The following is a 254,613-nucleotide window of genomic DNA, read 5'->3' on the forward strand; positions in this document are numbered from 1 at the left end:
GTTCTTCACCTCTCACTCAGCTGCTGTCTTTCAATCCATCCTGTCAAGGTCAAGATTGTTGAAAATAATCCCCTTCCTCTCATTCCAAATGTTCAAAACTGTATTCATGCTTGTGTTTCACAGCACTTAAATTCACAAAAGAATGGCAACACTTGTACTGTCATGGTCTCAAAGACTGATACTGTGGTAAATGACCTGCTCATAAGTGAAGGTCTTAAGCATTTTTACATATCTATTTTAAATATCACAACTATACTCTTTTAAAAGGGCACTAAGGGGCAGTGAACATACAATCACAGTTGACACCGTTTATCTATTCTGTATTATCCTCATTAATAAAACATTCAGGTCAGAGAAGGAGTGAATGTGTTATGTGCTATTTGGATCCTTTATATTCTTCACCCCCCTGGATGTGTGAAATATGATGAGATGCAGTGTAATTTGGTGTGTTTATTTGTTAAAACGTAATTAAATTAACTTGTTTAGTGGATTAAATCTTGCAATGAAGAATGGCTGATAAAGAGAAATACATTTCTGCTGATTTTTCTGTTCTTCAGCATGTATTTCAAGGCAATGTTGTATACACAAATTCCCTGTACTCCTCTAAGGTATGCAGGGTAAACTCACTCACCCTGAGTTTGAGTAATCAATAGGTGCTGTACATGCTCTCCAGAGCAGAATCTCTTTTTTGAGCAGACATCCCTTTACATCAGCAGAGACAGTTTCTTCCGTTAATGCTGTATCATTGTAGCACAAGTCACACCCTGCTCTACATATGCACCTTAAAGTTGCTGTTAATACTGCAGCTGGTTTTTTTTAATGTATTTTCATTTCTATGATGGGGGTGGGTCTCCCAGGTTTTGCCTGCATCCTAAACAGAGAAAACAGTAGATGGAAAGTTCCTCTTTTAAAATAACTGGGCGAACCAAACCTTTCTTGTGTATATGCATGTGTTTATTTGTGGATAAGCTGTGTGTAGTAAAAGTGGGAATTGAAAATGGCCCAGTAGTTGAGGTGATCCCTGGAGAAATGATCTGCAAACTCACACTGCCGCAATGAAGCTACAGACGGCATCAGCAGAATACTCCCAACACTCACACTGCATAAGGATGCAGCTTGTGCAAAATATGTCTAAATATTATTTTTTTTCGAAGTCATCCCAGTGGTTTTGCAGTGAATCATAATCAGTTTTCGGAAACCTAAAATTATTCACATCATTATAATCTTTCAAAGCATATGTGCTTTGCTCAGGTGTTTTTGAAAACATGTATACTTCATGTTATTTATATTTGACGTAGCCTATCAATAATTGTATCATGTACACCTTGGATCATCTCGACGCAACTGAATGCAACTATTCCTGCGCAGGCAGTACTTTTCAGAAGAGAGGGGGGGATAAAAATGTCTCTTTAAAACGAGTGCGTCCTTGTGCTGACTAGAGAGTTTCCCTCCCTCCTATAAAAGCTGGGCGCTCTCGCTCCTTCTGCAGTCACTTGTCCTCCGGCTCCAGCCAAGATGAGTTACACCGTCGACTACCACTTCACGGGCCCGAGCTCGTACCGCAAGACTCGGCCCGCATCCGTCTCCAGCTCCAGCGGCTTCCACTCCCAGCAGCGCCGCCGCCTCGCCTACAGCCAGCCCTCCGTCTCCATCGACAGCCTGGACGCTTTCAACGGCGACATGACGCGGAGGAGCGAGAAAGAAGTGCTGCAGGCTCTGAACGACCGCTTCGCCGGTTACATCGACAAGGTGCGCAACCTGGAGATGCACAACCGCAACCTGGAGGCGGAGGCCGCGGCGCTGCGGCAGAGCCAGGCAGGACGCACGGCCGTCGGAGAGCACTACGAGCGTGAGTTGAGCGACCTGAGGGGCGTCCTGCAGCAGCTGACCGGGGACAAAGCCCGCACGCTCGTCGAGCACGAACACCTGGAGGAAGACATCCAGCACCTGCGCGGCAGGCTGGAGGATGAGACGAGAAACCGGGAAGAGTTGGAGGCTGCCGCTCGGGCCATGAAAAAGTACATGGAGGACTGCCGGCTGGCGCGTCTCGAGCTGGACAAGAAGTTTCGTGCCCTGGAGGAGGAATCCGATTTTCTCAAGAGGAACCACGAGGAAGAGGTGGCGGAGCTCATGGCGCAGATCCAGGGCGCACAGGTGAATTTCGACATGAGAGACATGGTGAAAGCCGATGTGACCGGCGCGCTGAGAGAGATCCGCTCGCAGCTGGACAGTCACGCCTCAAAGAACGCGACCCACGCAGAGGAATGGTTCCAGGGTGAGTTTACTGCAGCTAAAAAGTTTGTTTTTCCCCTTTTCCGTGTCATCCACACACATAATATTAATAATAATAATAATAGATTTTATTTATAAAGCACTCTTCATTCAGGGAATCTCAGAGCGCAATATAGTATTTGTTCTCTGTCCATGGTGCTGAAGTTCAAAGTCGTTTAGAGTAGTCATTGCCAGTAGGCTGTATGATTTTATATACATATATATGGGGGAAAAATCTAAAATTATTAGATATAGTCCTCTTGGTTGGATTTTGATATGTCATTTTTAACTCATCCCCTCCCGGTCAGATCACCACTTTTTAATAAATTAGACAGATGAAATTACAGAGAGGTGATGAAAGATCACAATTGGATAAGATCGAGATTTGCATCACGAACCCTCATATCTTGTGACGCTTATCTGTACCTCGATGCCGCAGAATGATCATAAATCATTTTTGTGAAAACCACATACTGCAGCTCTGTTAGATGACACACAGAGGACAGGGTAAAAATTAATTTGCACTCTGACTGGGGTTGACTGATCTGGGTTTTTTGTTTCTTGGTTTGTTTTTTTTTACCCCTTGCATGCCCTGCATTTTTCTGTTGCCTCAATCACGTTTTTTAGACTAGTTTTTTTTATCAAATAATATAAATAACTATATATGCCAGACAGAATACTTAGGGTTTATGCTTAAACAGCAGCTATTTCCCTGATATTGTAGATATAAGCAAAGCCTGTGATACATCAGCCTACAGTGCAAGCAAAAAGGAGATGCACACAGTGCTGCAACCTTTATTGTGCTTCTCTATACAGAACATGCAATTATAAAGGGCAACAAATGCTTTGATGTATGGCGAAGTTTTAAAGCATGTCAAAGAACCTAGGGGTTTATAAATCATCAGTCACAGTGTGTTTATATGCTGATCTACTGTATAGCAAGCAAAGGGAGCAAGCTGAATGACCTTTTCTGTGTCCAGCTGACTGCAGCAGCAGCTCATTCGTAGCTGTGAGAGGGAAGAAGCTGAGTCAGACTGACAAACAGATGGACATTGTCAAGGTTACTCAGGGCCCCAGTGGTGCAAGCCTGCACTTGACAAGAATGCTCAAATGCCTAAAGATAAAAAACATGAGATTAAATATGAAATAAAAAAGGTGTGATCCATGTACATAGGTCCTGAAAAATCGGATTGTTTGGTAGGTTTACATTGGCAGTAGGCCAATTCATTTTATATTACAAAATAGCTTCCATCAAATGATTGGTGAATTAATTATAACTTCATTTTTAATTATTTATTAATAGTTTATTTGAACTTAATTCATTTCATTCAGATTTTATTTTGTTATTACTATGTGTTTTCCTTTTATAGAAAGAAAGAAAGTTGCACATATCGTCATGGTATTGTTGGTATAGTCACAAAGTTCAAATCCAAATTAAAGGAGGTTTAAATATTCCATTAAATGTGCTCTTCTCTGTACTTCCCACTTCCTGCAGTGCGTATGGAGCGTCTATCCGAAACTGCTAAGACGAACCAGGATGCAATCCGTGGGAGCCAGGAGGAGATTGCAGAATACCGCCGTCAGCTCCAGAGCCGCACCATTGAGCTGGAGACTCTTCGAGGAACCAAGGACTCACTAGAGAGGCAGCGAATGGAGAGTGAAGATAGGCACCAGGATGACCTTAACTCACTACAGGCAGGACATCAGCACAGACATGTGGACAAGCAGAAATGCACACTTACTCACACATACCTCTCCAACTCTCAGTGTGATATTTGAGCTATGTTCTCATTTTGCAGGAAACCATCAACCAGCTTGACAATGAGCTGAAATCCACCAAATGGGAGATGGCCAGCCAACTGAGAGACTATCAGGAGCTGCTGAATGTGAAGATGGCCCTGGATATTGAGATTGCCGCTTACAGGTTAGTCAGGTTTTTAAGAACATACAAGAAAAACTGTTAATTGATTTCTTAATATCAAACACTAATGGAATTGACAATGTCTTCATAACAGAAAGTTACTGGAGGGAGAGGAAAACCGCTTTTTGTCAGGTGGCCCCCCAATATCCTTCCTGGAGAGCAGAATCTCCGGACATGTCAAAGTCAAAGCCGAAGAGATCTCTGATACAGTAATCGTGGAGGAACAGACCGATGAGACACAGGTGACAGAGGTGACAGAGGAAGCAGATGAGGAGGAAGAGGAAGAAAACAAAGAAGAGGAAGAAGAAGAAGAGGAAACTGAGGAAACCAAAGAGGAGGAGGAACAAGGTGAGGAAGAAGAAGACAAGGAGGAAGGAGAAGACAAGGAGGAAGAAGAGGTAGAGGAAGAGAAGGATGAAGAAGAAGAGGTTAAGGAGGAAGAGGCTAAGGAGGAAGAGCCTAAGGAGGAAGAGCCGGAGGAGAAAGGAGAAGAGGGAGAAGAAGAGGAAGAAAAGGATTCATCCACTCCTCCAAAATCCCCTCAGCCCAAATCTCCTGCTGTCAAATCACCAGAATCTAAATCACCACAAAAATCTCCAGAATCCAAATCACCAGCAGCCAAATCCCCAATGCCTAAATCACCTGCTAAATCTCCCACAGGAGATGAGTCAAAGTCCCCAGCTACTAAATCACCTGCATCTAAATCTCCTCCCAAGAGCCCTGAGCCAAAGTCTCCAGAAAAAGAAGCCAAGCCCATTCCTCCCAAAGACACTGTAAAAGAGGAGAAAAAAGAGGAGAAGCCACAGCCCGTCAAGGAAGAAAAGGAGAAAGAGCAGCCTGCAGAGAAGAAGCAGGAACCCAAGGAGAAAGAGCCGGAGAAGGCAGACAAACCCGACACTAAGGAAGATAGTAAAGTAGATGAAAAATCAGAAAAGGAGGAAGTTTTGAAACCTGCCACTCCTAGCAAGCCCTCTGAGGACAAACCCGCCCCGAAGGCTGAGCCTAAAGAGAGTGCCCCCCCTGCTAAGGAGGAGAAGACTCCTGCTCCTAAACAAGAGAAGGCTGAACCTGAAGCAAAGGCAGCATCTAAACCAGAACCCGAGAGCAAGACTGAGGAGAAGAAGCCCGAGGAGAAGAAGCCCGAGGAGAAACCTGTCCCTAAAGTAGAGCCGGAGAAGACAGAGAGTAAGCAAGAAGAGAAGAAGCCAGAAGAAAAACCTGCATCTAAAGTAGAGCCAGAGAAGACAGAGAGCAAGAAAGAGGAGAAGAAACCAGAGGAAAAGCCTGCGCCCAAAGCAGAACCCGAGAAGACCGACAGCAAGAAAGAAGAAAAGACAGAGGACAAAAAGGAAACAAGTAAAGATGAAAGTAAAGAGGTGAAGGAGGAAAAAGTTGAGAAATCCTCTGGCGCCGAGTCAAAGGAGAGCAAGGATGAGAAGCCCAAAAAGTAAGACTTAAATGCTGTGTTTCAGTTATCGCAGAGAGGAGGAGATGCCAAAGAACTATGAGACAGAAAGGTCAGGCAAAGGCATATGAAGGTGGAGAGCAGAAGAAAAGATATGTACTAGAAGGACAATTTAATGTCCAAAGCAAAGCAGGTAACAGTATGTAAGCAATATTGATTTCTGCTGCAAATAATCCCCTGCTCCCTAAGTATGGCCATTATGTATCCCTGAAGCTTAAGATGTATGACTGAATGCAGAATGCTCTAAACTCTTTATCTGAATGTGACAACTGCCCTTAATGATAACAAGTGCATTTAAACAGAATCCTGATTTGGACAGCAGGGTCCTGTTGTGCCTGCAACGCCTTCGAGGGTAAAGATGTCATATCAATGCCAAGCTAAAGATTGTAACAGACACTGAACATAGAACATCATATTTAAGGAAATAGAAATGTCTATATTATATTTACAAATACATCTGTATGAAAGACTTGAATTTTGCTTGTTGTGCACCTTAATGCAGCTTCTCCTGACAGGTGAACTGTGGTATCTCACTCTTCCAGTCTGCGATGTTAGGATAATGATGACTTTGCTATGTATAAACTGCTGAGAATATGCAACATGAAACAGGAAATAAAGAGTGAAAAAATCAAACAAAACTGTTTGGTGGTGTCGTGTGAATATGTTACACTGCAAAAATCTGCAGCACATCAACCTTTAGTGGAAATATGGCAAGTGTCAGGAACATCCATAGAAGGTGTTGAGGCCAAAAGGCAAATGCTGCGAGTTACTGCACTGCAATGCGGTTGAGGAGAGGGGGGGGCTGGGCCCCCCTCCGCAGCCACCACACCCTTGCTCACTTCCAACAGACCCAGTTCATGTATAAATCAAGAGCAGTGTTGCTGCCTGCACAAAACGGACTCACTTTCACTTTTTTCCCATATCAGCCTCACTAGATGAAAGGCAAAGCAGGTCCTTTAATAATTTAATATCTCCCACATTATTTCACTAATATCCAGTCACAATTAAGTTATACAATAGATTCACTATTGTATCCAGCATTCACTCTTACAACAAAAAAAAAATCCTAATCATGTTTGGTTATGGCTTGCCAAAGTATTAGTTATGTGCACTTCTGCCTTCTTTCACATTTGGATAATTTATGAAGTAGGAACTAAATTAAGCAAGCATATATAGAGACTTAATGTGTATTTGTCTCATTAAGAATAATACTGCCAGTTTATTCGGATTCATGTTTGATAAACATGGCTGTGGTTTCCATCATTCAAAAGCTCTGACTAAAAAAAGACCAAAGTCAGAGTGAGACATTGTCACAGCAGGCAAGAAAAGAGTCGGCATGTGTGCAGGCAACCTTCATCTTTTTCTAAGATACCAATATTGGACACATTTGGACAGACACCCTAGAAATCCAAATCTTTTGATAGGTGGCTTCATATTAATGCTACACTACAGACATCCTCAGAAGGCAAATATATTTCAATGAAATGAAAAATGCAACCCATCTCCTCAAGTTTCCCCTTCCTACTGGTTTCCCAAGCCCCTCCCACCCACCAGAAGAAAAGGCATTATTTCCAGCTTTATAAATGCTAAAAATAGATCAAAACTGATGGGACCCTCTGTTGTCAGCAATCCCTGACCACAAGTTTTTCTAAAGCCAGTAAACCATGCTGAAGAGACGCAGACATCTACTTTCCTGGCAGACCACTCGAAGGGTTGCTATGGAATTTTACCAGTGAAGCCAATGACCGCCTTCCACGGCTTAAACAGGACCATTACTGCCACATGAAAGCAGGCAGGTACACCGCATTTAGTCTATGATTCTGTGATAGTAATTATTAAAAAAAAACACCACAAAAAAAACTCACTCCTCATTGTAAAGTGGAAAATTTCAAAACCATGACAAGACATCTAGCTTGTATTATTTTACTATGTAATCTTCCCAGACCCCGCTCTCTTATTGGGCCATTTAGAAATTAGTATTGGTCTCCATGTTTTGACTAAGAATAGAAAGATTTCTGACTGCAGATTCTTTTGTAAACCAGAGAAAAAGGTCAAACAGTCCCCGCTTTTTATTTACTTAAATTCTTATCCATGCTTTAGCTATAATGTTTTACATTCGTGACTGCCTTGCATCATGTTTAACTAGTGATAAAATAAAAAACAAAGAGGCAGGGGAAAGTAACACTCATCAGCATATACTCTCATCAAGAATATGTTTTAACATTACTAAAGCCAGGATGATAAATGAGAGGTTAAAGGTTAACTGCACACAATATGCAAAAGATTGCACTCCATGAGCCTGATTCTCTGTGGAAATGACTCAGCAAACTCCTGCATTGAACCACGACGGCATAATAATCAGCAAGCTCCAACACCTATAAATAGAGCAGTACAAAGAGAGGCAAGGGTAGAGGGGACAGTATAAGGAAATTATCATCATTATTATTAAAAATGGCACAAAATGAAAGCAGCAGAGCCATAAAATACCAGGCACACAAACATTAATGAAAATACCATGTTTTATTGTTGTTTTGTTTTATTTTCTTTTCCAAAATTTTATAAAACATACTTTGTGTTTCAAAAGAGCCACGATAACCTTGACACCTAAACGTTTTAAATGAGTGAAGGACAAATATATAAACAAGTTAACGGTGACTGAAGAAGCCCTGAGGGTTGTTGTACTTGAATGGCTTCAAGCGATTTGGACCCCTGAAATAAAAGACAAAAAGGTAATGGTCAATACTAATGGTCAATGTCAAATACTGTATATTTACATTGGGTTTTATCATAACTATAGCAATGCAAGTACCATGTTTTTCCCCAGTCTATTTGCTATACAGTAAAACCAGCTGAAGACCAGATATTTTTAATAATTATTTTCTAAATGATGAAAACTAAAAATTACGAAGTACCAGTTCTTCCCTAAACTCCTTACCTGACTGTGCGCAAGCACATCTTTTCACGGGGGAACTCTCGAGGTCCTTCCACGCCATCATCCTGCCCTTCTGTCTCCAAATACACATCCAGGCAGACACACAGACGTAAAAGCTGATTGGTGAGGAGCTGGTGTCCGGGACGTGGTCCCTGTAGTTCATTTTTGAACACATTAACTTCACTCTCCATGGCCTAAAAATGAAAAAAACATTTAAAAAGTTAAGTTAGAGCAGTGAAATCCTTGAATGGTGCAGCATAATCTAAAACTGCAGCAGTGTACATATTTTAAAGATATAAATAGTTTAAAAATTTCATACTCGAAGGTTGTCATCAGTGCGCCCACTACACTCTCCCTTCCAGCTGAGGGAGAGGGAGAACAGAGGAGAGACCACTGGGTAACGGGGACTCAGCACCACTGCGGCCTGGAGGCGAGCTAAGAAGAAAATAGGCATGTTCAAAACAAATTCAAACCCTCATAAAAACACCCAATTTTGTTGAATAATTCAACGTACCTGTGCCTCTTTCGACCACTGCCATAAAGTAAAGATCCGTCTCCTTTGCTAGCCCAGCATCAGTTACATGACGTGTATACAGAAGACTCTTGATAAGATAAGAAATTGTAAGTTAACCTGAATCATCTGTAATTCTGATAAATACTTCTGAAATGGTGCAGGTTTTTTTCTTTGTTAAATCATCTACCATGTACTCCTGTTGGCTGATTGTAGTCCAGCGTGCTAAATGGGAGATCATCTTGGCAGGAAAGAGGTGCTGACACTCACTGGAGACTGGGAGGATGCTGTGCTCTGAGAAAAGCAGCACAAATGCCCTCAGCTGAAATGTACAATTTGGAGCCTTCATCATGCAACATTATTTAGCAACGCACCTAAAGAGGCAAATTGTTTGTGCAGAGCCAAGCGGGACAGGACTCGTGACCTCAGAAGCTTCATGGTGCACTCCATGTGACTGGCACTCAGGGAACTGCCCACAAGTCCTCCCTGGAAATATAGCCACATAAACCAGTGTTGTAAAATATTACCATACTACAATTATGCTCTCCTAGGATACCACTTCATGCCAACACACCTCTGAGGAGTCACTAGGAAAACACAGTCCTCCAAGATTTTGAACCCACATGTAGGGATATCCCAGATCTTCCACATAATCGGCAAAGGAAATGATCCTAAAGCAAAATTATGGGTCAATTTTGTTCGATTTTTGTTAAATTAAATGGTGTGATCCAGTACACAATTATTTATTCACTTTGATTACTTGACATCCTTACCCGACTTTGTCAAACTGGTAGCGATTAGCTGGATTTGGAGTTTCCCTCCCCTGATCATTAGTGTAGAGACAGCTGAGGAGAGTATCTTCCTTCAGAAGGTCACTGAAAATGGAAAAAAAATAATAATTAGACTTATTATATACATTAAGGTCCCTTTAGGACAGACCATAAAATGCTTGCATCAAGCATACCCTGCGCTGATGGCTGTGGTGAGGTCGGTGTTGGTAGAGACCTTGGTCTTGACTGTCATAATGTTCAGATTCATCAGGTAGTAGAAGAAGAGATGGAGCATGCTGCCATCTGTGGAGACAAGGAGGAAAATGCACGGCGATCAGCTAATTCACTGTTATCTTAATCCTCTCTCTATCCTACTTTCATTAATCCTGCCAGCAATATCCCCTTTGGGTTTACTTCACACTGCAGTGTGTTAGAGAGTAATAACAGGGTGTGGCCACAATGGCAGCTAGCAACCACAAGGGAGCACGTATTATGCTGATGGTGATGCTTCTTGCTCCGGTCTCTGCAGCACCACTGAACTCAGTGATACACTGTCACTCTAACACCTGCACTACTCACTTTTGACCTTATTGCTATAAAACATACTGCTGCAGCTCATTGCTGTAAAGGCAACCGAGAAGGGGAGGGGGACTGGAAAATAAAGCATTAGTGAAAAGAGAGCCTAGTGATGAGAGAAAATGCTTACAAGATGTTGTAGGTGCGGCAGACCACCTCTCTCCCTCCCCTCCCTACTCCCATTTTAGGTAGAGTTACGCCTGCAATGCAGATCTTGCCATAATCTGTGACTATATATCCTTGGTTGCCAGCAGAGGGAACACAAGGGTCAAGCTTTGTCATTTCACAGTATAGTGGGTCACACTTGCTTTCAGCTACTATTCAGTAGGTATAGAATTACTACATGGCACAGCAGAGACGTGGTCATGTTACAAGAAATGAAAGACAAATGAAAATTAAACATTTGGACGCATGCCCTGCAAAGACAGCAAACATTTGTCTGCAGAGACATTGCAGACTGAGATGCAAATCGCTTTGCAACTGTGTGAACTCTGTTTTGGCATTAGAAATTGTCCAGGTTTATAAACTAATCACAATGAGAGAGAAATGTTGTTTGTCTTTATTTCTAACTATGCGTCTTCTTTCTCATATCAACGAGCACGCAGGTTTAAAATACAGTACAAACAGTACATTAGTGCCTGAAAAGCATTGGCACAGTTATGTTTGCACCTGGCCATGATGGAATTCACTTTCAGTACAAAGGTTGGAGATAGGGCTGGAGATATTTAAAATTAATTACTATTAATTGATTTATTGAGCTTTAAAAAGAAAAGAAAAATATATCACAATTAACTGCAGATTGCAATTTTATGTAGCTCCAAAAAGGAAAAAAAAAAAAAAAAAAAAGGGAAAAAGGCATGTCTTTAATTTTCTTCTCGATAAGGCAGAGGGAAGGGCATTCACAGGCAGAGATTTTGTGAAGGGAGAGATTCTCCTTTGATGTTTAATTCATTTTAAAAGCTGACAAGATGTTATGTTATTAGAATATTTTCACTGTCAAGTTACATTACTGAGTGACGGGTAAATCTAAGACGTCCTGGAATCCAAATAGAAAGAATCATACAACATTTTCTGCATTTGATTTATTTACTTGTTTTAATTGACCTTTCATAAATTCAATAGGGTGTGGACCTGATACACAAACTTTTATTTAAGCGCAAGACAACTTCCTAAATTCTTTGAACTTAACAATTAGCTTTATGCCTGGTCTGTTTTGCGACAAGTAGCAAGCTACAATTGAATTGTTAGTAAATTACAGGCTCCTGATTCCTATAATTCTGTTTGCTTGCAACTGTAATCTGTACTGCTCCTGCTTTACCCTTCTGGTCATTACTAAAATTGCATTTTGCACCTTAGTATGTGATTGAGTGCTACTTTGGAATCTGGCCCACAGAGTTGGACATTGCCTTTAATTTATGATTTGAAAACACACTGTAATTTCCTCAAGACAGTAAAACTGTCCCTTAATTTGTGAAAGCTTGTATAAAGCTATCAAGCATAAAGAATGAAATACCTTTGCACTTGAGGTCCAAGCATAAGGACAGGGGGTGCCTTTTCAGCATCTCTCGTCGTTTGTCATCCAGCTGGCCTCCTGTAGTTGGCCGCCTTCTCTTCTGTCAAACACAAAAAACAGGAATGTGTTTCACACTATTAGATATCAAATAAATTAGAGGCAGAATTTGTATTTACTACAATAAAATACATCTTACAAGAGGACCACAGTAATGAAGCTAAATCTGTTCTTCTCTTTTGTATCTGAGCAAAATTGGGACTCGAGCTGAAAAATCATTATTCAAATTGACACTGAATTCAATCAGAAAACAAATCAAACTGGGAACATTTAAATCTGTCTAGGAAACCAATGGCAGACACGCACCAATGTTATAGTGATGTGGCATTCATAGCATCTTGGCCCTCTAAAATTAGTAACTGCGTGAGAAAATTCAAATAAATGGCTTGCAAAATGCAGAAAAGTGAAGAAAAAAAATGTTTCAGATGAATTATTGTTGTAAACGTGAAAAGGGCAGAGGCTGCAAACAAATAACTTAATCATACTAACCCAAGAGACTGAAGAACACAGATTCATTCAAAAACTACATTCACATCCTGTCAGCAAGTCTTCCAGACAAAAAAAGTGAGCATTGGTCTGCTACTGAATGTGCAAGTCCCACATAGACTCAGGTTACAGTCAGCTCGCCATTCTTGGCAAATATTTCCCAGAGTCCCCTATTGCCACTTTGAATGCATCAATTGAACGAAAGCTCTCCTTCCCTAATGCGGCAAACCGCAGTATGAGACACCAAGAAATTTAGGACCAGTTTGTGTCCAGTGGAGGAATGGCCATTATGTGTGTGTGTGTAAGCTGCCTGAATAAAGGCCTTGTACTCACCGTTTTCTCTTGCTCCTCTTCTGCATCTGAATCACTCTCATCATCTGGGTGAAACCAAAATACATAAAATGGTTGTGGGTGCGTTTTTTCTGCTTTTATAATACAGAGAATATGGCCATAACAAATCTAACAACTTGGAAACAGATGACTGAGAAATGAACTGGTCAACAAATCTAGTTTTGTATGAGGTGAGGCAAGGTATTAGTACTGCGTGTGTTAGTACCCTGTGAATCATCTGGAGGTTTGGACAGAGCCTTGGCCTCATCCACATCACCACTGATGGACACACACAGGTTCTTGTCTGAAATGGGGACAAAAATGAACCGTTTATAAACGCAGCTTAAATTATAAGCTCCATTTAATGTTGCAGTATGGTATACTGCTCACCACAGGCCTGGCCATATGCATTTGCTTGAACAAACAGCACATAGAGGGGCGGAGGCAGGTGGGGGGAAACCTCTGTCTGTTTCTGGGTCTGTTCAAATGGCATGGACAGGTAATCCTGCACTGGGATAGATGCCTTCAAAGACAAAACAATATGCAGGTGTTAATTTGTGGCTGACTTCGTCTTAGTAAGAAATTATCCTTATCATTATCTCTAAGCTTATCACAAACTTATTATCACACATAACAAAATAAATCAGTGTAACCTAAACACATCATTGGTTCTTTTCAAAATTCAGCAGCTGAAGCCTCTTACCTGCATGATAGCATTGAGTCCTGGCTGCAAGCTTGTCAGATGCTCCTTCTTCACCTCAATGCTCTTCTGAATTTTCTCCTTTGTTGCTTGTGATTCCTTGTATTTCTCTGCCAACCTGTATCCGAAGGCAAATGCTTATAAAATGCTCAGCACACCACATAAAATAGTGCAAACAGAAGAATCACAGCAAGCTATAGGAGAACTGTTTTGTACCTCATCCTCTGTTCAAGCTCCCAGTCCAGCCGGGCCAGTGTGAGCTGGTGAGGATCATTTTTTGTGAGGCGAGGCCTAGAAATCTCCTGTGGGGCATCCTGGTAAAACTCCTCTTCACTCACCAAGTCTATGTCTTCATGCTTAGACCTGAGTCAGAGGAAAGATCGGTTAATAACCACTATGATCACACGTTACTAAAAAATCTCCACATGCAACAAGAATGGCAGAACAAAATATTATGTACTAACTTGAACTCTAGACACTTGCTGATTTCCTTCTGAAGATGCATGACTTCATAAAGCAGGTTTTGTAACTGAAGATGCAGCACATCCACTTTTTGTTTTGCCTGAGGACAGAAAAATAATTCAGTGTTTGCAAAGCCAGTTTGAAAAAAGCACCTGGAACCTGCAAAAAACAATAAATATTTATTTATAAATATGCTAATCCTCCAAACCAGGCTCCTGGAAGAATACCCATTAAGTTAAAATAAAATCTAGGGTACTAGGTACTACACTCAAAATATTAACAAACAAACCCAAGGATATAAAAGCTTCCCTTGGAGACTGCAGCATCTACTGCAGCTTTGTAGTGAAAGAAAAAGGCTTTTCTTGGTCACCACAGAAGTAACTTGATTTAATTAAATGAATAGAACAGTGTTAATTGAAGTGTTTATCTTGATATCTCATGAACAGCACTAAAGGGTTGCGTGAGAGTTACCTCATGTGTCTGGTCTCTGCCTCTCTTTAGTCGCATATGAGCCAGACGGTTGAGTTTTTTCAGATTCATGAAGTGGATGCAGCTCTGCATACGTCTCTGCTCGACCTCTGCGCACTGAGAAGAAACAACTTGTTGAAACTTTAAAGCCATTTTTGCAGAGTCCACACCATTACTATGCCATTGCATGCCAAGTAGGTGTAGCATCAACATGGAAGTATGAAATGCCCAGCTCAGATCCATCAGAACATGCTGCAAAAATACCCACCAAAACCATACACAATAGTTTATACAAAGGGTTATTTAATACCAAAGCAATGATGACGTCTTGAATGGATAAAGAAAATAAATGCCTTTGCAAAAAAGTTTTTAATTCCCGCTTGTAAAATAGTCAGTAAATGGTTGCTGGAAGTTGTTTCAGCCTGTGAAGATAAATTACATAATAAACACCGATAACCCACCAAATCGTGACTTTGAACTTGCCTTAAAGGACATGCAGCAATTAGTGCTATACATGCTTTTTAGTTTTGAGAGCACATTTCAGCAAAACTTAATAAATCATTTTGTTAATGATATATGTGAAAAGCAACTGTAGAAATAAAAATGTGAGAATAAATATCTTCGATGTTAATGTGGTTATATGACTTGTCTTGCACAAAATGAATATTGTAAAATACTGAAAAAAATAGCACACCACCATAAGTTCAATAATTCTTAAATATGAACTCATCATTACAGAGAATATAAGGATGAACATGCTTGGGTGTATATCTTGAAGGTGTGATTCTCACCCCTTCTTTGGCTCCATTGGCTTTCAGCTCCTGAATCTCATTCATGAGCCTGGCCAGACTCTCACATGATTCCTTGTACTGCAAATAGTCTTGCTCAGGGTCTCTAGCATCCAGCTCCCCCTCCTCATTATAGACCCGTACATCCTATACGAGAAAAAGAAAAACCTATGAGTGAGTCTGCATACGCGCGCACGCGCGCACGCATGCACGCAAATCAACAAAATTACATACATTTTAAAACTGTCTAAGTTTTAAAAACTGTCTAAAGTGATATAGACATCCCCGACTCCATGGTCTGTGCCCACTTTTTCAGGCCCAGTTCACCTTAGGCACACTTTTTCTGAAGTGAGGAAATCCAAAAAGTGTTTAGGCTGAAATAAGGACAATTATTCTAGAGGTTGCTGAGTAAAGCAATTAACTTAGGTTAGGAAAAAAAAAATATCTAGAACTATAGACTAGATTCATAACTTTATATTGCTAAGAACTAATATGATCAACTCCCCACAGTTCACACTTAGATGGTAAAATACAACATGCAGTGCTTGAAGACAGTATGCACAATGAAGTCAATATTGGTTAAATGGTGCACATGTTCATGCCTCATAAGGCTTTACGTGCATAACAATCAAACTTAGTGTGCAGACAGGGTGTGGATTTCCCTGTGGTGTTAACGTAAACTTTAGAGGTTTGTAATAATATAGTTATCATTTACACTGAAAGGAACCTGACTCAAATCAGGATTTGGAACATATGGTGCTGTTGGATGATCCATTGCATATATACGAAGCGTTTAGCAAATTTGTGTAACTATTTAGGTCGCTTCTTAATTTTTTTTCTCTTTTAAAGCAGCACAACGTAACTTTCAGCTTTTCTGAGTTTGGCGGCATCTTGTGGACAAAATCGGTAGTGTTTTACCAGAAAGAACACTACGTTTCCCATGAGCACCAGCGCGTACTGCCGGAAAACTCCTGTCCCGTCGCTGCATTTGTTTTGATGAGAGAAGACAGGACGCTTTTCTGTTTCACCAAGTGAACAGAAGGAACGCAAAAAAAAGATGTTAAACTGCTGGAAAGGAACTGGAATTTACCGGGATACCTTAAACAAGGAAGCCAGGGAGCGGTATATGGAGAAAATAATGATTATTAACGGTCTGGATCCATATCCCTACTGAAGACCCATGTGTTTCGCGGCGACACGCACCGTACGTTGCGCGTCGCCACGTACCCTACGCCGTCTGCGTCGATTTAACGCAGAACCATAAATCAGGCTTTACTGTGTGTTTGGTCGTTACAGCCGCGATCCAAAGCGAGCCGACGACTCTTTCACTCTTTTACTCTGTTATATCAGATCCTTGGCCTGCGTGGTTCTGCCTCCGAGCAGGAAACCGGTGAAAAGTTAAAACATTAGGATCTTTTCCCCACGTCTGTTGTGTGGAGCTGCTGCAGCAGCAACGGGTTACCAGCTTCTCCTGAGCTCTGAGCTCCACGCCCCGCCCATTTTCGTCTCGACTGCGAATCGGGAAGGAGGGGGAAGTGACGTATGCCGTAAAGCAGTCAAAGCCGTAAAAATGTGTAGTTTTTTAGTGTGGCAGGGTTCCTACCATGCTCCTCAAAGTTACATAGTGCCAGTGAAGGCGATACAGACCCCCTCAGACCATGACAGAGGTGTTATTAAACCTGTTGGAAGTTGATGTTCCATCACAATGACTCTGGAAATATGATATTAAGGTGGAAAAGTTACGTAGTGTCGCTTTAAATGAATTAACTTAATATACATTTTACTGTAAAGTACACATAACTGTTTAAAAAAACCTGTCAGAGTCCACGTTATTTTATTCCTACTTGAGGATCAAGCTACAACCGAGCTTCTCGGTGCTTGTCCAGTCACAGTGCATCCCAACACCTTAAGGCTGATTTATGGTTCCGCATTACGTTGCGCGTCGACGCGTACCCTACGCCGTATAGTCCATGGGCCAGACCAGATATCAGTACCACTCAAGGTGACCAAACTTACTTATGATTTTTGAAAATATCCATGTCTGTAGATGATATTTTGGTATGATAACCCGTCCTGAGTGGCAGCTGTATCATATTAGTTATCAGCTCATGAAGTCACCCACCCCCTTCAGATTAATTGATGATTCTAAATTGGGTGTATTATACATTTCCTGGATCCTTATGGTCCTGTGAGTATTCCAGTTTTTGTATTTTTTTTTGTATTTTGTGTCTGTAATGTTTATACAACTAAGCTGATTCTTTATCTCATTGTGGTATCTTTATGTCCTGTATTTGCATGATAAAGACCAGTTTGTGACATTAGCCTAGCGGCTGTTATAGTTTCATAGGAGCCTAATGAGGCTCTTCTAGTTTAAGGCTCACAATGACCTGTAACAATGATATACTAGGGGTATATTATACATTTCCTGAATCCTTATGGTCCTGTGAGTATTCCAGTTTTTGTATTTTGTGTCTCTGTTGTTCCTAGATGACACAGGGCTAAAAGATAGTATATCATTTAGGCGAAAATTGTGTAAAAATGTGTGTTGTTTATAGTTTAAAGAGCTGCAGTGACCTCTATGTTGGTCAGAAAGATTCACATCTTAGCTTGAATGAATGCTTAAAAGATCCCCTTTAAAATGATACCAAAGACAATATTGTGAAACATTGACAGATATCCTGTACATTCTAAACCAGGATATGCACCAGCATCTATAGTGTAATTTTCTGAAGGGGCTGGGTGACTTCATGAGCTGATAACTATGATCCAGCTGCCACTCAGGAAGGGTTATCATACCAAAATATAATCTACAGACATGGATCTTTTCAAAAATCCTAAGTAAGTTTGGTCACTTGGTCACATTCATTGTTTTATGTGTTTTTACATGTTCCTCCCCACTCCCCCGGCTGGTCGGTACCTGCTGCTCCAGCTCCCCTCGACCTCGCTTCATCTCCGCGGTTCCTCCTTCACTCCGGAGAACCTTCGACTTCCGTTTCTTTAAGGCTTCGGACATTAGTGTCTGGATTTAAAACATGGGATTACGAAACTGAATAAAAACACATGATGCAAAATCCTCACGTTAGCATACTAGCTACTGTTAGCACTTTAGCCGGTTGTAGCTAAAGCAGGCTCTACAACTAACAACCTTTAGATTGTAAGGCTAATAAACGCATATTTAATATTAGTTACCAAACGTTTGGCATATATCCTTGATATAAATGGACATTCACATACCTAGTCTGTGCAAAAATACCTTTGAAATCGCTAGATCGTGAACTCAAACAAGTACACGGGGGATTGTGGGTGAGGATATAACAAAGCACTTCTACGGAAGCCCCGCGAGCCAAAAAGCGAACGAGCGAGCGGAAGTTACATATATATTATATTTGTAATATCTATATATATATATATATATATATATATATATATATATATATATACACACACACACACACACACACACACACATACATACATACATTATATATATATATATATATATATATATATATATATATATATACACACACACACACACACATACATACATACATACACTATATATATATATATATATATATATATATATATATATATATATATATATATATATATATATATATATATTAATGTGTGCTAATTTTAAATCCAGGCCTGATAAACACAGCAACAAAGAAAAGCAGATAAACTCAAAAATCATTTATTCACAGATTTAACATTTCGTACATTTGGAAAGACACATGACAAATAATCAGTGAATGAAACTTACATAAAGACCAAACGGTGCTCTAGTTTTGTCTTTTTACATTTGGGAGGCCAAAGATTCAATCTGCCCATGCTCATTTTGCCATATCTATCAAACTCTGCAAAGATGTGGGCACCCAAGTCTTCTCTCCTTGTACAAAGACAACCCCTCTGTCTATGTAGATAACAATGCGTCCAAATGTGTACAGCTGTTTACCCTCATGTCGTTTGGCTACTAAAGGCATGAAGACAATGTTGTTCTCCTCTGCCTTAGTTTGGATAAGATCTTTAAAGTTAGTTGGTACACCAGCGCTGATGCCCCTATGAGCCACAGTCTCAGCATCCCTGCGCTCCTGCAACGCTTCATACTGGAAGTCCTTCCGTCTCTCCGTCTGTGTGAGATAGGCAATGTTCTCTCTTGCACCGGGTTGCATATATCCACCTGTGAACATGGAAAAAGACAATATGTTTTTGTAAAATCGAGGACAAGAGGAAAAAAAAAAATCTGTGCTATATTACCATGTTTTAAAACAAGACAACCATTTAATTTTCATGTGTACACTTTGTATCCTTATATTATGTGGATACCAACCCATTCCTGAAGACACTGCCCGATTCATGATGTCCAAAGCTTCATTGAATTTCTCTTTAATGAGGGGCTGTGCCAACAAGACGTCACTAAACATGCTTTTCCAACCAAGATACCATTTAGTGATTTCCTCATAGTTAGGACTGTTGCTCAGCCATGAACACAGAACCTGTAACCAACAAAAAAACAGATATACAAATTTACAAAGGGCTTACCATGTAAATAACATAATAATGTATTTTTGTTTAGTCTCTATATGTATTTCTGTTAAAGTACATTAACTGACCTGCAACCATTTTGTGAAAAAGTTTTTGTCCAGCAGGGACATCAGGCTGGAGGGAGACAGCATGCCCTCCCAGTCCATCACCCAGTGAAATGGCTCCATCTGCTGCTGGTGAGGGTTGATGACCAGCTCTTCCAGGCATAATGCTGTGGCAGACAACAGAGATCATCACATGAAGAAACCCCAGGAACAGTATACGCAATAATATTTTCACCTTCGGCTTTAGTATTGTTAATTTCCAGTAATGAAGACATACCTAGCTTAGGGATGATGTTTTTCACCATGAAAGCTTCCCATGCACCTGCTGTGAAGACATTTTTCCATGGCTGTAGGATGAGACGAGCCGAGGCGTCACTGGGATGCCAACGCTGCAAAGCATTGGATAGTTTGCTCCTTATTGGTGGGTAAAGAGGCTCTAAACGTGACTGGAGTAGAGGCAGCCAAGGGTGGATCCATGAGTGGATTGGGACTGTGTCAGTTAAAGGGTTCCAGCTATCCACCTATCAAAAAATAAATGTAAAGAAAGTCTCACTAATTATAACCACACGTCTGATGCCGATAAAAGTATAAAACCAAATACACATGAGTGTGAAATTGTCTTTATCTGAGTATCTTTGTCTTGCCTCTCGCTGTAGTCGAGGTAAGATAAGCTGCTCCAACAGGTGATCTAAGATCCAGAGTGGTAGAAGAGCAGCCCACATTTCCACACAGTCCACCATAGGACCCACCATACGAGGCTGCCAGCCGGACACACAAGATCGCATCACAGGGATCCACACCTCCCACAACAGTCTGGAACATTTCATAAACACATACAGTTAAAAAACACAATCAAAAACAATACATTCACACAAATACATAGATATAGCTTAATGTGTGTTTAAACTGACCTGTGGTAAGGGTCCATATTAGAACCTGGGCCACTGGAGTGAAGGTCTCTGGATTCAAGAACTACTCTCCACTGACCGATGTCTTCCAGACAAAAAGAGCTGTCCTAAAAGAAATAGGGAAAAAAGAAATAGTAGCTCAATTATCGATGATAAAAAAAACAAAAAACATGAGCATACTTGTTTTTTAAACCAAGAAACGTTAAAAATAATACCTTTAGAGGGTCCCATGAAGAAAGTCTCTCTTTAAGCAAAGGATGAACAACAGCCACAGCCAGGTCACCCAATCCCATTGTCTTGTATTCTTCATAATAATCAGTTTGTAAGGTGTCAAAGATCCGGGCACACTCCTAAACAGAGAAGAGAAAAAGCACATCTGAATATGAAAACAGAGTCGGAACAGTTAAACACTCTGATGACTGAAACTTCTATAACATAAACCTGTAAGGTGGGTCCCTCTCCTGGTGCCGTCTCGCCAGAAGGAAAACACTCCACCAGCGCAAGTACGGCCTCCATTCTCTGGATAGCATCTTTCTCTGTATCCAGTCTGCTCTGCAATGCTCTTGACTCATGGCTAAGAGACACAACTACATCCTTTTCATGCTGCAGACGTCGGGCAGACTAACAAAGATTCCAAAAAGAAAGGAAACAGATCTTAGAAACCATACCAAACTTGAAATGAGGTGTTGAGCTGTTGATCTAAAAAAAAGTGTTAGTCCAATTGATATCTAACACATAGAAAAGTTTAATTTTACCTGCAATATGTCCTGTTCTGTGAGATCTATCAACAACTGTAGATTGTGCTCCAGCTCAGGTAGACCAAAACCGGATCCCTTCTGATCCCGAGTGGACATGCTCGGTGTTGTTTCATCAGGAACACTGTGCTTGTTAGATATCTGACTGTAACTGTAGTAAACTTTTTGCTCTCTTCCAGTCATATCTATTACCTTTGAAAGCAAGAGACACAGAATAAACAGGGTTAAAAAGAAAAATAGCAAACATCAATGTACTTAGACTGGCATAAAACTTTATCCACTTGGTTTTGTATTGAATGCAATAAATCCAAGAAGTTCCTAAAGCTTGATAAAATACCAATACCAAAGATGTGGTGATGCAATACGAAAACATACCTTAACTTGTGCCAGCTCTCCTGCACTTGCTGTTGTGCTCCGACCTGCAATTTTGCCTTTAGCTTTCAGTTCATCTGCAGTTCTGTATGAGTACTTGGGTTTCTTCTTTGCCCCAGATCCCGCAGGATCCTTACGCCACTGACCTAGCTCCTTCCGAAACTCCTACAGCAACAAATATTGAAAAAACTCACAATAACCCTTCGGTATAATATCAGTGATAAACTCAATCACAAAAAGGTGAAGATAGACAGTGTACATGGAAAAGTGTGGGAAAAGTCAATTGCTGACAATGTTTTACCTTTTCCTCCTCGTCTTCCGAGTCAGCTACAGGAAAGTCCTGAAGACTCTGTTGGGTTCGCTCATTGCCATATGCACCCACCGCACCCTTTCCTTTACGAAGCTTGGCCTCAATGGGGTTAATAATACCTGCAGCGATGAAAGAGCACTGTCATTTTTCTGTTATTGTCATCGACCACCTTGAATTACTCCTAATATTGAATAAATAAATAAAAAAAAAAACATATATAGAAATAAGCTTAACCTCATCAGCTCTACCTACCTTGAGCATTTTTGCCCAGGCCTTTTCCTGGCTGGTATCCCATTTTCTGCAGAAGCTTTTGTCCAATTCCCTTTGTGTGCTTCTCCCAGCTTCCAATGCCTTGTCCAGACTGCACACCACCTGCAAACCGCTGTGACTGATTCCCACGGAAATTGCCCTAATAAAAAAAGTAAATAAATGCTTTCATGACATTATTTATGAACTATTCTGTGAATAAATGACTCACCAATGACTAAAATATACACACATAAGAAGACTTTACCATTTGAAGCTTTTTGGGTGCGCCACCACGAGGAGGGGGAGGTGGTGCAGGAGCATCTTCATCAGAATCATCTGATCCTTCTTCTTTTTGCTGTTTCTCCTCAGCTGCAGACTTACGCAAACCAGCACTAACAAAGTTCACCGGAGTTGTGTAATCTTTAGATCTAGCGATGAGAAAAAAAAAATCATAAATATGAATCTCTTTATTTTCCTCCTTATGGCTGAAGTTATAGTCAAAGGCAAAAATAAATCCAAATGCTACCGTTTGCCACCAAAGCTGGGTCTCTCATCTTCATCTGAATCTCTTTCAGCCCAGATACCATAGGTGGCCTGCTCTTTAGTCTGTCTGAATCTGTGGCGCTCTGGGTTGAACTCATTGGCCAGATCCCAGTCAGTCACCTCAAAGCTCTCCACCTCCACCCCTTCATCCTCCTCCTCTCTCCGACCATAAAGATGAGACATAGACATCTCTGAAAAACAAATAAAATCACATGGTGTTTAAGAATGCCAACCGACAATAGAGTAAATATGAAAGTAAATATGAAAACACCAAATGATACAAATGTATACTTTTCTATCTGAGCTACGTAATTATTGTGACTAAAAGCTCTGGACCAAGCAAGGTGAGGCCAGTTATTCTGCTCCTCATGGTGGAACAAACTTCCTGTAGACCTGAGGTCTGCTCCAACTGTCAGCTCCTTTAAATCAGGCCTAAAAACATTACTGTTTTACCTGCTGTACTCTACTGCCCTTACTTTTTAACAACTTGTGCTTTTTATTATTTTACCTCTTTTCTTATCATTTTATTTGTTATTTACTATTTAATTGTGTCTTGCCGCTTTTAATGTTGATGTAAAGCACTTTGAATTACCTTGTGTTGAATTGGGCTATACGAATAAACTTGCCTTGCCCGGAGAAAATATGATGAACCGAGTCTAACAGTAATTTACAGGACTGTCTCAGAAAATTAGAATATTGTGATAAAGTTCTTTATTTTCTGTAATGCAATTACAAAAACAAAAATGTCATATATTCTGGATTCATTACAAATCAACTGAAATATTGCAAGCCTTTTATTATTTTAATATTGCTGATCATGGCTTACAGTTTAAGAAAACTCAAATATCCTATCTCAAAAAATTTGAATATTCTGGGAATCTTAATCTTAATCTTCTCCTGTACATTCAGAGTTTTATGCCGCTCACTGAGATATAGTCAAGATCAGTTACCGCTTAACTAAATCTGGTTAATGTATGCACGAAAAGTGCATACATTATATAACATGATTCAATTTAAACAAGATATATACAAATGATGTATTAGTGATGGTTAAAAAGGGGACAGATCAAAGCTAACGTCGGCTACCCGACGTGGCCACAGTTGCTCCCTGTTCAAGAAAACAGTACGTCGTAGGAAATAATGGGTTTGTTTCATCGATCTTACCGGAAATATTATGTAATTGTCCGGCGTAGAGATTAATTACATATCCGCGTTCATCTCGTTATAAGAGTAAACTCGCAACCGAAAGAGGGGTTTTCGTGCGACGCACGAACACACGAGTACTTCCGGTTCAGAGTGGTGCAGCAACACTTTACAACATAGACATATATACATAGACGCCGCATTGACTGCCTGAGAACGTCGGGAGTGGCCGCCATCTTGGATCGGTGGCGCTTTGACTCCAGTGCGTTCACTTCTATTGAGGAAGGAGGTGTATGCATAAGTAAAATAACTATAACTCACTTAATTTTCAACCGATTTTCACGCGGTTTGCTTTGTTACAAACGGCAGACATGTAGCTATGATACAGGATGCTCGATGTACGTTAAGAATGCAGGCTTTCATGGTAAAATACGTTCTGCAGGTAGTCACACTACTGGTTATGCTATTCAGGTATACACATATATATATATACACATATATACACACACATATACACATATATATATATATATATATATATATATATATATATATATATATATATATATATATATATATATATATATATATATATATATATATATATATATATATATATATACACACACACACAATATACACAATACAAAATACAGTATAGCATATTAATGAATGTATTAATATATTTGAATAACAGACATAACAAACTTAAAAACAAAAAACATAACGGATGACATTATACAATTGTCATAATGAAGAAAAAAAAGAAACATTTGGAAAGAGTGTGTGTGTGAGGAATTGTATATTAGTGTTATAAATTAAATTATATAATAATGCAATCGCTATGATATATAATTTTATAATATAATACATTCAAAAATATATGAAATGAAGCAACATACAATACAATAATACAATATGCTTTATTACTGGGTACGCTAATATGATATAATAACATGTAATATAATATGGTATAATAGATTAATATAATATCATACATTCTGGACCATGAGATACAGCTGTACTGTATGATCGGGATCTGATTTTAACTACTATCCTCTCATCTGTACCGCCATGATTGTCTCTGTATGTGTGTGTGATGTGAGCAAGTAGAGTCATGTTTTTATGAGTTCCTCATTTAAAAAAACACTGAAAATACAGTGGCTCTGTGAGAGAAACAGACAGAGAGACAAACAACTGTTGTGAAGTGTGAAGATCAGTTGGTAAAAATGTAAATAGTGTAAATGAAATAAACTCAACTCAACTCTCTTTTTATTATTATTTTTATTATTATTGTCATTATTATCATAGTGTACCTTATTTTTGTTATCCCTTATTACATGTTATAGTATAACAGAATTGATGATATTATATTAATCTATTATACCATATTATATTACATGTTGTTATATCATATTAGCATACCCAGTAATATAGCATATTGTATTATCTTATTGTATGTTGCTTCATTTCATATATTTTTGACTTTATTATATTATAAAATTATATATCATAGCGATTGCCTTATTATATAATTTTCATTTATAACACCAAATGTTCCTTTTTCTTCTCCATTATGACAGTTGTATGCTGTCATCCGTTATGTTTTTTGTTTTTAAGTTTGTCTGTTATTAAAATATATTAATACATTCATTAATATGCCATACTGTATTTTGTATTGTGTATATATATATATATATATATATATATATATATATATATATATATATATATATATATATATATATATATATATATATATATATACATATACACAATACAAAACATATATATATGTATACACAACACAATGTATATATATATATGTATATATATATATATATATATATATACATATATGTGTGTGTATACCTGAATAGCATATAACCAGTAGTGTGACTACCTGCAGAACGTATTTTAGCATGAAAGCCTGCATTCTTAACGTACATCAAGCATCCTGTATCATAGCTACATGTCTGCCGTTTGTAACAAAGCAAACTGCGTGAAAATCGGTTGAAAATGAAGTGAGTTATAGTTATTTTACTTATGCATACACCTCCTTCCTCAATAGAAGTAAACCTACTGGAGTCAAAGCGCCACCGATCCAAGATGGCGGCCACTCCCGACGTCGGCCCCAATAGGAAGCGTCAGTCAATGCGGCGTCTATGTATATATGTCTATGCTTTACAACCCCAAAAAGGTTTTTACCGGGCTTTACAAATAAACACAAAACAGATTGTGCCAAGAGTTAAGTCGGTTGAATAGCCTATTTTTGATAGCAAAAATGTCTTGCAAATTGAGTGAAAAAATAATGTAAAGAAAAAAATAAATAATATTTTTACATTATTTTTTTAACGTGCCGCGTTCCATTTACCTCGGAAATCGGTAATCGGTACAGTAATCACAAGTCTCCGTTGAAGTATTATAGGCCTACACAATATTATACACAGATTGAAAGTTTATATATATTTAATATATATTTTACATTTTATTTTTTTTAACGTTAATCACAAGTCTCCGTTGATTCCACAGAATGTTACAGCCATTTATTTTTCCGCAGTAAAAAAAAGGCATTACGGTACAAATCCCCCCAGAAGCCAATGTTCATGAACGCAACACTGTTACACCGGAAGATGAATGGTGTGTTGCAGTCATGTGCTGCCGACGACTGTCAACTTCACTGATAAATTACTGATACATAAATAAATAGTTTGATGATGTCCCCAGCTACGTTTACACGTCAGTGTTGAGGCCCAAATATACATACATGTCGGACACCGGTGAGGAGTGGCAGGTAGCTCGGCGGCGAAAAGGTGCATCGAGGAAATTGAAATCTGTTCAAGTATCTTCAGCCTCTATAGGCTTTCAGGAGGATCTGGATGTTGGAAAACTTCTCAAGCGAATCAGAGATACAACGTAAGAACTCAAGCTGAGCAGGAAAACAGTGGAATATCTTGCAGAATTTTGTGGAAACACACTTTTCCCCACAGGGTTGTATACTAATGCACCAAAGTCCCTTGTATTCCTAATCCACAGGTCTGAGCTAAGATGCAAGGAGTTTTGGCAGAAGTGGAAAGGTTAGTATATTAGACATTTGGGGCTACCACCAAGTATTTGGCTTTGTTTATGACTGATCCTTGTGGCATCTTGGTAACGCTTTAGACATTCTTGTCCTCAGAGCAGCTGCTGGTGACAGCATCAAGATCCCTAGCAAAACTTTCAGAAAACTCTGAGGATCATCTGGAGAAAGACAGTGAAGGCTCAGTTCATCAGCAGCTGCAGTGTGTGTGCTATGGCCTTGGCTCCTTTTCTTCATGTGTCTCATCCCGCTACCAGCTTGCCATGTTGCTGATGCTACTGGATGCTGGACAGGTCAGAGAGGAGACATGATGTAGGATATGAAAAACACTGGTGAAATTTTGCTTGCTACAAATGACATATCCATCCCTTTCCCCGTAGATCCCACTGCAGGACTGCTCTGTGTATGATCCTATTTTCTCCTCTGCAGAGAGGGATATTTTGAGAGAACTGGGACTGACTGTACTCACAGAAAATGAGGTCTGTTGTTGGTTAGTAAATGCACCATTATCCCCTGTGCTATCCTGATTGTGGAAGTACCTTTTTTCCAACTGTGTAAAGTAGCAACCATATTAACTATTGAACCATACATTAATACGGCTATTTAACTGATTCCATTAACTTTTGCCTATCCCAGTTTAGTCACGGTGATAGCAGCTTAAGCAGAGAGGGCAAGACCTCTCTTTCCCATTTTTTTCCAACCTCCTCTAACTCTTCTGGGAGCACATCATTGTATTTCCAGACCAGCTGAGAGATATAATCTCTTCAGCATGCCTTGCGTCTGCCACAGGACCTCCCTTTGGTTGGACATATCTCCCAAAGTGTCCTTAATCCTGTAATTGCATTGGCTCCCTTTGATGAGGCAGATCAGCGACTACTCCAATTCCACCTGGACGATAAGCTTCTCACCTGAACTCTATGGGAGATTTCAACCACCCTATAGAGGGAACACATTTCAACCACTTCTATCTGTGATCTTGTTCTCTTTGTCACTGCCCACAGTTTGTGACCGTAAGTGAGGGTAGGAACATGGATGGACCACTAATGAAAGAGTCTTGCCTTTTGAGTTCTCTTTTCTCCTCAACAGACCAGTAAAGACACTGCTTTACAGATGCCACACGTCTGTCTGTTGATTTTCTGGTCCATTCTTCCCTCACTCATTAACTAGACCTGAAGGTACTACACTCCCAACTCGAAAAGGGCATTCTCCCACACTGAGAACCATGGCCTCAGGTTTGGAGGAATTGATTCTGCCACTTCAAGTTCAGCTGCAAACTGCTCCAGTGAGAGATAAATATCACAGTTCATTGACACCAACATGACTACATTATCTGCTGAAAGAATAGATGGAATCATGATGCCAAACCAGACCCCTTCTGTTCCTTGGCTGCACAGACTAATACTGTCCATAAAAAGTATACATGTACAGTATACAGAATCAGTGCCAAAAAGCAGCCATTACAGAGTTGAGAATGAACCTGAGTTACTTGGACCAAACCTTTGTTCTGTTTTTATAGGGTCTAAATGGCCTGAAGCAATAGAACCAACATCCTATACGTCCAGAGCATCCCCAACAGGATGAATTGAGGGACTGGTGTGTAACTGCAGATGGTTCAGGCAGTGTAGCTGCACTGAGACCTGCAAGTCGAATGGGGCCGCAGCACACACTGGCAATTAGTCATTTCCAAATGGGCCCATTGAGTCAAAGTTATGATACGTGAATCTTAAGCAAAAACTGATCATTTTAATGATTTTAAATCACATTTAATTTATGCGGTGCAGTAATCATTTTGTAATACAATACTTTATGGGTACTTTATTCATGGTGTCGGTAATTTTATTGGAGGGAAAAAGTAATTTGCATGCCAAACTATTTAAAAGATATCATATAATACTTTGAGGAAACCACAGAAAGACAAAAATAAAATTAATTCATTCTCAAGTCATTTCAATTTGCTGTGTGTTGATTGTCACTTCTTATTGGTTGGTTAAAATTTTATGATATCAAAAAAATAAAATACGACAAGCTCTCTCTTTTTACGGTACAGGAGGGGAAGCGTCTGGCGACTAAGCCCACACTCTTTTACTTGATGCACTGCGGGAAAGCACTGTACAACAACCTCTTGTGGAAGAACTGGAGCGCCCAGTCGTTGTCTCTGGTAGTGATCATCGGAAACAGCTTCACCAGCATGAGGGAGAGGTTTGTACATGACGTGCGTGATAGAGATGATTGAGCAAGCAGAGAAAAGATGAAGTGAAGTTCTCTGTCTGTTGTACCAACAGGTCTATAGAGAGGGAATTCAAGCAGCAATACAGCTACATCAGTGAGGCTGTGGATCTGTGCGAGGAGAGAAAGCTGCCGTGTCCTTCCCATCTGATAGACGTCTTCAGTGATACGGCGATTATAAGCTTTCCTGCCAACAATCTAAAAGAAATCCCACAGTCTAACTGGACTGATTCACCTGAACCACAGTACCAACATTGCCATGACTTGGAGATTATACAGAGGGAAACTCAGATCTGAGATTGGAGATGAACAATAGTGGGCATGTTTTTATTGTGGACATTGATGTCAACACTTTAAATAAACTGAATTTTTGTATGACTGAGTGATTTTTTTAAATTTTATTTTCAACAATAAGTTTATCCCAAGGCTTCATGGTGAAGGAAGAGGTAATGTCAATCAGGTTTAATAATCGATTCAAGACTGGTAGCAAAATAATATTCTCATAAAGTGGGTTTATTCAGTATGTTTGGGGTTTCAACTGCTATTCAGTTTTTTTTATCACATTTTTATTCGTTTAACTGTTATTTATATTTAGAATACAGTCGGTTTATTTTGTCATTTTAGCACAACCTGCAGGGCCATGAAACTTATGATGCTGCAGCTCATCTGAATTACAGATGAGATGGATTAATTATAAATATAAAGGTTTTAAGATTCTGATGTACTTATGTTTAATCAGGCTTTTAACTAACTCATTTAACTCTTTTAAATGTTTTATGCTCACCCTTATTTTTATTGGATCTTACTGCTCTGTTTTATTTTTATCATAATTTATTTTCATTGTTTTATCTTAATGTTTTATCTAAATATTTTAGTCGTTATTTATAGTCTATTTTATACATTTTACTGTCTTATTCCTTTAGTTTTTAATGTCTTGCTTTCTAGACATACTTTTAGGATTTCATGTTATGTATACTTTTTTAAACTCCTTTAGTGTATTTTATCCTGCTTTCTTGTAGCTTTTATCTCCAGTGTTTCCTCATGGTGAGCCATTAATACATTTTATGTTTATGTTTTATGAAAAGCACTTTGTGTTACATTTTTTGTATGAAAGTTGCTTTACAAATAAAGTTGGATTTGATTTGATTTGATTTGAAGATTCAGTATTAACTTTATCAAAGCATAACAAAAGGTGGCGTAATGGAAACAGAGATTTGGTAAATCAAGTAATTAATAAAACTACATTTGAACTAATATAAACTGAGCATGTTGGCAAAAGTAGCAGGGATATACAGCTGCCAATGTTTTCCTCTGGTAATAATGTTAACATTTACGCATAGTTTGGTTCAACCTGGCATCTAAATTTAAAAAAAGAAAAATGCTTTGTCATATGACAGCTGATGGACTCATACAAAGTACATTTTAATAACAGGTTCCTCAACTTCTCTTCATTAAAATGTCAGTTTTATTGAGTGACTTATTGAATCATGACTTTTAACACGTTTATGTGCATATTTTCTTTGTCCTATAAAATATTAAAAACCACAAGAGCGAGAAACAACATCGCTCTAAAAAAGAAGCAAGTGCAAGTGTTTAGTACATCAGAGCAAAAAGTTTATTAGGCTCAACAACAGTACATCCCTCACAGCATCTCAAGCAACCTGGGAGAGTGACACTTTAAAAAGGACTTTGGAAAACTTGCCTCCTACCATTCCTGTGCTCTGTCTCACTCGTCAGAAGTGCCATTTACTGCTTTGCTTCCTGTTTCATTGGTCACTTTTGAACCAACAACACCTGCCCAGGTCAACTTACTTGTAAGGACCGATGGGCTGGCAATGATGTCCGCAGTTCCATTCATTTCGCTATTTTTCTCCCCCGAGCCTGCCTTGATCTCATTTTCATTCACTGTCTTGACTTCAGCATCTAAAGCTGCTCCGTCACTGTCTACATGACTTTTTTCCTTGTGCTTGCCTTGTTCAGTTGGCTTCAACACATGACTGTTAGCTGAAATTGCTGCACTTTCATCCGACGTGGCTTCTCCTGACTGCTCCTGCTGACTCTCACTGTTGTCCACCTCTACTTTGTTTCCTCCATTCTCAACTTCCATCTCGCATCCTGTTTCTTTGTGCGAGCTTTTCTCTTCTACACTTTCAAAATCTGAGGTAACAGCCCCAGTAATTAGTTTGAGCCCCAGCTCCTTTGCTACGGCAGCCTTTCGTTCGATGTGTCTTTGTTTGTACTCCTGGAAGCTGTCACTGAGAAGAGACAAAGTCAGGTTGGTATTTACACAAGTTAGAATATTGATTTATACATTTTTATCTATGTACATTGGATAGAGCACATGTTATTTTCTTAAGTTATTCTTCAATTCTGCATAACATACATTACAATAAAAAGGCTGTGTCACTGTATATGTAAATAAATCCATAATGTAACTTCAGTTCAACTTAAATCAATCATATAATGCTACATTTTGGATCTCCTCATCCTTTGTCTAAGGACCAGCTGTTCTCTTGCTGAAATACCTAATTCTGGCTTGACATAAGATTTCAGTTACTCAACAGCATTGTGAGATTTTTTTCTTTATAATACACAAAAATATTATCAGTGGAAGACAGATATGCCCTGCAGGGATGCTATTTGTAAGACCTGGAATTCTCCGCTAGTGTTTACAGAATGTGGTTTTTCAGAGCTGAGCAAAGCAAAGCCAAAGTAACTCTGAAAAGAAAGTTATCAGAACGCATTGTTTCAAAACTTCAAAACCATAATTCATGGTGGGTTGTTTTCTTCTGTGCTTCAACTTTTGTTGAAGGTTTTGGTGTAGAAACAAATTCAGTCCGGGCAAACATTTTTCACAAATCTCAGCAAAGTCTGTTTCAATATTTGATGTGTTTCTCCGTAATATTTCAGCTAAATATCAGGTTTTAAAGCATTCATTATTTTCTTCTCTGCTCTGTAGAGTTCCCAATCCTTTTTACAACCAGACTCGCATGTTGCAGTGAATAGGTACCTTTTTGTAATACTTCTGATGCCTGTTACCAGAACCATCTGCTCCAGAATTGTGTCAGATGTTGGACTCAGACACTGCGAAGAGAGAAACCAGCCAAGTCAAACCTATTTCTCTTTTCTGGTGCGTACGTTGCATGTGAGGTGCAGCAAGTACCTCTACAGTTTGGTCTGTGGTGTCAACTCCTGCCTGTCTGAGAGTGCGTTCCACCTTCACTGCCTGCTTGGTTATGGTGCACAGGAACTCTTTGCTGCAGTTAGTCTGTGGGTGATCCTCACCAAACTATAAGAGAAAAATGCCATACGGTGAAATTCAGTTACAACCAGTCCACAGGGTTGCCTCTCAGTCTCTCTCAGTTACTAACCAGTGAGGTAAAGGCAGTGAGGGCTTCTTTCTCATGTGACATAGCACTTCTGTAGTCCCCCTTACTGCACATCCACTGGGCCAACAAGTGCTGACTGCACAGACAAATAAAGACAGAGAGTTAAATAGTGATGATTTGTAAAAGGTAAAACAAAATGTACCAGAACTAACAACAGTATAAATGGCAGATATGAATTACATCTTACTTAAGAGCAGTGTGCAGATCTGTAGGGCTGAAGAAAGAAGTGTTGAGTCTTAGGGCGTTCTTGAGGAACGGTCCTGTCTGATCTTCTGCCAGCAGCAGACCAAGACAGCACTGCAAGGAAATGGTGATAAGAGGGAGGATATTTTTTAAAAAGCAGACATTGTGCATTTATTTCTCATTTTGTCATCCAGCAAAACATTTTATTCAGAGCATACAGTCTTAAAACTTACATCCAGTGTTGCGATGTATGGGTGGTCTTCTCCATGGACAGTTAGCATTAGCAGACGAGCTCTGAGGACACACTTTTGTGCCAGGACTGTCTCCCCTCCAGCATATACATACACACCCAAGAGGGCCTGTATACATAACACAATGATTATATCAATCAAACTGTGACAAATGGACCAAGTATTTGCTATATTAAAGTGCAGCTACACTCACATATTGCTGAATAGTGTTCGGATGGTCAAAGCCAAGCACCCTCTCACTGATGACCACTGCTTTCAGCTGGACACTGCGGGCCTTGACAAAAGAGGAAATTAGAGTTATGGTATGAAATTAATATCCAGCATTATCAAGCATCCGGAAATGAATAGACTCACTGACCACATCCAGAATTCTGCAGTAGAATTATTCAAATTATTCAAATTTACTTGGAGTTTCTAGAATAATAGTCATTACGTGAAGAATTACTTATTTTAAAAGGGTTTATTATAATTCATATAATTTAAGTTATTAACAGATTATTTCACTGACACGTAAGCAACAGATATGTTAAAGTGTAGCTAATTTGAAGTGATACAGTCATATGTATACAGACCTTGGTTAGGGTAATCCTTAGTAGTGTATCCATAACAAGACTTTTGTCTTTTGTCTGAAACTGTGACTGAAGGTGTTTAACTTAATTTATAAAAAAAAAAAAAAAAAAAGAAGCTCTCAAAGTGCAGAATGAAATAGCACATAGACTATATTTATATAATAGCTTTCGTTGTATATAGACCACCAAATTGCTTTTTCCTGGGCCACAGTCAGACCACAGCTGGAGTACTTAAAAGTAGTACATTAAAATGTTCTATAAGCTGTAATTAACTGTTTTTTGTTATGTTGTTAGATTCAACCACTGCTATGTACAGCACAGCAAGTGAATATGTGTGAAGGGTTGTGGAGCGTTGGCCCTACCTCTGCCATCTTCCCCTGCAGGAAGGCCACCTTTGCCAGCAGACTGTGGCAGTAAGAGGCCTCAGGGTGCAGATCATCACACACTCGACCAAACAGGTACACTGCTTCCTTCAGCTGCTCATGGGCCTGATCCAGCAGACCTAAAGTTGTTGGAAACCACAACCTTTTTATAGTGACTGAAGTCACATCTGTGAAATCATACACAGAGAAAAATCAAGTCATATTTGTTGACGTACCCTTCTGAATGAAGTTCTGTGCAGCTCGATAAGCTTTTGAAGCATCCACCGTTGGCATGTGAATGTGTTTGACAACGGGGAAGATATTAAGGATGTCATCTGGGCCAATGGGAGCTTTGTTTTGGTTTTCAGGAAAGTAGTCTCTCAGTCTTAACTAATTTGGACACAGAATTATAACTTAAAACGGTTTTCTTGGAAACTTCATTTGTAATCTGTGCATGCTCAAATATAACATGAATATTATCTAAGGTATGTTACCTGCACTCCAGTCTTTAAACAGAACTCTCTCAGCAGGGAGAGTTTCTGGAGACCATATTGGTCCACCAGGTGGTTTGGATCAGAGCTGTCACATAGAAAAATATCAGTTTAAACATCTCACTATTTCATCACTAACATTCACAGAAAGCAAAGACTGAGTCCTCACCCAAGACTATCAGAGACGTTGTATGTTTCAGCAGCATCCTGACAGACCAGATGCCAGAGCTCGGCCCCTGTGAGCAAGCTCCAAGGTGTGCTCTCAGAAGACCCAGCCCCACGGCCACGTCGCCTTGACTTCTTCTTTGTCTCTTCCCCAGCAGGAGTGGGCATGAAGTGTGGAACAAATAAGCAACTGAGGAAGTGACTGACAGCTGCAGATAGGCTTGGTATGTCCACGCCCTACAAAGACATGACCAGGGGCTACACTTCATTCTTTTCTTGAGTATATGGACACACACGTCCTGCTTTTCCACAGTAACAATAAGAAGCGTTATTACAGGACATTGTAAATACCTGGAGGAAACTGTTGAACACTCTTCTTGCTGAGCGGGTAACAATTTGACCTATCGCTGATCTCTGGTAAAAACAGAGAGACATATAAACAGAGACCACTGTTAATAGAGGGAATTCTTTTTGAAGAATGATTAAATGTGGCTGTTTTTTTTTTTAAATAAAACAAACCATTATATGTCTCAGCCGCTCCTTGTGTTCTGATTGGGTGATGGCTTTGATGACATGTCCCAGATACCGGAGGTTGATGCCTCTCTGGTGTAGCAACTGTTTGAGAGAAGCTCCGTCCATCGGCGCTTCATTGCTTTGTAGACAAAACTGCAACTACAAAAAACACACAAACACATGGTGAGCAGATTTCTTTAACATATGGTATGCCTGTGACAGTATGCCAACACAACACAGCCACTCACAAAGGCTGGTATCTGGTGTGTGACGATGAAAGATGCAGCTTCCCTCAGTAATCTTTCCTGAAGTTTTGTTGCTGCACTTTCACTGGGAGGAAAGGATATCCCTAAATTTGGGAAAAAACAATAAACAAGAATAAGTTCTAACTGCAGACTGGACTGTGTGTATGGGTATCCGTTTATTTGAAAGGGATTTAGTGTTTATACCTGGAGAGAGAACGTTTGGGTTAAAGCGCATCTCAAAGATGATGTCACTTACTGAGCCCACTTCTCTGCAGGCAGCTCGCACTGCATCAGTGGCTCGAGAGTCACCTGAAAGAACGACAACAATTTGGTTGAATAAAAAATAAATATATATATATAAATATATAATATATAAACTATGACTTGGATTTCAAGTTCCACAAACACACTAAAAGACTTACCTGCTGTTGCACATTCCTCAAACCCTCCGTTTTCATCCAACATCTCCTTGACATGCTCAGTGAATTGACAATGTCTACAAAATAAAAACAGAAAATAAAACAATTAAACTTGATGAAAAGTAAAGAAATTAAAATGAAAAGTATTCTATATCATGCAAAACTCACTTATGCTGGATGAAAGCCTTCACCAGCTCTGGCCTCAGCCTACAGAGGCCATGAGGAAAGCTCTTTGGAAGTCCATAGTTGGCATGATAATTCTCCGGTGAGCCTTCCTTCTCAAGACCCTTTTCCTCTTCATCCTCTTTAGAACTTTTGTCACTCTCTTCGTCTCCAGTGACAGTCTGACTTTGTGTCTCTACCTCTGGACAAAAGTTGGCATCAGCTGGGAGGCTCCTGAATACATCCAGTAAGTAGAACCTCCCATCGGCCCCCAGCAGCCCCTGAGCATCCACCGATGTGAAGAGTGGCACCTTAAGACCACTGGGTGCCGAAACAACATGTCTCTGGATGGAAAGAGATTTGGCTGCATGAGCCAAGAGTGCCAGCAGCTTTCTGCGCTGGGGGGACTCCTGGGGTCCAGCATTCACCCCATAAAGCAAACCTCTGGACACATAAGAAGAAAATAATTCAGTGGGAAAAACACAAAAATGTCCAGCACGGCTCAATGTTGCATGGTGACACCACTCTTGTCCTAAAAGAAGCCAAAAGGGGGTACCTCGAAGCGGGAGTGGCTTCTTGGGCCTGATCTGAGCCTTCCAGGCCAGGAGCCAGGCCCTGGGCAGACAGGCGCACTCCTCTGTAATCCACAATGGCTGTAGGTAGCGTGTGCAGGCCCTGCAATCCCTCTAGTTCACTGTAAGCCTGTACACCTTGAAGCTCCAGTCTCTGAGCTGCCCTGCAAGTAGAAGGTGAGAGAAGACATTAATAACAGAGCCATACTGTTTGATGATATTTTAATACAATGTAATATTGGACTCTTTATTTCATGTATTTACAATTATATCTATTTACATTTAAGAGTAAATGCCTTTACCTTTACGGTTTCTTGGCATGCTTTTTTTGTGGTTGTTTGTGAGTGTAACCTATTCCTACCTGCGACCTCTATCACTGCCAAAAACAGCACTTGCAGCCCCCTGGCTCATGAACAGGCCACCCCACATGAAAGCTGGGTCCTCTGGGTTTCCATCCACTGGTTCAACAAATCCATCGACCACAGTCTCTGCCCCTTGCATGACAGCCCTTACAAATGCACTGTTAACCTGAGGTGTGAAGTGTCAAAAGTGTGAGAAAGCAATTAGGGAGGACAAGTCTCGAGCTGCCCGGCCGCTGCTTTGAGTTACACGATTGCATTAACGCTTACTTGTAGCAAAGCTTTGTCTTTCTGCAGCCTTTCCTCTAGGCTCCCCTGCGGAAGGTCTCTGGCTGCTTGTAACTCTTCATTCCAGTCTGCGGCCTATACATACCACACACAAACAATAGCTGATTTAGCTCCATGCAGTAATATTGCCAGCAAACTGCTGCCAATGAACAGCAACAAGCTCTGTTGGAAATAACCTGAGTCTCTGCCTGTTCATCCACTCCCAGTCGACTGAAGAGATTTTTGTGAGCACGAGAGGCACAGGGAGGCCCGAGCCAGCTCACCGTGTGGTAAGGAGTGGGCATCACCTCTACTGCTGGTTGCTGAGGCCTAAAGGAATAAAGAGAAGTTGGAAAATATACCCATGCATTTAACTGCTTTGCTGCAGTTCGTGTAAACAGCACTGGTATGCAAGCTAAGTTTACACAAGGAAATACTGTTACCTGTTTTTCAGGGTTGTAAAAGTTTGTTTAAAAGCAGGGCTAACATGACACAGCAAGTCAGTGAAACAATGACAAACTGGAGAAGACTGTGCAGGACGGGGATCAAATGCATCTTCTGTAGATCTGTAGACAGAAGTGTAGAAAGAGAGAGATTCTTCATGAAAGAGTTAAATCATTTCTGTTGTCATTTATACACAACTCTCAAAGGATGTAACAAATAGAAAGGAGAAAGATGTGTATATTGATGATTAAACTTCTAAAACACTTCACTGTAAAAGTAATTTCCATAATCATTGAATTTCTTCACCTATTGATGAAGAAACCTTTAGTACAGGATGTGATGTCACAGCGTCGTCCCTCCATTGTCAACACTGTGATATACATGAAGTCTCCCTGCAGCTTCCTGTGACCTGGAGGTGGGTTCCAACAACTTAGAGACAAATCCTTCAGGTAACTGGGGGCCTGACAAGGCAAACATAAAAGGACAAGAGTCAATGTGTGTGTGTTGGGGTGAAATAGTCCAAAGCTGAAACAGATTGTTAGGTGTGACAGACCTCTGGTTGGGAGCTGTGTGGCAGCAGGGCCATGACGGGTCTCTCTACGGAGCCAGGGAGCAGGTACTCAGGGGGAGCTCCATCCTGGCTGCTTGATTCCGCCTTTTGGTGGCTTAAAGAGCGCTTCATGCTCTTCCCGTTTGGTAAGCTAGAGTCTGCATCGAAAAAACATAGATATTTTCCAATGATTTAGACACATATTTCTGGTGCTGTGTTGCCTTCTAGTCTGAGTGCACAGTTAGCATGTTTTACCAGGTGTTTGTGTTTGTGTGAGTGTCTCCAGGATACTTGGTGAACGTCCTTCTCTCAGCGCATCCTGAGGTCCAGAGGCTCTCAGAAGATCCACAACACGGGCTAAGTGGAGCCTCGCTGAACGGGAAGTGTAAGGCTCTGGAAAGAAAAGCATTGACCCTCGTAAATAAACCTGCAGTAGTCTTGTGAAAATTAACAATGGTGACCTCAAGACACAGACTTCTATATGTAACAAGCCAAGAACGGTATCAATCAATAAATTACTTCCATGGAATGGGCTACAGTGTTGTCTTTCTAAACTTAAGGGTTAGGTAAGTGGAAGCATCTCTGTGACTAAAGGTGAATCACATTTTCTTAAAAGCGTGAAAGGTGACTCACCTGTTCAAACAGGAATGAGAAAATATCATGCATGTTTGGAAGTGAAAGGTGGTTGTGTGATAAAAATCTTGAACCTTCAAAAGCATTGTCTCAAAATCTCAGCTTATAATAATTATGAAAATAAATACTAGTGGAAGATACAGCTAGAGGATGCAATCACACAGAACTATAAGAAAAAAAACCTAAGAACACACAAGAGTTATATGAAGAAAAAAAAAGAAGGTACCTTCCACCAGCCGAATAATTGTCCCTGCTTTAAAACCCTTGAGGCTTTGCAGCTCAGCAAGGGGATCCAGAGTTTGACCAGCTAGTCCCAAAGACAAGCTGGATCGTGGAGACACTTCATTTCTCGAAAGCAAGTTCATTAATGCGTCTTGAACAAGCCAAAATCCATGAATCTGTAAAATACACCGCAAGAAATAGTCTCATATAAACTTGCGCATAAGAGGATAATAGAGTTATCTACAAGTAATGGTAGTGTGCTGCAGATAGTTATATTTTCTCTCAGTTGTTACTGTTGGCTTTGTACCTGGAGTTCAAATGGCTCTATCCCTGCTCCCTGAATCTTCACAGGGAATGATGTGTTGTCATCTCTCTTCATACCAGTGGGATCAGCTCCAGCAGGCGGGCTGATTGAGTCTGTATGAGGGAAAAATTAAAAAATGAAGAGAGATTAATTACAAAGTTATGCAAGAGATGAGTGTACAATTTGGTTCATGCATATTACATCCCCTGATTGTTTTTAGCTCTGCAGGATCCTGAAAAGTCCTGCGTGGTAAGTGAATCAACAAATAAGTGATGGATTATTGTTTTATCTTCAACATATTATACTTTGTTCCCATCATCTGTTTTTGCTGTGAATCAATCAAAGCCACTGATCCGTAGGATTTCCCTGAGTTGGGTCAAAGAGCTTTTTGGATTTGCAAGCGCCTGGGGGGGATACAGAAAATATCCCAAAAAAAAGGCAAAGAAAAGGGAAGTGAGGTGTGGCTTCCATTTTACACATACACACACGCAAACACACAGGAGAGCAGGACTCAGCGTGTTCCACAAACCAGAGTGAGACTAAACCTGTTAAATTTGCCCACTGGCCTTGATGTCATTTCAGGGTGATGGGACAACCACACCCAGCACTGGCATGTGGAGATTCTACCGGTATTGTGTGCTTACTTTAGAGATGCATGCACATTATTTAACAGCTTCAAGAATGTCAAATGTAATTTGTCCTCTTGTGTGGTGATTGCATTTCATAATACAGTAGATCCTCAGTTCTTGCTGTCAATCTGGGACTACTTTGCTACTGGAAAGCACCCAAACAAATTGTTGTTCATGATTGGCTAGGAGAATGTCCCTCCTACCTGCAAGCTTGAAGCCATCACTGTGGTGGAGTTACTGCTTCATTACTACAGAAAGCAGAGTTGTTCTTTCTCATCGGTGACAAGCTTAATTTAGTTTCAAAGGCGTAAGTATATATTACTGTGTATTAGCATACTCTAGCAAACAAGAAAACAAGAACAAGAAAAAAATCATATACATATACCGGTAGTATAACTTCAGGCTTTGAAATGACATGATGTGTCTGTCAGTCACAATGCTAAAACCAAAGATTATTGTTTTGATATGGCATTACCTCAATTCATGCTACTAGGACTGAGCCAACACACATTGTACCTTAACTTATTAATTCTGCTTTGCAGAAGGGGAGTGGCAAATGTTAAGAAAAACAAAGGGGCTCATTTGAAAGTGTAGCAAAAGCAGAGGCATCTATGCTTTCTGTAATAATGCACTTAGTTTCTATTTTGTTCAGAATAAGACAAGTCATGTTGTGTTTTACATTATGTCTACTTTTTGAAATCCTTCCTGAACTACGTAGCCTAGGTAGCTCCAATGCTCTTTTGGTCAGTTTTAACAATGGCTTGACATGGCAATGCGTAAAAAAGGGTCTCATAAAAGCAAAAGAAATGCACAGCAGATTCTCCAAAAGTTTAGCACCAGCCATGTTTAGAGCAGCAGTGCAGTGCCAAATATCCCACCCTCCCTCCACACATTCTTCAGCAAGTAATAAAGACTCTCAAAGAAAAGGAAGGAAAAGAAGAAAGACATTACAGGGATTACTCACCAGACTTGACTTGATTTCTTCCTCCTCCTCTCCTCACTTTTTCCTTCATGGCTCTAAGTTAAATGGGTTTTTCTTTCCTGTGCTGTCTTGTTGTGGGTTTACTCCTCTGTACTGGAAGCTGCTTCCCTGCAAAGTCTTGTCTTAAACTGCTGAAGCAGGACACCGCAGAAGGGGAGAAGACGTGGGAATGTGCAGGAGGGTGAAATTAAATGGCTGCCCGTCCAGGACTGTGACTCCTGTCCCTCTTTGGGAGGTAAACTTGGCTTATCTCTTCTCCCTGTGTAAGAAAGAAAAAAAAGCCACACCCTCTTATTGCTCCACACGGACTGGAACTGCCTCTCAAACTTTGTTGGACTGGGTGTGTCTGTGTTGTAGCTTCTCTGACACTTCCTCCCTCAGGCATGTTTCACTCCTCCCCCAAGCCTTGGAGTAGACGTGAGAGTCATTAGTATGCAGTATTCTTTTTTTTATTGTTTTGACCTCTCATAAGTAACCACACAACTTTTGTATTAAAGCCTTTCAGGTTACAATAGTGGCGATTTGTTTAATCCATCTGCGCAGACGCAAAATAGTAATGACTATTATTAATTAATTAGTTTAGACCAATAAAGTAAGAAGGTATAAATACATTCAAAAGTCAAGCAGATCGCTCTTTGTGCATGAGACAGTTCAGCTTCCACAAATGGGTGTGTCAGTGTAGGTGGTTGCTCCAGGTTAGCCCGCACCCACTACATTCACATTCAACACATACCTGAGCATATTTCATTTCTAACAACAACCATGCTTTTTTGATTAGGCTAAACGGGTGACTTGGCGGACTGTGGCAAAATGTGTGGGTTTTATTTATTTATTTTTTATTTTATCACCACATACATCTTGCTCTCTCCAACTGTCAAGACCCCAAGCAATCACTGTTGCAATGTACAGGGTTATTCATCATCATCATCATCATATCATCATCATCATCATCATCATCATCATCATCATCATCATCATCATCATCATCATCAATAATAATAATAATAATAATAATAATAATAATAATAATAATAATAATAATAATAATAATAATAATAATAATAATAATAATAATCTCCCAATGGAAAACAGGTTCCATATATTTTAAAGGTTTATAACCTAGGGATGCGTGGCGTATTTGGGGAGTTTGAAATACACATTCCTCATTTTATTTTTATAAATTTGTTTTTGTTTCTTCTTTTTTTTCTTTCAAGGCAACGACATTTAATTTTCCCTTTTAAAATTTCGTGACGTCGCGTTTTATTTGGGGGCCGAACTTGTGATCATGGTGTGTTTTATGATACCTTTAAGAGTTCTTCGTAATTTTAAACCTCATTTAAAGAAACATACATTTTCCTGCCAAAAAAACAATGGTTTTACTTATTGGTTGGATGTGAAATTTGATAACTTTATAATTCTTATGTAAATCATTCTTTGACAATCAAATTGTTGAATATTTAGGGACGTGTACGAGTTCATGTTTTTTTTGTATTGGAAACGCATTGTTCAGCTGCCATAAGAATTTCTATTTATGCACTTTGCCTTCTAGAACCCGCTTTTACATAAAATTTGGAAGAAATGAATGCCGTTAACCTTATTTGACGGTCAATAATGTCTTAGTTTTGACAGCTAATCTACAGTTGCCGTGTTTCCGAGGGCACCTGAATCTCTCTCGGAAGCACTTGACAGGAGGCTGTCCTTAGCTAGCTACGTTAGCTGCCGCAAGTCAACAACATACACAAATCCTCTGATTCAGACCTACGCCAATTTGTGGATGAGTGTAAGTTGCCAACTGTTTGTTAATAGACTCGTCATGTTCAGACACTTTAATCTGGTAGCTCTTCTCAACTCATGGCCTCAGCAGTGTTTGTTGTGCTTTTTGCGTCATTTAAATAGAGTCTAGACTAACAGTATGAGGTGTTGTCGTCAAAAAGAAGTAATTATGCTCAAAGTAATATCCAAAATTCCCTTGTACAGAATTATAACTTTTAAAACCCACACATTGTGACTCAAAGAGAACCCCGACTGATACTATTTTTCAGTCAAAGGTTAAGGCTGATTTATGGTTCCGCGTTAAACCGACGCAGAGCCTACGGCGTAGGGTACGCGTCGCCGCGTAGGCTACGCCGTACCCTACGGCGTAGGCGTTGCGTCGATTTAACGCAGAACCATAATACAGGCTTTAGTGACTGTGTTTTTAGTCACAAGGGTTCAAAGTTTAACAAATCACAAAAAACGCTGGTAGAATGTTATCTATCGTAATGTGGTTTATCTAGATGTTTAATCAACTTTGTTCTGTGACAACTCGAGGTGATAAGGCAGGTTGACAGGTTTTTTTTTTTTTTTTTTTTAATTCTTTATTTAAATCTCAAAATACAATGCAAAATTAAGAACAAGAGTAACATACAAATACAGACATTCGAGCACCATATAGAAAAGAAATAAACAAAAGAATATATAAAGATCAAGACAGTTGAATGTAAATTAAAAATAAATAAAAATAAAAACAACATAATGTGCGAGAGTAGGTTTCATGTAGTCAAATTGAAGAATTTACAGATGCCGATGGTTTTTTGTGCCTTTTTGTTTTTTGATGAGTAAATTGTCCTTATATATAGATCAAGTTCTTTTTTAAGTACAAGGAGTTCAGGTTTTCTGCGGATGAATTTGGACTTGTGTATGTGAAATTTAGCTAAAAATAAAAACAGATTAATAAAAAAGAAAGCGTCCCTATCTTTGTAGGCAGGTTGACAGGTTACATGTTGTTATGGACAGTTGTCATTGTGCAGCTGGCTGTTGCAGGTTGAGTGTGACCTCCTCCCTCCACGAGAGCTGAGGGGTCGAGCTAATGTCATCCAGTCCGGCTGACAGGGGGGGTCTGTCTGAGGCATCCCCAAACAACAACACCCTGGACCTGTTTGAGTCCGCTCAGACTGAGGCTACAGTCAGAACCGCTGAGGAGCAGGTGAGGGTTTGCATGTCATTGTGTGTTTAGGTGTTAATGTTATTGTTTTGTTTCTTGCTTTTTCTGATGCTTCTCTTTATGACAAGATTAGGGATGCAATGATACCACTTTTTCAAAATGTTGTGGTTATCAACATGTGCCCAGAATGTTGTGTGACTCTCCTGAGTAGACACATTTATGTTTTTGTCCCAAATTAACAAGATGACTTTTGATTTTTATGGTTGTGTTAGCTTCAGAATGAGTTTTATAATTTTCTTAACTTTGATTGAACAAGTTCTTTTCATATACTTTGGCATTCTAGGTCTCCCCAGTATGAGAAATGATTGCATTGAAATCATTTAAAAAAAAAAAAAAGTGGGGTCATTCAGAGAGAAAAAAAAGTTAAACTACTTTGATATATTTATTGAGAGAAACCACAGTGGAGTTGACTAGACAGGGAAAAAAAAGCAGAAACCACACATCAAGGTCTTAATGACTCGTTGCAAAAAATGAAAGGCCAGTTTTCACATGTTGTATCACAAGGATCCAAAATGAACTTTTAACCTGCCATAACACTATATTATGTTAGCCTAATTAAAGTCATTTGAAAAAGTACATTGAACAACCCCTGCTTCTGCATTTTGGCTTAGTTTTTGTTAAATTAATAATGACATTGTGTAATATGTGTTGTTGGCATCTGAGATCGTATTGGCTCATTTTTAAACCTGGTAAGGACCAGAACACTTTTTTTTTCTTTGATCAATCTAGAAAATTTGAAATCCTCACATGACCTTCATCCATTGCAGCATTTTGAAGAGACAATTTTAAATATGTAACATCAGGTAGAAAACCTTTAACTCATTCTTTCTGTCTTTAAAACATTGGATATTGTAGTGTAGAAAGCTCTGAAAAATAGTTGAGGGTGCCATCAGTTTCTTCCACTACCTAAATATCAGAAAGCTACAATTTCAAATTATTTCCCAGCCTCTGGCCGATGAAGTAAATTTATTAATCTTTATTTATTTTGCCCTTGGCTGTTGCCGATTTTGAATAGTTTATCAATCTGAAAACCAAAGTGACTCACAGTTTGCAAAAGTGTAAGTTTCTTTGTTCATTTGATGAAATGTTATATGTTACTAAATCCCATTAAGAGCTGAAAACTCAATGTTTGTGCTTCTGTCTGCTACAGAAATAGCTTCAGCATTGTTTGCTTACTGAGTGGCCGTCTATATAAAATGGAAATATTGATACATACTGTCTCTTTTTATGGTTTTCATCAATTTTGAAAACATATGGGGTTAGATATAAGTAGATCATAAGAGGTAATTAACCCTATCATAAGTTTCACTTTTTTGAGACTTTGTCATCAACAAAATGTTTCAAGCTTATTAGTAAGAGCTTTGCAAACACTGCACACACCCAGAGAAATATTTTTTAAAGGTTAATCAACCAGATTTAATTCCAGTTTCCAGTAAATCTTGTTATAAAACTGTACTCCCACTGCATTCCTCTGCACTTTAAATGTCATTATTAATTGTGCAGTTGTTTATGGGGTGTGGTATTGTGACAGATGGTGACGGGACCTTTGATTCGATATGGAAAAGAGAGAAGCCGTTTTACACATTAGATTATTTGTAGAGATAAGACATTTGTTGCAAATAGATTATTCAGGCACTGTGGCTGTTGTTGTGGAAGGAGAGACAAGACACTGCTTGTAGAGAAAGCAAGGCTTTGTGTATTTTGGCCATTCAGAGGCCTTTTGTTTCCTGACTGTCATTTGTTTCGTCTGATGGGACGGAAGGGTGCAGATTTCATTTAGACTGTTGCATTTGCTAATTTGTTTAACTACAGAGCTGATGTTCTGTTTTAGTTCTAAATAACTAAAACATACTGTAGGTATCTTTTGCAGACTTTTTTTTATTTCCTAATTGAGAAGTATAACTTTCATGAAGATGAGCTCTTAATCTCAGATTTTGATCATCATTTTTCCCAGGTTTTACGTGTGTCGGATGAGGCCTCTCCTTCCTCTACATCCTCTTTTGAGACACTTGATATGGAGTCGGTTCCAGCTCCTTACCAAGAAGTGCAACCTCACTGGTTCTTCTGTCGGCGAGCAGATGAAAGCACTTCCTGGCTTCCATTCAGCAGAGAGGACTCTGACAAACTGGAGAATGCCTACAATACTGGTAAGAGTGGCTATGGATTTTACATGTAGTGGGGAGAACAAGTAGTTGATACACTGCCGATTTTGCAGGTTTTCCCACTTGAAAAGCATGTAGAAGTCTGTCATTTTTATCATAGGTACTCTTCAACTGTGAGTGACAGAATCTAAAAAAAAAATCCAGAAAATCACATTGTATGATTTTTAAGTAATTAATTTGCATTTTATTGCATGACATAAGTATTTGATCACCTGTCAACCAGTAAGACTTCCGGCTCTCACAGACCTGTTAGTTCTTCTTTAAGAAGCCCTCCTGTTCTCCACTCATTACCTGTATTAACTGCACCTGTTTGAACTCGTCACCTGTATAAAAGACACCTGTCCACACACTCAATCAAACAAACTCCAACCTCTCCACAATGGCCAAGACCAGAGAGCTGTGTAAGGACATCAGGGATAAAATTGTAGACCTGCACAAGGCTGGGATGGGCTACAGGACAATAGGCAAGCAGCTTGGTGAGAAGGAAACAACTGTTGGTGCAATTATTAGAAAATGGAAGAAGTTCAAGATGACGGTCAATCTCCCTCGGTCTGGGGCTCCATGCAAGATCTCACCTCGTGGGGCATCAATGATCATAGGGAAGGTGAGGGATCAGCCCAGAACTACACGGCAGGACCTGGTCAATGACCTGAAGAGAGCTGGGACCACAGTCTCAAAGAAAGCCATTAGTAACACACTACGCCGTCATGGATTAAAATCCTGCAGCGCACGCTAGCTCCCCCTGCTCAAGCCAGTGCATGTCAAGGCCCGTCTGAAGTTTGCCAATGACCATCTGGATGATCCAGAGGAGGACTGGGAGAAGGTCATGTGGTCTGATGAGACTAAAATAGAGCTTTTTGGTCTAAACTCCATTCGCCGTGTTTGGAGGAAGAAGAAGGATGAGTACAACCCCAAGAACACCATCCCAACCGTGAAGCATGGAGGTGGAAACATCATTCTTTGGGGATGCTTTTCTGCAAAGGGGACAGGACGACTGCACCGTATTGAGGGGAGGATGGATGGGGCCATGTATCGCGAGATCTTGGCCAACAACCTCCTTCCCTCAGTAAAAGCATTGAAGATGGGTCATGGCTGGGTCTTCCAGCATGACAACGACCCGAAACACACAGCCAGGTCAACTAAGGAGTGGCTCCGTAAGAAGCATTTCAAGGTCCTGGAGTGGCCTAGCCAGTGTCCAGACCTGAACCCAATAGAAAATCTTTGGAGGGAGCTGAAAGTCCGTATTGCCCAGCGACAGCCCCGAAACCTGAAGGATCTGGAGAAGATCTGTATGGAGGAGTGGGCCAAAATCCCTGCTGCAGTGTGTGCAAACCTGGTCAAGAACTACAGGAAACGTCTAATCTCTGTAATTGCAAACAAAGGTTTCTGTACCAAATATTAAGTTCTGTTTTTCTGATGTATCAAATACTTATGTCATGCAATAAAATGCAAATTAATTACTTAAAAATCATACAATGTGATTTTCTGGATTTTTTTTTATAGATTCTGTCACTCACAGTTGAAGAGACCCTATGATTAAAAATTACAGACTTCTACTACAGACTTCTTTGAACGTTTGTAACGTGGTGGATGAAGTGTACATCATTAACAAAGAGTGAACTAAAAGCTTTGATTTGTCAGAACAGGACAGTTTTCTGTTTCGTCTTGGTTCTTAATAAATAGGCTTGGCTCGCTGGTAGTTATCAGTATCCTGTGAGCTGTAAACTGTATTATTTTTCTTTCTTTTTTGTGTTTTGAGGGTGAAATATGGTGTTCAGTGGAAGAGGCTTTGAGAAATATACAGAATCCATGTAGTAACTTCAACAAAAAAATATTATCTGTTGTTAAAGCAGTTCAATGTTTTTTCAGTCTTTTACAGACTGCAGAATAACAATATAATCCTGTAAGTAAAATACCGTGAACAAAAAACTTAATTACCAGTTCAGTTATGGTTTACGGTGTAAACAAACTATAGAGGTTTATACAGTCAATTATTTTTAGTAACACCTTTAACCTTAGATATTCCCCATATCTTTTGTCTTAAACATATACAGTTCCACGTATTTGAAAGTTTGTGATGGATCCCTTTACAAGTTTCACCTGCATCAGAGTACTTTCCCTTTTAGGTTTTTAATTGAGCCAAGACTGTGAATATTTTTCATATCTGTTTGCAGTAAAAAATGAAGAGAGGGATGTTGTTGTTGCTGTGGATGGGGAGCGATATGATGTACATTTAAAGGAGAGGATGCGTTATGCTCTTTATTGGGACCAAGCACCCACTGAAGTCCGCCGCTGCACCTGGTTTTACAAAGGAGATAAGGACACCAGATTCATGCCATACACTGAGGACTTCAGCAAAAGTCTGGAGGTAGTGTGATACTGATCCGGAGCTTTCATACCACACTTAACTTTCCCTGTTCCTTTATTTTCTTATTTATTGGTTATCCCATCTCATGTTCTATTTTTTGCAGGAAGCCTTTATGATAGCAGTAACATTGGATGAATGGAAAAGGAAACTGGACTTTCCCACTGGGGAGACTGTCATGTTACACAATCCTAAGGTGAACTGTTAAACTTTTGTACATTTGTACATGTCAAAGCTCCATCATGGGATCCAATATTACACTGCATTAAAATCATGAGTAGAAAGTCATGGCAAATTACATTTATTTTAAAGAAGGATGGCAAAAGCTTACTTGCCAAACACAAACATGCTTAATAATGTTTAAGCTATATATATATATATGTGTGTATATATATATATATATATATATATATATATATATATATATATATATATATATATATATATACATATATGTGTGTGTGTGTGTAAGTGTATAGGTTTTTTGTTTTATTTCCATTTTTAATGTTCTTTTTTTTTCATTTATTTATCTTTTTATTACCCCTTTCTCAGCTTATAATGCAGTATCAGCCATTGGGAATGCAGGATGAGTGGGCTACTTCCCCTTCCGAGCAAATTCGCCCGCGCACAGTCAAAAGGGGAGTTGACAGCATCCCTGTTGAAATCCCTGATGGTATGTCTGTTGATTCAGATTTATTCAAGCATTACCCAGCGACAATATTTCTTACCTAATCAAGCATGTTTATTTCCAGGGGAACCAGAGCAGGTGGACCATCTTGTTTTTATGGTGCATGGCATCGGCCCAGCATGTGACCTGCGCTTCAGATCAATCATACAGTGTGGTAAGTGTATGTTTGTGTGTGTGTATATATATGTGATTTATTCATTTTATGACCCCTTTTGATCTTGTCTGTCTCCAGTAAATGACTTCAGGAATGCGTCGCTGTCACTCCTGGCCACCCATTACAAGCGTGCTCAGCTGGATGGACAAGTTGGCAGAGTGGAGTTCCTTCCAGTCAACTGGCACAGCGCTCTGCATGGAGATGCAACTGGAGTGGACGAGTAAGTATAAGACTGAGTTGTACTATGTCTCTACTATTTTATATCTGTTAACTACTGTACTGAAAGTGGTCCAACTTACTTTTTTCCCCCGTTTGTACCTATCCACTTCCCAGGGACATCCAGAGGATTACTCTACCCAGCATCAGCAGACTCAGAAGTTTCACGAATGACACACTGTTGGACTTATTTTTCTACAACAGCCCTACTTACTGCCAGACCATAGTGGACACGGTGGCCTCGGAGATCAACAAGCTGCATGCCCTCTTTAAGTGCAGACACCCGGAATTCAATGGGCCAGTTTCCATAGTTGGCCATAGCTTGGGTTAGAATGGTGCAAACATCGAAAAACAAGCTGTTTTCACACATGCAATACACAGTGATGTTTGCGACGGTTGGAATATGATCATGCAAATGTATGCAGAATTTGGTTTGGACGTAGCAGATATTATTCAGTGGTATATCGTCTGGAGAGGAGCAGATAGGATAATTTACTGAAAGTATGCATGCTCGTATGTGCTGCTATATGATCTTTTCTATGCCGAGCAGCATGTCAATTCATCATTCAATGATGTTGTCATCATGAAGCCTCATCCATCATTCCTATTCTGTTAAAAAGGAAAAGCTATCACACCATACTATTTTCATCATGTCCTGCCTTTGTGGCACTCTAGATTAGTGCTCTCTCCTGCACTCACTCTGTGAGAAAACTGTGGAAAAAGTCAGGGCCAAACTGTATGTGCCTGAATCTGAACATTTGTAGTTTCCATGTGTGAAAACAGCTGTACATTAACAACCAAGTGGTACATCAAACCGCTGAATATCAACTCTCCTTTTCTCTCTTCTTCCTCAGGCTCTCTGATCCTATTTGACCTGCTAACCAATCAGAAGAATGGATCTGAAATGAGAGTGAGGGTGCAACTTATATTACTCATGAAAGGATAACATTAGTAGATTGACACAGAGGTTGCATATTTCTTTGTATTTAGGAAAGGCTTGTCTCCTTCTATTGTTAAGGTGCCTATTGGTGTGCTGCCTTGTCTAAGCATGGATACACTGGAGCAGACTCTGAACAGATTGGGCCTACAACAATACCTGGATACACTTCAGACAGAAAACCTTGATCTGGAATCACTGGTATCACAATATTCTAATTTATTATGGTCATACAAACAAAGTGTATATTAAATTTTTGTCAAAGTGATTTTTGAAAAATCCTCCTCCTCTTTTAGGCTCTCTGCCAAGACAGTGATCTCAAAGATTTAGGAATTCCTCTTGGACCTCGGAAGAAGATCTTAAACTACATTGGGAGGATGAGGCTTCCAGAGGTCTGCCATAACCCTAAATATTTTAGTTTTTCCTACTTTAGTCCATTTGACCATGACACAGTTGAGTTTTTGTGCGGTGCATGTCCAACCAGTTTAGATAAATTGACTGATTGCTTGCTCCGTCACATGATTTTAGGAGTTCTTTTGAATTTCAATATGTATATACCTATTTGAAAGTAGCAAGTTTGCTATTGACAAGAAATATATGTATACTATTTAACCTAATTTAAAAATAACTGTCTCTTCATTTAAACAGGAGTGTAAAATGGCAGCAGTACAAGAGGGGCAGGAGTCACAAGTTCCACCGAATATGAACAGTGATGGCAAACAGTCTTCAGGATTGCCACCCAAGCGGTCCAGTTTCCACAGAGCACAGTCTATCACCAGTGCTGTTGACTATGAACACTTTGATGTCGGCATTGGACAGGTAGCACACATGGATACAAATAAAGTATGATTTTTATTTAATTCATTTTATTTTTGGGAGGTGAAGCTTTGGTGCATCACCTGTGGTGCTTTTTTCCTCCTCCCGCTTGCCTGGACAGCCCAATGGAGGCATAGCCAAGGGACAGGTGTGTCTTACATGGTGTCCACTTTGTCTCAGGCCTCGCCTCTAGATGTCTCTACATCTCTTGGCAACTGAATTGTTGTGGCATTTTCTGAGCAAAAGAATTTCCATGACAGAGTTGTGCAACCCCAAGTCACACTCTGTATTTGCGCTCACACGTTGTCATTCCTGCATGAGTTGTTATCTCCCCAATTTCTTCCCAAACTACATCTCTTGAGACACAAAAGGTATTATATAATTTCCATTTGTCCGAGTGGATTTATGTGTGTCCTCATAGAACAAGGCTGCCCATTTCTGGTCCTTGAGGACCGCTATCCTCCATGTTTTAGGTGTTTCCCTGCTTCAACACATCTGATTCAAATGACTGTGTCATTAACAGACTTTTGATTTTGATGACATGCTAATGACGGTCCTTTCATTTGCATCAAGCGTTTTGAAGCAGGGAAACATCTAAACCACGCACGACAGTGGCTCTTGAGGACTGGAATTGGGCAACTCTGTCACAGATGGATCACTTTTTAAATCCATCATCAAAAGATGTATTAGCTCAAGTTTCTCACTATCTTCTCTCCATAGGTATCCATTGATTACCCACAACTAGCATTCCACCCTCAGATGTTTTTTGCTTTTGGCTCTCCTATTGGAATGTTCCTCACTGTACGGGGACTTAAACACATTGATCCAAACTATGCCTTCCCAACTTGCAAGAGGTTTTACAACATCTACCATCCAGTAAGTAACGACTATATTATGTAATTATGTATATTTTTACATTTGCTTTTTCTGGTACATTTGCTAGCCCCTCGCCCCAAAATGAGTTCATTAGCTTTTATTTAGCAGTTTGTTTTTTTTCTTTCAATTATAGATATTTTAAAATAATGATGTTTTTGAATGTTGCAACATGTTAAGGTTGAATAATTTTGCCGCACTTGTTGCATCCTATTGTGTATATAAACCAACTTCTACGATCAAAGAGAACCTTTGCTATCAGGCTGGTTTAAGACCACGGTTTTCAGGGGTCAACTCATAGGTGGTGTGTTCAGATTACACAATTTACTGTCTTGTAATCAGGTCTCTTGGACTCTGTTCAGACCTTGTATTAAAATGTCTCCATCCACCCCTTACCTTGGTGATATCCCTTTCAGGATTCCCATCCACATGGTGACCTCACCAGATACTTTGTTCTCTCACTGGATGAGCTTAAACATTTGCAATGACTGGCAAGCACCTTTGATGAGTCCTTGAGTTGTTCACACATAATCTATGGTTGACTTCTGACCACCTGCTATTTAGGATTGATCCTCAGGCCAGCTTTGTGACTTGCAAATGGGGTTTAAAATTGGTAGTCTGAAAGAATCTTAAAAAAAATATTTAAAAATCTTACCCTGCATAATGAAAGAGAAAACCTACTGTCCCTGTAATCCTCATTTAGTATGATCCTGTTGCCTATCGGATAGAGCCCATGATTGTTTCAGAGGTGGATCTGGAGCCGATGCTAATACCTCACCACAAAGGCAGAAAGAGGATGCACCTGGGTACTTTTCTTTCAACACTTGTCTTTATTGGACATACTAATGTATGAGCCTGTGTATAATGAGCCTTTATTCAATGTTTTATTCTAAAAGAACTAAAGGATAGTTTGACCCGAATGAGTATGGATTTGAAGAACAATGTATTGGGATCATTACGGACAGCATGGCAGTCGTTTGCCAGACTACCTGTTACTGCACTGCCCCCTGTGGAGGGAGGCCAAACAACACATGAGGCAAACTCTCCAGAGGCACAGGGTAGGAAAGCACATTTATTAATGTGTGTGTGTGTGTGTGTGTGTGTGTGTGTGTGTGTGTGTGTGTGTGTGTGTGTGTGTGTGTGTGTGTGTGTGTGTGTGTGTGTGTGTGTGTGTGTGTGTGTGTGTGTGTGTGTGTGTGTGTGTGTGTGTGTGTGTGTGTGTGTGTATTGTGTGTATGTACACTTGTGTGAAAAAGTGTTTGCCCCCTTCCTGATTTTTGCATGTTTGTCACACTTAAATGTTTCAGACAACAAACAAACAAATTTAAATATTAGACAAAGATAACACAAGTAAACACAAAATTAGTGTCCGACCGATCAGCCTTTTTTTCGATTATTTCGATCACCGATTAGGGCGAAATCAAAAAGACCGATAGCCAATATCAGCCGATACGATTATTACCCTTTTTTACCTTTTTGGGAGAAAACAAATTTCAATACAAGAATTCATTTAAATGAATGGTGAGCAATTTATTGCTTTAACTAGGAAGGACAGCAATATTCACTTCGCACGGCTCACACATCAAAAGTGCAAATTATGGAACATCAAACAAAACAAGCAGCATTTCAGTTATTAAAAATAACATTAAGTGAATTTTCTCTTTACATAAAATAAAAAAGCTGCCTATAAAAAATTACAAATTAAGAGGAATAACAGCCTCAATTTTAGAACAGTCAGGCACAATACTCCCAATTCCCAGACCCAAACCACAGCAAGTGCCTACTTGGAGGTAGTAACAGTAAGCTAACTAGTACACATGACAAACAACCAAACAGTACAGGTTGTGAAAATGGCTACACAGGTTGTTTTTTTAAGTGCAAATATTTATTTAAGTTTACTTAAGTTTGAGCATGTTGAACATTCTTAATACAAAAAGAAAATGCAGTATTTCAGTAAATTTCTTAATTTTTCTTTAAAAACATTTTTTTTTTCGATTTCGATTTTTTTTGGGGGGGGGGCCGATACCGATTATTAATAAAATTATGAATATCGAATTCGATAATCGGCCACGGTCGATTATCGGTCGCCCACTACACAAAATGCAGTTTTTAAATGAAGGATGAAAGAAAAATCCAAACCTACATGGCCCTGTGTGAAAAAGCGATTGCCCCCTAAACCTAATAACCGGTTGGGCCACCCTTAGCAGCAACAACTGCAATCAAGCATTTGCGATAACTGGCAATTAGTCTTTTACAGCACTGTGGAGGAATTTTGTCCCCCTCATCTTTGCAAAATTGCCACATTGGAAGGTTAACTGCCATTGAGCATTAACTACCGTTTTCAGGGCATGCCACAGCATCTCAATCGGATTCAGGTCGGGACGTTGACTAGGCAACCCCAAAGTCTTCATTTTGTTTTTCTTAAGCCATTCAGAGGTGGACTTGCTGGTGTGTTTTGGATCATTGTCCTGCTGCAGAACCCAAGTGGCTTCAGCTTGAGGTCACGAACAGATGGCCAGACATTCTCCTTCAGGATTTTTTGGTAGACAGCAGAATTCATGGTTCCATTTACCACAGCAAGTCTTCCAGGTCCTGAAGCAGCAAAACAGCCCCAGACCATCACATTACCACCCCCATATTTCATATGTATGATGTTCCTTTTCTGAAATGCCGTGTTACTTTTACGCCAGATGTAATGTGACATACACCTTCCAAAAAGTTAAACTTTTGTCTCGTCAGTCCACAGAGTATTTCCCCAAAAGTCATGGGGATCATCAAGATGTTTTCTGGCAAAAATGAGACAAGCCTTTATGTTCTTTTTGCTCAGCAGTGGTTTTCGTCTTAGAACTCTGCCATGCAGGCCATTTTTGCCCAGTCTCTTTCCTATGGTGGCGTTATGAACAATGACCTTAATTGGGGCAAGTGAGGCCTGCAGGTCTTTGGAATTTGTTCTGGGGTCTTTTGTGACTCTTGGATGAGTCGTTGCTGCGCTCTTGGGGTCATTTTGGTCGGCCGGCCTTCCTGGGAAGGTTCACCACTTTTCCTTGTTTTCGCCATTTGTGGATAATTGCTGTCACTGTGGTTCGCCGGAGTCCCAAAGCTTTAGAAATGGCTTTGTAACCTTTTCCAGACTGATAGATCTCAATTACTTTGTTTCTCATTTGTTCCTGAATGTCTTTGGATTGCAGCATGATGTCTAGCTTTTGAGGATCTTTTGGTCTACTTCACTTTGTCAGGCAGGTCCTATTTAAGTGATTTCTTGATTGAGAAGAGGTGTGGCAGTAATCAGGCCTGGGTGGGGCTGCATTTTGTGCTTACTTGTGTTATCTTGGTCAAATATTTAAATTTGTTTGATAATCTGAAACATTTAAGTGTGACAAACGTGCAAAAAAATACGAAATCAGAAAGGGGGCAAACACTTTTTCACACAACTGTGTGTGTATATATATATATATATATATATATATATATATATATTACATTATATTGTATATTATATGAGAGAGAGGTATTTCAAGGAAGGAGAGCGAGCTGGAGAATGTGGTCGAGATTTAATATGTAACAGAATGTCCACATTCTAATCTGGCATATCTAATATTGTCCTATTGTACGCCTCTCACCCCTCTCTGCATGTCGTTACCCTACCCTTCCTATCTGCTGGCTTCTCCCTCTTCCCCCCTCTTTTGCTACCTTATATTGAACCTCAGCTTCAGCAGCAGATAGTTCTGCTGCTCAGAGGGAAGACAAAAGTGCTGATTTTTGGACTAAAATACTGGAGTGGCCAAAGGCCCTTCAAAAACATTACTTAAAAGGTAAGACAGGGTAGTGATTATACTGAAATGATTTAAGAAAATCAGTACATTCACTCCTTTTAAACAATTGTGACGTTAGTAATCAACAATGTAGCAGAGTATCTGTAAACCCCCAAAGATTTTGTGAAAACCTGTGACTTTATATAAATGGTTTTGCCTTTACATGCATCTTAACTGCATCAGCAGTAATCTGCTTTAATGAATTTATCTTCATAATTTAAAAAATAAATACATAAAGAGGCTGCATGCAATAGTATTTTACTGATTTCTTCTGATAGATGTGATAACTGATTTGGTAATAAAACATTATGCTCAGTTACAGGGGGTTGTTATTGCATTATTGTAGCACATTCACAATGATTTGTCATGCTTAACACTGTTGCCACAGGTTCTCACTGCTCACCTGCCCACAATCCCCCAACATACTTAACCCCTACACCACCTGTTACATGTTTAGAAATTTTAACTGAAACATGAATTTACTGACTCATCCCTCAGGCCTTCTCCTCCCTGTCCTGCTGCAACTGCTTATTGGGTGTATTTACTGAATACTTCACTGATGGTGATATTTAACGCTCTAGTATCTGGCTCAACCAGAACAAGTGGCAATAATACTGAATGAGTTATGACTGTGTTTTGTGGTTTTGTTTTGTAGTTTGACAGTCTGCTGAAACTGAACCTGTACGTGTTTTTTGCTTTTAGAAGATCACCTTTGGTAGGTGCATGTTGGTTCATGTCCTGCAGCTTCCCCACAAAATCTGCCAGTTCATTAACTGACTCAAGGGAAAACAGGTGTTTTAAAAGACTGTAGCGTTAAATGACACGTTTCCCATACTTTTCACAACATGCATGTTAAAGACGACTCATAGGTTTTCATTTGTAACTGTCAAATACTGTAATTTTATTTCACTTTAACAAATGAAAAGTTTTGATGTTTTAATGTCACATTTGCACTCTTGCATAGGGAGATTGTGAGAATTGGACAGTCAGTATGCATGGGAAGCTTAAAGCTAGTGGTTTAGAGTTAAGTATAAATGCATTTTGTTCTTTGTGTGGGGTATTGAAGAGATCACTTCCTTTCTTTCTTTTTTTAGGACAATAATTACTGGTTTCAAGCATAGCATCTCAGAAAAAGGTCAAAGCAAAAAGCTGATTCTGTTGGTAATTGGTGTACCGTACTAGAAATCTATTCAGAAAATGTCAAACCGTAAATCCTTAAGTACTTTGCCATTCAAATAATCCTGAACCATTTCAAGTCTGCTAAACCTTTTTAGACATTAGGTTAAAATTCCTTTACTGAATAGTATATGTTACTGAAATACAACACAAATTCATCTGATCCCTTCAGCCTTTGATATTTTACACATTTCAGTAAGAAAACAAAAAAAAAACACAATTTGAGCTTTTAATAACATTAGTATAACATATTTTGGGCATCTATAGTATAAGAAATATATATGTTCTTTGATCATGCAGGTACTTACAAATGTCATGAGTAGACAGTGAAGGAGTAAGGTGTGATTTGTCAGTCAATGCAGCAAAGTAAAAATAATGTACATTGTGTTTCATTTAGCTTGGTTTGAATGCTAATTTCTGCAGACAGAAGCCACTCTTTTGTGCGTCATCTGATTATTTGTTGTAGTTTTACATGGTACAGTACAATGAATCAAAACAGATAGAGGACGCTGGTATTGTTGTCTGCCTTTTATATCTTTATGCGTATTGTCTTGTGTCCCTGCAGAAATGTTTGTGGAGGCAGAGTCATCAGTATCAGCAGAGCAGACAGACCAGCCAGAGATTAGCATGGGGAAATTGAATGGAGGACGACGGATTGACTACGTGCTTCAGGAAAAACCCATTGAGAGCTTCAATGAATACTTGTTTGCCATCCAGTCTCATCTATGTTACTGGTGAGTCATGTATTTATGTGGAGGAGATGACTGCTGCAATTATTCTCTTATGTGTTTTGTATTACTAATTTATTTGTCACACTTATAATAATTTGTCTGTCTTTCTGTCTGTTAGGGAATCTGAGGACACAGCTCTCCTGCTGCTGAAGGAGATTTATGACAAGCTAGGTGTGGCTTTTGAACAGCCACAACAGTAATAAAGTTGTACAAAAACAGACGTGCTTACATGACACTAACCTGAAAATGAAGGACAACTGAGAAAACCAGAGATTGGACAATCCTTCTCCAGGATGCCTTACTGCCTGCGTGTTAACTGACTGCCAAAAACTCTCATCGTCTAACAGAGGAGGCCATCTGGCTGCAGTTAGGTGGTCTTGGTTTAGATATGTTTGTAAAAAAGGAATGAGGGGGGGCTCTCGATTTTAGTTCTGATAGTTTATTCAGACTCACCAAAGCACCACATATATGCCCCAATTGCACTTTCTTTCATTATTTCACCTTAGTTTGCACTTTCATGTTAAAATCATGACATGGCGGAGAAAAAAATAAGTATGTATGTGTATATATATGTGTATATATATATATATATATATATATATATATAAATAAATAAAATCACGAATGACTAGTATATATTAGTCATTCTTGATTACAAGAAAACACGCACAATGATGTACATGTATATTGCTTAAAAATTGGATTGTATGGAATTGATTTTCTTTACAATTCAGAAGAAAAATATATTTAAAAATTCAGGAATTCAGTCAAACATACTAGATTATTTTCTGTTACACTTGAATATATTTTATTTTAAAAATCGAAGCTGTCTTGACCAAGTCAAGTCCTTTCCTTCAGGCTTTACCTTTTATAAAGAGTTTGCTGAGTTTCTTTTTTTCATTTTAGAAAATGAAAGTGGATGTTTTGTCTGTTACGGGTTTCCTGGCAGCTTTACTCTTTCTTCCTCTATCCATGCCACTTGAAACCTGTAGCAGCGACTCCAGTGTTTTTGCAGTGTTATATTTGTTAGGTTTTACTCCTGTGGTTTCACATAGTTCATGCTGTGTGCACCTTACCTTTTATTAACATTATTTGTTTGTTGATATGTTTGATTATACTGTTCATATATATCTGAATGAAGTAATCCTCGTGAAGAATTATGTCAGAACTGACATGCAGAAATCAAGGTGTTTTAAAAGGACAATGTTTTGTCTTCTTATGGTTTATGTCTGCACTGAAAGTCCATGTGTGTAAAGTATGTAAGGAAATGTCATTTTGACTCGCTTTTCTCCAAGTCAGTGCCATTCCTCCTCTACATTTTTTTTTCAGTTACTGACAGTTTTATTCTTATTCTTTTATTCTTTGGTCCATGACAATGATGAAGTATATTTTCATGTCTGTTAAAACGTGATTGATTTCAAAACAATCTTATAGACAGCCCAAACTTTTGTTTCATCTAAGGGGCCAAATCACATGTATTTCTCATATCAGTTCTTTTGTATTGATTTATTACGGATAACTTCTCTCTGTACTGCATGCATTTCTTTGAATTGTTACAGCAGAGTTTATTTGCATATTCTTGTCTTTGCTTAATTCATAAACCCTAAAATCTTTAAAATTCTCAAGGTGGAATAAGTGGAATTTTTGGAAAACAAAAAAAGTTGCACAAATTTTATTAAAAGAGTACATTTAAAATAATTAGATTATATGTGTTCCAAAGCTTTTTAGATAATTTTATATGAACACATTTGTGATAGTGTCAGCAAATTAGATATGGATTTTACAACATAAGATCCACACTCCAAAGTGTACAAACTTTATGTGACATACATTTTTCGTAATGAGAGTGATTTTTTTATGCACTAGTAGGGATCCATAGACCACCACCACCAAAGCTTTAACTGGCTCCTTACACAGCCTTTTTGGCATATCATCCGCACAATTAAGGAATAAACCTCCTGGAGTGGTTGTTTTTCTTACTTTAGAAGTGTTCTGAACAAAAAGTTACCTTGTTATAATACCTGGTATTATGTCACTTTGAATCTCTCCATTATCTGTTATGAATTTTAACATCTTAACAGTTTCAGCAGATTTTTGCATGATCCCGGTTTTCTCATTTTTTTGTTACCCCTGTTGTGGCATTTGATACTTGTTTAGACATGCTTTAAAACAAAAACTAGACGCACCAATATTGTGGTAACATGTTTTATGTGCCATAATAAAATATTTCTTGGCGTTTGTCGTGTTATTTGGAGTTTACTGGAGCATGATTACTTAGATTCCAAATCACATGCATCTACTGCTATTTGTGTAGTTTTTTTTTTTTTTTTTTTTTTTTTTTTTTTAAATATTGTTGGCATCATGAAGTAACCCATTTTTTAGTAGATTAATCAAAGATTGTGTGGCGTTCAATACAACAACGTTTAGCATAGTGCTGGGCGGTATACCGTTTCATAACGAATACCGGTGTTTAATTTTCTTATGATATGAATTTTTCATATACCGTAATACCGGTGAGTATGTACAGTAGCATACACAACGTTGGGAACGCCGCGTGGACACTGCTTGTGAGGGGACTGTTTAGCAGTAGTGATGCACCGTTTGTTCGGTAACCGAAATTGTTCCGCCGAAAATGGCAAAAAAAACACTTTCGGTGTTCGGTGGAATAAGTGGGAAAAAACCGAACAATTAATAACGGCGTTGTAATATAAGGAAATAGGCTGACCGCTCCCGTACCGGTTGCGCACCACAAACATAAATCGTTGGCCAACCAAAAAGTAACCACATAAGAATTTTACCTAACATTCACCAGGAGGTGGAACCAAAACAACATAATGCTGGGAAATTAAAAAATGTTCAGTTTTTTATGTTCAATAAATATATTCTACCTTGCAATTTTGTAAAATATTTTTTTCTTTGAAAAGCATGCCTAAATCAAATTTATTTTATTTGATTTGACAGTAAAATAGGCCATTCTAAGCCAATTTACTGCAGCAATTCCTTTCCAAATCATTAGAAAATGTGGTTAACACCCAGTTGTGCATGAAAAAAAAAATACCGTGAAACCGATATAATTTTGAAAAATACCGTGAAATAAATTTTTGGTCATACCGCCCAGCACTAGTTTAGCACCATAGCTGCTTTCACTTGTCACCAAGTCTGGTCCTCAAAATCTGCTGTCCCGCATGTTTTGGATGTTTCCCGGCCTCAGCACACCTGATTCTAATTAACGGTCCTCATCAGCTTCTTATCAAGGTCTGGACAGCTCTGTGGACGCAGCTCCTTGTATCACGGTGTGCTGAAGCAGGGTAGCATGTAAAACATGCAGGACAGTACATCTCGAGGACCAGGGTTGAAGACCACTGCGAGTGTCAAATGTGCGTTTTAATCTTAAATCAGGTGAACCTGTCGGCTCGAGCATGCGCAGTTGATTTTGACGTGCGTCTTTGGGCAACAATGAGGCAAGTTCAAATCGTAAACTAACATTTCTGGTCCTGTCATTTAAAGCTTTTTGTAACGCAAACGTTTTTAATATATTTGTCATTTTATTATTTTTTTTAAAACTTGTGCTTTTTATTATTTTCACCTCCTTTTCTTATCATTTTATTTCATTTATTTGTTATTTAAGCGTACTCTTAAATCAGCAACTTGTGCTTTTTATTATTTTACCTTTTCTCATAATTTTATTTCATTTTATTTGTTATTTACTGTCTAATTATGATTGTGCTATATAAATAAACTTGCCTTGCCTTATAGCGTTTAACGACAAGCCATTAAAAAAAAAAAAAGTTAAAGCTTCAATTCCTCGTTCAGGCCGTGAAGACGCTGCAGGTCAGTCGGATTCAGACTTTGGCGTGTTGCGGAACACTTTAGATTTAGTTTTACACGGATTTTTGAGCATTTTATACCCCAAAATGGTGGCAAACTAGTTATTTTTGCCTAAAATGAAACTCACCGTTTTATCTCGTGAATAACCTTTGAATGGCTCAGTCACATCACGAAACTATTGGAAACTCCCTAGACACTAGGGAGTGTTTCTTTGTTTTATTTTTTACAGTCCAAAGTATTCTTTCAATATGCTTTAAAACCTTTAGTTGATTTATTTAACAGTTTGTCCTGTAGTTTAATTCCCCCACCAGTAGATGGCACTGCAGCACCCTCACTCCCAGCCTCAGCTCTGAAGTTGCACAATGTTTGTGGTTGTTTGTCGTGTAGAAAATATGAAGAGGTCACTCAGAAATTAAGATGTTCATGTGATTCATTTCAGCAGGGGGAAAGTTAACCAAGGGTTCTCTGTAGTTGTCAAAGAGCGTTTTATCCTGGATCTGGGCATGACTGAGTGACCCTTCAGTAGTCTGAGGAGTTGAGTCATTCCTCATTTAATCCAGAGACTGGGGGCCGATAAATAGTCTTCCTTATTTACAAAATGTATAAAAGAAAGACATGATATGTTATCATATATTAGATAACGCATTCCATGGCGTTCTTTTATACATTTTGTAAATAAGGACATAACTATTTTTTTTCTCATCCTAATTGGGTTGTTTGTTAGTCCTAATCAGTTTATCAGTCTGGCACAGGATATTTGTTGCATTTCTACCACTCTTGGCGGTATCTCCCATCTTCAGTTTGTGACTTCCAACCCATACTCTGTACAGATGTTTATTTAAAACTGTTCCCAATTATAAAGCTTCAGGGCTACAGACCAGCCTATTCTTGCCACTTCTTCAATCTGCCGTTGATACATGGCATCAATTGGCTTCTCTTACCATTATGCTTTCTTTTTCCTTCATCTCTTCTTCCTCTTAACTGGATTTCTGCTGCTTGAGATGTTTTCTCAGCGATTCATCATGAGAGGCCCTTTTCTGAATGTATTTCTGGATGATGGGGACTTTTATACTCGCTGATCCCTGGCCTCCCTCTTTCTGTTCCATGAGTCTTGTGGTGTTGGAAAATCTTTCTATTAATTGCATTTTTTTTATAAGGTTTTTTTTTTTGTTTTTTACTTCTTTTTTTTTTTCATCAGTGGTTTCCATTTTTCTGCTAAACCAGTGGGGTACCTGACTGGCAGGGCTGGTTGTATATCTCTCATCATCATCCTGGAACCCCCCGCCAAAAAAAAAGTCCCAGGGGAAAAAAAACCCCCCCACACAACTTAATGCCTTTCATTCATATTTTGTTGTTTTGATATAGTTTTGTTTATTTATTATTTTATTATTATTTTGATATAGATACAGTCAGTCCGGAAAGTATTCAGAACGCTTCACTTTTCCCACATTCTTTTATGTTACAGCCCTATTAATAGGAATAAATAAATTTTTTGTCTCAGAATTCTACACAAAACACCCCATAATGCCAACATGAGAAGTTTTGATGCGACTTTTGTAAATTTATTAAAAATAAAAATAACAAGAAATCATATGAGCATAAGTATTCATAACGTTTGCTTAATACTTTGTAGAAGCTCCTCTAGCAGCAATTACAGCCTCAAGTCTTTTTGAATAGGTTGCTACAAGTTTGGCACACCTATTCTTGGGCAGTTTTGCCCATTCTTCCTTACAGACCCTCTCAAGCTCCATCAGGTTGGATGGGGAGTCGGTGTACAGCCATTTTCAGACCTCTCCAGAGATGTTGGATGGGATTCAGGTCTGGGCTCTGGCTGGGCCACTCGAGGACATTGACATGGTTGTTCTGAAGCCACTCCTTTGATATTTTGGCTGTGTGCTTTGGGTCGTTGTCCTGCTGAAAGATGAAGTGTCGTCCTAGTCTGAGGTCAACAGCACTCTGGATCAGGTTTTCATCCAAGATGTCTCTGCACATGGCTGCATTCATCTTTCCCTCACTCCTGACTAGTCGCCCAGGTCCTGCTGATGAAAAACACCCCCACAGCATGATGCTGCCACCACCATGCTTCACTGTAGGGATGGTGTTCTCCAGGTGATGAGCGGTGCCTGGTCTCCTCCAAACACGACGCGTGGAATTCATGCCAAATAGTTCAATCTTTGTCTCATCAGACCAGAGGATTTTTTTTCTCGTGGTCTGAGAGTCCTCCAGGTGCCTTTTGGCAAACTCCAGTCGGGCTGCCATGTGCTTTTTAGTAAGGAGGGGCTTGCGCTTGGCCACTCTACCATACAAGCCTGATTGGTGGATTGCTGCAGAGATGGTTGTCCTTCTTGAAGTTTCTCCTCTCTCCACAGAGGAACGCTGGAGTTCTGACAGAGTGACCGTCGGGTCCTTGGTCACCTCTCTGACTAAGGCCCTTCTCCCCCGATTGCTCAGCTTAGGCGGGCGGCCAGCTCTAGGGAGATTCCTGGTGGTTCCAAACTTCTTCCATTTAAGGATGATGCAGGCCACAGTGCTCACTGGGACCTTCAAAGCAGCAGAAATGTTTCTGTACCTTCCCCAGATTTGTGCCTCAAAACAATCCTGTTTCGGGGGTCTGAAGACAATTCTTTTGACTTCATGTTTGGTTTGTGTTGCAACATGCACTGCCAACTGTGAGAGCTTATACAGGTGTGTGTCTTTCCAAATCAAGTCCAATCAACTGAATTCACCACAGGTGGACTCCGATTAAGCTGTAGAAACAACTTGAGAGAGATCAGTGGAAACAGAATGAACCAGAGCTCAATTTTGAGCTTCATGGCAAACGTTCTGAATACTTATGCACAGGTGATATTTATAGTTTTTTATTTTTTATAAATTTACAAAAATCATAACAAAAATTCTTTCTTGTTGTCATTATGTTGTGTAGAATTATGAGAAAAAAAATGAATTTATTCCTATTATCAATAGGGCTGTAACATAAAAGAATGTGGGAAAAGTGAAGCGTTCTGAATACTTTCCGGACTGACTGTAGATAGATACATTTTTTTATTGTACCCTTGGCTAAATTTGGTTTACAGTGAGTGCTTCCTCCATACAATCTAAAACCATACACTCAACAACACAGGATAAGATAAAGTGACGACAGTGCTTTGGCTAAAAGAACAAAGAACAAGAAGGACGGCCCCAAGATAAGAATCAAGATAAGTTAAAACATGAGTAGATAAAAACATTAAAATATTCAAACCAAGCCAAAGGATAAAAAATGTGCCTTTTCATAAAAACAAGATAAAGGAAACAATACAAAACATAAATACAAGGTTATGTTGCAGTTCCCTCACTTGTTGATAGCACTGATGGCTGCTGGTACAAAGCTGTTTTTGTAACGTTTAGTTTTGCAAGCAGGTACCGTGAACCTCCGACCTGATGGGAGCAGCTGAAACTCACATTTAAGAGGGTGGGAGTTGTCTTTTACAATAGAGCCAGCTATCCTCTGTAACTGTTTAGAATACAGGGATTCTGGCTAAAACTGAGACTCACCAATCAGCTTGCTCGACCATTTCACGATTTGGTATAAACAATTTTAGTTTTTAAGGGACACATTTCCAAACCATGAAGCAAGACAAAGATAAAACTGATTCTATAAAAGCACGATAAAACAAGATCACCATGGTCCTGGCAATGTTAAAAGTAGACAGTTTTCTCAGACAAAACAGGCGCTGGCGTCCCTTTTTGTACACAGCTTGACAGTTTGCCTCAAAGTTCAGTTTGTTGTCGATGACAGTTCCCAGATATTTATATGTGCTGACACACTTCACTGTCTGACCCTTTAAAACTGTAACCTCTTGGTTGCGAGCACTGTTTTTGCGTTTGTATTATCATTTCTTGATAGGTTTTATTCAGTGCTGTTATGTTTTGCACTCCATCTTCCTCTGTAGTTTTAATGCAAAAGGGTGAAATGCATGTGCTTAACAAATGTGAATATGTCAACAAACTGAGAACCCTTACAGTGAAAGGCACGCTGTATTGTTACTCCCCTGGATTTGGCCTGCAGGGGGGAACTTTGGGAATGTGGTACAACAAGTGGAGCTGTGTTTTATCCTGGCAACTCTTTCTGCATCATTCCCTCCCCCTGGATCTTGGATCTGTTATTCAGCTGACTAACAATAGAAAAGAGTCTTTCTCCCTTGAACAATACTCTCAAGCCTGCCAGATACCCCCCATGACATACATACACCTACTCGCACTCTTTCTACCCCCACCCCATTCGTTTTCTGGTCTTGGTATTTGTATTTATTCATTTTGACCCCCCGTCACACACCCCACCCACATTCAACCTTTGTCTTTCCTCATCTAAAGGATTTGCTTTACCTCATGAAGGAACATAAACTGCCGTGTGTGTGAGAGAGAGAGAGAGAGAGGGAGATGTCAGAGACTGAGAGGTAGAGCAGGGAGGCGGGACCGTTCATGTGTAGTGTTCTTGATACAGTAGAGCATCAACAGAGACGATGGAAGAGAAAAGACAAGAAGAGCAAAGCGGCTGGTTGGTTAAATAACACTTAGTAATGATAAGCAGCACGTCGCGGGGCTGTGACACTGCGGCAGCTCATTCAGAGGGGAAGGACAGGTGAACCTTTTGAAAGGACTACGGGATATTCAGAGCATCTGGCGTAAACCTGAAACAAACACAGCAGACCCCGCTGCCATCATGGGGGGCTCCCTCAGCCAGCACAGGAAAGGATCCGTCAGCTATCCTACGAAGAAGGACAGCATGTAAGATCAGAACTGTCATTGTTGTACATGTCACTGTCTAGATCTTGGTGGCTTTTGCTTAGGATGGGAAAATAAGTGAAAGATAAAGACTTTCAAGGGAAACGCAAAGACTTTCTCCGCTAAACTGAAAGCAAATTAGCTCAGCGTTAATAGCTCCTGCTGCTGTGCTAGATTGAATACTATTCAGGTATTCAAATCTGAGGAAAAGCAGAGGTCGATACTGGGGTGGCACAGCTGAAGACTTGGCAGAGGGACTAATGTGATACGGATGAGCTGATCATCATGCTCTTGAAATTAAGTCTCCCAACTGCCTCACACATACTGCTGTTGTAACTTTCATAGAGGAGAATTATGCTGATTTATTTTATTAATTATGCATCTGTGGCTCTAATTCTTAAGAGCTCTGTTAATCTTTCAAGCTGCCGAGTTTATTACTGACATATCAAGTATAACAAAGTCTCACATTATTCATTCACTGTGTTTACTATCCTTGAAATAAAGTGACATGTTTGAGCTGCAACTGTGTTGATATATGACAGAATGTAAGGAAAGGGAATGAAGACGTAATACCAAGACATTTATCATAAGTTTTTTTTGCCTTTGATGAGCTAGAGCTAATGCTTTGTCTTTAAAATGTTTGCCAGTAGTTGGCTCATTCAGTGCATATACAATAAATGTTGAGGTTATGTTATATTCACCCACTTGTTTCTTAGATTTCTCTTTGGTTCAAGTCATCATTCTGAGTTTTGATAGGCATTGCTGGCATTTTTTGAATCAGTTGTTTTAGATATGACAGCGACACACCGAGGGCAAAAACATGCAAGTTTTACCAAGAATCTGAGCCATCTGAGGGAGTGTGTAATACTCGTTGATATTTTGCATATTTAGGGGGGGGGGGGCATACCTCTGGGGAAAAAAAAAAGGAACGCGAACCATGTATGGACTAATTTTAGTCAGCTTAATCATCCATTTTTATGCCTCTTAACTGGAGCAGTCTTGAATGTGCTGCTCTCCAGAAGCCCGCTGTAAGCTGCTCAGTTGGGACCAGACTGACCTGCATTCTGGAGCTCCTTACTTTCTGCAGTAGTATTAAAAACATTTGTCATTTGAGATGCATGCTTTCCGAATGCATAAAAGCAAAATTTGAATAATACATAAACCTTCACTGATAAGGCTTCATAGCATAAAAGTATAATTTCACAGCTGAAAGTAGTAAAGGCAACATCAGGAAGCTTTCATTTGCAGCTACTTGCTATAGCTGATAAGTATATTTCTGTGAATCAGGATTTTAGGTTATTTCTTACAGGTTAAAAAAAAAAAAAAAAAAACTTAAACAAGATCAACTTGTAAGACGGCTTGAATATAATCACCCAAACAATGATTTTTGCCTCAACACAAAAAAAGCACATCAAATGAACAGAAACAAAGACATAAATCAGGACAGTAGGGGGTGTGTTGTGTCCCTGCTCTGTGCGTGCATGTGTGGATAATGTATATTGTCTGGGAATTGTGTTCACATCACCACCATGAACAATAGCTCAGCCGGTGTCTGTGAGTAACTACTCTGGGTTAAAGCCTCTACTCTTCCTCTGCTGCTGCCTCATTCTTTCCCCCTTTGTTTTTCCTGCCATTGTCAGTTAAGTTGTCCTGCTGTAGCTCTGCTCTGTTATCTCTGTGCTAGTTTGCAGATAGCTGAGAGTTCTCTATAAAACATGAGACATCAGTGATGTTGGCACTGCCCTGCTTCATCAAAGAGCCTACAGTACACCAATCACAACATTTTCTGTATAGTTTTTGAGCCTCCGATGCGGTGGAACGCTAAGCTGTATTCAAGCATAAACATCCCTTTTGGTACAGTCTTTTCTACCTATCTTAACATGTCATCTCTTTATTGATGTTTTGATTGAGGTTAATGAAGCTGTCGCTGCTACCTCAGTGGTTGCCATGGTTACTTGAAATCCTTGTCAGCTGTGTTCAGGCCCCTAAGTGACTTCAGACTTGCCATGCATGCATGCAGCCTGGCTCTCTTGCTTTTTCCCCCCCTCTATCATTGTTTCTTGTCTCAGCTCTTTTTGACTGAATCAAAAGACTGCTGTCAAGTATCGACCAGTCTTGTATATTTCTGATGTGAGGAATCTGAGTCCAGTCAGTACCACTAGATGGAGCCCCATCATACAACAAATCCACAAATTCTGCCAGACAATACATGAGTTTATCCATTTCCCTTTTTGTATATTCATGCAAAACATGTGATAGATATGCTCATGTGCAAAAGCTTTGTTTGGAAGGTTTCTTCTATTCAGCGGTTCATGGTCTCACTCCCACTCAGATTACCCTTGTAATTAAAACAACCCGTATAGCTGAGGTAGTACAGTAACTTCAAAGCTGTCTGGACTTTGGCTCATCACCAGAAGAACTTGATACCACTATTACTGACCTTAACATTGCATCCTTGGTGTTTGATATCTGCACCGGATAAACATTTGGGGCCATTTTACGTGGATTTATTCATGCAACCCTTAAATTGAACATGACAGGAGTCTAAAATTAAATAAAAGTTGTAATTAAATGCTGCAAATTGAAACCGTCCAACAGAAAACACAACAATTGTGTTTTACGGAAGATAAAAAGGTAAAATTTGACTAAAAGGCAGTGTCTGAATTTAAAAGTCATGATAGTTTAGCTGTCATCCAGAGAACATTTGTCCTGCGGCACTTAAATACAGCATTTGTGGAATATAACTGAATGCAAAAATGCAGTTCAACCACAACATGAAGGCCTTCTTCCTGATAATGTGCTGGCCATCCTTTTGCCACCAAACAAACCCAAACCTGTTGGGGTTTGGACTGTAGCGGAGCCAGAGGGGGGGCGAGGGGGCGGGCGCCCCGGGGCCCACAAGCTCATAGGGCCCAATGATAGGGTCCCGTTTTGTGTGATACGTTCATATATACTCGTAAATTGTAGGTTATAATTACGATAAAATGTGCATTGTGCGGCCAGTGTAGGCTAATTCTTACTTTACAACTGTCCTGAACGCATTGGGGCTGTGAGCCAACGCTGATTGGCTGTAAAGCCTGATTTATGGTTCTGCGTTAAATCGATGCAGAGCCTACGCCGTAGGGTACGGCGAAGCCTACGGCGTAGGGTACGCGGCGACGCGCACCGTACGTGCGCATCGCTCTGCGTTGGTGTAACGCGGAACCATAAATCAGCCTTAACAGTTACAGCCAATTTGCCGACTCGGCAAATTTGCGGCCATGAAGGAGACGAGCGCTAAACTTTAAAAGAGGACTAAGCATGTACAAAGTTTTATGGAAGAGTCGACTGCCATTGTTGAGTCAGTGGAGCCTTCATAAATAATGTCTTCATCAGAATGTTGTGGTAGCCTTGACCACCTGCCTATCTGAATGTGCTTTGTGTTGTTGTCAACTAGACCGCCGAGTCTATTCTCTATTATAGAGCTCAGAAATTATGTTATAGACCGCTGTGTCTATATCTATCTAAATCGATTGTAATTTTAGACCAGTTATGTTGGTTTTTTTTGTATTTAAGCTGTATCAAAGATGGAAGTGTGTGTGTGTGTGTGTGTGTGTGTGTGTGTGTGTGTGTGTGTGTGTGTGTGTGTGTGTGTGTGTGTGTGTGTGTGTGTGTGTGTGTGTGTGTGTGTGTGTGTGTGTGTGTGTGTGTGTGTGTGTGTGTGTGTGTGTGTGTGTGTGTGTGTGTGTGTGTGTGTAAGCTTGTGACTTTACTCTGCTTTCTGCAGCATAGGCCTATAGGCTTGCTTGGCTCAATAAAAGTGAGAATAAATGTTGTTTGATGGGTGGAATGAGGTGTTGTTGAACGTTAAAATGACTATCATAAGGGCCCATGGAGAATGTTCCGCCCCCTCTGTACTGAGACCCGCGCTCCGCCACTGGGTTTGGACATGGGATATCTGGGGATTCAGTGTCTGAAATAAGAAGCTTGGCTGGAGATTCCTCTGGTTTCTGTGTGTATTTGGAGCAATGTTTAAATCATGTTCAGGAATGCTAAAACTCAGTTTCCAAGCAGAGTATTGCATCATAACAAGATCATCAGTTTAGTAGTTTAATCTGCACTGGCAAAGGCAACATTGTCATTGTCCTCTATAATCTTCCATGCCAATCTACTCATTAGGAGGGAAAAAAGGACTTTAAAAGTTGACCTTCTGCTTACCCCATTCAGACCTAGTGCTGAGTTAAAAATGGCTTTCCAAACACTGAAGATTTATAAAAAAAAATGTTTTTAAAGCTTCAAACTATTAAAGTAGCACAACTTAACTTTCAGCTTTTGTTGAGTTTGGCGGCTCCTTTGGATAAAAGCGGTAGTGCTTTACCAGAAAGAACACTACATTTCCCATGAGCACCAGCGCGTACTGCCGGAAAACTCCTGTCCCGGTCACGTGCATTTGTTTTGATAGTGAATGAAGACGGGATGGACTTTCAAAACTACTTTTCTGTTTCACCAAGTGAACAGACGGAACGCAAAAAAAAAGATGTTAAACTGCTGGAAAGGAACTGGAATTTACCGGGATACCTTAAACAAGGAAGCCAGGGAGCGGTATATGGAGAAAATAATGATTATTAATGGTTTGGGTTCATATGAAATCCCTATCAAAGAGTGGAGCTCCGATGACGACTTACTGCCGCAGTTCTGCACAACCAGCGTCTTCGGCTACCTTGTTTAGGAGTGTTTGGCAGCTGCTTTGGTAAATGTTTGACTCGCCATGTGTTTCAATAAATGTGTATAATAGTACAACATACAGTACATGTTTTGTATCACTCTTACTTCTATTTTCTTTTTTTTTGACTGTTATATTATGCTGAAGAGGCTCCGAGGCGTGAGCAATATTTTTGTTTTCCTCGCGAGATTATTTTTTTCCTCTGCAGCTACAAATAGAGTTAATATTTTTTCCTCAACAAACTAGTTTTATCTGAAGATTAGGTTTAATCACACCGCAGAGAGCTGGCCAGCAACTGCGTTTAGCTGGAGAAGTGGGGAATAAAACCCGTGTGAGTGAGCCGACCCCGGTCTGTGTGAGTGTGTGTTTGTGATCATGTGTGGAAGGTGTTTGGTCGTTACAGACGCGATCCAACTGAGCCGACGACTCCTTTACTCTGTTATCTCAGATACTCGGCCTCCCTGGTTCTTCCTCCAAGCAGGAAAGCGGTGAAAAGTTAAACCATTAGCGATCTTTTCCCCACGTCTGTTGTGTGTGTGGAGCTGCTGCAGCTACAACACAGCAACGGGTTACCAGCTTCGGCTGAGCTCTGCGCTCCACGCCCCGCCCATTTTCGTCTCGACTACGAATCGGGAAGGAGGGGGAAGTGACGTATGCCGTAAAGCAGTGTGTAAAAAAAAAAAAAAAAAAAGCCGTAAAAATGTGTAGTTTTTTAGTGTGGCAGGGTTCCTACCATGCGCCTCAAAGTTACATAGTGCCAGTGAAGGCGATGCAGACCCCCTCAGACCATGACAGAGGTGTCATTAAACGTGTTGGAAGTTGATGTACCATCACAATGACTCTGGAAATATGATATTAAGGTGGAAAAGTTACATAGTGCTGCTTTAAGAGGTTTGTTTTATGCTTTTATTGTAAATTACTGGTATATACATGATAATAGTTGATGTGACATGCCTGTGCGTCACTGCAGGTTTGAAAGGTAAAAACACACATTAGTTTCATCCGATTAAGTTATGAGACTGAATGACATGTGATTTTTAGCCCTTTTGGTTACATATTCTATCTTAATAAACGATGGTACTGCTAATACGGTACTCACTGATAGTTTAAAAGAAATCTAGCTGGATCGGTGGTCTTGGGTAAATCTAGAGTCGAAAGTGATGCTACAGTAAGATTCAAACTGACTAACCTTGGGTCAACATGCTGGTCATTGAGAGCAGAGATAAACAGTTGAAATACCTTGCTAATTCCCTTTCGGTGTGCACACATTTATAACAGTCTCATTCAGTATCAGATTCCCTCTGTTGTGGCTTGCAGTGGTGTTTACTATGGCTTATTTTATTCTTAGCTCAAAACTCCACATGCTGCCTTCAGTCAGAATCTAATTAATTTTCAGGGATGTGGATTCTTGCTGTATTAACTGACTTCAAAGGCATAAAATAGCCAAGGTCATGTGTGTTTGATTGAATATGGGGTATTATATTCTATACTGGGCTCTTTATGTGTGCTGAGCTGGCAGCGTGTATGCCTGAGTGGGTTTTACCAGTGGCACTGCTATTTGTGGTTTGAAGGTATTGCATAAGAGCTGATTCTTTCTCCTCTTTATTTCTTCTCCCTTTTTTCTCTGTGGTTCATGACTTTAGTAGGGAAAGAGAGAGGGAGGCATTTTCCCCACTTCATCTCTGCATGCCGTTCTCCTGCGTGTGTTTAAGAGCATGTGTTGCCTGTGAAACAGATTTCCCATCTAGAAACACATTTACAGCTTCAAGGTGTGGCAGGTTGAATGGTTCAGTGTCCCTTTTTTTCTGAGGGGGGGTGTTGTCTCCAGGATGATCTTCTGTAACAGGTTTGTCTTCTAACTGTCCTGACACACAGATAAGGAAAACTACTATTAGGAATGTTAAAGAAGCATAAACACCTCTAGATTTATAGCATTCCCAACACTCATTTTCTTTTAATATCTTTTCATCCTAAATATTCCAGTCCTCTTGTTTAGTCCGTGTGTCTCCATTTCCCATCTTAATTGGAACTACTTTCTCTCTGCTGTGCTTTGTAATGTCTGTTTTAGGCTGGCAACCACTGAACAGAGCTTCTTTCTCTGTGTTCAGCAGTCTGTAACACGATGTGTGAGTGCGTTGGTTCATCTCATCGCCTGTGTGTCTGTGAAGCATCTCGGTGATTATATATCCTTTCATCTCATGTGTGTCGTGTGTGAGTTGTATGTCTTTTAAAAAGGGATGCTAATTCCGTTTCTTTCTCTGTTCACCCTTTTTTTCAAGGCGTCTGAATCATTCTTCTGTTATTAGATTAGACGCAACGACAACAACACACAACTCACCCGGTCTCTTGTTTCTGTGTGTGTGAGGAAGAGATGTACGCGTTTGAAAGCCTGGAATTAGAGTTACGTAAGCCAGCGATGACCAGCCTCAGAGGCACATGTGTCAGCAGTGACGAGGGCTTTCATCTAAATCACTTTTCTTCCCGGCTGATCGGCAGCTTCATCGTCACTGCTGAAGCTGGATTTGTTGTGTGGCCTGAATATTTTCAATGAACAACAGACCCTCAGTTGGTTTCATTATACCTTGGGGGAGGCATCAGCGACTCGTGTTAGATTTCATTGGAGTTATACGCTGTGCACAAATGGAGCATTCTTAGTCCTCATTAAAAATATTTGTGCTTGTTTCCTCTTGTCATCAGGAGAAAAGAAGCAGGCAGTAATTGGTCTCTTATTTTAGAAAGGCTCTTTGTTTTTTTGCTAGCTGTCTTTATTGCCAAGTAAACAAACCACTGTATTAACAACTCAAATGACCTTTTAGGGTAGCTTATGGACTCACTGGAAACATGGTGCATGGGAAAAACAGCTGCACAGCAATAAAAATGTAAAAGAATGTAGTTTATCTGGAAATGTACATAGGAAAGGCTTTGTTATTTGATTTTTAGGCAATAGTTGGCTTTTGAGGAAGGTATATTTTCGAAAAATGTTGTTAAATGCAGAAGCAATTAATTCAGTAACTTGTATAATATATTTACATTTTTCAAAATAGACTCTGCTCTTTCCGTCTGCTCTCTCTTTGAGACATAAACCTCTGGTAATGTCTGCCCCAGAGAGCCAGCCTCTCTTTGTGTCTCTTCAAACAGGAAACATTACCTCTGCTCTAACGCTTTTCTTCTCCCTCACGCTCGTCAAACCCGGAGAGCATTGTGGAGGGGGAGAGGCCAAGCAGGCGAGTTAACAAACACGTGGGAGCAGAGCGAGCTGATGTGTGTTAACAGGCTGATGGTCCACCCAGTCTGAGTGTGGAGAGGGAGAGGGAGTGACTACTGATGCTCCAGTTAATCTGCACCGTGAGAGTCAGTGCTGTGGAGAGCAAAGCGGCAACAGGAGCAGCTGCAGCAGCATGAGACGCCTTTTTTCTCGCACGAGCGTCAACAGCACAGAAGAGCAGGATGGGAAAGCTACGCAGCTGAGCAAGAGGAGGAAGTGAATGTACCTTTCTAGAAAGCGAGACGGTAGACGGCTCAACAGCCCCGTTTACTCGCAGTTGAAAGACTGTTTTTAAACTGTGGAAGATCACAGTGTTTCCTTCTTGAGTGACAGCGACAACAACCTAAACAGATCCAGAGGAGGAGGAGGTTCACTGTTAAATCGTAGAGGAGGCACCAGATCGGTTGCAGAGATGTCCTGGTTGTCTCCGGTTCAGTGGGCCAAATGGACGTGGTCAGCAGTGACCGGAGGTGCAGGAGGCGATGGACAACTTGGAGAAAAGGATGACAGAGAGGACAAGTAAGAGGGCTCGGTCGATATTAGTCCACGTATGTTGGAAACGGAGGACAAAAAGATGGGTGGTTTTGTAAAATAAGACAAAAATGCTTGTTTGTCCCACTTGGATAGATGGATGGATACAGATTAGGAATATGGGAGTGTGTGTGATGAGATTCCCCTGAGTCATACTGACAGGTGGCGGATATATACAGAGGGAGGAAGGGAGGGAGAGAGAGGGGGAGAGAGAAAGAGGGAGGGAGAGCGAGCATCACAAATGATTAAACTGAGCGTTACTTTGCTTTAAAAATAAGATCTAAAAACTGTTCTTAATGCTGACATGAAAACATTCTGATGTGTAGCTGCTTCATGTTCACCATCCTGCTTCTCTTGAGAGGTCAAACAAAATATAACTGTGTGTGTGTGTGTGTGGCAGTTGGGAAGCTGATCTTGAAAGCTGGTGAATGGGATAAAAGGCCACAGTTTCTAAAGCTTTTGTTGTTTTTTTTCCCTGTCCATTTCTAGTTTCTAAGTAACCATCCAAGACTGCAGCCATTGGGGCCATCACTGGGATATGGCCTGGTGTGTGTGTCCTTATTTGTATAAGGATTAGCTCTGATGTTGTTGTAAAACCCGGGTGTGTGTGTGCACGTGTGTTGGTTATCAGAAATGAAGTGTGCTAGGATGCTGGCTTCATGAACTGCGCCCCTCGAGCTGTTTTTCATTAAAGTGCGGGTGTTTTGATGTGCGTTCAAATGGCTGGGAATGGGTGCACACTCACGCAAACTCTTGATGTTCATGTCCCTTCCCTTGTTGTTGTCGTTTGCTCACAGTTGATTGATAAACTTGGGCCGGGTGTCTAAGCAGCACACACGGCAGACCAAGAATTGGTGTGTTTGTGTGCGTCACTGTGGTGGGACACAGTGTTTCGTTGTTGAGGAGCAAAAGGATGCAGGTGGCCTTATAGGGCTGTATTTCCTCTCCTCTCCCTTCCTCAGACTTCCTTTAAAATAAAAGCAGCCTGTTTATTTTGAATTGGATTGAACTGTGAAATGCATTGTTTTTTGTGTGTCTTTAGGAAAATGGATGCTGGAAAGCCAGCGGATCTTTGCAAGAGAAGCACATGCAATATATGTAGTTAGATTAGTTCAAAGCTCAGAAAGCATAGCTGAAATACTGATTTGTTTCAAACAGTTTTGATTGTTTTTGTTTGCGTTTCCCAGTGTCAGCACTTGTTTGACGTCCCCCACTTGAAGCTTTGTCCCCTTTTTAAGTCTCAGTTTTTAGGAGTAGTCTTTATTTTTGTTTGTGAATATGAGTTTACTAAAATGCAACATGAAATATGTTATTCCTCCCTGCTACAGTTCAGACTCGGAGGGGGCCTTCGATACTCCAGAGGCCGAGTCTCCAGGTGTTGTGAACCTGCTAGGCCAACTGGACAACTCCAGCCACACAGGTGAGACTTGAGTCTGACATTGTTGTTACCATATAGACACTTGTGCTCCAAAGCCTTATAGAGCCACATCCACAGTTTCCATGTGTTTTCGGTCAGTTGACAGCGAGTTGGTGTCCAGATTTGGGTTACAGTCCACAGTTGCAGCTCCTAAATACATGTTAGTTGAAGGATATACGTTTTACTAAATGCGAAATGTTGTCTGACAGAACAAAGCAAAGAAAAGCACCGAAGACATTTCCTGACTGACGGGATGTTTACCCGTTCTTCTGAATGGCTTTGATAAAACGTTTAATAGATCAGCTGGTGGTGCTAGTAGTTGTCTGTCTGACCGGTTATTCCAATCCACAACAAAATAATCTTTGAAGGACACTGATCTCATCAAATGTTAAAGGTAAAAAACCTTCTTTGCTGTTGGAAATAACTTGGAATGTATTGTAAGATTGATATTTTTTTAAACTCACATTATTGTTATATAATAATGGGTTTGTGACTAGGGTTGCCACCTTTCAGAAATAGAAATAAGGGACACCCCGTTTCAGCAGTGCAGGTGCCAAAAAAAGGGACATCCCCAAAACCCTTATGAAGAAGAAAACAGCAAGGAAGTGTACGTTGCCCGGACTGGCATTACCGGGGCCCCACCCTGGAGCCAGGCCTGGGGTCGGGGCTCGCAGGCGAGCGTCTGGTGGCCGGGTCTTGGCCCACGGGACCCGGCTGGGCGCAGCCCGAACGAGCGACGTGGGCCCGCCCTCCCGTAGGCCCACCACCCGCGGGAGGGTTCATAAGGGGAAGGTGCCGTGTGATTTGGGTGGCAGCCGTGGGCGGGGGCCCCGGCGGCCCAATCCCCGGACGACGACTCTGGCTTTAGGGACATGGAATGTCACCTCGCTGGGGGGGAAAGAGCCTGAGCTTGTGCGGGAGGCTGAGAGGTATCGACTAGAGATAGTCGGGCTCACCTCCACGCACGGCCTGGGCTCTGGAACCCAACTCCTTGAGAGAGGTTGGACTCTCTTCCACTCTGGAGTTGCCCATGGTGAGAGGCGGCGAGCTGGTGTGGGCTTGCTCATAGCTCCCCAGCTCAGCCGCCATGTGTTGGAGTTCTCCCCACTTAACGAGAGGGTCGCTTCCCTGCGCCTTCGGGTCGGGGATAGGTCTCTCACTGTTGTTTCGGCCTACGGGCCGAACGGCAGTGCAGAGTACCCGGCCTTCCTGGAGGCCCTGGGAGGGGTGCTGGAAAGTGCCCCAACTGGGGACTCCATCGTTCTGTTGGGGGACTTCAACGCTCACGTGGGCAGCGACAGTGTTATCTGGAGAGGTGTGATTGGGAGGAACGGCCTCCCCGATCTGAACCCGAGCGGTGTTTTGTTGTTGGACTTCTGTGCTAGCCACAGTCTGTCCATCACGAACACCATGTTCAGGCATAAGGGTGTCCATCAGTGCACGTGGCACCAGGACACCCTAGGCCGGAGGTCAATGATCGACTTTGTAGTCGTGTCATCTGACCTCCGGCCGTATGTCTTGGACACTCGGGTGAAGAGAGGGGCTGAGCTGTCAACTGATCACCACCTGGTGGTGAGTTGGATCCGCTGGCAGGGGAGGAAGCTGGTCAGACCTGGAAGACCCAAGCGTATCGTGAGGGTCTGCTGGGAACGTCTGGCAGATTCCCCTGTCAGGGAGGTCTTCAACTCCCACCTCCGGAAGAGCTTTGACCGGATTCCGAGGGAGGCCGGAGACATTGAGTCCGAATGGACCATGTTCTCCACTTCCATTGTTGACGCGGCCGTCCGGAGCTGCGGCCGTAAGGTCTCCGGCGCCTGTCGCGGCGGCAATCCCCGAACCCGGTGGTGGACACCGGAAGTAAGGGATGCCGTCAAGCTGAAGAAGGAGTCCTACCGAGCCTGGCTAGCTTGGCGGACTCCCGAGGCAGCTGACGGGTACCGGCAGGCCAAGCGGACTGCAGCCCGGGCGGTCGCGGAAGCAAAAACTCGGGTCTGGGAAAAGTTCGGGGAGGCCATGGAGGAGGACTACCGGTCAGCCTCGAGGAAATTCTGGCAAACCATCCGGCGCCTCAGGAGGGGGAAGCAGTGCTCCGCCAACACTGTTTACAGTGGAGGAGGGGAGCTGTTGACCTCGACTGGGGACATCGTCGGGCGGTGGAAGGAATACTTCGAGGATCTCCTCAATCCCACTGACACGCCTTCCGTCGAGGAAGCAGAGGCTGAGGATTCAGAGGTTGATTCATTCATCACCCAAGCTGAAGTCACTGAGGTAGTTCGGAAGCTCCTCAGTGGCAGGGCACCGCCACATGAGATCCGCCCTGAGTACCTCAAGTCTCTGGATGTTGCGGGGCTGTCGTGGCTGACACGCCTCTGCAGCATCGCGTGGTAGTCGGGGACAGTGCCTCTGGACTGGCAGACCGGGGTGGTGGTCCCTCTCTTCAAAAAGGGGGACCGGAGAGTGTGTTCCAACTACCGGGGAATCACACTCCTCAGCCTCCCGGGGAAAGTCTATTCCAGGGTGCTGGAGAGGAGAATTCGGCCGATAGTCGAACCTCGGATTCAAGAGGAACAATGCGGTTTTCGCCCTGGCCGTGGAACGCTGGACCAGCTCTACACCCTCCGCAGGGTGCTCGAGGGCGCATGGGAGTTTGCCCAACCAGTCCACATGTGTTTTGTGGACTTGGAGAAGGCTTTCGACCGTGTCCCAAGTGGCATCCTGTGGGGGGTGCTCCGAGAGTATGGGGTCGGAGGCCCTCTGCTGAGGGCTGTACGGTCCCTGTATGACCGGAGCAGGAGCTTGGTTCGCATTGCCGGCAGTAAGTCAGACCTGTTCCCGGTGCGTGTTGGACTCCGGCAGGGCTGCCCTTTGTCACCGGTTCTGTTCATTATTTTTATGGACAGAATTTCTAGGCGCAGCCAAGTGCCGGAGGGGGTACGGTTCGGGAGCCACTTGATTTCATCTCTGCTTTTTGCAGATGGTGTGGTCTTGTTGGCTCCCTCGAGCCAGGACCTTCAGCATGCACTGGGCGGTTTGCAGCCGAGTGTGAAGCAGCTGGGATGAGAATCAGCACCTCTAAGTCTGAGGCCATGGTTCTCGACCGGAAAAAGGTGGCTTGCACCCTCCAGGTCGGGGGAGAGTTCCTGCCTCAGGTGGAGGAGTTTAAGTATCTTGGGGTCTTGTTCACGAGTGAGGGGAGAACGGAGCGCGAGATCGACAGGCGGATCGGTGCGGCGGCCGCAGTAATGCGGTCATTGTATCGGTCCGTCGTGGTGAAGAAGGAGCTGAGCCGAAAGGCAAAGCTCTCGATTTACCGGCCGATCTACGTTCCCACCCTCACCTATGGTCATGAACTCTGGGTCATGACCGAAAGAACGGGATCCCGGATACAAGCGGGCGAAATGAGTTTCCTCCGCAGGGTGGCGGGGCGCTCCCTTAGAGATAGGGTGAGGAGCTCTGTCACCCGGGAGGAGCTCGGAGTAGAGCCGCTGCTCCTCCACATCGAGCTGACGTGGCTCGGGCACCTGTATAGGATGCCCCCTGGACGCCTCCCTCGTGAGGTGTTCCGGGCATGTCCCACCGGGAGGAGGCCCCGAGGAAGACCCAGGACACGCTAGAGTGACTACGTCACTCGGCTGGCCTGGGAACGCCTTCGAGTCCCCCCGGAAGAGCTGGAGGAAGTGTCCGGGGAGAGGGAAGTCTGGGCATCCCTGCTCCGACTGCTGCCCCCGCGACCCGGACTCGGATAATGCGGTGGACAATGGATGGATGGATGGATGGATGGATGGAAAAAAAACAAAATGCTTTGATTTAAAGTTTAAAGTGCCTTAATAGCATTGAACTTGCATGACTGTACAGACAGACAACCATGCTAGCAACTGAAATAGCCTCCTATGCTATGTGTGTCCACATCAGTGAAGGTCGGAAAACTTGAATATGGTGTAAAAGTTAATTTATTTCAATAATTCAATTTAAAAGGGGAAACTAATACATTACATAGTCTCATTACATGCTAAGCAAGATGTGTTAAACCTTTTATTTGTTACAATTTTGATGATTGAATTGTTTATTGATTTCATAATATAGAGATTTTTTTATTTAGGGTTTTCATAAACCATAATCACCAAAATTATAACAAATAAAGGCTTGAAATATCTTACTTTGAATGTAGTGGGAAATAATATATTTGTTTCACCTTTTAGTTGAATTTACTACGAATGAAGTTTTATTCAAATATAAGTATATTCAAATTTTCCGACCTTCACCTGTATATTATGACATCAATAAATAAGAGCATAATATATGTCCGTATTGGTTCAATACGGAACGCAACTTTTAATTCCCAATTACGTATCAATTCCGTATTTCAAGAGACGGGTGACAAGCCTATTTGTGACAGAGTAAGATTGATAACAGGGAAACTATCTTTTTTTTTTGTTTAAAATCAGCAGTTAGTCACCTCATGATGCAGCGAACCTTTAAAAATGCCCCCAGTCCATCACAGAGCCAAAAGCTCAGAGACACACAACCATGCATGCTCACTCCTAGGACGTGGATAAAATCCCTGCAGTAGCTTTTTAATCAAAATGATCAGTAATCTTTTACTACTACTCTGAATTTACAATATCACTAAAGGTGACGTTACCTAAATTAAAGCCTTCACATTCAATAGTTTCTTTTATAAAGTGTATTTTACTTCTGTTCTGGGAACATTAGGTCTGGTCTCAGTGTTAACCAACCTTATTCAGATGTTTGTTAGCATATGGTCATCAACATTGAAACTGCTCATAAAAGATAATTAGAAAGAAAATTAAGCTCTCCTTGTTTGGGCTTCCCAGTGCGACGTCTGTGTAGTTGAGTCCTGCCTTTCTGAAGCTGCCACCGAGGCTAAAGATTTCCATTGCCCCCCCTTCTCTGCCTCCTCCTCTTCTTCCTCCTCCTCCTCCTCTCCACCTCAGCTGCCCTGCTTTCAGCCACATTCAAATGCAGCACACTTTGCCATGGTGATAGATAATCAACAGGACATTTTCTGTGCTTTAGCAGATGCGAACACGGCTGGTGTTTGCAAACTTGGACTCTCCAGGAACATCTGTTGAGATTAATATTGTAACAGTGCATTATTGGATAAAATCAGTTTGAATGGTTTGAATGTGTCAGCTGTTTAAAATCAGAGATGCTTTGGTCACGATATATAGGGGGGAGAACCAAGAGAGAGATTGTGTTTATTATTGAGTCTTGCTACCAGACTGTAACTGTTTCCCTTTCACAGTCAAGTAGTCACATGGTTGGAGCAAAGACTTTTCATAAATAAAAGATCCGCCTGTGGAGAAACTGATGCTCCGGCTGCCTATAATTAGAATACAATAAAGATGCTGCTTATTCATGGGAACAACTACATACTTTTGCTTTACCTACATATTATGTGCATTTGAAGACTAATGTAGATGAAACCTGAGATGTGTCTGCTCAGTTCTGCTTTTCCTTCTCATACTCAACACTCTGTCATACTTCTTTCTCCATCTCCCTTTCCTCTTCCTCATTGAGTTGTGAAACCGAAATAAAGTCTGATGTTGTTTGTGCTGCCAGGTCACGTGGTGGGGTGTACTGTTCACGAGCGGGTGTGGTTCCTCTACATCTGTTCCTCGTCTCTAAAGGGCGTTTGTGTGTGTGTCTGTGTGTGTTTGGCAGAAAGTGCCAAGATTTTATAACTGAATTTAATACAAAGTGACATTAATTGACTGTAATAAGTCATAAACAATATGGGAAACTGTTGCCTTCATGGCTGAAGATGCAGCATCTTTATTTTTTGTTGGGAAGAAATGTTGGTTTATTTTCGTGTGTAGTTGTGTAAGTTTTACATTGTGTGTGGGAGTTTATTTTCAGCAGCAGAGATTCCTGTGTTTCAGCAGCAGTGTGTGACTCAACGGAGACCGGCCTGCTGCGGTTGTTAGCCGTTAATGATGCTGAAAGTGAATAGTTCAAGAGGAAGCCAGCACCCATTTTAAATCCATCAGTCCATCAGTCATTTCAAGGTTAAACCCCTTGATGATGAACCCCTGATGGTTTTATTATGATAGCTTCTCTGTTACTAATGGCAACTGCTAGTCTGCACATATATCCAATGGAAGTACTGAATGAGAAAACCCCCTTTTAAATCCTGCATGTCGTATTGCTTTGTTAAATAGTTGTTGTTGTTTTTCCGCCTCTGTTTTTTTTTTTTTAATGCTGCATCAAATAACTGTTTTCCCCTCTACAATTCCTCCAGATGTTACGAATCAAGCTCTGGACAGAAATTCCAATCAAGATGTCACCCCAGCTCCAAGCCAAGACGTTGACTCCCTGAACAACTTCACTGGGTCCTCGCCGAACAATGACACCTTCAGTTTGGATCAGAACCTTAATTTGACCCTGAACGGCAAACCTGGTTCTGGGCAAGGTTCGTCTCCATCCTGCCCTCTGCCTCACACTCCGCCTATCCGGCCCCCGTCTCTGCCTGTTGTCTCTCCGATGATCAAACCGGATCCGACAGAGGTGGATGACGAGCCCCCGCTGACGTCTGACTCCAGCACGGACTCAAGCTTGACCATCAGTCAGGACATTTGTGTGGATGCTGACTTGCTCAATGGCAACATGAAATCAGACACAAATTTGACCTGTGGGACCAACAACTCAATTATCACGTAAGATATTACACAGACACAAACACACACACACACAGGCCAGTCCTTTCCAGTCATCAGTCATAATCACTATTGTCCCAGTCGTTGGGTAGAGTTAAACGCAGGTTTGAGCTGAACTTATATGACCCGAAGACTTTCAATCCAAACAAATGGTCCTCTCTGTAGTGAATACACATTATTGTGTATAGCAAACCTGAAAGGATCAAAATGTTGCTTTTTTAACCAACTCTGTCGGCCTGTTGTGTTTTCTTAAAAAAGCTCGTCATACATCGCTCACCAGTGTTATTATTGTCCACTTTCATGTTTCAGGAAGGTTTTGTTGTAGGTGTTTGGAGGCAGCAAGTTTTCTTCTAAGCCAATAGTGTATTAAAGTGTCAGACGATGCCCTCTTGTGGTTTGTTGTTACATTGCTATTGTCTTCAGTTGCCTTTTATTTAAAAAAAAAAATTAAAAAAAATGTGGTACCTGGACACTGATTTTGATGAGTTTTCACATTCATCATCACTAATATTTTACATTCGATTGGTAAATCAGGGTTTGCAATTTTCTGCAATACGCAGAGATGTTTGGACAGATGGTCCATTACAAATTTTAGGAAACGTGCAGGGCACTGACAGGGGAGAAAGCTCTTATTGTCTTTTACTGACATGGCTGGATGGTTCCTTATCAGAAATTCTCCTGATTCATCTGTAGCATTAAACCATGGCATAATTATTCAACTTTGTTTTTTTAAATGTGTTTTCTTCTTTCCTAGTTTGATTGCTCAGGCAGCTGACTTTAATATTGGTTTTTGATTTACTAAACTATAATAACCCTGCTCTTACCTTGTGTTTAACCTGACCCCTGTCACGTCCGCTGTCTTTTCCTTCCTCTTCATTACACAACCTGTCATTCTGTTTTCCCTCTCTCTGTGTGGCATCAGGACTGCTGAGCAAGTCCATTTCGTGTGTGTCCTGTTGTAAGTACTGTGTAACTGTTTGTGTTTTTAAACTATAGCTCTTTCTCTGTTTTTGACATGCATTTAAACGACTTACATTGTCATTCAGTTGCTAAGTGAAGGTAGAGAGCTGGCATGGGAAGTGTAATTGTAAAGTAGAGGACAGAATGTTAATGGTAACCCTGTAATTCCCTCTAATGCGCTGTGAAAATGTTGAAAGGACTAATTAATCTAGAAGAGCATGCACGCTGACCTCACACAAAACACAGCTACGTGGTTCCACTGTAAGGCTTTCTATACATCCTTTCGCTTCTCATCTTTGCTCCCGTCCATGGGACACATACAGAGCTATGATCTGGTTTGTGTTAATGTGGATGTGGTTTTTATTTTCATCCTTAGGAACTCTTGTAAGGTGAAGCAGAACCAGCAGACACAGAAGGACCCAAAAAGACAGGTAAGCTCTGATGTTTCTACTCTTCATCAGCTTTAAACCAAAAATAGTCAGTGTCGTGATGAAGTTTATTGTTGCTGAAGGATGACCATCATGGAGGCCATGCCACAGATGAAGAGAAGCTGGCGAGCAGTGCTGGCGTCAAAGCAGAGATGGACGACAGTGAGTTAAAGGATCATTTAAGGCTTCTCTGACGTTAAAGTATGACATTTAGTTATATTACAGCCACAACGCACTCTGTTAAAATAGAGTCCAGTTATTGCTAAATGAAGGGGGTTTACTGTGAATACATCAGATAACCGTTTAAAGGTTCAGTCAGTATATGTTAGCTTCCCTAAAGGCAAATAATCAGACGTGATCGATCAATACTGGATAGAAACAAGGTCATCTTTGCCTACTGTCTCACTCACTCACAGGCACACAGTTAATTAATCATTAACTTCACATGTGATGTGTGCTACACTGAAACTCTGAGGCTCATGAGCACAGAAGGATGTCTGTTTGAAACATTGAGAACATTAAATAATTTAGGAAGGTGTGATCTCATCGGTATCTTATTTCTTCTCCAGTTTAGTTTACATCTTAAAGCTCCCACCACTCAAAAAAAAAAAGTTTGTGTGTGTGTATAAAATCTTATGGTGATAAAATAATTAATACTTTCTTTTTTTTAATTGTCTTCATAGCCTAATTACTGTCAGTTGTCAATTTTAGCAGCAGAACAGAAATATATTGGTTTATGTATTGCAAATCGTACCATCGCTGCATTTCAACCATCTCACATCACTTGAAGTATCATAGCTCAGATCGACCCAGGGCCATGGTGGCTCCTTTTGTGTACCAGGATGTTTATTCTATGAGGATGTTTCTATCAGAAAGTGCCATTGTCAAGGAGATTATGTACCATCTATAACAGTGTTGCTGAGTTGTACATCTCAAATGAATGTCCACGTGAAAGCTTGGATCTAAATATTTCCAGCAGAGGATCAATGTATCTAACATAGGGACATCTTTTTTTTTTTTTTTAATTATTCAAATGATCATTAAATCCGTTGAAGCTGCAAAAACAAACATTGATACATTTAATCAATTTATTGATTTGTTGCCAAAATCATGATGAGGAACGACGTTTTTAGATTGAATCAACTGATACTCATTGGCAGTTCGTCTATGAATACATATCTTTATATTCGGCATCCACACACATGCTTTTTAAGCTCTAAAATGAATTCTGCCACCAAAAATTTGAATAAATAAAATCAAGTACCGGTAAAATCTTTTTTTTTTTAGCAGAAATGAAATTTTAACTGCTCCTTTACTGCCACCTAGTGATCGTTTTGTTGAACGTATTATACCATGTGATTTTATGACTTCTAAAACCAAATTGTTCTTGACATGACTTCTGTCTTTATTTCCAGTGCAAGAGTGTCATGTGACATCCAAACCCGTGGAGTTGGACTGCAGCTCTGAGGTGAGGCACTATCACATTTCCTCTGACGTCATTTACCATATACCTAATGTGTGCACCAGGGCTGCATTGCCACTTTATTCATCACAATAGTGGCCTACAGTGTTGGGGGCCAGGGCTTAACCCATTTTTATTATGGAAGCGCCTGCAGTGATGATACCACCAGTGGCCAGTAGGTGGGGCTGAAGCGTGCTTGTGTTCGTTGAACTGCCATGTCTCCACCAGCACTCGGGGACAGGTTGACAAGTGCAGACATAAACCAGCATCTCTTTTCAGACATATTGATACTTTACCTCCACCTACAGTATATCATTATTTATCACTTAAATCATCTACGGCAGTAGACTGACAAAGGTATGGCAACAATAGTGTTGCTCTGACTTGAAGATGTAACTGACTGCTCAGTTTTCATTTCAGAACCAACAAGGTTATGACCTGTAGTATGATCTGATGTGGTGATTGTGCTGTCGGGCAGGACCACTTATGTAGTGTCTGCCACCATGTTTGTCTCCTCAGGTGACAGATGGATTTAGATTATCACCCAGGAGATTAGAATATGTAGGTGGTAATCCAAGAAAGAACAAAATGAGAGGGGAGAGAGAGCTGGAGGAGGGGAAGGGTTGAAACATGTAAGAATGTTGACTAACAGACACGATGGGTATGTGGTGAAAGATAAAAGAGGAATGCTAGATAAGGCATAAAAGAGCATAAGCTACATTTAAAATAAAACATATTTCAATTTCCACAGATTTGGAAGTGTAAGATTGTAAAATAATTATTTTTTTGTCGAAATAGTGTTTGTGAACATTGAGAGCATATATTTTTGTCCCAAATTCCTTATAAGTTTTAGTGGCCCAACAAGAGTTGAAGGAGGGCATGACTGAGTTCCTTCTGCTCTCAGCAGTTTGAAGACACGTGCAAGCTGAAGAGCTCATCGGGGGGAAGTGAGATGCAAAAAACAGGAAGTCAGGTCCTGGATTCCATCTGCATCAGTGAGGCAGAAAAACAGGCAGTTCTCACCCTTATCAGAGAGGAGGTACGCAACTGTGTTTGCTTTAGCCTCAGTGAATCGCACGGGTGACTGACAAGTTTCGATGCATGCTCACAGACAATGTTTCCTTTCAGATCATTACCAAGGAGGTTGAAGTCAATGACTGGAAGACAAAGTGTGAACAGTTCAAACAAGAAGTCGTTGAGATGAGGTTTGAAACATGCTCCAGCACTGATGTGCTGTTTTCATGGTGGAGAGACCGTGACCATGAGAGTGGTCTAATGAAGAATCGAGTCAATATTTTACATTTTTGCATCCTTAAAGTTGCCACTTTTAATAAAAAAGACTTCTGTTGTTTGAACAGTTTTGAAAGTATAATGACAGTGAATATAATCTTTAAAAACCACCATGTGTTTTGTCATATTACAGGAAGATTGTTGCAGAATATGAGAAGACGATTGCTCAGATGATTGGTAAGTAGAAAGCAGATATAGTGTACTAAAACATTCAAATTATGCGGCCTGTGTGGAACAGGCTTGTGAAACTATTGTGACTTGTGTCATGTCATACTGTAGGTGTGATGCCATAATTACAGCAGTCCCAGTTGTCCTATATGACAAAGCAGCCTGAGCAATACAGGAATTTGATTGAATATTTAGCACCATAACTGTATATTCTTCATCAGAGGATGAGCAGCGCAACACCCTGAGCTCCCAGAAGGCTCTGCATGCTGTGACTTTGGAGAAGGAGGCAGCCATGGCAGACTTGAACTCTGTGGAGCGCTCTCTCTCAGACATGTTTAGGCGCTATGAAAACATGAAGAGCACCCTAGAAGGCTTTAAGAAAGTAAGTATTTATTTATTTATTTTTTTAAAGTTACTGACTTAGTTATAACTTGCAGGAAATGTCAATTTCAAGTGCTGAGCTTAGATACTGTTGGCACAAAGGGGAAGTTTGTTGGGAGTTTCAGGTCAGTATAAGGTTAGAAAGTATCCTTCAATTGGTAGCAGCAGTTGCATGATCGATCGGTAACAACTGTTAAGACTGATGGATCTGACTCTCCCACAAGATATACGACACAACATTTGACTCCCCTGATCATCTGGGGATTCAGAGTATGTGGGAACAGATCGCTGTGGTGGTCAATGCTGGACAATTTCCAGGAGTAAATATGTGAAAGTGATGAAAATCAGAAAGTTTAAAAGGAGGTGTTGTTACAGTTTCTGATACCAAAGACATGTAGTCTTTTGTAAAGATATATATATATATATAAAATTCTCAGATACACAGTGTTTAATGTGCTGTCTCTTTGAAAACAGGTGATAGATAAACAACCCTGTGGTTGATCTCTTCTTACAGAATGAAGAGGTGCTGAAGAAGTGTGCTCAGGATTATCTGGCCAGAGTAAAGCAGGAGGAGCAGAGATACCAGACACTAAAGCTCCATGCAGAGGAGAAACTAGACAAGTATGAGTCTAAAGAGAATAGCGTTGCAACAAACTTAATTTCTTGCCGTTTTACCTGCCATTTTTTTGCCCTTCTGCTGTTTACCTCTCAGGGCCAACGAGGAGATCGCTCAGGTGCGTTCAAAGGCGAGTGCAGAAAACACGGCGCTAACTGCCAGCCTGAGGAAGGAGCAAATGAAGAACGAGTCTCTGGAACAAGCCCTGCAGCATAAGGTGGCAGAATATTAATTATACATGAAACCCTTTGAACCATTTATTGCTTTTTATAGTGTTTGTTTATGAGCAGGAACACACTAATGATCCTTCACTGGGTTTTTACAGAATCAAGAGATTGAGGAACTCACAAAGATTTGTGATGAGCTGATCGCCAAAATGGGAAAAATAGACTGAGAGGTACACTTGAAACAGCCCGCAGCATCACTCCAGCCCTGCCCTCATCCCTGCTGTGGTGTCCTGTGTATGCCCACAGGCAAGAAGCAGCTCTCGTACCGTATCCTGTGCCAATCCTGCATCTCAGATCCTGCTATATTGTACAGATGTCTGAAGTAACTTCCTGTATCTTGCAATTGCACTACATTTGAACAGAATCTATAAAGTCCTGCACATATTAATAACCTGTTATCACTTTTATTTGCATTTTGTGTCCATTTTGAGGCAATCCGGAGCCCTTTCGCTTTTGTCCGTGACATCAGCAAACAACAACCTCCCTTTGTACTCAGTTATATTCCCGGCAGTTTAAGGCCCAAATTCCCAGTAACCTGCGTGCAGAATGACGTTAGTTTAAATGCAGGCCTGCCTAGGTTTGTTGTGAAGTTTACATGTCGGCTTGTGTCGACAGTGGGCTTCTGATGAGGATTATTTTGTTTTGAAGCAGTCCTTAAAATTTATTTTTCTATGAAGTTTGCACAGATTTTATTCTGAAAGAGCAAAGCTCAGGGGTAGTGTTTTTGGATGCAGAATGAAGTCGCAGTTAAGGGAAGTGCACATGAAGAGGAGCGGAGGATTGTGTTGGGTGCACGGTGTATAGCAGTCCTCAGAGGCCTTGGTTTATTTGAGAATGACCCTGAAAACAAGCTGCCAGTTGTATATCGCTTTTGCTTCCTCATGGGTTACAATACAACACTTTAGTGATTCTGGATGATTCAAATTGCTGCAGAATGTTTATTACTCACAGAGATACATAGAAATCTGACAATCATAGATCTTCCTGGACTGTGTATTTTGTTAGCAATGTTTTGTTCGATTCACAAATTCTGCTCCACTGCTGTCTGCTATCTAAGGATTGGTAATCCCGAACAACTGGAAAACAGATGAATGAAATGGTCAGTCCTTCATATGACTGAAGAAATTTAAATTAGAGAATTAGAGATTGCTGCTATGTGTCAAGAGTTTTTGTTTTTTTATTATTTCTTTTTGATTAACACGTAGGTCACTGAATGTCATTTACTTCCTACCATGACAGAACATGACAGCGTTGTGAGGTTTTGTTTTGCGTGCTATAAACACGTGAGCCCTCATGGCTGCATTTACAACAAACAATAGTTACTCTGCAACTAAATGTTACTTTGCATGTTTGTTAACTTCCTGGCATTTCTCAGAGGTTCATGTTCTTTACTTTTTTTGTCTTGCCAAACATGCCAATCGACACAGTGTTGTGATTTAGATAGCTGTGAGTTATTCAATGGATTTTCTTTTTTTTTCTTCTTCTTTTAAAGAAGTTTGTGCCAATTTGGTCATTTTTCTGCTTTTCTTTGAAGAAAATAAGTGAAACATCTCTGGACCACATCCATTTATGGGAGGATTATCAAACTCCTTTTTGTCTCACTATAATAAAGCATAATGAAATTGCAAATCCATTTTTAGTGCTTAAATCAACAGATTTTGATCAATGAAACTGAATTATATCTTTTTTTGACAATCATATCTTCAATTCTCATTTCTGTCGAGCCAGTCACTTTTGCAAAAGTTTTATTTGTGATAATCATGAAATGATTTCATAGTATCCACCCACTCATGTGCCACCATGTATATTTGTGCCAATTTGATGTCACGTTACCTCTCGTTACTCAGACACTTAGTCTGTTATGGAGTATAGTTTTGCAACTTAAATCACTTTCTGTAAAGTTTGTCTGAGCAGTGTGAATATGTAGATTGACTTGAATAAACACATTTTGTTTCTTCTAGTTTTGTTGCTTCTTTTTACTTGTAGTTTTACCATTTTCATGCACGCCACAAACTGTTGATATAAGAACTTTTCCGGTCTTTAGTTCCATTTTTGTGTTTGTTTTATTTCAAAGTATACATATTGTGGCCTCAGCTTATGCGTCACAAGTAATGATGATTATATCTTATGCATACATGAATTCTTCATAAAGCCTCTTGGACATCTATCCATGTATCCATCATTTATAACCACTTATTTGTATTCAGGGTAACCAGGATCTGCTGGAGCCTATCCCAGCTCTCTTTGGGCAAAAGACAGGGGTAAACCCTGGCCAGGCTGCCAGTCCAACTCAGGGCCACATACAGTTTATAGACTCTAGGAGGAAGGCAGAGAACCAGGAGAAAAGCCATACAAGTATGGGGGAAACAAAAACCCAACACACACACACAAAGAGCCCAGCCAGGAGTCAAACCAGGAGCCTTCTCTGCTGTGAGGCAGCAGCGCTAACCACCAAACCACTGTGCTGCCCTTTGATGGCTATCATTCTTTAAAAAAATGTTTTACAAATTGTAATCCAAAAAATGACCTCAGATGTCTTGATAGTGGGCAAATGGATGGCTGTGTAGCGCTGAACTGTAACTGTGACCCTGTTAAAGCTTCCTCCGTTAATTCTGTTACTGAAGGGTGCTGCCTGTGCAGCATAGATGGAGATTACTGGGATAAGGCTTTAATGCCCTTAGACACCTTTCCGAGCCTAAGCCCCCTCCTTTTCCACCCCAACCCCTGGTGTCCCCCTCCATCAAACGCTCATCCACTCTGGATTGAGGAAGACAGCCAGCCACCATGAAGACTGCTCTGGCCCTGCTCGCCCTCATCTCTCTTGCTTGCCACAGTAAGTTTTTGTAACATTTGATACATTTTCTTTTTCTCAGAAGCAGAGAAAATATTTGAAAATTAGCATTTAGCAGTCTACTGAGACTGCAAAAGCAGTTTGAAAGAGAAGTCTTTGATTTTTCTTTTATTAAATGCTATGTTGATGATTGTGGCTGTATGGCAGATACATTTATGCATCTAACAACCTAAGTTTTGGGCAAATGTGGCCAAGTCTTTTACATGAGGAGGAGACAAGCAGCTTTACTTGGACATCTTTGTCTCCTTGCAAAAGACTGTGTGCTTGTGTGGATACGTTTATGTTGGTTTGAATGATGCGATAAAAAGGCAGCTATGGTATGTGTGGAAAGCTGCACTCGCCTGTGGATGTGTATGCTTAGTCTCAAGCAAGGTGCTCTCTCCTGTTCTGTCTGTGAAGGCAATGCTTTAAAGTGTCACACATGCGTGGCATCCAGCGAGGACGACTGCAACCGACAGGGATCTACTTCCTGTCCTCAGTACGCTGATGCCTGCTCTACCATCACAGGGCCAAGTGGGTACACGCACACAAACACACACCTTATGAGGATTTGCAACTCAAGAAACTTCCCTAGAAGTCAGTTCAACACTGACAACCAGCTGTAGCCATACTAAATGCATTATTGTTGTTTCCATTGACACAAATGGTTTCCTTAGTTAAATGATGTGTATAAAAGTGATGGTGTTTTGTCTATTCAATGTGTACACATTGTGTTGTATGACAATAGTAAAGTTCCTTATAACTTCCACTGGATGTTCAAGAGAAGAAGTGCACCAAAAGCATTTTTGTGTGTGTGTGTGTGTGTGTGTGTGTGTGTGTGTGTGTGTGTGTGTGTGTGTGTGTGTGTGTGTGTGTGTGTGTGTGTGTGTGTGTGTGTGTGTGATCATAAAGTTAGCCTCTGCATTCTTTCATAGTTTACTGGGTGTTGTTCCAACAGTTTATGACAGTGGCAGACCCTAGAGCTCCTAGTTATGCGTCTCTTCGAAGAGGAACAGGACTTCGGAAGGAAGTTAATCTGATTCCCAGAGTCAGTCCCTAACATCTGTGACTCACTGTCTTGCAGACACTGTGATGAAGTCATGCTCATATAAAGCCTTCTGTGACAAGGCGCACAGCAGCAGCTCTGGAGCCAAGATGGAGTGTTGCTACGGCGATGATTGCAACGGGCCCCATCGGAGTCACAGCCACGGGAATCAAGGCAAAGCTTTAGCATCCAGCCCAGTCTTGCTGACCACAGTCCTGCTGCTGCGCGTGGCCTTTAGTCAGCTGTGAAGTCCTCAACCTCATGGTCCTCCACTGATTCCTTAACAGTAACTGTATATTCAAGTTCAAAAGAGGATTTGAGTTCTTGCCGTTTGAGAATGGGGTGAAATCAAAACAAACATGATCCTGATTGCCGTGGTGGTATGGGAGAGAAGCACAGTTTTTGTCCCACAAATACAAGCTGCATTTCAGCAAATTCCTGTATTTGAATCTTTTTATCACCTGAAACTTGAATTGTATTTTCTAAAGTGGTATGTATGACTTCAGATGTCATAATGATGCACAAAAAATGTGTAAGTATTTGTGGTGAATGTATGAAAATGTGATTTTGGTGCATGCTCCAGTACACTATTTTCTTTATACAGTAGCACTGTATTATACCTTGTATCATTGCTGTGGTAATTTGTTCATTTTTGTGCTTTCAATCTCTTTTGAATAAAGGTATGGTCACATGTACAGTAAGTAATGTGATTTTCAGTGGAGACAAGAGAGTCTGTGGAAACTTCAAGACTTCCTCCTGCAACAGTTTGAGTTCAATTTTGTGCAGGCGCCACAGGATATGAAATCAGCGAGGTAGGGCTCAGTCCTCAAGCAGGTCATATGACATGCAACCACTTCCTCTCAACAGGAGGACACAAACTTTACCAAAAGAAAGAAAAGAATATATATTACTCCTGTATGTGTTTGTTGTTTCAGCGAATACAAAAGTTAGAAACTCGACACAGATGCGTGAAAACCTAAAACCAAATATCTTGACAAAGAGTGGAGTGTGTTGAAATAAGGAGGTTAGGTCAGTTTGTCCTCTGAAGCTGAAGGCAGGACTCTAAATGTGGCTACCTTTGTTAAAGGTGGTAAAAAAAACAACAGTAACGCAAATCTCAAGTGCTGTACTTGAATTCCATACAGGCTGAAGTATGCCAGATTTATTTAGAAAACGTTTTTTTATTGAATATTTTGGTACACAGTCTACTCCTCTGTTTAATATTTTATATAAAAACTGGTAAGGATAAAGCTCACAGCTTCAAGGGATCAGGAGGCCTCAGGTCTCTATTTCAAGGTTAAATTTACTGTTGGGAAGTCAAATTGCCAAAAAGTAAAATCCTGAAAATGCCCCAAAAGACATCAACAAATAAAACCTGCAAAACGCACAAAAAACAACTGCACTGAGATGCAAAATATTTGTGAAGGAACAACATCAACAAAAGAACATAAACAGGCAGAAGAAGATGCAATGAACGCAAAGAAAATAAGTATACCAAAGAGGATAAAGAAACAAACTCTACAGTAACAGGGGACATATACAAAACAACCACAAAGATCAGAAAAATACCATACTGGGATGAAGCCGACAGTTGTGTGATCCAAAATGACCTCAAGGGTAAAAACACTACCTGAAAAGGTTCAACATGACCAAGAGGTATACTAAAACAACTTGGCTTAACTGGTAAGGGTGTAAATACAACTACAAAAAGAACAAAAATGACTTAAGAAAAAATCTTAAAACATGTTCAGTATAGGAGTACTACAGAGAGGTCTTTTCTGTGTTGATCCAAGGACATATTGTCCCTTAAACAGCACAAAAATTTAAGTAATGCTGAGCCAAATGTGTCTGCACTGACTAATGTGCAACAGAGCAAATTTTATTAGTGAAATTAGTTGTGCCATCACACTTCACACAAAGAAGTAACACAAGGCTCAATTTGAGGTTTCATACCTTTTAATCTTTATACGGAGGCACTTGATAATGTCATCAGGGGATGTGTCATCATGTGACACTCAACTATACATTGCTTCATCTCCTGACGGACAAAAAAACTGAAGTGTTGGCCATTGACACTCAGAGAAAGATGCTCAATGTGAAACAACATAGACCTTTAAGCCCCTTTTGACTTAAATTCAAGTTTCAAACCTCATGTTAGAAATATAACTAAGAAGAAAGTCTTTTCTTGGACTATTTGACACTTTCAGGAGTGGTTTTATGGTTTCTTGTTGGTTTATAAAATTCATCCATGGTTCTTATCAGATTTGCTTTTATTCTAAGCAGAACCAGAACTATGAAGTTTTCTGGAAGAGGCCTTTTATTTTCATCCAAACCCAGAGACAAAGCGTCCCTTTTTTTTGCGCTCCATGTTTGTCAAAGACCCTTGAAGAAGATCTGAGTGAAACAGGAATTGTCCAAGTGTTTTAAAATAGAATTAAGTCCTTCCTTTTTAGTTCTCAGTTAATTCCTATAGTCATCTATTTGTCAATCCATTATTTTTGTTGGTTTTACTTCTCGATGCATGCATTTATTTTTAGCATATAATGGTCTGGTCCCTAGTTGAATTCTTTCTCCTTTAGACTTACATATTTTTCCATCTAATTTTATTTTATAACATGCATATTAGTTTGCTTTATTTGTGATGAAACCTATAAATTAAGTATATTTTGAGCTTATTTTATGTTTATTGCTGTTTTATTGTGAATAATTTTGAATTTCAGTTTCAGTTATAATAATAATAATAATAATAATAATAATAATAATAATAATAATAATAATAATAATAATGATAATAATCTGTAGTTGTTTTATTTGCTTTGGCTGTGCCCAAATCATAATATGAGGAAACCATGACATTAATGAAACCCTCATATGAGTGTTTCTTTATTTCCTTTCTCTTCAGTCACACCCTGCAATACTTATTTTTGGAGATGATAACAACGTATATAACAGTTGTATAGCATTGTAACTGCAGTATTGGTAACTTGAGAATGTTTTTAATACACTCTCAGAACATCACATTTATATCATTTGGCCACAGTTTCTCTTTTTTTGAATTTTAATGAATGGATGACATATATTCTGGAAAATAGTTAAACTTAACGCACATGAAGTTAAATTACACGTTTTGGAGTTTGTGACAAGTTTAGTGACCAGTTTAGTAGTAGTAGTTTTAAACCTATCACGTGTGGGGGTTTTCTTGGGCGTCGGCTCCATTTGGCACATGATGTTGCACCTGTTTCACACAGAAAGCGCTATGAACGCGCTATGACACAATCCTCGCTGTGCCTCTGTTTGTCCAGGTGTGCTCTCCCTTCTTTTACAGCTCTGACATATAAACCACCTGATTCAGCAGAGTGTGTGTCTGTGTGTTTGACCCAGATATCAGACTGTTCACCTGAGAAAAGAGCAGAGAGCATATGGCATCGCAGCTGCTTTCACAAAGACTGCGCGTTTATTAGTTTTTGAAGGGCCTGCAAAAAAGGGACGTCTGTCACAAAAAGTCATCAAGAAAGACAATGTTTACTCACTAACTAAGCGGTTGCAGTTAACATTAAAGTTACATTTTCAACAGAAAGGCCATGCAGGCTAAGTGATTTGAGCAGCGGCAGAGGAAGAGGAGGAGAGAAGAGGGCCCGGCCGGAGCTCAGGGGACGCATAGATCACATCCGGGGCTGGTTTATTCTAATAACCAAACGTCCAACCCGGAAAAGAGAAAAGTCTTCAGTAATCCGATCACACTAAACAATTAGACGATAGCGTGAGAGTCTCGTGCACGCCGGGGCTTTCTAAATACCCGCTGCTTGCTGAAGTTTTGAGAAAGTTTCTGTGCCATGGATGTCCGTGCCGGAGAGCCGGGCTCTCCGTAGCAGCTGCGGGGCGCTGGCTGCGCGCACGGCGGGTGAGTACACCGAGAGAGCCGTGGACGGCTGCTGTCCGGGCTCCTGTGTGTCTGTGTTTGAGTGTGTAGGGCAGTAGTCGTGAAAAAAGTTATGTCTGTCAGGTGTTGCTGCGTAATCTTCCTCATAAAGCCTGAATTATGGTTCCTCCGTTAAATCGACGCAGAGCCTACGGCGTAGGTACGCGGCGACGCGCAACTTCACACCGTAAGCTCTGCGTTGCTGTAACGCGGAACCATAAATCAGCCTTTAACTGCTTTGTATGGGCGCACAAGCCTGACAGCCAGCCTGTCAGTGGCGACCTGCTGGGAAAATATGTATTTTTATTTTCCAGTTATTGAAGACATAGTTGCAAAATGCCTGTCAGGCACAGCCCAACAGACGCATCGTGACATCTACAAATAGCTTATTTTTTCCGACTAAAGCACTTCAGATTAGTGCACATTTCTTGTTTGCTTCTTTGACAAAGGTAGGGACTTCAGATTGACATACAAAAAGCTGGGCTTCTTTTCAACAGGTGTCCATTAACTTTTAGCCACCAAAGTTAAATTAATTGCTGCAGAAAACTGGCATAAATTCTGACGATAGTCTGAGAAGAATCAAAATAGAAAAACCTGCGCAGTTAAGTTGCATTCAGGGAAGCATGGGATTTAAATATTGTTCAAGTATGATTTGTACAAATAGTTTAAGTTTAAGATTTTCATTACCTAATCTCTCCCCAGTGCCCTAATATTCAAGAAAAAAACATGAGCTTCTGATCCAAATAAACCGGTCTTTAATTTGAATTTGGCTGTTATATTTTTAGTATCAGGTTCTGTCAGGCTGATAATAGGTTGAACTCTTCCACAAATAAAGCATATGTGCAGACAGTATAGGAGAGTTTCACTTAATTACCCTGTATGTGGTGAAACATGGTAACCTTGATATCACCACTTTGATCTAAAATACAGTTTATTTTGTCCTTGAATATGCTAACTCTGATATTAAGTTCTGTATGTGGGTTATTCTCATATATTTAAAAAAATCCTACTGATTAAATGATATTTCTTGGTTAAGTTATGCCAAAGATGCCACAACCTCCCTACCACATTTCCCTGTGATGGTTAAGCCAGATGTTTTCTGATGCCCCAAGTGATTTGTGTGTGCATACGGTTGGTGTGCCAGTCTCTGGTATGTGTGGGACTTCTGCAGCATTATTTCCACCCTGAACTTGTGCATCAGCCCTCTGAATCTTTGACCTGTTTTAATGGCAGTTGCATGAATGACGCACCTGAAGCTCTGCCCAGTTTCAAAATGAGGTATTTACATGCGTATCGATTTAAAAATAGCTCAGGCAAGGTTCTGCCAGCACAGTGTAGATTGACTTGTGTAATGGTTTAACTGAAATGTTCATCATTTCCGTTTTAATGGTGAGCTCTGAGCCAAGACAGTCATGTAAATTTACCAGTTGAAGGGGCAGTTATTCAGGCCCGATTTTATATTTTATACCACTGTTAAGTTATAATTTGTGTTTAGAAAAAAACCCAAAACAATCGCAGATGTGGCCTAGTTAGCTATCCAATAGAAAATGTGCAAAAAGCCTGTTTTGGCTATATTGTATGCAGTTCATACGACATTGAGCATTTTGTCACTGTGATTACTTCACGTGTAGTCTTCATAGATGCAAAGGGGAGACTGGGAGTTTCCCTGGAAACAGGATCAGGACAGAAATACATGGGGCTAAAAGCCTTCCAGCTCTCCTTTTTAAAAAAAAAAAAAAAAAAAAAAAATTGCACGGCATCATTTTAATGAATGCCCCCCACACCCCTCCCCTCCTCTTGCATCCCTCTCCTCCCTCCTTTCAGTCCAGTGGAAATGTGCGTGTGTGCAGATCTTGAGTGCAGTCTGTAATTTTTGGCTGTGGTATTGGGCTTCAGCTCAGCCTTAGGCTTTCAGGGTTTGCTGTTCAGCCTCAATCACGTCACATGAAAAACTGCTGAGTGCAAGTGGGTCTCTTTCTTCCTGTATCCGTGAGAGTGTGTCTGTGTTCGAAACTTCATGAGAGATGATTTACCCTCCTTATCTGGGTGCCTTTGCCTTTCTGTCCTTTTTTAAGTACTTTTAAGTTGATCTCTTTACATTTTGCCAGCTATTGTCCATTTTACTTCAGTGTTGGCATTTCTCACTGTCCATCTGTCTCAGTGATATGTGATAGGGGCAGCATGCCGTACATTGATCGGCTGAACCGTGTGTGCGGCTTTCTGGACATTGAAGAAAAGGAGAACAGCTGCCGCTTCCAGAGACGATACTTCATCCTTGACACGCAGGGAAATGCTCTGCTTTGGTACATGGACAATCCGCAGGTGCTCCACGCACATACCATGCATACATGACACACACTTGCACTTACAGCATAAGGGAATGAAAATGGTCAATAGGAGACACAGGACCTTGGACTCTGAGCTAATGATGAATCTGTGTTTGTGTTTTGTATGCAGAACCTGCCCAGTGGAGCCAGCTTTGTTGGGAGCCTGAAGTTAACTTATATCTCTAAGGTAAGCTTCTCTCCTGTCTGCGTCCACAAATGCACACAACCTCAGATTAATTGCAGTTATCTGCAGTTACAGTTAACATTCACATGCGGCAGGGAGCTGAGGCAGTGAAGTTTTCCAGATGTGAGTGCTCTCAAAGATAATGACATCTGGCTTTACTGCACTATAGAGCTGACATCTTCTCTTCTCTTCTCTTCTCTTCTCTTCTCTTCTCTTCTCTTCTCTTCTCTTCTCTTCTCTTCTCTTCTCTTCTCTTCTCTTCTCTTCTCTTCTCTTCTCTTCTCTTCTCAGGTGAGTGAAGCTACACAAAAGCAAAAGCCCAAGACAGAGTTCTGCTTCGGTAAGTTCTCACGGAAAACACTGTCATGTTTGCACAATGGAACACAGTCCCACGCGTTATTTACAAGTTTAACATTTTGATCTAATCCGTTTGTTGTAGACTTCATGGTATTTTTCTTTTTCTTTTTTTTTAAGTCATAAATGCAGTTTCACGGCGGTACTTCCTCCAAGCCAATGATGGGACTGACATGAAGGATTGGGTAGCCGCTCTGAACAGGGCCAGCAAGATCACTGTAAGTGCAACACACTTGTGAAAGTGCATGCTGCTAGTGTAGCCTGATGTCTTGATGATTAACGAGATAAAGGCGTTTATGACTGGGGGATTTGTTTCCACCTGAGCGCAGGAAGCGATGTGGTGGTAAGACTGAAACCAGCTTAGCCTGGGTGTGAAGATGCCCTCTGTCACACTTGATGAATGGTGAAATTGTGAATGTGCAAGTATATGAGTGATAACACGCAGGTCATTGCCGTGACGGTGTCAACATTTAGTTGGTGCATTTGCATAACATTTGAGTGTTCAGCCATGAGCCTTTGTGACCAGATGTCCCGTGGCAGCAGGTGACAGAGAAGAGTGTGTTGTCTTTGCTCACCTGCTCACTGACACAGGAAGCTGCGCCGCTCACTCTCTTTCACTTCTCCAATTTGAGGGAATGGCAGCTCAGCTGCTCTGCTGCTTTTTTTGAGTTTCCTTGGCCTTAATCAAAAGTTAAATTTGATTTATTTTTTTTCCATTCCATTTTATTTACATAGCGTCTATTAACAGAAGTTGTCTCTAGGAGCTTTCCAGAGACCCAGAACATGACCCCCAAGCAATTATTACATAAACATAACATAAACAACGGCAGGTAAAAAAACTCCCCTAGTGGGAGAAAAACCTTAAGCCAAACAGTGGCAAGGAAACACTGGTCAGGAAGTCAGCAAGCATCTAGCAGACATCTACACAGATAGTTGGAAGAGCAAGCAGTGGGATGATCAGAGGGGGGGACTGCAGGTCAGCATGCAGCTCTCGAAGCTCCGGTCTGCAAACATACGCAAAAGAGAAAAAAAAAAGGGGGGGGGGGGGGTGCAGACCAGCACAAGAAACTACAAGAACAACAATGATGTCTATGAGATACTTATAATTAATAAAAAATGGAAGAGGAGAAGAGAAGAAGGGTATAGACCTCCAGTGTAGGTCTATAGCAGCATATCTACCACGAAGCTATGTTTGAGACAAAATATTATAGTGTTCCATAGCTGCAGCTGTAACTACTGACTCTAACACACTACAGTTTACACTAACTATAGGTTTACTAAACACTAACTATAGGCTTTACTAAACAGAAACGTTTTAAGTTTGGTTTTAAAGGTGGAGGTGGTGTCAGCCTCCTTAACCCAGATTAGAAGTTAGTTCCATAGTAATGGTGCCTGATAGCAGAAGCCTGTCCTCCAAATCTACATTTGGATACTCTAGGAATTACGAGTAAACTGCACTCTGAGAACGGAGAGCTCTGTTAGGAACATAAGGTACTATCAGGTCTTGCAGATATCGCAGAGCTAAGCTGTTTTGAGCTTTATATGCAAGTAATAACATTTTGAATTGCATTTTGAATTTTACGGGTAGTCAATGGAGCTAACACTGGAGAGACGTGGTCTCTCCTGCTGATTCCTGTCAGCACTCACGCTGCAGCATTTTGGATCAGCTGGAGCCTATTCAGCCAATTACTTGGACATCCTGCTAATAACACATTGCAGTAATCTAGTCTAGAAGATACAAACGCATGAACTAGTTTTTCCGCATCACTCTGCGAGAAGATGTTCCTAATTTTTGCAATATTACGGAGATGGAAAAACGCTATTTTACAAACCTGATTAATATACGGTTTAAATGACAAATCCTGATCGAAAACAACACCAAGGTTTCTCACAGTTGCACTGGAAGCCATCGCAACACCATCTAATTCCTTCCTAAGATGCTTTGAACCAAAAAAGATAACCTCTGTTTTATCTGAATTTAGAAGCAAAAAATGGTTAATTTAGCTCTATTGACGAGTGAGGTCAGCTCAGGCAGTTCTGTAGGATCGAAACAGTCTAGAGTCAAGTCAGAGCCTAGGGAAGTCGCTAAAGCTGAAGAAACGCCCACAACCACTACCAGGTGGCCCTGGTTGATTTCTTCTCTAATTCTCATGATTTTACGGTTAAAGAAGCTCATAAAGTCTTCACGACTGAGAGCAGCAAGAATGCACGGCTCAACAGAGTTGTGACTCTTTGTCAGCCTGGCTACAGTGCTGAACAGAAAACGTGGGTTAATTTTGTTATCCTATATCAATGATGAATAATAAGCTGTTCTGGCTTTGCGTATGACTTTTTTATATCATATTAGAATATCTTTCCATTCACGATAGGAGTCTACAGACTTACAAGAGTATCCTTTTCACTTTACGCACATTTTGTTTCAACATGCGGATATCTGAATTATAATAATAATAATAATAATAATAATAATAATAATAATAATAATAATACATTTCATTCATAAACACCTTTCATAAAACCCAAGGACACCTTCCAACAAACAACATATAACAAAATTGATAATATCAGCATAGTAAAAACATGAAGAACAGTGTAGTTGGACTGAATTTTAGAAGGCATCTTAAACATGTGAGTTTTGAGTCTAGATTTAAAAATTGGAAGTGAATCAAGATTTTAGATATCTCGTGGTAAGGAGTTCCACAGTTTGTGAGCAAAGCGGCTGAAAGCTCTGCTGCCCATGGTGCTGAGGGGAGCAGAGGGGACAGTGAGGTGGATGGAGAAGGAGGATCTGATGGACTGGGCGTGAGTTGTGACCTCGAGGAGGTCAGATAGATACGGTTGGGTGAGGTAATGAATGGCCTTGAAGAGGAACAGGAGGGGTTTGTCATTAATTATTTGCCAGAGTGGCCACCAGTGGAGCTGCTGCAGGATGGGGTTGATGAGCTTGAAGAGCAACTTCTGGGGGAGACCAAAGAGGAGAGAGTTGCAGTAATCGATGCAGGAGGTGACAAGACAGTGGACAAAGATGGAGGCAGTGTGGACAGTGAGGGAGGGAGTTACTGTCCAAACTTCTGTTTTATATTGTCAAATCTCATCACATCATTCTTCATGTAAGATATTAAAGCTAATAGCTAAAGCTGCCGACTAAATATAGCATCGTAGCAAGTACAACGCCGGCTCTCAGAATTTTACCCAAGTACAACACCTTTTCACCACTGCTGTTTTCACAAATGTCTTGTGGTGGTTATTTATATTTATTTGACCACTTGAATTATGAAGAGCTTGAGTTGAAGACAAATGGACTTCTTTTCTTGAATCTTGAAAATGTTTAACCTCTCATCTAAAAGGCTTCTTCATTTCTAACTGACTGGTGGGCAGTTTTAATCCCGTAAACTGTTCTTTCATATTATATAATGATGCTTAACACCCCTCCCCAAGTTGGTTTCACAGCCATTCAGCCACTCATGTGGTAAAAACATCTAACACACTTTCTAGGTGAAGATGAAGAGAGAGAGAGAGAGAGAGAGAGAGAGAGAGAGAGAGAGAGAGAGAGAGAGAGAGTTTCCTTTTTTAAATTGTCATTGTAAATTTACAAAGTAAGTTACCAAAGTAAGTATCCTTGAGGAGTTTTCCCTTAAACATACATACTGTATATTCACCTATACATATCTACATGTGTATATATATATTTTATATATATATATATATATATATATATATATATATATATATATATATATATATATATATATATATATATTTATTTATGGACTGAAGAATGTGTTATAGAACACAATTTGCACAGCAGTGTAAAGAGTGCATGAGGTAATGTTAGGGAGTGGGTGGTGTTCGTGCTGATGAGCTCAGCTCATTGCTGTAGGTGTCCAGCGTACTCAGCATCCAGGTCCCTGTGATCGAGCCGTGTCGACGACCTGGGCGAAGTCCTTCTTGTTCTGTGTTGTGCAGCTGGCGTACCACACAGTGACACCCTAGCAGAGGATGCTCTCCACTGTGCCCCTTTAAAAATTCACGTGGAGAGGCCATCCTTCTTGAGCTTCCCGAGGAAGAAAAGCCTTTGCTGGGCTTTCCATTTCCATTTCCATGGCCGGTTTTCAGAGACCATGTGAAGTCTTTAGTGATATGAAATCCCAGGAATTTGATGTTGTCCACCACATCCACCTCCTCACTGTTGATGGAAATGGGAATGGTGCGGTCTTCCTGGTCCTGGTCAGCCAGATGCTGGACCTGATGGAGTCCCACTACAGTGACGTCGTCTGCAAACTTCAATATGATGTTGGATTGATGGATGGGGGCACAGTCCTGGGTGAAAAGTGAACAGGACTGGGCTGAGCACACAGCCCTGCGGCATCCCACTGTTCATGATGAGGTTGGAGGATGTGTTTGCCTATTCTGACATTCTGGGATCTGCCAATCAGTAAGTCCATGATCCAGGTACAGAGTTGAGTGGTCAGTCCAAGTATGTGGATTTTGTGGGGAATGAGCCTGGGTATTAAAGGTGGAGCTGAAGTCGATGAAGAGCATCCGGGTGTACGTGTTTGGGTGCTGCAGGTGGGAAAGGGGTGAATATAGTGCTATGGAAACTGCAACCTCCATAGATCTGTTCCGCCTGTAGGCAAACTGATGGCTGTCCAGATCGGCTGTTCAGAACAGCTCACAATTAACAAAGATCACAATGACCAAATGGAGGGATGACGGGTCATTTTCTTATGAATAAAATCCCAAAAATGGGCGTCTGAACAACAATATTAAAAACTGAATTTTATTTCAGGGATAGAACTGAAGAAGCCTTTTAGATGAGAGGTGAAATTCTTTAAGAGCCAAAAAAATAAGTGTAGTCTTGTGTTTAAGCCATTTGGGATTATCAAGTTGCTAGAAAGAATATGGTCAGTTTTTGTAAAGTAAACTCCATTTATGACAGTTTTTGCGTTTTAGAGACGGATTAATCAAATGTGTTAAATTTGAGAGTTGCAGTTGGATTGTCATACATTAACTGCTTCTGTTAATTACTGAAATAGGTCAGTAACTGGCATTAAAGTGTTATTTTGAACAAATCGATGCTGTACATTATATAATGCATTGTGTTTCTATGTGTAACTCATACATATTTCGTTCAACTACTTTCAACTTTTACACTGGTATGGCTGGTGCTTGGTATAAGCATCAAGATCCCCACTGAAAACCATACTGCTGCCTCTCCTTACATGCAACTTTATTGGTAATACTATGTTAATTTTAACCTCTGTCCAGGTTCCTAAGGCATGCCCTGCGCCTCCAAGGTCTGACGTGACCACAGTGATCAGTGACACTCAGGGAGGGAAGAAGCAGCACGCTTACAAGACTGAGATCATTGGTGGAGTGGTGGTGCACACGCCCATCCAGGTAAAGCAGCTTAGTTGCTGTGGTTACAATGGCAGCAATAATCAATGATGAGTCTAACTATGCCAGAACGGAGGTAAAAAAAAATGTGTGGGGCAACATAGAAATCTCAAAAATGACAGTCTTCCATTTGTATTAAAAGCTAAGATACACTGTATGATGATAATTGTAAATGATTAATGTTGAAGATGGCTCTGATGACATGTTTCAGAATGAGAGTGAAGAAACAGATGGGAGGGATAGAAAAGGAAACAGACCTGGTGTGCTGAGATGTGGTTATTGTGTCAAACAAGGAAATGTGGTAAGTGCCTAACTGCTCATAACAGATTAACTGAGCTTGAATAAAGACACCAAGTGTGTGGAAAGACTAATGTGCGATGTGTGTGTTTGAAGAGAAAGAGCTGGAAGAGACGGTTTTTCACCCTTGATGACAATGCAGTCAGCTACTACAAGTCTGAGATGGTGAGCAACCAGACTTGTTTTGTTTTCCTGGCTCTAGTTGGTGCTCTCATGTGACTGTGGTTTTGTCTGCATATGTCCCAGGAAAAGGAGCCTCTCCGAGCTATTCCACTGAGAGACATTCAGAAGGTCCACGAATGCCTTGTCAAGTCAGGGTGAGTCACGCACAAATCAGCCAGACTCTCCCCCCCAGTTTGCTTCTTCTCCATCTGGTTATCTGTGTGGTCTGGATGTAAACAAATATTAGAATTTAACAGGTACATGGTATTGTATTATTGTTGCAGTGTGATGCATTCAAGTTTATCCTCCTACTTCAGGAAAATGCTTCACTCCTGTTCCACTGGGGTCTATTTTACCTCATGATTCAGCATCAAAAGCTGTCACTGCACACAACTTGAAAGTTAGAGGCACAATTTGAATGTAAGAGTAGTCTTTTTCAGATTTGCCTGAGGTTTTTTCTCTGTTTTTTTTCTTTTGGTAAACAAAGTTTACTTTTTCTACTTGTCTGTACTCCTGTGGTTTGTTTTTCTATCTTTTTTGTCTTTTAACATCATTGGAACAACAAACCGACTAGTTTTAGGGATTTTCATCATATGCACATCCATAGTTAAGAATTAAATGATATCAAGCAATGTAAGATAACAATTTCCCTACTTATACAACTTTTACTTCTACTTTAACAGTTTCCTAGTTTAGATTCAGTTTCAATATTTCTATTAAAGAGTGAGCTTTAGTAACACGCTGTTATCAATTTAATCTGTATGGTGTGTGCATGGTGAAATCATTGTGATATATTTAAGGCAAACTTTTACAGTTGAGGAATATAAAAAATATTAAAAAATACATTTTTTAATAAGGTAAATCAGAATAATTCCTTACCTTCTATGCCTTTCAGGGACCTCCTGCTTCGAGACAACCTTTTTGAGATCATCACCAGCTCCAGAACTTTCTACATTCAGGTAAAATTCCTTACCTCTGTTTATCACTAAATCTTTGTTTTACAATTACTACTGATATAAAACATTGAGTAAAGGGCATGTCCTTAATTTTATTTTATTTCAATCCTTTGTTCTTTTTTCAAATTTAAAGCTACAATAGTAAAAACAGAAAAGACTAGTATATTCCCAGGTGTATCTGTCCTGATGTCTTGACATGTTTTCTTGTCATGCTCTGCTGCTGATGTGTGGCCTGGACTGTTTTTTAGGACCCTGAACAGTTTGATTCTCTAAAAAAGAGTACAGCCATCTGTTACCATAACAACAATAATATCCTCTTCCTCCCCCATGGGAGAGCAGCTGACTGAGGGGTCTGATCAGATGGGAAGTACTGGGAGAGAAAGAGACGGACTGCAAGCACGAGTGCTTTTGTTTGTCAGTGCAAGAAAAAAAAAGGAAGTGTGAAAAACATTTAGCAAGCTGAAATAAACAAAGACGGATAATATACAAATCATTTTCACAGCCTTAGTACTAAAGCCTAAATGCAACATGTTCTAAAACGACAAGATGGTGTCTTCTTAGACGTAGCTTTCTTATTTAAAAAAAAAAAAAACAACATATATATTCTAGCACTGGCATAGCAGCACCTGTGTCCAACTGGACTCTCAGTAGTCTGACCAGCACTTATCCAGCTGTACCCTCCTACTGTATGTGATTTTGTGCTTGTGTTGTTCTGTCATATGTAAGTCGCTTTGGATAAAAGCACCTGCTAAATGGTAGTAGTAGTAGTAGTAGTAGTAGTAGTAGTAGTAGTAGTAGTAGTAGTAGTAGTAGTAGTAGTAGTAGTAGTAGTAGTAGTAGTAGTAGTAGTAGTAGTAGTAGTAGTAGTAGTAGTAGTAGTAGTAGTAGTAGTAGTAGTAGTAGTAGTAGTAGTAGTAGTAGTAGTAGTAGTAGTAGTAGTAGTAGTAGTAGTAGTAGTAGTAGTAGTAGTATATCATTCAATATCATTCACTGCAACGTGCAATTATTTAAATATCCGTCTGTATCTTATTTTATATACCGGTATTTTTTATTATTATTATTATTGTATATAGGCTACCAGTACTGTTTATAATGTGTCATACTCGGATATTATTATTGTATTATTATTATTTCTATTGTTGCCTCTTGTTTTGCACTATCCCCTTTGCTGCTGTACACTGCGAATTTCCCCGCTGTGAGACTAATAAAGGAAATATCTTATCTTATCTTATCTTAGTAGTAGTAGTAGTAGTAGTAGTAGTAAAAGTAAAATTACGTTTTTAATGGGCATGTTGAGCAAGTACTTATAAAGATAGGGACTCACATTTGTTGGTACGCTTCTATTAAAGAAAAGAAATGGTCACTGAAATAACTTGAAACTGACAGAAGAAATAATAATTGATATTTACTGAAAATCCACAAATGAAAATCAGACATTGTTTTTGAATTGCGGTGCAACAAAATCATTAGAAACAAAAACAACTAATGAATCTGGCCCCGACAAACGAGTTGGTGCCCCTGGAAAAGACTGAAAGTGATTTCACCAAATTGTAACATGTAAAAAAAAAAAAGTGTGTCCTGTAATTAGGATCATAATTCTCTTCAATCTTGCGGTTACTCAATTTATCTATTTAAAGGGTGAAAAGTTGTTTCTCTGCTATTTGGTATCATGGTGTTCACCACAGTAAGCGTGGACCAGAGAAAGCAAAGGAGAGAATTGTCTGAAGAGATTAGAAAAAAACATTCTAGACAAGCATGTTGAAGGTAAAGGCTAGAAGATGCTTGATGATCCTGTGACTACAGTTGACAATTTGTTTCAGAAGTTTAGGATCCACAGGACTGCAGCCAACCTCTGTGTTTACAGTGCCAGCTGCATCTGATACACAGTGTCTTGAATCTGTGCAGAGTACAATTAAATCTCAAGACTAATATTGGTGTTCTGGAGAAAAATGTGTCAGAAATGTGGCAGTATCAGAGCACTTGGTCTCAGTTTCCGGTCTTGATCTTCCAAAAGGATTACGAGCCAAAACACACAACTAAATAGACTCAAGAATAACTAAAAGCAAAATATTGAATTGAATGAATGAATATTCTGAAGGGGCCTTCTACCTGATCTAAATCAAATTGAAGATCTGTGGAAAAAGTTGAAACCTCCAAACCTGACTGAGAACTGAACCGAAATACCTGTCTACATGTGCAGAAGTCTCAGTGACATTTACAGAACTTGCTTTATTGCAGTGATTGCCTCAAAGATTGTGCAAAAAAAACGATAAGTTGAGGTTACCAACACATTTGTTCAGGCCAGTTTCATTCATTTGTTTTTTGTTCAAACGATTCCATTGAACTACAATTCCAAAGCACCTGATTTTCAATTGTCTTTTTTTTTGTGAATTATTTGTCATTACTTCTGTCATTTTCAAGTTATTTTAGTGATCATTGTGGGTTTTTCTTTCTTCAACAGAGGGTGCCAACAAATTGTCCAAATGTAGTTGATAAGCAGTATCAGAATAGATATTCCTCATTTTGCTTTTACATTTTAGAAAATAGATGTAACTTACACAATAACCCATATAGATGATAGATAGATAGATAATAACAATAATGTAGGATAGCAGACACATGGAAACATGTAAAGTGGCTGGTTATTAAATGAATTAAGATGCATGGCCATGCCACAATTAATGTTCTGCTTTTGTCCACAGACAGACTCTCCGGAGGAGATGAATGGATGGATCAGGGATGTTGAAAAGAAGATCCAGGAGTTCAGAGGTCCCCCAAGGGTAACTCCCACACTTGTTTTGGTCTAACACACCAAAAACAAATGCTTATTTGTCATTGGAGCATAGGTGTAAAATCTTGCTAAGGATTCATGGCTGTGCTGTGTTTGTCTCTGTTTGCAGGTGTCTTCGTTCAAACGCACGGCTTCTCTCTATCAAAGCCAGAATGCCTCCCGTGCATGCCGAGCTCAACAGAGTGATGAGCGGAGACCTCAGCTGGCCAAGTCCTGCTCTGTGGCACCGGGCTGGCAGCCCTGGACACCCGTCCCAGTGTGTGAGCCCTCCATCCTGGACGCTGAGGATGAAGATGCTGTTTTCAGCTCCTTGCCCACTGGGCCTTCTCTCTCCTCGTCCACCTCCTCGTCCACCTCCTCCTCCTCCAATTCCCTCTCCACCCCAGTCTCTTTTCCCGGTGCATCTCCAGCTCCTTCCACGAGTGGGTTGGGGATCCTCACTGCGTCAGCGGATGCGGCCAGTGGGCGGCGGCGGCACCGCTCACAGCCTCAGCCCCACACAACCTGCAGCTTCCCCTTCAACATGGATGACGACAGCATTCGCACCACAGACGTCTAGTACAGACAGGTCTGTCCAGACCCCTGTGTGGACTAAAGTATTGGTACCTTTTTTGTAATAATGAATGTGACTGGTAACGATAGTATTCCCTGCTAATGAAGAACACTGTAACCACCTGCCGCAGTATCACGGTGTGAGATTGAGGCCCCCTGCTGGTGCTGTAGCTGTTTTGCAGATGAAGGATGTGCCCAGCTGGGACAAGGTTAAGAGGCGGTGTTTGTTCTAAACAGGACTGTGAAAAAGGTATGATGGGGTGTTTTTCATGCAACTTCCTCTAAAAACTTGAATAATCTTGTTAGTTGTTCTAATAGAGTAAAAAAATTATGGCACATGCTCTCAGCCTGTTGCACTTGGCTCTTGTTGCATTTTTATCACTGTCACCTTGAGTTTTTACTCTGCTTCTAAGTATTCTTGAAGATGTTTTTAAAGACATTTTAACATATTTGTATCTTTCATCTTTTTAATTCAAACTTCTTTAAAAAAAAATGCTGTTAGATATTCCAGACACTTCTCATATCTTTTGGGCCCAGCAGTGTTTTTCCTGCGTTCCTACAGAGACACACATTATGTGAAGAACATCTTATAGTTAACAAGCATTTTACTCCTAAAAACGTTTATGTTTCATGCCGGGTTTTGAACCAGGGCTTTTAATAAAAGGCTTCAAGATCAACTGTCAGTAAACTGTGACCGCCCTCTGAGTTTTAGCACGGTACCATAATTAATACTGCAGTATTTCAATGGTACTTGTTGTAAAAAGTACTGCTAGCATCAAGCTTTTATTGCACCATTGTGTGGGAAGTTTTGCCACTACTTTTGGTAATTTATCTTTGATTCTGCACTATGCATTTTGTATTTTTGCTTGTACATTTTTATTCTTTCTTTCTTTCTTTTTTTTTTTACTTTTATGTCTCAGCTTTCAGAGGTTATAACTACAGGTTTCCCAGGTACTAGAGGTTGTGACACCAGAGGCCAGATGCATTTAAAAAAAAGTAACAGAATTCAACATAAAACAAAACAGACAGTTTCACTGGAGAAACATGGTGGTGATTTGTTTTTCTGGCTTTATTCTTATTACTCATTTGATTGTGGCTCCTCCATCCATCCATCCTGCATGCTTATTCCTTTTCAGGGTCACAGGGATCTGCTGGAGCCCATCCCAGCCCTCTGGGTGAAAGGCAGGGGTTCCATAGCAGATTATGGGTCCTATAAATAATAAATGAGACTTATACAACCAAATCAAACAGTCAATATAACTCAGACCACACCAATAAGTGTCTCATTTTCAAACTTGCCAAGATGGTTTTTACTTTGCTGTTACTTAAGTCATTATGTCTCTTTCATTTCAGTATCATGAAAAATGTGTTACATGCAAGAGTCTCTTCATCCACTCGTGGCTCAATATTAGGATTCTGCACATGGTCAAATTAAAAGATGAAACCATGCATGTCTGCATTAGTACATACATACACTCAGTTTTGCTCATGAAACAACAGAATTTAAAGTATCTGGCCCCTGTTGTCTCACAGATGTGGCACTATGCTCATTCCTGTTTCTGCTCTGAAAGTGTATGTACTCCTCTGCTTGTGTGTCATGTTAATTTTCTTTCTTGTACATTAAATGATGCTTTTTATTTGTACTGTTTGGGCTTTTTCTGACCATCCGCATTTGAGTGTACCAAAGTACTCACCCATGCACACAAAAAAAATGTTTTTTTTCTAAATAACCTTTTGATAGAGCTGATGGCATGACGACCTTTCTGTGTTTTGTCCTTTAAAAAGTGAAAATGGACAGCTGTTAGGGTAAGAGTTTAAAACTAATTTGCCCCTTTCCACCATCACCTTAGCCACATGCACATCGCGTAGGAACAAGCATACACACACACATGTCAATCTGGTAACCAGGGGCTGTGTTAAGTGAAGCTTTTCACACCTTCAGAGCAAAGTCTGTGTATGAGGTAAAATGCCTCAAACTCTGTTCTGACCTCTGTCCACTTCCCCAACTGCTTCTCAGTGCAGCTGCAGAGTAAAATGTTTCCACTGAGCAGTTTAATTTGTTTTGGATGGCAGAGAAAGGCCCTGGGTACTTGTGAAATGTCAGCTGTTCTGAATGAGCTCTCACTTTGTTAAAGATGGATTTCCTCCAGATAGCAGGAGAAGGCCAAGTGGGTCACCTGGGAGGAAACGTGAAGGTCGTGAAATCAAGGTGAAACAGTGATGAAGTGGTGTTGATATGGACTGAGATTGTAGGGAGCATCATTTTTGTGTAAAATATGCAACTTTGGCCACTTAAAAACTAAACTATGTAGTTTGGAGCATCTAATCTAAAACTTTGAAACAACATATCGAGCCATTCTGTTGCACTCCTGTGTTTTTCTTTCAATGGAAATGCAGCGTCAAACTGAAGCCTTGCAGGTTTAATTTCTTTTACTCCTGTGCACAAACAACATAAAGGTCATGTGGCACTTTTATGTGACGCCTGTGAGTGACAGAGCTCTGAGGGCAGACACAGCTTGTGTAAATGTTAATATTCCCACATGGATGACTATGCACCACTGTCTGCTTCACTCTTATGGGGCTACACACTCTGGGGATTTTAAATGTTACAAAATACATTGCTCCTAGTGCTTTGGAGTTTGAGGTATTTTGTTGATTGTCGGCTAACGTGAGTGTTGTACGCATGATGAAAAACAGGATGGTGCATCTTTGTTTCATTTGGAGGCAGGAACCAGCAGAGGGAGCTGTGAGACACCTCATACATCACACTGTCCAGCGCGTCATGGAAGTACAGTGAGCTCAGAAACTGTTAAACTTTTACCAGACGCTTCTGGTTAAAGTCTGAAAGCGCATGATATGCTACATAATGCCAAAAAAAATAAGGATTTTTTTTTTACCTTGTGACATTGCTGACCTTCAAAATAAAAGCGTATTTATAAAACAAATGTGTTGAATTAAAACAGACATATCAGGGGACCTTTGGCACTACTTGTTATCAAAACAAGAGTTTCATTGTAAACGAATGTCATTTTCAATTTCATTTTCACATTAAATAGCATCCAAGCAGCAATAACTGTAGGTTTAATGGAAAGAGTTACTTGTTTGATAGTTCAAAATGTATGTAGTTTGTCCATACGCGTCAATATGCTGATATTATAATTTTGGAAGAATGTTACCAACATACAACTTTTAATTTTAACTGATTTTCTTGAGTTCTGAAGCTGCAGAGGAATAGTAAAAGTGTATATGTAAGTAAAGTGAGAAGGGACCTCTGATTTACAACGTGACACTCAGAACCAAGTTCTGATCTCAAGATACATATGACCAGTGAGATCATGCTATTGATGGGCACAGTGTTTAATTGGGCCTGAGAAGAAAGCAGAGTCGTTTTTAACATGTGTAATATGAAGTCTTTTTAATATGAAACATGTTCCCTTTCATCTGGACTCAGAGGACTTTGGACCATTGCCAGTCCCACACCCTCTGCTGTTCCCAAATCAGGCCACCTTACACACTGGAGGCAGGGGGGTTGGAATGTATTTTGCCCTGTGTGATGTGATTGTTAGCAGAGAAATGGGTTGACCTTACCCTGCCATGTCACACACACACACATGTGCACACATGCACACACTGACTCTGGCCAAACTGGAGGTGTTTGAGACAAACCTGTTGAATGGAGGAGGTCTAGGACCCCTTCACCACTTCCTCCAGACGGAGAACAGAGGATCTAGTCAGCTGAAGCCAGGATGGGAAAATAATGAGCTTTCCAGCCACGACTGCCACCTCATTTCAGGTATGATCAAGACCGTTGTTTCTTACTTTTATGCCGTAAGCAGAAGGATAAGTTGTTCCAAAGAAAAATAACCATTTTAGTAATTACATAAAAATAAAAATTGAAATGATTAAATGAAAGCTATTTTGCAAGCAAAAGTATTCTCATAAACAAAAATTTTAATGAGCACTGTGTGTGACTGGAAGGGGGCCTTACATTCAGATTGTTTGTTAGCCTCAAGCTCAAACTATAAAACAACGGAAAATGTGTTTTAAAAGAAATTGAAAAAGTGTTTTTTCAGGACAATCAAAGTATGATGTTGATGCTATGTTTTTTTTATCATGCTTGTTTTATTCATACTTCATATGGAGATTTCTGGAGTGGTAGGGGGGAAATTTTTAATTTTGATAAATATTTCTAGAACGTTATTTATGTAAGTGTTGTGTGTCATTGATTCCAAGATAAGATTTTATTTTCATCTGTAAATAACAACAGTAATTCCAACATTTCAAGTCTACTGAGTTTTGAATATATCTATATCTTACAAACTAGGCAGAAGAAAGAAATTCCACGTAAGAAAAATCAGAAAGTATATTTCCCCTTTAATATATATGAACAGATAAGAAAAAACTAAACAAAACAAACAAACAAACAAAAAAACTAACAACAAGTGAATGACTAGAGTGGACTGCATTATCATTTTTATCCAGTAATTGGTTTCGCTCTAATTACCTCACATCTAATTACTGTTTATTATTTTGTTTTTATGGAGGAAATCTAGATACCGATCTAAAACGACCTTTTCCACAACTGATAATCCTCTTCATATAGTGTATTAGCATTTTTGACAGATTTAAATATCTGATAATGATTTGTCTTAGTCAGATTGATCATCTGGAACTTTTCCTCTCCTTCTCATGCTTTTTTTTTAATAATATGAAATAAATTATTGTACACTTCTCCTTCTCATGCTTTTTTTTAATAATATGAAATAAATTATTGTACACATTAATTTGGTGGGACTTTTGCTCCAGTAGCTTCTTCAATTACGAAAACACACTTTCTTCATTCAGAAAAAAAAAGTCAACAAATGGAATGATTACTTGACTTTGGTCAACTTTATTCAGATCTTGGCGCAACACCGCTACAATTTGTCCAAAGAAGTAAATTTCACCGCCCTATTGATGAAAAGAACTTAGTAATTTCTTTTTGACTGTATTAATTAATCATGACATCCAATGTGTGGTTATTCCTTTGCGTGACTCTTTATTTTCACAACTTGAGTGTTAGCTCAAAAATGGAGTGATTTAATGATTTTCCTGTCTAAATGATATACTCTGACATAATCAACGGCATCTGTCTTTGTGTACAAAGATCTATTAGTGGTTCATTGGTTATGTAGGCCTGGAGAGTTGCGGGGAATCTTGATGGATCTGCATTTACGCTATAGCGCACGCACACACTCGAGGACACGGAGCGCATGCAGATCTCTGTCTGTGTCGGCGCGCTCGCAGTAACGGCGGCTTGTCGTGCTTTCTAGGAGACCCCGCCGTGCACAGAGCTGTGTCTGTCAGCTACCATTTATATATTTTAACAAGGTTAAAAAAAGAAAGTGGAATTAACAGTGCTCTTTTTTCTGCAATAATACGTATAAGCAAGTGCGCAGAACACAGCGAGAAATCTCCGCATGGAAAGCGTTTACGCGCCGGAATTGCTGGCTTTATCTGATAGGTAAAATTATTGAATTAAATGCTGATCTAAATATCCAGGTTACCCGTTTTAATAGCCTTTTTTGCGTTTGAAAAATCCAATTCAACCATAAAAAAATACAAACATTTCTGTTAAGCTATTTTTGGCCATCTGGCGCGTATGAGCTGCATGTAGACAGCAACGGGCATTTTGTGTAAATTATTAATGGGACAGTGGTTACTGATAGGGAGGTAGTGGGTTAAGAGCGTCTGCGTGGCGAGAGTGAGCGCAGTTACGTCGAGAGAAATGTGTGACGTAGGCATCCGGCATGTTGACCTCGCGATGACCGCTTCAACTTTCAACTCTGGATGCCTCCAGTTATCAGGATCTGCAGTAATCCAGTCAAAGTGATGCGCGTTCACGGGAGCCCGGTGCTGCTGGTGCCTTCGGCCTCTCCGTCCTCCAGTCCAATAGAAACATGCATCCCCAGGTTATGCCCCTCGTGTTTGAAAGATTGAACCACTGAAGGGAGACATCACATTTGGGGACATCATATTTGACACATGCAGCATTTAGTCTGTAAGACTCTATCAAACCACCCTCTTTCAGTGATTTCTTGAATCTTTCAAGATTCAAGAAAGGAGTCATACCCTGCAGGGTTTGACTCCTTTCTTGAAATTCGGGGTTTAAAAAATAATAGAATGAATTTTGTCCATGGCCTTCAGTCGTTTTCAATAGGCTATTATCGATCTGATCAACCAAGAAATTTAGATTAATATCGTACTAAGGATAATTTTTCTAGGAGGGAAATGAGTGCATCATTCTGAGGCATATGTGGCGTAATGCAAGTACAGGTATACCTGCAAAAGCATATAGGGACAATAAACGACGTGGCAATCATGCAACGTTGATTTTAATAAATGCACTATTGTATTGGCTTGTGTTTGTTTGAGTGAATGATCTGTGTTTGTGTGTGTATTCATATATAAACATTTATATGCGTTGGTGAGCGTCACTGGTCGGTGGCACAGCCATCATTTGGACCCCGGCTTGCGACTGACCTATGGCAGAGCAGGGGAGGGGGGTGCGCGAAGGGGGAGGACAGAAAAAAAGCGAGGCGGACTTGACTTCATTTGTAATGAAAGGTCTGGGAGAGGGGGTTTACACGAGAGCTGCTGCTGGGCGCGCGTGGATCATGAGGAGTGGGAGAAACAAATGAAGAAGGAATCGCAGTCGCTGTGAACAGACCTGGCTGCAGCGCAGGAGACGAGCCGCCGCGGGGAGGCGAGGAGACGCACACAGGAGGTTTTATTTTTCTTTGCTTTTTTTACACTCCGATGACATGTCAAAGCCCTGGGAACATTGTGGATTTCTGAGAAGCAAGCGGAGAGTATTTGGAAAGTGACGTTTTGAACAACAGTCCTTTGCGAAATCGAAGCCACTAAGATAGAAGCAGAGCGCGCAGGAGCGGGATGAGCGTGTTTTCTGTATAAGCTCGTGAGGTAAAGGCCCGAGGAGAGACTATCCAAAATAAACACGCATGAAGGACACGGTACTGGAGATTGTTAGAGCTTTCACAATATCTTCAACTCAAAATGTACTATTTGATTTATTTATTTGACATTTTTTGTGGAATTTATGGAACAATTTATCAAAGCAAACTATTTTCTGCATTGGACCCTTTTATAACTATATACCATCCAAATAACTGTTATTGAACATGAACAATGAACTTAACATTTCTTCGAAAACAGTGATGGTTCAAGCCGGACTTTTAATCTCATTTTAAGTGAAGCCTGTAAACGGGTAATTGGATCCCTTATTCTGCAGTGTAGCCCAGAGCAGTTGTAATCTATTATAATACAATTTCATCCGTTAATAGAAGGAGTTTTGAATGTTTTCATCTCCAAATCGAAGTGGCAACGCACGGCCCCTCAATACATCGCTTTGAGAAAGGGATGTTGGTTTGTCCTTTGGCAACACGAAATCGGAGTTTATTCCCAAGCCAAATGATACCTTTTTAAAATATGAAGCTAAGTTTGTAAAGACTAACGTTTTTGCTGTGAAATATTTATTATATTCTTCTTAAAGAGATATCTACTATTTAACATTAGTGGGTAAACATCAGGGTATCCCTATAGTTGTATGATTTATACAAAATACAATAAACCATCTAACGTTTGTGTGTGTGTCAGCTGGACATGGCAAACGGAGGGGACCAGTTCGGCCTTGCAGAGCGCCCGGATTCGGACTGCATGGATTCCCCAAAAGAGAGCAAGCAGGAAAACCACAGCTTCAACTCAGCTGCGTCAGCACAGACAGCCTCCAGCCAGCAGGTATTCCACTCTTCTCATTATATCTATTTTGGTTTACGCCGTTCAGTTAGTGTTTTCAACGTTTTTGCCTTTTAAAGCTAATTTGCAATGATAATAACAAAAGAATATAAGAGAGTGCAGCTTGGACGATTGTGAGTGTTAGTATTTACGTTACATTTAAGTGATGTTGGAGTTTCTCCACCATGATACGCTTAGAAAGCAGTACAACCATTTTTTACAAACTAACAATTTTGAGTTTTCACTAAATGTATGTATCCTGCAATTAATTAAAAAACAATTTATTAAACTTGGTGTTATGCTTTGATCCTGGAACTTCTACTTAATTTATTCTGAACTGTTTGTATATTGTTGTAGGAGATGGAGGGAATCAAAGTCATCCTTCATGACAGGGAACTGTGGACTAAGTTTGATGAAGTAGGAACTGAAATGATCATTACTAAAGCCGGAAGGTAAGATAAAAATGCTGCTTATTGTCGTAAAAATCTGCATTAAACTTAATGAAAGAGTTAATTTATTTTATATTATGTTTTCATAAATCAAAGCAAAAAAAGCACTGTCTACAAAATGAAAATATGCCGCCAGGACGGCTAGAGGGACGTTTTGATTCAGGAGAGCGCAAACAGTTGACTTCCCCCTCTCTTTTAACATCTTGTGTTTTTATAATTGAATATTCAACCCTGGGAATCCAGTGTTTACTTGTTTTCCCTCCCTGTATGTGTCCTCTTCTAGGAGGATGTTTCCCAGCTTCAAGGTCAAAGTCACAGGACTCAACCCGAAGACCAAGTACATCCTTTTGATGGACATTGTGCCTGCGGACGACCATCGCTACAAATTTGCGGACAATAAATGGTTTGTAAATCACATATTTAGGCTGTTTGTGGCGCCGACCGTTCACATTTTAAGCCTATCGACTGGTAAAACAATTTTGTGCGTGTGTTGTAGGCTATGACTGAGGCACATTAAATTAATTGATTCAAAATAAAACAAAAATAAAGCCACCCGACATGAATGGACAAATACAATAAATAACATGAAAAGAAAACCCAGATGCATCTGGATTTTGCATAACCATGTTATGCAGTTATTTCTCTATTTATATAATGATACAGCAAACACCTCTACGGTGAACTGTGGGTAAACCGTGCTGTTGTGTTTGTGCCCTGCACTGCAGCCCCTCCTCTGCTCTGCGTAAAGGTCGGGCCCTTTTCGCAGACTGGCATGGCCTACTTCCCTATGTTTCCCCCCGTGTGTCTGCCCGCCGGTTAGATCAGAATATGACGGGTTCACGGGGCGGACAGACGGCACAGACTGGATTAAAGCCTCCCATTCAACTCGCGCTGAGGGGAAAATCCGAACGGACCACAGACTACAATGAGACCCATCAATGCACTGCGTCTTCAGAGCGTCAGGGCTGATTTATGGTGCCGCGTTACACCAACGCAGATACAGCGTACCCTACACCGTAGGCTACGCCGTACCCTACGGCGTAGGTTCTGCGTCGATTTAACGCAGAGCCATAATTCAGGCTTCAGACACGTTCTCTTATCTGAGAGAGAGAGGAGGGGCGATCATGGCGATGCGGATGAGCCTGGCGTCACAATCTGTGTCTTCATAAAGGAGGCGTTTTGATGTTTACAAGTTAATAAAGGAAAGTGCTGTTATCTTAAGGTCTTTTAGTGTTAAACGGTGGTATCAGTTCGCATTATTTCTAGAAGGCAAGCAAACAGATATATTTTCAGAGAATGGCATTTTATATCTGTTGAACCATTTGTAGGATGTGTAGCTTATTTCGCTGAGGACTTGCAGGCAAGATCCAGAAATGTCCGCGGATAACAAAGCGCTTTGAGTGTGATGGCCTTTGTATTCACTTTGGATCTTAATTTTTCTTTTGGAGGTAGGCTATACATTTAAAAAGAAAAACTCCCGCGCACCTTCTTCTCACCGTACACTAGTTTATTAGGCCAACGTTTCGGTCATAGACCTTTTTCAAGGCATCAACTTGCTTGCTTTTGCAGGTATACCTGTACTTCTATTACGCCACATATGCCACACAATGATGCCTTGAAAAAGGTCTATGACCGAAACGTTGGCCTAATAAAGTAGTGTACGGTGAGAAGAAGGTGTGCGGGGGTTTTCTTTTTAAATTTGGCTGCAGCTTTCCTCCTCCGACGCACCTTTCTGCAAATCCGGTGTGCAAAAAGTTTTATACTTCTTTTGGAGGTTTAAAAATGTATTCGGTTGTATTAATTATGGGGGTTACAATTTGTTTGTGTTGTTTAAACTCAATTCTTTAAAATAGGCTACTTTACTTATTTAAATCTATATTGAAAAAAAACTGTAAAAGACGCAAATGACTGAACCGCTGACTACTGAGTTTTTTTTCTTTATTAATCGTTTTTTTTTCAGTAACTTGTAGGCCTACTAAAACATACAAAAGTGGAAGTTGTGTCACAATATTTTCCAAGGCAATTAAGATATTTTGGGTCTTTTGGCGTGTCTACCACAAATTCTGGGTGTTCAAAGAAAGCAGCAGTCGGGCCTTCTGCAGCCATGCAGCGCCGTGGGGCGTCCGGCAGAGATTTGCATGACCGGTCAAACAAACCACCGTGACCCTTGTAGTGTCACAGTCTGAACATTTTCCAATCTGCTATATGTTCTTGGCCACATCTAGGTCAATAACAGGAAAAGCAGAGCCCGCGATGCCCGGCAGGCTCTACGTCCATCCAGACTCTCCCGCCACTGGAGCGCACTGGAGCCGTCAGCTCGTTTCTTTTCAGAAGCTCAAACTCACCAACAACCACCTGGACCCCTTTGGACACGTGAGTCTGCCTTCTTAGCTGTTTGCCAGTGTCTACCTGCGTGTTTTTGTGTGCGTTCAAGGATTTAATTTAGCATTTAAAGGCTTGGCTCGATTTATAGACGTTGTTATTTTCTAATAATGGCATTTAATAGTTCAGACCAAGACAAAATATGCATTTTAAATAGGGACTCTTGTTTTTTCTATAAATGTGGAAGCTACCTTCCATGTCCAAATACATCCTGATCCGTCCATTCACTCTCCACTCCACAGCCTTGGTGCGTCACTGCGCAGGCATCCAAAGGTCGAATCATCGTTTCAGCTTTCTTAAATTAGAGAGAATAATATCAAAGACTCCAAAAGCCATTAGCTAATGCAGGTCACCATTGGGCACGTCACATCGATTAAACTCAGCCCCTCAGATAAACAAACGTGTTCGCGCCTGTGCACACAGAAAGAGACGAGAGCTCATGAAAAACCACTTGTGGAGTTTCTAGTGTGGGAGTGGGCACTGAATTCACTGGTTTGAGAGTTTCACATCACTGGTTGGTCCACAGCAAATGGGGCGAAGTCTTGACAATAATGCAATAATACATTATACTATATAATTATACTATATTTTATATATATATATATATATATATATATATATATATATATATATATATAATATATATATATATTTTTTTTTTAAAGCACTTTGAATTGTCTTGTACATGAAACGTGCTCAACAAATAAACCTGCCTTTGCTTTGAAATATGGTCTCATTAGAAAAAGAAATTTCATAACTTACTTCACTTTAACTTAACTAACATGTAAACCAGAAATCTTGATTTGAATGTTAATGGCAGCCCTGTGGTTCTGTTGGTTTATGCGTAGTATAAGCATTTCTGGTCCCAGTTTGTCAGCATCTTGTTCTCAAACTCTTCCTTGCACAGATAATTCTCAACTCAATGCATAAATACCAGCCTCGACTTCACATCGTCAAAGCAGATGAAAACAACGGCTTCGGCTCCAAGAACACTGCTTTCTGCACCCATGTCTTCCCTGAGACTGCATTCATTGCTGTGACATCTTATCAGAACCACAAGGTAGGCTTCATGCACATCCCACTGTGCACCAGCAAGTACGATCACTCTCACAAATGTTAGAGAGCATTGTGCTCTTTCTTGAAATTAATTTGTGTTAGCTGAATTCAAACTATGGCAAATGATCGAGGTTTTTAAAAAACATAATTAAGGTGTGATGGGTTTACACACAGATACAAATCTTTGTAGTATTGCTGGAATACTATGATGGTATTTTGATGTCATGCGTTGTACAAAATATGAATTGTAGAGCTTTTTTTCATCAGTTGAAATTGGTTTGATATATAAATAGTTATTCTAATGATTTTGGAAGCTGCTTTGAAATCAAATTTTCCAGGAAGCTTTATTTATATTGAATACAGCTTATAGTTGTATTCAACATAAATAAAACTATTAATTACCACTGATGGCATATGTCATTCACGTATAAAGTAACTGTATGTATTGTAATAACTGATTATCCATTTTATCAGAATGTCTTGATGCATATAATTATATATTTAACAAAAAAGAAGCAAAATTATATTTTACATCCTCTTTCTTACTTTTATTCTTTATATTTATTCCTGTAGTCCCTGTATTCGTATACTTTATAAAATAGTAATCAAGGCTGTTGAGCCTGTACTTGGTAGAAGCTTGGTAGAAATCTATCAGTGCTTTCAGCTCTTCAAAGTTTGTTTGGATGAACCTTTCCTGTGTGATGAACCTGATCTTCAGCCAAATGAAATCCTTCAAAACACGAAGGTTTATCTCCATGACATCACCAAGAAAAGTTTGAAGTTGCAACATGAAAGCTCTGGACCTCTAAAAGCTTTGGCCTGAAACTCTTAAACTCGGCGACTATTTGGGTAAACAGTTTACTCTGTGTCAGTGGGCGAGAAAACTGTCTTGCTCAGTTAGAAGCGTCAGCGGCAAAGGAATGTTGGCTGCGCAGAGCTCCGGCAGGGCTGCTTTTAACATCTGCAGGGCCCCTGACTGATAGCAAACTACTGATTTTCAAATGAAGGAGCAATCGAAAACTGAAAGTGCTTTTGGTTGTCTGTATGTTTGTGCACAAATTACATTGTTTGTTTGTCTGTGTGTGTGTGCTGCCTTGCTGCAGCATGATTTAAAGGTTTTATATGTTTTCTGTTCAGATCACACAGCTGAAGATAGAGAATAATCCCTTTGCTAAAGGCTTCAGAGGCAGTGATGACAATGAGCTGCACCGCATGGCAAAGCTTCAAGGGTGAGTTGAGTTTTGTAAATGCGTGGGTCTGTGTGCTTGTGAGCAGTCATAGGAAAGTATTTCTATTCTCTCTCTCTCACACACTTCCTCAGATGGGGATGAAGGTTGTTATGATGGGGTACATATGGTGTAGGACACCAGGGTGTGCATGAGCGCAGCCAAGTGGTATGAAGAGATCCAAGCTTTTGCCACCTCAAACACCCTGAGAATTAGTTCCAGCACCACTTTGTCAAATACATATTTGTTGGGGTGCCGCAGCTAATCAGTTGACATCCCGACAGGGTGTCTGTTTGTGTGGTGAATTAATCTAATTGAAAAGGTCCTCGTGTAGGCAGTTGTAGGCAAACACTGGGAGAAGCTGTGACTGAAGGGAGGGGGAGGAGGGGGAAAGACAAAGAAGGAAAAGAAGGGAGAAAGGATGACTTTAAATCCAGCACCCCTGTTTGCATGTTGCTGTGTTGTTGGGCGAGAGGAAAGCAGAGGAGAGGAGAGTCTATCTGAAGTGACACACGGATGGATGTCTATTTTTAGAGTGTTGAATTATCTCACACCAGGACTAGCTGTGTGTGTGTGTGTGTGTGTGTGTGTGTTTGTGTGTGTGTATCTCTGCAGGAGTCAGGGAGATGTGGCCCGCTGTCTCCTACATAACACAAAGTTCACCAAGAGGGCAGTAAGTGCAGAAAGAAATCAGAGCTGAAGGGATGGAGAATATCTAAGTAGACTTGAAGGAAACAGGGGAAAACAACAGGAACAAAAGAATTTCAACCAGGCAGAATTACACGTTTTGTTCCATCATAAAATTAACTGCAAACTGTTGCTTTTACCGTAAAAAAAAAAAACGTGCTTCTTTTTCTTTTGCCTTTTTCTGTTTCAGTAAAGATTATCCTGTGGTCCCTCGCAGTACTGTCCGTCAGAGAACCTGCTCCACTGTGATGCTCTCCAGCGGGGACAGTCAGGTTCTGCGGTGCTCCCCTGAAGCCGTTGGGTCACCCTACAGCTGTGAGAGCAGCTTGAACGGCAGCAGTCCTCAGGAGCTGCTGAGTGCTGCACCCACGCATTACACTCTGCCACATCCTCACCTGCAGCCTGGCCAGCAGCCACAGGCATACAACTGCACCAAGAGGAAAGGTGAGAGGAAGATTTGAGTACAAACAGAATGCATGTAGTCTGGAGTATTCATTCACCTAGTCCTGGGAAAAAGGTACCTGAAAAAAGATTTACATTAAACTACTTTGTTTCTTTTATCTGTATTTGCTTTGCATTTGGAAATTTAATTAGCATCAGTATCACAAAGACAAAAACTTGAATAAATCACTAAATCATTGTATTTGTCAGCGTGACTATGTTTCCATGTATGTTTGGGTTTTTATAGACATGCTAGCAACTATTTATCCACTTTATAGAAGAAAAAATCTGTCATAATTTTGTTTTATGTCTGGTTGTAAGATTCACAGCAAAAATAAAAAAAATTATTAGATGAGTAAAGACCTCTTTACAGCTTTAGCTTTTTAACTGAGATGGCACCAATGTAAGTGAAAAGTATTGCTTTCAGGCTTTAATTAAAAAAAATGCATTTCTTTATATGCTTAATAGTTTCCTAGTTTCTCTCATTGACCTTTAAAGACTTGCAAATTCTTGGCTGCAATTTTTAAAATGTCTTGTTGTTCAGTTAAATTTAAGTTTCAGTGTGTTGTTTTTAGGTCATCTGTTGGCATAAAAGTATGTTTCTAAATCATATCTTCATGAACATTGTGATTTGCTGGTCTCACAGCACAGAAAGACTAATGTGGTGTTTTATTACTTTAGATCAGTCAGTTTATAACTACAGCTACAATCAGTCTCTCAGTTTGCAACATTATTCTGCTACAGTTGCCCCAAAAAGAGAATCTAAAACTGGTTGTTGACTTTTCAAGAATCTTTATGCCGCTCTAGTTCTTGTCCAGACTTGGAAAAGATGTGCTCACTCATTCGGTTGAAATGTGCAACTTAACAGTTAGGTGGCACTACAGTCTGAACACGGAGCCTTTAATGCCATAACTACTATCTAAAATCTAACAAACTAAATTCATGCTAAATACAATCTGTGCACATTGTCCTTAATTTATAAATGTGAAGCTATTATTTCTATGCAGGTACTCTCATGTGTCAGTATTGTCTAATTTAAATTCAAAACGATGTTTTCTGTCTGGGTGTCTGCAGTAGAAGAGAACGGCGCTTCAAGAAACCAGCAGCATCCTTACAAGAAGCCCTTCACTGATGATGCCAGTGATGGTGAATATCACTATCACGCATCCCCGTACCCTCCTCCTCCTCATGGCTACACCAACAGCCATGCCCTGTGTCTCACTGACTCCCACTACACTTCAGACATGGGACAGCGTCAGGCGTGCATGTTTGCAGGCTCACAGCCCAGACTAGATGAACTCAGCTGTGCATCCTGGTCATACACCTGCCCTCTCCCGACTGCCATGACCCCCATGGAACCGTACCCGCATTATACACCTCATCCTCCCTACAGCTCCAGCCCTCAGGGCTCTCGACTCAGCACTTCAACCCACCAGAGCTCTCCACCACTGGGCGAGCAAGTCGCCCACGATCCCTACCAGAGCCAGAATTCTGGACCTCCATCTCAGAGCTCTCAGAACCTTCACAGCAGGCAGCTCAGCTCTGCTCTCAGAGAGTACCCGCGCTACACGCCCAATCTGTCACCACCTCTCTATCACACACTAGAAACGCGCACACACATTCGATGCGGAGTGCCAGAATGGAGTGCAGCCTCCTAACTGAGCCAGAGGACAAACTTTACCTTGACACAAATTCAGTTATCCCTCTTCTTGCTCTCCCGAGAGATGGCGCACTGTGTAAAGACTAATTATGACAGTACTTTTGTAAAATTATTGTGAAAAGTGTGATCTTGTTCTGTGTGAAGAGGTCTCATCTCGTAGTAATGTTTCTCTAGTTGCTGCAAGGAGCAGTAGATTGTTAAGGACTGGACCTGGACGTTGATGATGCTCTGGATGTACAGAAAATTGTAGCTCCCTAAAGCAGCACAATTAAGATCCAAGTTGTATTTTATCATCTTTGCAAAACTCAGTGACTGGTGTCTGTCAAATGTGTGCACTGTGTGCCCCTTGAAGGCCTGACCAAGAACAGCACTAGGCTGTTTTCCTCTCAATGTTTCCCACTTTATGCATCGTGAAAGATGTAAATTGAGACTACTGTCAGACAGACAGTAACGTTTACTGACCAAAATAGTTTCAGCTCTTGCAACAGAGCCAGAGGGAGACAGTTTTCTTTTTAATGGAGCAAAGCACGGCTCCATGTTCAGCCTCAGTGAAGGAGAAAAGGGTTGTCTAAATGTGTGTGTGTGTGTGTGTGTGTGTGTCTGTGTATATGCAAAACCTCATGTCAGCTCAGCTCAATGATGCTGTGAGTTAATTTCCAATGAGACAGGCAGTGGTAGCTGCAGGCGCGTACTGCAGAGATAAACAGTTTGTTTAAACCACGCTATGGGCGGGAGGACCTGTAATCGCTGTTTCCAGTGCATTCTGGGTAAATGCACAATTCAGCATCACAGCATCACACAGATGTTGCTGTTGTCCTCTCAGTCACCTCCATTCGACCAATCAGCTTCCTCTGCTAACTGAGAGGTAGCCAATGAACATGTTGCTGGAGTGTGCGTGCGTGTGTGCGCGTGTGTGTGTGTCTGTGTGTGTGTGTGTGTGTGTGTGTGTGTGTGTGTGTGTGTGTGTGTGTGCGTGCGTGTGTGTGTGTGTGTGTGTGCTTTAACCGCTTTTTGTTTGTTTGTGAATTATTTATGAGTCAAATGTTGATCCCCGACAATTGTGGATGCTCAGTAAGGAAACACAGTGCTGTGAATGTGATGCACCACTCTTTTTAGGTCTCTTTAATTTAAATCAAAATTGGTCTTTACATATCCACGGCTCATTATTCCATTAATTACTTTGAATAGATTTGATGAGGTACATTTTCATATAGATAGTAATAAAAACATACATTTATGGGTCTTTCTGTACAAAACGGGCACATGATGAGAGTTTTGTTTATTGTCATACAGCGTTTTTATAGTTTTGCCCAGCTGTTTTAACATGCAGTAACTCGTCATAAGGTGCTCTAACATAACAGAAAACACATCCCTGTCATTCCCTAATATGTATTTGGTTTGTGGGTGTGTGAACAAGGAGGTGCAAGGATTGTTTTATGGATTTTTCTTTTAATTTGGGCATTGTTCTTGGTAATAGTATTTATTACTGTAAATATTAGTTTGTCGTTAATGTGTGAAACAAAGATGGTTGTTCAAAGATATTTGTTTATTTTTCAGAGTTTGTCTCCAGTTTCATCCTCCATCCCAAAGTGGTGATAAATAGTTGTGACAAACTTTTTGTGTTTTGTTAAAATAAATGCAGATTTATAAACAGAATGGGAATAAATTTTTTCAAGAGCAAGTCCACTGGTTGTGATGTTCTTCTTTGAAACTATTAACATTCCCAACAGGCTATTTAAAGTCTGGACTGGAAACTCTTTTAAATGCAGGGCTCCATATCAGGTTCACTGCATGGATGCATATGAGGGACCTGATATCAAGTGAAACCTCATTAGCAGCATTGTAACAGTGTTTATTACACTGTCTTACTGAGTGTATGAACCGCAGTGTCTCTGACTCGTTTACTCTGCAGTGAAAGCCGCAGAGTGGTCTGGGTGTGCTATGTATACCTTGTCCACCTTATCTCTGACAGGTTGTTTGGCATCTCCAGTCTCCACCAGCTGGACCGCCTCACTGACAACCCACTGCCCGGGCAGGGGAGGGGTCTGTCACGACGGAGGACAGAGAGAGATGAAGGTGCTTAGACTTCACTTTTTGCCAACATCTACCAACATGTTTTAAGTCTCTCATATGATAGTTACTTTCTTACACATTACTTTTCAGAGATTTTGCATTTCATGTCACAAATATTTTTTGCAAAGGTTGTTTAGTTAGTAGTAGTTCTAACCCGCTTTCTTTCAAAGGTTTCTCTTTCTTCTTCTGTGTCGCTCTCTTTCATACACCATAAGGTCAGAGGTTAAGCAGGCTGCTCTTCAGAGGATCCGTTCCCCCTTAACCCTTTGTCTCCAGACAAACTTGTTCCAGCACTATGAGGGGGAGAAGGGCAACATATCAAAGGCATTCAGCTGGAAGAAGGTGGACTTCACTGCTTTGTACTTGATGGTACAGTAACAGAACTGTTTTTGATGATCTCTATACTAGGGAATGATTTGAGAGTAAAACTTTCTATGAAATGGTTGTTATTATTCAGCATAGCATTTTAGGTTGCATCTGTCTGTGATTGTTAACATTGTAAGGAGAGGACTTTCTCATACACTCTGGTCAGACAGCAGATTGATGAAACTTTGTGATCAAAAAGCCTAAGTGGTGCTTATTGTTACTACCATCCTCCCTGCGCTCCTCCCACACACACACACACACACACACACACACACACATGCCCTCATACACACACACAGTCACCTTATATTATGAGACTGACATTTCTAAATGCCATTCATTTGGCCTGCAGAGGTACATTTTTGTACAAGGCAGGGCAGGTTGCTGTGGACAGCTTGTGTTTTCTGCTGGATTTGTATGTTAAAGCGATTGTCCAGCGAGGGAGAGTCATTTTTTTCCCTTACAAGAAAGCTTTTTTTAAAGGCATCAAAGACTTATAAAAGCTTTTTTTCATTACGGGCTAAACTATTTGTTTGAATGTATAAATTGGAGTCCCTTGGAAAAAAGTCTGAGAGGCATTTGTGTGATGTCTAGCATTAATGATGCCATTTTGTGTGGAATAAGTGGTCTGAGATGGAGCGTAATTGGAAAAGCTGATTATAGTTCGTCTCTATGGGTCTGACAGTGCTCTGTCTCCGTGGATTTAAGAAGGAGACAGCTTAGTCTTTCCTCGTGTAAGACCACTGCTATACTGGAATGCCATGGAAAATCTTGGATCTATTTCACATTTTAATGGTTTCTAAGTAATAATTCCCAAGCCTGCAGGATTATTTTTTTCCTATTCTTAGTTGCTTTGCAACGTATCCAACTCTCTACAGCTTGTTCGCATTAGCAGGCTGCTGCTTTAACAGCTTCGTCAGAGTTAGCTGTATTCAGAAGATGCAAGGACATCATTGTAAAACCGGTTTACGGATACATACATGCTTCTTTCAGCATGTGTGCATCCGTCATTGGAGTTATCGTTCACTGTGCGGCACTAAGAGGACAACACAATGGCAATACAATAAAGTAAAACATTAAATGGTTGGCCATTACACATGGTGTAACGAAGTAGTATGGTGGAGGTTTATTTGGTACTATCCATCCTTGTTGGTATTTAAAAGCCACAAGTAAAGGCATAATGCTGTTAAGGACAGTATGGTAACAAGACTCCAACCCAAGCTAATTTCCCCCTAAATGAGAGTTTATGGCTGAAACAGCCTTGAGATCACTGAAGTAGATCTTAATATGAGCATAAGGGCTGTCAAGGATAATAGGCCAAGGAGGAGTGTGCGTGGGTGAGTGAGTGTGCTTGGGCGTTGAGCCTGAAAGACAAAGGGAGGGGTTAAGGGCCAAACTAACAGCAGACAGGATTCTCCAGGGTCAAAGGGCTCCGACTAACCTGATCACCGATGGCTGTTTATCTAAAGACCTCTAAATCGTCAACCTGATGGCGCTCATACTGCTTTCTTACTCAGTACTCTACTCTCGTTTTTAGACCAGTTCAGCTGTTTTTTTTTTCTTTGAATTAAAAGTTTTGAAAGCAACTGATACCACTTACAGAAATAAACAAGCAACATGTCCTCATGTCTAGTGATCACGTTCAAATGAACGTGAACGTGAACTTTGTGATAACTTGTAAATACTGTAATTGTGGGAAATGACTCACTTGTGTGAGAAAAAAAATTGTTGTAAGTCCTAACACACCACCAAAGTCCAAGGACCAGCATCCAAACGCTCATGACAGGGTGAAAGGGTTGGGGGTGCTCCCACAGTGGGTGGTGGGGGTTTCAGGCCGTCATGGAGCCAGTGTCCCGTCCGATTACAGCCAGAGGACTGGAGAGGCACGCTAATCCTGCACATGAACACACACACACACACACACACACACACACAGAGATGCGCACAGCTACACACATGCAGAGGTGCGCACATGCTTTCTCTTGAAGACAAAGACACAACCAGCATGACAGGCAGACGTGTACACACACACAAAGCCATTCAGTCAAGAGATTACACCCTGCACACTCTGACCTCACTCGCCTTGTCCAGACAGGACACACGGAATAATGATATCACTAACACGACTTCAGTTGCCACTGTGCTCGATTGCTGTAAAGACTGGCCGCAGCTTCAGTCTCCCAGGTTTTCTCTCTGGATTTACAGCCTTAAATCAACAACTGAGGCTGTTTTTATAATAACGACAATATACCAAAAGCTATGTTACTACAATGGTGAGAAAAAGGCAATTACTAATATTAGTATTCTGTTGTGAGAACAGCTTGAGTAGTCCTGGTCTTGAGCTGTAGACCCAAAAAAAAAAAACTTTCTTTTTAAATGAGAAAATATATAACATTTCAAACTGAGTTTGAAAAACTGGAGGATGAGACTGATAGAACAACTCCTTCAAGGCACCCCATTCGCCATCCACTGAAGATCCTTGAAGTATGCCTTTCAGCATCTGGCAGCATCCCAGTTGAGGTCAACAGCCCCCACCTCTACTGTACACAGTGTTGGTGAAACAATGTTTTCCCTACTTAAGGTGCTAAATGGTACGGCAGAATCCCATGAAAGTAGCTTTCCACGCCTTCATAAAAATTCCTCCTGCACCCAAGCTTTTTCCACGGCAACAACCGAGGCTATAGTCCACATTGTGGTACCTGTCCATTGCCTCCAGAGCTCCATGGGCTAACCAAACACAAGAAAGACTTAGGCCCTGTCCCAATACTATCACTACCCCTAGTTTTCATCCCTAGCCCTAAATTTTGCGCATTCCCGTGAGGGTAGTGGTGTCCCAATTCCTCTTTCCACCTAGGGGTAGTGAAGAAAACTAGTGTAGTGGCTATGAATCTGTCCCTACAGATCGAGGGATTTCCGATGCTGACTAGCTGATCTAGGGACAGAAACATTTCCCAGAATGCTTTTCGTTGTCATTTGCGGACTGAATCGAGAAAAAAAAAACAACATGGCGGACATTTCTTATTTTTTAGCGAATAAAATCAATATTTTGAGTTAGTTTCTGCATAAAAATGTGTTTTGATTACATTTCTAGCAAGAAATATATATTTTACTTTCATAATATTCACTCAGTGAATGTATATAATCACTCGTTTGCCCGTTTGCCGAAGATCATGCCAGAATAAAGGCTGATTTATGGTTCCGTGTTACACCAACGAAGAGCCTACGGCGTAGGTTACGTAACCTACGCCGTAAGCTCTGCGTCGATGTTACGCGGCGAAGCGCGCCGTACGCCGTACCCTGCGCCGTACCCTATGCCGTACGCCGTACGCCGTACCCTACGCCGTACCCTACGCCGTACCCTACGCCGTACCCTACGCTGTACCCTACGCCGTACCCTACGCCGTACCCTACGCCGTACCCTACGCCGTACCCTACGCCGTACCCTACGCCGTACCCTACGCCGTACCCTACGCCGTACCCTACGCCGTACCCTACGCCGTACCCTACAGCGCGATCACGTCTGTACTCGGGCTGTGAGCTGCTGCTGCTCCGATCCGGCGGCTCTTATCATCTCCGAAAACATCGGGTCAAATTTCTTAACAGGCGTTATTTGGATAAACTGAGCCCAGGTTGGGGATGTTAACGGTTACCTTTACGCCTGAAAAAACATTAAAACTTAATAAATTGGCATATTAACAGCGCTCCAGCTGAAATTAAAACAGCTTTTGGCTCTCAGCTTCCTGATTTTAGGGGTGGTGCTGAAAGTAGGAGTAGTGGGTGTATTGGGACAGGGCCCTGGGAAGATTTCAAGTGCCCTAAAATCTGTCCCTTCTTTTTTAGGGGTAGTGATAGAAAGTAGGGCTAGTGAAAGAAAGTAGGGGGAGTATTGGGATTGGGCCTTATTCTCCATCCTCCCCAACCTGGGATGGTGACCACTGGGTTTGAGAACTTTATTAGCATAGGGCTGGTCAGTTGACTCAACAATAGAGGTACAGAGCATTGCCCATTCAGACTCCCTATCCCCACCTCCCCAAGATGTGACTGATGCTCTTTCAGAGATGAAAGTTGAAGGTCCTTCTGACAGGTTTCTCAACCAGACATTCCCAACAAACCTTCATTATACATTTTGGCCTACCACGCATCTTCCCCAATCATTTGACCCAACTTACCACCTTGCCATCAATTCAGCTCTTCACTTAAGTGTCCAAAATATGTCCACAAATCAGATGACACGACAATAAAGTGTTTGTTATGTACAAGCTTTAGTAGCATGTTAGTTCGACAGACCACCAGTCAGATGCAGATCAGACAGGCAGTTCCTTCTCATCTCACTCTGTAACACAGTTGACGTGGAGTACCCTTTTGCACCTTCCAGCACACCGCCAAGGACTCCAAGATGGCCAGGTGCTCCAAAATGTTGTTAAGCACGTAAGTGTAAACAACAGTCAGAGCCTGTTTAGCATCCCAAAGGCACAGAGAATCTTACCTTTCATTTATGAGGGAAAACTCCACTGTAGAGGCTCAGAGCTGGGGGAGAGATGAGTAAACCCACTCCAGCCTGACGCCTCTCACTCCGGGCAAATCCAGAGTGGTTCATCGACGGGCCCATCCCCCACATCTGCCTGTGGGGTGGGACCCTGGTAAACCAAATCCAACTGAAACATATAGGGTTCTTTTCTTTTTTCTTTTTGGTACTAGTGGCCTTTCTTCAAATTAGGTGGACAGGAAATGGGTATGGAGAGAGGGTGGAAGACACGCAGGAAAGAGTGACAGGCCAGGATTCAACCCTGCGCTGCCTGCACCAGGGCAATAGCCTCTGTAAATGGCGCCCGCCAAACCCACTGAGCTATCCAGGGTCCCAGGATATGGGACTCTTCTACTTTTTTTCTATGTCCTGTTGAACAGCTCTTAATCTGGCTCATATCTCAGGACCAGTTTTTATTGGGAGACCCTGCCAGGGGAAACAGACCTCAACAGCATAGCTCCTTGGATCATTTGGACACGCTCACCTCTACACCACAATAATGTGGTGAGTCAAGGATACTTCAGGGGCAGTGCCTCTAAACTTGCAGACTGAGGTGGTGTTCCCTCTTCTTAAGAACTGGAGTGTGTTTTTAAATTGTTAGGGAATTTTACTCTTCAGCCCAGCGATTGTGCGACCGAAATGAGATCCTCCTTGGTGGGGCTCGAGTCTCCTTTAGAGGTAGGGTAAGAAATTCAGTATCTCCCGGATTATGGTGCCACCTCAGCTGCCCCCCCCCCCAACCCATAGAGAGGAGCAGGCGGAGGTGGTCTGGGAATGTAGGACGCCTCCTGCCATTCCCTCTGGGGATGTGTTTCTGGCATGTCCAACTAGGAGGAGGTCGGATGGAGGGATCAATCCAGATCAATGCAATGAAGCAAACATTTTGTATTTGTATAGATAATAAATAATTTAGGTATACTTTATTTCAGGCTTTTTCCAACGTTCAAAAATACCTTTTTAAAGTCATTAAATGTTGAAAAACGCCATCATTGGAATACGCTTTTTTCAAAAATTCAGTATGACATTCATTATGACAAACATTGCTGAGAGTCCAAACAGTAACATGTGAGCCAGGACCTTTAGCACAGACCTTTCCCCTACCACCCTTTATTTCCATGGGTGGAAGTAGGAGCTAAACAAAGTTCATGTCTGATTGACTGACATTTTCTTACCATTTTTCTGTATCAAGTCATCTTGGAAGGATAAACCCTGCAGCTTAAACCTCAGTAGAAATGGAAAACACACAGGGTTGAAATGGTTTCAATGCCTGAAAAAAAAACAACCTGGGCAGTTAAAGTTCTGAGTCTCGTTGGACATAATGCACTTGGGTTAAGAGGAAATGACAAGTTGACAATGACAGATGTTGTCCCTAATTTCAATGAAAAAAATATTTTAAGTCTTTGCCTTTTGTGAAATGTTGTGTTGTCTGTTTTGTTGTGTTGTGAAATGTCATTGCGATTTGCGCCCCAGGATTAACTTACTCAGACAGATGCCCAAATAATAGTTTTTTCTTTTTTTCAATCATTGAAACTATTCTAAATAAGATGCACTGTTGTCTCTGTATTTATACATCGTAAAAACGTATTATAATCCAAGTGTCACCTGCTAGCAGGCTTACCTTTCCCCCTGCACTTCAGTTGCTCAGGCATTCTCGAAACCTTGCTGCCAGTCGTGTACAAACATGTTGGCAAACAGTCCAGACAAGACAACTACTAAGAGACAAACACAAACATCAATAAACAAACAAATCTATTCATACACACCAATACCTCCAAACAGTGTATGCACATGCAGGTGGATTTCAAAGCATTCACTCAGCCTGCTGTCAGATACCATTGTTTGCCCGAGGCAGCATTGTTTGGGTTGTACCCAGTGCATTTCTGTGATCTTGTCTCATAATTAATAAATGGTATCAGCGAGTCACTGGCCTCTCTGTCTGACAAGGCATTAGCATAAACACAGTCTTCCTCTCAATATCAGTTTGCACCACACTGTTGATCTTTAAATATGCATGTAAAAATTTTTGTTACCTCTCCACTTTAATGTCTGAGTGTATTTATGCAGGTCAAAGTGTAAGTAAAGGCTTTTACTGAATTTACAACTGGTGACTGTTTCCAGTATTTGACAATGATTTAGGCTTGAGAGTAAAATCAAAATGAAAACTAACCCTCTGAATTAATCTTTACAGAAAAATCAAGGAATTCGAAAAAGAGAGACACATGGGTTTTACATGGCAACATAAAGAGCAAAGCTCACGGCAACCAAAAGATCAGAGAAGACACAAGCTTGCGATAACTTTCAAAACTGTGACACCATTGTTCCATAGAAATTAACATTATACATTTCATCATCAAATCAAAGTCCAGAAGTAATCGTATTTAACTAGGGAAGCGTACAGCTTCAATGTTATCCCAGGATTTAAACAAATAAGTCATTTAAGCCACTAAGTGCTCTTCTCATTTTCTGTTCTGTGCCACTTTGCCTCCTCTCTCCTCTGTACTCCTCCCCGTGACCCAGAAATCTATCACAGTCTGCCTTGAAGGATGTTTTCATTCCTAAAATGCATCTCGGGAAGAAAGCATTCAGGAGAAAAAGGCTCTGGAAAGGCGGAGATCCATGAGTGAGGATGCACTTTCTGATGTGTTTTGGGCTTCTGTATTATAAAAAAAAAGGGTATTCAACGTGTGAAAATAAATTAATAAGTTATGACACACACTTATTAAACGGAAGGAAATCTCATCACCAAAATCTCAAGTCCATATCTCTGTTATCTTCATTTGGCAGAGATTGTATAAAAAATCTGCAGGCTTCAACAAAACAAGGAACAGGTATATTCAGGTCTGCCACAGGTCACATTTACATGACATATCTTCAAAGTGTCTGCTCTGCACTGCAGAAAGATGTCCCCTTAACCTTTGTATCCTGAATTTGGTTTGCAGGCCAGAGCTTCAGAAGCTGCATGGTGACCTGCAGTCCCACCCTCTGATTACTGCTTGCTTCCACCTGTCTGTATGGATGTCTGGTAGATGCCTGCTGACATCCTGACCTGCCGTCCCGCCCTCTGACCATCTCAGTGTCTGCTGTCTACATCTGCTTGTATACTCATCTGTGTAGTGAACCAGTTAGCCATTGTGTCTGTGTCTCTTCTCTCTTTGTTCTTCATTCTCTCTGTCTGTTTTCTCTTTTCCTGCTCTGCTCAGCTGTCCTCCGGCAGGAGGGTCCCCCCTTATGAGTCAGGTCCTGCTCAAGGTTTCTTCCCTCCTAAAGGGGAGTTTTTCCTGCCACTGTTTGGCTTAAGGTTTTTCTCCCACTAGGGGAGTTTTTTACCTGCCACTATTTATGTTATGTTTATGTAATACTTGCTCGGGGGTCATGTTCTGGGTCTCTGGAAAGCACAGAGAGCCAACTTCTGTTGTAATAGATGCTATATAAATAAAATTGAATTGAATAGAATTCTTGTACTTGCTTCTTTCTGCTTGCATGTCGTTTAGGTCCATACAACCTTCAAAGAGCTCTAAGAACAGTTTATGTTTTAAGGTGGAAGCTGTGTACTTGTGAAAGTGTGAACTATCATTTACAGACGCATTAACTACTAAGCATACACGCTGGTTAAAAACATACCCATTAATCCATTATTAGCAAAAATGCCTTTGAGTAAACTGAAAATGCAATAGGTTTAGTCTGTCAGCTTTGGTAAATAAGTAGTTTGTTAGCTACCTAATTTGGTTTTCTGACTTTTTGAAACTTAGTGCAGTGTCTGATAATCGGTATAAAAATATATATATTTTTTAAGTACATATGTATTTGCTGTACATGTGTAATGATATGCAACTTAATGCTAATTGCCATGTCATCATTGATTGAGACAATAAACCTACTTTGCCTTGATAAAGGGTGTACCATTGTTCTGTGTGTGTCATTTTCATCAGTGTGAATATTATGTTCATCATGAATTTGAGTCACTTACAAGAATTGTTCTGACATAAATAAGTGGCTGTCATCAACAGAAATCGTTTTTGTGCCAGTTTGTGCAAATTCCAACTTTTAAGGAAACCAAACTCACAGTCCTGTAATTGATATAACCAAGTGTTGCAGCGTAGGTAAATTTACAGCAATTAAAACGTCAGGCATGTGAGGGGCTTGTTCTAGACAGGAGCGTTATGCACATGCAAAGCTGATGAAATTCCAGAAGTATATAGAAGTCAGAGCCACTCGAGATTCATTCTTGATAGCATCTTTCGCCATGCAACATGGAGTAGCTACAGAAATTATGATGCAGGCTGACTGTCATGTCAGCTCTTTGAGGGTCTTTCATGGCTCTGCAATCAAATGGACTGGTTGTGTGAAGCCTCAGAGCTATCGACAATGAAGCAAAATCAAATGCATTGCTCCGGTCAGAAAATGACAGATTTGACTGGGTTTTCAGCGGCAAACATTTGAGATGTGTTACTAACTAATCACACAACTTTACAGTATAAAACCCATCAACATACTGCATTTTCATTCACTTTTCTGGTTATTCACATAAATTATATATTTAGTGGTACAGACTTTACCGAATCAAGTGTCATGATATGAAAAATCTGGTCTCAGCAACACAAACCTGAAGTGTTGACAAGCAGTTAAAATATTTTAACAACTTCTTTACTGACATGTTGCCATTCTGAGCTCTTAAGATCCCAAATATAAAAACCAATGTACAAAACAGAATACAAATCATGTAAAAAGGCTCAATTTCCTTGTAAAGCATTGACTCTGGTTCTGTGGATTGATAATTTAACTTTTGGGATTCAAAGAACTGCATTATATAGGAGCAACATAAAAGAGTTACAGTAAACAACAAGTAACTTTAGGCTTTAATAAAAACAAACAGTGCCACATGTATTTTTCCAAATCACACTCTTTACTGTACTCATAGATTGTGTGTCTAATAGATTGTGACTAACTCATCTTACTCTCCTCCTTCTCCTCAGCTGTTAAAAGGTCTGCTGATGTTTTCATGAGTGTGATAAATCCATATACACTGCCTCACACTACACTCATCACCTAACACAGCACACTTTCACTCTATTAGTATTAATAAAGCAAACCATTCCAGTCATTAAAAATGGATAGAGAAGCACATCTGTGTGCAGCTATCTGTGTTGTTGTTTTTCCCCTTCATTGACTTTTGGGCATGCTTTTCTTTCCACCTCTCACACTGTCTCAGCTACGTGTATGTGTGTACCGGTATGTGTGTATATGAGTGCGTGTGTGTGACACACTGTCGCATCTGATGCATTTTTCTGGTCCTGCTGCTAATGTCGGCATCCCCGTCTTCACCACACCTGAGAATTATTATGCAAAAATAACAGCACACAGCATTTCCATTAAGCGTATAGATGCCACCTTCACCCGTCACCATGTGACAGCAAGCCATCGGTATGAGCATGTAATGTCAAATGAACATGACTTAAATCCTAAATGGTTCATTTATGAAGGTGATAAGACGTTTCTGACCGTAATGTGGTGGAAAAAAATGTTATCTTTAAGCTTTAAGCTTTTGACTAGAACAACACTTAAATACATCTCAGACAGACAGACAAATAGATGGATAGATAGATACATAGATAGAAAGCACACTTGACCATAATAATATAATAAATCATACATCAGTTTGATTTACCACAATAAACTGCATCCTATGCAAACCCAGAAAAATCTTTAAAAAAGAAAGAAAAGAAAATAACAGTCAACAACAAGGGACATGTTAGTCACATAAAGACAGTTGTACAAAGGGCTAATTTAGCCAGTAAGGGAGAGGCCATCACAGTTGAGGCTAAAATGATGATGTATACCCCATGATGTGTGTCAGAGTGTACTCCATCTGTCACCAAATGTCAGCTGGATGAGAGATGGGGTGCACTCTTTGCCCCTAACCTACCCTTAAGGATTACCACTTCATATCTGACTCTAAACTCAACCTACCCTCATTTCACAGCTTAGTTTTGACCCTAAACAGGACTCCCAGAATTATCCTTATTGTCATTAAGAATGGGTTTTGGTCTTCATAAGGACTATAGATCCAAGGTCCCAAGGTCAGGAAAGGCTCTTGTGAGAAAACCATAACAAGAATACACACATATTCACTCACATATTCAACTCCACTTACCCTTAACCTCATGTCAGCTATCCTCGCTGTCAGAGTGAACATCCCTCAGTGTCTGATCACATTCGCGTGTATTAGAAAGAAATACTATAAAATCAATTACTATGATCACAGTTCACATAAAGTACACCCCATCAAATCTTCAATATGATATTATTGCAAATAAGGTGGTCCTGATGGACAGTGTTGCCTTGAGGAAACAAATGGAAAATAAAATAAATAAATAGATTTCCCTTGGTGGATTAATCAAGTAATATTCAGTTCAGTTACATTTTTGCCTTCTGCCCACTGCAGCCTCATATCTCCATGTTTGGCTTCTGCTGTTAAAACGCAGCTGCGTCAGTGTTCAACATGCAGCATTTCCGTCATGCATTTCTACATACTGACATTACTGAATTAACTGTTTCTGCATCAACCAGCTCCCTATATTCTCTCAAATCAAGACATTTTCATTCTCTTGAGATGTTTTTGTTTTAGAACCATTTATTTTTCAAGGGCTATTTTTCTCTCCCATATACCGTACTTGTATTATGAAACAAAAATAGAATAATAGAGATACTGAATGAAACCCTGAAGATAAATTATATGTTGAAAGTAACTGTGATTACCTAGGTTTCTCCGAAGATTCATTGTAGATGGTTATAGCTGCGGACAGGAAGGATTTCCTGTAGCGGTCTGTGTTGCAACAGATCTGAAGAAACCTCTGACTGAAGACATCATGTTGAAATGCACAGTATGTAATTGTCTGAGTCCTCATTTTGTCTTCATACATGCTCCAAGCTCCGGTGCCTTTTCATTCTCTTTGACAACTTATAAAGATTGAGTTCAGTGTCTTCAGTCTCACTTCCTTAAGCTGTCTGGATTTGGGCATTAAATGAGGCAATGCTCCCCCATGTAACAAAAACACAAAAACAACAACAAAAAACTTTTAAAACATCTGTTAATTATCATAACAGATGTTTAAAACGTGCCAGGATTCCCACCATTCCCACCCAACAGCACATCTGTCAAACCAGTGTAGAGAAAAAAAAAGCATGAAAATGTTGTATTTTAAAAGAAGGAAAAAAAAGATGCTGGAAATAAAACATGATATGACCTGAGCAAGTACAACAGGGTGCCACCACTGTGGTACCACTCTGATACTGGGTGTGAGAGCAGTTGAGTACTTTCAGGAGGCTCTTCCTAATAACATTCTAACTGACTTTATATATTATAATTTTAGACTGACATTGCTTGTATGATCACAGTTTTATTGTTGTACAAGTAGTTACTTGCAAACAATGAGTGAGTCAAATCACTGTTCCCAATGTTACGGGATTACATATTCCTCATTAAGAGAACATTTTTCAATCATGTTGGAATAGGAGTATCAAAACCATAGTAAGGAAATGTAAAACTTATCCTTAACCTTTAAGGTATAAGTAACACACATAACTCCTGTATGGAGAATGCACAGGAGTCCACGAAGTTCAAATTTTAGAGCAGGACTGACATAACAAATTAACCAATGCCTTATATCTGCCACATGTAAGAAACTTGTGAACAAGCTGTCAAAGACGCAGTGGAAGAGAAGAGGATGTTTTAAAAGGGGGCGGTGAAAGAGAAGCTCAAGTAACTTAAGTGATCAGAAGAAGAAAGGGCGCTGCAGAGATACTGTGTTTGCTAGCGACGACAGTTAATCATAAAGAAATCTTGATACATCTGTCATCTGAATGCTTTTATCTCTTTTTTTTATTCTGTTTTTATTTTTAAAAAAATGCTGTTTAGAAGCAAGTTGATTTTGACTCCTGAACTTTAATTGTCCTTTTATTAATCTTGTTCCTAAATAATGGCTCTAAACTGTATCAGGCATATCTAACTAATCTATGTGAGACATCCCCTCTACTCTTTATTCCTACAAATTCATATTTTATTCTAGAAAGGGGAAATAACATGAATCATTCATGATATTAGGAGACGTCATTGTTGTTTAGGTTAAGAAAACTATATTCTGCCAAAAATGCAATCAATATGTAGATTGTGATGTTTACTTTTGAGGCTACAGCCTTAAGGTGTGTGACCATGGTTTACAGTTCTAACAGATGGAGGCACTCACAGGGCATTTCAAGTTTTCTTCAACTTTCATCCCAATTGCATTAAAAGAAGAATATGGCAAAGGAGCAGACCGACCAGTGCAGAAAAGCGCTGCTGACACTTAGGATCAACATAACTTGCAGAGGCAGCAGAAGACAATCGGCTGTTTCAACTCCAGATAAAGCAAGAGATGTTGCTTAAAGGTCTTCCAGCCTGTAATTAAAGGTCAGTTTCTCCTGTCTTACTGAAGAGATTACTTGTTGTATTTGTGAAAGATTTAACCAATTTTTGGCTTGATATTGGATTTCAGCTGCTCAACAGTTTGAGTTCTCTCTCTCTCTCTCTCTTTATTTTTGTAGTTTTATTTATTTTTTAATTCTAATAATGTAATATGTAATGTATTGTATTTTTACTTGTGCACCAGCAGTCGGCTAGATGATCCTTCTATTCAACCATGATGATGTCATCTTCAGATACACAAGTTTCCCAAAGCAACTTCATCTTTCTATTAGTCAGATCACAACACAGTTTTGCATTTTTAATTTAATTCATCTTACAGGACCATTATTGACTGACTGGTCACCAGACAGTGACTTCCATGACAGAAGTGAGATTGTTAAAAGCCCAAAGACTGCGGCCATTAAGTGGTAGTTTTCAGCCTTGTCCCTTCAATACAGAGAAATCTACCAATCTTAATTTAACAATATAATGAACCACATATAATAGTCTGAAATTTTTTGCAATTGTATTTTGAGATCAAGTATCCATAGATTGCTGTACTTCTGAAAGCCTCTCTTGTATGTTTTATTTCTAATCCGTTGTGCTTAAACTATAATCAGATGTTACTGCATACATTTCCGTGACAACATATTTATTCATATTATCCTGTCAATGATTTGTTTTGTCCCTTGGGATAATACCTACCATAAATATATTAAGACTAAATTCCCATGTGACTAACCCAGATTAATATTTGAGCCCTAATATGGTGCACTGCTTGCCAGGAATAAACCAACTCTTATTGAGTGTGACCCTCACTTAACCTCAACTGCATCACTGACAATTCTCTGAACGCTGTGAGTGTGCTTTAAACGGTATGCAAGCTAATAAAAACAAAAAACTTTGACCATATAATTTCTCAACAATAAAATGAAAATAAATAAAAAGGGGGAAGAAAGAAACAACAAATAGGATTTTGAACAAAGGGGCCTGCATTGCCTCCTTGTGGTCATTAAACAAAACAACTCCTTCACACCATCAACTAATGAGCCAATTCTGTTTTCAGTTAGAAAGTGGAGACAAGCTATGATAAAAATTTCACAAAAAAAACTTTATTGAAAAACAAACACTAAATCAATATTGAACAAGCTCTTTTATAAACACACACAAAATACATATACTGCGCAAGTACAAAGCATAGATGCTTTACAGATAAACTACAGATATGTTTCATCATGCTTATTTGCGCTTCTTGCTTTTGCTTCTTGCCTTTTTGGTCTTCTTGGTTTTACCTTGGTTTTTTAAGGCCTTGCGAAAACGTGTGCCTCTCCACCAGGCTTGAATGGTAATGGCAGCTTTGGTCTTTAACTCCAGGTCCTTCTTCTCCTGCACTCTCCTCTCTTCTGCCAGCCGCCGTTTCTCCAGGATCTGGTTATGCTCCACTTCTAGGGCAATGAATGGTTTCTCCATTTCTCTCAGCTCCTCCACTTCCTTTTCATAAGCGATTTTAGTCTGCTCAAGTTGGGTCTAAAACAGGCAATGGCAACAGTTATAAGAATCGAGAAGAGAAAAGGAGGTGAATAATGAACAAACACACATGTAATACGTAGCTACTATGTGTATGCTTCAAATTTACTTATCCTGAGTGAAGACGCTCTGATGCATTAACTAAGATTGCAAATTCTTTGATCTCTCATGAATAGTGAATAACTTTTTCAAGGACTACAAAATGAAAACCTCTTCATATGTTGTCACAATGCTAAAGCTAAATGCAGAAAAACACATCCCATGACGGTGCAGCAGAAGCACAGACACACCACTGCCAGGACAGATCAAGCATTGACAGACCAGCCATGTGTGACCACAGCTCATCAGGCAAAAAAAATGTGCCTTTTCAAAATGAGCGACAGATTCCAGTCTGCTTGGCAAGCTGCAACTACTCAGGTGAGGTGCAACAGAATGGAACAGCTAGAACATGTTTTGAGTACACGCTTATCCTGTAGATTTCGTTCTGCCTCCTCCAATATTTTGACAACAAATTAACATTTCAAAAATGAACCTTTGAAGGAAGAAAGTTGTGACTTCAAATTTCCAAAGCAGAGACTGACAATATTAACACTATCTGCATGTTGCGCTGACTGAACCCCATTGGTTACTGAATAAAAGCCTCAGTGTTAAGCTCATACCAAAGTATTTCTAGCCAGTGGTGGCAGATAAGGTGGGTGTAAAAAATGGATGGATGAATGGATGGATGGATGGTGACAAATTTATACCTGCATTTCTGCCATTTTCTCATCAAAATGTGACAGTACATTTTTTGTTTCCATCACCAACATTTCATTTTTCTGTCAAGGAAAAAAAAACAAACAAAACAAAAACATGAGGTCAAAATTGCCTTTTATAAATATGGTTATAAATATGAAAAACAACAACAAAATGTATGGAAATGTATCTGTTAATTTTATTCATTTATTTATTTATTAAACATACCTTTCGCAAAGTTCTCCGTATCTCTCCATTTTCAAGCCTTTGGTTGTGGAGCTGAATGGTGAGTTGATCCATCTCTTGTTGTAACTCGCTTGGCATCTCATTTGGCTGCTCTTGTTTGCATGGTAGAGAAGCCCCGTCTCTTTCTGGAAAAAGGTCCTGCTCCAAATAACTCTGCATATTCTTTATCTTACCATCAAACTTAGACATCTGCAATATTAGGAGAAAGCCAAGACAGGTGAGATCAGGGGGATTGTCAAGAACAGAGGGTCCCCTCTTTAGCTGCACCAAACTACATTTTTGTGGCAGGTTGATTTTCAACAAATAGGTTGAGACCTAACCTGCTCATCCAGTTTCTTCAATTTGGCATCTAGCTGTTTTTCCTCCTCAATCAAGCATTCCAGATTTTCTTCAGGGGATGCCAATGTCTGCTTGGAGAGGTTTCTCTCCTGATTGGGCAGAAACTGTTCAACCACATTACTCTGAATCAGCTTAAGCCCTTTGATTAACATTTGCTCACTCTCCCCTAGTTCCAAAGCTTGCTCTGTTTTTATGGCAAAAAAAGCATTTGGGTGCTTCTTAAAAGCCCTCAGCACATCTCTAACAGAGTTTTTTATGTCTCTCCCAAGCTTAGCCATCTCTCTCCTCCTGGCTTCTTCATCTTCTCCCTTTAGTTTTCCATCAGGCTCTGGCATACAATCATTTAGCTTTTCAGCTCTTTCCTCTAATATTTGATGTGCTTGGATAGCTTTACTCAAGTCTTCCTCTACAACACCTGACATTTTGTAAAACTGGATGATGCCAGGCAGAGATGCTGCTATCTCAACTTCACTGATGCAGGTTTCTATAATGTTATACATAAGTCGAATCTCAACAGGGAGCAGCTTCTTCTGTAACAAAACATCTTCTGGCTGAGTCTTGGGCATCACTGCCAAACTCTTTGCAGCCATAGTGTCACTGGATAGGAGAAAAGCATAAAAAAGTGTGAAATCATAAATTGGGGAAAAAGAGAATGATTAATCCATATTAACTTTTTTTATACCCATATCTGTATTTATGCTTATGCCAGTAATTTAGGTCTGTGTAACAGCTTTTGTTGAAACTTTAGTCTTTTTACTTTAGTCTAATTATATATAATACAGAGTGTGCATTTTATAAGACATCTTAGATTTGGTAAAGTGTAACTTTAACTTTCTACACCTTCTTTAGGGCCTCAATTGGACAAGATTATTTACTAGCTGTCATGGGGTAAAAAGTGGGTTACACACTGGACAGATGCCATAAATATAAAATGCATCATAAAGTGTTCCTCAACAGGGATGCCTCTCACTAAAGTTGTGTTATTAAAGGCTTTATCAGGTTCACATGATGATCTCGGCAAGGGTGACAAAGTTCTAAAGGAATGTTAAATTATTCTGACATTAGAGATATTCTGGATTCTGTTCAAAAATCACCCACAGTCCTCATTGAAAAAATATATATCTTATGCTATAGGAAAGTTTGGATTTTCCTTTAAATTTGTCTGAAAAAAATATGTACCGATACTTTAAGCAAGACTCAGAAGTTCTGGGACTGACAGGGTTCTGATAGTATTATTTTGAGTGTCTTCTCAAACAGCAATAAAAATGTCTGTTTTGGGGGACTATGAATAAATCATTTGTTTTTTTTTTTAAATAATGCAAAAGACCTCTCATGTCGTTGCAAAAAAAAAAAAATAATGCATAGAAAGTCAGATTTTTGCTCACAATTAAATTATGTGTATAGTTTTCTTAAAACTGATATCAATCAATCAATCTTTATAGTACTTTATAGTACTTTTGTATACAAAAAAAAAAAAAAATTGAAAGCTTTTAGTTGCCCATACAACTAAAAGCTTGTTTAAATACTGTAAAAATGTCTTCAGCGGTATTTTAAAAGCATCAAACCAATTGACTCAAGACTTAACAATAACACACTCAAGACTTAACAAATTTACAGAAATGACTATGTAGTTCAGATGGACAAATATACTGAATGTCTGGGAGAAAAAAAGACTGTTTTCACTGGCTATCACAAAAATGAGAAAAATTGATACTGTAAGAAATGAAAAAAATGCATAGTCTTTACAGCTGTGTTTGCACTGCTGCCTGAGTCATTTCAAAGTTTGATATCACACATATAGGATGTTGCCCTTTTCTTTTATAACATGTATTGTGTGCAAAAAAAAATACTAATTCTAAATGCTTCTTTTAGCTTTTACTTTACTACAACACTGTTATTTTGAGTTTCTGTGTAAAGGGGAAGTGGTTTCTATGACAACAACAAAAATTGTACTAGAGCTCCAAACAAAAACAGTCTGTTTTAAACAGTTTTGAAAGACTGCTGTGTTAAATACGATGCTTTTTTAAGTTCCTATTTTGTGTTTATAATTTTTCATTTTCCTTGTAGTATTGAATTATTTATATTGTATCACTAGTGGTTTTAAAGCTGCTTAAAGCTGCCGTTGCGAGCTTGGCAAACAAGACGCACTGATAAAGTCTGTCTCCTCCTGACTGCCACTGGCAGTCATCCAGGGACTTACACAACCACAGTTACCTTCGTATTATTCGAGCTTGATAAAAAACTGTTTTTTGTTATCTTTTTAAGAGTAAAACTAACCTATATTAGTTTAGTTTAAAATTAAGCGACTCCACTTACCTGTTGACTCGCCTCAAGCAGCTCGCTGTTAGTTTACGGTTGCTAAGATACCCTGAGAAGAACACACACACACACACACACACACACACACACACACACACACACACACACACACACACACACACACACACACACACACACACACACACACACACACACAAAAACATCTGACTTTTATTTTGAAATTAAGCAACAAACACACCCCGTCTGCCGTCAACTGGTTCAGTGTCGTGAAAGTTTGTTGATCTGTCTGCAGACCTTTCGCACCATCGTCGCACTTTGATGCATTACACAGCTGACTGTATGGATTACAGAAGATACACAAACGCGTGCCTGCTTGAAGGTTAAATGTTTCCGGGAGACGTGGCTGTGGGGATGGACACAGACGGACAGAGTTACAAGGCTTCCCTTAAATCAGATGTCATGCGTGCCAAGACAAAGATCAGCTCGACCAACAACCCGCTCCTTGTACACCCAATACAGCTCGGACTGTGCTAATATTGTATCATTTGAATAGAGATATTTGTAGTCTACTGTCGTCTAAAAACTGCGTAGAGTTGTTGGTTTGTTTGCTAACTGCAGTTAAACCTTGTGTCGTCTCTGAAATAAAGATGCGCAGGACAGACCGGGCAATTGTCTAGCCCGCTGTTAAGTTTATTAGAGTAACTCGCACTGAAGTGCTGCAAGCCTGTTTATCTGCAGGCATGGAGTCAGACGACGACGTGCCTCTCATCTTAACCTGGGACGAAGCAAACAGCGGTCTGCTCAGCGAGGAACCCGAGAGGGGAGACGAAAGTAAGTTTCCGCCTTTTAAGCCGGATTTATGGTTCCGCGTTAAATCGACGGCGTAGTCTACGGCGTAGGTGTGCGTCGGTGTAACGCGGAACCATAAATCAGCCTTTAGTATCGTGGAGCAAACCAGTGGCGTATCCAGGACATTTTTACTAGGGTGGCCATACCGGGAGAACCTTTATGAATGGCATGTGATCAGAGGTGGACAGAGTACTCGACCCCAGTACTTGAGTAAGAAAATACTACTGGTCAAAATTTACTCCGTTACAAGTAAAAGTAGCTCAGTCAAAATATTACTCGAGTAAGAGTAGCAAAGTACTTGCTTTTAAAGGTACTTAAGTATCCAAAAGTAAATGCTTTTAAATTTACTTTAAGTAAAAGTAAGAGTAAGAGTACATTTCTTATTTTCCACATCAGTAAATTAGTATATTTTTAAATTTTAATTTAATTAAATTTTTTTTATTTTGTCTGTGGTTTGTCTGTGACCTCGTTTTTTACTCGGTCGAACTCAAACATTGAGTTAAGATACGGCCAAGGATTTTGTGAAAGTCCCTGCTCCGAGTCCGGCTCATTATCAGACTCAGACGACTCAGCGGATTGTCTTTCTTCTCCTGACGCAGGCGTAGCCATTGTTGTCTTGACTTGTTGCGGCTCTGTCTTGACAAACACAGGCTACTTTGGCGGTATCGTTTTGAGGAGGCTTGACGTATTTCCGCTTTACGTACATCCCAGTGGAGTGCGTGCACTGTGATAGGTCTCCTCCTTTGACAAAAACAGCTTGTGTCCAATAGGATTTTAGGGAAGAAGAAAAAAGAGAAAGTAACGAGTACTTTTCAGCCTTCCTAGAAATTTACTTGAGTAAAAGTAAAAATATTTGTCTTGGAAATGTATTCAAGTAAGAGTAATAAGTACCAAAGAAATCTAATACTCAAGTAAAGTACAAATCCTCTGGATATGTACTTAAGTACAGTACTCAAGTAAATTTACTCCGTTACTGTCCACCACTGCATGTGATCAAAATGTGTAAATATCACATTGCTTTGCATCAACATCTACACATATGTATAATAATTGAATTCTAGAACTCATGTTAGCATTCATTGAATTGTCAGACTTTTCTTTTGACATTTGACAGTTTTCTATTCCTCTTCCATTTCAACCTATTATGGTAGTTACACATTTTCAGAGCCATTCTCATTGTAGAACATTAAAGTCCTCAAAAAAATCAATCTGCCGATAATATCAGGTATAATGTACAGGACTGTCTCAGAAAATTAGAATATTGTGATAAAGTTCTTTATTTTCTGTAATGCAATTTAAAAAAAAAAAAAAAAAAAAAAAAAAAAAAAATGTCATACATTCTGGATTCATTAAAAATCAACTGAAATATTGCAAGCCTTTCATTATTTTAATATTGCTGATTATGGCTTACAGTTTAAGATTAATATTCCCAGAATATTCAAATTTTTTGAGATAGGATATTTGAGTTTTCTTAAACTGTAACTCCACTCTAAATCAACAAATCACCTGAGCTGTCATCATTGATTGACAGGTGTGTCCTCTTGTTTGGGAAGGAGGAGAAGAAAAAAAACTAGGTTATTGTGTTGATGAACTTCATGAACTACCAATCAGGTCTGGGGTGGCCACAGGGTGGCCAATGAGATTTCAGGGGTGGCCCAGGCCACCCCCCAAAATCGCCACTGGAGCAAACTATATCCGACTACCGTATAGTCGACGGGCCAGAACATTTCACTGGTCAGTACCACTCAAGGTGACAAAACTTGCTCATGATTTTTGAAAATATCCATGTCTGTAGATGATATTTTGGTATGAACCCTTCCTGAGTGGCAGCTGTATCATAGTTTGAGAGACATTATGTGATGATTCTGTACTTGGTTAACCTTCTTAACACTATCTTAACCCTTGTGCTGTCTTCGGGTCAAGGAAGGAGGAAGAGAAGAAGGGAGGAAAGAAGGAAGGAAGGAGGAATGAAAAGAAGGAAGGAAGGAAGGAAGGGAAGAAGGAAGGAAGGGAAGAAAGAAGGAAGGGAGAAGAAAAGGAGGAAGGAAGGAAGGAAGGAAGGGGGAAGGAAGGAAGGATGGAAGGGAGAAAAGAGGAAGGGAAGAAGGAAGGAGAATTAGGTCATTTTGACCCGAAGACAGCACAAGGGTTAAGTACACACAGAACTTGATAACCCAACTATAATCAGATCTTGACATATTCCCATTAATAACGATGTTAATTATATTTTACAATATAATGTTTATAAAACTAAGCTGGTTCCTTATCTCATTGTGGTTCCTTTATGTCCTGTATTTGCATGATAAAGACCAGTTTGTGACATTAGTGGCTGTTATAGTTTCATAGGAGCCTAATGAGGCTCTTCTAGTTTAAGTCTCACAATGACCTGCAACAATGATATAGTATGGGGTATATTATACATTTCCTGAATCCTTATGGTCCTGTGAGTATTCCAGTTTTTGTATGTTGTGTCTCTGTTGTTCCTAGATGACACAGGGATAAAAGATAGTATATCATTTAGGCGAAAATGCTGTAAAAAATGTGTGTTGTTTATAGTTTAAAGAGCTGCAGTGACCTCTATGTTGGTCAGAAAGATTCACATCTTACCTTGAATGAATGCTGAATCTAAACCAGGATATGCACCAGCATCTATAGTGTAATCTTCTGAAGGGGGTGGGTGATTTCATGAGCTGGTAACTATGATACAGCTGCCACTCAGGAAGGGTTATCATACCAAAATATCATCTACAGACATGGATATTTTCAAAAATTCTAAGCAAGTTTTGTCACCTTGAGTGGTACTGATATCTGGTCTGGCCCATGGACTACGTAAGGGCATAAGATATGCCATGTTTTGTTTTGTGAGAGCTCATCCTGGCTAACTGGGAAACAGAAATCCCTGTTTCATAAAGGGTTAATCCCGAGACTGCAGCCTAACAGGTGTTTGTAGGTCAGGCTCAGTATCACTGATGTGTTGAGGTCAGTTTTGAGATCAAGATAATTTGGAGATCTATAGTGTGACCTTATGTTAGGTCAAAACTTTTATAAAGATTTGGCAAAGGTTTTGGACAAATTGTCAATGGACAATAATAGATTTTCATATAAATGTCAGTGTTTGATAGCGATCCCATTTTGTTTTACCTCACTTCTGTACTCTAATACATCTCAAAGGTAAAATACACCAGACCCCCCCCCCCGCCATTGCATTTGTCAGCCGAATGGACAGAATTTATACAGTGATTTCCAGATTTCTTTTTTTTTGACCAATCAGAGTGCATCAAAGCACCATCAGGATGTATATCATGATAATGCAGTTGTTGGCATGCACATTGTGGAAGTTTTTCTTAGTGAGTACATAACAGCAAATATTAACATGGGCAAAAAACAAACAGAAAAACTACTCAATGGAATAACAACAACCAAAATGTTTTAGTCAATAAACTTCGTCCTATACTTTTGAGCAAACATTTCCAGAGATGAACAACACAGCTAGTATAGTACAACGCCTGCAGCCTATACTAGTATTGATATTCGTTAAAAAACTAATTGAAAGCTCTCACATAAAGAGCAATGTGGAGTTCTGGGATTCTGCTCTGCCTCCTAAGCTACAGCCATACCCAAGTTCCTAATTACTTTTGAGAATGCACTTTTTTTTTTACACCTTTTGTCTTTTGAAACATACATTAACATTTTATTTTAAATTAATTGTTCCACAATGGACTGAAAACTTAAAACATAACTTTTCTTTTAAGATAATGCTGTTGTAATATTAATTCAGGAACATCGTATATGCTGGTAAAACTCAGAATTAACATGTTTTCCTGCATGCTAAGTTATATTTTTACTTTTAAGGCAGTAAGTAAACTTTATTGATAATCTTCACATCATTTCACTTGAGTGATGTTTTGAATTCAGGATTTTTATTCAACCATTGTGCATTTCACAGATGATATGACTAATTTTGCTGAAGTAAACATTCTGACTACTTCTGGATTATATATGTAATTATAGCAGTAATTTTTTGTAAGATTGAATAAATCTTCACTCACTTACCAAAATATCTCTGCTGTAGTCCAAAGCCATCAAATGTTGACAGTCAGCTGTAGAAATGGTGCAAATCCAAGCGATCAGACTTTCAAAATGTGTTGGATACCATGGTCAAAGATCACATGTGCATGTGTTTGTGTCCGTGCATAGTATGTATGGGAATCCATGTATCCACTCAACATAGTGGTCCTGTTGCCTTTGTTTTGCTCACGTATAAGCTACAAAATAACTCATCTCAGAAACTGCTGGCTCAGCAGACAGTGTACCCCTCAGCCCCTCCCTGGCGCTCACAGGCAGCATGTGTGTGTTGTGTTTGTGAGTGTCTGTGACCTGAGTGTAAGTGTGTCTGTGTGTGCATGAGCTCACTGGATCATTTTCTCTGACTCTGAGGGTGAACAGGAAGAGGAGAGGAACATTTTTTTTTCCTCAGGATATCTGGGAGTGGTGTACAAGTGGGGATTGTCACGCTGTTGTTGCTGATTGCTGCTGAAACAGAAAGAGTCTGGAGACTGAGAGAGAAGACACGGTTGTATAACCTGAGAGACGGATCACCTGCCTGGATAGAAGTGTGGAGTTTGACTTTATTGCTGATGATCATAAAAGAGGATGTAGGGTTTTTTTTTTTTTTCTTTTACTGCGAGAAATGGTCGTGACTGTGAAGTCTGTTTGTTTCTCTGTGAGCCTGACCTCACACTGTTATTGACTGGGAGCTCCAACGCGTTATTGTTCTGAAACAAATGGGCAGTTTGAATGGCAAACAGCAGATGTAGGGTGCACTCCTGTCAGGACAACAGGTTAGCAGCCGCTGGAAGTGAATTTGATCTTTCCTCTTGAGCTCAATATCCTGCCGACACTGTGGACAGCAAACATCTTTGACTGCATTTCTGTGACTCGTATAGCTGACATAATGTTTGATTCCTTGTTTGAGTCTGCCTGAGGCAGAAAGACGTCAGCTCCATGTGTGCGTGGGATGAGCAACCAGATGGACTTGCACAGGAGTAAAACAGCTGCAGCGAGACAAATGATGGGACTCCATATTCAAGACACAAACTGATTAATTCATGAAGACAAAACAAGCTTGTCATAAGAGAATACTTGAGAACTCTTATGTTATTTAAAAGAGACGCAACCAAATTTTATTTTTTTCATTCGTGTCTTTTGATGTTAGTTTCTTTTATCTCTGCTTTGTAACTGAAGATCAATTCCTCTTGTGGTATGTCTGCCTTGGGTCCGTAACTTGTCTGCGACAGTAGGGAAATGAAATAGACAATGTGACATCAGTCAAAAAATAACTCTTTATGACTGGCATTCTGAACTGGGTTCGAAGTTCAAACTCATTTTGAAGCTTATATCATTGTAAAAGTGTTAAACATGTCCTTTTGCGAATGCTGATGGCAATACTTCTCTTCAAAGAGAGGTTTTCAAAAAACTACTGCACGTCATAGGCATTGTTGATTGTTTTCCATGAAGTTATGTCTCCAGACTTGTGACCACTCGGATATTTCTGGATCTGTGAGGCTCCTATTTGGACTTCACTCATGACTCTGTTTCTGGCATTTGCATCAGGCCTGAGTGGAATTTTAGCTCATCCTTATTTCCAGATGTGTCCAGATGCGAAAACAAGACTCGCTTTCTGTGAATGACACACACATTTGGGGTGGTGTGGACACCAGGGACCTTAACACATTCACCGACTGAGGCTCACAGACAAATCAGAAATGAACAATGGAGTCCTTATATGGACAGACAGCTGGTTTCCATGACGATGGATCCTGTAATGAGAGTCCAGTTGTGCTTTCTTCCTATGCCTTACAGTTAGAGCTAGCTTTTATTGGTAGGCACATACCCCTGTCTGTACAGTTTGTGTGTTATAGAGAGTGTTTTATGCATATATGAAGACAGTGTCAACACACTGACGGATTAATGTTTTCTTCCAGATGGAGGGGGCAATTATGACATAGTCAACAGTACAGTGGTCTCAACACCTGGGCCACAAAACAACAGAACTCAAAATGCATCATTGAAGCAAAGCTGGGAGATGAACTACCAAGAGGCAGCCATCTACCTGCAGGTATTCATAAGCAGAGGGTTGTGCTATTCTCTCATTGGTGGACGCACTTTTGCATTGTCATGTCATGTGTTTATAATACCTTTAACAGTTAACTTGTAAATGCTTAAACTTTGTGATTCTGTGGGCACTCAAAATATGGATTTGTTCATATTATGTGAATTATGGATTGACCAGAACAGATTGAACAGATAAGTGTACGTTCTTCATTTAATTTGCAGGAAGGAGAGAACAATGATAAGTTCTTCTCCCATCCTCGAAACCCCAAAGCGCTGGCAGCGTACCTGTTTGCCCATAACCACCTATTCTACATGATGGAGCTGCTGACAGGCCTGCTGCTGATGATGCTGTCACTGTGCGAGGCTCCCGCTGTACCCTCGCTGCGTCTGGATGTCTATGTAAGTTAGCTTATACAATCAGAAAAAACTACAGTCGTGGATTCTGTTGACTTGATTGGACTGATTTCTTCTCGCTTTTAAAACAATATGACAAAAGTGTTTGCAAGTTTAATCTGAAAATCTGTGGCAAAATCGGTGGCTGCAGGGGCCTTTCAAGTGGGTTAAATTTGTGAGTCAAGAAAAGGAGCCCAGTAAAGGTGTCAGAGTTTCAAAAGAGTTCACACTGCGGGCTAAAACACAGTCAAAAACTACACACATTCATGCATGTCTGCTGAAGAGGGTGAGACTTGGTCCCACCACTTCCCTCTGATCAGCATGGTTAAAATAATCCAAACACATGTATGCACACAATACTGTTTTGATTTCAGTTTCCTGGAATTTGCAAAAATAAGTTGACACATTGTGGAAATGTCACATTTTTCAATTTTATTTCCAGAGCACATTGAAAAATGGATTGTTTATTTACAATGGAGCCAACTAAAACAAATAAATGAAGACACGATAAACCAGAGTTAAAAAGAACCACAATTAAAAGAGCGTAATCGATAAAAATAATTTAAAATACAGTAGATTACAGATACAAACAGGTACCTCAGGTCATTTATCCCATCTGCGGTAAAGTTTTTAAACAGCATATAGGGGGAACAATGTGATGTGTTGACTGTTTTTATTATATTTATTTATTTATTGTATTGTGTGTTTGAAGTGGGATATATATGTATGTTGTCCTGTGGTTGCAAACCAAATTGCCCTTCGGGGACATTAAAGCTTTTCATAGTCATTAGAGCGCTATATGTCAAATGAATTTAAAAAAAATTACAAATCAAGTACATTTAGAAATAAGATCAGACAAAATCAAAAATGTGCAATCTCCAACAGATCAAAGATGAAAGTTTTTGTTTATTCTGTAGGTTACTTCAGTTTTGAAGCTGGTACAACAGTAAGACAAACTGGATTTACCAACCATCCTTAGTGTATAGCCAAGAAGGACTGTTTGGTGTTAAATCCTCCTTTTTATTTGACATCTATGCAGGTTCATGCCACCTTGGAGCTGCTGGCTTTGGTTATGGTGGCATTTGAGCTATGCATGAAATTGCGCTGGTTAGGCTTCCACACTTTTATACGACACAAGAGGACCATGGTGAAGGTAGGTGACACATGTTGGATGCCTTCTGGTGCTATAAGAATCATTTTACAGCAGCTTTATAGGAATCCTGTTCCTTTCTGGATTTGTGCAACAGGAAACTCAACGCTTGCAGGGGGCTTTCTGTTGCACCATCTGGTGTAGTGTAGGAAAGCTGTCTGCATGCATCATGTCATTTTTTTGGGATTAAGCTTTGGTTGCTGTACATTGCTCATGTTGTTTCTTCTCCCTGTACAGACGTGCGTGTTGAAGCTACAGTTTGTGGAGGCCATAGTGGTTCTGGTTAGACAAACGTCCCATGTGCGAGTGACCAGAGCTCTCAGGCCCATATTCCTGGTGGACTGTAGATACTGCGGTGCTGTGCGCAGGTACCCAACAATCAAAACATAAACACACACAGATTTGGATACCCCTCTTCAAAGTCAAGGCTAGTAACTGCAAATTCTTAGTGAATATATTTGGGTTTCTTTTTAAAACTCTAGCAAACAGAGAAACTGTAGTACCCACTCTTAACTTTTAAAACCTTTTGTGGAATACTTCTTTATGGAAATAAAGGCCCAGTTATTTCCACTTAATGACAAGTAATGGTGCCAGGTAAATCTCCTTGCATTTTTTAGTTTTATTAAGTTTTAATTTTGGTGTCTGAGGAGACAGTCCTACACTGAAGGTGGTGGTGTCTTTCACCCTAGGGTGTGGATGTACCTAAATGTGCAATTATTGATTCAATAAAGGACTGTAGTGGAGTGTATAATAGAAAACCCAAAAGAATATCTTTTTCCATGCACTTTGGCCTTTCGTTGACATGCAAATACAGTTTAAAGCTACTCAAAACTTTTTTTGTTTTTTTTAGATCAGTCCAGGGTGAAGATATAGAGACAGTGTAAAATCAACCCTTTTGTATTAATGATGACAATACCTTCATTAGCTGCCTGATTGGTTCTTTCAATCTTTTTTTCTCCTTTCCTATTATGTTATAAAAACCTGCAGTGTGCTTCCTGATTACATGTGCATACTCAGTATTTGATGTGCGTTTAGATATGCTCCTGTAGTCAGTTAATTCTGAAGCAGTACCACTCATCTAGTAGAAAAACCCCTTTCCATTTGTGCAAAGCTCTAAAAGACACTGATAAACGTGGCATGATGCATGGATAATCATGAGTGTGGCTTTTTTCATATGAAAATGTTGAAGGTTGTGTTGTGCTGACAATGCCAGTTTACTTGAAAACGTCTATCAGAAAGTCTCTGCAAAGATTTTGTAATAGAGTCACATGTCCACTGTATGTTTTATAGTATGCTAGAAACCTACTTATTTCATGGGTGAAAATCGGCATTAAAAATACCGGTAGTGTCTCTGTGTGCTGGTCTTGGAACTTAAGTATTCACATGGTCAGGGTTTATAATTAGCACCAAACCTAAGAAACCTCTCACATCAGAGTGAGACAGGTTAAAACCGGTACAGTAACACTAGACAAGGTTTGTCTGTTTGTTTGATGGTGGTATGTTAATAGTTTGTTTTGGTAATGTTACTCAGTTTTTAGTGTCGAGTGTTTGGAGAATTGAATCTGAGAATGTAAACATTGAGATTTTTCTATTTGCATAGCATAGCAATAAAATATTAAATAGCAATACAATATTACATGAGATGTGTTTTTTAGGCCTTTTTATAAATACCTGACCTGTCGGGGAGGTTGGAGAATTCACTCAGATTATAATTTTTTTTTTTTTTTTTTTAGGCATTTGTAGGTCTAAAGTCACTTCACCTTTCCCATATAAGTGAGAATATGAATAAAAAAATTAGAATTGGTTTGTAAATTACAAAAAAGCAGTTGGTAAACACAACGATGTCTTTCATCCAAACAGAAACTTGCGGCAGATCTTCCAGTCCCTCCCGCCTTTCATTGACATTCTCCTGCTGCTGCTTTTCTTCATGGTTATATTTTCTATCTTGGGTAAGAATGTGTACTAAATGCATGTAAATGCTGTTGTTTCTTTTCTGCCCCGTACAATAGAAAATTATTTTATTTGAAGGAATGTCTTGTCAGATAATTTGGTTTTTGTTTCTGATTAATCATCCTTTCATCTTCCATTAGGTTTCTGCCTCTTCTCTACAAACACAGCTGACCCGGTATGTTGTTTTGTTCTCCAAATGTGGAGATTTGGGAACCTCCTCACTATATGCCAATTTTGGTTCTTTTCGTGTCAGATTCAGTTTCCTGACTTAAACTTCATCTTCTCCCAACAGTACTTCAACACTCTGGAGAACAGCCTCGTCAGCCTGTTTGTGCTGCTGACCACAGCAAAGTAAGCCCAACAGCACAAATGGCACTGTTCGTTTTTTTTTTATTTTTACTAACGTGGTGTGCAGACAGTTGTTCCTATTTTAGAGCTCATCATAAATTACTTCCTTTGCATGTTTGGGCTGTTTTTTGTTCTGTTTGTATCACGTTCTCTCATTCTTAATTGTTTCGTAGTTTCCCTGATGTAATGATGCCAGCATACTCCAAGAATCGCTGGTCTTGTGTTTTCTTCATTGTTTACCTCTCCATAGAGCTGTACTTCATCATGAACCTGGTATCAAATAGTCTTGTTCACACTACTTCTATATATATATTTTTATTTTTTTTCTTTTCAAATGTGATTTTTTTTATTACTGATTCTGAACAGTTATGTCTCCTCTTTCCCTCCAGCTTCTGGCTGTGGTGTTCGATACATTTAACGGTGTCGAGAAGATGAAATTTAAATCTCTTTTGCTTCACAAACGCTCTGCTGTCGACCACGCCTTCCAGCTGTTGGTTAGCCGACAGGTATGCGTCTGTTTTTGGGACTTTTTTGGGGGGGGGGTAATGGCACCAGTCTAATATTTGAATGTATTCCTGCTGTTTTAACCTCCAGAGGCCGATGGGTGTGTCTCTTAAACAGTTTGATGGTCTGATGCGTTTTTACAGACCACGGATGTCTGCAAGAGACCGGTTTCTAACATTTAAAGCTCTTAACACGTCAGGGGATCCTATGCTCAGGTGACTTTCTGCAATGCTTTCTTTTTTCTATTTTTATTTATTATTATATGTTCATACAATACAACTGAACAAGACTTTGGTTTGTTCCAGTCTTCAGGACTTTTATAAGTTCTATGAGGTCATTGGCCTAAAATGGAAGGTAATTACTTTGACATTTGCGTTGGGTAGTTACAACCAATTGTGTTTAATGTCCCTCTGGTTAATTGTCACATTCTCGTACTGCAAATGCGTGTGTTGTTTAGGCACGGCGGAGTGGAGAACATTGGTTTGATGATCTTCCACACACAACGTTCCTCATTTTTAAAGGCAAGTTCTCTATTTTTCTTCCTGTTATCACTGCACTCATTACTCTTCTGTCTCAGCACCTAGTTATGAATGTTCTCCTCTCTTATAGGCATTAACCTGCTTGTAAAGTCCAAGGGGTTCCAGTATACCATGTGTAAGTACAATATGCGTTTTCATTCTTCAAGTCGTCCTCCAAAGGAAAACTCATCACAGACCGTTTTCAATCTTTTGTTGTGACTGCAGATGTGGTGGTGGCCATCAATGGCGTATGGATCCTTGTGGAGACGTACACATTGAACAGTAAACTCTTTTCCTATGAAAAAAAACAAGTAAAAGAAGGTGTTTAACATGGCAAATGCAGTGTCTTACGCTCCTCTCCTCCGGCAGGTGGTTACTCCTGGTCCAAATTAGTTCCCTGGAGTTACATTGTGTTCCTGACGAGTGAGTACAGATTTTCCCGCTCATACAGATGAATGCATGGCAGCATTCATGTGGCATGAAACTGATCATAGATAATTTTAGATGTTTACTGTCATGTAAATGCTTCAGTATGCTTCGTACGCTTTGATCAAAATAACAGAGTAAACCTTATTCAACCTTTGTTCCTCGTAGCTGGTTTCAGGGGATGAACTAACGATGGGGAAGGTGCATATTACTCTGTTGCTTTGGGTCTGTGATGTCACGGTACCCTGTAAATCTGACTGGCTCAATGAGTGACATTTTTATACTCTGGTGCACCCAGACAAAGACAAAAAGGACAACTCTGTGTGTCAGAGATTCTCAGCCGGTAGTGTGGTTGACCTTAACTGTAGAAAAATCTACTTTTTCATAATAGAAAAAGTTTAAAGTTCATCAAAGTCCCAAAAAGACTGTGTACAAAATTCAAATAAAAAGGGTGGCTGTGAGAGAGCTTCACATCTCTAAAGAACATGGCAACAGAGTTTCGGTTTGCAAAGTTGGAAACATAAAGGTTCCTGGGACTGCGTTTTTGAAACAGATAAGACCAAAGTGGAATATTTTTGGCTTTTAGCACAAATACCTCATGCCAACTGTCAAGCACAATGGTGATGATGATTTGGGCTAGTTTTACTGCCGTGGAACCTGGGAACTCTGCCATGACAGAGTCAACCATGAACTTGGTAAGCCAAACTATTGTAGTCAAATTTGATCCCTTCTGTTTGACAGTTGAAGTTTAACTTACACTGTGTCATGCAACAGAACAAAGATTTCGAGCACATGAACCAAAACATTGGAAAAACGAGAAAAAGGGGAAAAAAATATATGTTGTTGCAGTCACCCAAAGTCTAAGCCACAGTATGAACGTCTTTGGTGGGATCATCAGGGAACTGTGTTTAAACAAATGCCTCCAAACCTCAAAGTAATCAAAGGAACGTTATAAACAAGAAAGTTCTCTGCAACAGTGTAAGAGAGTAAGAACATCACACAGAAAATCACGATGGGTTAGTGCGCCTAAGATGATCGTATAATGGGGTGGACTTAGTATGTATGAGAGTATTTTTTTTGTTTCTGCATATTGGCTTAGATTTTTGTTAAACAACATCTCTCTGAAATATGGGTTGGTAGTTTTGCTCATCTATAATTATAGTTCCCTCATTTTAGAAACTGATAAAGACCAGCTGATTTTTTTTTTCTTTATTAAGAGTAATTCTGGAGCAAAGCTGCCAAAGCCATCTCGTTACACCGTACTGCCATATTTTACAATGACATTAAACTATATTCTATATTCTGTTCTATCTGATGAGTAAAACTAGATTAAAGGGGGCTTGTGTTTTCCGCATGACTTTACATCCACTGGCATTAATCTTAACTTCTTCTGTCCTTCCTCTTCCAGTTTATGGTATAGAGGTGCTGCTGAAAATAACAGGTTTGGGGCCAATGACGTATTTCAGCTCGGGCTGGAATCTGTGAGTACAAGGCTCTTTTAGGTTCTGGAATGGAAATATAATGGAAATAAATGGCATTTTAACTTTTTCTAGGCATTTTAACTTTTTCTAGTTACTAAAATCTTGTGAAACGTGTTCTGAAAAATTGGTTTTGTGCTCATGGTGTAAACCTTTTGTGTTCGGGTGTGCAGATTTGACTTCTCTGTGACGGTGTTCGCCTTCTTGGGCCTAATTGCTCTTGCCTTCAATATGGAGCCCTTCTACTTCATTGTAATTCTCAGACCATTCCAGTTGCTCCGGTGGGCTTTCATTCTTACTTTTAAGATCCCATCACAGAGATGTGGTTTTGATGTGATTATGGTATATATTTTGCTCACACTTCCACCTGTTGTTTCACACAGATTATTTAAGATAAAGCAGAGGTATCGCAACGTATTGGACACCATGTTTGAGCTCTTCCCCAGGATGGCAAGTCTGGGGCTGACACTAATCATCTTCTACTATTCTTTTGCCATCGTTGGAATGGAGTTCTTTGCAGACGTAATTTTTCCCAACTGCTGCAAGTGAGTCATGTAATGATCCTCTGGAGATTTAAACCATGCACCCAGTTACATTTTATTGAAGACTCTAAATGTTTGCTTCTTTGAATATGCTGGACTGGACTCTTTGTATTCTGCCACACCTTTTGGACAAGTTGGTTTCTTATCTAGAAAGCTATTTTATATAATGTCCATCTCCTTGGGTGAAAACCAGTCATCTTAATTATTGGTGAAAAGTTGGAAACAAGAGTAGTATTGTGTTTTAAAAGCTACTGCATGGTGTTACTTCCTTGAAAAGAAAAGGACAGTTGAAGGAAGTTTGTAACTTCAAGTAATCTGGAGAGAGGGTGTTAGTGGGAAACTGTGGGACCCTACCAGCCTTTATGCATTTGTTTTTTTTTTAATATTTGTATCCCCAGTTTTTCCTCATTTTATCACCCTGTCAGTCCTGGGCACTGAGCTCAGGTCTCCTCCTTACTTGAGGAGTGAGCAGCCGCTTCTTTTCACCCGACAGGGTGGGGCTTCTCTGGCTGGACGTAGTGCGTGGAAGGATCACGTTATTCCGGCCGGATCCTCCCCACCCCATCTGGCGCCCCGGCTGGCCAGAGGGGGCATGTGTAGCCCAGGACTGGTGCATGTTTTTGTGAGGGTAGCTCACATTAGCTACCCAAGGGAACACGGGGAGAACATGCAAACTCCACACAGAAAGATCCTTTCCAACCCCACCCAGGGTGTGGGCGCTGAAGTCATGGGGAAATAAACACGCCTTACAGTGGCCCCAGCGAGAATTGAACCCAGGACTTTGTAGCTGTGAGGCCTTTATGAATTTATTTATGAAAATCACTTCATCACAGTTAAGTAAAAAAAGATGTGATTGGTTCAAATGTGATGTTTTAGTGAAATGACTGGGTCTGAAATGAATTACCAGGATATTCAATAAGTTGATTACAGATGCTGGGATTTGAACACATCTGGCCACTTGGAGGCATCATTCACACACTTAAATGGAGTCAGACTGGATGGATGTTCCTCCATCGCAATATATGCAACCTTTTCTATATAACTGGTGATGTGGTGTGGCAAGGACTTTATGTAATTAACTTGACTTGTGATCTGGGCATTAAGTAGCTACAAAATATCAAAGACTACAGTAGATAATGTTTGGAAAAATTAGTATATTAACAAAAACCTCATAAGTTATATTGACTGCCAGTGAATTTCGATGGGTTGCTTTCAGCCAGGGGACATTGTGGGGATTTTGGACTTTGGCAGTGTACCAGGATGTGTTGTTCTTAATATATTTCCTTTCCTCCCTCTCAGCACCAGCACAGTGGCAGACTCCTATAGACAGATCAATGTCACCTATGGCAACAAAACGGTGTTGGAAGAAGGCTACTATTACCTCAATAACTTCAACAACATTCTTAGCAGCTTTGGTAATTCCTATTAATATTTTTTAGTCATGTTATTGCTCGTGTTCATAGATTCTTTTTATTTGTTTTGCTTTTGAAGGTGGTGTTCGTGCTTTTCTTGGCTGTAGTTACATTTAACTTTTTCCCTCTCATTTCACCCTCAGTGACTCTGTTTGAGCTGACTGTGGTCAACAACTGGTACATCACCATGGTAAGTTCAAGTTATTCACTCATGGTAATCTAAGTCACTATTCTCCAGTCTTGTCACTGATCAGTGGGTGTTGCTGTTTGCTGCTGGATTTCCTCTAACACAGGAAGGAGTGACCTCTATGACAAGTCACTGGAGCCGTCTATACTTCATGACTTTTTATATCGTAACCATGGTGAGGCCTTAGCATTTTTTTGTGTGTTTGAATGGCAACACTCATGCAGCACTATATAACCTTATCTACAAAGTTTAGAGTGTATTTTCTACTGACAGCTCTTATTATTCAAGTGCACTATTTGTAAAAAAAAAAAAAAAAAAAGCACTCCTTTGTCTCTGCAATAACACTAATAAGCACATAAAGGGTTGTGATGCTCTCTGTGTTCTTCCCTTTAACTGTGCCTTTGTTCTATATTCAGAAGATTTATTTTGACTGTGAAACAATGCAGGTAAATTATTTATTTGATGTGTCCTCCTCAGGTGGTGATGACCATCATTGTGGCTTTTATTTTGGATGCGTTTGTCTTCCGAATGAACTACAGTCGCAAGAACCGAGAACCAGTGGATAATCCAGAGGGTGTGGATATGTAGCATTTAGGCACTTTAAAATAGTGTTAATATGCATGTGTAAAACTTTTAATCTTCTTTTCAGCATTTATTTATAAATCTTTGGACAAGTTGTTCAAGGTAATGAGCTGCTGTTGATTAGCAAAGTAATTAAATTTTTTATGATTTTCAATATTCTAGAGGAAAATGGGATAGTGTTTGAAGTAGAGGTGAGTCGAGAAGAAGCTCTGGCCACTCTTGAGCTGTACAAACAGACTTGTCCAGGACTCTCGTCCCTCAGCTCTCTAGCTGGTGTGTTCAAGGCTATGGACAGGAGTGGGGTGAGAACGCACACTGGAGTTATTTCTCCTCACTTTTGCACATAAACTATTCTAACTCACTTCTTGTCCCGGGTTGCTGTACACAGCACTCATCCATGGTGTATCAAGGTCGCAGGTCAAGGACCAAGAGTGACCTTAGCATGAAAATGTACGAGGAGGAGATTCAGGTGAGAAACTGAAGAAATGTTGCAGATTACCCCAACTGTCGTTGGGCTGTTGTAACCTTTTTCTGTTACTCTGTTGTATTTCTCCAGGAGTGGTATGCAGAATATTCACAAGAAAATATGCCTGAACCAGACCAAAGCTTGGCACTGAATCTGGGTACTCCTGTATCGGACCCATCTCCTCTCCCGGAGCCTCAGCTAAACTCACAGACCGGACATCACAGTATTAACTAATGTACAGTTTACAGGCTGTACGTACACGTCACCTTCATCCTAAGACAAGGGAACCCTAGTACTTTACAATTCTGTATCTCTCGGTCAGAGGAGGAGGGAAAAAAACAAAACAGAAACTGTGGGACTTCGACTAATGTGGGAATGAGACGAGTTAATGGCAACTCTTCATGGAGCCAGATGGGAGCGTTGAGCGTTGCCCTTTGTTTGGCCTTTTGAAAGACTGAAGTTAATGCTGCCAGAAAGCTTGCACTTCCACAATCTGTTGTGTACATATACTGCTGCAGGGCTTATGTGCCCTAGTGTAAATCATGTAGTAATCGAACTTGATCCCTTCGTTAAATGGCTTATCTGATCAGTATTAAAAGGCACCATGTCTAAGTTGTTTTTTTTTTTCCTTTCTTAAATATCCGAATAATACACACACTCCGTGTAGCTCAACCCAACAAATTATGTTTTAGAATTTGTCTTAATCTTAAACTCAAGAGTATTTTATATAACTTCTCATTATGTAATGTATTTGACTTAGTAAGGAATTTTAATAAACTGAACAAATTATCAACTACATCAGTGTCTCGTTGCTGTATTATAAACAATACTGGTGCTTATTTATATATTCAGTACAACTTTTATTTACAAATAAATCTTTTTAAATTTTCCAAATACAAAACATTTTGATTTACAGTACATCTACAGCTTAGATTCCCCCTTACGTGAATTAAATAAGATAACTACAGCATGTGTTGTCTCTCTCTAGACACAAAAGTCACAGCTCCTATGAAACAGACCAGAAACAGACTAAAGTCACAGTGTGATTCTTTTCAGCCCTCCCTGAGGTCAAAACTTGCTCATTTCTTGCTTGCTCTCACTACCCAACCACAAGATAGTTGTGGTTACCAGGCAAGTTCAATAATTAGCACTAATGATTCATGTTTGAATAGTGTGTTCACATGTTGAGCAGAAGAGATCATTTGTCTGCCCTCACTGCATCCTCTGTTCCAGGCAGTGTTCAATTCTTGCTCGTGAATCACGGTTCTTAAGGCTGAAGACAAGTCAGTTATGGATCGTGCCAAACTCTGTGAGAAGTGCTATGAGAAGGAAAATGGCATAGAAGATGAGGAGGAAGATCCCGTATGTCCGACCCAAATGGAACTGGCGCAGTGGAACGATGATGAAAGATAGGACCAGGGACAAACCAAGAGATCCCGCAAGAATCCACGTCAACAATCCCTCCGACTCAAACTGAGGAAAAAAGAGAGACAAAGATGTATCAACTTTATACAATCCCACAGTGGTGAAGCCTGTGTTTGGGGAGGGGATTACCTGCACATTAGACTGTGTTTTAATCATCTGGACTAGGCATCCCAAACCAACTCCAAACAGCATGTCTAAAGTGAAATGCAGTCAAGGGAACAATCCTTTTTTAAATGCACCTCAACAATATTGATTTTTGTATTGCCATAAAAGGATACTGAAAATGATGCCTCCAAAGCAGGCGGATATAGCCATCCGTGGGTAACCCTGTCGGGCAATGGTGATGTCAGAGAAACAGTCTGAAAAAGAGAAATGGTTAATGTGTCACACATTTGAAGTATAAATCAATCCGTCAACCGAGTTTTAAAGTTCTCACCTCCTATGCTGTTGCCCCAGGCCAAGAGAGTCAACCCCAGCACAGTGTTGCTGAGACTCAACACCACTCCGAGCATGTGCAGAAGACTGACCACCTCTGAGGCTGCAGCACTGATCAACACAGCACTCACCACAAACCCCAGGAGTGCAAAGAGCTGCAAAGAGGATGTGTCCAAATTAGTCCAGCAATCAACACAAAATGTTTTTGCTAGTTAAATTGCTACATATACAGGAAGGCTCAGAAAATTAGAATATTTTGATAACGTTCTTTATTTTCTGTAATGCAATTTAAAAAAAAAAAAAAAAAAAAATGTCATACATTTTGGATTCATTACAAATCGACTGAAATATTGCAAGCCTTTTATTATTTTAATATTGCTGATTATGGCTTACAGTTTAAGATTAAGATTCCCAGAATATTCTAATTTTTTTAGATAGGATATTTGAGTTTTCTTAAGCTGTAAGCCATGATCAGCAATATTAAAATAATAAAAGACTTGCAATATTTCAGTTGATTTGTAATGAATCCAGAATGTATGACATTTTTTTTTTTTTTTTTTTTTTTAAATTGCATTACAGAAAATCACAATATTCTAATTTTCTGTGACAGTCCTGTAAATGAAAGCAAATAAATGTATTTTAACCATTAATGGTATTATGCAAGTTATGGTTTTATGCTATTGATTATTAATCCTCACTCAACTCTCTAAAGGGTCTATTCCATGCTTATTCTGGATCTTGTCAACAAGAACAAAAAAAGAAAACCTTACTGGATGATATTTGGGAGGAGAGTCATTGCTGGTTGTGCAGAAAACAATCGCAGACAGAAACAGCCCAAGCAGGAGAAACAGCAGCCAGAGGGGAAACTGCCCTTGGATTTTATAATCTCCATCTAGACATTTAAGAAACAAACAAATAAAGAGGGGGACATTGAGAAGAGTTTAATAATGAAACCACATATTTAATCTGACTACAGCAACAGCACGTCATGCTGCCTTTCTCATGTAAAGTCATGCTCTTACATTGTCCTGACTGGAAGGCGAACAAACACACCACAGGAGCAGTGATCAGATGGAGACAGTTTAACGGCCGTCTCCAGTTTCTGTCTTCCTTGTCGGGGTCGACAATAGGGATGCAGAGCAGCAGCAGCACCTCCAGAGGTGTCTGACGGACAGACCAACGACACAATGTTAGATCAAGAGTTTAAATCATAACGCTTCAGCATGCTCCTTTAACCAGACATCCATGCACCTTGAGCAGTTTAAGAACTCTCCAGCTCCATGGTTTTCTCCTCCACTTCCTGTTGTCAACTGGATTCAAAGAGCTGACCAGGATCTGACTTGTGGACTCGCAGTAAGGCAGGAGAGGCCTGTACTCTGACTCTGCAACACAAACACCGTTGAATGTTGAGGTCCTGATCAAGCACAGAAGTCCTGTTGTACATAAATGTGTACTCTATGTTCCTACCATACTCCTGCTGGACATGTCCACCGTTGAGATAGGGAACGTCATCATCTGAGGAGTCGGATGAATGAAATTCGGCTTGAAAAAAAAAAAGAAAAAAAAAATATTACCATTAATAATAGAAACATGATACTTGTCATTTTACCTCAGAATTCAAGCATGAATGTCTAACCTGTAATATGTGGATCACTTTGGATGCTCATGTTAGTTGAATATTTTTGCCGACTGTAGATGTACGCACTGATGATAACAATCAGAACATACAATACGTACAGACCGAGGTACCCTGGGAAAAAAGAAATAAACCAAAGTTACACCTCAGAGTAAAACTGCTATCAAACCTTGATACGAACCAGTCTCCCCGTCTGCTGGAATGATGCAAACGTATAGAAACTTTAATCCTCGAGAGACCAGACTTATTTTCTGCTAATTACTGCAATTCTTAATTATTAGACAGAATGCTTAAAATACTACAAAAGAGTTAACCCAAAATGCTGCTGCTAGTGCTGATGAAGATTAGCAGGAAAGATCATATTTGTCAATGGTGCAGGTTTGTTATCAGTCTCGGTAAAGACCCCCCACCCTCAAACCAAAACACAAATACCAAGAAAAAAACCCACTAATGGCAAAAACATGATTTGTATGTGTACATATAGATAACAGCTCATGCCAACCTTGTCTATCTGTATAAAAACAAAAGTGTAGACTATGGCTATATGATACGTTGTTCATTTATAATTGTATGCTTTTTGCAGTAGCATCTCCAGACTTCATCTGAAACGCTGAAGGTCCATTTGCTTCTGTAAACCTGCTTAGCAGCATCTCTGCCTTCCCTGCATACAATATGCTTCTTAAATGGAAACAATTTTTTGTTAATTGCCTACATTAATTGATTTTATTTTTAATGCAAGCAGTTTGACTTAAACCCTGTAGATGACTAAAACTAAGCGTTTGCTGGGAGATTACCACTACTGTATATTGTTATAAACATAAATGACCAGGCTAGACCAGGAGCACTTTGACAGCTGATGATGATGAGATGATTTGGAGCTGTCACGGCAACCGATTACAAGTCATCGTTAGATTGACCTGTTTGTTGGTTGGTGTTTGCCACCTGTCCTCTGAACCAACACGACTGCATCAGAGTAAAGACTTGATGCCGTCTGAGGGCTCCTTAACTCAGCCGTTCTTTTTTATTTGGAATTATATGAACATGACTTGAATTTAATTTCAATGAATTGGACTATAAAATAATTATAACATACCAGTTTTAAACTGAACAAAATGAAAGTAAATTACAAAAACATAAAACATTTTAAAAAACAAAAACAAATTTTAAAAGATATTAAGTGTAAAAAGTACAGCTTGGTGACACCGATGAGTGCTCTGATGTTGTTTCAGGACAGAAAGTACTTAAGAAAGCATTCAGTAAGAAGTTGAAACCCACTGGTCACAAAGAAAAGCTTTCCAGATACTACAAGTGTTTCTGCAATCTTAACTTTTTAAGGCTTTTCCCCTCTTCACGCACACTGGAAGTGGTTTAAGTTGTGCCAGAAACTTTTAAACTACTGCAGTTGAACCGTAGACCAGAACATGAATGCTTTAAGCCTGAAAGGCTAATATAATCATGATAAAAAGGATATCACTGAGATTTTTTTTCCCGAATTAAATCTGCTGCCGTTTGTGACAAAGTACCCTGTGTTTCAGTAAAGTAAATGTATTGTAGTAACTAAAGCAACTTTTCAAACTCCAGCTCCCTTAACATGTGCCATCACTTTGAAAAAGGTTTAACAGAAATCTTTAGACAGGTCTATAAATAACCTGATAACTGGAATACAACAAACAAACAAGATAGCGGAAGCTGCTGACGGTTGACAGATAGGTCATAGAGGGACATGGCTTTTTTGTCAGGTCCACTAAAGGGTCTGTTATGTGTTGTTGACGAATGTCAAAATTTTACTGCACCCTTTAACCGTCTAACAAAACGTTGCAGTGAAAGAGCGAATGTGATGGTGCTTACCTAGCGTTTCCTGTAGCGTAGTAGTTCCCCTGTACAGCATGAGGAAAGTCCAGAACACTGCAACCATGTAGAAGGAGACATCACGCAGAAATGGACGAGAAGCCACAGCAAAAGGTTTGACGAGTGCCACGCTGCCAGCAACTACCGTGGTAACGAATATACCGGCTCCTGGAAGGATGGACAGGTTGCACAAGTTTGAAGCTTATTTTGACTGTCTCAGTGAGAGTGTTTGAGAGAGCGAATGTGTGTGAATACCAAATAACGCTCCTACAGCCAGCCCGGCAGTGTGAGGATGGGAGAACGCTGCTATGGCACTGAAGATGTCAGGAGCGCCGTTGCCTAGAGCCAGGAACGTCACGCCCTCGACACGGATCAGAATCAAGGAAATCATTCTTCACAAAATAGGTAATTCAAAAACGCTGGGGTGGAGAAAGGATACAGCCACGTTGTGAGAGAGGTGAAGGCTGGAGGAGATTGCTGAGAGGTTTGGACAGAAACTGGAGGCAGAAAAAACAAACATGTTTTATAATGGTAACAAAATATTAACAACTTCTTTCCACCTTTCAGCCGCTGTGCTGCCGCAGTGTGTAAAAAAAAAGAGGGTTAATGGGGTAGACAAAACAGAAGCTGTGCTTCCTTTGAGGAAATGTCCCTATTTTATAACTCAACAATGAAAACGGTCCTAAGTCATGTGGTTTCATATTATGTGACTGTTAAGCCAAAACTGCTGAGAGCGTGAATACATTTGAAGTCAGCCCATGTGGCCTTTCCTTTAACTTTATGGAGACATGGAAGGGATGGTGGTGCCACCACGAGAGACACTTACAACTTAGATGCAGTAAGTCCAAGAATGACAAACAAGAGCAGCAGCCATATAATCTGTGGAGAGTCAAAAAGAACAAAATCACACAGGTTGTTGTTTTAAGGACAAAAGTGCTGCTTGAGTCCGTCATGCAGAAGCATGCGTTTTAAAAACACTACTTAGGGTGACTGTATTTCCCTGATAAAAATGGCCTTGGGTGACTCAGTCTCATTGCTTCTAATCTCCAGTTGAAACAATTAACTTTCTACAAAAGTGTTTTCTTGATAGATTTTGTCTGGACAGTGTCACTTGCATTTTTGTGACTCATGTGAGATGTTTCTAAAAGCAGGCAGTTCTACAATGTTGCAAAAAAAGGGGAAGTCAGGTTCTTTTTATCATTGTGAAAATACTTGATTTAGCAAAGAGTGAAATCAGTGTTTTACACCAGATGATTGAACATTCCCACTTCTCAGAAGTGCGTCAACTTCCTCATAGTGGAGCGAGCTGCACGTTTTCATGTTTAAGGACTGTAGTTAACACCAGACACACGTGCAGATCTTACACATAGAGTGATGGTGAGAGGTGTGAGGTTGGGCGGTAGCAAGCAGAAGGCCAGATCAAGGTAGTTGATGAAGCCATCTTCCATGTTACAGTCAGATGTGTTCTTCACAAACGCACAGCGTTCTGCAGCACTGAGGTTCATCACATCGTCACACTGCACAAACACACAAAAACACGAGATTAAGGCTTATCTAAATGGCTTGACATGTCAATGCAAGCATGAATGTCCAGAAAACAGAGTAAAGAGTATTGTGTGCATATTATGAAACCGACACAGTGATAAGATCAGAAATTGAAATGGTGGGACCACGATATCACAAGAAAAGATGTTATAAAAGACTTGCCATCCAAAAAATGCATTTTTTCTGTAAAGTTAATGAACTTGTGTTAATGAAATTTCACTGAAGGGAGATGGAGTCTAAATGATTTTATCTATTTTTCTTTTTTTAATCAATTCAGCTTCTATTATTCTAAACTGGTAGGCTATACACATTTCCTCAAACACATAGTGATGTTAGATCTCAGTGATACAAATTACCACTAAATGTAATGTGATTTAAATCACCAGAAAAAAATGGTTCTAGAGGTAACTGGGACCACTGAATATGGGGCAAAACTCACATTTGGCTGACTAATGAAGATATGTTCTTTTCTCATTTTTATAAGTACATCATGGTTTTTAAAAACAACATTCCTCAACAAAGAGATGTCAGAGGGGAAATGCACAACCTCTCTCAATATACACACAGTAACACATCTGTCCTGGATTTTGTTGGCATACAATTTGGCTTGCCGTGACGTGAACACGACACACTCAAGCCTGAATTATGGTTCCGCGTTAAATAGACGGCGTATCTACGGCGTAAGGTGCGCGTCGCCGCGTACCCTACGCCGTAAGCTCTGCGTTGGTGTAACGCGGAACCATAAATCAGCTCACATTTCATGGATGCCTGGAGTTTCTTAATCATGTGACAGGTGAGCAAAAAACAGATCGCAGTCATCTGATCACCAACTTTCATACAGTAAACATGTTGATGATTGGCAATTAAATGTCACCAACCTCATCGTTGCTGTTTTCAGACATCATAGCTGAAGCGAATCCAGAATGGTTGCTGCCGTGCTGGGAGCCTGAAGTGACCCCGCCGCTGCACAGCAGCGCCAGCAGCAGTGAGAGAGGAACTGGAGTCATGATTTATCCCGGAGCCGCGTCCATGCTCCAGCTGCATTAGTCCAGCCTGGACATGGCAGCTCTCAGTAGACTGGAAAAGCAATAGGAGAAAACCCCGACGTTGTTGTTGAAGTGAGGGCTGCTTTGGTATTTCGTCAGTCAGCTTGTTTTAACACTGTGAACAGTGGTCGATAGTTTTGCTCAGTCTCTGTGAACACTGTGTACACCTTCGCCTCAAACTCCGCCTACTTGTTTTTCGAGTCAAATCTATGCTGCGTTCAAGGACTCGTCATAGACTGAGAATTGCAGGCGTTCGTAACAGTACATGATTTACATAAAACAGTGTTGGAGCCAAATACATGTTTTATTTTATTTTATTTTATTTTATTTTATTTTATTTTTGTGAATAGGATAGCCTTGGTATGACGTCAGGTCGTATCAAACTCTTGCTATGGTAGCTGATATAAGCCAGGTGGGGACAATGATTTTGATTTGATTTGATTTGATTTGATTTGATTTATTTTATTTTTGTACATGTCAAATACAACACTTCAAGAGAAGTTTTAGAAAACAAAAGAAAAAAACAAAGAATTTCATCCTTTAACACTTGATATCTTAATTTATGTGTGCAAAAAAAGGAGTACGAAGAAGTGTAAACTTATTTAATCCTAATCACTAATCATTTAACCCGTATTTATAAATACTCACACTGCTAAATAACAGTATTATTATTATTATTATTATTATTATTATTATTATATACTGTAATTATACTCACACACATACCTATACATACATACATACATACATACATACATACATACATACATACATACATACAGTTGAATATTTCTATATATTTGTACACACATGCCCATATAAATATTTATATAAATATAGGCCTACTTATTTAAACTATATGTCTATTTCCCTAGTTTTTGTTGCCACCATTTTATTTCAACTAAGCTTTTAATTAATCATTGACAACATATATCTCAAAATGTCTTGTTTTGAACATAAAAATCATAACTAAAAAAAAACTGATTACTGAAGCTGTCAAATAAATGGGGAGTAAAAGAAATTATAGTATTTTACTGAAACAGAAGTATAAGATGCTATTAAAACACTACAGAAAAGTACTTGAGAAAATAACACTTTATTGGGGTTTATATTTTTTATTAGTTTAATTCAAAAACCTTGTGTTCCATCTCTTGCCATCTTTACTGACATGCTTTATCTTAACTTCATGACACATTAGAATTTATCCAAAGAGCGAAATATGAAAATGAAGAAAAACAACACAGTTTCTGTGGAGCTTACACATCAGTCTGCACAAGCAGCTTGTTCTAACAGTACAAGAGGTCTGCTACATCTGCATCAGTCAGGGCTTTTCTTGCATCCAACCTGCATTCTAGTTCATCTTTGCAGTGTTGATACATACTTTGCATTTTAACAACCGTGGCATTGATGATGACTGTGAAAAGCCTGGAAAAAAAATCCTTACTTGATTCACTTTTTAAGCATTTCAGTCATCAAAATCATCTATGCATATATGCTGCAGTTAAAAGTGCATTGCAAAACTACTAAATCACATAGATGTTTACAAGACAGAAATACATTGCAGTCGGAACCCCATTTTCATTATTACTGTGGAGCTTATTTGGGACTGGATTTTCATTTTAACAAAAACACCACTACGATCGTTCAACCTTCTATCGGCCCCTCAAATACCAACTCAGTATTGAGAGTTGCTGTGCTGGGTTCATAGCAGCCTCTTCTCTGTTTAGTTACAACAGGACACAAATCCTGTTCACTCCACCTGATGAAGGACAAAAAATAAAAATGCTGAATTAAGGTCACATCTTTGTTTCATATGTGTGGGATATGAGCAGTTCAATACATTTTGATTTATTGATTTATCTCTTTTTAACCTGCGTGCTGCATAGGCGTCTTGTGGAGAAGCTCCTTTCCAAGAAGCATGATCAATGAGAAGGGCACCTGTTTTTGAAAAAACAGTGTATTGCATGTACTGTAAGTAAATTTGAATTTGGTTTGGGATTGTTCTTTGCACCAGTCCACTTATTCACATGGATATTTGGTTTCTATGATATAATATTACCAGCATATGTTTAAGTCTTCAGATTTATAAATCGTCTAATAGTACGCTCTTATTTGACTTGAGTCTGTGTGGTACCCACCTGCGTAGATGCGGGCGAGGCTGTATGCCAGGTCTCTGGCTGCTTGTTCCAGGTAGCTGGGTTCCCTGGTAGCTGCTACCTGAATAAACTCTTCCAGTTCAGACAAAGCACTGCCGACTTCCTTCACAGCTGGCACGAGTGAAGAATGACTAGAGGCACCTTCAAGCAATGACTACAAAAATACAAAAACAAAACATTTATGTTCAGCTCTGCAGTAAATTACAGTTCCTGAACTTGCTTGCAGGATTTTCTCTCCACTGCATACCTTAACGTGGGTAAAGTAGGCATGAAGAACCATCCCTGAACTACGAGCCACACAGCGCAGCACATCCAGGGACAGAACATTTGTTGTACCTTCCCATATACTTAATACCTGAGAGAGAGAAAGACATGTGAGCATTGCTTTTGTCAAAGGCTAACTTTTTTTTTTTTTTTTTAAAGAAAAACCTCACCTGTGCATCGCGAAGTATTCCAGGCAAACCTGTATCCTCAATGTACCCTTGGCCACCAAAGCTTTCCAAACCCTCAGACACGACAGCTACCGCCTGAGACAAACACAACATAAAAACAATAAAGTGATCAAAACATCCAGAAAGAAATACTACTCTCACATTTGCACAAAATGCCCACCTGCTTCCCAGTGTAAAGCTTAACCACAGGGGTGAGCAGACGTAGGAGGTGAGTATCAAGCGGGCTGGCGAGGCCAGTCTCTTCTCGGCCAAGCAGACGACACACGTCCATCACCAGAAGAAAGGCTCCGCGAGTTTCCACCTGTCCAAGTCACTGAGTGAGTTTAAGGAACAAAGGGAAATAAAGCTTGCACACTGCCTGTGTTTGCTTACTTCCATCCTCGCCAGAGTCTGCATGTGCAGCGGGTGGTCTTTAAGAAGCTTTCCAAAGGCAGTGCGGTGGGTGGCAAAATCACAAGCTAACTGGAGAACTCTGGAAAACACACAGACATGGATGATTAATCCGCTCACTTTTGGTGGAGATTTCAGAGATCAGTGCAAGAGTATGAGCTGTGTCCTGCCTTCTCATTGCGGCTGCTGCAGAGACGCTGTTGTGGATCCTGGTTATAGTGAGCATGTTGGCTATGGAGGCTACACCCCTCCCTTCTTCTGAGAGCTGTAGTTGGCAAAAAATAGAAAGAAAAAAAATAGTTAGCAGGAATTTGGAAATACTTGATGTTAAACCCAATCAGAAGGTGAACCTTTAACAGAAGGATTAAATTCCAAAGAAAATGTGAGCTTCCAAATGAATCAGGCTGTTGCGCTGTAGCAAAAGAAAACTCTGTAAACTTTCAAATAATCCTGGATGATACGTGCAATCACAGAGGGTTGTTTCAGTATAAACAGCTGTGTCTCAAATGCACATCACACACACTTTCAGGAAGTCCAACCCTGTTTAGTCAAATTATCCATCCATTTTCTTCCGTTTTAATCCTGTACAGGGTCACGGGGGTCTGCAGGAGGCTATCCCAGCTCATTACAGGCGAAAGGCAGGGGTCCACCCTGGACAGGCCCCCAGTCTATCACAGGGTCACATAAAATTATGTTGATATTTATTCATTTAGCAGTTTTTTCTAAAAAGAAATACTTTACTAAAAAAGTCTTTATTAAAATATTTGAAGGCACAAGCAGCAAAATTATTATAAAATCTGGGAAGATGAAAACAGAAAACATGTAGATGCCAAATTATGCAATTACCTTCACTGTAAATCGTTAAGTAGTGTATGTTAATTGTTTATTGTAAGCTAAACAATGCAGTCATGGGCTATGCATACAGTTAAACACTCATTAGTAAAAATAAATGCATTTTTTCAAGAAGTAAAACCCAAATGGAGAGTTTCAGGTTCATTTCTCCTTCTCGTAACTGAGGAGCCTTTCCTTGAATTTGAGGTGTATTATTGTGTGGCCTGACCAGTCATGCTAATTATTTTTCTATTCAATACAAAGAACTTTTGTTTTTCATCTGGATTTGACTTTGATTTCCATGGGTCTGTACAAGAGGCTCCTGCAGGAGTCATCACATGAAGCCCGTCCTCGCCCTGTTGCAACTGGTTTGGTACATCTGTACTCTGTTGTTATCGTACCATACAAGCCAATGGAGCAGCTGCTCATTTGGGTAAAGGGAAAATAAAGATTGAATGCAAGATTAAACAAAAGCCACGGAGTGAAATAAACTTCCAATGAGACCCTTTGGGTATATGTAGTGAGCTATTACTGATTCAGCTCTGTTTAAGCTCATTGTTTCTCTTCGCTGGTTGTTCTAGCGAAGTTCATCCATGATCTATATGTGCTTAGTCCTGTTCAGGGTCACAGGAATCTGCCTATCAAACTCTCTTCAGGCCAGAGGCAGGCGTGTACCCTGGACAGGTCGTCATTCCATTGCAGGCCCATATTTAAATAAACAACCACACACACTCACTCACATTCAGTGCTATAGACAATTCAGAAACAACATTGTTGTTAGACTGTGGGAGGAAGCTGGAGTACCTGGAGAAAACCCACACAAGCACAGAGACAACATGAAAACTCCACACAGAAAGGCCCCCTGCTGAAAGTCGAACTAGGACCGTTTTGCGATAATAATAGACCATAAATTTAGTTGGAAACCACAGGTAAGCCAGGTAAGATTAAAAATTTCCAGAAGAATCGGAGTATTGAGCAAAGTCAGACATTTTTTTAACTTTAGATCTATGAATACCCTATACTGCACGCTTATTCTACCTTACTTGACTTACTGTGTTGAAATCTGGGGTAATGCTTGCAAGACCACACTACAGACAGTTTGCACAATACAAAAAAGAGCAATACGAATGGTGAATAATGTTGGTTTTTATGATCACACCAATTTATTATTCATCAAGTCAAAAGCACTCAAATTCATGGACCTGGTAGATCAGATAACAGCTTTGCTTATGTTTAAAGCCAGAAAAAATCTACTTCCTCCCAACATACAAACCATGTTCAGAGAGAGGGAGGGGGGTTATGCCCTCAGAGGCCAATTCAACTGGAAACAACCGATCTGAAATACAGTTGTGAAAAGTAGGTGCATTTCTGTCTGTGGCGTGAGGTTATGGAATGCATTACCAAAAGAATTAAAATTTAGCAAAAATGTGTTGAATTTAAAAAAAAGGTATAAACACATGATGATGGATAAGTACAAACTTGTTCCCGGGTAATGGAATGATGGCATAAAGAAAGGAAACAAAAGGATGGGTACATTGAGTATTATTTTTATAAATTTAAATAATCCTTTTTTTTAACATGTGTGTGCAGATACATGCATGTATGTAAGTGTATGCATGTGTAGTGTACATATGTATGTGGATATGTAATGTGCTCGTATATATGTATGTACATGTATGGATATATGTGTAGGTACGTATGTTAGTACGTAAGTAGTTAGGCATGCATGTAAATATGCATATGTTTTTTGTTGTTGTTAGCTATTATTCATTTGTTGTATTTATTCATATTTATATGTAAGAAGGGGGGGCATTCATAAGCCGAGGCTTCAGCCCTGCCCCTTTGGTCGTGACCTAAGTGTACATGCTTGGTGGTGACCAATACATTTTTTTCATTCATTCATTCATTCATTCACTCATATTCTGAGGCTACAGTCCTCCTGCAGTGGTCGCAGGTTCCAATCCTGGCCTGCGCACCTTTGCTGCATGTCATCCCCATTTTCTCTCTCTCTACCCCCTTCCTGTCTGTAACTTCAATAAAGGGCCACTGGAGCCTAAAGAAAAGCAAGGGAACAGCTCTTTGCATATAGGATCACTATCATGATAAAGGCAGAGAAGTTATGCTTATTCTCACTGCACAAAGTTTTGCTGTGAACTAAATTAACTGAAAATGGTTTTGTAGCGACACATTCCTTTTCTGTAATAGCTAAAAAAAAATGTAGCATTCCATTATTGTGATAAACAAGTAAGTTATGTATGTGACCTACCCTGAATGCAGGTAGTCCGTCCAGTAGTAACTCGGCAGTCGGCATCTGCCGCGTTCCCAGCTTGTCCTTCAGTCTCTGAACCTCTATCCCCCTCAGCAGACCATCCTCATCTCGACTCACCTCTGCATAAAAAAGAGACAAACCCCTGCTGCCCTGTGGAACATAAACAATCCCAAACACACCAGGTGAGATCATTCCTCTGTTCATTGTGTATGATGATGACAGAAACCAGAAGACTGCAGGTAAATGAACAGTACCGGCGTGGTCACTCCTGTGCTGTCTTGCACTCTGGCCAATGTGAGGGTCATGTCTGCATCTGTGGCAGATGTGAACCACTTGAAGCCGTGTAGTTTGTATGAGCCATCTGTTTGGGGAACAGCTACCGTCTCAGTGCCCCTTGCTGAGGAGAGTGAGGTTATAGAAAACATTATCTGTATGAATACGCCAACATAAATATGTACATTTTTGTACATAAATAAAGTGGTCCAAACTGTAAGTGATCTATATATATAATAAAATGGTTTTGTGAGTTCCACTGTGTAAAATGTTAATATACTAAATCAGACTTGTTGCCGCAGATGTATAAAATCACGGATCCAGCCATGCAGCCGTGCTCTGAACTCTGGCACTGAAGCATGCACTAAAACTGTGTGGCTGGAAGTTCCTGAGATGGGTTTCCATTGCTTAGCAGCTGCCTTCACTCCAATGCCACGAGTTGGATGCAGTTGAAAAGCACATAGCCTCTGGACTTTGAAGCATTGGAAAGGTGTTTTGGGGATCAACAAGATACGCTTCTCTGTTAGGCAGTCAGATGGGCGTGTCTAGTTTTGGTAAGATGCTTCATGAACATTACTTGTCTCTTTGCACAGCAAAAACTGTGAAGTTTGTTGGAGGAGGTATAATGGTAGAAGGCTATTTTCAAGGGCGTGGGCTAGGGCCCTTATCTCCAGTGATCGCTTAATGCTTGAGCATACCAAGACATAGCGCACAACGTTGAGGAAGGCTCTTTGCTTTCAATATTGGTGTCAGAACTCAAAAACTCTTTACTGAAGGAAAAGGCACAAATTCCCACAGAAACACTTTTCACATCGTCTTGTAGAAAGTCTTCCAAGAAGAGTGGAAGCGGTCACAGCTGCAAAAGGGGGACAAACCCCATATTAAACTAAATGTATTTTAACATATTGTCATTAGAGTCCTTGTTGGTGTAATGATCAGGTGTCTGACTACTTTTGTTAATATATTTATTGAATGTCACATAATAGGACAGCCTTCATCAGGTGAGGGAAGGTGCCCCTTGTCCAAAATGAATAAGAGTAAGTTTCACTACTGACCCACATCAGATCCTCCCTTTCTCTCAGTCATCCACTGTCCAGACGTCCAGAAGTGTTCTGGTTGACGGGTGGTCAAATGACTGAAGGCTTCTTCTACAGGCCACGAAACACCTTTGGACTTCACATATAGAGCAAGAAAACCACTCACAAACCTCACCTGCTACAGAAACAATGTGATTTCATGGGTGTAAGGGTGTCCTTGTGCCAGTTTAAATTCAAATATGTTAAATCATGTTACATTCAAAAAGCTAAAAAGTGGCACCTGACTGAATACTTTGAGTTTTCACCACTAGCCACAGAGGCTTGAGCTATACAAGGGGACCAGAAAGCCAGAAAACATGAATATATTAATAAATATTTAGTTTTTCGAGCTAAACATTATGCTTCTATTGGTTTGTGATGATGCTAGTCATTTTACCTGGATGACTTTTGCAGCGCCGTCGGTCATGGCCAGAGGACAGGTATAGAGTCCGGATGAGGGGGAGAAAATGTACAGCTTGCTCATTTGGTACACACGACTGAAATGTATAAACACATGAAATGAGAAACCGACACAAGGAACGGTGTATAATTTTCAGTGAAAAAAGAAGCATTATAATCTAACCTCCACTCCCCAAATGCTCTCTCGTAACCGATGGCAACCAGTCCCTCTTGTGCTGATAGCTCTTTCATGCGTTTCCAGGCCGTAGAGGTCACAATGTGGTCCACTCTCCTGCCCCAGGCATCAAAGTGTACCAGCCGTGGAGGATTGACCTCACAATCTCTACCCCAACTGTCCACTTCCCTTGCCACACGCTCTCCAAAAGCACTCAAATCTGAGAAAACTGCCTGCAAACACATTTAATCATATAAAATCACCTTGATTGGGATGAGGTTTGAAAATAAAATCGATATGAAATTGGCTTTATAACTCCCTGGGTTTTTGATTTATAAAATGAGTTATTTAATGTGGAGACAATCTAATGCAGAAATATGAATATCTGGGTTCAGTATACCTCCTGAGGCAAGTGTCTCCTCAGGTATCCTCTGAGCAAAGCATCTTCAAGAAACGGGTTCTCCAGCACTGGCCGTTCCTGAAAGAAAGATCCTATGATGGCTCTACTGTACAGCAGGTGACCTGGTGCTGCGTCCCAGAGCTGCTCCTCATCAGGTCTTCTTGTACCGGGCTCAGTTGCACTTGCTGATCTTATGTGGACCAGTGGGCCAGGAACATCACGCCACAACCTCCAGTGACTTCTGGCTACACCTCTATTCAGGAGGGCTGAACACACGGCCATGGCTTCCGATCCGTTTTCTGAACAGATGAGGAGTAAGTAAAATACCATAAACGGTCCATTTCATCCACCAGTCACTGAAAAGATTATATGGACGTAGGCACTGTTGTTGGTTTCTGTTTAACAATACTGTGGGAGGGTCTCGTCAGCTGAGCGAGCTAGGTAATGCAAGGCAAGGCAAGTTTATTTGTATAGCACAATTCAACACAAGGTAATTCAAAGTGCTTTACATCAACATTAAAAGCGGCAACACACAGTTAACCAGTAAATAACAAATAAAATGAAATAAAATGATAAGAAAAGAGGTAAAATAATAAAAAGCACAAGTTGTTAAAAAGTAAGGGCAGTAGAGTACAGCAGGTAAGTATTTAATTTAAGAGTACGCTTCAGTAAACAGTAATGTTTTTAACCCTGATTTAAAGGATCTACAGTTGGAGCAGACCTCAGGTCTACAGGAAGTTTGTTCCACCGGTGAGGAGCAGAATAACTGAACGCTACCTCACCTTGCTTGGTTCTGGTTCTTGGGACACACAATAAACCAGATCCAGATGAACCTCAGGGGTCTGGGAGCTTCATAGGAACTAACAGATTCAGCATGTATTTTGGTCCAAGACCATTCAGGTCTTTGTAGACCAGCAGTAAGATTTTAAACTCTATCCTTTGACTCCCTGGAAGCCAGTGTAGTGATTTCATGACCGGTGTAATATGGTCCAGTTTCCTGGTGTTTGTAAGGAGCTGAGTTTTATACTAATACTACTTTATACTTCTTTTAGCTTTTGTCTTGTCCTTTTGTATTAAATGCTGTAAGTATTTTAGTATTTGCATTTTAGGAAGGAGCCGTGCTTCTTCAGGTGACCTACTACAGGTGGTAGGAGGGGGCTCTGCTTGGAGTGTAGTTTGACAGTAGTGTTGAACCAGCTGGGTCGGGGGCGGGGCCTGAAGAGTCTCGCGTGGTTTGGATTTAGAGCCTTTATTACAAATTACTAATGTTTTGAACAAGAAACAATTGAACACTTTTTTTTCTTGTTCGATCACAAAGCTTTTTTGGCAAGATGTTTATCGGTGGTTAAAGATTGGGATCAACAACTGTATGTTCAGCAAGTTTCAGGTCATAATTTATATGGATGGTCTGCCAAAGAAGGTATCCAAGATGGTGAACATAATTCTAATTTTGGGTAAATATCATATACATAAAAATAAATGGAAAAACAGCAAACCCTCCCTAGTATGTTTTAAAAACGAAATAAAAAGTTATATAACATCTATTAAGGTACATACAAAAGAAAATCAGTCTATGAATGATTTATGTGAAACCATGTTAGTCTCTTGCTCTTTAAGATACAATCTTGCTACGCTTATACATTTTTGTTGAAATGTCAACCCCTGTGATTATTTTATTTTGTGACAATTTATTTTATTTATTTTCTTTTTATTTAAATTTAGAAGTTTATCTTGGAAAGAATGTAGTTACATATTCGCTTGTGTGTTGTGAATTTATGTTTCAGTTGCAAACTAATGTTTCCTCAAAGGAATTTTGTAATTTTGAAAATGTTGAATAAAGTTTGTTTAAAAAAAAATTACTAATGTTGCTTAGGAGGTCACGTGACAAACAGGTGATCTTTTCTTCATGATAATTCATTAACTATTGATTCGTTTTCCTACTGCTGTATATAGGTTGTAAGAGAAATTTCCCTTTTTTAATATACACGGTTTCCCCATATATATATATATATATATATATATATATATATATATATATATATATATATATACACACATACACATAATATATATATGAGAGAGGGAGAGAGAGAGAAATATCTCGTCTCGTTGAAGCTTAAACAGGAAAACCAATGTAATTTGAGGCAACTATTTTGAACACTTCAAAGTAAATAACTTTCGCCCACACTGATAAGTAGGTGAAAGTTCATTGGTTTCCTTCGTCTTTTCAGTAGCTACACATCTTCGCTATGCACCTACTATTGCTGTTGACGAAATATCTGATCACTATCCTGATTTTTAATACGGGGATGTGTTTAGTATTAGTTTAAAAGCTTGACTGCCTGACTGCTCCTCGTTTGTGCAGCCTTTACTCTGAAACACAGCTGACATCGGGTAGGCTTCACAGTTGTGAACAAAGCTATGCGTTTGGATGGCAAACTATCGTTTTGACCGTTCTTATTGATAGGCCTTTCAAAACGTAAATATAGTCGTCTCAGGGAAAATGTGAATGTTAGCGCAGCCTTACCTAACTTTACCAGAGCAGCGGGCGCGCCTTCAAAATAAAAGTTTTTCTACGCAGTTTGATATGTTCATACATCTACTGTACAATATGTTCTTAAGAGCGTGCTGGTGGGAGGAAGACTCAAGCTATTGGCAACAATCTAAGCTAAACTGGAGTTTCAGAGAAATCTCAGTATAAATGCGCGAGAAGACGATCGATTGAGTGAGGTGCGACGCTAGGTGGCGCAACACGCACTATAATATATTATGGCACATTATCTGACACTATTAGCTCGATCCAGGGGCGTCAATTGGGTATGGCAAGGTATGGCAGCCGCCACACCTTGGCTTCAAGGGAAAATGTAAATGTTTGTTTTTTAATTGAATTTTTATGGAATTACTCTGTCTATTTGAATTGATTATTCTATTATTTAATACATAAAATAACAAATGCAAATCAGAACAACATGATCGATTTCACTAGTTATTACACTGCAAAAACTCAAAATCTTAAGAATATTTGTCTTATTTCTAGTTAAAATGTCTAATTTTTAGTCAAAAAAAATCTCATTACATTTAAGACAAGACTCAAAAAACAACAATTTCCACGTGTTTCAAGTAGATTTTCACTTAAAACATTTTTTTTTGCTTGTAATGAGAAGATACATCTTGTCCCACTGGCAGATTTTTCTACTTATTTCAATTGAAAATTTACTTGAAACAGGTGAAAATTGTCAAATAAGTAATTTTTCTGGTAATGACTCTTGTTTTAAGTGTAATGAGACTAAAAATGAGACATTTTAACTAGAAATAAGACAAATATTCCTGGTAAGATTTTGAGTTTTTGCAGTGTGAGCGAGACTGCATTTGAAAAAGATAAGCTACATAGCAGACTTCTGTGATAAGTATTTGCTGGGCGTGTTGATTGATACCCTAGTTAAGTTCTGTGACTCGTAACCTTGCCATACCTTAGCTTCCACTGAATTGACGCCACTGGCTCGATCTCAAGAGATTCAGTTCGGTTCAACTACAGACCGACTAAGATGTATACATGGCTTTTAAAAATTAGATATCAATTGGATTAGGGCAACAATTCGACTTTGTTAGTGCATGTAAACGTACTGACTTTAAATCCGCAGATTGCTGTGCAATACACTTGTAAAAAAGAAATGATCAATGATAATCCATCTGTAAACTAAACCAGTAAGAAGAAATGTGGCTAACCATTGTCATTTTTACTTAATGTCCCATTAGAAATACTGTGAACATGAATAGACACCAGAGATTAGTAAAGTGTTGCTGAGCCTGGTTTATTGTTTCGAGTACAGATTTGTCAAAAATACAGAACCACTTGTTCCACTCAGAACAAGACTGAGAGCATGCAGTGTTCAATAAAACATTTTCATGGTATGTTAAAAATATTTTCAAAAGAAATACAGGCACTGAATACTTCTGAACATACAAGTTTGCACATAAGATTTTTTTTTTTTTTTTATCATAAACACAGGACAGTCATAGCTTACTTGTAGAGAGGATATGAAGGAATATTCATACTGATAAAACCCAGTAAGGAGTCTTTGTGGATGTAGCATCTCACATAGCAGTAAAATTAACTTGGTTCACTGACCAGGATGGAGAAAGAATAAGGGCAACACTTTTTCCCATTTTCTAGTAAAAAAGTTATACTTTAAAGAGCACAAACCGTTAATCCCAAGTATTGAGACTCTTGTGTTGCCACTCACTGTGCAATACTCAAATGATTGAGAATTAAAAGATAAAACCAATGTTAACTTGACTCAAACTGGCTACATAAAAGGGTATACATTAAACCTTCACAAAATTCAACTGGAATACCAGGTTTTTAACAGATAAATGTTTAGTTTACAAGCAGGTATATAAAAAAGGACTGAAAGGGGGAAGAAAAAAAAGCAGAGGCTAACCAACAATGTATGAAAAAAAAAAAAAAAAGATTTAACAAGTGGTGTGATTAAGAAATGAAAACAATCCAAATATTCACAGCCAACAAGCAAAAAGTCCTTGGAGTAAAAGCTTTACTGAAAACTACAAGTTATGTCAATTTTCTCTTCTGTTTTGCTTCTGGCTAGTCTTTAATCACCCTTAGTGAGGAGGTCTTCTATGTAGGCATCAAGTTCATCATCTGTGTTTATATCGATGTCCTAAGTGTGTAAAAAGAAAAGCATTAGTTTGCATTATTTCACACAAGTGGGTTTTAACAATCAGAAAGAGTGTGGTTTTTCCACATTCAGATCATTGTCAAGTCTTACCTCTTGTACTTTCTGCAGAAGTGCTACAATATTTGTTCGGAGTTTCTGTAGTTTCTCATCTGCCTCCTTCAGTTTGACCTCAGTGCTGGTGTTTTTCTCTTCCACGGCCCTAGCCCTGGCATCAGCTCTGTTCTGGTACGAATTGCACAGTGACTGGAGACCCGATTCATACGCCTGGAAATACTCTTTCTAAATGGAAAACAAACAAATAAAACACTTCAGAACATCATAACAAACAACTGAGTTTATGGCAAGTGCACATGTTCAAGTATTTCCAGAACATGTCCTTTTGGACATTTTCCTGGGGATAATTCTCCATTAATGTGACTGAAATAATTAAAAATGTTTCCTCTTATTTAGCTAAATCTTTCAGCAAAGGATCACTCATCTCACCAAAGGAAAGGCCATCAAATCTTCAGCTGTCATTCCATTAACATCATCCTTTGGAATTCGAAATGCAGGAGGGAAAAAATAACGCAGCATTGTTCTGGAGACACAAAAATCACAATGAATGCAGTAGCACTGCTTCAGCGAAGAATGATTCTGAAACTATCATGCAAATAGTATAGATTCATGGTGACCAGCTCACCTCAACATGGTGGTCAGGCTGTCAGTCACCTCTCGACTGGTTCCAGGTTGAGTAGTGTCTGGCTCCATGGGTGCCGGACCCCTCTCACTTTCCTGCTGGGTATCAGGCGTCTGAGAAATTGGGGATGGTGGCCGCATCAACCTAACGTCATCACTACCTTTAAACACCCTTAACAGGAACACACACATGGGGCATTCATTACATTCCTGCAATACTAAATGTAAAAAAGTGTGGTCTAGAGAGGAAACAAAAGCATCTTTATAAAGGACACAGATATCATTTTACTCATTTCAATTCCAAGAACATGCTCTGAATGCAGCAATGCACACCACAGCTTACCACCGGTCTTTGGGCGTAGATCGCGGTACGTAGTCAAACTTTACTTTCCAGCGAACATTCTGTTTATTTGCCTCCACGGCAACAACTTTTCCAGTGTACCACTCCTTATTGACACGTACTTCCACCAGCAGACCCTTATCTGTAAAAATAAACAAATATGAAATCCTCTTTGTATGACAAGTTAATATGTACAGTACATAACACTGAATCCTCTTACCTCTCTGAGCATTTTTATTATCAATCTCCAGTTCCTTCTGTGGAGTTTTCTCAGGTGCCACCTGGGAATAGAAGAGTTGTTATAACCACAGCAGTAGGGCTACTGTTTAACTGAGAAGATGGAGCCAAATTATATGCTACCATTTGAAAGGAGAGATTTATAAAGTTCCTCAAGGGTTCCAACTTATTGGGTAAGAAAGGCATGCTTGAGAAAGGGGTTGGAGATTATTAAAGAAGAGAATGTTAATTTGGTAATACACCCCTTTAAGCTATGATTGTTAGAATATGTAAGTAGAAGCAACCCAGCTTTATTTGAAGGTAGGTGGACCCTGTAAAGATACCTTTTCTTTAGCACTTGGCTTTTGCGTCGAATTGGATTTGACCACACTAACAGAGTTTGGTGTGATTGGTTGCAGCCGTGCAGGAGAAGATACCCGTTTCTTTTCTGGCTGAGAATGTGATTTAACCTGCAAGGTCAACATCAGAGGAGTTCTGTTTGCATGTTAAGATGGAGGTTGTATTTACAATTAAGTTTGCGAGATTATTAAGCAGTGCTTCTTGCAATTAGGTGCAGTTGCAAGGAGATAGAATAGAAAGAATAGAAAGTTTAAACACTTAGGATAATGCAACACAATAGCTGTTCCAACTACATTAAATGCTTTTCTTCTCAAAGTATTTCATTATTCCAAATACCAATTAAATCATGGAAGTGAATGTTATTAAAAAAAATTAAGTCAGCTGTTTGTTTACAGTAAAGCCACAATCCCATCATACTTACTATGTTATGTTATGTATCACTGGTATGAGTAAACAAGATTTTGGTATTTCAGGTGGTTTTAGCAATAGACAATACAAACTGTGTAATGGGATTTGATAAAATAACTTCTAGTAAATGCTCTGCAAACACGGTATGTTGAAATTGCACTGTCAATCTGTGTCTAGAGGGGAGTTTAAGGCTTGAAGCAAAACATAGAATAGGAATGTCATATTCCAGGTAGGAATCTGATAGAGGAAAAACAAAAAAGAAAATGGGGGAAAAAAACCCAACAGCTCTCCCATTGTAATTTCCTCCCCCCCCCCCCCCAGCAACTGAATTAATCCCGTCAGTTGTAATCACTGATACTTCTAAAATAAAATACATTAAAACAATATAGAATATATCTCAGTGATTGATATAATTTACCTTCTGTTGTTGAAGTGTTAAACAAATATACTTTTACAATTATGACTGTGCACCATTTCTTTTCACCCAATGTCAAGAGGGCTCTAGTATCATGAGTGAAATGCTTTGTTTTTACCTCGTCCAACTTGCCACGTTTGGGGATCAGAGACTTCTCTACCACTTTACCATGATTACTGGCAGATGTGGCCATTTTGGATTTCTTTGCCTGTGGCTCTTCTTCAGACTCATCTTCACTGTCTTTCTTCTCCTCCTCCTCCTCTTCCTCCTCCTCCTCCTCTTCCTCCTCGTCTTCTTCCTCCTCCTCCTCATCATCTTCTTCATCCCCACTGTCCTGCACAATTATTCTCTTACGCTTTCCAGTTGCTGCTGGTTTCACTGAGGATGCTTTGGTAGAGCTCTGTAAGGACACATTTATGATAATTTCATATCATTTTTGTTAAATACCTTCACCAGCAAGACCTCCTCAACACTTTAAAACTGTAACTTACTCGTGAGCTGCGGCTGTGTGGAGGTGTTTTGGCAGTAGTTTTTGGTGCAGGCTTTACTGCAGGTGGGGGAGGCTTTGCCGCAGCTCTGGACCTGGATGCTTCAACTTTAGGTGGTGCAGGAGGGGGCGCAGGTGCTCGGCTGGAACGCTGAGAAGCGGTACGTGTTGGGGGAGCACTCGGGGCATTTTTGAGGTGAGCTGGGAGTGGGGGGGACCGTGGGCGGGTTACAGACCTTTCAGAAGACCTAGTTCTCTGAATAAACAGAAGGATACAGAAAGCATACAACAAAAAAAATTTAAATGAATAAAAAGAGTAATGAAATGAGAAAAAAAAAATGAATGAAAAGCAAGACCACTAGTGGTAAAAGGAACCAAGATTTGCTTAACAAGCACGAATGACTTTGTTCTTTCTTTCTCTTCAAGTAAAATAAAAAAAAACAAGTAAAATCAATTAGAAATAAATCAGAACCAACTTTTGTTTTTCAATTTCTGTTAACCCCCAAAATATAAATATTAACATTTGTTTTACACTTTTTATATAATAAATTGTAATATAATATTATATTACAATAGCTTTGCTATTTTTAGTCATATTTCCAGTAAAATAATCAAATATTTATGCCAAAATTCAATAAGGCAAGCAGGCTACTACGAGTACCTGAGAGGAGCTTTCTGTTGGCTTCATGCTGACCTCCAAGGGTAGCTTTTTGATATCTGCTGAAGATTTAATTGTGCTGGTTTTCTAATGGAAAGAAATACAAATTCAGATTATGTCTTAATACACACAAAAGTTACAGAAAGAGATGCCAACAAATGAGTTAGAGACCTGCAAGGCATCTAGTTTCTCCTGCTGCTGTTTGATTTTCTCTGCTAGCTCCTTCTGTTTGTCTTCAGCTGTTACTTTGTCTTTCCTCAAAACGCCACATGGCAAATTCTGTTTCTGTTCCGGAGCATCGCACCTAAAAACATGAAAAATAACATAAGTAAATACAAACACTATGTTCCAAAAAACAATATAGAGCATGAAGTAAAAGACGTGGCATACAGAATATGTTACACAAACAATTCAGTTCATACTAATAATTTTTTATTTTTTTTTGTCTCTAGACATCTCTCAGAAAACCTTGTGTTTGTACCTGTCCTGGTGGCTGTCAGGGTTCATGAGACACACCCAACTATCTGGGTAGCGTTTATCCACTGCATCCATTTGGAAAGGCAGAGTTCTCCACTTCAAACATTTATCTAAAAGTGAAATACATAATCAATGAGCAAGTTACTGCAATACATTATTTAGTTTATAATTAGTTTAATATGACTGAATTTATGCATTAATGTGTAGCACACCACACTGAATGGTGAGTGGCATTTCCATTGCACGACGCCTCTTGTATCTCAATTCTGATGATGGCGGTGCAGACCAACTGGCTGACAGGTATCCAAACTCATCCCAGAACTTCACTATGCCTTTCTGGGCTGCATTAAAAAAAAGAAAGAATAAAAAAAATAAAAAAAAACACACAAGAAATTAATATAGAAAGTAGTAATTCAAAAGAAGGAAATGAGTTTCAACCAACAGTTCAGATGAGATGGACATTCATATGATTTTTCTATTTTGGCTATTCCAATTGAGAACAATTTTGATTAAAGTTTCTTGACACAAGAAAGACAGCTAACCTACTTTATCATATTCCCTGATACGTTTTCTTCTATTTGTCGTGAACAAATGTGGCTGACAAGCAGGAATCCTTCAATTCAGAAAAACTTACCAATGTTGGTGTCCTTCCAGTACTGAGCTAAATGCTCCCCCATGGATTTCAGTAAGTGTCGATACTCCTTTGCATCTGCAAAGTCTTGTTTGTTGTGAGTAGGCTCTAGAACCAAATATGGGACATCTACAACTCCAACCACGCCACCACACGCCCTTGAACAAAAAAAAAAACACATTATTGTAAATAGTTGCGTTTATGCTTTCTTTTTAAGCCTCTGTGCATTTTACTTACATGCCTCCCTCCAGCTGGGGCCCAGTCTTCTCATACATCTTGATGAGCCGAGAGCAATTGTACACAAACATCCCGTCCAAGTCTCTCTGTTCAATATTTACCCCAAATATAAAATTCAAGTCCTTGGGTTCTTTTAATGCTCTGAGGAATGAGAGGATTTTAGAAAAAAGAGAAAAAGAAACTCAAACATGATCCGTAAGTAAGTACATTTTAGTTGCAAACTTAAAAAAAAAAAAAAAAAAAGAAAAAGTTTCTTAAAATATTAGGACTGGCCAGTATAGAGGGAATGCGCATGACGTCACAGATGCGACTTCACAGCGGGTTACGCCCACTGAGTGGCACCGTAAACTTTCAGTTTGAGCACTCGAAAACATCTAAAGTGGGAAAGAGCTGTTGTGCGATAGACTGTACTCATAGATTTAGCAAGAAATCGGAGTTATCGTTTTACAGACTGCCGAAAAATAATCTTAAGAGACAAATGGATCGCTGCAATTCGCAGAAACAACTGGATTCCAGGCACCGAAATGTGGATTTGCGGTTCCCATTTTGTATCAGGTAATGTTGGATTCTTGGGTAGCTAACGTTAAACGGTCAAATCATAAAGTTCGGTTTCCTCATCACTTTAATTTCGCCGACAAATCCTGCCTTGAAGTAGGACCAAGCGTCAAGACTTTTGTACGCCTCCAAGCTTTGCTTCGTGTATTTCCCCGGCGTAGAAATTAAATACATATAAATATCAGAAAACTCGATTCGTGGCCAAATATTAATGTCCATGGACCACTGGTTCTTGGTAACTGTACGGGTCACTGTCAAGTCCAACTGCCTTTAATTTAAGCCGATAATCGACTGTTATCCCGTCTTCTCCACTAGTTGCAGCTGTTTTGCCACTCAGTGCGAGTAAGGGGGCGTGGTCCAGTGGGGAAGTGACATCAATGCATACCCTCTATACCGCCTTTTCAATTTGAGTCTGCTGATATAATCTTTAGCCATCGGCTCTCTGTCTAAAACCACCCCATTGTCTTCTGCTCCCATCCCTCACAACAGTCTTCTGTTCCGCTTTTCTTTTGTGTTTGTCAGAAACAACATGACCTCCAGACTTACTTACACAAATTTTGAGTCTGAAGCTCAATGTTGTTAACTTAGCAACTTTGTAACAATATCGTTTTAAAAAAACAATATAAAAAGGCATGTTGGCCCTTCCGTTAAAGAGTTGTCATTGTTGTGGAAAATTTTACTCTGACTATATCAAAGCAAAAAAAAAAAAAAAGGCTGGATTCTGACTAGGATTGAATCAGATTTAGTTCCATCGCATGCAAGAAGGTCACATCTGTACAGTAAGGCGATGACAGGAAAAAGATCAAAAAGACAATATGACATGAGTAATTCACATAATGAGATCGAGGTACAGAAAAGGTTCTGGAAAAGTCCAATGGGTAATAATATCTGTTTGATGCAGCCTTGTAGATGCAGAAACATCTGTTCTCTTCTGAGCCTAGATCCTGATTATGCACATTTCTCTGTCATGTCTTGAAGACCCATAAGTGAATCATATTTTATTTTAATTCCTTGCTCAGATCCTAACTGCCACACAGTGCCAAGCACTTGCTTTCACTGCCTTGCCTCGGCCCTCTTTAAACTTAAAATTTGTTCCAACTTCCATAAAATACAAATGAAATCCCTTCTTGAGCCAGAGAACTGTGCGTTACAAAAGGTGTGTGTTTGGTCCCCCCTCAGGCACTCCTTTACGGAAAGGTTATCCTATGCAGCATCAAACTGTGTGGGTATAAACAGTATAATAAATCTTGTTTGAGCAAATATTGATCGATATACCACCAAGCCTAACACTAAAGTCATCAATAGAAAGTTTTGTAGCTTAACATACTTCTGTTTGGCTTCAAGACTCCTTTTTCTCATGTCAGCTTCCCTTCGCAGCATCATGGCTGAATCCTGAACTTTTCGCAAAACAGCCTTGTGGGGGAGAAAAAAAAAAGAAGAAAAACAAATGATATTAAACATATGTCTAAATAATCCTAAAGGATTAATTTTGTAACGAATGGGTTTAGAGAGTTAATAATAATAATCATGATCAATCATCAATAATAATAATAATAACAACGACGATGGCAACTCCTTATGACTCCCTATTCTTTAAGTATTTAAAGAAGTCTATTTTAACAGACACTGATAGGCAATTAAAAACTCTATTTAAATCATGCACTTTGTCTTATTTTGCTGGCAAAAAGAGCCTGATATGTATAAACCCACTTCTTGAAATAAATAAAAACAAATGTCTGAATTATTTCCATGTGAAATCTTAGGTAAAAAAGCCTCTCGCCTTACCCGTGAATCTTTTGAGAGATCACTGCTTAATCTGGCCTCCAATGCTACACGTTTGCTCTCTGCCTCTTTCGCCTTCTCTTCCGCTGAAATAAGACAAGACCAAGTTAACTTAAAACTAAAGCAAAAAAGTTTAAATATATATGACTGACTCACCAATCTTTGCAAGGTGATCTGCCTTTTTCACTTCTTGTTCAGCACGTGTTTTGAAACGAGTTGATGTATATTTATATACCCTTTTCAAGAAGAATTAAAAAAAAAACAACAAAACATCAATACATTTCCAGTCACTAGAAAAACAAAGAAAAACAAAAAAAAACATTAGTGAGTACATTGTATTACCTTGGTTTGTAAAGACAGCAGGAGAGTCTCTTAGTCCTGACTTTATGTCCTTGGATAAAAATCCTCATGCGTGGGTCAATGTACAAAACAGCGGTATATGCCCTGAATGACCTCTTCTCTGGCTTACTGTGAATGATAAAGCCAAAACTCACAGCATTTATAATCAATAAAATGCGCTTTTCACCATATACTATGTTTTTTTTTGCTAAATAACTGTAGGTGCTTACATACTGGCATTCTGTAACATTTCCATAAAAGTGGGCCACCAATTTTCCTCCATTAGCCTTTACATACTGATCCAAGCTAGAAAAATCCCACCAACGTCCTTACATACACAAAACTGGCATTCCGGAACTGAAGTGCGACTCCACGTCATGTGCGTTAAACAAGACAGATTTATGCGCAAATCCGCAAGCGAGGTGTAGATGTGTGTGTGCAGTTTGAAGAAGACTCATACTCGTCTCTTGAGTGACCGCCGATGTGTGCAGCGCATTGATGTGTGGAGAAGTTGACTGGTGGTTTGAACAGTAACTAGACAGATGCAGGATGTACAGCATCAGTACAGTAAATAAAAATGGCGGCTCCTCAAGCTGGAAGCGTCCAGGTCTCCCTCGCCAGCTGCTGTTTCATTTGTGAGCAGGTTTTAACTACGAGCGCTGCTTGTCCCTGGAGCGAAGTGCAGCTCTGTACTTTAGACTGTGGTCGGTACACGTACATGATCAGAAATTTGTTAAAATTCTCACGCTTCTCACTCGGTTACGGAGTGGGTGAATGGCCCCTACATACATGACCAGATTCTCCTTTTTCACACCTTCTGTTCTACCTCGGGAGGAAGAAAAGAGAGGCGATTAGATTTTGCGCCTTACCAGCTCTGACAGACAGGCACAAGGGGGGAGTGTTCCTCAAAGAAATGCCAGTATGCAAGTGCCTTATAAAATCCTTTAGAAAATTACACAAAGTAATGACTGAACTTACACTCCCTCAACAAGTGTCCCAGCCATCAGTATATCCTGGTGATCCGTGTCTACATCAAGCTCTGGCTCTCCATTGTCCATCAGCTTTAGATTATAGACGATCACAAGTGTGCCTTTGAATACAATTCGACATAAAAGTTCAAAAAAAGATAATACATTTAATACACCAAACGTGAAAATCAAAGAATTTACTGAACTGTTGGACATACCAAAGATGAATATTTCAAAACAAAAGGTTCCTATTCTTACCACTGCTGCCCTCTATTTTGTTGAACTGCTCCATCAGCTGCTGTTCATTTTTGAAAGGTGAGTATTTGAAGATTAGCTCAGTCTCAATTGCATACTTCTCCGGATCAAAAGTCAGTGGCTCTCTAGTCTTCAGATCCCAGGAGGGAAGAGGTACAATCACCTGAAATGACAGAATCAAATAGTTTGAACACAATGCCAAGTGTTCCCTTCCACATGATCTGGATGACGCTCAGGATCAACTCCAATACTGGATGTTCCCATTTCTACATATACACATTTATTTTTTCTTTCCTGAAGAACAAACAATTAATGTCAAACTACAATGGCCACAACAAATATGATCGGCCTGGAGTTAGCATTTTATTTCTCCATTTCAGGCCAATGTGACAAGACAGGTACCTGGATATAAATCAGTCATTCTACAGTAACAAACACAATATTCATATTATCACACGTTTGTACACTAATGAAAATATGGTAATAATGATCACATGCATTTGTGCAAAAATGTCACACATAAGCAGAAACGGATCATTTTCAACTTAATATATTGCTAAATAACTGTTTTGTCCACTTGGCTCTGCAGCATATAAATTATTATATACGGACAGAAAACATTAATATAATAATCTCCAGTTAATCATTTAATCTAATCATTCAAAACAACCTTATTTGGCGTTTAAACATTCTATAAAATAATAAATACTAACCTCATCAAGTCCCTCCTCTTCATGAAAAGTCCTTGATAGGAAAAGGCAAGTCAGTGTGGTATCCTTTTTTGTGAACAAGATGAAGTCTTTCCCGATTCGCATTGAGCCACTGTGAAAGCATTAAAACAACAGGTGAAATAGATTAAATGCAAGGAACTGTTTGAAATACAGAGTATTAACTCAAAAATCTCATTTAATCACACAAATTTGTTTAAAAGACTTACGATTTTAATCCATTGCCGTATTGGCCAATCTGGGTGGACTCAGGAGACCGTTTGTTTGACTTTCCAAACTGAATCACATGGGTTGCCTCACCTAGTGAAAGAAAGACATTTCTCACAAACTACAACTCACTGGGCATTTACATAATTAGGTTCATAAAGAGTATTTTTTTTTTTTTTACATTTTATTTTAAATACCTTAAACCATGCCCAAATAAAGCAAATAATTTGAATATACACACACATTACCTACTATTATTATTACCCATCACTACTAACACTAAGATCAGCCATAATATTTATGCTTTGTTCAAAGAGATTATCAGTTTGCTTTGTTACTGCAGTTCATTTGAGTTTGAAATGTGTTGCGTCTTCTGTGGACATGGCCCCATCATCTCAGATCAACAATTTTAACTTTCTTATCCCTTTCAAACCTATTTTTATTACAGGTGATGGCATTCTGTGAACCAGAAAGAAGTTTTACATTGTCTCCCAAGTTAATAAGTCACACTTACTGGGATCCATCCCAATACCATCATCCAAAAAACAGAGCATAAAACCACCACGCAGCTCTGGTCTTTTTTCTGTCAAAAGAAAGACAAGGACAAAAGAAAGATGATGATCACATCAGTGTATGTTTCTATGTTTGAAAGGTAGAATTCCAATTATACATACCAGTGTAGATGTCGATTCTTGTGGCATTGGCATCCCTGTGGAGAAACAACAAAGACAAAAAAAACATCCACATCAAACTTTCTAATTTCAAGATAGATCTTGGTGCAATGCAGATTAACAAACCTCATTGTCAATGAAAAAAAAGGTTATTTTATTAATATTATCATGAGTACCTTGAATTGTCCACAAGCTCTGCCAAGGCTCCAAATAAGAACTCATGAGTTGTCCTGAAAACAGAAAAATATTTCTTTATATATAAAAAAAAAACTGGCAGATTCAGTAAAAATATATTTGAATTTGATAATATAACAGCTTGTTAATTAGCTCTTTAATTTGTATTTCTTAAATCTTGGTGTAAGAACAGTATTCAGTGGTAGTCCGACAGTATATCAGTTTCTTTTTGTTAATTTTCAATTTCTCTCCGAAAACCTGTTAAATGATCAATTCACTTCTGGTCAACTTCTATTGCTTTTGTATGAGGATCAAATAACTACTTGTCAGATTATCATCTGCTACATCACAAACCAAATTTTAGGGCATATTAAAGAATGTTCCTAAAAAGACATTAGTTTTATCTCACTCTATAGTATTGATTATATTGCTAAATAAATAAATACATTTTAAAAGGAGGTTTTGTTCACTCAATTCATGGGTCATTTAACTGTCAGAAATAGAAAGAATAAAAACAAACATTTAAATTTACTGAATGTCAGTGTTTAAATAATCAATGATCTTTTTCTTAAAAAAAATAAATACAAATTAGGAGCTTAATTTCTCTTTAATGTACCAACTTATCACTAGAGCATTTATAAATACTGTTCACAAGCCTTTAACATCCAACATATATGGCATATTTGCAAAAAGAAAAATTGGTCAGATGATTTTATTCTCATCATAGCAGAGCAACAATATAAGAAACCCCTACTTTTTGTCTAAGAAAGTTGTGTGACATTTCTCAAATATGTGGTGTGAGTCAATCTTTTCACTTTCAAAGTTAATACCAATTCTCCCAATTCCTCCACTATCAGTACATTTTCCATTGCGAGTTGAAAAAGTTAGCAACAAAAACAAACAAACAAACAAATTAAATTACGGTATTTGATAGTTTCAGGTACATGATAAAAATGGATATAAACAAGCCAGTAAAAAAGGAAGACAAGGGCCCTGAGTTGCATTCAACCCCAGTCATGTAACAGAAAAACAACAGTCCTCCAAAGGGGCCAGGTCAGGAGGACACTATTAAGCAACTGGAAGACATGCCACATGCTTTTTCCAAAACCTTAGTTCAAACTGCACATGTTAATATCATCACAAGGCATCTCACTATAAAAACTATGTAATTTGTTGCATGTTTTCCATTTTTTCTTTCTCATGGCAAGTTTCATTTAAAGAATGCATAGTACAGCACAGGGAATAATCAGTAAGAGAGCAGATTAACAGAGCAGAAAACTCAAAAGGAGTATGGCAATACAGGTTCAAGGTTGCGGATAAGGACTTCTCTAGACTAAATTTCATACATTTCTTTCTATACTTTGATTACAGATGAGAACTAGACACAGTAACTTGTATTAAAAAAAAATTTAAAAAGAAGAAAATTTGATATCGATTTCAGGAATCCAGTTTATGCACTAAAACTTTCCCAGAAAAATTTCTGAAATGATTGCCAGGTAAGAGATCTGTTATATCTGTGCTTATTATTATCGTTAGATTGAAAAAAAACTTAAGTTTGGAGACAAACAATTATCACAAACAAAAACAGTCAAAATAAACATCCTTAAGTTTTAAAGTGATCATCACAGAGCAAGCAATTATCATGCTCAAGTATTTAACTGGGTCTAAAAATTTGAAGAGAATCATCTAGTGAAACTTTCTTGTCTGGTTAACAAGGAAACATTTCAACATCAGATTCTCAGCATTTAATTCAAGATGAACATTTAAGAATGTATTTATTTTTTGCGGGAAATTGATAAAATCCTTCAGTAAAGTTTTGATGAACTGTTAAGTTTGATGATTTTAGGTTAAAGTGATGATTTTTCATAAAAGAAGCTATTTATACTATAAAGCAACATTTACAGCTAGCCATCTATTTTGAAAAGCAGAATTAAACACTAGTGATGTTCGGTAACCGAAATTGTTCGGCAGAAAAAAGCAAAAAAAACCACTTTCGGTGTTCGGTGGAATAAGTGGGGAAAAAAACGAACAATTAATAACGGCATGTTTAGATGACGCAATCAAACAGCGAACAGCGTGGAGTGAGGGACGTGCGGTGTTAAATGCAGCATGTCAGATCATTACTTGGATGTGGGGAAAAAGCAGAGGGAACGAGAAATGATCCAGGCTGAGTTGGATTTGGGAAAGCCGCTTTTATTTATTTATTTTATTTATTTTTGTTTTCACATATAAAAAACATTTGTAACACAATATAAAAGTAGAAAGAAATGTGAAGGAGAAAGCCTAAAAACCCTCCAGGGGCTTGAGAAGTGGCTTTCTCCATTTACATACATCCAGAGCATTGGAAAGCAGATACAATTTATAACAATGAGCTTGGTGATGGAAACGGTCACGGGACGCACAGCGCAGGAGATCAGGGAGAGAGCGCAGAGAAAAGGGCACGTACTACCGATGCGGTGCACGAACCCTCACTGTCTGATAAGTTTGACGAGATCCTCCAAGAAAATGACCCAGATTTCTACAATTATTATACAAGGCTTCAAATTGTTGAGATCAGCCCCGTCCCACCGCAACCCGATTAATTGGATTTGAACGGGAGAAAATGAAAAACGGATTATGAGAAAAAATACAATAAGTACAGTAAGACAAATTGTGACTGGCGGGTATTTCACTGCACATTTATTTGATTCATGCAATGGTGAAAAAAATTGGCAAAATAAATGAAAAACTGCGAAGAACCATCGTTCGGTATTATTCGGTATTCGGCCAAGTGTTTATTATTATTTTCGGTTTCGGCCACAAATTTTCTGTTTCCTTTTGTGGTTGTGCATTGATAAGTGATAAAGAATGTGAAGGCTGATGAGTTACATGCCATACAGTTTTACAGAAGTTTGTTTTTTCCCTTTGTGGTTCAGGCATTTCAACCTTTGTAGCAGAGGAACTTAAAGCACTGCGTTTATATGGAAGAAAAATATATTTGACCAAAAAAAGGTAAAAATCTGTAGGACTGCACTTCAGCAAGTATAAATAATTTCAGTTAGACACTTGTGATAAACTTGATCCTGGACCTGTGTTGGTTGTTCTGAAGCTCCCTGCAGACACATACTAGGTGTATTTTCACTAGCAGTAGTTCAGGGTTAACCTGCCAGACAGGAACCTGTACTAACTCATTCATGCTCGAACCAGAAGACAGACCCTTTCTTCCGTCTCCTCCATCCATGCAAGTTATTTGATTAATTAATTTGCGGATCCGTTGCATGACACAGCAAACGGAGCAATACCACCGGAAACCGAGGGGGGCAGCGTTGAGCAGTATAGCTAACATGCGACCAGCAAAAAGAACAAACCAAAGACGACGACAACAACAACAACCACCACCACAACTATAAAGGAGGAGCTTGAGGCTGTGAGTGTGCACAACTACAGCAGACATCACCTCGCCCGGGCACAGGGACAAAGCCATTTAGGAGCCAGCCCAAAGATTGCGAAAGACAAATGTGCCCGGACAAATGTGTAAATCCACACAACAAAGAAATGAGCAAAAGGAGTGGTGATGCGGCCCTGCAGACCCATCAGTTGCATCGCCGTTCCTTCGTTATTTTACAATCTATATTGTTTTGTTTAATATAGTTGTATTTATTTGTTTGGCTAATATTTTTCTGCTTTGTTGTGCAATGTTAATAAAAATATTTATACAAACCATATGCACCTTTTCATTACTTGCAAGACTCTAGAAGTAAAATATCTGACACAAGAGGAACTCACGAAAACACCTCCTTGCAAAAAATAATCCCATATGGAACAATACAGCAAAACTTTCTTGGTAAGTCAACTGAAAGGACAAAAGTCCCTAATTACTTGATTTCAAGGATTTCAGCACTGTGAATCGGGGATAACCAAGACATTTGATGTTCCTGAACTTAATTTTATTATACCAAAATATATATATTTTTTTTTTAAATACGCGACAATAATTAAAATCGCTTTGGAAAAATCAGTGGTCAATGAATATGTACTGCATATTGAACTCTGAACTCACCACTGCCCACTAAAGGCCAGCAGCATACAAGGATATGAAAAAGAAGAATAGAGTAAAAGAATAAAGAGAAGAAGAAACATGTAAACAAAAGATGCTACTTGCCTTTTGTTTGCTTTTTCAAACATGGAGCATGGTCAAAGCGATTGAGATTAAGGGTGCTTTAACACGTGTGGCCCATTTGTTTTGTTCCGATTCAGGGGCTAAAATCGATAGTTGTTTTGTTTCTCGTTTGTGGGGTTTGTGTTCACAAGGCAAACGTCTGTACCGGTTCAAAGCTGATAAATTCCATGCGCGAACCAGCTGCTCTCTGATTGGTCAAATGAATGCGGAAGGAGTTTCCTCGTCCGCACCCCGGGATAAACAACACGCCCCTTTCAGCGCAGCGCAGACTGCCGCCGGCTTTAGGCTGATTTATGGTTCCGCGTTACACTAACGCAGAGCCTACGGCCTAGGGTACGGCGTAGGCTCTGCGTCGATTTAACGCGGAACCATAAATCAGGCTTTACCCATTCATTTATGTGCGCTCGGCGCAGAGCGAGCTGAGCGGCGGGCGAGAGGCCGCCTGCCGCAGGGTTTGCGCTGCGCAAACCTTGCCCGAATTGAACATTTTTTAATTTCACCGTGCCGCGCTGAGACGACATCTCGGCACGTCCAATAGGAGGAAGCTGGTGGAGGCTGCGCCGACTCCTCTCCTTGCGCCGTGGTCGCACATACACAATGAATGGAGTTGAATCGGTTGCTGTGTCGATTATGTTCTCACCACAAATTAAAAAAATTAACCGCTTCAGGTCTCGAATGGAATCGAGTCCACCTCTCCGAGGTGATCTCGGCTCGCTTGCTTTGTGCCATTTCCGAGCGCGATTGCTGTGTTCATATATACCAAATGTTCCGATCTTTAGGGGGAAACGCTCCCTGTTTCGGAACAACTGCTTCAAACGGGACAGGTGTGAAAGCACCCTTAAAGAAACCCCCCCCCCCCCCCCCCCAGACCTCTACATTGGCGTATTACCAACAACACTTGAACCTACTTGATGGTCAATCTACCGTTTTTTTCCTTGTACGGTCCGACTTCAACAAATGTACTCATAGCAAAATGCCTCTAGTCCAAATGGTTAAAATGGCCGGGGGTCACATGATTTATGTTCACATAAGAGTGCTGAACGTAATTTAGAAAAATCCTGATTAGTAGATCCCCCCACCAGGAGGTCCCTGTTGGCCAACCTGAGTACCTCTCCAACTACAGGGACATTTTTCACCTTGTCAAGGTTCCTGAAAGCCACTTTTGCAGGGACGAACCTGGTAATGGAGACACGCAACAACGATCCGGCCCCGGAAAATCTATTCAGATCTCCCGCTAGTGGAAACCCGCCTACTGTGAGCCACTTTAAGTCAGAGCAACCATACATGTCAGTATCACGAAAATGAAAATCATGAAATGCAAACATGGTTCTCTTCAGAAACAATATGCAATAGCAATTGTGTTAGCCTAGCCCAAGAACAATTTCCATGTTAATCTCCAGATTTAAAACCCCCCCCCACAGCAATAGGATGTTTTTCATTTGGCTTGATCTAATTCCCAGGCGACCATTACAGGTTACACTGTTAAATAAATACATTGATTAAAAGAAAATTCAAATTATAGTTTTGTTTACCATTTTTCAAGCGCACCTGGGTCAAATGGTCAGAAAAACAAAACAAAAAACCTTTAATATTTTCAGAGCTTCCTGGACAGCGGTAAAACATTGGTGCATTAAGTGTACCCCGGGTGAAGTGGAAGACATGCATGAAGTTACAACTAGTTTCATAGCACTAAATGCCTATCAGGGGTACTAATCTACGCAAACAAAGTTCTATATAACATCAATCTTCATTCATTCAAGTTGATTCCATACAACACTAGTATATTTTACACATCCACAGAGATCTGAACATGTCAAACTGATATGGGAATATCAATTTTTTTTACAATTACCTCCAAGGGGACATTTGCACTTTCTCATCACTGAAGATATGTACGAAAGAAGCCACCAGCCTGAATGTAATTGTTTTCTTCTTTTATAAGATTAAAGCAAAAAAAATATTTTGACTGAAACATTTTTTTCAGGCCAGTTCATATTCCCCCGCCATTTATGCGCTGCACCACACTTTAAGAATGGCCCCTTTTCTGCCGTGTCGTCGCTTCCCAAAGGTTTCAAGTAAAAAAGTTAAATGCTGTATTAGCCCTTCTGTTTTTTTAATCACCATTTGATTCGATCCGATATTGATGTGGGTTAGTGTTATCAAAAATGTTTTTTGAGCCGTTGCCTGAATTATATGACTGTAAAATAACTAGTGAAATAATAATTTCACAATAATTATTGTGAAATGACTAAAAAATAACTCAAATGGGTCTTTCAATATCCATTTAAAGTGCAAAAAAGAAGGAAATTGCAACAGCTCATGCAGTAAACAAACCATTATTTTAGCTTGTCTAATTTATTCTGTCACCAGACACAGCTTGCCATGAAGCATCAGGCATTTTTCAGGTATGTCATGACAAACCGTGTGTCCAATAACAGAAGAAACTAAACAAGCTATAGTAAATATAGATATGAACTTCATTGAACTTATATAACGTTTTGAAATTTAAGCTGAACACTGGTTGTGCACGGTTGGGGGTGTGTATGAGTTTGTCCGTGTGTAACGTGTCTGGCGATTCAATGATCTGCAAGTTTTGCCAGCACACAGTTGACTGGACACAAAAAAATACGTGCGAAAAAAGATCATTTACTTTAACGGCGACGTCTGTAGTAGGTGGAATCATAATTTTGTATTACAGTATGAGGCTCTCCTGGCGTGGTCTGAGCGAGGTCCGTTTCTTAACGCAGCTGGTTGTCTGTGTGAGCTGAGATTAACGCATATGGCAGCTTAAACACCAGCTCAGACAGCAAGTCATTTCCAGCATTAACAGTCCTGCTCAGCCCGCTGCCTGTACGGAGTAACCCGTGGTTCTGTATTTTCTGCGCTGGTTTCTCAAGCGGCCGCATCGACATGTTTGTTTTGTTCACAAGGGCAGCGGGGGCGGGCGGGGCAGAGAAGCGTGCAGTGTCCCCGGCTTTTAGTGACCCCTCTTGCAGCATTTTCTCAAAAGAAAATTTAATTTAGTTAGAGTTTTAACATGTTAACGCTACCGCTGCTCTTCGATGCCGTGTTCATTGTATGATAGTTTTACCCCACGCGCATGTGTGAATTAAATGACGTGACTACTGGCCCCCCAGTCTCTGACAAGTCAGTCTTCCCTGAGGGACGGGGGCGAACCCGCCCTCCTCTGTTTCTGATTGGCTAATACCAAGGCTAAGGCTAGATTTATTAGTTTACAACAGCGTCAGTTTAATGCCTAACATGATTTCATTGGATAGTCTAAACTGTACCACAAGAATACACACGTGCAAATGTTTTTTGTTCTTTCTTTTTTTTTCCTTCATTTTCCAACTGACGGAAATCCGTCTAGAGACGGAGAACTTCAATCCCTGTATAACTTCATGAATCCCCATGCATTGGACATCTCATGCATGAAAAAGGCTTACATGCATTCCATCTTATGCATCTTTTCTTGTTCTAACAACCCAAATTCTGTTGACTGGCATCCTAAAACCCAGTTTTAAGAGGGCTACATGAAAGGAAAATTTGACACTGAATTTAGTTTGTAGCAGTCACAAGGAAGTCTAATCTGCATTTGTGTAAAGTAGAGGAAATGTACTTCAAAGAATGAAACAGATGACATATGCTAGAAATGTACTGCAGTTAGGGCAATTAAACTAAATTTGTTTTAATAGGTGCAATTAAAAAATGTTTAATTGCGATTTCAAATTTGGCTTCCTATGATCACAAACAATAATCAAAATCAAGAAGAAAAGATAATCAATTATTTTGCCAAATTAGCAGTCTTCTCTTCTGAATCCCATGCAATTCGGAAACAAACTTCATTTAGACATGGGTGAGCGAGTCCCAAGCAATATTGAGATCATGCTGGTGTTTCTGGCCAAAAATATTCAAGGAATAGTTTGGATAGTTCTAACTTTATTTGTCCTGTTGACTTGGATACATTTGATGCAGTCTGAGATTTTATTTAGTCTATAGTGGAAGTCATAATGACGTTAGTTACGGTGGAAATATGATAAGTCAGCAGAGCCACTTTCAACTAAAGGACAGGATATACTTCTTTGGGTCGAGACAGGTTAATCAAGATTAAATCAAATCATCCATCCAAAGAACCACTAAGACTAGATGACGAGAAATAGTTTGTGTTCAGATGTAGCTTTTAATCACAATCTTGACAATTATTGTTTTTAGTGTTGCAAAACCAGCTAATATAATATAATGGTTTGCATCTGGGGTTTGCTGGCCGCTCGCTGTGCAAGGTGTTCATGCTACTTGGCATTACGGGGGCTGCAAAAAGGAGAGCCATCAAGTCCACCATGGAGGCAGCAGAGAGAGCCTCGAGATGGCTTTGGATCAGGAGGAGCGATCTGTGGGCCAATGCTACTGGGACACAAGTCAGGGCTTGATCAACCCCAGCTGGGTCACCTGAAGGAGGGGGTATGATTGTTGAAAGACCCGAAACCCCCGATCTCAGGCACATCACTGATCAGAATCAGCTTTATTGGCCAGGTTCGAACATTGTCCAACAAGGAATTTGACTCCGGTAGTTTCGCTCTCTATGGTATTAAAGGTGAACAATAAACAAATGAACAATAGACAAATGTGGAATTTCTATGTACAAAGATTATAAACATTTTAAGGTGCAGCGGTTTGAGGTAGTGAGAATAAGTATGACCTATTTACAATTTCTACAGACAAGAATTGTGCAAAAAATACAAGATAAAAATTTAAATTGTACAAAAGAAATACAAAGTGAGAGGTGTAACAGAGTGAGATGATGTGTCCCAGTGCATCATAGGATGTATCTTTTAATCTGAGTCTAGTCGCTACTTGTAATTCAAAAATAATACGATTTCTCAATTGAGTGTTGTATGAAACTCTTAAAACAGATATGAATAAGAGGAAAGGTGGTACTTACGAATTTGTGTGCAGGTACTCAAAGGTAAGCTGTGCCCTGCTCAAGTTGCTGTAGGCGGAGTATGCCATGTCAGAGAACTTCCTTGTTTCCTTTTGACCACCTACTTATCTTCTTCCTGGTCAAACTAGCTGTAGTGCAAAACTTTTGTCCTGAAAAGGAAGTTTAGAAAAATAATAAATAGATAACACTATCACCAGTCAAGTTGATACTTCACTGACATTCTGCATATGAACTTACATTAGACAAAGTGGATGTTTTACAAATGTCAAGAGCCTTATCAAGCCTTCTCACCAGACAGGTAAAGGTGCCGCCAGCGCGCCCACGTGGGAGGCCTGCGGGACGAAAACAAGGTGTTGTTGGAGAACAGTCTGTGGGCAGGACTGAGGAAACACCAACCTAGAGGCTCTTATGCCAAAGTCATTCATAAGTCCAACTGGGTTCCAATTAAGCAATGCTTAATTAAGTATACTTTCACACGAATGATTCAAACATGTGATGCGTTACGTAACAAACGTTACAAGTGTTTAAGGTGCAGCTAACGTCGGTAGCTAACGACGGTTAGCGTCTGTGTATCTCGCCACACCGCCGAGGCTCAGCTTACCAAACACAACATTTTCGCCGACTTTGCAACATGTTGGCACGTCGTTACGACTCTATACTGTCGCTGAGCTCGTATAATAACCGTACCACGTTGGGATGAATCGTTTGTAACCTTACGTTTTCTGTTCTTTACCATGAAACAATCCGACAGGCCGCGCAGAAAGCTCTCCCCAACATCGATGGTTGGTTTCCTCTGCTCTCCGTAAATCCCGCCCTGCTTTCCTGCAGAGAGCCAATCAGAAGACAGGATTACAAACTCTCAACGATGATTGGACGAAATCCCTTGTGACGTCGACAGGTTTTTACACACGTGGTCCATCGGCCACAGTGCATCGCCATGTACGACTTATAATAAATACAGTATATTGTATGTGTATATTTAAACACAAATATAAACAAATTATTTTTAAAAGATACAGGGAGGAGGGGGCTTGAGGGGGTTTTGGTTACTTTTGGGGTTGGGCTCTGCCGTTATGAGTTGTTTGTTTTTTTTATTTGATTTTCTTATTTGGTATATTGTTGAGAATGATGTATTAATTTATAAATGGGTATATTTATATCAGTGTACAGGACTGTCTCAGAAAATTAGAATATTGTGATAAAGTCCTTTATTTTCTGTAATGCAAAAATGTCATACATTCTGGATTCATTACAAATCAATTGAAATATTGCAAGCCTTTTATTATTTTGATATTGCTGATCATGGCTTACAGCTTAAGAAAACTCAAATATCCTATCTCAAAAAATTTGAATATTCTGGGAATCTTAATCTTAAACTGTAAGCCATAATCAGCAATATTAAAATAATAAAAGGCTTGCAATATTTCAGTTGATTTGTAATGAATCCAGAATGTATGACATTTTTGTTTTCATTACAGAAAATAAAGAACTTTATCACAATATTCTAATTTTCTGAGACAGTCCTGTATATAGGTGTGTGGATGTATTATTATTGATATTTATATATTGATCTTTAGTTTTTTGTATAGCAATTAAATTAATTTTGATCATAATGAAATATAGTATAGAGGGTAGGATAATTCGTTACTTCTTCATACTCCTTTTCGAGCATGTTAATTATGGTGGATGCATGTTTTTTTAATTTATATTTTTGTTTTGTTTTCTTATTTACATTTATTTATTATTGATTATTATTGTTTTCTTTTGTATTCACTACTGTTTTATGTTCGAAATAACATTTCAATTAAATTAAATTCAATACTAACCTGTATCACTAACCTGTATCATTAACTTAATGATACAGGTTAGTGATACAGGTTAGTATTGAATTGAATTGACTGGTTCTTTCCTCTTCATCTTCTATCCTTCTCTTTATTTATTGTTTTATTTCAATATTTTGTTCCCTCTATTTCTAGATATATTAAGTTATTTCCTGGTCATATGAAAATGTATTTTTTGGGTTATTTTCTTAAAATGCCTTTGAAGCACACCAGTAGTGCACGATTTCTGCTATTTGACAGATGTTAGTATAGTATAGTGAAAAGAACCAAAATAACTGTCACATTTTAAAGACAGTGGTATTAGTCTGAGCATGGTGGTGGTAAACAGTGGTGTGGTGATGAAACCTTTCTGGGGAATTAAGTTACAATGAAAAAGTGAAATATATAAAAACAAGCCTGGACCCTGATGGAATTGGTGGTTGTATTCTTAATAACTGCTGAACAGGTAAGCACAGCAGTAGTGATTGAGTACTTGGTTACACTATTAAATAAATACATTTGTTCAAAAATGTTGAATTAAATTGTTTTGTTTACCATATTTCATGTGCAACATATATTTTTTTATGCACTTGGTCAGAAAATCAAAACACAAAAAAACCTCCTGGAAAGCAGTGACACATTGGTGCATAAAGTGTCCGCAGGTAAAGTAAAAGACATACATGATGTTACAACCAAAAGTACAGCAACGTCTGTATTTTCTTGCTAATCCCATTTTTTAATGTGGAAAGCATTTTTATGAAAACGTTTCATTCTTGTTTTATTTAATCTGTTCTTATTTTGCATTCGTTTGCTGCTATAGATCAATAACTTTAAAGAACAAGAACTGCCTAAGGTATTTTTAAGGTTGCAGGCACATCAAATAATCAGTATGACCTGTACAAAGTGGAAATGAGTTTTTCAGATGGATCCATACCACCCACTTTTTAAAGTTTGTGCTACTTCCTCCTGGCCACAAATACAATAGCCCAACAAAGCAACAGACTCATAGGGACTTAGGGACTCGTTTGTCCATGTTGCCATTGGCTTGTTAGCTGTAAAAGAAACAATAGCCCTGACAAAAAAATAATTATTTATTTTTATGTACAATACAAGAAAGAAGGGATGTACTGCAATGCAACGCATGCATTTGTGATGTGAAATAAGAACACATGATCATCGATAGTTGAAATCCTGCAAACTAGTATAGTGAAAGAACCAAAATGCATTTTTTCAGAGAAGTTACCAAAGGGAAAAAATAAATAAATATCCAAATGAAAAGCTAAATATATATTTGACTTTCTGTAGCCTTTAAAACAATTATTAAAAAATGACATTAAGCTTCCCCTAAATCCTTTATGGCTGAATTTGAAGAAGGAAAAATGCAAAATAATCACAATAAGCTACAACAAGCTACACTTGTATTTATCACTTGTATATACTTAGTTCTATTTTATTTCTGCTAAACCAATGACTCCAAATAAAGCGGACACACACACACACACACACACACACACACACACACACACACACACACACACACACACACACACACACACACACACACACACACACACACACACACACACACACACACACACACACACACACACACACACACACACACACACAATTTGTTTCTGATTGCACACGACACATGCAGGTGATCTGTAAACCTTTTATCAAAAGGAAATTACGGACAGAATGTTTCACAAGAATTTTATTGAACATTGCACGCCCTTTCTTTTGATTTTGAGCAAGACACATTTGGTCCCATGGCAAGTAAAAGGAAAACACTGTTTTACAGTACTCCAACATTTACCATTGAAATGATTACAAATACATTTTTCATTGGAAAATAAATTCATTAAAAAAATATACTGTTAAGATAATAAAGGGAACACTTAAAGCAGCACAATGTAACTTTCAGCTTTTGTTGAGTTTGGCGGCTCCTTTGGACAAAAGCGGTAGTGCTTTACCAGTAGTGTGGAAGGGTTCCTACCATCCACCTCCAAGTTACATAGTGCCAGTGAAGGCGATACAGACCCCTCAGACCATGACAGAGGTGTCATTAAACCTGTTGTAAGTTGATGTACCATCACAATGACTCTGGAAATATTATATTAAGGTGGAAAAGTTACATTGTGCTGCTTTAAATCACACATTCAATAATCTGTTTAAAAAAAAAAAACAAGCAATGTCATTGGTCCATGGAAACCAAAAAAAAAAAAGTTAGCTGACTAATATATTTGATTTTTGTTACTGATTGAGTTATGAAATAAAAATGATAAACATACTTTGTCACCTCAATTGAACTGAGATAGTCACAATTATATTACCCAAAATAGTTTCTCTGGCTTGTAGAGTTTTTACCAAAGTTACTGTATAAACCATCAAAGGACTGTTTTTACAAAACTGAGCTGTACTACTCTCAATGTTTCTGTCACCCACAATGTTTGTAAAAAATCACTGGGACCCAGGCTCTGAGCAGTGGCTCCCTTTCAACCATCAACTGATTACTTCACATTGTACAGGATAAAAACAAAGCAAAAACAAAAAGAGAAACAATTAGCTCTCAATCAAGGGCTCCTGTAAATAAAGAAAACAGAAAAATCAGCCTCTGCACATTTGTAACATTAACACTAGGGCTGTGCGATTAATCGATTTTAAATCTAAATCGGATTTATTAATCAAGACGATGTTAAAAAAAGGAAAATCGGAAAATCGATTTTCCTTTTTTGCAGCTGGCTGCATTACAGACAGAGCTCGTCTAGTCATCTTTGTTTGGTCAAGAAAATTGTAAATGTTGTCACTTTACTAAACTCAAGGAGGATTTACAGTATCTTTCAATTGCACTTAATTCCCAATAGGAAAATTTGTTTGCTATTTTTCTTTAAAAATAAAGATAAAATATTTGAAACAATTTATTCCATTGTCTTTTGTAGTTTTACCAAAAAAATCGAAATCGAAATCGAAAATCGGGTTTTCAGAGAAAAAAATCTGGATTTTATTTTTGTCCAAAATCGCCCAGCCCTAATTAACACATATTAACACATTGAATAAATTAGTCCAAGCCCCAATTGGTCAAAGCTGTTTGTACTAAAGTAACTCTAGAAAAGGCTTACCTTTTGGAGGTCCAACCCATTCCAATGGTGCCGACGTGTAAATGAATTTGTCAGAGTCACAGCTGCTAAGAACAGCACACAAACACCAAGAATGCAGAAACTGACTTCCAGCAGATGTCGCACTGCTACACTTTGCTCCTCCTGAAGGATAGCAGCACAGAAGGAATGAAAATATAATACAAGAGAATATATACACCATGCTTAATTGTTCAAGTGGGTACCTTAGTTAACATGACTCTAAGTTTAGGGTCATTCTCGAAGTGCAGACGGTAGCAAGTTTGCAGTGATGTTGGCAGCTGATTGCTCACTTCTACATGGATGGTTGAAATATTTGTCTCTGTTATAGGGCACTTTGGAGGCAACCTTTAATTAAGGATACAGGATATCCATAAAAACACAAAATCCATAAAACAGGTATATACAAACAGTAAAGTAACAAATGTCTGAACTGACAAATATTTTTTTTAAGATTATTGAGTTGCTCATTATTTAAATAATAAACATTAGCAATTAAAAGTGAATTAACTTACAAAGTCATGGGCAGAAGGTATGTTGGAGCACTTATGGTGAGGCAGGTGGTGTTTCCAGATATAGTCGCTATTGTCAAATTCATATTTTCTTTGTCTAGAAGATAAAATAAATACTATGAGAATGTATTAAACACAACTTTACATCATCCCAAAACTCTTCCATTGTAAACCCAACCTCCAAGATGAAGCTGACTGGCTGTTAAGGTGGTGCGTAAACCAAAGCCTTTCAAAGAGTGACTTGGTGAGACGGTAGTCACGGCCACAGGTACCCTGAGATGCAAAAAAGTAACAGGAGGACTCGTTGTCGAACTAACTGAAGTCTTTTCCTCCTTTTCCTGGTTCATTGGAGGAGGAGGAACTGAAGACATTTCTAAAAATGAGCTTGCATTTACTTTTTCACATAAGTAAAATTGTGAAAAGGAGGAAAGTAGCTTGTTCCAGTCCTACGAGAAGAAGAAAGAATATGCACGTTGGAAAAATGTATACATGCATTCAGTAAAAGCCAGCAGAATATCATATTTTTTACACACGCCAACACTCAAAATCTAAAATGGTGGAACGTAAACTCACTGCTCATCTACCAAACAAAGAAAAAAAAAATGGACCAATCAAAGTTTGTATTTGCTGATGAGTTTGAATCCCAAATTCAAAGTTTTTAAAGATGGTTTTCAATTTCCAGCATGAATCTGGTTTAATATGCCCTTACCTTCAGTGTGTCTGGGTTGGGCAGAGTATGATTGTAGTTGTAAAAACTAAGGCATATGAAGGAAATGGACAAAGTGAAGAGACACAGGAAAAAAGTCACCCCTGGAGGATTATGAGATACATAATCTCTTAGGTTGACTGGTTGACAAAAACCCATCACCAGATGGAACCAGGCTGCAGAAAGCTGGAAAAAGAAAAAAGTATGAAGTCAATAGTACTAATACTACTAATAGCTTTGATATATCTTTTTTTTTCTCTGCCACTACAGTATATTTGGTAAAGCTTGCAATGTTGGAGTTTGATAATCTGCCTATTGGTAACTGATTCTCAAGACAGGATCCATACATTTATTCAACTTAACCTAAACAAAGCTCTTATTTTTGTCAGGGCTGTTTGCTTTTGGTGTTGACAACTGCTAGACGCAGTGATGTAAGTTCAGAGTTTGAACCTTGAAGATTGCAAATTTATAACATTATTTATAGCTAGTCTGAATCTTGGTTCAGTAAACTACAAAATATCGGCATCACATCACTTGGAGTCATTTTCCCACAGTTTGGAATCATTTTGTTTCTTGTATTTCAACTTGTAGGGGGAAAATGCTACATGGTTACAGTTTAGGAGACCCTAAGTAATCACCGTGAGGATTTATCTATCAGGCATCTTTTATCTCAAAGGCAAAGTTGATCAAACTGTGGACTTAGCTAGAAACTAACCAGAAATAGAGTGATTTACATCCACAGAAAACCACATTTGGATTGTCTTTGTATGCAAATATTTGACGAAAACGATGCTGTCAAACCGATGATGAGACTTAACAGCCAACCATATCTATATCCATATACTAGTATCCTAGTAGCGAACTAAGTATCCATGTAAAACATGTTATCCTACCTGGAAACGATGTTTTCAGATCCCGTATCGAGTGCTGCTATAATGTGTTTTAAGTTTGTTTTTAAACGACAGGAAACTGCAGTTCGACATTAAAGTTTCATCGGGTTTCGTCATTGAAAATAAAAACACGGCAGATGTTTTCAGTTTACGACAGTTAATTACTAATACGGTAACGCGAGTCACGTGACAGACACTACCCAGTAGTCAACTGACCTCTGGTCACACAGATATACATAATAAAGGCCTTTATTATGTATATAATACTGTAGTAGTATTATACTGTAGCAGTACTCCAGTTGTAAAAAAAAAATCAGGGGGGATGGTGGATTTTATCATATGGGGACAGATAATTTGTGCTGATTACAAATAATATAATATATTACAAATAATATCACTGACCAAAACACCTGCAGAAATACTGCAGGAATGACATAGCAGCAGTTAAATGCAGCCTTCTGTAAGCTTTAAATATCCACTGGGCTTACATCAAAACACAACAATAAAAAACAGTTTTCTGAACTTATCAATATGACTCTGTCCTTCACAGGATAAGTAAAATGGATCACTGCAAAAACTCAAAATCTTAAGAATATTTGTCTTATTTCTAGTTAAAATGTCTCATTTTAGTAAAAAAAAATCTTATTACGCTTAAAACAAGACTCATCACTGGAAAAAAAACAACAATTTTCACCTGTTTCAAGTAGATTTTCACTTAAAATAAGTAGAAAAATCTGCATCTGGAACAAGATTTTATTGCTTGTAACGAGAAGATAAATCTTGTCCCATTGGCAGATTTTTCCTACTTATTTCAAGTGAAAATTTACTTTAAACAGGTGAAAATTGTCAAATAAGTTATTTTTCTGGTGTTATTTTTCTGGTGTTGACTCTAAATGTTGAAATAGCAGTAAAACCACATTCATTGATGAAATTACATAAGGGATGGAAAGGGGGGGTGGCAGTTTTACAGGGGGGATGATTTTTACCGTTTTTATTTCAGGGGGGATGCCATCCCCCCTCATCTCGAGTACTGTATACGGGTATATACACGAGGCCATGTCAGGTAGTAGCTGTGGAGGTGACCGTTTTCTTTCCTTTTCCTTTTTTAAAGTAAAGTTAAAGTAAAGTTCTTTACCAACAACCAGTCAACCACAACTGCTGAAAACACCACTATAGCTGTGTTGGGCTTATATGTGTAAAATAACTCATACTGACTACATATTTAAAGTGAGAATGCATATCATTTTTAATTAACCAATTCATAAGTATTGGTCTAATACTGTTCAAAGAAAAAACATTACAAAATATAAATGTATAACGCAAATTATCCAAAATGGCTTAAGTCATGATTACCACAATGCTGTGATGTCGATATTGGTAATAATTTCTTTAAAAGAAGTGTAAAGACCACTTGTGCAATTTACAACATAACTATTAGCAATTAAAACTGAATCCCAGAAAAATTTACACAGGGTGTGTAGGATATAACATTAAAAACAACAAAGAAATCAGAAAGGAATCAAATAAGGACACTCGAACACAACAACAAAAATTAATGGTTCTTGTTCATTTTGCCAAACATAAAAAACACAATATTCTATGATTTATCGTGCAAAAACTGCCACACTGAAACGATGCAATACTTTCACAGTGCACCACCTTTCTGACCATTACTGGCAATTATGTCTATCATTTCCCTTCGTTATGTCTTTGAAAAGCAAAGCTGGATCTGAGCATATTCATAATATTTGTATTCCACAACAGTAACAATTAAGGAGTCCAGGTGACTTTGATAGGCTTGAAAGTCCAAATATCTGGGTGACCCATGTGCATCAGGTCTTTGTAGGCGGAAGTGCTCCACTGGAACGGCGGCACCTGGTCCCAGGTTGGCCCACTAACTGCCACCATGCCATACTCTTTGAACATTTCATAAGAAGTCATCTATACAGGAACATAGACAAAGATACAGTTAACATGTCATTTAAGGTCATCTTTGAAACAGTATACTCTCAAAAGATGCATGGAAGCATGAAAGGTAAGCACACAAAGGCTCAGGAATGTCTGCTAATAGGGAATTTAGATAGAAAAATAGAAACCTTCATGTCCGTTCCTCCATGTGATCTTTGTGCAAGAGCACCAAATGGATATGTTCCATTTGCAGGATTCAGGTCTGAGCGGGCTGAGATGGCATTTTCTCCATTCTGAGGTGGATTACAACCCTCACACCTTGATAATGGATCTTCTTTAAAGTTATTATACCTAGAACATAACAGTATTTCTAAGTCACTTGGAAATGTCATTTATGGTGCTAAAAATACATAAAAAACTGTAAAGTGTTGAACTTTACCTCATGAGCTGGATCATAGAATCCAAATCTGTGACATGTGTCTGATCTCTCCTGAATATCTGAGCTCGAGGACTCTGGTCCAGTGAGAACCATGGACCAAACTTCTCGACCATCTCATTGCAGCCACTGGCATTAAATATGCTCTCATAGTACCTGCATGTTAGCAAGCATGAGGTAAGAAAAACAAACAAACCAAAAACCCCAGCAGAATACATGTCGTCTCAGATGCAAAAATTAGCAAACATGTAATCCTTCAAAATTGCAAAGCTGGATACTTACGGTATGTTGAAACTCGCCCAGTATCCCTTTTTCAGCAGTTCTTGAGTCTTATCACGGTAAACAACAAGCCCCCTGCAGCATTGCAAGATGAGGTGTTTTTTTTTAAGTAGAGAAAGATTAAAAAAATCTACTATAGGAATTCGGAATCAATTATATTGACTTAAGTTGGGTTTTAAAAACCTACGGAATCTGCTCCAACACAACAAAGAGCTCCTCTTTAATGTCAGCTTTTCCTGGAGTGAAGTGGTTATAGTTCACAATCATCCACTGGTTGTTATACCTACAAAAGTATACAAGCACAGAACAAAACCTTAGACCTTCAGGATTGAGTGGTTTTCAATAATTGACTGTAAGCCCATGTGATTTGTCTTCAAGTAACTGATTCCCAGTAAGCACTCATGATGCGCCTGAAGACTCAATTGACGTCTCATGTGCGTTCTGATTATAAATGTCTCTCTTTTCTTTGTTCATATCAGTTCACAGGACAAAGTCCTGTCCACTTGTACAAATATATTCAAATAACTTTAAAAAAAAAGGGGTTTGTTATTTCATTCACATACAAACACACTTTAAAGTATAGCTTGCAGGTTGTATTATTCAAGTGTGTGTGTGTGTGTGTGTGTGTGTGTGTGTGTGTGTGTGTGTGTATAAATATACGTTTCCAAAAGCTCCCTATTCGTTTAGTGGGTTTTATTAGTACTTTTTTTTTTTTTTCCCTCGATGTGTTATATCACAGATAATAGGAGGGTTCTACTCGAGCATGGTGATCTAAGGATGTGGTTTGTCAAGTGGATATATCTTTAAACATCTTATCCCGACAATGCGCGGATCCATAAGGGTTTCTTCTTCTTGCCCCTTTTCGATCATGGAATGGAACATGTATGTGAACTACCATTTTCATGATAAGGAATAAATAAAATTGAAATGAAATGAAATACTTGCATCACTTGCTAACGGCTCCTTCACGTGAGACAAGCTGTTTTTATGGTATACGAAACTCTGATGCCGAGCTTCAACTGTTATGGAAAAGTATATAATTCGTAAAACTCACGTTCCACTGTTGTACTTGCTGAATATCTCTGCCCACTCCATGCCAGTTGTAGCCAGTCGATTAGCCACAATGTTCCGCAGCCACTCCATGACTGTTCCTGTGGGCTGAACAAACTTCCAAAGAGCAGGGTTGCTGTTGCCAATAGTTGTTTCCAAAGTTACCTACAAATACATGATAAATTAAGACACAATAATAAAAAAAAAAAAAATTTTAACCCTTAGTTCCATTAGCTCCCACTTCAAAGAGTTCTCACCAAACCACTACTGAGGATGTAGAAGTCATCGCCAGAGAAGATGGATCCTGGGTAAGATGAGAAGGCCTGAGTTCCTCCAGGAAGGGGAAAATTGTCTGGGGAAAAAAAAAGAAGCATTTAATGAAGTGACCTTTTTTCACACATTATTGACATAAACATAAGTGCCTGTGCATTATGGGGACTTGCTTTAAAAGAAGTTTTACATGAGGAAATATATTTGGTTGTTTATCAGTAGGTAGATTAGTAGATGGAAAGCAATTTTCTGTACTGTAAACCTCACAGCCAATGGACTGGAAAGGAGGAGTCTGGGTAAAATGAGTAGTACCAAGCAGCATCTCTAAAACACATTAATAACATGCAATATTTTTATTTAATCCTTAATAAAACAAAGTGTTGTGGTTTTATGTGCCAGACTATTACTTATCTGATCACACCTTGAAAGTCTATTTTTTACTGCTGTTTCCTGACTATATACCAAGTGAATATGCTGTGCTTCAGTCTGAAGACTCTTGGAGATGATGAGCAGGACTACAGGTATGTCTCGTAAACTACCTAATGGAGAAGCTTTAAAGGCAAAGATGTATTTCTTCATGATGCGCAGCATGGCCTGGTAGTTGTTCCAGGTGTCGTGTGACACCAGCAAGTCCTTATTGTTGGGCAGCAGCTTAATAAGGGCAGAGCAGGAACCAGAACCAATAGGTCGAGTTAGGCTGGATTTGTTTAGAGCTGATTCCAAGTCCTCAAGATCCCCACCCATCTGAAAAAGTCTATTGGGAAAGAATAGCAGTGGAGTATATAAGAAAACAACAGGAAACAATGTTGATAATCTGGGGAACAGTAAATCAAAAAGACTGATCAACACAAAATGGGAGTAAGTACTCACAGAAAGCCAAATGGGCTGAAGGAGAAGGGCCCGGTTGGAAATGACAGCTGGTCATAATAGCTGTCCTCCAGACCTTTCAGCTGTAGGAGCGCCAGACGCACCTGAACGGCAGAAACGGATACTGCAACAACTGAACTTTTGGCTCTAAATGTATCTTTCATAACAAGTATCTAACAAACACTCCTTAAGTACCTGATACCAGTAGGGTGAATTTGGCTGTTGCTCTGTTTGCTCCTGAATCCACAGCAGGTTGGCTGAAATGAAAGCCTTCAGGCGCTCACAATAACCAGGTTCAGATATGAAGGGCCCACAGTAACCCATCAAAGTGTTCATCCAGTGCTTATAGATGAGCTGAAACAACAATACACCATATCTTAAGACAAAAAAACAAAACAACTATGTACATTTAACTGAACAGGATTCATGCTTACCTCAGATGTAAGTGCAGCCTCCACTGCACCAGCAGCATAAGCCTGGATACTGTCATTGTACTTACTGCTGGTGGTGATCTCCAAGAATGACCACCTGACAGTAACATATGACAATAATTGAATAAGATGAAATTGATTTATGCGATGTATAAATAAACTCCCACTTTTGGGTTGACAGACAAACATGACCTCTGTCATTATAACCAGGAATCAAAATTATTCAATGATACGCTGGGCGCCTCTCTTCACTACACTACTCTCTTTATGTCATTTTTGTCATCAACTTATTTTCCCTTCTCATATGGTATCCTTGAAACTTATGTTTGTTGGCATCCTGGTCCTGTGGTGCCAGGACCCTGAAATGGACATTTATTTGGACTTAATTTGTCTTCATATATTTATCAGTCATGTTTCAGTCAGAGTTGTAATGTATCCGAGTTTATTTACACAGGTATTTCCCCATTATACCTTATAAAATATAATTAAATTATGCAGAGGAAACAGGACTTCCTCTGTTCTCATGCTGCAGAAAATCCTGCCCATGCCAAGACATTTTGACCAAGGTTTGGAAAGAATTAAATTGAGCCATTTTGCAAATTACCAAAGCCTCAAGTTAAAAATAATAGTACTTCGCTTCAGGGGCGAAAATCCCGTTTCATAGTTGGGGGGGACAATAAACAGTAAAATTTTAGAGAATAAATCCAGGAGGGGACAAGGAATAAAAGTTTTAGCCTTCCTTTAATACAGCATTTTGACATTTTCATCTCTATCTCGCAAACAGGCAGAAGACCTTTCTTAGAGCAATACAAAACAATGGTATTAGACGGAAGGTGGCAATAATACAGCACATCTGACATAATACACTGCAAAAAAACAAAATCTTAACAAGAATATTTGTCTTATTTCTAGTTAAAATGTCTCATTTTTAGTTAAAAAAAATCTCATTACACTTAAAACAAGACTCATCACTGGAAAAAAACAACAATTTTCACCTGTTTCAAGTAGATTTTCACTTAAAATAAGTAGAAAAATCTGCCAGTGGAACAAGATTGTTTTGCTTATAAGATAAATCTTGTTCCACTGGCAGATTTTTCTACTTATTTCAAGTGAAAATGTACTTGAAACAGGTGAAAATTGTCAAATAAGTTATTTTTCTGGTGATGACTCTTGTTTTAAGTGTAATGAGATTTTACTGTTTATTATTATTTTCGATTTCGGTTTCGGACACAAATTTTCATTTTGGTGCATCACTACTAGATACTACTGCATTGTTCCAAAATTATTAATTCTGTCTCAAATTATTCTAGGGGGGGGACAGCTTTACTAATGGGGGGGACTTGTCTCCCCTGTCCCCCCCGGGATTTTCGCCCCTGCTTCGCTTTAAAATAACTCATTTTGATTATTTTATTTCACAAGCCTTTTGCCTTTAGACTACATTGTTCAAAGTTCTGCTAATTCCAAATATTTTCTTTGTTGGTTTGGCTGTTTTGGGAAGGAAGAGCAACACAACTCGTTTAAATTATTTTGTCTCCTAAAGCAGGCGTGTGTCCGGAGCGAGGCGACAGGTCGAGCTGGAACTCACCCTGTTGTTGTGATCGAGTCTGTGAAGTTTGCCCAAGCAACGAACTCTTCTCGGAACCCGTCAACTACGACCAGCTGTCCGCTTCCCTTGTCAATAACAACTGTTCGTACTTCAGCCCGACCACACGCACACAAGCAAAATACCACAGTTAAACCAACTAAAACGTTTAAACCCCTTGTAAAACCTTTAAAGGTAAAAAGCGTAGCTTGCGTGGACTCCATGTTGAATGAACAAATCACATGACAACTATTGTGTGATTGATCACCTGACCCCAAGATTGCACTTTCAAAATAAAAGACTACTGAATTCTTCACTACACGCGCCCGGAGACAATACCACGTACAATGTTGGTCATAAAATTATATTTTCTGCAGCACATTTTAAGCAGCAGCAGGTATGAAGGCATTTGATAAGCCTGGAAATAAAAGAATTATTTAGTTTCTGTCGTGTTTAGATTTTGATATAGTGAACTATTCATTATACATAATTTCTATGTCCTTAGTGTGATAAAAGAAATCTAAGTATACCATGTTAAAAGTTATATTATAAACACATTGATGTGATTTAAAGCTGCTAGGATCCAGGGGGATCTGGGGTTATGATTTTATTTTCATTTATTTATTTATTTATTTTTGCTCTTAATTTATGTTAATTTTGCATTGTTATACTTAATATGGGCATTACTTTTTTTGTTTTTTTGTATTTGTTTTTTTTGTTATTACATTTATCTATTCATTTTTTGTTATGTATTGGTGTTTTTTTTGCACCATGTTTTTTTAGAAAAAGGAAAAAAGAAATAAAAATTTGATCACAAAAAATAAAATTATATTTTAAGCAGCAGCAACAGAAACAACAATATTAAAAACAAACAAAAAAGATCAACCACACACACACCAATTACATAATTTCACTTTATAAAACATATACAATGTTAGAAATTCACAAGAACATCTTCATCAGTTTACATACAGTGCACATACTATGCAAGTCCAATTAAAAAAAAAAAGAAAGAAAAAAAAAGAAGTTTTGAAGGTATGTTTTTTTTTTTTTACACAGTCCTTATAAGAACAACAGAAAACCACTGGTCAGGCTTCTCCAAAGGCATTCGGAGGTCAGTCTTCACCTCCTTCAGTTTCCATCTTTTCCATAATTCCTTCCAAAACATCTGACTTGCGGAGCTTCTTAGTGGCGACTGACATAGAAATAAAGGACATAAGTTAATCAATTATAAATTAGCTTTTATATAATGAATCACATTGTATACTTCGTTAATAAATTAAGAAGATTCACCATGAAAATGTTCAGCTGTTTTCCGTCTAAGGCTATCCACCGTTTCCTCAGCATCAGCCCACTCCAACACAAGACGTCTCCCATACAGATGAGTGCTGTGGCAGAGTGCAGCAAAGGCTTTCTATTCAGAAAAATGAAAAAAGACAATTTATAATCATAGTATTAAGAACAGCCTACAACGCTTTTGCATTGTGAAAGTTTACCTATAAACCCCCCCAAACAAAACCACAACAAACCTTAGCATCCTGTTTGGTGATGAAATCAACAAAGCAAAAGCCTCTGTGTTTCCCCGTACCAGCAGCTTTCTTTGGAAGGCGGACTGTTTTCAGCTCCCCAAACGTACTAGGAAGATGGAGGAGAAATAAATAAGATTAAATTACCTCCCTACAAACTTTTTTCCACTGAGTGTCAGCAAAAACAATAAATAAACAGCAATGTTAATATGGGGCCATTACCAGAAAAGCTCTCGAATTTCCTTGGCACTGGCTTGGAAGGGAACATTACGCACAAGTATCTTGGAGCCCGTCTGCTTTTTCTCAGCCTGTTTCTTTTTGCGTGACACCTCAGTTGTCCTGCACACAGAGGAAGAAAATAAAGTATGAACTACAACAGGGGCATACTCTCATACACAATTAAGATGATACTATTTTAAATTGAGTAGCTGCTTACTCATTTGTTTTAATATGGAGTTTAAACTCTCGAATTCACAGATTTCTTGATTTATTCCAGCGTTACAATAGCGTTATAACAACATTAACACTAGTACGGATCCATCCATGTATGCACACACACACATTTTGAACATATAGAACCCCCTGTAAATAGATTTATATAAGTCGACAAATGTTTTATATGAATGTACATGAAATAAATAAATCTATACCCAGTGTGCACACACCTATTTATATATACACAGGACTGTCTCAGAAAATTAGGATATTGTGATAAAGTTCTTTATTTTCTGTAATGCAATTAAAAAAACAAAAAGGTCATACATTCTGGATTCATTACAAATCAACTGAAATATTGCAAGCCTTTTGTTATTTTAATATTGCTGATTATGGCTTACAGCTTAAGATTCCCAGAATATTCTAATTTTTTGAGATAGGATATTTGAGTTTTCTTAAGCTGTAAGCCATGATCAGCAATATTAAAATAATAAAAGGCTTGCAATATTTCAGTTGATTTGTAATGAATACAGAATGTATGACATTTTTGTTTTTGTAATTGCATTACAGAAAATCACAATATTATAATTTTCTGAGACAGTCCTGTACATACCTCTATACATGCACATGCATAACAATACACATAAATCCCATTTAACATGTCTGAAAAGGGCTAGGAAGAAGTAAAACTTATTTAATCCTGCCCTTTCTCCAATATTCCATAATTACAGTTTATATCCATCCGGTTATACGAGTCTTATGAATTTATGAAAAAAAACAACATATATAGTAATGCAAGAAAGTCTAATATTATTTTAATGTTAAATTTTACAGTTGTAAATTCACATCCAGATAAACATTCACATCCAACTACGCATTGATACTCCAGTAATGTAGATAGTAAGTAGTAGTAGTAGTAGTAGGCCATAGTAATGGCCTACCATTTTTATTTTTCATTAGAAAAAAAAAAAAAAATCATGGTGCATCTCACCTTGTAGCTCTCTCAGAAATCTTCAGCTCTAATTGGTGATCATCTACAGTACAATGCTAGTAGAGTGTTGGGGAAGAAAGAAGATACACATCAGCCAAAACTCAGGTTGTAAAGAATGTCAGAGTTTGAGAGGAAGCTGAGTGAGTACCTGCAGCTGCCTCAGAGCCTTCTGTGCTGCTTCTGCTGACTGATATTGGACAAAGCCGTAACCCATAGAGAGTATTTTACCTGTAGGTCAAAACAACATTGTTGAGAGAGATGTAACTTAATTCATCTTACTGGTGTGACCAAATATGTGACTGCCCAAACGGCCACAAACGGATGCAAATGATGAATAACTTCACAAGGTGCGTGCTTATGATCAACTACACTACATATTCAAAAAGGTATGTTTCAATATAAGTTAGATGTTAAATCTGTTAATATTTGAGTTCAAGACAAAAATTGTCTTCGTAGTGGCTAGAAATATGGATAAAAATCACTATCGAATAACACAGCTGATGGTACGTCTTTAATTTTGCATCACTTTTAAGTAATTAAAGATAAAAGTTAATTCCCATAATCACTTAAAATAAAGTGTATATATTGCATATTTTTGTTGGAATGTCAAATCACCTCAGTTTGTGTTATAGTCTTAGCATGGTATCAAACAAAAGGTCAGCCCTTTTGCAAACGTATGATGGCAGTTATGATATGAAGTACCTGATTTATCTTTCTTCTTGGAAATGGTGCAGGATTTGACCTTTCCACACTTGGTGAATGTCTGATGAATAAAAAATAAAAGAAAACAAAATAAACATCTTCAATGCCAGTTTCATTTATCTCTTATGAAATGTAAGCAAGTATAATAGAATTATACTTATGACCTAACTTACCTCCTGGAGTGTCTCTTCTGTCGTGTTAAAGTTAAGATTCTTAATGAAAAGTGTAGAACCTGGATCAGCTTCCTCCTCATCATCCTCCTCATCCTCCTCCTGTTCTTCTTCCAACTTTTTCTCCTCTTTCGCTGCATCCTCCTTCTTTAACACTTTTGGATAGATCAAATATTTAAGGTTTATTTCTGGTCTGGTTATTTAGACTGTACCCTTAATATCCAGAAAGCCCAAATAAAAAAAAAAAAAGAAGACTACTAAGCCCATCAGTGAGCTATATACCTGGTTCTGGTCTGGCTGCCACAAACACCCCGACAGGTGCCCACTCCAAATACAGTGGAACATGATGGAACTAGTGGTCAAGAAAATAGGACAGAATAATTATAATTAGTCTTCAATGTCCCCATTCAACACCAACAGCACGGACACGTTTATGCAGATGACAAGCCATGCATACCTTGCTGTAAGCCAGCCTCGTGAAAGCCCTTTTGCTTTCTGTTGGTTCCAGGAACTCTATGATAGCGGTGAGTCCTGAAGGTGGCAGAACCACTCGGCCCAAAGAACCATGAGGTGAAAAAAGCTCTTCAAGCTCTGACACCGTCACGCCAGCTGGAAGGTTCTTCACCAGGATCACAGTAGTACTCCTTGCTGCTGCTGCCTGCACGAACAGGAAATTACCTTAATATATTCATCAATAACATCTACACACACACTTAAGTTTATAGTGAACTCACCTGGCTGAAGGAGTCCAGACAGACACCGTTGTCCAGCAGGAACTGGCGAGTTTCCTGGACAATCTGAGTTTCCCCTAGAGCCATTCTTACTGCAACACTTCCTTTCGACTCCTGCAGAGGAGTGCAAGGACCAAAGAAGTTGAGTATGTCGTGCTGATGTGTAAAAATAATGTTGAAGGAAGCTCAGGTGTAAAGTCACTCACATGGTCCAGCACTTGGCTTTTAGTAGTGTTGTATTTTTCAGCTATGGCATCTGCCACTGCACTTGTACCCAGAAACAAGGCGTTCCAGTTGTGTGAACTACAAAGAATCAGAAACATAATACTTAATTAAAAGCAAAAACACCAAAACAAACAGAGAAACAGATTGTTGAATGTGCAAAGTGTACCTTGAACTTGAGGCTTTATTTTTAGCATCTTTTTGTCGTTTGTATGATGAGGAGCCGGGACCACCAGCATCTGAGGCTTCTGGCTTGTCTTTCTTCACAGTAGAGGGAAGGAGGTGAAGCATTCTACCCTGAAATCATAAGACAAAGGGAGATAGAGGAGAGAGAGAAGAAAAAAAATCAAGCAGTTATGAATTGGCACAAAGTCCAGAAGAGATTACAGATCTCTCGGTGCAGGGATGAATCATGCAGCCAAATACCTGAAATATGTGTCCGTCTAACTGAGCAAGAGCTGTGACAGCGTGCTCTGGTATCATGTAGGTAACAAAAGCAAAGCCCTTAGGCTTCTTGGTTAAATTGTCAATAGGGAAAAGCACCTCAGATAAAGGCCCTGTAAAGATTGCAGAATTATAAAACACTTTCATTAGAGCAAATTCATTTATGCATGAGAAAACATGCTTAAATTGTGCATGTGATAAATGCACTAAAGGTTTTTTCGAACTCACCGTGCTTCGTAAATAGCTCTTTAAGCTCTTCCTCTGTGCAAGTGTAAGGAAGGTTTCTGATGAAGAGTCGACCTGACTCTGAAACTTCCTCCTCTTCTTCATCATCCTTGAGCTTCCTGGAGAAGTTTCTGTCAATTTCCTTTTCCTTTCGGTCCCAGTTTCCCTTCCCCCCAGAGGGATCAACGCGGAAAACTTCAATGTAACGACCCCCTAAAAACAGAAGCAGGGTAATTTTTAACCAAGAAAAGATATTCACACCGTGAATAGAAAACAAAATTTCACATTTTTAAAGTATAAAGATAGAAATAACATAAATGTCAATTGTCACATATTTAATGGGATCTCCAAACGAACAAAAATCCTGGCAAAATAGAAATATTTAATATTCACAGTCATTTTAAGTTGTTAAAAAAATGTTTTAAGAAAAACAAGCAACTTACAACAATCTGATTGTACGACTCTGCATCAAAATAGAGACTCTACAATTATATTTAAAATCAAAAGGCATAAATCCACCATCAGATAAAGTGATTCTGATTAAAAGGAGATCAAAAATGTGTTTGAATGTTTGGGTTTACATTCTACTGAAAGCCATGGGCAACAAAGAGTTGCCAAAGAAACTTCATTGTTTAAATTTATCAATCAGGAGAGAAATATAAAGTATATCAGGGAACACTGTTAAAATCATCAAAAAAAGTGGCACTACAGAGACACTGCAAAGGTCAGGATGACCCCAAAAAAGTTCATGAGAGCACAAAGAAAAAAAAAAAATGTAGGGAGGACACAAAGAGGCGCACATTGTCCACTGGAGGAACGACAGGGATCTCTGGCTGGTTTTGGTCAATACTTGCATGTGTGTACCATCTCCTTATTCTGCACGGGTCTGGGCTGTGGGGTGGCTTGGCAAGACGAAAGCCGTTTCTTACAAAAAAGGAATAACCAAGTCTGTCTGAATTATGAGAGAAGATTCATTCTAACACTGTGAGAAAACGTGTTATGGTCTGACGAGACAAAACTTGAACCATCTGTGCTTTCGTTCTAAAAGATAGCTTTGTGATTACGGGGCATCATCCAAGGAGCATCATACTAACAGTGAAACATGGTGATGGCACCATTGTTCTTTGGGCCGGTTTTACTTCAGCAGGGCCTGGGTCACTTGTCAAGATAGTCGGGAAAATGAATACCTGCAAATACCAAGATATTTTGCCGCAAAACCTTCTGACCTGTCAAAAATCTGAAAATGACTTTCAAATTCCAACATGACAATGACCCAAAACACACATGAAAATCAACAAAGACATATCTTCAGAAAAAGAAAAAGAAAGTCTGGGAATAGGCCAGTCAGAGTCCAGACCTCAATTCCATTGAAAACCTATGAAACAACCTTAAAAAGCTGTCCAGGCGATCCACCTTGTATATGTATATGTATATGTATGTATATATATATATATATATATATATATATATGGGTCTGTTCAGGTTCACACTGTACACTGGTGGAGAGTGACAGGCACCTCGAAGCTGCCATCTTATCTTTTTGCCTTTATCATAGGTTCTTCATTATTTTACTATTTTTATTTGTGTTGCTGCCCTTTGTGAAGCACTTAAAAGGCTGGTTTTGATGAATCATGTAATGAAGCAGTCTTGCTCAGTTCTTTCACTGAATGGTTCTAAAGATCTACAAAACAACATCTATCCATTTACTGCCCAGCAGGGAAATATATAGTGTATCTTACCTATGTAGTCTTTATTCTTCTTCAAGGCCTTTCCCACTTCTTCTTCAGAGCGTAAATCCACATAAACGTAACCTACAGCAAAATATAAAATAACCTGCGCTAGTACACGGGCATAAATACCGCTTACATAGCCGAATGTATTCTGTCTGTAGCTGATGTGATGTTGCATGTTAAAATACTTTCAGAAACATACCTGTTCTATTCCCACTTTCATTCTTGCCAATCCGGACTGCTACAGGCTTCAGCGGGGTCATGAATTCTCTAATTTGTTGCTGAAAAAGTTGCACATGAAAACATTTTGAAACTTACTGAATGTTTTTACAGATCCTCACCGGTTAAATGAGGAAAATCACCTCTTTAACGCTGAACGGGACTCCTCTGAGCTTCACTGTGAAACCTGTCGTTGCCTCCGTCTAAAACAAACAGTTGTGGGATTCAGCAAATGGAAACGAAACACTGGATGATTATGTTTGAGATACAAATCTGTCTCAATGGTGACCTCCTGTTTGGCCGTTTTCTTCCCTTTGCTCTGCTTCTTATCAGCGGCAGGTTTAGTCTTTGAGATGTTTTCTCTGTCACTGCTCTCATAGGCGCTATCCGGTTGCTGTACATGATCGCCATCCTCTTCTTCATCATCATCATCATCATCACCGTCATCCATCTCATCTGCCTCCTCTTTGGTGTCCTCTGTTTTTGCCATCTTTGAGCGCAGATAATCCATATCTGAAAGGCCAGCCTTCAGAGCATCTTTTGTGACAACTAAAAACCACAAATATACAGGTTTATTTTCATTTAATAATAAGATGGTTCATTTTTAAGTATGTGGTAAATTAAAGTAAAAAGTATTGAGATAATTGTTATAATTTATTAAAAAGAGGTCATATGTGCTTTCTGATTGGAATATAATGTTATACCATAAATTATCATGTTACATGTGACTGATGGCTCAAAGAAGGAAGTGTATGCATTGTATATTAGAATTTGTTTATGGAATACAAAGTCTTGCAGACCCGATACCAGAACTTTTTTGAGACTGTTGATTTTTCCTACATAAAATAGAGCAGTTTCCTTAACGATATGATTTCCAGGCAGTGGACGTTCCTACTGAAATGCAGCTAATCAGAAGACGCTTTAAGATGCTTAATTGAGCAAGTAACACTAACCAACCTCTGTCTGTGAAAGAATCTTGTCTTTTTCTCAATGAGTCTCTCCTTATAAGTGTCAGCCTGAAATAATTGCAGCGTTTCGAGCTATGATGAATACAGAGATACACTAGTGGTATCAAAAATGAAATAAGATGTCCGGGAATTAATAAATTAGCTAATAGTCCCCACACATTTCAGAGCATGTAACCCCATCATTTGAGCACAGCCTTCATCCTCATATACCAAGAAGAGACCAACCTTCATTATCACCCTCCTCCTCCTCCTCCTCCTCCTCTTCATCTTCTGACTGCTCCGAGTCAAAGTTGAGATAATCATCTGAAGCAGGCTTCTTCTTGGTCTTGGCTTGCTTGCTTTCAGAATCAGTCATTTCCTGAATCATGTCATTGCCCCAGGTCGGTACTTGGCTGCGGTTCTGATGCACCGACAGAAACTCCTTGAATCCTTGCTCCTCTTCCAGCTGATGTGATAACCAGACAAAAAAAGAAAGAAAAGTCAACAAGATAAAATAATTTAAACGTGGTATGTAGAGATTGATGCATAAAGAGATATCAAGCAGTGGTTGTACGAGCCAGTTAAAACTACCGTGTCAAAGTAGGAAAGGGTCTTTGATTGGGTATGCTTCCTGAGCCGAAGTTAAACCCATTTTTGACTGTTATCAAGCGTGATGCTGCTGTGAGTCAGTGTATTTTGCTTGTTACAGGAAAATGCCTGTATTTGTAAATTCCAATGGATCACCACTGAAATGTTGCTGAAGTGAAATAATTTATGTTGGACTGGAATGAAGAATAAAAGGATGCGATAATTATGAAAATCAAATTGGATTCATTTTGACTTAAAGAATAGGCTCTATAGTCTCAATTAATTATCAAAGTTTGAAATACAGACTTGAATAATGAGCTGTTTAATAATAAAATCATAAAGTAGCCTCTCTAATTTGATAATTACTGGAGACTATTGATGCATAATACAAAAAGCATTGATTTGATTTCCAGATCTTAACTGATTACAAGCTTTATCATTTGTTTATAAACATTTAAGGACAGATCAGCTTAGTTGTTTGTTTACTCACATTTCCCAGTACACTTTTGGTTTCCTTTTTCTTCTTATTTTTCTGAAATCCAAAGCAAAGACATATGGACAATATTTCACTTAACATAGCGCAAATGATGTCTTAACCTGCTGCAATGTCACACAATGTAAACGTTATGATGGAAGCATATGATTTCATGTGCAACTCTATATTGCGAGATGCATCAGTGTAATTATTCACACAGTGACAACCAGTTAACTGACCTTTTTTCCATCATCTGGAGCTGGATCAGAGGGTTTGTCCTGCCCTGGACGCTGGCTGTGCTTACTCCAGGCTTTCTCTTTAGTGGGATCGCCAAAGGATTTACACATTTCCACCTGTAACAACAGCAGGAGTTTGTTGAAAAATAAATAGATAAAAGGACTGTCTCAGAAAATTTGAATATTGTGATTTTCTGTAATGCAATTACAAAAACAAAAATGTCATACATTCTGGATTCATTACAAATCAACTGAAATATTGCAAGCCTTTTATTATTTTAATATTGCTGATCATGGCTTACAGCTTAAGAAAACTCAAATATCCTATTTAAAAAAATTGTAAACTGTAAACCATAATCAGCAATATTAAAATAATAAAAGGCTTGCAATATTTCAGTTGATTTGTAATGAATCCAGAGTGTATGACATTATTTTTTTTTTTTTTTTTTTTTAATTACAGAAAATAAAGAACTTTATCAAAATATTCTAATTTTCTGAGACAGTCCTGTACACTCAGTAGCAGGAGCAGGAGCAGGAGCGAGGTCTCATACCGCCACTCTCGACGTGTCCACGAAGCTCTTGTTCAGGTGTTGCAGCGCTCTGCTCGCATCTTCCTCCGACTTAAACCCCACAAAGCCGAACTTACGGAACTTGCCGTCTTTGGTAAACTTCAGAGAGCAGTCGGTCAGAGTCCCAAAGTCAGCAAACATCGACTTGAACCTCTCCTCCTTCATCTGGACACAAGATACATTTGTACATCTTTAAGTGCACCGAGGCTAATGTTACCGTCAGCTGGCGTCCACGCGTTTAACTTTCTCTTTTTTAACTTACCCCATTTGGGAGGTTTTTCACGATAAGTCTTGACATAATTGCGGCAGCTGAAAATCCACTAATTCAACACTAGAATAACTTTCACATAAATGTCAACAAACCAGCATGGATGTTCTACTAGACCGCCATGTTGGATTTGTTCTTCTTCGTGGGGAATTTAACAGCAGTTTTCATCTTTCAGAAGCGCATCACTGCCGCCCCCTGGACTTACTTAGTCACTGCCACTTTCTTCTTCTGATTAGAATTTACGCCAGAAAATACTATTTAGCTTTTAGTGCGAACTTTTACATTCTAAAGTTGAGTATCATCTGAAATAGTAATAATAGTGACAAAAAAACAACAACAACAAAACCTAACGGACAATAACAATAACATGTGCAATAACAAAATGTGCAATATCATATGTGCAATATCTGCCAGTCTACCTCACACACACTCTACCTGCTTTTTTGCACTGTTTCTTTCAATCTACTGTATATATTGCTCATATTTCTGTAATTATACATATTTTATATATATTTTTTGTATTTTTTATATATTTTTTATTTTTTACTTTTTAGTCTTTTTACCCCTCCCCTGCATGTGTGTGCTAAGTGTACTGCTGCCAACAAAATAAGTTTCCCCACTGAGGGAGAAAATAAAGGATTATCTTATCTCTTATCTTACCCCCCAAACAAAATTAGAAAAAAAATGTTCATTACTTTATCGTTGAGCCCCCCTGTCAAAATTTAACTTCTCATTTTGTCTTGGTCATTGTGGGTAAATTGTAACCTGAGATTGTATGTTGCAACACAAGGATACTGTTTTTGGAGCTTGGAAAGATAAAAGACAATAAATGTAATATGTGGTGGTAGCCTGCTCTTTCAAATACATTTACATGTGTGTAAAAGCATCAAGGTGCATGTGAATACATACTGAACAGCAAATAAGAAGAGGAGCAACCACGGTTTGTTTCTGTTATTTACTTTTGCTCTGACACACACACACACACACACACACACACACACACACACACACACACACACACACACACACACACACACACACACACACACACACACACACACACACACACACACACACACACACACACAGGTATCATATCGTGGGCAATAACAATAATTTTATTAAAAGACAGAAATTAATCGCATCACAGTTGTCTCATGGCTGCTGTATTAAATGTTGAGGTCAGGTGGCAGCAAAATTAATCAAATAAGTTAGTTCAACATGCCAACAGAAAACTGAGTAGTCTTTGGTTACTGAGCAAATTTTAATCTTGATGAGATTACTTTCATTTTTGGTACAAATAAAATTCTACAGAGTATGCCACAAACAAGACCCCGGCCTTTCTCCTGTAATGAGCTGTGATAGACTCCAGCAGACCCCCGCGACCCTGTACAGGATTACTGTAAATTGATATAGAAAATGGATAAATGCCACTAACAAGTTGGGAATTTGTGTCAAACAACTTTTAATTCAGTTCATCTCAGAGTTTTTATCTTATCATCAGTACATGTACTCAAACTAATGTTGTGTTAGATCTTGTTCAGGAAACCTGTAAGTCCTGAGGGGTAGTTTATCCAAAGTCTCTAGATCTAGTACATTCCTATTCACTGTTGTTACTATTGCTACTACTCTTTTCTTTTCCGTTTCTTTAAAACAAGTGTGGCTCATACCCCAGAAAAAGAAAAAAAAAAGATTAAACAGGATGCAAAGTTCGCTTTTTCCACCCAAAATGATCACTATTGGAAAAGACTCAATAGGACAACCTTTATTTATAAGGCCTGTTGTTCAAACTACCATTCAAAATACTGTTATACATTAATCACATCAGCTCATGTTTACAGACCATTTAAACAGACAACAACAAACCAATCTCCTAAAGCTCATAAACGTTGTGCACAATTCTTTATCAAACTATGTTACTAAGGAAAAACCTTATTGCTCATCTTTGTGGAAATATTGAGGACTCAGGTGCATTTCATAAACAAGTTGACAGGAGTAATGCCCCTGTTTTTTCAGAGCTGCTGTCTTTTCTCTTCCTGGAGGATTCAAACTCGTCCTGGATCTCCACGAAGCTTTTGTTCTTGGTTTCAGGGACAACGAACACGATGTACGATGCCACAGTAATGCAGACGAAGCAGAACACCAGGAAACAATAATGTTGCAGCTCGATCTGTGAAAAAGAGATAGAAGTAAGGCTGAGCCTTTCTAATACAAAAGCTTGCTTGTTTATTTGCTAATATTGTGAAGAAAAAGGAAAACAAAACAATGTAAATTGTTTATTTTATAAACATTTTTTAATCAACTAAAATTTTTCACTGTTTAAACAAAATCTTTTGTTAAAGGTCTTGTCATTTTCGTGATTTCGATGAATAAACAAAAGATGAGGCACATGTTACATGTTACAGTAATATACGGTTCCTAAGCAGGAACTCGGATAGGCATCAGATTAAAAAAATTATATTGAACAAGTCAAAGTCTTTCAAACAGGCCAAGATTACAAAATCTTCGGACTTGATTCCAGTTAAATGGCTCCTATCTAACCCATTAAAGTGAATACCACTCGCTGCGTGAATGTGCTCTGTGTTTTTGTGCCTTTTATGTTTTATGTTTTTTGGTTTTACCCCCCCCTGTAAAGCGAATTTCCCCTCTGGGGGACAATAAAATGAAATTGAATTGAATTGAACCACTTTAACCATAACCCACAAGCAGAGAGAAACAGTGGGAAAGTGTTGAATTGGATGTGTATGCCCTTGTATTTGCATTATATGGCAGTACATGTGAAAGACATTTCCCACACTTGCATGTCTGGATGACGTTAAATGTGTGCTTGGAGATTTGCCACAGATGTGGAGTTTTTCAGTCTTCCTATGATGACCTTTTGGAACCCCAAAGTTTGCTTTAGTACAGCGAGGCACTGAATAACCTGAAGAGTGCTGCCTTGGCGTTCAGTGGCAGCTTAAGACTGAGGATGAGAGACTGACATCATAATCGATCTGATCCCGGGCTTATGCATCACTTTCTGGAACAATTCTTCACTAACATTTCCCTGTAGCAGTCAAAGCAAACATTATTGGAAGGAGCTACACGAGGAACGAGTTGTTATTCTTTGTTGTAGTAGTAATAGCAGTTAGTGAATAGAAGTTTCCTTTGTTTTTTGGCGGGTTAGAGGAAGAGGAAGTTTGAACAAGTATGGTTTGTTTGGAAAGGTTCCCAGAAGAAAGCCTCTTCTGTTTATACAGATCAGGGAAGCACAATGGACAAACCACAAGATGTATAAAGCAAATGTCTTAAGAATAAGGTTGCTGGTTTAATAGTTGGAGCCTAATCATTCTGATGAACAACATGTATCCCCAAAAACAATAATCATTACAAAGTGGCCTACATTTGAAATTAATGCCAGGACTGACTTCATAATTTCATTTCAATTCAATAAATTATTTTTGAACAGCACTGAATGGCATTGCAGAACATCATTGTTGATTTAACTATTGAACAAGCTCAGTCTGTATTTCATGATTTTCAACATAACTGTTTATTTTAATGAGGTCTATCTCAAAGATAATTTGTACAACAGCTGCGTGCCTTAAAAGACAGAAATTTCCACTGGGTGGGGTGCACTTACTTTTTCATTTGAGAATGAATATGCAAGGAGTGACAAAACATTTCTAAGTGAAGATCTTCTCAGTAGGACTGAACACCTACCACAATGAACGGGAAGACCAAGCCAATAAGGGAAAAGCTGAGCCAATTCACAGATCCCCCAATCATGAAGGCTGCAGGGCGGGCAGTCTGGGTGAACAGCTCGGTAGTTAAGATGTTGGTCACACCGCCTTAATAGAAGTAAAATGAAAAGGCAGAAATAATTGTTGTATTAAATGGGGTGTGTGGTGGGGGTGGGGGTATTTCTACACTCATCACCTACCTGGGCCTAAGCCAAAACTCAAGACAAAAGCAAAGACACAGACTACACTCAAGTATGGAACAACAGGGCTGGCATCCTGAAAGGGAGTGAAAAAAAAAGTCAGAAAAGTCACAAGTCAGAAATACAGTTTTAATGCCTGATTTTAAGTTTTCAGACTTTTACCTGAAAAGCCAGTGTAATGGTGAATAAAATGCAGCAAATACTCATCAGTATATACCCTCCTGCGATGAGCATTTTCCTCCCCAGAGATTCAATGAGGAAACCCTGTGAAACAAACAGCGTGTCACAAGACCAAAGACACTCTCTGGACCTTTCATGGACTGTTGTTGGGTCGATCACATGGAATCCCATTTTATGCTCTATCCACATACTCTATTTGAAGTTATATCACACATTATCATTTAAAAAAAAATCTGTTTACTGGGTTTTATTTTTTTTCCAAATGAGTTAAAAAAAGAGGGAGTTTTTAGAGAGTTAGAGTTAAACTGTTAGTTCTATTTCGTCCCTACTGACCGCCAGGCGGTGCTGTAAGCACTGGATATCTCCCCTCGCGCATGCGCATGTCGAGTACAATACCAACAATGTCACGTCACCCGTGACCCCTGCATGACCCCCGGAAGGGGTATATCTTCCGGGGTCAAGCATGGGATCGGCTCCTCATTCTTCTCGCATCGCGCTGAAGTACAGGACGGAAATAGAAGGCTGGTTAAAAGCTTCTTCCTTTCCTCCCTACAACCGCCGGCCTCTGTGCAGCTTCGTGCCGTAAGGTAGGAGTAACGATCTCTGTCGTCCTCCGAGAGGCTGTGGCCACGCGGTATTTATTGGTGTTCGTTGCGGCGGCGGCGGCGTCTCCCCGCCCCGCCCCCCTGGGCCAGCTGGCAGAAGGTAAGCTGTAGGCTGCGCCCGACACCTGAATATTATTCTGTGCAGTTATTTTTTCTGCAAAAAAAAAAAAAAAAAAAAGAAGACAGAAAAGGATTATTATTTTTTTTTTTTTTCTAAAAAAAAAAAAAAAAACACCTTTTTTTGTCCTTACAGCCGTGGTGAAGGCCACGCCCCTCTCCCACCGGCACACTTGTGGTGACGGCAGCGTTTCGCTCCCTCTCCCACTTTATTAAAGTGACAACATTATTTTTTTCCTTGCAGATTATTTTTTCTTTAAAAAAAAAATAATAATATAAGAAAGGAAAAGAACAGCCTTTTTTGCCTTTTCTCATAGCCGTGGTGACGGCAGCGTGGCCCTCCCCTCTCCCGCCGGCATATTGGCGGTGACGGCAGCGTGCTCGCTGTGGTGACGGCAGCGTTTCCGCTCCCCTCTCCCACTGACACACCCATATTGACGGTAGCGTGGCTGCTCCCCTCTCCCACCTGCATATCGGTGGTGACGGCAGCGTGCTCGCTGTGGTGACGGCAGCGTTTCCGCTCCCCTCTCCCACTGACACACCCGTATTGACGGTAGCGTGGCTGCTCCCCTCTCCCACCTGCATATCGGTGGTGACGGCAGCGTGCTCGCTGTGGTGACGGCAGCGTTTCCGCTCCCCTCTCCCACTGACACATCCGTGCTGACGGTAGCGTGGCCCTCCCCTCTCCCGCCTTCATATTGGTGGTGACGGCAGCGTGCTCGCTGTGGTGACGGCAGCGTTTCCGCTCCCCTCTCCCACCGACACCTACGTGGTGACTGCAGCGCGTCCGCTCCCCTCTCCCACCGGCACATCCGTGGTGACGGCAGCGTGACCGCTCCCACCGACACATTCGTGTGGACGGCAGCGTGTCCGCTCCTCTCTCCTGCCAGCACATCCGTGGTGACGGCAGCGTGTCCGCTCCCTCTCCCACCGGTCCCTGTGATGGAGCGTTCATGCCCAGGGTGCATGGCCTCCCTGGATCCTGCGGTTGACCAGGACCTCTGCGTGTCATGCCTGGGCCCTGAGCAGCCGGGGCCGTCGGCTAGCCTCCCCTCATCCCAGCCGGGGTCTTCGCTGAAGCGATCGGCGAAGAGAGTGGTGGGGGCCCCCAAACGACGGCGGATGACGAGCCAGCTCTCCTCGAAGGTAGATCGCTTGGCTGCCGACATGGAGCAGATGAAGGCGCTCCTCCTCAATCTGCAACCTGGTACTGGCCAGGTGGAACCTGCCGTGCCAGAGTTTGCTCTGGGGTCGCCACCGCCGCTGCCAGAGGACGCAATCTCCATTGCAGCCTCGGCGAGCCAGTTCAACGTGTCATCAGGGGACCCGGCCTCACAGCGCTCGGGGTTCTCCTCGCACTCATCTGCCCAGAGCTCTCGGGAGGGGACGGTTTGTTCCTCCGTGCAGAGCATTATCCGCACTGCCCTGGCACACTTGCAGCTGGATGCACCGCGTGCGGAGGTGGCCTCTAGCGCCTTCCACAGGCGCAATCCTTCTCCGGTGGAATTCACCATTCCGCCTTCGTCGGATTTTTTGAGGGAGCTGCACTCATGCTGGAGAGATGTCACAGCCCTCTCCAGGCTAACAGCTGATGACCGTGCTCTGACGGCGATGGAGGACGCTGCAGTGGCTGGTCTCCACCACATGCCCCCCTTCGAGCCCTCCATTGCAGCACTGATAGTGGCTCCTGATGAGGCTCTGAAGCCAGATCCCAAGTGCCCCTCTACCCAGTGTAGGGTTACTGATGGGCATATTTGTAGGGCTTATGAAACAGCGGCGCGCATCGGCCGGCTGGGGAACACCCTTTCTCATCTGCTACTGGCCCTCTCCACCTCCCTGCAGGATGCACAGGTGGATGATTCCACACGGGACTTGTGTGATGTGTCCCTACAGGCTTTTGCCTCCCAGACGAGGGAACTGGGGCGGCTGATGTCCACCCTGGTGCACACGCGCCGTCATGTCTGGCTGGCGCAGTCACCCCTGACAGAGACTGCTCGTAGGGTTCTTCGTCAGGCACCGGCAGAACCGGGGGAGCTGTTTGGGGCAACTGCCCTGGAAGCTCTGAACCGCACCGCCCTGGCCGATGAGACCAGGCAGCGACTGGTGCACCTTCACAGGAGGGCGCCCGCTTCCAGTACACCGAGGGGCCCTTCGTCCGCCCCTGGACGTCGCCCCCAGCCTCCTGCCCGCAGGAGCCAGCGCAGCTCCCAACGGCCCGTTGGACAGCCTGCCGGGGGGTTTCGCCCCCCTGTGCGCGGACCGCCCCAGCAGCGTCGGGGTGTTGGCCTCGACCATCGCCCCCCCGGCACGTCCAGAGGCCGGGGGAGACGGCGCTAGGGCCACGGGGCCGGTCGTCGGCTGCTTTTCCCGGCAGCAGCTCAGTCACTGGGCTGCCTGCTCGTCGGACCCCTGGGTAATTTCCACCTTAACCCACGGGTACGTACTGCAGTTCCGACACCGGCCCCCTACCTCCGGCCGGGTCAAGATGACCGTCATCAGAGACCCGGCGAACATTCTGGCTCTGACTCAGGAGTTGTCCGTCCTGCTGGCCAAGGGCGCCATTGTGCCGGTAGACCCCCTGCTGCAGCCCCAGGGGTTCTACTCAACCTACTTTCTCGTCAGCAAGAAAGACGGCGGCCTTCGTCCCATCTTGGACCTGAGAGGCCTCAACGGGTACATGAAGGCCCTGCCCTTCCGGATGCTGACCACAGCAGATGTTCTGCGTGCGGTCGGTCAGGGGGAGTGGTTTACGACGGTAGATCTACAGGACGCTTACTTTCACGTGCCGATTGCGGCACAGCACCAGCGGTTCCTGAGGTTCGCCTATCAGGACCGCCATTACCAGTTCAGGGTGCTCCCGTTCGGGCTCTCCCTGTCCCCAAGAGTTTTCACCAGGTGCGTGGCGGCAGCCCTCGCTCCCCTGCAGGCACAGGGTATGAAGGTTCTGCCGTACCTGGACGACTGGCTGATATGCGCGCCGTCCCGAGAACAAGTGGTGGCAGACACGGCCCTCCTTTTGTCGCATGTGGCCAAACTAGGGCTCACAGTGAACAGAGGGAAGAGCTGTCTGGCTCCCTCCCAGCGAGTCGCCTACTTAGGATTGGTACTCGACTCGGTGACCATGAGGGCCTGTCTCTCACCGCGGCGTGTGAGCGACATCCTGCGGCTCCTCCCCCGATTCAGGCAGACGGCTGCCTTACCTCCAGTTCCTGCAGCTTTTGGGCAGATTAACAGCCGCCTCGGCTGTTGTGCCTTTGGGCCTGCTGAGGCTACGCCCCCTGCAGATGTGGCTGAACAGCCTTCGCCTGGATGCCGAAAGGCACAGGCACAGGCTAGTCAGGGTGTCGCGGGTGTGTGTCCATGCCCTGGCACCCTGGAAAGACGGGGCATTCCTGCTGGGGGGTGTGCCCTTGGGCACTATCACCTCCTTCCGGGAGACTGTCACCGCAGATGCCTCCCTCTCGGGGTGGGGTGCTGTTTGGCGCGGCAGGCCTGCCCAAGGGCAGTGGTCTGCGCAGGACCGCACACGCCACATCAATGTGCTGGAGCTCCGTGCTGTACACCGAGCACTCGAGCACTTTTTACCTCACCTATGGGGGAGGCACGTACTGGTTCGGTCGGACAATGTGTCCACTGTCTCCCAGATCAACCACCAGGGGGGCACCGGGTCTGCACAGCTGCTGCAGGTGTCCCGGGGCCTTCTGACGTGGGCCGCTCCTCGCCTCCTCAGCCTGCGGGCGATATACCTGCCAGGGGTCAGGAATCAGGTGGCAGACTTCCTGTCCCGACACAAGCCTCCCCCAGGAGAGTGGCGGCTTCATCCGGAGGTAGTGGGGATGATTTGGGTCCTCTTCGGCAGAGCGGTGGTGGACCTCTTCGCCTCGGGCGTCTCGGCTCACTGCCCCCTCTGGTTCTCCTGGACAGAGGAGACCAGTCCTCTGGGTCAGGATGCCCTAGGGCACGAGTGGCCCGACGGGCTCCTGTACGCGTTCCCCCCACTACCTTTAATCCTTCCGGCGTTGCAGAGGGTCCTCCAGAGAGGTCACAGGCTCCTCTTGGTGGCCCCCTTCTGGCCGGGGAGACCGTGGTTCCCACTACTCCGGAGGCTCTGCTGCGGCACGCCATGGCGCCTACCCGACCGGAGGGACCTTCTGTCCCAGCTGGGGGGTCGGATTTGGCATCCCGACCCCCGTCGCCTTCAACTCTGGGTCTGGCCACTGCAGGGCCCGACCCGTTAGTGTCAAGCTGTACTGAGCCCGTCAGGGCTACCATCTTGAACGCTCGTGCGCCCTCCACCCGCCTCCAGTATGAGTGCAAGTGGAGGAGATTCTCTGCCTGGTGTGCGGACAGGGCAGAGGACCCTATGCTTTGCCCTGTGGCCACGATCCTGGAGTTCCTTCAGTCCCTCCTGAATGATGGCCGTGCTCAGTCCACCTTACGGGTGTACGTGGCGGCCATTTCATCACGACATGCCCTGGTCGAGAATGCCACCGTGGGGTGCCACCGGCTGGTTTCTCTCTTTCTTAGGGGGGCTCTGAGGCTGCGCCCCCCGAGGACCCCAAGGGCCCCGGTGTGGGACCTGTCTATGGTACTAGGTGCCCTCTCTTCTCCACCTTTTGAGCCCTTGGCCCAGGTGGACCTGAAGTGTCTTTCTATGAAGACGGCTTTTCTCCTCGCTATGACGTCAGCAAAGCGAGTCAGTGAGTTACATGCCCTGTCAGTCAGCGGGTACTGCCTGAGGTGGAACCCGGATGGCTCAGGGGTTACGTTGTGGCCGAACGTGGCGTTCCTGCCCAAGGTCCTGCCACGCGATCATGCTAATCGGCCTATCCAGCTTGCCCGGTTCGACCCCGAGCCTGCGGGGGGTGGGCCAAGCCCTTTGTGCCCCGTACGGGCCCTTACTGCTTATGTTGCTGCCACCGCGCCTGTGCGACGGTCGGAGCAGCTTTTTATCTGTCATGGTGGCCCTAACAGGGGGCGCGCTATTTCTAGACAGCGCCTGTCCCACTGGGTGGTGGACACCATCGAGCACGCCTACAGGGCCAGTGGCCGCCCCTTACCAGTGGGGGTGAGGTGCCACTCGACCAGAAGCGTTGCAGCTTCTTGGGCTGCCCTGAAGGGGGTGCCTCTGGAGGACATCTGCACAGCGGCTTCATGGACGTCGCCGGACACGTTCTCCAGGTTTTACCGGATCAATGTCGCCACTCCCCAACCATTGGCCGTGGTTCTACTCCCGGGTCCTTCTGCCCCTGATCAGTGAGGTATGTGACCGGGATTCTATGTGACATTGTTGGTATTCGTCATCCAGTGCTTACAGCACCGCCTGGCGGTCAGTAGGGACGAAATAGAACGAAAGTTACGCCTGTAACTACGGTTCTATGAGTCCCGGATGACCGCCAGGCCTGCCGGTCACTCCGAATCCTCGTGCTCTCGCGAGAAGATTCTAGGAGCCGATCCCATGCTTGACCCCGGAAGATATACCCCTTCCGGGGGTCATGCAGGGGTCACGGGTGACGTGACATTGTTGGTATTGTACTCGACATGCGCATGCGCGAGGGGAGATATCCAGTGCTTACAGCACCGCCTGGCGGTCATCCGGGACTCATAGAACCGTAGTTACAGGCGTAACTTTCGAGTTAAACTGTTGAAAGTGTCTCACTGAGTTTACGCCTCGTGTGAATCACCTTTAGGATTACTATTCATTTGTTTGCGGGGCAGCAAAAAAAAACAGAAATGTTGCAAACTAATAGAAACTAATACGTACACATGTCAAAGCAGTGAGGCATTCACAGGCACCCGTGCCAACAACTGCATACGGTATTTTATCAGCAGGAATACCTGATTGTTGGAATATGTAATCTGTGTAAAAGTATATCTAGAGTGAATAAAGAGAAAGACACTGAATTAGAAATAGAAATATGAAGTCATATATTTTAAAAGCTCTTTCTCTCCTTTGTCACATTGAGGTAAGTCATACATACAGCATTGATGCCGTTCAGCTGCTGTGCACAGTTGAGAATGATGATGGTGAGAACCTGCCAGCGTAAACTGCGATCAGCAAATAGCTCCCAGGGTTTCTTTGCCTGGAAACCAACCAAATTATCCCTCTCTCTCTGGATATCATCCAGAGCATCCTCCCAGTCATCTGAATTGTGCAGCTGCTTCAAGGCTGCAGAGAAAAAAAAGAGATCTTCTGCACACACTTCTGTCTCATGTGGTCAAACTCCTACAGGCTTTCTTTTTCTTTTTTTCAGAATCCTAATGTTATGTATCTAGTCCTTTTCTTTTCATAACCTTATGATAATATGTGCTTTTAGCAACACTGTCACATGCTCTAAATTGATCTCTGCAGGCAAAAGTCCCATTGATTTTGCAATGTAAGTAATGCAGCAACACTTGCAATGCAATTTTACCTATTTTACATGCCTCCTCGTCTCCTTTGTCAATAAGCAGGTAGCGTGGGCTCTCTGGGAACCAGGGAAGGGTCAAGAGCTGGATAAATGCTGGGATGCAAGTGCTGGCGAGCAGAATAGGCCAGTATTCTTCTCCACCCAGGAGTTCTCTGAATAATCACACAAGGGTGCAAGATCAGGACGCTTCTTCACTTAGGAAGCAAACTATCACTTTGCATGAGAAGTAATTCTGATAGCTGTGGTGTGAGTTCAGTGGTCGGCATTCACTTGAGACCCATCACTTGTCCAACCAAGATCCCAAGGGTGAGGTAAACCGAGACTCCCATTCCCATGGCTCCACGCAGGGCAGTTGGAGCTATTTCACCCAAAAACATGGGCTCAACACATAAACCAATGCCTAGACAAAAGGAGAGACAGAAAAAATAACTTTTCAAAGTTTGACCTTCAAGGAAATAAGGAAACTTCAATGGAGTGCCCTGACATATGACAAAATAATAATCAAATAGACAATATTATCAGGTAGCTAATTTAGTATTTTTACCTAACAAATGAACAGCAGTTGTTAAATTTAACTCCTTTGTTGTTTTTATTCCTCTTTGTTCAAGAGAATGAACAAAGGCCATTCAGTACCGTTCAATGGCCACGACTAATCCTCGTATACTTGACTGTGTTTATATTATACTTTCAATGTGTTTGATTACATTTGCTCACTCAGCAAAATTTTCACAAGTAATTAACATTGATAATTAAAAGTTATTTTCTTGTGCCAATTTTCACAAATTAGTGTTTAAAAGGATATTAGAACAAAATATTCAACCATAAAACCTTGTTGAAATGTCCTAAACATTCACCTCACTTCATAAACTTTATTTATCCTGAATGGGCAATTCAATTTGATAGCCAGCTCTGCTTTCCTAATAGATACAATTACTGTAATATGCACAATATCATTCCTTGAAATAGCGTAATACGTCATAACAGCAATGCATTTGTGCAATAAGTGACAAGAAATTAGCGTCTGATGTCCTAATGTAGTAAAATGTAGAATTATGCAATAAGACAGACCTCAGGACTACTATAAGCATTCAGTAACCAAAAGGAGTAAACAGATTGGAATAATGATTTGCTTTCCTCAGGGGTTCAAGCAGTGTGTAAAGTTCAAGATAAAAAAACTTCACCTGCATTTATCCCACAAAGAAGACGTCCAACGATTAGCAACTCAAATAATCCTGCAGATGAGCTCAGGCCCAACAGCAGAGCACCCAGTATTGCAAATATGTTATTGGCCAGAACAGTCCCTTTCCTGGAACAATCACATCAAAATGTCAAATCTTTGATGCAACATTTTACTCAGTATGTGTTCTTTTTTTAATTGATTTCTTTGTCCATACCTCCCCAGCTTCACAGACAATGTCCCGCCGATGGATACTCCAACAAGTCCTCCTACACTGAACATGGATGCGAAAGTGGACCAGAGGAGTATGAGAGCATTTTCTGAAATCTCTGTTCTGTAGCGGTCGATCCAGGTGTTATTGATGAAATCTTGCACATACTGAATATCAAAGATGAAGGAGATTTAAAAAATAATAATGTTAGAAAGTAGTAGATCTAATGAAAAATACTGTGTGGTAACTTTGCTTAAGATTCGTATATCTGTACCAGTTCAGTCATGCAACCAAGTTGTGGAACATCTCAGAGTTACATTATAACAACTATCATTCATTAACTTTCTATATGCACTTCATGCTGTTGAGGGTTGAAGTCAGGTTGGAGAATATCCCAGCTGTTATCAGGTGAGAGGTAGGACTCATCATGGGACCAGCAGCTATCATTCAGACAGACAACTGTGCTTACAAGGGAGGCTAAAATGCAGGGACCGAGGGTCTGCAGGTGTCCCCACCAATCACAAACAAAAGACAGGTATAGACTCCTTTATCATTATCACAGGCTCTCTGCTGTGCATGCTGGTAACACGAGAACTTCCCTGTGTAATCTCTGATATTTCCCTGGTCCACAGAGTAAATCATCCTGACAAGCTTGATCTGATCAGCCTTTTCTTAGCTGCATTCCTCAGACACAGAATAATTCCAGTGAGACATGGCATAGTTCTTACCCCTGTGGGTGCATTGATGACAGATATATTATATCCACACTGAAAGGTTCCTCCTATGCATGTAGCAAACATAGCCAGCAGAAGCGACTTGTTTGGAAACTGCAATAAAAAAAAACAACAACACTATTAAGAGTAAACTGCTCCATAAAATCATTCACAGAAGGCTGTATCACTCTGTGCCAACAGATTCAAGCATTCTTCACAAATCATAGTTCCTCAAAATGCACATACCCTAGACTGCTTCGAATATTTGAATCTTTTAGTGAGTAGAGGATCGGATTCATCCAAATATTCCTTTGACATTTTGTCGCTGTTGTTTTTCTGTAAGTCTGTGCGCTCGTCCTTCATCCTGCTGCATGCTCTCAAAAGTAAATGGATTACACGGAGGGACAAGTTCATGCTGATGATAATACAATCAATCTATTGTGAGGGTAGGAAGAGTCAGCTGCATTATTCCTTCTTCATACACTTTTCAATGGGATTGGGGTGAGTTTAGATAGGATACAGTATTTAGTTTATTAGGCTATTAAGGATGAAAAGTATATATCTAGTGTAGATTCATACTCAGAGAGGTCTCATAGCAAAACAGATTGTATTTGCTATACCTCATCAAATTTACCAGATGTCCATCAATTCCTCTGTACTTTTGAACAGTGTATTACATTTATGGAATATCAAATGCAAAATTGCTCTTGTTGACATGCATCATTGGATTTATGATGCGTCTGCATGAATTGTGCATTATGGCACATCAATATGTGCACATTGCATAACATAGTCTTGGTGTAATCTGCTGCATTCCTTAGCAAGGGGATTTTCTATTTTTCAATGGGCTATTTATTAATAGGACTAATTTGGAATAAGTTGAACTGTACTCGTCTCTTGCCTTTGATGTCATCTGTAATGATTGAATGCAATATAAATAAAGCTGAATTGAAATGAATTGAATTAAAAAGTATGAGGAAAGCTTTCCAAAAGGATTTATCTAAAAGTTTGTTAAGGATCAAAGTCATCGGATCCCTTTAGGATTCTAGGCCTTGTGTTCTTCCTTTAATTTGTTACCCTTTTTTATTCAAGCAAACAATAGCTGTCATGTTTTGTTTTGTCATCTGTACTTTATGAGGAATCCCAGTGTATCATATCTACTTACACGCTCAAGGGAACAGGAAGAAATAAAGTTCAACAGGAGCCACAAGCTTGTTTTCACTCTGAACCCACATGTGAGTTGAGATGAACAGAATATGTTTTGTGTGTATGTGTGTGTAATATCTTACTCATGTGATAACTGAGTGAGAGAGAGAGAGAGAGAGAGATGCATACAGGTCTATAAGGTCGGTATGTATTTTTGAATATCTGTATTACATGCATACATGCCACTGAGAGCAGCAAAGATGACTGAACTTAGCTAGCTTCTGAACAGTGCTGACACCTGTCTCATCCATATTCCTCGTCATCAATGCAAACAATTCAACATTCTTTTTGTTTAAATCTGCTACTTGGTCCAGGCTTTTGGCCCTTGGCTTTCTTCTTAAAACAAAAGGGGGGTTGTTGTGTCCTGCAACTCCTTAACCCACCATCATTAGGAAACACATCTAAACGCTTTGAATACCCACATTAGCACAAGGTTTCACATTTGATATGGAAAATAAAGCTAACTTATATCTCTATCAGTTGCACATATTAGATTTTCTATGTCCCTAACAATTTCAAGACAGGATTCAGTGGGAGGAATACTTTTTCACTTTTGACTGAAAACTTTAAAAGTTGTACTCATGGAAAAACTTAATGACCCACAATTTTTCACCTTTTGCATTTATGGGTTGGTCTAGTCAAGACGTCTTTCAGTATTAAAATTGGTCAGACATTACCTATATGAGAAAACCCTTTCAAAATACAAATAAAGCAAACCAGCTAAACACAAAACAGTATTTTCTCAGTGTGGACGGCCACCCATAAGTAGTGTTTTCCTCACCTGGATCGTTAGTGCTAAGCCATGTCACCGGTCCACTTACTGTGTGTGTGTGTGTGTGTGTGTGTGTGTGTGTGTGTGTGTGTGTGTGTGTGTGTGTGTGTGTGTGTGTGTGTGTGTGTGCGCGTGGGGGGTGGGGTCGTATAGGATGTTTTAAATTGTGTTTTTGATTGTTATTTTATTTTTCTTGTAAAGCACCATGTGTTGCATTCCTAATGTATGAATGGTGCTATATAAATAAATAAAGTTTGAAGTTTGAAGTTTGAAGTTTAACAAAAGCAGCAAAGCAGAACTAAGACTCAAACTTATCAAAACAAGGAAGCTAAATGAGTTTTAGATGGAAAGAAAATATAATTCCTTAAGGTGAGTCTGAACTGAATTTTGATTACATATGTAGTTGTTGAGCTAATAAAGAAGGAGGCAGACACATGCGGTCAACATGAACATTATTAGTCCTATTAGTCCATAGTGGTCCTTTTCTCTGTCCAACACTCCTGATGCAGATGAATGGATCCCCTTATCAGCCTACTAGCTTGATCTGTACAAGTGTGTTAATGACACATTGACATAAACCAGGTCTGTTGGAGCAGGGAAACATCTAAAACATGCAGAGCGGGGGTACCCGAGAACCAGGACTGAGAAACACTGGCTCAAAGGAAAGCAGTGTGTCCCGTGTTTTATAAAGAACGTCACAGTGTCATGGTTTTGGGATTTTCTTTTCCGAGCTGATCTTGAAGGGATCTCATCTCACTGATGAATAACTCTAATTACTGACCTCCTTCACATGTGTTGTTGCTTACTTAAGCAGCAGACCCACCTGTCCTCGGTACCAGGGGTTCTTACACTCTGTGTTTCCAGTTGTGAGAATATGTTATTCTTAATCTCTTTGTGCGTAAACTGTGTCTGTCCTTGGTTTGTCTTCCACACTCCTCCTAGTTAGCCTTTACTTATCATATGCTTTTCTTTTCTTTTGGAGAAAGGACTGTTTTTTTTGGAGAGTTTGGATTCTGGATTAAACTATTGTTTGTATAATCTCTTCTTCCATAGTGGAACAGACCTCGAGGACTGCTTCTCTGAAGTTTCTGGAACAAGTTGCCCCAAAACCCCTGTTCGTCTCCTAACGTTCTTTGTTTATTCTCCGTTCAGGGGATCTGCTCCTCTCTACTAACCACCTGAAGGGCTCATATACTGTATTTCCAGACGTAAAGACACCTCAACCTGCTTCAATGTCCTCAATGTCCATTTTGTAAAACTGTGTCTGTCTTTCCGTGGGCACATCTTTGTGTCAACATTATACCAAGGGGCCTACAATGTTTTGAGAAAGATGTTTGTGTCACTGTTACTTTTTTACATATGCAGTATGTGTCCCTATGTATACATGTGTGTGTGTGTGTGTGAGGGGGGTGAGAGTTTATAAGTTTTACTTCTTCTCACTCCCTTTCGAATATGTACTTTGTTATGTCTCATATTAAGAATATTGTCTTATTTCTTTCTTTTTTTTATGATTCATATTCGAAATAAACACTACTACTACTACTACTACAGGCAATGACACACAGGCATCACCCTGGTCACCATGAAAATAAGAGATGCTCCACAACTAAAAACAAAAGCTAATTTTTGTTATATACTGCAGTATTCAGTTAAGAAGAAAATGACCCAGTGTGTCCTTCATAGGCAAAAAGAAGCATTCCCAAGAGTAACTGACTGAATTGATGGTTAATTACACAAGTATACAAGTAGAGGGAAAAAAATCATTTTACATCATTCCACCAAAAATATGTATTACACAGCCATCCATTATTATATGTATGAGTGAAAACAGGTTGCACACACCATTGGTAATAACCTTTTATTTGAATTTACTGTCATTAAATGCAGACTTTGGCTACATAACAGCTCATACCAAGGACAATTTACATCTCCAGCTTAGTGTTTGCAGTTTCATTAAGGTACAAGTGTGTCTTATTGGCTGCTAATTATCAAATGATAACTGCACCAATGTGGAAGTAACCTTAGAGGCGCATAGTTCAAGTTCAGTGATTCACAGTTCATTAATATGTGAAAGAGTACACATTTGTCCCAGTTTTAATGTATAAATATATTAGTTCAAACACTTTAAAACCTAGTGTGCCACTTTAAGCCATCAACCTAAGTATTGATACATTTCTTTTCAGAATTACCCACTATAAACTTGGAAAAAGGCCAAATATGGCAGAAAATTAGGATTGTTACCAATGTGACTGAAGATGTTAAACATGTGTGTACAAATGTGAACAGCTCAGTCTGACCTGTTTCAAATGGTTCAAGCTCAAATGTGTCACAAGATGAAAGTATAGGTAAACTAGCTAACTTTGAAAGAGAATGAACATGAATGTTTACAAGATTTCATTATTAATTTCAAGGAGAGACAGAAAAAAGTGGAAAATCATACATCATAAATAACAGCGGTGACAGCATACTGTAAATGCCATCAAAACATGGATATTTGAATGATTTTGATATCTGAAAGTATCTGGAAAGACTTTGCAACCAAAAACATCCCACAAAAGACTTATATGATTTACTAAACAACAAGCAGCAAAAGTATTGTCATTGCCCAACATTATTCTTTCATGATGTACTTTATATGTATATCCATGTTAACAGTTCTACTTCTCTCTTACTCACTCTAAATACTCAAATGCATGCTCCTTTCCTCTAAATATAGTCAACGAAAGAACCCTTTGTCCTTCAGATCACATGCGACTCTGAAGGGCCGGAAAATTAAAAGGTCGGTGAGACCCGGAGGTATGCAAAAGTTTACTCTGAACTTGTTTAAATCAATTAAAAAACATATTTCATCAACTAATCTTCAGTGAAAAATTTCAGCACCTGATCAGTCATAATACTAAAACCACCGACAGTCGCGTTCCACCTTTTTGATTGTTCTGCTTGACAAACATCCTGGCATTCACATGGGCGTTACTTTGACAGTTGGTACCACCCACTATGTTTTCGAAGAATGGCAACCCCCCCCAGAATACCACTGTCCTGCGGAGGCTGCCTCCTGGAAACACCACTAAGCAATGAAAACAGTGCAGCCTCAACGCTCAGAGCTGCTATACACGAGGAAGGCTTATTAGTCAGGTGGTCTTAATGTCATGGCAGATACGTTTATAGAGGTAGTACAAAGCAATATTTACAATATATGCCCAGATTTTATGTGTTAACTTCATATGTATGTTTGTAGATAAAAGACTTGCAACTACAACTACACAGCGCATCACTGACAGCATGTTGGTACACGGTATAGTTCATTATGATTCTGCTGTTATATTGTGTGATTTGTAGACAATAAATTCCCATAAATACAGTAAGAGATAAGGCCCTTGACATTGTAAACTCCACACTGGCACATTTCATATGGACGTTGATAATAGCACTGTCCCTGCTCCATCAGAAGTGAGTTTTCTTTTGTTTGGGGGCTGGAACTCGTTCTGGATTTCCATGAAGCTTTTGTTCTTGGTTTCAGGAAGCACGAGCAAAATGTAGATTACCACCAAAGAGCAAACAACCAAGAAGACCAGGAAACAGTACTGCCCCAGCCCGAGCTGTAAAAAAAAAAAAAAGAGAAACATCAGTGCAGCAAACACGCAAGCTTGTCTATTAATCAAAAAATGTGTTCATAAATTATTTCAACACTATTTTCGAAAATAACAACCTACCACAATAAATGGGAAGACCAAGCCAATGAAGAAGAAGCTGAGCCAATTCACTGAGCCTGCAATCATGAAGGCTGCAGGGCGGGCAGTTTGCGTGAACAGCTCAGTGGTTAAGATGTTTGTCACGCCCCCTTTACAGAAGAACAAAACAATTAAATAAACCATTGATATAAATGCTGAGAGTAGTGCACGAAACAGTTTTTAATTTTGTCACTTACCTGGCCCCAAACCAAAGCTCAAGATGAAAGCAAAAACACACGCCATGCTCAAGTATGGGAAAACTGGGCTGACATCCTGAGAGAGAGAGAGAGAGAGAGAGAGAGAGAGAGAGAGAGAGAGAGAGAGAGAGAGAGAGAGAGAGAGAGAGAGAGAGAGAGAGAGAGAGAAATCACATGGAGAAAATGTTAACACATGCTCGAAACACGCTTTGAATATCTGATCTCAAGTTTAATTACCTGAAAAGTGAGCGTCAGCGTGAATAAAATGCAGCAGATGCTCATTAGTATGTATCCTCCTGTGATGAGCACTTTCCTTCCTAAATATTCAATGAGCATACCCTGTGAGACACACAGCATGTCATAAGACCAAAACCACTCCTCAGACAAACGCGTGAGTCGAGGTTTAATCTGACTCTTTATTCAATGTGTCTTGTGTAAAACCACAAATATATACACTCATTTTGAATGATATTTGGGATTGAGATAACTGCAAATCTATTTGGTGTTGAGACAGAAGTAATTTACTGTTCTTCCTTAATATAGCTGCTCAACTCTTAGTTTTATTCATTTAGTTATGAAAAGGGTATGAGTTGTCTGGCCATTATGGGAAAATAGAGGCTTTATTGCATCAGTAAACTTAAATATATGAAGAGAAACGAATACTTACACATGTTAAAGCAGTGATGCATTCACAGGCACCTGTGCCAACAGTTGCATACGGTATTTTGTCAGCCGGAATACCAGTTTGTTTAAACACATAGCCAGCATAAAAATAGATCTACAAGACACGTAAGAAGAGACAAATTAACAAAACAAAACAAACAAACACTCCAACATTTTGCAAAGTCATTGAAGTGGTCATTGTTAGGCTGTCATACATACAGCATTGATGCCGTTCAGCTGCTGTGCACAGTTGAGAAGGATGATGGTGAGAACCTGCCAGCGTAAACTGCGATCAGCAAAGAGCTCCCAGGGTTTCTTTGCCTGGAAACCAACTAAATTATCCTTTTCTTTCTGGATATCCTCCAGAGCACCATCAGAGTTGGCTAAACCATGCAGCTGCCTCAAGGCTGCACACAAGAAAACACATGATGCACTGACTAAAATCTTCTGTAGGCACCGTTCTTTTCATCTGATCACGCTACAGAGGTTTGACTTTCACGGTGTGATCAGAAGGTTTCCTACGTCAGAGAGCTTTCTTTTCATACCAATGTGCCATGATCACAATTAGATCACATGGCTTGAGCTGACCCCAATCAAGAAGCACATATCTCAACCCCAGCAATATGGATGATAGTGGGATGTGTGCTACATTTACATTGCATGTCTCTAGCCTCTTTACTTTGCTGAGAGCTTTCTGATGGAAGCCACGCTCAACCATTTACACACACACATTTGTACAGTGATTCCCTTTCATCCTTTATACTGAGTGCATTAGTGTACAGGATGAAACACGTATTAATAATCACTGAGTCACAGCTGTTCCCCAAAAAAAGGTTAATTGGTTTTAAGCTTTGGCTCCATGAATGTTGAATTGCAAGTTATTGAACAACATTTCCAAAGCAAATGTACCTTTTTTACATCCTTCATAATCTCCTTTATCAATAAGGAGGTAGCGTGGGCTCTCTGGGAACCAGGGCAGGATCAGGAGCTGGAGAAATGCTGGTATACAAGTGGTGGCGAGCAGAATCGGCCAGTACTGTTCTTCTCCTAGGAGTTCTCTGTTTAATCAAACAAGGGTCACCAGGTCAGCATGAATTTTGAATAAAACAGCAATTTGTTACAACACAATGGTACTGCAAGCAACTTTCATAGTCTTGTTGTGAACTTAGTCATCAGCATTTACTTGAGGCCCATCACTTGTCCGGTTAAGATCCCACCAGTGATGAAAATTGAAGTTCCCATTCCCATGGCACCGCGCAAGGCAGTTGGAGCTATTTCTCCCAAATACAGAGGCTGAACGCTTAGGGCAATGCCTACAAAAATCAACAACAGTGAAAGGCACACTGGAAGAACTTTGACCTTCAATGTCCTGTTCTACACAAAATCAGATCCAGAACTATTTGAACACTAATTCAGTTTTGTTACTTTAACTATTTTAAACATGTAAGCTTACATGTAAACATGTAAGCTCAACAAATTATGAACCAGAGATATGTTTGGGAACCTTTCAGTTTATTCAAATGCTTCTGTCATCTGTTACATTAATCAGAAACACAGGGGGAAATCATGCACATTCTGTGTTTTCTATGTGTGTTTTTTTTTTTAGCAGTTGGTCATCAAAGATTTTATGAACACTACATCCAGGCCATTATATGATTGCAAGCTGTGCAGCATGTTCCTTTTATCCTCAGGCGGTTTATACTACCACTGAAGTTCATGTTATACATCTGTGTTTCGTTTGTTTCTGCAGCTTCAGGATTCCCTGTTTTACTTCTCTTGAAAGCACATTTGACTGGATTTTATGGGTTCATAGGAACAGTTTTTCTACTGCAAATTCAGCTCTGAATCAACTCCTGGCTCATCTTTTAGCTGCTTAACAGATACATTAATTCCATATGGTTTTTTTATGAAACAGCTGTTGAACATTGCCTTTGGTTCCTGAAAAAAGTAAGGTTTTATAAACTGAACAGGTGCCACTACAAAACCCAATTTGTATGTAAATACACTCAAATTAAAGTAGAAAGTCTACACTTTACTGTAACTGTTTTCATAAACAGTTAAAATAACAACAACTATGTCAGTGTTCAAATGCATCTAGAATTTACTTTAAATCAATGTGAGAACTTTGAATATGCTCATAAAGTATTTACCTGCATTTATTCCACTCATCAGTCTTCCAGCGATGATCAGTTCAAACAAGCCAGCAGTAGAGCTCAGGCCCATCAGCAGAGCAGCCAATAATGCAAATATATTATTTGTCAACAGTGTCTTTTTCCTGAAACAACCACATTTTATATAAAAACGACAACATTTTCGACACAGACAACAAGAGGTTAAACAGCCCCCCCATAATTTGTCCATACCTCCCCAGCTTCACAGACAATGTTCCGCCAATAGATACTCCCACAAGTCCACCTATGGTGAAAATAGACACAATGGTGGACCAGAGGAGGGTCAGGGCATCTTTGGATATTCCTGTCTCGTAGCGCTCAATCCAGGAGCTGTTGATGAAGCCTTGAACATGCTGGAGAGGAAGAAAAACACAGTGTGTTGCACAAAATTCGGCACAGTGAAATTAAACTGTGATGACAAACTGTGAGTCAGTTTTATGGCATGTTAACTCATCCAGCGTCCATAAAAATACAGCACTGTATTTTAACGTATACTGCTTTATTAAAGCCCTTGTGTTATCCTGCAACATAATTTAAAATCTGTTTTATGCTCAATAGGAACTATACTGGCGCTGTGTGGGGCGACTGCACATGCCCAGGCAAGTATAGGCTAACATTCAAGTGGATTTATGTCACAGAACTCACTTTAGGTGATTTCTGATAATTACTAATACTTAATGTGCCCTTGATACAGAATTTGAGTACATCCTCCCCAGAACTACAATCTTCCGTGATGATATAAGCCTAACAGTGAGATGCAGCATTACCGATGTGGGAGCATTGATGACTGATATGTTATATCCATATTGAAAAGTTCCCCCAACACCTGCGGCAAACACAGCCAATAGCAGCGATTTGTTAGGAAACTGCAAATAAAACACACAAACAGAGAAATGGTTAAGAACAATATGTGTCAGAAAAATCTTAGAAAGCTTGTTCACACCGCACATCCAGTTTTCGTCAGAGGTCAGCAAAGATTCACATAGTCTACCTTTAATCGCTTTGAGTCTTTGATTCCTCAGCTGAGCTGAGGCTCGTATTCATCCATAAATTCCTTTGGCATTTTGTCGATGCCGAGAAATTCAGTATTTTATGTAATTTGTTCACGGAGTGTCCTTCACATGAGTGCTTCCTCTCAACAGTAAACTTAAATCAGACAGGAGGATGAATTTATGCCGAGGATAGTACAATTGATCTGTTGTCAGAATATGAGCGTGGAGTGTGGAGAATCTGCTAAATAATGGGGCTGTCCACATTTACCCCAATGACATGAAATAATAACTGTATCCAAATACTCAGAAAGCTGCAGCTGTTTCCAAAAACATATCTAAGGGGAAATAAGACTGCAGCGGACAATCAGGTCTGCAAGGAGGGTAATTGGGACTAACCTCCCACGTATCCAGGACCTGTACCTGTCCAGGACCAGGAAACGGGCAGGTAGCATCTCTGCAGACCCCTCACACCCAGAACACAGTCTGGTTGAACTCCTGCCCTCTGGACGGCGCTACAGAGCACTGTACGCTAAAACCTCCAGACACAAGGACAGTTTCTTCCCCCAAGCTGTTGCTGTGATGAACTCTCACAACTAATAGAGTCTCAGACAAACCAACCAATCACGTGAAATAACAATAGCAATAGCAACTGCTGACAATAGCAATTACATGCTGTAACGATGCACCTTCCACTTTATAATAATCATGTCTGCCTCACTCAGCTGCACCTCTCACTTTTTTGTATTTTTTGTATAATTTGTTTCGTATAATTGTATATGTTATTTTATTCAGAGCTGTAATTTTTCTCTACCTCAAACTGCTGCACCTTAGTTGTTTATTTGTATACATGTCAACAAGTACCACATTTGTTTATTTACTGCCTAAAGAGCGAAATAACCAGAGTCAAATTCCTTGTTGGACAATGTTCGAACCTGGCCAATAAAGATGATTCTGATTCTGATTCTGATTCTGATTCTGATTCTGATAAGGCAACTAACGGCATACAAATCAGAAGGATGTAATGAAGAGCTATGTTTCACGCCAGGTAACAGCATCACATGTTACGCAAATGTTGATTTAATTTAAGAAGCAGATTCATCACGTCAATTTCTTTATATAAATATAAATTCCCTAAGCCCCCTCCACCCACCTCCCCCACCCCAACCAATCATAACCCATAAATTAATCATTCATTCTTTATTATATGACTTCATGTAATAGGCCTATACTGACACAAAAGGTTAAAACTATATAAGTCTTTATTGCTCATTTACAACCATGAACAGTAAAAATGCTGTTGAAGTGCAGTCAGGGAGGTGTTTAGATGCTGCATGACTGACAGTCTGAACTGACTAACCTATTAACTCGTGACCTGATTTACTGAGTGCAGGCGATTAAAAGGTTATGACAAGTGTCATTCACATTTTTGTTTGTTGTGGATCACCTGTCGTCCTGCAGCCACGGTAATATTTTAGACCCTAACAGGAAACATGAATGATTAGGCTGTAGTCTAATAATCAAAGCTCCACCAATTGTTAGGATTACATGTACTTAAGGGGTTTTTGCAACCTGGCAACCCAAATCACATTTGACGCTTTTTTTTCTTCTTTAATACCAAGAGAATTAGTTTATTGTTCACCCTAATTATTTCTGAACCATTGAAAAACAGCACTTGAGTTAACTTTTAGTGAAGATTTCCTCTGCAGGAAATAGTAGACGAGTAACTTTGAACCATTGACAATGAGATTGCTTTTGTTCTCTTTAACACTTGGACAGACAATTATTGATTTGCGCACTACAATATCAATCAATCAATCAATCAATCAATCAATCAATCAATCAATCAATCAATCAATCAATCAATCAATCAATCAATCAATCAATCAATCAATCAATCAATCGATCAATCAATCAATCAATCAATCAATCAATCAATCAATCAATCAACCAATCAATCAATCAATCAATCAATCAATCAATACATCAATAAATCAATCAATCAATCAATCAATCAATCAATCAATCAATCAATCAATCAATCAATCAATCAATCAAAGTTCAATACATTTGTATAGCACCTTTCATCCAGGTACATGAAATACAAAGTGCTTAACATTTTGACTGAAGAATAAGCATAATAAAAACAAAAATAAAAACTGGGAGACCAATGCACACTTATGGAGGATTTTTTGTGCCAAAATTAAATAAATAAATAAATACATCATTAATTAATTAAAATGGGAATGAAATATATCATTAATTAATTAAATGTGTCATTAATTAATTAAAATTAGAATGAAATATGTCATTAATTAATTAAATGCAGTTTTACATTTTTATTTATTTAATTTTGGCACAAAAAATCCTCCATACACACTGACATACAATATAATTAATTAAAATGAAATAATGATAAAAGTTCAAGAATTAAGGCTATAATAATATATATAATAATAATAAAAACATTACAAGAAATAGATAAATAAATAAAACAAATACCTCTAAAAAAATGTTAAACAGAATAAAACTAAAATTTGATGCTACATAAAAGCCAGACCAAAGAGATGAGTTTTTAGTCTACGTTTAAAAATGTCCACATTTCCAGCTCCTCTCAGAACCTCCGGCAGGCTGTTCCACAGTTCCACAATAGGCCTTTTACACAAAACTATAGATAACCCGCTGTGCATGTTATGCCATATTTAAGCCCTCACGGTCAATGGCTCTAATGGGCTTCTAAAGCAAAAAGCACAAGTTTCCACTAAAGGTTTATGGGATACAAGTGAAAACGTGCAAAATTGCTAAATGCATTGTTGTAAACCGATTAAAATATAGCCGTCTAATTTTCAAAAGAGCCACAATGTAGCACTTATAGATAAATAAGAGGTCAATTAAATTTGTCTCATAATGATATTAAAATATGTTGAAATCAAAGATGTTGAAATCCAGAAGGATGAAACTAAAAGTGGATCTTGATTTTTAACTTACCTCCTTCTTTACTGCCGACGATCCTTCATTTGGGCTCATCTTGAAAGCTGCCTCCCAACAATGTTTCAGTATTGCATCGGTGATCTCTGTAAGACCTTAGCTCCTGCTGGGGGGGCTGTGTCGCAAACCAGAGGGCCAGTCGCAGAATGAGAGAGGCAGAAGCAGGAATGAGGCTACAGGAGGTTTTATTGGTAAAGGCAAACCAAAGTATAGTCCATTCTGAGTTAAAAACAAAACAAAACAGAAATCCAGTTAGAGGTACATTCTCTCAGAAAACAGGTGAACACAGGTGCAAAATCCAGAAAGTTAAACAAAAAATTTCAAGCTGGACAAGCAGCAGGTAAAAAAGGATACCAGGATATGGCAGAGGACACTGGTTTTAGATACTATAAGTAAATAAACCAACCCAGCAGGTATGGGGAGCTGTTGATCGGAGGCCGAGCAGAGCAGTATGAGAAGAAGAGGCAATAGGGTGGAATGAAGAAAAGCTAGAAGCTCCTCCAGTGTCCAGGACAGCCTGCTAAACTTCAAGCACATTCCTCCTGCTGTTGAGCTTGAGCTCCTTAAAACATGAAGGCTGCTGACCCAAATACAAGCCAAATACCCTGCCTTTGTTGTATACTCACTATTGAAATATTTTTCAAACTTTACATTTGAACAAATGTTCAAAAGGTGATTTTAACTGATTTTAGTACTCAGCTGTAGTTAATAAAAGAACCAGTAGTAGATATT

The 254,613-nt window shown here is 39.9% G+C and overlaps 20 protein-coding genes across 39 annotated transcripts; 8 read left to right on the forward strand and 12 right to left on the reverse strand.

Annotated features, from left to right (window-relative positions):
* The first annotated feature begins 1,464 nt into the window (after positions 1-1,464).
* Positions 1,465-6,286, forward strand: LOC133450445 (neurofilament heavy polypeptide-like). The gene is made up of 4 exons (XM_061729076.1): positions 1,465-2,275; positions 3,767-3,966; positions 4,071-4,195; positions 4,287-6,286. The coding sequence occupies exons 1-4, from the start codon at positions 1,516-1,518 to the stop codon at positions 5,641-5,643; spliced, it is 2,442 nt and encodes an 813-aa protein (XP_061585060.1). The 5' UTR covers positions 1,465-1,515; the 3' UTR covers positions 5,644-6,286.
* A 1,872-nt stretch (positions 6,287-8,158) lies between these two features.
* Positions 8,159-18,589, reverse strand: thoc5 (THO complex 5). 2 transcript variants are annotated; one of them, XM_061729077.1, is made up of 20 exons: positions 18,485-18,589; positions 18,168-18,269; positions 15,254-15,397; positions 14,466-14,579; positions 13,997-14,094; positions 13,749-13,895; positions 13,536-13,650; positions 13,223-13,355; positions 13,059-13,136; positions 12,836-12,879; positions 11,960-12,059; positions 10,065-10,173; positions 9,874-9,975; positions 9,675-9,771; positions 9,475-9,586; positions 9,291-9,394; positions 9,104-9,191; positions 8,909-9,024; positions 8,593-8,783; positions 8,159-8,366 (listed from the first exon to the last, which is right to left on the reverse strand). In XM_061729077.1, exons 2-20 carry the CDS (start codon positions 18,261-18,263, stop codon positions 8,303-8,305), a joined length of 2,052 nt encoding a protein of 683 aa, XP_061585061.1. In that variant the 5' UTR covers positions 18,264-18,269; positions 18,485-18,589; the 3' UTR covers positions 8,159-8,302. The 2 variants fall into 2 exon arrangements, with proteins under 2 accessions (XP_061585061.1, XP_061585062.1); XM_061729078.1 differs by having other exon boundaries at positions 18,504-18,575.
* A 345-nt stretch (positions 18,590-18,934) lies between these two features.
* tfip11 (tuftelin interacting protein 11) lies at positions 18,935-24,272 on the reverse strand. The gene is made up of 15 exons (XM_061729971.1): positions 24,147-24,272; positions 22,966-23,173; positions 22,705-22,867; positions 22,443-22,599; positions 22,182-22,309; positions 21,884-22,045; positions 21,509-21,700; positions 21,195-21,374; positions 20,969-21,103; positions 20,757-20,860; positions 20,490-20,658; positions 20,123-20,366; positions 19,870-20,012; positions 19,587-19,752; positions 18,935-19,436 (listed from the first exon to the last, which is right to left on the reverse strand). The coding sequence occupies exons 2-15, from the start codon at positions 23,169-23,171 to the stop codon at positions 19,090-19,092; spliced, it is 2,496 nt and encodes an 831-aa protein (XP_061585955.1). The 5' UTR covers positions 23,172-23,173; positions 24,147-24,272; the 3' UTR covers positions 18,935-19,089.
* Positions 24,273-26,750: 2,478 nt separating this feature from the next.
* Positions 26,751-29,860, forward strand: srrd (SRR1 domain containing). The gene is made up of 6 exons (XM_061729972.1): positions 26,751-27,041; positions 27,162-27,202; positions 27,304-27,497; positions 27,585-27,683; positions 29,252-29,403; positions 29,487-29,860. Exons 1-6 carry the CDS (start codon positions 26,893-26,895, stop codon positions 29,725-29,727), a joined length of 876 nt encoding a protein of 291 aa, XP_061585956.1. The 5' UTR covers positions 26,751-26,892; the 3' UTR covers positions 29,728-29,860.
* A 1,162-nt stretch (positions 29,861-31,022) lies between these two features.
* si:ch211-166a6.5 (clustered mitochondria protein homolog) lies at positions 31,023-41,423 on the reverse strand. The gene is made up of 28 exons (XM_061729079.1): positions 41,124-41,423; positions 39,534-39,643; positions 39,231-39,402; positions 38,627-38,764; positions 38,375-38,529; positions 38,128-38,282; positions 37,821-37,943; positions 37,575-37,707; positions 37,381-37,473; positions 37,113-37,279; positions 36,736-36,915; positions 36,186-36,623; positions 36,021-36,094; positions 35,803-35,907; positions 35,602-35,702; positions 35,360-35,512; positions 35,192-35,254; positions 34,845-35,077; positions 34,679-34,763; positions 34,421-34,574; positions 34,185-34,324; positions 33,447-33,527; positions 33,236-33,361; positions 33,007-33,116; positions 32,802-32,895; positions 32,594-32,719; positions 32,441-32,514; positions 31,023-31,685 (listed from the first exon to the last, which is right to left on the reverse strand). Exons 1-28 carry the CDS (start codon positions 41,170-41,172, stop codon positions 31,157-31,159), a joined length of 4,161 nt encoding a protein of 1,386 aa, XP_061585063.1. The 5' UTR covers positions 41,173-41,423; the 3' UTR covers positions 31,023-31,156.
* Positions 41,424-43,927: 2,504 nt separating this feature from the next.
* Positions 43,928-60,292, forward strand: ddhd2 (DDHD domain containing 2). 2 transcript variants are annotated; one of them, XM_061729080.1, is made up of 19 exons: positions 43,928-44,106; positions 46,079-46,271; positions 48,461-48,654; positions 48,758-48,847; positions 49,204-49,324; positions 49,404-49,493; positions 49,572-49,713; positions 49,827-50,035; positions 50,564-50,619; positions 50,728-50,847; positions 50,943-51,038; positions 51,295-51,489; positions 51,584-51,610; positions 52,183-52,338; positions 53,039-53,141; positions 53,232-53,393; positions 56,043-56,147; positions 57,889-58,057; positions 58,173-60,292. In XM_061729080.1, exons 1-19 carry the CDS (start codon positions 43,990-43,992, stop codon positions 58,252-58,254), a joined length of 2,427 nt encoding a protein of 808 aa, XP_061585064.1. In that variant the 5' UTR covers positions 43,928-43,989; the 3' UTR covers positions 58,255-60,292. The 2 variants fall into 2 exon arrangements, with proteins under 2 accessions (XP_061585064.1, XP_061585065.1); XM_061729081.1 differs by lacking the exon at positions 51,584-51,610 and having other exon boundaries at positions 43,930-44,106; positions 51,295-51,465.
* A 6,006-nt stretch (positions 60,293-66,298) lies between these two features.
* LOC133450449 (transforming acidic coiled-coil-containing protein 1-like) lies at positions 66,299-90,730 on the forward strand. 6 transcript variants are annotated; one of them, XM_061729088.1, is made up of 14 exons: positions 66,299-66,649; positions 76,473-76,564; positions 82,824-83,238; positions 84,161-84,196; positions 84,575-84,629; positions 84,710-84,788; positions 86,042-86,094; positions 86,996-87,127; positions 87,217-87,293; positions 87,512-87,555; positions 87,768-87,928; positions 88,442-88,548; positions 88,640-88,760; positions 88,869-90,730. In XM_061729088.1, exons 1-14 carry the CDS (start codon positions 66,585-66,587, stop codon positions 88,935-88,937), a joined length of 1,506 nt encoding a protein of 501 aa, XP_061585072.1. In that variant the 5' UTR covers positions 66,299-66,584; the 3' UTR covers positions 88,938-90,730. The 6 variants fall into 6 exon arrangements, with proteins under 6 accessions (XP_061585072.1, XP_061585071.1, XP_061585068.1 ...); XM_061729087.1 differs by having other exon boundaries at positions 66,300-66,649; positions 86,993-87,127; XM_061729084.1 differs by lacking the exon at positions 66,299-66,649 and adding an exon at positions 74,595-75,132.
* Positions 90,731-91,488: 758 nt separating this feature from the next.
* Positions 91,489-93,346, forward strand: si:ch211-113d22.2 (uncharacterized). Its single transcript, XM_061729974.1, has 3 exons — positions 91,489-91,603; positions 92,021-92,134; positions 92,685-93,346. The coding sequence occupies exons 1-3, from the start codon at positions 91,555-91,557 to the stop codon at positions 92,891-92,893; spliced, it is 372 nt and encodes a 123-aa protein (XP_061585958.1). The 5' UTR covers positions 91,489-91,554; the 3' UTR covers positions 92,894-93,346.
* A 2,971-nt stretch (positions 93,347-96,317) lies between these two features.
* plekha2 (pleckstrin homology domain containing A2) lies at positions 96,318-111,227 on the forward strand. Its single transcript, XM_061729089.1, has 12 exons — positions 96,318-96,546; positions 98,726-98,886; positions 99,022-99,078; positions 99,367-99,415; positions 99,550-99,647; positions 104,698-104,829; positions 105,038-105,127; positions 105,220-105,288; positions 105,370-105,440; positions 106,181-106,244; positions 108,944-109,021; positions 109,142-111,227. Exons 1-12 carry the CDS (start codon positions 96,483-96,485, stop codon positions 109,589-109,591), a joined length of 1,383 nt encoding a protein of 460 aa, XP_061585073.1. The 5' UTR covers positions 96,318-96,482; the 3' UTR covers positions 109,592-111,227.
* A 2,069-nt stretch (positions 111,228-113,296) lies between these two features.
* LOC133450451 (T-box transcription factor TBX5-like) lies at positions 113,297-126,954 on the forward strand. 6 transcript variants are annotated; one of them, XM_061729090.1, is made up of 9 exons: positions 113,297-113,377; positions 117,241-117,381; positions 117,736-117,830; positions 118,111-118,230; positions 120,053-120,200; positions 121,117-121,269; positions 122,403-122,494; positions 123,369-123,622; positions 124,694-126,954. In XM_061729090.1, exons 1-9 carry the CDS (start codon positions 113,342-113,344, stop codon positions 125,275-125,277), a joined length of 1,623 nt encoding a protein of 540 aa, XP_061585074.1. In that variant the 5' UTR covers positions 113,297-113,341; the 3' UTR covers positions 125,278-126,954. The 6 variants fall into 6 exon arrangements, with proteins under 6 accessions (XP_061585074.1, XP_061585075.1, XP_061585077.1 ...); XM_061729091.1 differs by having other exon boundaries at positions 124,697-126,954; XM_061729093.1 differs by having other exon boundaries at positions 123,396-123,622.
* Positions 126,955-141,837: 14,883 nt separating this feature from the next.
* iqcd (IQ motif containing D) lies at positions 141,838-146,117 on the reverse strand. 2 transcript variants are annotated; one of them, XM_061729100.1, is made up of 5 exons: positions 146,049-146,117; positions 143,512-144,127; positions 143,174-143,380; positions 142,957-143,028; positions 141,838-142,210 (listed from the first exon to the last, which is right to left on the reverse strand). In XM_061729100.1, the coding sequence occupies exons 2-5, from the start codon at positions 144,118-144,120 to the stop codon at positions 141,923-141,925; spliced, it is 1,176 nt and encodes a 391-aa protein (XP_061585084.1). In that variant the 5' UTR covers positions 144,121-144,127; positions 146,049-146,117; the 3' UTR covers positions 141,838-141,922. The 2 variants fall into 2 exon arrangements, with proteins under 2 accessions (XP_061585084.1, XP_061585083.1); XM_061729099.1 differs by having other exon boundaries at positions 145,847-146,109.
* On the forward strand, positions 142,515-163,341 carry tpcn1 (two pore segment channel 1). 3 transcript variants are annotated; one of them, XM_061729096.1, is made up of 27 exons: positions 142,515-142,627; positions 146,549-146,641; positions 152,644-152,777; positions 152,996-153,172; positions 154,206-154,319; positions 154,554-154,684; positions 156,177-156,265; positions 156,407-156,441; positions 156,559-156,617; positions 156,788-156,887; positions 157,004-157,120; positions 157,209-157,333; positions 157,424-157,472; positions 157,576-157,639; positions 157,728-157,772; positions 157,862-157,918; positions 158,006-158,059; positions 159,471-159,543; positions 159,714-159,821; positions 159,924-160,085; positions 161,382-161,497; positions 161,638-161,684; positions 161,788-161,856; positions 162,159-162,255; positions 162,426-162,565; positions 162,652-162,732; positions 162,820-163,341. In XM_061729096.1, the coding sequence occupies exons 1-27, from the start codon at positions 142,537-142,539 to the stop codon at positions 162,961-162,963; spliced, it is 2,571 nt and encodes an 856-aa protein (XP_061585080.1). In that variant the 5' UTR covers positions 142,515-142,536; the 3' UTR covers positions 162,964-163,341. The 3 variants fall into 3 exon arrangements, with proteins under 3 accessions (XP_061585080.1, XP_061585082.1, XP_061585081.1); XM_061729098.1 differs by lacking the exons at positions 142,515-142,627; positions 146,549-146,641 and adding an exon at positions 151,027-151,919; XM_061729097.1 differs by lacking the exons at positions 142,515-142,627; positions 146,549-146,641 and adding an exon at positions 152,164-152,540.
* A 196-nt stretch (positions 163,342-163,537) lies between these two features.
* Positions 163,538-170,863, reverse strand: slc8b1 (solute carrier family 8 member B1). The gene is made up of 15 exons (XM_061729101.1): positions 170,497-170,863; positions 169,438-169,590; positions 168,900-168,952; positions 168,513-168,570; positions 168,329-168,434; positions 168,074-168,241; positions 166,226-166,339; positions 166,057-166,131; positions 165,841-165,971; positions 165,612-165,753; positions 165,360-165,481; positions 164,591-164,744; positions 164,433-164,513; positions 164,284-164,348; positions 163,538-164,202 (listed from the first exon to the last, which is right to left on the reverse strand). Exons 1-15 carry the CDS (start codon positions 170,623-170,625, stop codon positions 164,014-164,016), a joined length of 1,740 nt encoding a protein of 579 aa, XP_061585085.1. The 5' UTR covers positions 170,626-170,863; the 3' UTR covers positions 163,538-164,013.
* An 884-nt stretch (positions 170,864-171,747) lies between these two features.
* Positions 171,748-181,735, reverse strand: LOC133451047 (acyl-CoA dehydrogenase family member 11-like). Its single transcript, XM_061729975.1, has 15 exons — positions 181,613-181,735; positions 179,086-179,384; positions 178,695-178,918; positions 178,509-178,608; positions 178,091-178,208; positions 177,017-177,159; positions 176,760-176,912; positions 173,833-173,927; positions 173,645-173,744; positions 173,433-173,573; positions 173,255-173,347; positions 173,068-173,175; positions 172,803-172,974; positions 172,536-172,602; positions 171,748-172,423 (listed from the first exon to the last, which is right to left on the reverse strand). The coding sequence occupies exons 2-15, from the start codon at positions 179,365-179,367 to the stop codon at positions 172,309-172,311; spliced, it is 1,911 nt and encodes a 636-aa protein (XP_061585959.1). The 5' UTR covers positions 179,368-179,384; positions 181,613-181,735; the 3' UTR covers positions 171,748-172,308.
* Positions 181,736-182,886: 1,151 nt separating this feature from the next.
* morc2 (MORC family CW-type zinc finger 2) lies at positions 182,887-204,276 on the reverse strand. 4 transcript variants are annotated; one of them, XM_061729102.1, is made up of 29 exons: positions 204,181-204,276; positions 203,701-203,795; positions 203,464-203,612; positions 194,368-194,421; positions 194,195-194,229; positions 194,035-194,103; positions 193,523-193,613; positions 193,299-193,407; positions 192,589-192,748; positions 192,341-192,452; positions 191,366-191,491; positions 191,180-191,259; positions 191,027-191,109; positions 190,569-190,654; positions 188,687-188,827; positions 188,453-188,607; positions 188,031-188,159; positions 187,823-187,928; positions 187,513-187,645; positions 187,345-187,428; positions 186,688-186,939; positions 186,315-186,596; positions 185,358-185,483; positions 185,018-185,078; positions 184,801-184,939; positions 184,462-184,629; positions 184,266-184,359; positions 183,873-184,061; positions 182,887-183,764 (listed from the first exon to the last, which is right to left on the reverse strand). In XM_061729102.1, exons 3-29 carry the CDS (start codon positions 203,529-203,531, stop codon positions 183,696-183,698), a joined length of 3,201 nt encoding a protein of 1,066 aa, XP_061585086.1. In that variant the 5' UTR covers positions 203,532-203,612; positions 203,701-203,795; positions 204,181-204,276; the 3' UTR covers positions 182,887-183,695. The 4 variants fall into 4 exon arrangements, with proteins under 4 accessions (XP_061585086.1, XP_061585088.1, XP_061585087.1 ...); XM_061729104.1 differs by having other exon boundaries at positions 203,755-203,795; positions 204,181-204,260; XM_061729103.1 differs by lacking the exon at positions 204,181-204,276 and adding an exon at positions 204,065-204,143.
* A 2,629-nt stretch (positions 204,277-206,905) lies between these two features.
* On the reverse strand, positions 206,906-210,687 carry zgc:158398 (uncharacterized protein LOC568894 homolog). 2 transcript variants are annotated; one of them, XM_061729976.1, is made up of 7 exons: positions 210,532-210,687; positions 209,642-209,824; positions 209,111-209,378; positions 208,936-209,029; positions 208,627-208,768; positions 208,406-208,546; positions 206,908-207,869 (listed from the first exon to the last, which is right to left on the reverse strand). In XM_061729976.1, exons 2-7 carry the CDS (start codon positions 209,795-209,797, stop codon positions 207,849-207,851), a joined length of 822 nt encoding a protein of 273 aa, XP_061585960.1. In that variant the 5' UTR covers positions 209,798-209,824; positions 210,532-210,687; the 3' UTR covers positions 206,908-207,848. The 2 variants fall into 2 exon arrangements, with proteins under 2 accessions (XP_061585961.1, XP_061585960.1); XM_061729977.1 differs by lacking the exon at positions 210,532-210,687 and having other exon boundaries at positions 206,906-207,869.
* A 1,388-nt stretch (positions 210,688-212,075) lies between these two features.
* On the reverse strand, positions 212,076-217,588 carry plbd2 (phospholipase B domain containing 2). The gene is made up of 12 exons (XM_061729978.1): positions 217,355-217,588; positions 215,773-215,866; positions 215,534-215,692; positions 215,342-215,442; positions 215,011-215,225; positions 214,459-214,553; positions 214,206-214,366; positions 213,339-213,434; positions 213,155-213,226; positions 212,876-213,028; positions 212,625-212,787; positions 212,076-212,469 (listed from the first exon to the last, which is right to left on the reverse strand). The coding sequence occupies exons 1-12, from the start codon at positions 217,573-217,575 to the stop codon at positions 212,299-212,301; spliced, it is 1,701 nt and encodes a 566-aa protein (XP_061585962.1). The 5' UTR covers positions 217,576-217,588; the 3' UTR covers positions 212,076-212,298.
* A 603-nt stretch (positions 217,589-218,191) lies between these two features.
* On the reverse strand, positions 218,192-227,962 carry rbm19 (RNA binding motif protein 19). The gene is made up of 24 exons (XM_061729108.1): positions 227,824-227,962; positions 227,544-227,726; positions 226,996-227,109; positions 226,772-226,813; positions 225,925-226,159; positions 225,036-225,295; positions 224,890-224,949; positions 224,730-224,808; positions 224,537-224,608; positions 222,801-223,010; positions 222,555-222,685; positions 222,298-222,425; positions 222,113-222,209; positions 221,910-222,020; positions 221,633-221,833; positions 221,458-221,527; positions 221,179-221,330; positions 221,006-221,066; positions 220,452-220,531; positions 220,304-220,359; positions 219,100-219,216; positions 218,881-218,986; positions 218,645-218,765; positions 218,192-218,546 (listed from the first exon to the last, which is right to left on the reverse strand). Exons 1-24 carry the CDS (start codon positions 227,857-227,859, stop codon positions 218,467-218,469), a joined length of 2,802 nt encoding a protein of 933 aa, XP_061585092.1. The 5' UTR covers positions 227,860-227,962; the 3' UTR covers positions 218,192-218,466.
* Positions 227,963-229,080: 1,118 nt separating this feature from the next.
* Positions 229,081-241,517, reverse strand: LOC133450458 (solute carrier family 2, facilitated glucose transporter member 11-like). The gene is made up of 12 exons (XM_061729107.1): positions 241,411-241,517; positions 241,180-241,278; positions 240,458-240,618; positions 240,245-240,369; positions 239,334-239,463; positions 239,067-239,215; positions 238,635-238,822; positions 238,418-238,528; positions 231,914-232,015; positions 231,752-231,827; positions 231,532-231,659; positions 229,081-229,999 (listed from the first exon to the last, which is right to left on the reverse strand). The coding sequence occupies exons 1-12, from the start codon at positions 241,480-241,482 to the stop codon at positions 229,805-229,807; spliced, it is 1,536 nt and encodes a 511-aa protein (XP_061585091.1). The 5' UTR covers positions 241,483-241,517; the 3' UTR covers positions 229,081-229,804.
* A 4,230-nt stretch (positions 241,518-245,747) lies between these two features.
* On the reverse strand, positions 245,748-254,087 carry LOC133451050 (solute carrier family 2, facilitated glucose transporter member 11-like). Its single transcript, XM_061729979.1, has 12 exons — positions 253,882-254,087; positions 250,672-250,770; positions 250,097-250,257; positions 249,884-250,008; positions 248,917-249,046; positions 248,643-248,791; positions 247,953-248,140; positions 247,738-247,848; positions 247,308-247,409; positions 247,071-247,146; positions 246,856-246,983; positions 245,748-246,741 (listed from the first exon to the last, which is right to left on the reverse strand). Exons 1-12 carry the CDS (start codon positions 253,918-253,920, stop codon positions 246,550-246,552), a joined length of 1,500 nt encoding a protein of 499 aa, XP_061585963.1. The 5' UTR covers positions 253,921-254,087; the 3' UTR covers positions 245,748-246,549.
* Between the last annotated feature and the right edge of the window lie 526 nt (positions 254,088-254,613).

Source organism: Cololabis saira, chromosome 9, assembly GCF_033807715.1.
Source record: "Cololabis saira isolate AMF1-May2022 chromosome 9, fColSai1.1, whole genome shotgun sequence".
NCBI lineage: Eukaryota > Metazoa > Chordata > Actinopteri > Beloniformes > Belonidae > Cololabis > Cololabis saira.

Bases quoted from the DNA above. Each gene is read 5' to 3' on its own strand.
- LOC133450445 (XM_061729076.1), top strand. From the start codon at position 1,516: ATGAGTTACACCGTCGACTACCACTTCACGGGCCCGAGCTCGTACCGC. The intron at 2,276-3,766 runs GTGAGTTTACTG...CACTTCCTGCAG, and splicing joins CGCAGAGGAATGGTTCCAGG to TGCGTATGGAGCGTCTATCC. The intron at 4,196-4,286 runs GTTAGTCAGGTT...TCTTCATAACAG, and splicing joins ATTGAGATTGCCGCTTACAG to AAAGTTACTGGAGGGAGAGG.
- thoc5 (XM_061729077.1), bottom strand. From the start codon at position 18,263: ATGTCCGAAGCCTTAAAGAAACGGAAGTCGAAGGTTCTCCGGAGTGAA. The intron at 13,896-13,996 runs GTTAGTACATAA...CCTCTGACTCAG, and splicing joins AGCAAGTGTCTAGAGTTCAA to GTCTAAGCATGAAGACATAG. The intron at 8,784-8,908 runs GTATGAAATTTT...TTTCATTTTTAG, and splicing joins GCACTGATGACAACCTTCGA to GCCATGGAGAGTGAAGTTAA.
- tfip11 (XM_061729971.1), bottom strand. From the start codon at position 23,171: ATGTCTATGTCTCATCTTTATGGTCGGAGAGAGGAGGAGGATGAAGGG. The intron at 22,600-22,704 runs GTAAAGTCTTCT...TTTTTTTATTAG, and splicing joins CACCCAAAAAGCTTCAAATG to GGCAATTTCCGTGGGAATCA. The intron at 20,861-20,968 runs GTATTATTTTTA...TATTTCTTTTAG, and splicing joins CTTCATGGGACCCTCTAAAG to GACAGCTCTTTTTGTCTGGA.
- srrd (XM_061729972.1), top strand. From the start codon at position 26,893: ATGTCGGACACCGGTGAGGAGTGGCAGGTAGCTCGGCGGCGAAAAGGT. The intron at 27,042-27,161 runs GTAAGAACTCAA...CCTAATCCACAG, and splicing joins AAGCGAATCAGAGATACAAC to GTCTGAGCTAAGATGCAAGG. The intron at 27,498-27,584 runs GTCAGAGAGGAG...CTTTCCCCGTAG, and splicing joins TGCTACTGGATGCTGGACAG to ATCCCACTGCAGGACTGCTC.
- si:ch211-166a6.5 (XM_061729079.1), bottom strand. From the start codon at position 41,172: ATGAAGGAAAAAGTGAGGAGAGGAGGAGGAAGAAATCAAGTCAAGTCT. The intron at 38,530-38,626 runs GTAAAACATGCT...TTTTCGATGCAG, and splicing joins CACACAAACACAAACACCTG to ACTCTAGCTTACCAAACGGG. The intron at 34,575-34,678 runs GTAACATACCTT...TGTCCAAATTAG, and splicing joins GTTTAAAGACTGGAGTGCAG to TTAAGACTGAGAGACTACTT.
- ddhd2 (XM_061729080.1), top strand. From the start codon at position 43,990: ATGTCATCCAGTCCGGCTGACAGGGGGGGTCTGTCTGAGGCATCCCCA. The intron at 49,494-49,571 runs GTAAGTGTATGT...GTCTGTCTCCAG, and splicing joins CAGATCAATCATACAGTGTG to TAAATGACTTCAGGAATGCG. The intron at 49,714-49,826 runs GTAAGTATAAGA...TCCACTTCCCAG, and splicing joins GATGCAACTGGAGTGGACGA to GGACATCCAGAGGATTACTC.
- LOC133450449 (XM_061729082.1), top strand. From the start codon at position 75,026: ATGTCCTGGTTGTCTCCGGTTCAGTGGGCCAAATGGACGTGGTCAGCA. The intron at 86,095-86,992 runs GTGAGGCACTAT...TTCTGCTCTCAG, and splicing joins AGTTGGACTGCAGCTCTGAG to CAGTTTGAAGACACGTGCAA. The intron at 88,549-88,639 runs GTATGAGTCTAA...TTTACCTCTCAG, and splicing joins GCAGAGGAGAAACTAGACAA to GGCCAACGAGGAGATCGCTC.
- si:ch211-113d22.2 (XM_061729974.1), top strand. From the start codon at position 91,555: ATGAAGACTGCTCTGGCCCTGCTCGCCCTCATCTCTCTTGCTTGCCAC. The intron at 91,604-92,020 runs GTAAGTTTTTGT...CTGTCTGTGAAG, and splicing joins CATCTCTCTTGCTTGCCACA to GCAATGCTTTAAAGTGTCAC. The intron at 92,135-92,684 runs GTGGGTACACGC...ACTGTCTTGCAG, and splicing joins CTCTACCATCACAGGGCCAA to ACACTGTGATGAAGTCATGC.
- plekha2 (XM_061729089.1), top strand. From the start codon at position 96,483: ATGTCCGTGCCGGAGAGCCGGGCTCTCCGTAGCAGCTGCGGGGCGCTG. The intron at 96,547-98,725 runs GTGAGTACACCG...CATCTGTCTCAG, and splicing joins GCTGGCTGCGCGCACGGCGG to TGATATGTGATAGGGGCAGC. The intron at 106,245-108,943 runs GTAAAATTCCTT...TTTTGTCCACAG, and splicing joins CCAGAACTTTCTACATTCAG to ACAGACTCTCCGGAGGAGAT.
- LOC133450451 (XM_061729090.1), top strand. From the start codon at position 113,342: ATGAGCTTTCCAGCCACGACTGCCACCTCATTTCAG. The intron at 118,231-120,052 runs GTTTGTAAATCA...GGCCACATCTAG, and splicing joins AAATTTGCGGACAATAAATG to GTCAATAACAGGAAAAGCAG. The intron at 122,495-123,368 runs GTGAGTTGAGTT...TTTCTGTTTCAG, and splicing joins CGCATGGCAAAGCTTCAAGG to TAAAGATTATCCTGTGGTCC.
- tpcn1 (XM_061729096.1), top strand. From the start codon at position 142,537: ATGTGTGACCACAGCTCATCAGGCAAAAAAAATGTGCCTTTTCAAAAT. The intron at 157,919-158,005 runs GTAAACTCTTTT...CTCCTCCGGCAG, and splicing joins GGAGACGTACACATTGAACA to GTGGTTACTCCTGGTCCAAA. The intron at 161,498-161,637 runs GTAATTCCTATT...TTTCACCCTCAG, and splicing joins CAACATTCTTAGCAGCTTTG to TGACTCTGTTTGAGCTGACT.
- iqcd (XM_061729099.1), bottom strand. From the start codon at position 146,013: ATGTTTTTGTGTGTGTGTGTGTGTGTGTGTGTGTGTGTGTGTGTGTGT. The intron at 143,381-143,511 runs GTTAGGTCTCAA...CTAATATTGCAG, and splicing joins TGAAGAAACTGGATGAGCAG to ATGTCTAAGTTTGATGGTAA. The intron at 142,211-142,956 runs GTATAAATTTGT...TGCCTGTTTTAG, and splicing joins AGAAAATGGCAGAAATGCAG to ACCCAACTTGAGCAGACTAA.
- slc8b1 (XM_061729101.1), bottom strand. From the start codon at position 170,625: ATGACTCCAGTTCCTCTCTCACTGCTGCTGGCGCTGCTGTGCAGCGGC. The intron at 168,242-168,328 runs GTATTCACACAC...CCATCCTTCCAG, and splicing joins GGCTGTAGGAGCGTTATTTG to GAGCCGGTATATTCGTTACC. The intron at 165,754-165,840 runs GTGCATGGATGT...TCTGTCCGTCAG, and splicing joins GAGTTCTTAAACTGCTCAAG to ACACCTCTGGAGGTGCTGCT.
- LOC133451047 (XM_061729975.1), bottom strand. From the start codon at position 179,367: ATGGCCGTGTGTTCAGCCCTCCTGAATAGAGGTGTAGCCAGAAGTCAC. The intron at 178,609-178,694 runs GTTAGATTATAA...TATACATTTCAG, and splicing joins AGAGCATTTGGGGAGTGGAG to TCGTGTGTACCAAATGAGCA. The intron at 173,928-176,759 runs GTAGGTCACATA...TGCCAACTACAG, and splicing joins ACGGACTACCTGCATTCAGG to CTCTCAGAAGAAGGGAGGGG.
- morc2 (XM_061729102.1), bottom strand. From the start codon at position 203,531: ATGGCATACTCCGCCTACAGCAACTTGAGCAGGGCACAGCTTACCTTT. The intron at 188,160-188,452 runs GTAAGTTTTTCT...TTTTTAATGCAG, and splicing joins CTGGAAGGACACCAACATTG to CCCAGAAAGGCATAGTGAAG. The intron at 186,940-187,344 runs GTACTCGTAGTA...CTGTTTATTCAG, and splicing joins CAACAGAAAGCTCCTCTCAG to AGAACTAGGTCTTCTGAAAG.
- zgc:158398 (XM_061729977.1), bottom strand. From the start codon at position 209,797: ATGGGTTTTTGTCAACCAGTCAACCTAAGAGATTATGTATCTCATAAT. The intron at 208,769-208,935 runs GTAAGTTAATTC...CCTTAATTAAAG, and splicing joins TACCTTCTGCCCATGACTTT to GTTGCCTCCAAAGTGCCCTA. The intron at 208,547-208,626 runs GTACCCACTTGA...GCTATCCTTCAG, and splicing joins TTAGAGTCATGTTAACTAAG to GAGGAGCAAAGTGTAGCAGT.
- plbd2 (XM_061729978.1), bottom strand. From the start codon at position 217,575: ATGGAGTCCACGCAAGCTACGCTTTTTACCTTTAAAGGTTTTACAAGG. The intron at 215,226-215,341 runs GTGAGTACTTAC...CTTTCCCAATAG, and splicing joins TTCAGCCCATTTGGCTTTCT to ACTTTTTCAGATGGGTGGGG. The intron at 213,029-213,154 runs GTAAGTATCCAG...GCTAACATGCAG, and splicing joins TGGGCGAGTTTCAACATACC to GTACTATGAGAGCATATTTA.
- rbm19 (XM_061729108.1), bottom strand. From the start codon at position 227,859: ATGTCAAGACTTATCGTGAAAAACCTCCCAAATGGG. The intron at 222,021-222,112 runs GTGAGTGACTTT...ACTCCTCTGCAG, and splicing joins AAAGCCAAGTGCTGGACCAT to GAGTCGAAAGGAAGTGTTGC. The intron at 221,331-221,457 runs GTATATAGCTCA...TCTATCCAAAAG, and splicing joins GGCAGCCAGACCAGAACCAG to TGTTAAAGAAGGAGGATGCA.
- LOC133450458 (XM_061729107.1), bottom strand. From the start codon at position 241,482: ATGTCAAAGGAATATTTGGATGAATCCGATCCTCTACTCACTAAAAGA. The intron at 231,660-231,751 runs GTAGGTGATGAG...ACTTCTATTAAG, and splicing joins GAGTTTTGGCTTAGGCCCAG to GCGGTGTGACCAACATCTTA. The intron at 230,000-231,531 runs GTAGGTGTTCAG...TCTTTTTCACAG, and splicing joins TGGTCTTCCCGTTCATTGTG to ATCGAGCTGCAACATTATTG.
- LOC133451050 (XM_061729979.1), bottom strand. From the start codon at position 253,920: ATGAGCCCAAATGAAGGATCGTCGGCAGTAAAGAAGGAG. The intron at 248,141-248,642 runs GTACATTTGCTT...TCTTGTGTGCAG, and splicing joins TTATGAAGGATGTAAAAAAG to CCTTGAGGCAGCTGCATGGT. The intron at 246,984-247,070 runs GTAAGTGACAAA...TCTTCTGTAAAG, and splicing joins GAGCTTTGGTTTGGGGCCAG to GGGGCGTGACAAACATCTTA.